The sequence below is a fragment of the Python bivittatus genome, unplaced genomic scaffold, assembly GCF_059951505.1.
Source record: "Python bivittatus isolate LINGU-HERP-01145 unplaced genomic scaffold, Pbiv_v1 ctg000350_np1212, whole genome shotgun sequence".
NCBI lineage: Eukaryota > Metazoa > Chordata > Lepidosauria > Squamata > Pythonidae > Python > Python bivittatus.
The window spans coordinates 2,750,421-2,997,358 of NW_028277074.1; the positions used below are offsets into that span (position 1 = coordinate 2,750,421).

The window sequence follows — 246,938 nt, forward strand, 5'->3', positions numbered from 1 at the left end:
GTTTCTCTTCTTGTATAAATGCTAATATCTTTGGTTAGCAGCCACAGACATTTTAAGAATGTAAGAATTTATTAGATTAGGTTAGAATATGGAAAATATAGATACAGGAATGACATTAGAAAAACAGCACCCTGTTTGAAATACATACTTACTACATAACAAATAATTTCTAGTCATTCCTAAATTGGCAGCTTTTTAACATGTTCTAGCACTAATATACCTGGCTAGACGGGGACACTTTCCTAATTTTTGTAAATAGTTACTTTTATTTTCATTCAGAAAAATGAATGAAGATCTTGAAGACACTATAGTTTGGGTGAATGTGCCCTCATAATATAGTGAAGTTACAGATTTTTGCCAATATAGCTTCTACATTTGGAAATGCCACAACAAAGTTTCTCCATGATGCACACACAGATAAATACAGGAATATGCAGGAGAAAAGAACCCTTCAGTTCATTCATGCTAGGAAGGCACAAACATTCTTGTGCTTACTCCAAAAGGGGCCAAGTCTTCATGCCATGAGATGTTACATAAATTATCTATATCCTATATGCATTCTTATACCCACACACACACAAAATCACAGGTTCTCTGAGGCCATTTTTGTCATCTTCTGCTATTGAAGTCTTCATCAAAGGATGAACTTTATTTATTTATCCAATTTTAGAGGCTGTCTGGTTCCAAATTACTCTAAGCAGCTTATACTTAACATGAAACGTTAAACTCCGAGATACTGGATCATAAGTGTACAGAAGACAAACTACACATAAGAAACAAAATATACCACAGGGTCTCAGCAATTACTTTACCCCAAGGGCTCGGAGAATGGCCAGGTTTTCAATGATTTTTTTGAATGTCATCCGGGTGGGAGCTTGGACTATCTCTGGGGGGATGCTACTCCAGAAGACATTGATAACAGAGAAGATAACTTCCTAGATCCCAATAGATGACACCTGAAGCATACCCACTCTACTCAATCTTACCGGACAGGACAAAACTGTCAGAGACAAGCAGTCCCTCAAATAACCACTCCCTATGCTATGAAGGGCTTGATAGATATCTTGAATTGTATCCAGAATCCAACTGTTAACCAGTACAGCTCTCAGAGCAGTGGTGTCTCATGGGCATATCACAGAAAGCCTATTACTCCCCATGCCACTACATTTCAGACCAGCTGGGTTATTTGAGAGACTGCCTCTCCCTGATTATATCTTCCCATCCATCAGATCTGGCAGAAGAGGCATGCTACGGGTCATGTCTGCTAGGGACCTACACTTGGTGGGTCCCAAGAGGTGGACCTTCTCTGCTGTGGTGCCCACCTTATGGAATATCCTCCACTTTGAAGTGAGGTTGGCTCCATCCCTGTTGATTTTCTGGAAGTCTCCCAAAACTTGGTTATGCCATCAGGTCTGGGGGCCCCAGGGGACAGGCAAGGTGCTGAGGTGACTCCATTGTTGTTAACATATGCTGTCCTCTCTTAGCCTTTGTGACTTTTTAATTTTTAATAATAATTGTTTTTTATATGTTAACTGCCTTATTGTACTCTGCTCAAAGTTATGTTTTCATGAGATGGGCAGTCATATAAATTTGATGAATGAATGAATAAATAAATAAAATGTATTCAGTAGATGGACTTATGAGGATAAATACACTGAATAATTTCTAGCACTTTAAACTCTTTATCCAACTATACAACGATGTGAAAAATTATAGAGCTAAAATCTGATACAAGTTTACCTCTGAAAAGAGCATTTTTAAGATTGTGACAGGCCTAAGGACAGACAGCTGATTAAGGTGCTGCCCCATTTTTCTCACTGTATTCTATGTTAATGTCTTATAGAAAAAAATGACCATGTATAGAAATAATGTACAGAAACCACAAACTTTGAAATAACTCTGATTATATATTAGATATGTAGTTTTGCTACTCTGAGTGAAAAGAGTTGATCCATCTGAACATTTCAAATATTGATCTGTACTTCATATGGGGTCCCCTCCATGTGCAAAAAGCAGGCCACTTGGCCTCATTGCCCAATTTAAAAAAAACAAAAAAGCTTGCCCAAAAGTAAAACCAGATGAGTGTGACTTTTCTTAATTTATAGTAGGAAAACTGTGCTGTTAAGCTGTGATTTCGAATTCAGCTGAAATTACTTCTGAGAAAGCATGCTTAGCATTGCATAATACACCATAATCATATGAATGTATATTTGTAAATTTCTACAATCTCATTTTTGTTTTTAGCTAAATAACTCTATTGTTCTCTCCTTATTCAGCATAAGAAACTGTTATTTTGTAATGTACATATATATGTACAGTACTATGCAAAGGTTTTAGGCAGGTGTGAAAACATGCTATAAAGTAAGAATGCTTTCAAAAATATATATTGTAGTTGTTTATGTTGACCAATTTACAAAATGCAAGGTGAGCAAACAGAAGAAAAACCCAAATTAAATCAATATTTGGTGTGACCACCCTTTGCCTTCAAAATAGCATCAATTCTTCTAGGTACACTTGCACACAGTTTTTGAAGGAATTCAGCAGGTAGGTTGTTCCAAACATCTTGAAGAACTAACCACAGATCTCCTGTGGATGTAGGCTCCCTCAAATCCTTCTGTCTCTTCATGTAATCCCAGGCAGACTCAATGATGTTGAGATCAGAGCTCTGTGCGGGCCAAACCATCACTGCCAGGACTCCTTGTTCTTCTTTATGCTGAAGATAGTTCTTAGTGACATTGGATGTATGTTTGGGGTCATTGTCCTGCTGCAGAATCAATTTGGGGCCAATCACATGCCTCCCTGATGGTATGGCATGATGGAAAAGTATCTGTCTGTATTTCTCAGCATTGAGGACACCATTGATCCTGACCAAATCTCCAACTCCATTTGCAGAAATGCAGCCCCAAACTTGCAAGGAACCTCCACCATGCTTCCCTGTTGCCTGCAGACAATCATTATTGTACCACTCTCCAGCCCTTCAGCAAACAAACTGCCTCCTGCTACAGCCAAAGATTTCACATTTTGACTCATCACTTCTGGCCATACTTCTCCAGACAGTAGAGGGGTATACCTGGGTCCCACTGGTTTCCACCAGTTCTATGCTGATGGCACTGCTGGACATCTTCCAATGTCAAAGGCATGTAAGCATGACATGTCTTCCATCTGCTGCATTAAGTTTCCTTGGCTGACCACTGCATCTACAGTCCTCAACATTGCCCATTTCTTTGTGCTTCTTCAAAAGAGCTTGAATAGCACATCATGAAACCCAGTCTGCTTTGAAATTTTTGCCTAGGAGAGACCTTGCTGATGCAGTCTAACTACCTTGTGTCTTGCTGCTGTGCTCAGTCTTGCCATGGTGTCTGACCTGTGACATGACACTGTCTTCCACAACATCACCTTAATAGCAGAGTTTGGCTGTTCCTCACCCAGTTTTAAGCCTCCTACACAGCTGTTTCTGTTTCAGTTAATGACTGTGTTTCAGCCTACATATGAAATTGATGAACATTAGCACCTGCTTGGTATAATTGGTTAATCATACACCTGTCTCTAATCCTACAAGATCCCTGACTTTGTGCAAGTGTATAGGGTGTAGAAGTGTAAGAATTGATGCTGGTTTGAAGCCAAAGGGTAGTTACACCAAATATTGATTTGATTTAGATTTTTCTTCTGTTTGCTCACTTTGCATTTTGTAAATTGATAAACAAATGATTACAATATATATATTTTTGAAAGCATTCTTACTTTACAGTGTTTTTTCACACCTGCCTAAAACCTTTGCACGGTACTGTATGTTTATATATTAAAACTGGCTAAAAAGTAGCGGCTCTAAAATCGCAGTGGTCCACAAGCTAAACCCTAAAGCTGAAAAAAATCACAGCATCTTTGGTTTTGTTAAGCATTTCAAAAGCTTTGAGTTTTAGACTGATTTAATGCATATGGAGCAAGGTCATGAATGATTACAATAGGGGTGGAGTCAGTGCCTGCTCCCACTAATATCTTCAAGGATGATTCGAGTTACCATAATCTTGCCTATATTTTGGGAGAAAAAACACAATATTTTTCAAAATGAAGCTTACAATTTAAAGTACTTGCATTTTTTTTAAAAAACTGCTACATGATTGATAAATAGCACTTTAAAAACTCCAAGTCAGTTAATCGAACAGGTTAATCAGCAAAATACTGTAGTTTTAAAATTATCAATTTTTTTTTAAATCTAAATTTTCTAAATCAAAACAGGACAGAGAATCCTAGCGATGCTTAACTATGATAGAATTTAAAACTGAACAATTATTTGAGGGAAACTGTGCAAAGAAATGTACTTCCTTTTGTTTTCACTTTAGTTTACCCTGCTGAATTAGACACAGATACTATTATGCCTTTCATAGATTAAGTCTGTAATATATGTTACAGTAAATTTGTATTGTGGAATTTTTCAGGCAAAATAAAAAAATGAAAACAAAACAGGATACAGTTGGAGCAAGGGAAAGTACAGCTGCATCAGGAAGAGACAAGAAAGGTCAGGAGACAAACACAGAAAAGAAAAGAAAGAGGGCGGGGAAAAAAAGAAAAAGTCTAGTTTGTTCTCTGGTTTTAGAGAGTGAATAATTGCAAAGTAACAGAGAGGTTGAGACACCATTTGTCACTGCTTTTGCTTTCCTGAGAGGACTCAGGGAAGAGCATGTAGAGTCCAGGCATAAAGGAGATTCTCCATTTATAGACTCCACAAATAGTTTACTTGAATCCTTAGTCACAGAGAACCAGAAGCAGTTTCTCTCTTTTAATAATGCATATTCTCTTTAAATTGCATCGGCCTCTATTTTGCAAATGTAAGACAACTGCCCTCTCCTGACATTCACAGGTCATTAATGTGGTAAAGAAAAGTTTCATCTTCCTTTTTTGGTAAATAAATACCTTCAGTACTTAAGGCGGAATGTTATTAGGGAACATGTGAGAATGTACTATATTCCTAATTGGCTTGTAGGTTTTTCCTTTGTGTCTTGGTTGCAGCATAAACAAGAAAGTGAATTCAGTGGACACTTGGCTGGATCATCAAGCTCTTTGTGTTCTCATGGTCAATTCCTGAGGCAGAAGAGGCATTTGTTGATTTTATGTGCTTATTATATAACTTCAACAATGAAAAATATTTAATTAATGAATGCAGAATATTTCCATAGTAATAGTTATGAGACAAATCGGCATCTCTTGCTAGGTGTCCACTTCAACTTTAACCCATGCTTGTGCTAAACTATATTGGGAATTGTTTCATACATTAAAATTGGTAACAGATTCATAACATGGTTGAGATGGACCAAAAGTTACTTTAACCCATTCAATTTCATATTTTAAATCTTCTGAATACTCTAGAAGAACTGGAATCCATCATCATATGCATGTAAATATTTACAACAGAAGCATTATATAACAGCTTAGTTTATTATCTGAAGAATTCCTGAGGGGTAAGAGCCAATCATCTTATCAAAACTGCTGATCTGAAAGATGCCACTGTTTTAGATACCATCATAATAAAAAAGAGCTAAAAGTGACTATAATATCAGCTTAGTGGAACCGTGCATTAACTAGAGGCTCTTCTGTGTACATTAAACATGGTGACTAAACATATTTCATTCCTGCTCTTTTTCAGTATAATTACCATTGCTGATTGCTCATCATAATTACCATTGCTGATTGCTCATCATAATTACCATTGCTGATTCATCTAACAAATTATTATGGACTTTTCAGACAGGATCCCTTCGTGGGCTGAAGTTTGTAACATGTTAACATGAAACTCAAATTCTTTTATAAATTACAGGGCATGAGTTTTGTGTGTAGAATAAGACAGGCTAAAGATAGGTTCCATAAGCAGCAGAAGCCAACCTTCATCTAAACCATGAGAAATTAGTAGAAGAAAGGTTAATAAATGTAGTTTCAGTGAAATCAGCATATATAAGATGGGAACATCTGGAAGATTTTGCAGTGGATTCTCCAGGATTCTAAATAATAGAATCAGAGAACTGAAGCATTGGAAGGAAATATATATTCCATCAATTGAAGCAGCCATCTATTCTTACAATGTAGCTGATAAATACATTTTTGCTTTAAAATCTCCAGTGAAAAAGAAAGTATTATTTCTATAGCAGCCTGCTTACTATTTAAAAGCACTAGTAAGTTTTTCTTGTAATTTTAAAACATATATTCATCAGTATGGCAGATCTATCAAGTAGATTCTTGACCTGTATAAAGATGAGATATAATATGGACCAGGCCAGAGTGGAATGTCAATTCTGTGAACTTTAACTATAACTCAGGAATGTCATATACATTTTATATATGGCTTTTGAAGGGTGCTAGATTGGGAAAGACAGGCTTAGCATTACTGATGACATAAACATTTATTGCCAGAAGATAAGTGGCATAACTGACTATTGGGTATTTTTGACATGAAAGGACTAGATTTTTTCCCCTGCACATGAAAATAGGTATCATATTCCTACACTGTTCTCTCGCTTATAATTATTTCCACTCAAAGGTCTATCTGATCTCACTTGCATTGCAGTTTCACTTCCTTTTGTGAACTGCACAATGTACTCTTATCAGTGTACTGCACTCTTTCCTCTGTAGTTTGTCTGTTTTCTGTAAAGTTTCCTGTTTTTCTTTGTATTACTGCACATTTTTCAATTCAAAGATAGAGTAATTCATTCAAATGTTGTTCTAGTTCTTTCAGTTTGTCTGCTTTCTTAGAGATGCTATATGTCCTTTTCATTTCATTTTACTTCTAGAGACCTATTGATTGGCTTCCAAAGTAGCATGCTATATGCTATAATCCTTCTGTTAAAGTAAATCTGATGACCTCACCATCATTAAGTGAATACCAATTAGAGACAACATATTTTGGGAGTAATGCACTTGGTATCTGGGCTACTTATATTCAGACTCACTTTTTAAATATTCACATCCACTTCCTGCTTGAACATTACTGTTAATTTTATGAGTAGGAGCTGTGCCATCCCAGTTTGAGTTCCTTTTTCACTTCCTAGAATATGTGGGGGAATTTGCTTTGAACATCAACTTGGAAAACTGAAATACTGATTTAATTAATCATCAGAGATATAAAAATGCCTCATTAAATCAGAACAAATATCCATCTAGGCCAGCATCCTGGTTGCTACTATATAGCCAACTTTATCTCTTGGAAGCCTAAAACCTGGACACCATAGACTTTTCCTGCTATTGTTTCTTAACAGATGGTAATCAGAGAAAGCATGTGGCCTCTATCACTAGTTCCTTTAAGCCATCAAAGCTATATCAGAACATAATGAACATAAGACAGTAAAAGCATGACTTATAACAGAGAATCTCATCTGATCTTAATACTCAGAATAGCCAGGATTGCATATCACATTGAGCTATAGTTTGTCTATTCATGGTTTGTTCAAACTACAATTTTTGGGGTTCACATAGAATAGCCTCTGCAACACCAGTTAGTAGTCATTCAGCTTCTCCAATAGTTATGCAGTGAACTGAGATTGCAGTCAAAATTAATAGAAGTCAATTTTCAGTTCCTCAGAATGACATTGATTTTTTTAAAGCAATCAACATCTATTGCTAATTTTTCTACAATACAGATAAAATATTCATCTATATTTTCTGAAGAATAATAATAAACTGCTCATGAAATCAATAGTGTCATAGATTGATCAGATCAGAGACAGGCAACATTTTCTGTTGAAGGCCATATTCCTAATGAAGCAAAAAATGAATGAAGAACCAAAATTGGTAAAGTCACCCCATCTCTCTTTTTAATACCCTTTGTACACTGGAGGGAAGAGAGAGATTATTCTTACCAGATGTTTTGAAAATATCTTGAGAACCACATGAAATTAGAACAATGTCCATATAATCATCGTAAGGCAGCAGTCTGCCCATTTTAGATTATATCAAGGTTTCTGGTAATTTCAAAGACATTTATAAAAACATAATTGACAAATTAATTGCTATGTACATGGAAATATAGAGAGCAATTGCATAGGAAAAAATGTGATTCATTTTAGCCATGCATTATCTGAGAAATAAATAATTATTTCTTTCCAGAAGAACGTTCCAAGCAGAAACAGACTATATGAGGGGTGTTTGTGGATAAGCTTGCTGAACCATAGTGGAGAACATAAAACAATACTAATCAATGAATGATGTCCACATTTAGTTCTTCGGTCTGATGATGGCATATTCTGTAAGTTCAGTTTCTTCAGATGGCTTGCTTCTCTGAAAAAGTTCTCCATGGTTTAATGTTGCATAAATAATTGGGTCTCCAGGTAGGCCTTCATTATGTATAGAATTCAGACTGTTTCTAGAAGCCTTCTGGTAACTGTCTTGATTCCCATTTGTAACTTGAAGCAAGCAAGGCATGCAATCTTCATTAAAGTTGGATCCCTCATCTGAGACATGAGTGGCGCTTTCATTGCAGTGTTGGGTATTCTTACAGCAATTGAACAGCAAACATCACAAGAAGAAACACAGAACATAGTAGATAGGTAAAGTTAATTGTCAGCAAAGAAAAGAACCATCCCTAAACAATTCAAATATTAACTATGATGTTAATTTTAAACACTTCATAAAAAATAGACTAGGGACAAAATTTCCATGGGATTGAACTGCCTAATAAAACAATGTGTATAGAAATGGAAAATGGTTGAGTTCTCTTAATCTTTCCTTCTACCACCATCACTCCATTTGTTTTTGTTTTTGTTTGTTTGATTTATCCTGCCTTTATTATTTTTATATGACTCAAGGCAGGGAACATACTTAATACTCCTTCCTCTCCTATTTTCCCCACAACAACAACCCTGTGAGGTAAGTTGGGCTGAGAGAGAGTGACTGGCCCAAAGTCACCCAGCCAGGTTTCATACCTAAGCAGTCTCACAGTCTCCTGGTTTCTAGTCCAGTGCTTTAACCACTACACCAAATTGGCTCTCTATTTTCCCAGTATGTTAACACTGCAAGCAACCTGATAGCGCAAATCCTCTTATACAATTCAGTGAGATGTACTGTGCACTGATGGCATGGTATAAATCCTTAGAAAGAAATTTAGTAAATTATGTAATCAAAGGCTGAACCTTCTTAAATTGTGCATGAATGGAAAAATCATTCATTGTACAAATGATAAGGTTCTGGAAGTAAAGGTCTTTATCTTCATATTGTATATATTTGGGACATGTAGAGAGAACTACCAAGATGGGAGAAGGAATGTGGCAGTTAGCAAAACAAGAATTAAGTCCAAAAAGGAAGAGAGTGTGAGAAAGAAACTTAAGGTGACCCCACTTTGACTCTCTTTTATATAAGAGGGAGGGAAGGGAACATACTGTTTGATGTTCAAGATTCTGTTACTGTAGCCTGTAACATAAAGTAGAGTTCCAGTATTTCTTGTGGAGTCTATTTCCTGACCTTGAAGGTCTGACAGGAGAAGATTGTAAGAGAAAGAACATAACTATGTGTATTAAGCATTTGGATGTGAGATAGGAAAGTGTGATATTCAATGAAATGTTTCAATATAGACTGCTTCTCTTTAATATTTTTCTCTTGGAAACACATCAATTCACCAATTATTCTCCCCCCCCTCCCACAATAATCCATCAGCATTCTAAGGCTAATGAACAAGATATTGGACAATTTTGTTGGGTTTCCTGCTGATATCTCTCTATATGCACAGGGAGTGTTGTTTGGCTATATCAGCAGTGCCATTCACAGAGGGATGGATGAGAATCAAAAATTAAAGAGATAAGTTAATAACAGACCTACCCTATTAATTCCATTTTCTGGGTTTGATGAACCAGTTGCGTTTTTTACTGAGAAGAAAAAGACAGCATGTTTTTAAAACAACCTTATAACTGTTATGAGAATATATTTTCTCATAAAACAGGGATCATGAAATATCTCAGTATCATTTTAAGTAAACCAAAACTATTTGGGAAATAAGGGTTGCTTATTTCAATATTAATGTCCTGATTCTATGAAGAGAATCAGGACATTAATATTTGAAATAAACAGCCTTTACTTAAGGTTTCATAAGCATCAAATAAGTATGAATAGTTCCGAAAGCATACAAAAGAAATTAAAAGGTGACTTGAAAGCAAAGGGCAGAGATTGGAAAATCTTTGATCATGGAACCAAGTAAGAATTGAAAGGATGAAATTATTTAAATAACACACCTTGATGCTTCCTCTTGAAATACAGCCACCCAAAGCAGGCAAAAATGAGAAACAGAGTACCGAGGGATGGTATGGAATAAATCATAATCAACTTCTCATTCTTTTCATGTGGTTTCTGATCTTCTTTAGTATTTGTAGTATTTAGAAACACTGAGGTGTTACTGTGATCTATACAGACAACACATTCAAAATTTCATTAACATTCAAAGCAATAATAGCATGATTTTTAATAAAGGCAGTTTGTTGCTGCTTGGTTCAAAGCAGTTCCAGAATGCACTGTAGGTTTAATAGTCTCAGCAAATCTAAAAAGCCAGGAAAGTTATTTGAACTGTTTTTTAAGTTTTTAAAAAAGAAATATTAAGAGACCAGACTATAGATCACCTGGATGTATATCTTGGGCAAGTTGCAATGTGGTTTGCTTAGTTCTGAAGCTCAGTGCTGTGTGAATAGAGCCATTATGGTTATTACTGTAACTTTTTTAGGTTTACAGTATTATATTGTATGAACACAGTCAATTGTCATTACTAAACCAAAACTTAATGTCCAAGTCCATGTAAATTTGGCTTTGATGGAAAAAACTAAAATATTGAGTTCAATCAGAGAAGCAATTCTGAAGGTTAAACACAAGGAATTAGAATTTAGGAACAAAATAGATGCTTGATGATACATTTGATGATACATTCAGCTGTGAAACTCGTCTTTGTGATTTTTTTCTCTTAAAACAAAATTATCAACATATTAATAACAGCTGGCATGGAGGCTGTTCAAGATCTAGAAAGTAATGGAGAGTTCTTTTGTTCTCTGGGCCATTGTGCTATTAATAATCCTATTTCCTACTAAATAACATAGGTATCTGGGGAAACAAGAGCTAGTTTGGTGTAGTGGTTAAAACACCAGGCTAGAAACTGGGAGACTGGGAGTTCTAGTTCTAACCTGAGCACAAAGCCAGATGGGTGACCTTGGGCCAGTCACCTTCTCTCATCCCTGGGAAGAAGGCAATGGCAAACCACTTCCAAAATCTTGCCAAGAAAACTGCAAGGACTTGCCCAGGCAATCGCCAGGAGTCAATACTGACTTGAAGGCGTGTGTATGCACATGCACGCACACACTCACATTTGGGGATAAACTACTGTTTTTGGAAGATGGAAAACAACAAATCATCCCTCAAACTAGGTTCAATAAACTTATTTTTGCCTGCTATTATAACAACAGAGTTGGAGCTAATTTGTCCTTCTTTGTCAAGCAGTTCCAAAACTTTGGAGCAGGTATGAGGAAGACCTTGTGTGATGGTACTGATAAATGCTAAGGCCAGACATTGAAAAAGCCTGACTCGGTAATCTTAAAACCCATGCAAATTCTTTCAAGTAGTCCGCTCGTAAACTGTGCAAGATTTGTAAGATATAGTTACTCCTCCAAATTGTGCCTGGAAGAGGATTGAAAGTCAGTTTTTATGTTTTCTACAACTAGTCTCAATCAAGCCTTTTGGACCAGCTGAAGTTTCCAGATACTTTTCAAAGGTAGCTCAAGTTAGAGTTCAAAACTATGTAACTAAGGCACGCACTAGCCAAGTCCAACATATCAAGTAATAGATACAGTTTTTAATTGTGTGAACATAGGTTCGGACATCTCAAAAACTAGACATTCACATTCAGGCCTAAAACAAGTACACTTAAATTGTGAACCAGACTGTGATTTTATCCTGAACTGAATGAATTTTTATTCCCTGATCATCTTGTTCCAAAAGCAACTTCGTCTATTTTGTTTTAAGCTTCAATTTATTGCCCTCATCTGGATGGTTAACTACATTAGTCACTTATTTAGAATGAAAACAACTTCTTTCAATTTATATGGAAAAAATAGATTGTTTTTCAGTATAGCCTAGATCAGTGTTTCTCAACTAGAGCCATCTTGGTCTAGTGGTGAAGGCACCAGGCTAAAAACCAGGAGAGTGTGAGTTCTAGTCCCGCCTTAGGTATGAAAGCCAGCTGGGTGACTTTGAGCCAGTCTCTCTCTCTCTCTCTCTCTCTCTCTCTCTCTGCCCAACTCACCTCACAGGGTTGTTATTGTGGGGAAAATAGGAGAAGGAAGGCGTATTAGATACGTTCACCGCCTTGAGTTATATAAAAATAATAAAGGTGGGATAAAATATCTTAAAAAAAAACACTTTAAGACATGTGGACTTCAACTCCCAGAATTCCCCAGCCAGCTGTGAGAAATTGAAGTCCACACATCTTAAATTTGCCGAGGTTGAGAAACACTGGCCTAGATAATCATATTGTTGTTGATGATAATATTGATTTCTTGGGCAAAATAACAAGAATAAATGATCAGTTGACAATCATCAGGAGATTGAATGGGCTATTAATATTTTAGTGTCTGTCTCTCCCCAACTTCAGAGTTTATAACTTCTCCTACTCCAAGGCATTTTGCTGAACTATGTTGTGGCAAGGATGGTGGTTCAAGAGCTTTAATCAATAAGCCAGATAAATATTGTCTGAAAGCTTACCTTGAACAATTAATTCTATAACATGACTCTCATATTTCCTTTTTCCTATAATAGCATCACAACGATATTGTCCTCTGTCATTTTTATTAACAGATTGAAAATTCAAAACAAATGTAGTTTCATTCATCCATGAAATGGAACGTCTTTTTTCAGGATACAAAATATGGAACTTCTCTTCGCTCTTGTTCAGCATGTACCAATTCATTTCAGGCTTTTTTCTGTAGTAGGTCACGGGGCACTCTAGAGTAGCTGAATCACCAAGATTTGTATAGTACTTTTTACCTCTTTCAATAGTAATGGCAGTGCAGTTATCATCCTCAGAATCTGAGAGAGAAAGGCAAGATGGAAATTATGTTTTGCATATCTTATGTATCTCAGTAGCAGCAATGTACGTAATATCTAACAGATACCTTTCATCACCATTTCGTGGGGGAGATTTTTTTTCCCATTCATAAATTAATGTTTTCATTAAGTCTCATTTAAATGGTAGGAACACATAGGCTTTTAAACATGACTGATAATAAACTACTGACTTCATTAGCTGGTGGACATATTTATAATTTTGCAAACATGCCTTGAGTCTGTATTGCCATGAGGATAACTTGTTCATTCAAAAAAAAAAAGGATACCACAGTGAGGACCCAAGGTTTATGAGCACAGGCTTCTTGACAGATGAATCTAACATCTCCACCATTAGAAAATCTAATGAGGTGCTCCCTTAGAAGATATAGGACCCAATAGCAACAAGTTATTTAAAGTCCCCAGACATTGAGAAATTCCAGGCCAGTTCCAGCTTGAGGCTCTCAACTATCATTAAAAGCAAAAACAAAAACAAGCAAGCAAACAAAAAAAAACTAAGATAACTGAGAAAAAAAGGACACAGTAAGTTAAAAAACAAACGACTTTTGAACTTGAGAGCACCAAATATTCCTTTTTTTCATCTCCCTGATTGGCTCTGATGGTTACTTTGCTAAATAAATTCCAAGAGCTAATAGTACTGTATGGCAAAATCTGGCTGTTGCTGGAAAAAGCAAAAGTGATTAAAAAGTCACTGCAATTACTTGAAGGCAGAACTGAAATCACGTTCTGAGGTATGAGAATCAAAACCTATCAGTGACTAATATAATGTTGGAGTTGTAAAAAAAAAAGAAGTTACAACAGTTGAAGAGGGACTTTTGGTGGTTTATTTGTGCTCGTAGGCAGCGTGGATTTAAAGTTACAATAATTCATGTTTTTCAGACTTGGGAATTATTTCTTTGGAAGTGGTCAATATTCATAATAAGAAGTATTCTTGAAATTTGCAAGACAAAAGCTAATAATTATCTTTTGATATTTCAAATGAAGCTTACTAACTTTTTCATAAATATATAAATAATTTGGGGGGGGGCTGTAAATTTGGGTTCTTGTTCCCTTTTTGACCACTACTAGTGTTAAAACCACATGGCTGAAAATGTCTGCCTGTTATGGACATAATTGATTGGTGTGATATCCTTGTAGTGATTATGGCATGGTACATACATTCACAGAGGTAACTGTCAACCATTAATCAATTATTCTAACCTTAATGCCATGCCAGGGGGAGGGGCAGAATGGGAGATAATCAAAATAAGCAGATGAAATTGACTGAGGCACAAAACTTAGCTGGAGAAAAAAACTTTTTGGCAGAGAAAAAAGGAACAAGAACCTAAATTTGTGTTGCAGATAAGGATATGAGTAAGAGGCAAATATCAGGAGCAGGAAAGAATTGAGAAAAAAACTCCCCTCCCTGTTCCTGGGCTTAGGGTTATATACTATAATCCCTCCTCTTGCCATTTAAATTCCTTATACAGACAGTCCCCTACTTATGAACAGGTTAGGTTCCAAGAGGCTGTTCATAAGTCCATTTTGTTCAAAAACCAACCAAGTAAAAAGTAAAAAAAAGAGAAGGAAGCAGGAGGCAGGGCAATGGTGTGGGCAGAAGAGCCCTATCTTCTGCTTCCAATGCGTCGCCAGATGAGTGAGGCAGGAGAGGTGGTGGTGGCTCCCTGGACCAAGGGACAAGCCAGTGGGGTGCAGCATGCTTTGTTGGTGGGCGAGGCAGGAGACCTCCACATCCTCTCCTCTGTCCTCTGACACGACCCCCTATCCTGCCTCACCCAGTAATGGAGCACACTGTGTAAGCTAACCCTTTCTGGGAACTCCAACTCCAATACAAACCTCCAGTGCAAAACAGAAGGCAGGAGAAGGCAGGAAAGGGTTAGTTTGTGGCATGCTACAAACCAACCCTTTCTCACCTTCTCCCACCTTCTGGCCCAACTTCTGGTTCTGACTGCCGGTTCTGACTTCAGGGTCCATCTTGTTCATGTTGGTGAAAGTTCGCAAGTAGGGGACTGTCTGTATGCAGTGTAGCAATCATTTCAAAGAACTAACTTTTGTTCTTTTGATGTGGACAAGAAAAGCAGAAGTTAAAGGACAAAAGTCAGGTCATAAATGACCACATTACTTTTAAGGGAAGCAAAGCTCCCTCAATCAAGTCAGAGAAAATGTTCACATGTAGGTCAAGCCAGGGATTCTCAAACTTTGTTGTGCCATGATTCCCTACAATGATAAATGTATCTGTGTGCATTCCCCCATCAGAATTCAATTTTGCTGCTGGCTTGGGATCAGGTTCCAAGCAATGCTGCATTAACTTTTGAATGCCCTCTTCCCAAGAAGCAGGTCTGGATGTCCACATTGTCTGGCTCATAGCAGGGTGTGTATCTGAGGATGGAGTCAGTTTGGTGAAGAACAGACTGGTGGAGTAAATCCAGTTCCAGCCAACCCATATGGAAAGCAAGAGAAGCTGGTATAAAAATATCTGGAACCTGGCTGGCTGCTATGCCAATAAAACATGAATTCAAGAGAGCCAGTTTGGTGTAGTGGTTAAGAAGAAACCAGGAGACTGTGAGTTCTAGGTTTCCCTTAGGCATGAAAGTCAGCTGAGTGATTTTGAGCCAGTCACTCTCTCTCAGCCCAACTCACTTCACAAGGTTGTTATTGTGGGGAAGAGTCAGGAGTATTAGGTATGTTTGTTACCTTGAGTTACATATTAAAAAGGTGGGATAAAAATCTAATAATTTTTTTGTCATGGAAACTGTCTACCTACCTCTCCCTTGCCCTACAACCTATATCTCACCCCCAGACCAGCAATCTTGGTTTATAACCTCCTGCAAATTTGCTTATGAAGTTTTGGATCCCCAAGCTGAGCTAAGATTAGGACCAACCATGAAAATTTTTTAAAAACCATGGACGTTTGAACATGATGGGAATTACCACCATCCCTTTGAGACCCTATTCCAAATTCCCACACACCTGGAAGGAGGTGTAAAGTAGGGTTCTGCAAAACATTCCCAAGTGGTTTTTCACAATGAATGTTAGTGGGCACAAAACACTTTTCTGTGAGATGTTAAAGCAGCTATATATTTGCAAGGCTCATTGGCAGCTCTGAAAGCTGTCCCTGGTTGCATGTGCATGTGTCTACCCAGACAATATTTCCACTGGGATTGCCAGTGAAAGAAAATAGTTGTGCTTGCACATGCAAGTGGATTCAGCCAGGAATAGCTTTCAAAGTACAGTACATGTATAAGCCCTGTAAAAGATGTGACTGTTTTAAGCATTAGAACTGAGTCACTTAGTTCACCTTAATAAGCATAGGCTGTGTGTCCACGATTGGAATCAGTAGGGTTCATTATCAGGGGACTGCCACAAAGAATACTCCAGAAATTTATATATTATTACTCACTTTCTTCTGTTCCCTTTGACAGAAGATAACATGTGGAGTCCTTGGTGCTCTCTGAGCTTGGTTGTTTGCTTGCAGACATTTCATTACCCGACTAGCTAACATCATCAGTGCTAGTGAGTGTGGAGTTTGCTCCCTGTTTGTATATAGTGGCTATTTATATACAGTAGAAGATAACATCCAGTTTCATTTCTTTGACTGAATTCACACATCACTCTAAACCATTATATGTTCATTTGGCTATTGGCTCAGTTTGTTATGTTAGTAAATCATGAGTTATAGCTTAATATGATGTGTGAAACTTTTTTGTTTTTTAAAAAAAATTGTCCTAGATTCAGCTGTACAAATGCTGAACAAGTAGTTGAATTTACTAATGGGCTGAATGAGAACCAGGAAACTAAAATTGACTGTTGACAGAAGGTTGTTTCCTGTGTCTGAAAAATGGGCGCTCTGAATTTGAGGAGTAAATTCCTTGATCCACCTTTGTTACTGGTGGTCCAATTAGAATTAGTGGCATGGAGAATCTTTTACTTGGTTTGGCTATTTTGTAAATTGCAGCCATTCTTGGATAGGGTTCACATGGAGGGATAGCTGGATCACAGTAAGCCATTATCTTGCTAACTCCTATATGGATGACTGTAACTGCAGATATGTGGGACCTGAAGATAACTTGGACCTATTAATGCCTGTTTCTCTATTTGCTTGTGAAATAAATTTAGCTTTTAAAGCAATATATTCTGGCATTCAAATTCTGAATTCAACTTTTCTCTGTGCTTTAATATCATGAATGTTTTGAATCCCTTTCTTAGAGGACATATGTAATGTCTCTGTTAAGGAGAGAGTTTTGTCAGTGTGATGCCACATCTGTAGAACACCGTTTCCATATACATTATAATCTTTTTTATAATCTTTTCAGGTCCAGTTTATGACTTGCATAATTCATCAAAGTATTTTCAATGTTGCGTCTGCACGATCTATACATTTTTACAATTTTAATCTGCCTTTGTTAGCTTCAATCATTGTTGTTTTGCAAGGTACTCAAACATTTACATACTATCTTTGTATGAATCAAGATGAATGGTATTTTACAAATTTTTTAAATAGATACATAATGCCCTAAACATCTTAGCCAGTTTAAAATCATTAGTATTTATATCCAAAGTTTTCTAAACCTGTGCAACTTCCTCATTTCCCCTGTGATGATTTGTAAAATGCAAAGCTTAATTCTATAAACTTGTTTTCATAATATACATTTCATGTTTGCATTTGATCTTCTCTGTTTTTGTACTATCTACACCTGTGTGCACATATGTGTATGTATGAAAACACAGACACACAATACGATAAACAAATACTTGCATTTTTTTTAAAAAAAGATAAATGTAAACTGTTTTTGTACATTTCACAAATTAAAGTCCAGACTGCTTTTTAATTCATTGACTCATGTTACAATCAGTAACATTTTACTGATAAAGTGCACATGTTTCTAGTTAAATAAAACAACTAGGTTGTGCAAACCTACTTGATAGGAAGCTAAATTCTAAACAGCTGGATTTACCTTGAGGAAGTACACATAATTGTGTATCTATACTATTCAAACACAGAGTAGAACTGAAAAAAGTCTTCCATGTTGCTTTTTGTCCTGTGAAAGTTAATAACTTGGTCATAAATAACATGTCTAACAAAATTAAAACTTTAATGAGATATGGGTGGAGGTTATCAAGCCCATATCTTTGCCTTATATATTCATTTAACTACAGCTGTAGTTTTCCAGATGACTAGAGTCCTTATGCAACATCTAGAAAGAACATTCATGACCATATTGATGTTATTCTGAAGAATAATCTTCTTAGTAATGTCTCTTACCATGTGCCCATAAGTTGTCCATCATCAGCATCAAGAGAAGCTGTAGCACAAAGTTGTCTATGTACATGGCCTGGAGTTATCCTTACTTCAGAGTCATTGTGAAAATAGAAGACAATCTGTGGAACAGAAATATTTTCTTTTGCACCATATGGGCATTCTTAAATCAGCACGCAATAGCTCACAAACAGTGTGAAAATTAGAAGTGATAGAAGGGAGGGGGTGGAAAAGGGCTTTATCTCAAACAAAACAGATTTTTTTCAGCTCAGATCTTCCTGCAATAGAATTGCTGCTCTTGGTTTCCAAACCCAAACTTACTGTTTTGTTATTGCTGTCTTTTAGCATATTTTCCACCTTGTAAGGGGAACTACTGCAGAATAAAAGGAAGCAAACCCAGAACAAAGCAGCATAAATGTAGTTTCAAACAGCTTTTTAAAGATATTTGAAAATGTAAAGATAAAGTTGTTAAAAAGAATTACTGCAATACTTTGTTCAGATGTGTTATTTTCTTCATGCCAGGAGTTTCAGTATAAACTGTGCTAGTAAATGCCAACAAGACTGCATCTAAAAGGAGGCACTGAAAAACTAGACAAGAGTATCAGCATCTTGACAAGAATCCTGAAATTTCTAATTAGAAATTAGAAATTCCAAACCCTACATTAAACCCAAATCAGGAGGACTGGGCACGCTGATTATCCAGGAATACTGACCAACAAGATAGAAAGGGTCTTGCCATTTAATATAATACCTGAACAGACTGGATGATAAAATTTCATTCTGATGCTGTGCTGTGGTCCCACTTGAAAATGTATTAACATACTGTACACCTGATCACACATTGCATAAGCCTATTATTTCTTTAACCATGGACCTGAAAACTCATGAACCATGGTTTAGAAATCACATTATGGCTTAGCATATTGTGGGAACCCGGGCTATAGAAAGAAAACAGCATGGCTCAATAGAATTGAGTAAGACAAATCACTTACGAAATATTCCTAATAATGTAATTACAGGAATGCTGCATAAATTAAAAAGATGAGGTATGAATTGAAATATAAATACAAATATCTAAATTAATACTAATGTATTTGAACTAATGAAGCTTAAATCTCAGATAGAGTTACACTTTTGCTTTCTGGGCTAACTTGACATAAATGGTTAAGAGATCAGAAGCTTGCTATGGAGTCATGCTCTGTCTCTGTCTTTTACCAGGTTTGTCTCTCCTGACCATCAGTTCCTCTTGGTCTTCTCAACTGCTTGTCTGGAATTTTAGAAACTGCAATCCTGAAACATCTGGAAGGCAGCAAACCTAACCATTATTTATAACAGTTACATTTTCTCATCCATTTTGTTGCCTAGGAATCAAGTTTGTGTCCATGTTTTTTATCTATCCTTCAACACATTAGAGGAAGACTAGGGAAATTTGCACAGAAAACAAGAGAACTGAGGAAGGAAATGTGTGTCCGCAGACAGATCCTGATCTTTTGATCACAGTTGAGGTTCAGAAGCATTACATCTACGTTACGTTAAGCAAAAGGAGGCTTTCAAACAAAATGAGCAAACTTTTCTGAGCGTTGTGTTCAAAGTTTGTGGTTTCACAATTGAAAAAAATAATAAGAAAATGGGCCACGATCAGTCAGGAAGAAAAATAGAGTGCAAGATACTTCTACTAGGCTTTTCCAGACAACCAGCCTTTGTTTTCCAAAACTTCTGAATTCAGCATACCAAATCCAATATGAAATGTGCACAAAATAAATGTGGGCTGAAATGAATACTTTCAGATCTATTCAGATATCAGGATGTTATTAATAAGGGCACATTTATAAGTTTCCAAGTCTAGCACTCACAGGGAACTGTCAGCCAGTTGTGGCTTATCGTTTCTGGCCTACAGCTGAATCCAGAGTGTGGTCAACAGTCAGTACTTTCTTGCTGGCCATTAACAGGATATCTTATCCCACCTTTGTAGTTCCATGCTTAAATACACATCTCTTTCCCCTCTTCATAAAAATAAAATAATAGCTATTTCTTTGATGGTCATGGTGGCAGATCTCCATTGTCTTCCAAATTACTAATGCTGGCATGATGGTAATTCTGCATTCAGGCTCTTTTATCTTAATTATTCCAACATGTTGCTAGGAGTTGCGTAGTAATGCAAGCCAGAAATCCCTCAAATGGGGACAGAGACCCATCAAGCACAAGTCAGTAATACATTGTTTCACTGCCTTGAAACAATATTTCTGTATCCATGAATACAATGTCACTTGTACAGGGATAAATTAAAACAATTTGTAGTTGCAGGCTTCCAGTATACCATTATCTGGTCAACAGCAAATCACTTCACTCATTTACTGGGTCAGCACTTCCACATGGAAGGCTCTCAGTCAGAAGAAAAAGGACCAGAGCCTTCTGTCTTCTAAACAATTTTCTCTCTAGATGCTACTTTCTTCCAATAAAAATCTCAATTCTAATGTAGTTCAATTAAATATCACCAAAATAGAGATTGGAGGTCCTCCATCTTTGCAGGTTTTTAAGAAGAGGCTGGAAAACCACCTCTCACAGATGGTTTAAGTGGTTTTCCTGTACATTACAGAGGACTGGCATAAATGAGTCTCTTCTACAATCCTATGATTCTATTAATATTATGAATAAAATCTGTCTGCATGGTATTAGGAGAATGTCAAATGTTATGTTATTATCAGCTATGGAAAAATGACTACTTCTTTGTAATTATCTCTGAAGTACCTACAGTACTGTGCAAAAGTTTTAGGCAAGTGTGAAAAAATGCTGTAAAGTAAGAATGTTTTCAAAAATATATATTGTAGTTGTTTATGTTTATAAATTTACAAAATGCAAAGTGAGTGACCAGAAGAGAAATCGAAATCAAATCAAAATTTGGTGTGACTACCCTTTCCTTCAAAACAGCATCAATTCTTCTAGGTACACTTGCACACAGTTTTTGAAGGAACTCAGAAGGGAGATTGTTCCAAACACCTTGAAAAACTAACCACAGATCTCCTGTGGATGTAGGCTGCCTCAAATCCTTCTGTCTCTTCATGTAATCCCAGGCAGACTCAATGATGTTGAGATCAGAGCTCTGTGCGGGCCAAACCATCACTGCCAGGACTCCTTGTTCTTCTTTATGCTGAAGATAGTTCTTAGTGACATTGGCTGTATGTTTGGGATTGTTGTCCTGCTGCAGAATCAATTTGGGGCCAATCACATGCCTCCCTGATGGTATGGCATGATGGAAAAGTATCTGTCTGTATTTCTCAGCATTGAGGACACCATTGATCCTGACCAAATCTCCAACTCCATTTGCAGAAATGCAGCCCCAAACTTGCAAGGAACCTCCACCATGCTTCCCTGTTGCCTGCAGACAATCATTATTGTACCACTCTCCAGCCCTTCAGCAAACAAACTGCCTCCTGCTACAGCCAAAGATTTCACATTTTGACTCATCACTTCTGGCCATACTTCTCCAGACAGTAGAGGGGTATACCTGGGTCCCACTGGTTTCCACCAGTTCTATGCTGATGGCACTGCTGGACATCTTCCAATGTCAAAAGCATGTAAGCATGACATGTTTTCCATCTGCTGCATTAAATTTCCTTGGCCGACCACTGCATCTACAGTCCTCAACATTGCCCATTTCTTTGTGCTTCTTCAAAAGAGTTTGAATAGCACATCTTGAAACCCCAGTCTGCTTTGAAATTTTTGCCTAGGAGAGACCTTGCTGATACAGTCTAACTACCTTGTGTCTTGCTGCTGTGCTCAGTCTTGCCATGGTGTCTGACCTGTAACATGAAACTGTCTTCCACAACCTCACCTTAGTAGCACAGTTTGGCTGTTCCTCACCCAATTGTAAGCCTCCTACACAGCTGTTTCTGTTTCAGTTAATGACTGTGTTTCAACCTACATATGAAACTGATGATCATTAGCACCTGCTTGGTATAATTGGTTAATCATACACCTGTCTCTAATCCTACAAGATCCCTGACTTTGTGCAAGTGTATAGGGTGTAGAAGTGTAAGAATTGATGCTGGTTTGAAGCCAAAGGGTTCAAACCCAGACTTCACCCTCTCTCCTAGTATTCCAGATAGCTCTTAAAACCTGGCTTTGGTCCCAGGCCTGGGGTTAATATGTCATTGAATTTGTATGTGTGGGGGGGGAGGGCTTACTGTTTTGTTTGATTTGTGTTGCATTTAAGATCATTTTAGTCTGGGCTGTCTGTGTGGTTTTATGTCTTATCTGTTTTTATAGAGTTTTTGATTCTATATGCTGCCCAGAATCCATTGGAGTTGAGTGGCTACAACAAATTTGAATGAATGAATGCATGAATGAACAAATAAATAAATGTGAAGATTTTTCTGGATGAAAAAAGAATAATATAATATTTAAATAACAACCGGTGGGTTCTTTTTCACTGGAGGTCTTCAAGAAAGACCACATAATCATCTGACAGAGGTGCTTTACTAGATCCTGCATTAAGTGATGGGTGGATTAGATGACTTCTGAAGTAATTTTCAGCTCTATGATTCTATGATCTTAAGCTGCCTACCATGGGTTTGTAGTACAAAGGTCCTTGTGGTGCAAACAAATTTGCAAGTGCATATTTTAGGATGTTTTCCTACCTCTAATAGATACTAATGTGTTTACCAGTTGGCCTATTACTTCAGGCATGGAGCTTCCCTTGGCCAGAACTACATAAAACCAACCTTGGATGGTCTACATTAACAGTCCAATAGAAAGGAAGATTCCTTCAAATTCTGAAGTTTTCAGGCCCACACACATTGCCATAAATAATTTATGCTGCCAAATTACAGGCTTCATATATAAAAGCAATACATTAACATTTTGTCGTTGGTCATATAATTTATGATATATATAATCAAGAGCAATCTGAACCATTTTCAACTTTGTGTGATTTTCTCCCAACCACTGGGATAGCAGGAGTCTCAATTATTTTTTGGCATATATGGAATTTTTAGAACATGTCACAGGCCCTTTTACACAATGGTTATCATGGAGGTTATGGCCAATAAATCAGCACTCACCTACCAGTAGGCAAATTGTTAAAATTGCCTCTCATTACCTCCTCTAGCTTTCCAATATGCTGCTTATTGCCCTAGCAAACCTTTCTTATGGACAGGAAGACACTTGTCTTATGATAGGAGCTGTAAGCTGCCGAGAGTCTCTGACTGAAATAGCATGCAAATTTTGTAAAACAAGCAAATCAATCCTTTGAAACAAAGCCCTGGAATATGGCTGCCTTTCATTTTCTAAGGATACTTTTGGAAGTCTACACAGAACCTAGCAGCATTATTGGAAGAAAACATAATGCTTGAGTCTGGTGCTTTCCTTTGCAACATGCTAGCTACCCATTTTCTAAAGCAAAATAATTTAAGTAAAATAAAAACATTTGAGGCATGGAAGCAAGTGAACAGCAAAGGGGATGTGATTGAGCTCATTCTGGCAACCATGTTTGGAATCCTGATGCTACAGTATCCAATAAGATAGCAAGTGTGGAACAAGCTTGAGTGTCACAAAGCATTGTGTTTAAATCCCCATTTGCTGACACTAGAATTAGAACTGTGCATTCTTTTTGCTTAGCCTAATCAATGTCACAAAACTCCTGACCAAAGAAGCAACATTTATACGGCCCTCAGTGTTTAGAGAAGGAATGGAACAGAATGCAGTTACACTGTTGTCCTATTTTTAAGCATGTGTGCAGATTAAATGATGCCTTAAAAAGTCAAACTATGTTTACGGACAGCTCAGATTAATCTCTAAACATTGTTCTTTCAGTGCACAAATGACTTAAAGATGATACAGTACAGGTAATACTTATCATTTCATGTCTAAAAATGCTGTATTTGCCAGCGAACTTGCAAATTAATTTTCAAAAAGCTTGAAGAAAATGTACCACATATTTTTCACTCACCTGTAATCTATTATCATTATTTATATCTCACCTTTCAAGATAACAGTCCTCCCAAAGGAACTGACAAGCTACATAAACTATTGTTGGTAAAACAAATATTATTTTAAAACAAAGTGAAAATATTTCTAGGATCCTTACCATGGTGGGGGTAACTGGGCAGGAAGAAAAACTTCTACCTGAGAAAGATTCTGGGATGAGCTCTGGACATGCTCTTTTCATGCTAATGGTCTAATGTAGCAAGTGGTAACTTTTGAGACTCCTTATGGAATGGGTATAACATGACTTTTCAAAAAATTTCATATAGGTAAAAGGAAGACACTTTACAATAAAAAAGCAATAAAATTAAGACATTATTTGCAGAACAGTGACATCTATAGGCAGTTAGTTATAATCTCATTCTGAAAAACCGTGTTTCCTCTGACCAAGTATATAGTGAGACAGTGCAAACTGTGAAATGCAGTATGTAATGTACTTTTTAGTAAAATCCCAAGGCCAAAAATTGACATTAGATGCTAGATGGTCGTCCCAAGGAGTTTGATATCCACTGATTTTTTGAACATATGATGAGTATCCAAACCCAAGTTGCTATTCTTGTTAATTCCTAAAATGTAGAGCAATTAGAGGAGTGTGCAAATGATCTCTATTTCATGAATAATCTCAGATATCATTGTGTTCAGTGGACCCTGGGGAAGCCAAAGTGAACACTAAACTGTTCTTGGCATTGATGATCTAGATTTTTTGAACAAGGATGAAAACAAATGATCACAGGAGATGAAGGTCTAGGAAATTGATTGAATTTGCAACATCCTATTTTTTAAAATGTTGACATAATTTCTATCCAGATTTTGAATAGAACTTAACTATCAGCACCCTCAGAAGATAATTTGCTTGATGGTTGATGTTCATTATTTGTTTAATGGCCCCTGTTTTGTTTTGTTGATTTTATTGTTTATTAGATGAGCGGAGTCCTTGGGGTTTTCAGAGCTTGGTTGTTTTCTTCAAATGTTTTGTTACCTAACTAGGTAACATCTTCAGTGCTAGAATGGAGTGGGGTTTGCTCTCTGTTTATATACAGTGGTTTGCCCTGCCTGTCTTTATTAGATCACTTTAGTCTGGACTGTTTTATTTGATGTTTTTAGCTGTTTTTATGTTTTTTCTAGTCTTGCATACCACCCAGAGTCCCCTGGAGCCAATATTGGGCAGCCAATAAATCTAAATACATACATACATACATACATACATACATACATACATACATACATACATACATACTAGTGGTAGATGTTGTAGAGCAGCACAGAGCTAACCTTGGAGAAGGAATGGAAGAATGGTTAGGTAAATATCCACCAAGCCCTGGGAAAGAAAATGAGGTGGGAAAGAACGTTAAGACACCTCCATCTTGATTCTTTTAGGTATAAGAGAGGCAGAAGGAAACTCAGTCAGGCTTTCAAGATTCTGATATTGTACCCTACAACAATAGAGTTCCAGTAGTCCTTGTGATGTGTTTCCTGACTTGGTCTACCTCAAAAGGCTGACAGATGTTAAATAGCTGTAATGAATTGGAAAAAAAAAAATACTTCAACAATTAACTTATATAACACAATCTTGTAAACATCCCCCTCCCCACATATACCTAGACATAATTCAATTTACAGTGACATAGCCCACTGTCTTTATTAACAGATGAAAATTTCAAAACAAATTATTTGCAGACATCCATCCATGTCTATGCTTGTCTCCATGATACAGAATTAGGAATGCCCAACCCATTTTGTCGAATAAGTATTAGTTCATTTCAAGCTTCTGAACAAGTTCCATGGGGCACTCTAGATTGGCGGAATTAGGAAGATTCCCTCTGCTGTTGTTAGCTTGTTCGTGTTTGGCATGACAACCAATTTGTTCTCCTGAGCATTTCTGTGAGCAATGAAAAATTAGGCAAAAGATGTTTTGAGGGATAAGAGTTTTCCAGATATAGTGAATCAAGCATTGAAGTGTGCTGAATTTGGGAATTTGTTGTTCAGTCGTTAAGTCGTGTCTGACTCTTTGTGACTCCATGAACCATATCATGCCAGGCCTTCCTGTCCTTCACTGCCCCCCTGAATTTGCTCAGTTTCACGCTCATTGCTTCAGTGATGCTATCTAACCATCTCATCCTCTGCCGTCCCCTCCTTTTGCCTTCAATCTTTCCCAGCATCGGTGTCTTTTCCAAAGAGTCCTCTCTTCGCATTAGGTGACCAAAGTATCTGAGCTTGAGCTTCATTATCAAGAATTTGTGAATACTGCCCACACGGCTTGAAATCTAACAGTACAAAATTTGTCTTTGTTTCTACCTTGTATCAAAGAAAGTTTCCTACCATTTTTGTCACAAACACATGTTTTAAAGTGTTAAGAATTTGTGCTGACTGAAATGAGAAGATAAAGTTTGATAACAAAGTTAATAAAACCAATAGCAAGAGAATTTTTTTTAAAATGGACATAATGAATCGATTCGTAATAGACTGCTTTGTGAATTCTGAAAAAATAAGTAAAAAAGAATGGAAATAACATGCTCTCTCCTCTGATGCGTTAATGGGGAATGTTTGCAAAGAGATTAAATGTATTTCACCAAATCACTATGGAGCTGTAGAGTATGAGTTCTCCTCTGACCTCCATCAATTTTTAGAATGTTTAAAGATACAAGTAAAATAAAAACATTTAAAATGGCAATGACAATGATAATGAGGAAAAAAGATACAAATGTGTAAGGGCCCCTTTAGAACAACCAGAAAGCAATAAGAGGGAGAATAGCAGCAAGATGCCCCTGCACCTGAACTTTAGGAGGGAAGAGAAATCCCATGAGGCAGGACAGGGTGAGAATTTCTGCCAGAGAGAACCCTCTGCTTTGAAGTTCAGAGGAAACAGCAGGAAACAACTATTTTCTTTGGCTCAGCATATACAGACCACCAGAAGCGCCATGGCATCATCTGAAATAAAAAGGCAATATTGACCTCAGATCAGTGCTGTGTTTTCATGAGGAAGGGCCCTTGTTTGCCATGCATAATATTATTTCCATTTAATTTCGTAACATTGTATCTGAAAGCTCTGTTACAGGAATATTTTGGTTTTATGTAAATTTAGATTAAGACAATCTTGCAACTTCTTGGTTAAGAGCACGGGTTAAATTGAAGTACAGAATCTGGTTTCTGTATTTGGTTTCAAGATGAGTTAAAGCTGTATTTGCCTTTCTGATACAACATGTAGTCTATCTAAGCACAACTTGGGGACAATCAAACTTGTCACCGTTTAGGAACCAAAGCTATGATAAAAATCCAGAGGTAATCGTCAGGTTTGAGAGTTCTTCTACTGGGGAAAATTTATTGCTGGCAGAAAATAAAATGTTGCAGCCTTAATTTTGGATTTGCTTCAAGCTGCAGCTGAGCTGCTTTTAGTCTGAAGTACCTGCTAATTAACCATCTGCAGAGACAATTCATAGAAGAACCTATTAATCCCCAAGTTCTGCACACTGATGCAGCATTGGGCATTTGGTACAGTCAATGTTGGGCTATATCTTGGGAAATCTGGGTTCATCCCTACTTTTTGAGGTTCTCAATCTGCCTTTAGACCAATCACTGATTCTCAGTCTAATGTAAGAATAAAACTTGCAGGGCACTAGGGTGGGGAAATCCATATATATTGCCCTGAACTCTTTTTGAAGGAAGAGCAAGTGTAAAACGCAATTCAGAGTAGGATCATTATACTCAACAATTGAAACAACTTTTTCCTCATATAAGGGAGCAAAGCATGATCATTAATTACACTAAAACATCTCTCCAAATCTGCAAAGTACAATAGAAGAGAGAAAAAAATCATTAGTCCTTTGATGCTTCTAAATATAACATTTCACTTCAAGTAGTCTTTACTTTAAAATGTTTTATTCTGTAAAGTTAACACAGAGCTTTAAAAACATAAAAACAATGAATACTCAACATGCATAAGCAAACCCAAAAACAAACAAAACAAAACAAAACAAATCACCCTAGCAGCAAATTCAAGATGGAATAGTAAAAAAAAGGTAGCAAGATTATCCATACAATGTGCACCTATAAATTAAATGGTAATCATCAGAACATTGTAATTATGTTCCTTATTTCGTTCAAAGGAAAAAATGTTACTAGAGAGAGACAAAATCAATTTAAGAATTTAGCAGTTAAATTTTGTATGGTTGCAATTGACTAAATCTCAAAAATATCCGTAGATGTTAAAAATTTTGAATTTTATAAGAACACTCCTAACTAGAAAAAACCAATTTTACTTTCTATAATAAGCTAGAATGATTGGGTCAAACTTTTTTTCAATCCATTATTAGGATTGAAAGTTGAAAGTTGGCATTTGAAATTAGGTTTGAATATTTGTTGAGAGACTAGTTTTTAAAAGATAGTCAGATGGGCATCAAATATTTGAAGGACTATTCAGAAGAGTTCCACATTTATGTGGAAGGAAGCCCATTTAAAGTTATTGAAGTTTAATTCTCATTAGACTTGCACTTTTTGGGGCTATACTTAAATTCTATTGAAATAAATGTGAAAAGCAAGCCATGACCAAGTCCCACTGATTTTACTGGGGGTAAAGCATAACTAAGTTAGTCTACATCCAACCCAGTATTATTAGCATCCTTATTCACCCACTTAGGGTGTTTTGAATGCCATGCTAATATCCAACATTATGATTATGATGTTGCTGCATTCAATATATTCTCAGAATCCCTAACATTTGTCTTTCTCACACAGATGTGCACACATGCACACCATACTTCAGCTGTAAGAAAGCTTGAATACAAGCTTGTCTTAAACACACACTAGAGTGAACAACCATAAATAAATAATAATGAATTGCAAGATGCAGACTTATGCTTATTAATTACATTGGTGTAGCATGATCCTATGTAATTTACTTGGAAGCAAGTTTCACAGAAAATCCAACATAACTTACTTTCAAGTACTCAAGCAGAAGACTACAGCCTTGGCCTTTTCAAAACCAAATCATGCTTATATATCCATATAGCTGATCTGTAAATCTGTCTAACAATATTATATTACCTTGGCTGGATAGCCTTTACTGATTTCAATGTTAACTTTATATGAACAATTACATTAAAATAATAAAGCAGGTGCAAGTAAACTTTCCATTGTTTGCTTGTCTGAATCTCACTGTCAACAAAAAATTTATTTTGTACAGTTAAAATGGTGGGTTTTTGTTTAAGTGTTATGCCTCTTGTCATGATTTTTACTAACCATATAGATCAAAACACAATTTTACTTTCTTTTTTCCTATTAGACTGCAGTCTTTTCACGCTCTCTATGCAAGTACCATGGAATAAGTTACATATCACTTTGTGGTAAAATGTACACATTTAAGAAGCATGGGAAGACACATGGACCACCATTCTGCACATTAGCTGGAAGAGTGAAAAGAAAACATACAAAAACAAATGCCTTCTGCTGGTATGCCCTTGTTAATGTACAAGATTGCAAATGGAAGTAGCAAAGCAGTATAATGATATAATCTTATGAAATATAAAACATGCATTTCCCATTGCATTACATACAGGGCCTCTACTCTGTTACTAGACTTCATACAGAACACATTTATGAATGAGGCAGACAAGAAATACACATGTATTGATGACAATGCATTTACAGTCCCCTATTCAAACTAATACATAAGTTTTACTAATCAAAGAAAAATCTCTATAAAATTAAATATCAGATAGTTAAGTCAGCAAAACAAAAACAAAATTCCACATATTGTTTAGGTATTACTCTTTTTAGATAAAAACTATGACATTTTCCTAATTTTAATTTATTATGGTGAGCTTAGTTTATAGGAAGAGGCACTCATAGAATCCTAAATTTTACACTGACACATTTGTTTATAAAGCTGAAAAGCACTCCTGCAAATCCAATATAGTTATGGACATGTTTTAAAATACTGAACTCAACTAGTAGTTTTTAGAATTTGAAAAAATAATATTTAACAAGTCTTGTTTATACTACCATATGACTGATGTGTGCTAGAAATTATTCTTCAGGTACAAGTAATTAAATTAAGGGTCACTAATGGTCAGCTAAGGAAGGAGAAACAATCTCATTTTTTCCCAAGCTTTGATGAACAATTATAAGCAATATTACATTTTGCAAAATTCAGAGCAACTTGACAAGAAATACAAAGGCACAAACCATAGAAAAGGAAAAGATTTCCTTGTCAACAAAGAAAGCCTTAAGCTCCTCCAAAATTAAAAGAAATGTTAGGCCATATTCAGACTTAATCATACTTATAAACAGAACTCTTGAAATTAATGGATAAAAATTTAATTATGATATCAGTGAGTCTTCTCATAGGATGACTCCTTCTGAGGTCTATTTTTAAAAAAGAAACTGCTTAACGTTTCTATACAAATCTGAGAATTAAAGATGAAAGTCACAATTTTTAATAAGCTAAGCAGATCCTTGGAAGAAGTCAGAGAACAATTTGTATAAGCACCAGACTTTAATAAGCCAAGAAGAGCTCAGACCTTTATTAATTTTAAGCTTTGTTATAAACTTGATGGACATTTCAAATGTGCAACAGTAGCAGCCTAGCTTGCTGTCTGTTCAATTTTAGTTCAAAGAAAGATAAATATGGATGGCTAAGACAATAATGCATGATCTAACTCAGATAGGTTTCAACAGTGAAATGTTCCATTATTTTTTCCCCACTGGAATGGACTGTGCATTTTCATTTTAATAATAATAAACATACCACTCATTAGAAACTGCTCTGTTTTTGCTATTTTACTAAAAAAAAAGTTAAATATCTGGGGCATGATCTAATGAACATTAACTTTTTTTTTTTTTACAAAATTTAACAGGTGTTATATAACAACTGTTTAAATCAATAGGATTTAAAGCACTATTTAAATCAATTGTGCTTAACTTGAACAAAATTATACATTGCTGCTAGTAACCCATGAAGAATATTTTAATCAAGAATTAAATTATCAATAATCACATGCTTCCAGCAAAGAATTTCAGACAAGAGAAGGGAACATGTATTGAAGGAAAAGATATCAGTAAATCTGTTTCACACTAGGAAATTGTATTACCCAGGTTCAAACTGAACAATGTTCAAACATATCAGATATTCAAATAGATTTTTGTTTAAAAAAAAAAGTTATCCAAGAGAATTCTTAAGGCTGACTGTAAGAAATAGAAATAGCATGCCAGAAAAACCCCCTTGAGAGAGGCATTGTTTGCACACCCCTGCCATCGATAGGCAACTGCTTATTCTCAGAGTCTTACAACTTCCTCTGATTAATTGTAGTATAATTAAAATTTTGCAAAACCTTTTACTTCTGCCAAGTGCCTCATATATTTTTCTTTCAGGAACTCTGGATATAAATGGGATGCTCATAAAAATAAAAATCTAAATGCAGGTGCTATGCTTTGCCTTCAGTGTAAAGTGCATTGGCATTTATGTGAGCTGTGCAAGAGTCAGTTATTTCACACTGTATGTAATTACAGAGAATTAAACAAAAAGCAAGTTTTGAATATCTGTTTGCACAGCAGAACTGTGGCAACTGCATTGGAAATCAGAGTTTAAGAATACTGCAGAAACTCTAAATACAGTTAAATGGAAGATAAATTTATATTGAGAATATGGGCCTAATAAATAAGATACATATGTATACACCTTTAGTACTAAAGCCTCAAATTAAACACTTGGGTGTAGCCATACCTAATTTGTTCACTTACAAATATCAGATACTGTAAAAAAAAACAATCAGAGGAAGTTTTCTACGCTATTTAGAACTGGGGTTACAAACTAAGCAATATGGCACCCACCTGCCACCTCCTGCCCTTCCCACCCCCCAAAGTTCAGCAACCTAGTGCTACACTCTTATTCTATAGCCATCAACTCTTGGTTGTACACCATTACATTCTGAGACAGATTGTCATTTTACAATACAAAACCTATTATATAACATTGCATGTGCATGAATATAAAAATAAACCACATCACTGCTATGCAATTGTAACACTTGACACCTAGAACCAAGTGGCTTCCCTCTCAGTGTTCCTCAGATTTGATAAGCTGATTTGTAAACCCGTCAGACAAATAGATTTTCCTCAGCTGGTCAGCCTTGGGTATGGAGTTCCCATTCTTCACATGGCGAGAGAGAAATGCTCGCACAGCTGGATGATCAGCCTTCTCAAGGGGAATGCTAGCTTCCAGAAACATTTTTACAAAGTCCTGGACTACACTGGGCTTCTCTGTCTGGGTTGCGCTGTTACACTGCAGAGAGGCAGTCAGAGTTCGTGGTTTCTTCCTGACACTTTGCTCTTCAAACTCTCCCTTACGTTTGGTGTGTGTTTTGGATTTGAGATGGTCATTGATTGCAGATTTGCGAACATGATTCAGGACTACATTGCAAAAACTGCAATACAGTTTCCCCCCATCTTCATACAGTTCACTGCCAAATTCAGTTACACGATCCTGAGGGGTCACGTATAAAGCAGTCTTTGAACGGCTCCGGGAAGGAGGTGGCTTTACATCAAATCGCTCCATTGCTGTCTTTAGTAAACTGAGAAAAGGGAAAGTGAGCGAGAGAGAGAGAGAGAGAGAGAGAGAGAGAAGGAAAGATTTTATTTATGCAAGGCTTGTACACTGGAATTTAGTTATGCTTTAACTGATACTTTAACTGAACACTGGTATTCAGACAATAGATATGACACCATTTCCTATGATGAAACAAACAAAATATTAAAATATATGAATACTACATGGCAAAACAACAAGGTTGTTAAAGTAAGATATTTTCAGAAAGATTGATTTGTCTCTGTGTAGACAGACCCAATCCTTCTATTGATGGAGGGAACTATTTTCTAGTGGAGCTTTCCTGCTGAGAAGTGAATTTTACAATTCCTCCTCCTCTCTGCAGTGACCACTTTCCATATTATTTTCAACCATACAGATAGCAGGAAGGAAGGGAAATTGGTGAAAGTTGCCTTCTCCCCCAATTCACAAGTTCAGTGAGTTCTACTCTATATGAAGATGTATGTATGTATATACGTATGTATGATGTAGGAACTACATGTAGATCATGAGGTCTCTATTAGCTCTTCTGAAATCAGGGGCATGCAAAATATTTCATTTCAAACCTTTCCAGCCCAAAACTTTGTAAAACCTCATTTCAAGTGCAAGAGTACAGAGCTTGAGTATGCAATGGGTTTGCTTGAATATTTTATGCAATAGTTCTGTTTCAAGCTTGAAATGCTTCCAAAATACTCAAAGCAATCCCACTCAAAATACTTTCACGCTTAAAATGGGGAATTTCTTGCCTGACACAGATCAAAACATATTTTGTACAATGCTGAGTAAAACCAATGTTTATGTTTTTTAAAACAGTTTCTAGAGCTACCATTTTAATAACAAAAGTTTTACCTGACTGGAATCTTCCCTAGTTGGTCAGAAAGTACATATCTTTAAAGCTTGTCATGTCTATTACCCATGGATTTCTTGGAGGGGGGGGAGTTTTTTTTTTCAAAGATCACATAAGCATAAATGGCTTAAATATCAGAATTCTTTATTCTCAAAACACATTTCTGCTTAGAACTAAAGTAGAATGAAATCCTAACAGAGAGGTTATTATTGCATTGTTTGTTTACTGACAGCTAGCAAAGGCGTGCCTAGGAAAAGTGATATGAATAGGGTTTTTTTCCTTATTGTGTTGCCCCTACATTTTCCAGAATTGATTGAGAAGCCTTTTTTTGCAATTGTGCCTAGGTTGGTTTTAAAAATCCCATTAAAAATCCCATATTAAAACAAAAGAGAAAAGCCTCACACTGAAGAAACTTTGGAAGAACACACTTACACACTTACTCAGAGACAAACATGAAAGCATGACAAAGTGTTGAAGGAGCTCTTCATACAGTATCAGTTTAAGTCCAGTCAGCTGTCAGATCAAATTTCAGCCTCACAGTAAAATATTAAGCAGACACTTTTGACTGCTTTGCAAACCTAACTTCCTTTATTTTCCTTTGGAAAATTAGTACTAGAAACATACTTCTCCAGCTAAAACATTATTTCAGATTAGCTTCTGGTTTATTACCTAATTGTTATCACTGTCAATTTATTAAAAAAATTAAATATGTTTATCAGCTACAGTCCTAGCACATTTATCAGCTACAATCCTAGCATGTTTTCTGCAGAATAACCACCACTGAACACAATAGGAGTGGCTTTTAAACAAAATAGGTTTATGCCACATATAAAATTGATGGGATACCTCAACATTTTCTTGCATAATCTATCTGTACTATTTTAAATGATTTATTCCTATTAAAATATTGAATTTAATTATTTAAATGATCCAGAAAAAAGTAGTTTAAAAATCATTGCATTAATGAAAGAAGATTGGGAAATGTGATAAAACAATTCTAATCTTTGAAAACCTTGATGAAAAGAAAAAATCCAGGTTAACTGATGAATTAGGAAGGATTGAAACAATGTGCCTTTCTAATAGTAAGGGAAATCTCTAATGTCCTATACTGATTCTAGATCCATTAGCAGCTGCATGTCCAAATGACATACATGACCAACAAATGTCATTTTGAATGGTTGCTTTGATAATCATCATATTGAAAAGAAAAAGAAAGCCATGACCAAACGGAATACCTGTTCTGATTTCTGGTTTCTCAGTAGCAATACTTACTTGTCAAAACTTTCTATGGCTAATTGTTAGGCAGGAATCAGGGAAGAAAAGTCTTCATATCTCAGATAGTTTAGGCTGAGATTTAAAAAATCATATAATAGTACACAAAAGAAGTGATTGAAGAAAGTTCAGAATATCTGGTATTTATTTGTCAAATTTGTGAATTATAAAATCGTAACAATGGAAACTACCTGAAGGTTATGTATCTAACTCATCACTTCCCTCAAATTCTGAAGAACCTTTTTCTAGAATACAACCACTGTAGCAGCATCAACATTATCATCACTATAAATATGAGATTAGTCTAATCTTTTATTCTTCCTGCAGGCTCAGAGCTTGATCCTTGTCCCTGAATCAAAACTGAGGTCAAATGCTTTTATCATTCCTATTTCTTTCTCTACTTTAGTGTGTTATCTCTTTGTAGATGCCTGAAAAACCATATTTTCTAATTCTGATGTCCTCATTACTTGATATTTGGGGAATATTCACCTAACACCAACAATCTATTACAGCTTTAAAGCTCATCTATACTTAAACTTTGTGACCTGATAAAGCTTTTGTAGCAAAGCAACACCACAAAAATCAGACCATTAAAAAAAAAAATCCACAGTAAAGAAGTGACTGGGAAGCAGATCTATGGCATCTATCTGTGGAAAATATAAGGTTCTCTGATGATTCATTATGACTTTTTTTTAATGGCCATTCAACAAGAGGCTATCCTTTGCTATCAGTTAAAAATCAAAAAGATCAGAAATACACAACCAGTGGTCTCCAAAAGACTTGGATGCAGCTCCAAAGCCTCTCCAAAATTGCTATCTAATTGTATTTTTTAATGTAACAGAGAGGAAAGCTTATTAAATGCATGGATATTAATCATGTCAATTACTTAAACCAATGTAATTTAATTTTAAAATGAAAAGCCAAACTTAATTTTTGTCTTGCTTCTTCTACTTTCTGCAGTATACATCTTGACAGGTCACTCAAACACCAACTGATTCCCCAAAAGGTTACACACCTCTGCTTTGTACCTACATTTTCAAGAATTATATTACAGAATGGTATCTGATATTTATGCTGCAGTGAGCACAAGACCAACTATAATTGTTATGTCACAATTATTTCACCCACTAAGCATAAAAAGGATAGTTTAACTAATTTAAAGAGTGTGTGACTGCCCTACTGGGTCCCACACTTAACCTGGCCCAAATGAATGACACACCTCAGACAGGATTCATTCACTTTCCTTTGAATTACAATTGAGCTCTCTGTACAGTTATGTTCCATGCTTTATCAAGATCCCCACCTGCAAATTACCTGAACTGTAGCTGAAGGTGAAACTACTGTTCAAGCAAACACAAGTGGAAGCCCACCTGTAAGCCTTATTGCTCAACATGATATACTCAAAACAGCATAGGTAGGATCAGCATGCACTGTTCTCTTCCATTTGTTTGCGTTTACAGCTTCTTGTTTAAATAGTGGGGAATAATATCAAATCACATATACCATATCTAAATTTTTTGTTTTTGCAATGAATAACTAGAAGGATTATTTCCCAAAACTAATTTGGGACGAGAAGCTGATCTGGAATCGGTAGCCTTCCAGTCGTTGGCCTATGTAACATTAATATGGATAATCAGACTATTAATAATCTGAAATTCAGTATTGCAGCACCAGAGTACATGCTCAAGCACATTTGCTCAGAAGCCAGTCGGGCTCTCTTGAATGGATCTTATGCCTGTCGAGTAAGACCGTTCAGGGATGCAGTCCTATGCACATTCCCTTGGGCGTAAGCAAAACTAAAGACAGTGGGATTACTTACCAGAAAATATACATAGGACTGTCCTGTAGACGGTCTCTGCTGGGAACATCATTAGAGCTGCATCTCTAATTATTTTTCCATACATATTTTAAGACACTTTAAAACACGGCTGTTTCAAAACAAGGTGAATACTTTCAAGGTGGCAAACTTCTACTATTCCAATGACAATGTCTCCGTAAACCCTGGTCAGATCTACAGTTCATTGGCTCAGAAATCCCCACAACGTCCACAGCAAATGTTCTTCATCAGGTCCAACATTTCAATCCGCGCCCCCAGCAGACACTCCTCCGTCCCTCCCTCCTGCAAAGGAGAGCCTCTCCTTTGACCCTCCGAGGCTTTTTCTCCATCACCTGAATTTCCTGAGCCCCGCTCTCTGCCATCCACTCAACTCCTCTCTCCCACCCCGTCTGAGTCTCCTTCCTTCCCGTCAATCTCGTTCCGCACAACCTAGGTTAATTTTTCTCCCCCGCCCGGGGGGGAGGGAAGGAGACAAGGTGGGCAACAGTGCTGCACTTGCTGCAATGAAACCTCTCCCTTCGGCTCGTCCTTACAGCTCCTGACAGCGCGGAGTTCGGCTCCCACATCGACCGGGTCGAAGCCTCTGATCTGTCCCGTGCTTGCCCCCAAAACCCCGCGATGGCGTGGATCAGACTTGGCGGAGCCGCCTGCCAGACAGACAGGCACACGGAGAGGCGGGGGGCGGATGGTGGGGCTGAATGGAGTTGTTTCCTCTCTTTGGCTCGTCGAGGAAGGCGGGATGTAGCCCCCTAGCAACACCTCCTCCAATGAAGGCGTTGCTAAAAGCGAGTCAGCTCGTGCGAGAAGAGAAAAAGTGAGCGCTGTTCTCTGTGGCTCGCGAAGAAGAGAGTGACAAAACTTTCCACCACTCATGGAAAGGAAAGAACGGAAGTTGTCCCGCTATTGTGGTCCACTCGCAAGGGGTAGGTGGAGATGTTTACTTTGAAGGATGAAATGTGGGCCCAATCGACAAGGGTAAAGGCGGGGCTTAGCCATTTTGATCGATAAGATTCTTCACCAATCAAAAAGTGCTGCCGAAAGTTCAGCTTCGAACAGGGAATACAGATCGGCCAATCAGGAGCTTAATTACCGGAGCTGCGCTAGAATGAAGGTTCTGTAGGTCAGAGGATGAGGGATCGGCATTTGAGTGACAAGCGCGCGGACCACTAACAAGGCACCGCGGGGGGCGGTGCCGGAATTGAAGTACGCGACCGAAAGGGCGGGTCATCCGGCAGATCGGGGCGGGGGAGGGAGCTGGGACTCGGTACGCGCAGGGCGGCCAGAGCAGCATGGCGGAAGACGAGAGCGACCAGGAATCGGAGAGACTCGGCGAGGAACTGAAGGCCATTAATGAGCCGCGCCTTCCCGCCGGATTGTCTCCTGTCCTGAGCAGCCAGTATTACTGCTACCGCTTCTGCCAGGTGAGCGGCTAGTCCCGCCCCCTGTAGACTGACACTCCGGGACTCGGGGGCGAGGACAGCCGAGCGATGGAGGCAAAGGAATTTGCGGGCAGATCCTCCTGCGGTGAAACGTCGGAGGCTTCCCTCCCTCTCCGTAATGGCCCTTTGAAGGGCCGGCGACTGCAGGGGAAAAATGAGAGGGCGAGCCCACGGGGAGGCGCTTCCCCCTTTCTATGGGCGACGCAGAAAACCGATTTCCCTTTATTTCTGTCTTCTCTCTCCACTCCCTTCTGGGAAGAGCAGCAGGAAGCTCGCCCGTTGCCGGGCAGGAGGCTGTTCATGAGGGGGAGTTGATGTTAGCGACGTTGGTGTTCCTCTTCGGAATCGCTCTCTGATTTTGTCCTTGTCACTGCCACCTTTCTGTGGCTTAAGGATGTGGAAAGTGGCCCTGGCCCTGACCCTTTCCTTTCGCAGGCTTTCTCAAGGGATAGCAGGGTTGGGGGCTGCCTTCTCTGTTGCAGAAAAAGGCTTTCCCTGTCTCCCCATGGACCACTCAGTCCTGAAGCTCGGTTTGCTGTTACCTTGGCGAGCTGCGTGTGGGTGGCGGTCCGTTCTCGTGCGCAGAAGGTCCGGAGTTAGTATTCCTCTCGGTCTAGGAGCTGGAATTTTTTATGGATGTTGAGGCAATAAGAAAAGGAGGAGGCTAGTTCTGTAAGGGGATTAGGGAGGGGCTCAGATCTTTCCAAACCTCCTCCTCCTCAAAGCTTTGCCTTTGGTTGGCCTGAGCGTGAAAGAGGTTTGTAGAGAAACAGCTCGCGGTATTTAATTGGAATTCATTACGCAGATGCTGTCTTATTGCTACTAGTTGTTAAGTTTCCTGTTAAGAACCTGCGGAGGATATTTTGTCATGCAGGTATGTCTTTTTCTGATGTGATGAAAGCTGGAGGGAAGATCTTGATTGGTTGTTGCAAGTGTGTTAACTAAGTTTACCGCTTCATTCTAACTATGCCATATTATTATTTTGGTGGTATTTTGTTCTATTTAATCCTGAGCTGGATTCTGTTTGTTCTATTTAATCCCAATTTGGCTTGGGAAATTTAAAGCTAGTTCTGTGGAGGGTTGGAATTAAGACCCAAGGGAAAGCTATTTCAGGTAAATGTGCATGATCTTACATATTCAGAAAAAAGTTCAACTGTACGTAAGTGTTTGACATCAGTGATGCATGAAGAATCTTCTAACGAAATCATTGCTTTCTTCATGATTTCTAAATGGTGCTTAATTGTTTACATTTGAGTGTCTTAGAATGTAAGTGAATTTGTCTAAATACGATTTTTACTTTTGTGCTTTGCCAGCCTTGGGCATTTCTTAAATTATTTAAGAATAATTTAAGATAAGTTGAATCTTGTCCCTACCTGGAAATAAGTCCAATTAAACACAATTGGCTGATTTTTAGTAAATATATTGGTTTAGTTTGTTATTCAGATAAAATTGAACTAACGCTGTGCCTTGGTTCATACACGCAATTAACCATTTAGCAATAGTTTATTAACTAAACTACAGTTTTCTAGATTCACATAATGCTAAGCAATGTAACACACCTAGACAAATGAAGGAAATTTTATGATGTAATTTGATGTGTGGTTTCACATTAACTTTTCGTTTAAAAGTAATATATTAAATGCCTGTTTCAATAAAAGTAAATTCTGTAAGCTTGTGAGAAGTATTAATGTTGATATATATCTGATAAAACCTTACCTCTGTGGCCATACACTGGATGCTTTTCTGTACACAGTAGGGTACACATAAAATCCACAAGTGAACAAAATCTTTCATAAAAACAGATTTGCAAACATTAGACTTTTCATGCCACCACTATAAGGATTTCATTCCAGTTCTCTATTCGTGGCTTTAAAAAAAAAAACATTTTTCCTTTCTTAATTGAATGCAGGACAAGAAACAAAATTATGAAAAAGAGAAAAAATAATTACATACAGGGCATATATTAATAAATATATGCATAAATATAAAAGTTGTACATAAGTGTTACAATGAATGGTAGCCATATATCATTATAATAATCTATGTTGATAAGTAATTTGTTGGTGAATTGTTAATAACAAACTCTGCAGAGTGCAGCTGTTGAGTAGTTGGGGCATATATTTATCTTTCTAAAGATTTATCTTTGGAAGTCTTTTGGTTATAAGTAGAGCATGGAGAATCCATTTTCTTTGTCTAGATGTCAGTTTCCATGCTATAGGAATATAATTCAATAGAATAGGTACATCTGAAATTATTAAATCTTGTCTCAGAATGGAATTAATATGTGTAATAATTTTCTTCCTAAATGGAACAGTTACAGAACAATGTAAAAAAGTTTGAATGAAGCATTAATTTCATTGCATCTCCAAGTTTTTACTATATAAATGGAGTCTAGTAAGTCTGAAATATTTTTTGTTGAATAAAATCTAATATAAGATCTATTAAAGTTTTTGATATTAATGTTAACACTTCAAAAAAGTAATTTTAGGCTTTTTTAGTGTAATAAAAGGCATAAATGAGATGTTTCAGAGGCTGAAAATGCTATAAAATGGGATGTCAGTAGATGTTTTAATTGTAAATAATGCCAGTGAGCCATACTAGGCAGATAATATTTTTCTTTTAATGCAGAACATTATTTTAAAAAATAATTATTTTCATCCTTTAATTGAGCCAAAACATAAGTTCCTATTTCCCACCCAGTTTTTCATATAACAGGCTTTTTAATTCATTTTGTGGTCTGGATTACTCTATGTAGTATCAGTTTAGCATGAGAAAAGGGATCAAAATGCCACTTCCTACAAATCATGTATCATCGTTTTCAAATCAATGTTACAGTGAGAGGAGCAATTCAAAATCTGTTATATCTTGGTATCAACAAAATAAAAATAAGAGTTAAGATTTAGGATTTGTTGTTGTTGTTTAGTCGTTAAGTCGTGTCCGACTCTTCGTGACCCCATGAACCATATTGCGCCAGGCCTTCCTGTCCTTCACTGCCTCCCTGAGTTTGCTCAGTTTCATGCTCAAAGATTTAGGATTAGTTCACAACTTATAATCATAATGTATGTATTTTTGGATTTCACTTATCAAAAAGTATAATCAGCTATTGTGGCTTATTCAGCAGATTGATTTGGTGCATGTACCCAGATAATATATTTAGGTTTTGAGTGGAAATATGTTTAATCAACTTTCTGATCTTCATTTGTTTTATATTACTCATTTGTTTTTAATTTGACAGTGATGTGCCTAATCAGGGTGTTTTACTTTTTAAAGTAAAGTGCTTTTTAAAAAAAAAAAAAAATATATTTTATGGAGAAGATTTGTATGAAATGACTTGCTAACTTTGAATTGATGTTGTAATAAGTGTACTCATTGTAGAAGTAATCTTATGAATCTGTAGTTTTTGAATGGTTTGAAGGTGAAGATGTGACATTCAATTTCTCAAGACAACTGGTGGGTATGTAAGGATAAATGTAATATTTCAATTGGACATATGTAAGAATATATTTGATAGAGAAACAAGTGCAATTCTCCGTATGTTGGAGTGAAGTCTGAATGTTATATACATCTATTGACATTTGGTGGGTTTTTCAGTTGAATGGATCCTGTCACAAACAGTGTAAGCACAAGCAATAGTTCCTTTTATTTCTTGTGACTTGTAATTTTAACTGCTTGGTTTGATTATAATGTAAGCAGTACACACTCCAAGCTTTGATTTCAATATTGCAGTTCAATGTTATGTGGCAAATCTGTCACATTGATTAATGGTGATATTCAGTAGGATTATGGCTAGGAGCTGGTTTATAATCCCGGGACACTTAACTGTTTATAAAATTCCATACTTAAATCATACTTCTTGTACAGGTATTTTTCTTTGCAGCTTCTTTCTGTTATTATACCAATAATATACCAGGAAACTCTGAGTTCTAGGCCTCCCTTAGGCATGAAAGCCAGCTGGGTAACTTTGGACCAGTCACTCTCTCTCAGCCCAACATACGTTACAGGATTGTTGTGGTCGGAAAATAAGAGGCAGGACTATCAAGTATGTTCACTGCCTTGAGTTGGCCAAATATGTATTTCTTAAAAAGGGATAAAAATTAATAACAACAACAACAGCTAGTAGCCTGCTGATATTCTGGCTGCAATCCTGTGCGTATTTATTTAGAAGTAAGGCTACTGAAAATAGGTTTTACAGGTAGTATACAATTCTGCATATCTTGTTTTTGAGTAGATACTGTGTTTTATCCATAAACCAGAGGGCTAATAGGACATCTTAAATTATGAATGTTTTGAATTGTTAGTTCTGTTCTATTATTTCTTAGCCCTCAGTGGTGCTAGAAAGTGTTCTTTTTCTTCTAACAAAAGGAGAAATACATTTCTGTAGCACCAACCACCCTCTGGGGGGGAAAGTAAGTACAGGGTCCTCACTTACTGACCACAATTGGGACTGGCAACTCTGTTGGTAAGTGCTGCAGTCGTAAGGTGAAACGTCATGTGACCACACTAACTTATGCCATCAGTTCTGGCTGCAGTCATTAAGCAAATCACCCACAGTCATTAAATGCGACAGCATGTGACTGCAGCTTGTGACTTCTGGCTTCCCCATTGACTTTGCTTGTTAAAAGCTGGCTGTGAAGGTTGCAAATGGTGGTCATGTGACCGCAGGACACTGCAATCATTGTAAATGCATGCTAGTTGCCAAGCGCCTGAATTGAGATCACATGACTGCGGGGACATTGGAGCTTCAAGGACCAGTCATAAATCTCCTTTTTCAGTGCTTTTGTAACTTCAAACAGTCGCTGAACAAGCGGTTGGTAAGTAAGGACTACCTGTAGAAGCAGACTGTAAGGAACTGCCCTCTCAGTACTGCTGTTAGCTGGGCTAGGGATTCTTCTTCTCTCTCTGAGAACTTATTGGAATCAACTACTCCACTAGGTTTAAAATCTTTAAAAATCACTCTTAGAGTGTTTCAGTCCTACTGAGATAGCAGTGCTTTAAGTTATATAATTTTGTATGTAGTTTCAGAATGTCCTGGATAGTAGGCTTTAAATCTTTCTTTCATGTAGATTTAGTTAGTGTAATTGACATGGCTTCATTATATACTGGTTCAAATAATTTTATATATTTATATTTCCTCTACATGATATAAATAGAATATACAACCCTCCTCCCACAACTTTAACTGGTATATTTGTAGAAATGTATCTAGTCTTTTCTAAAAGAAATTGTTCAGCTGGTTTAACAGTTAGCATTAAAAGTATTAGAAGATTAAGTTTAGCATTTTTGCAAATAAGTCAATTACTGTCCTATAGAGACAGTTACAGAATGTAATCTTGGAAAGCCAAAATGATGGTACTATGATAATCTGTTTCATAATGAGATGTTTTAAGGTGCCAAAATAAAATTGCAAGCTTTCAGAGTTTGCGTGTTCTGTCTACCATTTTGGAACTGGTTTTCTCCTATTCTTTTGAATGTGATATTGCTGGAGTGAAATAAAACTTCTGTTGATTCTAAATCCTGAAGTATAACCATACAAAAATGACTATAAATTATAAAGGAATTTCTGTTTCTGGAAAAGCTGTCTCATGCCTGCTAACTCTATATTAAGACATATACTTAAGTTTTGCTAAATGATTTAGTCTAGCCTAATGCTAGTAAATCAGTCTTCATGGAGCAAAGGAAGGACATAAATAAGCTACTGTGTAAAGCTCAAGACACAGCTGACTAACAGGGATGCTTTCTGAAGAGAAGAATGGGATTGGGTTTCTTCACTACAAATATATTAACATTAGATTTTAGGACTGTAAAATGTATTGGAATGTGCTAGAACTCAAACACAGCAGCTGTTGGTGACTCATTAAAGCAGACACATCTTTTTCCAGGCTCATAGGGCTGCTTTAATGAGTCACAGACAGTTGCTGCATGCATGCTCCTAAATGTTCTAAAACTTGCTCTAAAGCATCTTCAAAATAACTGAAATTGATTTAAGATGATTCAATATAGTTTTCTGGCCAAGGACATTAAACTTGATCCGTAATCAAGTTTTTTTTTCACCGTAATCCTTTAAAAAGGGATGGGTAGATATTTCAGCCCTATTTGGAGGAGGAAGGTTGTTGAACATGGGACATTGTATGTGTTTTTGTCAGTAAGAATAAGCAACAATCACCCTTTTGAGAGTTATTAAGGTATAACGATTAGCGTCTTGTTCATTGCTTTAACAAGGCTGAAAGCTGAACTCTGACTATCCCACAGCAACTAATCTTGGACGAAGGAAATATCCATAAATATACATGGGAAACACAGAAGACTGTTCAATTGATAATACAAATTCAAATTTAAAAAGTTGATGAACAGAGAGGGGGTTGCATTATATGTGGGTAGTGATAGAGAAGGGGTAGGATAAGGTAAGTGGTCAAAAAGAGGATAGATAATGCATGGATCTCTTTCCTTTTACACTGTTTGCCCATTATATCATCTTGCATTACTATGTTTCTTATTAGCCCTTGGGGAAATTGTAGGTGATAATTGTACATTGTGTTTACATTCTATATGGCTGTTTTTAGAAAGGCAAAAAAAAATTATAGACTGGAGAATCAGAATCTTAGTCTTTCTGAACATGAAAACAATTTTATTTTTATTGCAGCTGTGTTGTCTCAGTCCATAAAATAGGGTTAATCTTTGTTCATCAAAGTGCTCATCTTACTTTAGTAACTGTATACAGTACTTTGATTTCTTAGTTGCGCTTCTTAATTACAAAGAAAATTTGCCTAGCTATAGCTTATATTAGCATGCTATATTCCTGTTATATGCTGCTTCAGATCAAGTTTAATGTGTACTCCTTTTTCTCCAAATAGGTTGTTGAAGATTATGCTGGAAGATGGCAAGTTCCTCTGCCACAGCTTCAAGTACTTCAGACAGCTCTCTGTTGTTTCACATCTGCATGTGTATCTTTTCCAGATGAATGTGAACATGTACAGTATGTGCTAAGTAGCCTAGCACTGTAAGTAGACCTTTGCTTTCCTTATTGTAAAATTTCTAACCTTCTGGATAATATAGGATAATTTGAAAAAATCATCTAGGATAATTTGTTAAACTTTGGGAAGAAGACTATGTTGTAATTGTTTCCTAAGCATGTGAAATGTAAAAACTATTTAAGTGTTTGTGTGGAATATGTTGATGGACATACAGGTTTCATAAATGACATTGCTCATCATCATTCACTTAGTAATACTTCCCTGTCAAATTGATATGTGAAACAGTGCTGGCATTTTTGTTTAAGCGTCTATTCATGGGATAGGAATAATTACCATTTTTAAAATAAACATTGAAATTGATATATGACTTTTATGTTATAAATGAGAAAATAAAATGAAGGACATGAACAAATTTGTATGTTATGGGAGCAGAACATTTTCAAATTAAAAAAAATGTTTTATCATTTAATAATTTATCCATTTCAAGCCTGCTATCTTTGCACACAAGTTCCAGTACTATTTTGAAATATTGGAAACTCAGTCCTGACTTTCTTGGATATGTATCAACCATGTATTGGCCATTGTAGAATACATATTTGGGGTTGGAATCTGACTAGAGGCAATCATTCTTATCTGGTGAAGGGCAGGTTGCTGGTGGCCTAAAGTCTCTTCTTTAGGCAGGTTAAAGGGAAAACTTCCTATCTACATTTAGGCAAATCTTGTTACAGCATCATCCTGTTACTGAAATGGCAATCAGGCTACAATATTTCTATTCACCATGCATAGTGTGGTGCTACCGTCAAGCTGACTTTTTATCAGATTTGTTGCTGCAAAAATGGGAAATAATTGTTGGGACAATTATATATAAATTATTGCCAAATCTGCCAAATATTGTGGAAGATCAAAAGATATTTGATAATTTCATTCAAGGCACTAGAGTTCCAAGCTCTGGTGAAGGGTAGTTACAAAACAGTTGAACAACACATTTCAGAAACTTCAAGGTATCAAGAAATAGCATCTTCAGGAAATACAGAGGTTCGTCTTTGATTAACAGCAGTTTTAAATTTGTCAAGTCAACAGTTGAAGACCAGGGATAATAATTTGCAATTTAACTCCAGTTTTTCCTGGTTTCCATGCTTAATTCTGAAATGAATAATTGGATAAAAGTCTTTTCTTGATGATTACTGGAGTTAACAGTTGTATTTGTGGTTGAAGTTTTTATTGGCAGCATGCCTGTTCGATTGCTTTAGAGGATTTTAAAGCTGCTCAAAAAGTGGGAAGTGTCACTTTGGAAACTTCTTTGTACTTGTTCATTCTAGCCCATTTTGTGACTCTGAACAAATATGTGTATTTAAGGTAATAAAGGTAGATTATACTGGGACTTGAAGTTCAGTGTCATTAGACTTCTCTGACATGTGGTGTTTTGAGAATGATCCATTGTCTCTTAATGATGTGGAATAATATGCATGTGAGTAAAACTGAAAAATTGCAGTGTTTACTGTGAAAACTTGCATTCTATGTGGAGAAAGAAGAATTGGAGCACCAATTGTTGATTTATCACTTAAATCTTGAATCTGTAATCTTTCACTGAATTAGAAATTTTAGGGCCCAGTGGCGCTTAATAAAACATTTCCTCAATTTCATGTTACGGAAGATTTGTATAGACACTATAATACACTAGAAATTCAGCTAATATATAGTGTAACAGACCACTTCCACATTGTATGTATCAGGGAGAATATTATGTCAATGATCTAGTATGTCAACAGCTTTCTGTTGTGGTATAGTACAATTAAATGAGCATGCCTGACAGAAAATCCATAGGGCTTTGTCAACATTGCTGCTTCATTTAAAATTCTGCATTTAAACTTGTGACATAATATGCTTGCTTGCTCTGCTTATTACTTTTTAACTTCAAGTTGCTTTGATTTATAGGAGCTTTTTTGAACTGTTGTTATTCTTTGGAAAAGATGAGTTCTATGAAGATCCTTTAAAAGACATTCTGGGTTCAATCCAGGTAATTTGCTATTGTTCAAATAATTAAGTGAATACAAGCATAATGCTACCAGTATATATGGAAACTTATCAGAAAGGAAAATCCTATTTCTAAATAACTTAAAATTTAAGTATGAGATCTTGAATCAATATATAATGCTAAGATTTGTGTATAAATAGTATAATTAATTTTTAATATCAAATTCATGTAGGAATCAGTTTGTTACGTTAGAGTCTGTTATTGTATCAGACCCTCCCTCTCTTCCTTGTATTCTGGGGAGGTTCAATAACTTTCCAATGGCAGTTGAGAAAGTGTTGATTAATAAGGAGCAAAGCCACATAATCCTTGCCAATTAAATTCTTAAACAGTTTTCCTGTAGCTGTCTTCCCTGTTGAAATTTTCGGCAGTCCTTGGCTTAGCTCCTAACATACTATTTCTGCCAATACTGCTAATCTATGATATAGCTAGACAATATTGCAATGGTTTCTGTGTGTGTATGTGTGTGGTTACTGTGCTACTGTATGAATGCTTGGAAGAAGCAATAAGTGAAGTTGAAGAGAAACCTGAAAGAAGTATTAGGCAACACTTCTATTTTTTTAAATTTTAGGATGCCTTTTTTTAAAAAAAATATTTATTTAGTTTATATATGCTTAATTAACAAAATTTTTAACCTTAAAGAAAAAGATATTTTTTAAATTAAAAGTACAAAGTAAAAATACAAACTACAAAGGAAAAGAAAAAGAAAAAGAAAAAAGAAAAAAACTTACCTTATATTTTATACTTATCAAAAGTCACTGGTTTACTAATGAATTTACTGCTATAATATGAGCAATACAAGGTATTATTGTAAGATATCACCAAATCTCTGCCATAGTAACATATATCGTTGCATCCTTTGATTAGTAGAAAATATTGCCATTTCCAAAACAGACAAATCACACATTTCCAATAACTATTCCTTGATCTCTGGAATAATATCACTTTTCCAATTTCTTAATATAATTCTTTTAGCCACCCCCAGGCAACACTTCGACTTGCTTTAATTCTGATCAACATGTCTCTCAGTTGAAATATTGCAAGAACACTGGGGCTGCAACTGGCTATCATTGCTAATTTTCCTAATATGCTTTGCCTCTGTTCAAACCATATCCCTGATGTGTATCCCTGATTCAGTATACAGGTAGTCCTTGGTTAACAACAGCAATTGGACTGGAATTTTGATCGCTAAGTAACAAGGTTGTAAACCATGACATCATGTGACTGCATCGCTTAGCACCAGCAGTTCTAGCACTTCCCAATTGCCATCGTTAAACAAATCCTGTGCTGTTGTTAAGCAGGGATCTCACATGTCTGTCATTTGTGACTTCCTGCTGGGTTCCTCATTGCTTGCAGGAAGCTGGCAAAGAAGGTCGCAAATGGTGACTGCATGACCATGGGATGCTGCAACATCGTAATTGCAAGCTGGGTTCCAAGCACCCGGATCATAATCACACTGTTCCCTTTTGGCATAAGCAATATGCTGAATGCAGAAAAGGAATAAGTAGTACACCAAACTACTAGAGGCATGAGATAAAAAAAAAGGAAACAGATATAACTAGTGTATATCTGTCCATACCTTTGTATATTTGAAACCATCCTTAATTCATCACAGTCATATGTTGTCTTTTGTTCTTTAAATTTTTCACCTATCCCTTTTTCAGAATCCTTATCAACTCTAGCCAGCCACAACTGTCTTGAACTTTCTTTTTCTCTCAGTTCATTTATTCCTCCTTCATGAATTAATTGCCTTATATGACTGACCCAACCTTAGCGTACTTCTTTCATACTGGTTGCTCACTTTTGTGTTCAATCCACATTTGTTTAGCACCCAAACATGCTTAACCTCTATCTCTTGTTTTATTACCCACACTTAAATATTGCATTCCCTTTGGATTCAGTTTCTCTTTTATGTTTCCACTGACACATTCAGCTGTCGCTTCCATATAACAAAGTGGGTATAAATGCACTTCTGTAGTCATTTTCACTTCTTTTGACAAACATTCATTTCTCACAACAGACCACATGGTTCTCCAATACCTTCCTACCAGCATTTTCACATCTTAAAATTTCTCCATCTATTTTCCTATCTTTAACTAGCATTCTACCAAGGTACACAAATTGATCTTGTTCTAGTTTTTCATCTTTTGGGTATAACTTGCAAACATTCCTTCCGTTTTCTCTGTCAAATACAACTACCTTGATCTTTGATACATTAATTTTTAAATCCGTATTTCTCACTGCATAATATAACCTACCATTTGCTGTAAACAATTTGGATTCTCAGCCAACAGCACAACCTGCACACATACTGTATGTATGTTCATATTCCAAATCCTGATGTCACCACAAGCATTCCTTATACATTTATCCATATACACATTAAACAACCAAGAGGACATCACACATCCTTGTCTAACTCCCACATAACTGTTGAACCATTCACTAAGCATTCCATTGATTCTCATGCATGCTTTAATTTCATTACAGGTAGTCCTCGCTTAATGACCACAATTGGGACCAGCAACTCCATCGCTAAGCGACATAGTCGTTAAGCGAAACATCACGTGACCGTGACGGACTTACAACCTCACTTCCACCGCGGTCATTAAGCGAATCACCCACAGTCATTAAGTGAGACATCACGTGACCGCAACTTGCGATTTTACTGCCGGCTTCTCCATTGACTCTGCTTGTCAGAAGCCGGCTGTGAAGCGCGCAAATGGCAATCATGTGACCGCAGGATGCTGAGACGGTCGTAAGTGTGAAGACCGGTTGTAAAGTTATTTTTTCAGCACCGTCGTTACTTTGAACGGTTGCGAAACAGGGCAGTCATTAAACGAGGACTACCTTTATATACTGCTCTTACTATATTCAGCAACCAAACTTCAAGTCTTTACTTGTACAGTACATTACATCATGTAAACCTATTCATTTTATTGTACACTTCCTCTAAATTTACAAATACACAATACACTTTCGTGCCTTAATACATTTCTGACTAACTTGAAGAGCAAAAAATCCACTCTGCCATCCTCTGCCTGACATAAGGATGTGCTATACTGCCCAAATTCTGTGCATAGTCATCGCTAGTCTACCAGAATTCTGCCAAACAGCTTCTCAGGCACATTTAACAAACTAATATAGTTTTAATATTCACTCTTGCTACTACTACATCTACCTTTCCCTTTGGAAAAATGCTATTATTGTTCCCCTATACTCTTGTCAGGTACAGATGCAGTGTTCACAGACACACAATACACATGATAAATTGCATAACTACTCCATAAACAAACCAGATCTATATTTTTAACATTTCTTCAATTACACCATCTACACCTACAACTTTGATCATTCTTCAGCATTTGTGACTTCCTTTTCATCATTTTTTTTTCTTGGATAGAAACATTTATAGTGATTCAGTTCCATGCTCTACGTGTCCTTATCATTTACATACAGATCCCAGAAATACGCCTTTGTACATTTTTGAGTGGTTATGAGTCTTCTCGGTTGATACTTTTATGTTATTTTTGTTGTTTTTAACTTTGGTTATTTTTTACTGTTTTTATTCTGTTTTAACTGTGAGCCACTCAGAGTCACGTATATGAGATGGGTGTCCTATACATTTGTATAATGATGATGATGATAAGAATAATAATTTACTCACTTTAATTTTATCCCAAATGATTTAATCAGTTCCATTTTCACATCTCTTCATTTTATTGAGAGCTCCTTAGTTAACTAGCCCTCTTCAATGTCTTCATTTTTAAAAGATTTCCATCAAAATCACAGTTGATAATGTGTCTATTTTTCATTCTTTCATTCATTAATTCATGCTCTTTACCATTTATTCTTCTTATATTCTGAGTCACAATCTTCCATATACCATGTTCATGATTTTGGTCAACTGAACTTTTCATATAACACTTTTAGTAATGTAGAGAAGATATGAACTAGGTTACCAACCTTAGTTATGCCTGCGCTACAGGCAGTGTGCCTTTAATAGTAAATATGGTGCCAATCAGTTTTGGCACATTTTAGTGAATATGCCATAAGTGCAGCTGGAGCCCCTAATGTGCACTTTATGCTTTTAAAAGCTAAAATCTCTATATCTGGTCTACCCAGTGTACTACTTCTCATAACCTAACAACTAAGGAGTATATGCTGTGTACTAACACATATCCAGAGTACATTTACTTTAAGTAGTTTAATGTTCACTGTTTGTTCCTCCATAGGAATGCCAGAATCTCCTCAGCAGATACGGAAATATTAACTTAGAATTGGTGACTCGAATTACCAGAGACGGTGGACCTTGGGAGCATCCTGTATTACAAGCTGTTCTTAAAGGAAGACCAGTTTCTCAGGAGTTAGGTACAAATTGTTTGCCACATATATTGAAAATAGCATAATTTGAATTCATGTTGTATGTAGGAAATTTTTACTCCATTTCCTTATAATTGTTTCCAGGGTAGTGAATGTTTTAATGTACAGTCAGGTCCAGAAATATTGGGACATCGACACAATTCTAACATCTGGCTCTATACACCACCACAATGGATTTGGAATGAAACAAACACAATGTGCTTTAACTGCAGACTGTCAGCTGTAATTTGAGGGTATGTACATCCAACTCATGTGAACGGTGTAGGAATTACAACAGTTTGCATATGTGCCTCCCACTTGTTAAGGGACCAAAAGTAATGGGACAGAATAATAATCATAAATCAAACTTTCCCTTTTTAATACTTGGTTGCAAATCCATTGCAGTCAATCACAGCCTGAAGCCTGGAACGCATAGACATCACCAGACGCTGGGTTTCATCCCTGGTGATGCTCTGCCAGGCCTCTACTGCAACTGTCTTCAGTTCCTGCTTGTTCTTGGGGCATTTTCCCTTCAGTTTTGTCTTCAGCAAGTGAAATGCATGCTCAATGGGATTCAGGTCAGGTGATTGACTTGGCCATTGCATAACATTCCACTTCTGTCCCTTCAAAAACTCTTTGGTTGCTTTTGCAGTATGCTTTGGGTCATTGTCCATCTGTACTGTGAAGTGCCGTCCAATGAGTTCTGCAGCATTTGGCTGAATGTGAGCAGATAATATTGCCCGAAACACTGCAGGATTCATCCTGCTGCTTTTGTCAGCAGTCACATCATCAATAAATACAAGAGAACCAGTTCCACTGGCAGCCATACATGCCCATGCCATGACACCTACCACCACCATGCTTCACTGATGAGGTGGTATGCTTAGGATCATGAGCAGTTCCTTTCCTTCTCCATACTCTTCTCTTCCCATCATTCTGGTACAAGTTGATCTTGGTCTCATCTGTCCATAGGATGTTGTTCCAGAACTGTGACGGCTTTTTTAGATGTCGTTTGGCAAACTCTAATCTGGCCTTCCTGTTTTTGAGGCTCACCAATGGTTTACATCTTGTGGTGAACCCTCTGTATTCACTCTGGTGAAGTCTTCTTTTGATTGTTGACTTTGACACACATACACCTACCTCCTGGAGAGTGTTCTTGATCTGGCCAACTGTTGTGAAGGGTGTTTTCTTCACCAGGGAAAGGATTCTTCGGTCATCCACCACAGTTGTTTTCCGTTGTCTCCCGGGTCTTTTGGTGTTGCTGAGCTCACTGGTGTGTTCCTTCTTTTTGAGAATGTTCCAAACAGTTGTTTTGGCCATGCCTAATGTTCTTGCTGTCTCTCTGATGGGTTTGTTTTGTTTCTTCAGCCTAATGATGGCTTGCTTCACTGATAGTGACAGCTCTTTGGATCTCATCTTGAGAGTTGACAGCAACAGATTCCAAATGCACATAGCACACTTGAAATGAACTCTGGGCCTTTTATCTGCACATTGTAATTGGAATACTGAGGGAATATCACACACCTGGCCATGGAACAGCTGAGAAGCCAATTGTCCCATTACTTTTGGTCCCTTAACAAGTGGGAGGCACATATGCAAACTGTTGTAATTCCTACACCGTTCACCTGAGTTGGATGTACATACCCTCAAATTAAAGCTGACAGTCTGCAGTTAAGGCACATTGTGTTTGTTTCATTCCAAATCCATTGCGGTGGTGTACAGAGCCAAAGATGTTAGAATTGTGTCGATGTCCCAATATTTCTGGACCTGACTGTATTTCTCAAATCATAGGATAAAACTAATTCAATTAGAGATTTAAGAAGTCAGCTTGAAAGGTAGGAAAGTTTAGTATATATTGTGGATTTTGAGATTATTGCTTATGCATGGGAAGCAATTTGTATTTTGTATTTATTGCTTCTGAAATGGCAAAGGATTTAAATAATAATTTTAGGCATGCACCTTGTTGCATTATGGACAAAATTTATCAGGTCACTAAGAGTCAACACTGATTTGATGGCACATAATCAGTCACTTGGTAACAATTGCAGATACGTTTTCAAGTAAAATGCAAAGCTGTTGCTTTCATAGGAATGGAGTATGAACACACTGAACAATACTGCAGTAGCATTCTAACTAAAAGTATTCATGGTCTTCATTAAATAGTTACAAGATTACATTTTGTCAGTGTTTCGCAGCAGTGTAAGTGAAATGCTGTTTGTTATTACTGTAGGACAAAGTTGCACTATTTCCACTAGACTTTTCATGTTTCCAAGGGGGATAGGGCCAGGGCATATTTTGGAAGGAAGTGTAAGAGTTACCAGAGGTGAAATGGCTATCTTAGCATATTTCCTTGAAGTTCCCCATCCCCAGTCCTCAAACACAAAGAAAATCCCATATTTATAGCCTCACTCAAATGGGGGGAGGGGGAGGGAGCAACAAAAGGAAGGTAGGGAACTGCAATTTTTGCATTGCTGTCATAATAATTTTATACTGACCTCATTCTCTTCTCCACATTTTTAAAGGAAATCCTCCATAATTTTCCATTTTTTTTTATTTTAATAAGTTTAATGGAATACTTCCAATGTTTTATAACCCTGATGTTTTAATATAACCTACTGTAACATAATATTTTATAACTAAATTATTTGTTTTCTTTTACCAGTTAACAAATATTTAAGCTCTGAAAATCCACTGTTCTTTGAATTACGTGCCAGATACCTTATTGCCTGTGAACGCATCCCAGAGGCAATGGCTCTTATCAAATCTTGCATGAATCATCCTAATATTAGCAAAGACCTTTACTTCCATCAAGCATTTTTCATGTGTCTTTACATGTCTCCACTGGAAGATCACCTATTCCAAGAGGTACAGTTGTCATATTTAATGCAATTTTATGATATGTCTTGATTAGGGATAGTATTTTATTTATATTCAGCAAAATAAACCATTTTTTTAAAATCACATTCCTGCATTACAACCCTGTACAGATTAATCGCAACTCTGTATATATTATTTTTTGGATACTGGACAACTACATCCTAATATTAGCTATAGCATTAACCCTGCTCTAAGACTGCCAGGTAACAAGTAGTCATGGAAAGCAGGTGTAACATTAACTATTTCAACCAAGTTAATAAAAAGCTGAATGTGCTATATATAAATTCTTGCTATCGTAAATATTTTTCTTCCCCCCCCCCCTTGTGCCATTGGCTTTCTATATTGGTAATAGAACTAGTAGTAGGAGCTAGGAATTCCAGTTAAGTAAAGGTTTGGCCTCTTTCTTACTACACTTGCCTGAATTATCTCATTTTTGTTGCATAGCATTTGCTGAGGACTGACTGCAAGAATGGCATTGAAATCATCTGCAACATTGCAAAAGAAGGGAAGATTGCCTTAGCATTGAATCTTTGTGAATTGTTTCTTATTCCACAGCTCAAAAAAGGGGATATGTATTGCATCTGGTAAATTTTATCTCTCAATAATACTACTTTGCACTAATGTTATAATATAAGGAAATTACAGATACATATTTACAAAGGAGTGGTCAAAGCCTAGTTAATTATTAAGAATAAATAGTGCTGCAGTGCAATTTCATTGACTGTAAAATCCATCCATTCGACATATTAGTGAAAACTAGGTATTGGATATTTTTGTATTGTTGTAAACTATTTAAAAATAATGGGTTATTTATCTTACTGATTCACTTCTTAATTGGCAAGTAGAAGGCAACTGAAGGTTTTTTTCCCCCCTAAGTTGAATTCTTAGTTTGTGGTTAGTGCCTTCATGATATTTGATCAAAATTTCATTTATTTATAACATCTATATCTTACATTTTATTTGTTAAAATAATTCCAAAATGTAGAATCATCTAGGAAAGTACACCTCTGCCTTATATTTAAGCTTACTACTCTAGAAATGTCACATAGAGTGGCAATGGCTCTAGAGATACATAGTTTTCCTATTACATTTGAAGATGCTGGAAATTGAACCTGAGGTCTCCAGATAAACTAGGCTCCACCACTTAGTTATGACTTCTCTCAAATAGCTTTTTGAATAACACATTTATATTGAGAATGTTACATACTTCCATATGTAGAATTTGCATACAATACAATTTTGTTTTAATAAACTAGTTGGAGGGGGGGTGTCTGTTTTTAATAAGTGCCCATTGAATTGGAGAGTGCATTCCAAAGCTGATTTGCATAATTTATGTAATGATATTATGCAAATTACACAAATTATGTCATTATTTTTATAACACTCAATTATATTTACCATAGATTCTAACAGCATGATTCAGTCTATTATATAAATACCATATGCTTGTGAATATATTGGTTACCTAAAAATAATAAACTTCATTTTGTTTTATAGGGAGCTGATCTTTATTTGGAGTAAACTACAGCTTAAGTCTAACCCATCAAAGCAAATATTTGTAGATCAGTGCTACCATCTTCTAAGGATAGCTACAAATATACAAGTTATTTTCCCTTTCATGAAAGTCATTAGGGATGAAGTAAGTAATAGCATTTGCCTCAGACAAGTGTTTTAAAAATATAGCTATTAAATATTGTACAAATTGTGTTATATAATTGAATATTTACTTTGTTGAGAAAGAATATATAGACATTATCTAAAACATTTTTATCTACACATCTGGCATGGCAGAACAGCAAGCAGTATCCTAGCCATACTTGTGAAATTTGTGTTTTGTTATAGGGCAAGAATAAAACATGCTTTGTACACCTCAAATATGGACTAATACTAGTAATATTAGCTTATCATCTTAATAATTAGAGAAAATAGAAACGTTGTAAACATGAAGAAATTTTATTCTTACACTTTACAAACCATAGTTAATGTATACTAGTTTATAAGTTGACTTTCATAATTGTTTTATGCTATACTTCAAAGAGGGTCACTGGATTTTGTTGGAAAAAGTATTTGGTTTTTTTTTTAATGATGATTTCTTGTAGGGTTGTACAAAGCATTTGAATGAAGTGGTCTGCAACATACAGTAGTGTGAACAGAACACTATCTTTGAAACATTGAAATAGCAATCTTTTTTAGGGCTCATGCAGCTGCTTTGGAAACTGCTCCTAGCTATTGCCATTTGTGTGTGCATGAAGTACCACTTTGCTAGATACTTCCATGTGGAGATAGTTCAAGCAGTTTCCAAAGCAGCTTTGTAAGCCTTCTGAAAGACACAATTACTTCAATCACTTGAAAAGAGGTACTTTGTTCATGCTCCTGCCTGTAGCTTTAGTTTTAGTAGTAATTCTTTGTCCTTGTATTTTAAAAAATAAAATATGTTTTGTGCTTGCTTTAACTGTATTTAGGGAAGTTGATAAAAATTTAGTCTTCCACAATTGGAAGGGCTTCTTCCATTCATTAACTGGTTTTGAATCAGCTGAGTGATTTTACTGTAATAGGAAATACTATGTATATATAATTTATATTATAATAATTAAAGATGATGTGCCTTTTAAAAATCCTGCAATATTGCTAATCACTTTTCTACATTGACATAATGCAATGTAAGAATATATACTTTTAAGAATATATACTTCTATTCATGAGTTCTCTTGTATATTGGGGTTTTTGGTTTTTTTAACATACAGTCCCTACCTAAAGATACTGGGAATTTAACTTTGGAACCATTTGGTTCCAAAGCATAGGCTGTATCATTGAACTATAATTTTGAGATGTTATGAGCTTTCTTGAGAAGGAAATGCAGAAAATTCTCAATATTCTGAGTTTATTCAACATTCCTTTCTTTCTCACAGATTGGCAAGGAAGGTCTACAGATTTGTGTAGAGATATGTGGAAGTGCTCTTCAGCTAGATCTTCATGATGATCCAAAAATGAAATGTTTGATATACAAAACCATTGCTCACTTTTTGCCAAACGATTTGGAGATAGTGCGAATATGTGCTCTTTCTGTATTTTTTATTGAGCGCACCTTGCAGTCCTATTATATTGTTGAACAGCTATATAAATGTACAGATGAAGAATACAATGAACAGATAAGTTCAGTTCAGAATCGTGTACGTTTTGAGTTGCTCCCAATTTTGAAAAAGGGATTGTTTTTTGATCCAGAATTTTGGAACTTTTTGATGATCAAACAGAACTGTTTAGCGCTGCTAAGAGACAAAACCTCAGTTGAACTGAGTGAACATCCACTTGAGCGTTCTTCTGCAAATACATCAAAGACACGTCGAGCACTGCGGAGTGATCAATCTTGTATACCTGAGATAAACAATGGAGAACTAGACCATGAAGATACTTCTGAAGCACAATTGAAAAATGATGGTAATTCCAAAAAGAACCATGTAGTTCTTAATTCATCTAAAATTGATCACAGTGTACCAAAACATCGCTGCATATTATGTAACAGAGAATTTCTTGGTGGTCACATTGTGAGGCATGCCCAGGCCCATCAGAAAAAGGGTAGTTTCTCATGTGTAATGTGCTGTAGAAAATTCAGGCAAAAAGGTTTAATGCTTAAGCACTTAAAGAATCACATTAAGAAAATGACACGGCATCATTTGACTGTTACTTGTGTTGAAAAAGAAACTTGTGATGTAAATGAAATGAACTGTTCTAGTGCTGATGTCTCTCTTCAAAATGGGGACTTGGAAAATGCTAAAGAAAATGAAGTAGAGCTAGTCATTCCAAGTACTAATCAGGAAATGCAGAATTCTGAATTTGCACTGGATGTAACCAAAAATCATGTTAGTTGCCAGGATAATGTTGTTGAAAATGGTAGTTGTGATAACTATTCAAATAACATTCCTGAGGCAGAAATTAAAGAGGGATCACCAGAAAACAGCCTGAATAGAGAACTCCCTATACTCCACAAAGTAAATGGCGTGCTCTGTCCTCAAAATGATTTGGATCACACAAGTAACTTCAAGTGTCCTGCTGATGGATGTATTAGAGTCTTTAAAAAAATACGGTTTCTGAATAAGCATGCACGTAAAGCTCATCCTTCTGATCTGAATGTGCAAGAGCATATAATGAAATGGAATAATGGAAAATGTCGGTTTTGTCAGAGAAAATTTTTGGATTCTCATCATTTTATTGATCATCTGAAACAACATGTTTATCCAAATGTATATTTTTGTTTGCATTTTAACTGTAATCAGAGATTTAAGCTGTCCACTGAGCTTGCAGAACATATGAAAAGTCATACTGAGTTTAAAGCTCAGTGCAACTTTGCAGAGTGCTATAAACTTTTTGATGACATTTCATTGTTGTATGAGCATGAAGCTCAACATTATTTAAACAAAGCAAATCCTTCTGAAGTCAGTGAAAATACTTCTTCAGTTGTTGTTTTGGAATCCCAGTGTAGTATTCAAGAAAAAGGAGGTGGTAGTGGTGAAAAGGAGGGTGTAATAGACTTACCAATTCCCACTTGGAAAGCAAGGAAAGATTCCTTAGAACCAAAGACTTATATCCAGAGTGAGAAAAAAATAAATAATCTAATCCAGAATGGGAATGAAAATGCATTTGGTGGTACTGTCACAGTTGTGAACTTAATAGACCAAAAGATACCTGCAGTAGAGCCAAATTTAGAAAGCTGTAAACTTAATGATCAGCTAGTCAATGGGCATGGTGAACTGGAACAAACCACAGCTACACTGGATACTGATTTGGAAAAAATGAGTGCCAATACTAGGACAGAAAATGGATCTCTTCTACCTGTTCTGCAGAACTGTACGGATATACCACCTAATAGTCTTGCTGCAGTCTCTCAGTCACTTTCTAAACCAAATCAGATAACAGAAAATACGTCATATGGCTTAATTTTAACAAGGCCTTACATTAGACCATTGCCTCCGAGTTATCTTGATGAACGATATATTAGCATGCCAAAACGAAGAAAAACTTTGACTGATAAAGCAGATGCACATTCAGAGCAAGGCAAAACGTGTAGCAAATCAGAGAGATTAAGATGCAGCAAATGTTTGACCACCTACTGTAACTCAGAAGCACTTCAGCTTCATCTTGCACAAAAGAAGTGTCGGACACTTTTTGGATTCGATTCAGATGATGAAAGTAAGTTTTACAGTTCTACTAAGTATAACCTTAGGTATCTGTACAGTGATAAAATGTTAAACAAGAGTTTTGAAGATGCAGTTGTTGAATACATCAGTGATACATACACTGATAGAGAACAGATTCCAAAAAGATAAGGTTAACAAATGTAATAAAACTATATTACATATAATAGTAAATAGTAGCATATAGATTTGTTTTAGGAACTATTTGTAGCCCAATAGTAATGAAAAAGTACTATATTGTAGATAGAATTTAGCTAGTTTTGACAGCAGTTATTGTGCAATGTTCTTGAAACCATTATTTGACCTGATGAAATTATGAAACTTACTCTGTAGTGCTTCAGTTTTTTCATGAAGGGTTCAGAGAAAAATGATAGCTAACTACCATTTTATATTCTCTATGCTAGCATTTATTTTGCTTCATCTCACTTTTGTTTAGGAAAAATAAATGACTGAATCCCAGTATGATACCAGACTCCAAAATACTAACCAACATAATCTCTTTTTGCAGGTGCCTGAGCAAATGTTGTATAAAGACTTCTCCGTTTGAGGAGTGGTGATGGAACACTACAATATTGTGCATCAACCTGCTTTTCCCTTCTTGGCCTTAATTATAAAGAAGTCTAAAATTACTAAAGAAAGTCATGACCTTTTTGAGAATTAAAGCACACGGGTGACAACTAAGTGATAGTAGGAGCTGTGCAGTATTAGCATCCAGAAAACAAACTGTGTTAAAAACCCCCAAAGTACCAGTTATCTAAAAGCCACACGTTCTTGCGTAGTTCCATTCTTAAGTAAATTCACTGGGTGGCTGTATACAGAGTAGGTTTCATGCTGACTGATAACAATTGCTCTAGAGAAAAATGCACGTGGGACATGCCTCTTTCTGATTCTGTATGTTCAAAGGAAGCCATTCTATATGATAAAACTAGTTTGAGTCACATTCAATGTTGCTGTGCATTAAAATCTGATCAGTTAAAATCGATCCATTTATAGAGGTTGACTCTTCTTGTGATGGTATATTTTGTACCTTGAAAATGGAACTGATAAATGTAAGAAATAATCAGTGCTGGGCAGTGTATCTTAATAAATGTTTTAAGGCATACAATAAGAGCTAAAGTATGTCTTTGGTATTTCCAAATTCAAATATTAAACTATATTCAAATGCACCAAAGTTTATTTTTTCAACACCTGATTCATGATGTATGCATAGATAGAATTCAGTCATAGCAAGAAATAGCAAATCCACACAGTTACAATATTTGGTGTCATAAAGCAGTTTTAGGTTCAATAGCAAATTCACATGACTAGAATTTAACTGAATTCAGCTGGTGTATAAAACTTAATTTTAAGCATAATCTTTCTTGGGTTGTTTGCATGGCTTATACCTGTTAAAAGCTAATTTTGTATTTAAAATGAATAAAAAAGGGGAGTCGCACATGATTTAAATGCACATTAGGATACTAGGAATAAAACTACTTTATATTCATATTGTATCAATATTGAAAGGTCACACTGAATTTTCTTTATGAAACGATTGCGTTCTTAAGAAATCCATATAAAAGCTATCGTGACAGTGCATGCTTTGAAAATAATTCAGAAGTAGTACTTTGAGCATAGAATCTCTGCTGTTCATTAAACAGTCCTTTTGTCAGGCTTCCATGCAAGTACAACATAGTGAGGTTCAAAGCATTTCTGAATCATTTTTTAAAGTGAGCATAGATCTAAAATCCCTTGACAAACTTAAGCAGTAAAAAATAAATTGCTTTTTTTATCTGAATATCAATAAAATTATTTGCACTGTGCCTTGAAAAATTAAGCTTTAAACTTCTTACTCTTAAGTTAATACATATATAGGCAGAGTATTCTAATCCCAAAATATCCAAGAAACCCGTTTCTTTAAAAACAATGCTGTACAAATATTCATCATGAAAAATAACATTAAGAACTCTTCTTGCAGATCATTGAGGTTTGAAAATATTCAGGATGGGATTACAAATTTTCAAAAATGGTAAGGTTATTTGAGCTATTGCGCTATATTTTCAATGCAATCCTACACATTTCTACTCCAAAGTCAGTCCCATTGAGTTTAATGGTGCTTACTCTCAGGTAAGTGAGTAGATTTAAAAAAAAAAATCAGGTAGCTTATTCATAGAGAATAAGAACATTTCAGTGTTCTTGTTAAAAATGAAACCATTTTTCCTCAAGAAACAAGTATGAAACTGTATGCTTGAAATATATTAAATTATATTTCCAACCACTTTTAGATCAGTCCTGATGTCTAGGCACCAAATGATACTTTTAATAACTACACAGTTGAAGCTGTGCTTGACTGTGCTAAATATCAAAGGTTATTCTTGAAGCAATTCAAATTATAACATGAAGAGCAGACTTTTTTCAATTTACTTTTGTAAGTCATGCAAAATTGCACAAATGGTACCTAAGTTCTCTACTTTTGAGATAATTAAAAATCCAAAATTATATATTTTGTAATATATTTGTACCTCTTACTATAGGAGATTTTATTAAAAATATTTTAATACTTTATATTATTAAATGGGAGTTATTGGCAAATCTCAATCTTCAACTGTGTCTTAATTGGAATTTACTTAATTTGGTCAGATTATAGGTTTTCCTTGTACAGGAGTCCTAAAATTGGGGGTTTGAAACAACATGTTTTAATATATCATTACATGAAACTGAGTTTCTTCAAAAATAAAACACATTGATTTTCTGTAGTGCTAATATTCTGGGACCTCAGTATGTAGTAGCAGTCTTATAGCCAGTGTTTCATTTCTTAATCTGCATTAGGGGTGATGATTTAAAGACATTGTTGTGCTAAGCCTGACTCGTTATTACATGGCACAACTCTGCAATTTTCATAGTGACAATATAAAATGGTTTCCTATTACTTTCTTCCATATTTCTTTGACTAGCTGGACCTGGAATTCTCTGTTGATTTGCCATTCAACTGATATAGTCTGACTCAGTTTATAATCCAAGCCCAAGTATGCCTGGTACTGACACCTGCTGAGATGGATAATTAGTGCTGTGGGTATAAATCTGTAGATCTGTTTCAGTGGAATTTGAAATTAAAATAATGGTTGGCTTCCAATTAGTATTTACTTCAGTGGAATCACATTTGTCATCCAAGCAGATTTTCACTGCAGCCTCTTATAGAACAGATGGGGATAAAGATTGAAGAGGGCAGGTTACGAAGGGCATACAGTATTTGCAGCATTAGATATCACCCATTACTTTGTTTGTTTAGTTTTAAACATTGTGTAATCAGTTTGCTTTAAAATATGTCCATGATATATATTCCCCCATTTGTGTATATTTTCCTGTGATTATATTTCAGTATACCCTGAGCTGGGTTTTAATTTTCTAGAAACGAAGAGCATTAGCTTTTCCACCAATTTTAATTTCAGTGTCTGTATGCACTCCTGACTTACAGGCATCAGCATCTAAGTATCCAGACTTTTGGCTGCATTTGAGCCTTTCTCAGGAATACATTCCATTTCAAATTAACTCCATATAATGTAACATCGTAAATATTTCGTATAAATCTGAAAGGGAAGATTAGCCTTCTATAAAATGTTCAGTTTTCCACTTGCTATGTTATCACTTTTAATGGAAAACTCTTAAGTGGAATTTTAAGGTATATGATCTGATCTGATGTGCTTTGCCACCAAACAAATGTTTAGGAGAATCATACAAATTATAACACTGCCTTTCAGATACTGTACTAACATTTGATGTGTCAGTTATCCTAAAATGGATTTGTAACTTTATTTCAAGGTATTCCCAATTTGCTCTTACACACTAGGAATTAGTAATTAAATCAGAGGGGCCTAATTCCATAATCCAAAGATACACATTTTTGGAAAACCTGTTGACTCTGCCCTTGGTAAGTGATTAGTATTTTGAGCTCCCACCAGCTTTTAAAGCAGGATACTGTTTGTTTCTCCTTGGCCAGGAGAAGAGTTACAATGGTGACTTCAATCAATCACTTGTTTGTCATGAACAAGTTTTGATTATTGCAAGAAATAGTTAAGGCTCTCTTCTAGTAAATTAGAGCTGGTATTGATGTTGCAAAAGTGGTATTTCTCAAATGGCTTGTGTAATGTCCCCTTATCTCCAGTCAGGAATGAGAAGACACAAAGACAGCAATAGTCATTGTGAAGTGCTTAGTGGACCCAATTGAAAATTTGCTATGATGGGTGCTAAGGTTCCCCTCCCCCCTCTCTCCATAACCCTGCTACTAGAAGAATATAATGGTGCCCACAGCCAGAACAATACTACTGTTGTATTTAAGATTATGTCATCTGGTCTGATGATTAAAGTTTAGAAGCTAAATTATTGCTTTGATATTGCCCAATGTTTTGCCAGCTAATAAACACTTGGTATGCTGCTCACTTAATCTCCCTATTGGATAAAGAAATTGCATGGCTGACAAGTGTTTTCTAACCAGATGCCAGATATCTAAATAAGACAAAATATAGGAAAAAATATACTACACTAATTTCAAGCATCTCCATTAAATCTGACTCAAGCTAGATACAATTATTAGTTTTTCTGATTTTTAGAATAGCCTGTAGTGCCTACAATGGATCCTCCACTACCCGAAATATTGACAGTGTTTCCCAAGTCATAGCCTTTTTAAGACTTGAAATACTCTTAAAGGATGCCTCAAACTTGTTTATCCATTTGGTTTGTCACACGCTTTGTGGATTCTTAGACATGTAAAATCAAATATTGGTCTGTGGATAACTTATCTCTGCCATCTATTTTGTAGAACAAATTTGAAATGCTTATTGTGGGAAAGGTCACTGGTACTTTGGTCTAGCCATATTCAATTAAACATCTAGAAATTGTATATTTTGAATCATGTAGAACAGGATTCAGCAATTCTCCTTGTTTAATGCCAAGGTGTAGGATGAAATAAAGGATTTTTTAATTTATTTTGCACTGTATAACATCTTGATTAAATGCAGTGTGTCTATTTTTGAACTCTTATGTTTAATTTGTAAAAAACGATTACAGGTTTAACAAGTAAGGAAATTTGTGCTTCCTTCTTGATGGTTAAATTATTTTATTCTGCATTTTATACGAGTACAAATTAAAACTGAGCCATCAAACTGCAATAAATCAACAGTAGTGTTTCATTTAAATTTTTTTGTATTGTAAATAGAATTGTTCAATAAAATGTTATTGTTCAATAAAATATTAAAGATATGTTGGAATTTTGAGAAAACACTTGATTCTGTTAGTTGCAATATTGCTATACAGCAGCTAGCAAGACATTTTGTATAGCTTTAATACAAAACTATCCTGAAGCAGATGACACTGTTAAAGTAAACAAGCACTAACACTCTTGAATGCACAATATGGTAACAGATGAAAAACTGCAGAGCATAGAGTGGCAAACAATGTGAACTGTTAAGTTTTCTTTGGGGCTAAAAGTTCTAGTTACAGCCTGGTGGGAAAAAAAAAAAACTAAAAGATTCTGAGCTCGGAAATGGATTTTGAGAACCCAAACTGAATCATGTTCTTGTACTAAACTTTTACCCTCTTCTTTCTTCTGATTGGTGTCTTTTGAGGTGAGGAGCTATTTCCTTTTCTATTAAATCATTGGGAGTTAGACATCTTCCTGCGAATCATTCACACGACTAATCTGCAGTGAAAGAATCTATTTCGTTTTTCACTTTGTATCCTGAAGTTTCTTTTATTAAACTATTGGCCTTATGACTCATCTTTGGGATGTTATATATTTCCAAACCATTTGTGCGTGTTACCCGCTTAGTCCCACCATTACATTCTTGTATTTGAGAAAATGTATGTTTATAATAATTATTTTATGCTTTTGATATGGCATTGGAGAATGCAAATCTAACTTGGAAATAGAGACAGCATTACCCCCTTGTTCTTTTAATGAATCTTCCAATTATTATCACTAGATATTTTGATGTAATTTAATGTCTTCATATTTGACATGGTTCTCCAAGAATCTAGAAATAACTTGCAGTCAAAAAGAAAGCTGAATAGAAGAGCCTCTGTTCAAAAGAAGAAGAAGAAAACCGGTCGCTATTCAAAAATCTTGTTGAGGGGGAATACACGCGCGCGCGCACGTTTTGTAGGTTAATTTTATGGGGAATTTAGTACCAAAACAAACTTAGACAAACATGTAACAAACAGCTACATACATTAATTCGAGAAAGTAATCTATAAAACTAATTGTAAAAACGAAAAACACGGGCTAGAAAAAAGCTTGCTTGTTTTGCCAACACCAGAGCCGGTTCCCAGAGAACTGCCTTTATTAACAGTTCTCCCTTGCAGAACAGCTGAAGTACTGATGTTAATCAAAAAAGATTTCACGGAGACCATAAGAGAGCATCCAGTCCAATCGACGGAACTACAGAGACCGCTTCTGTTCCAAGCCGAACAGCCTTAAACCGCACTCTCCACGTCGCATTACGAAAGCGGGGTGGGGGGAGGCGTAAGACATAACAGGCGGAAGTGGCGCTGTTTTGCCCCGCGTCTCTCGGTTGCCAAGGTTTCCGAGAGGTACTCCAGTGTGGGCGCCGGGGTTGGTCTGTGCTTCCCGTCTCGCGCTCGAAGAAGCAACGCCCCCACCATCACCATGGCTTCGGCTGGGGCGGGGATGACCGAGCGCGAGCGGGACGGCTGCCGGGAGCTGTTGGAACTGCTCCAGACCGACGATCTGCTGGCGCTAACGGACACGGTGACCAGCCGCCTCGTGCAGCCCAACAACCGCCAAGGTAAGTTAAGAGCTAGAAGAACTCGGTGTCCTGATGAGAGGCTGAAGAAGGCATTTTGGGCCTCCACTGGAAAATACTTTTTGGCTTGAGATTCATAACCCAGCCTCGTATTTCTTCGTGGCCACTTGGCGCCGACCTCTTCCTTACCAAAATGGGATATTAGTTTCCTCTCCCCCTTACAGGTCTAGGGTGCAGTTCTTCAGGTATACCAGAAATATTTGGGCCTGCGATATCCTTGAGCTGCATTCACACGTGATGTTTCTCTCCCTCCCACTACTGGAGAGGGACAGGTGTTTTGCCATAGAAATCACCCATTAACAGATCCCTGGACTGAAAATACAGTAGTTTTAAAGCTGACACCAGGCCCTGTGGCTTCTATTCCTTCTATTCAAGTGTCTCTTTAAAAACCTTTGAAGAAAGAGTGGTGGCAAACAGCAGCTGATGTGGAACAAACAGTTCTTTATTTGATATCCAATTTCTGGCCATTATGCTTAGCTGTAATTTATGGAAAATATATGATTCTCTATATTTTTGAAGCACTATTTGCCTAGTATTGTGCTATGGGTACAATACTAAAATGCCCACATCTTTTCCAAAAATGTTTTAAAAATAACGTTTTTGGAACTGGTGTTCCTCTTCTCAATATGAAAAGATTCTTAAAAGTACTGTGACAGGAATTCAGGAATCTGGAGACAATTTATCATTTTGCTATGACAAGTATTTCCTTTTAAAAAAGAAACTGTTGGAATAAAAATAAGTATATCTTACACAGAACTGTAAATTGCAGTAGTTTTCCTAGCCTGCTACAGAGAAAAAAATCAATGTCAACAAAACTATTAGCTGTACATTTGTTTGTGATCTGTTTTTCCTTGTGGTCTTCTGACAAAATGTGTTTCATAATTAAATATATCAGCAGATTAAATTAGTGTATGTATCATCCCAGTATAAAACAGTTTCTTATTTTGCTAAGATAGTTTTCCATTTATCTATAAACAGTAATATGTCCCAGATATAAAGCAAACCATTATGATAAAATCATTTTATGCTCTCTATTGTTACTTGACTGATGATTTCATACAGCTGCATAAGTAATAGTGGCACATCTATATGTTAAAGTCTGTAACTTATACGTAAATTGAAATTAAAATATTTGAGTAATATTAAAGTGAGTGGTATTCATGACCCTGCAATCTTTGAGAACCTTCTAAAATTCTATTTAATAATAAAATTTGAAAATGCGCCAGTTTCATTCAGTTTTCTTCTGATTGCCAGGGTAGCAGAAATGTCAGTTTCCAATCTTTCTTTACATCCCAAAGAAAACTTGTTAAAGTGTTCTGCTCACATTAACAGTGTGTTCTACTAGTCTATATTTCAGAATACACCAAATAAAGTAATAGGCTAATGTGCATAATAGTAGAAATGGGTGACTCACTAGAGGCAATTTTCAGAAGTTTGTGAAAATGATAATATGGTATAAAAATAAAGGGTCAGAAGAAGTAGAAATTGCTAATAAGGATTCAGAGTAATATGTAATGGTTATTTAAAATGTTTAATGAAGCATACACCTTAATCTAGCCCCCCTTTTTTCCTAAAAAGTAGTACTATAATTGACTGTTTTAAGTTAAGAATTACAATGCACTCAGAATGTAGGAAGTTGTTTTATTTGTGTCACATCATTGCCTGTCTAACCCAATATTGTCTGCATTGATTGGAAGTGGCTCCCCAGAGGTTCAGTCAAGAGTTTTTCTGAATGGAAAAAAAAAAAAAGCTACAGAGTTATGGATTATGAGTGGCGGTTTTGTTTCTTGCATTGGTAACCAGTGGGGCATTTCATTGACCGTAGATAACATACTTTTTTTTTTTCACTAGGGATCATGAGACTTGATTATATGACCTTTTATTTTTCAGTGGTTGAAAGAGCTCTACCTTTTCAGCAAAAATCACAGGAAGCTGATGCTTTAATCCAGAATTATTAACAATGAAGCCTAGCAGACCTTTTATAGTATGGCCTTTACTGTGCTGAGTCTCCTGCTAACCTTTCCCTAATACAAAATTCCTTTAACCTCAGAGAAAGAAGGAACAGCAGCAGTGGCAAAACTGCCATCTTTACGCTACATATTTATAATTCAGAAATATATTTTTCACAATTTTAGATGGTTTACAAGTATAATCACATTACTAATTTTCTTTTGCAATAAAATTATTAACTTTAGGCAATATATCTATTTCTGAATTTGTTTATAGAAGCCATACATGCCATTTTGCTGTACAGTCAAAGTGCTGAAGAGCTGTTGAAAAGAAAGAAAGTATTTCGAGAGATAATCTTCAAGTACTTGGCAACAAAAGGAGTTATAGTACCACCTTCTTCTGAAAAACACCAGCTTGTTTATCGCGCAAAGCAGTACTGGGGTGAAGGGCTGAAAGTTTGTGCTTCAGAACAAATACATGAAAATCCTGGTATACAGGTGAGGTATATAAGTAATATTTTAGGAAATGCCAAACAATATTTTTTACAGTTATATTTAATTATTGAAACAACAATATACTATTTAAATTGTTCTGTGGATTTGCTAGGAACATATTTGTGATTTCTTTCTTTTTTATTCATTGTTAGTTCTTTCACTTTAGCTTTTTTTTTGTTATTTTTTTCCTACTGAAATGGAATTCAAAAACATTAAAAACAAAATAAAACCCTTTACTTGATACATGCTTGTTTTATTTGTTTCCAATAAATATCTTACTAAGTACAAACCAAATAGGCTGGTCTTGTAAAGTTATACGTTTTATATGTAGTCCTGAAAAGATGAAATACTTGCATTCTTTTCCTGTCTTGATATATCACCCACACATATACAGATGTTGCATTATAACACCCCATCACATGCTAGGCATTTCTGTTAGTGCAGACTAGTAAAATCAGTTGTACGCTAACAAGGAAGCTAGCATGGAAAAGTACCAGCAACAACCTGGGGAAAAGCCTCAAATTTCAGGAGGCAAGCCCCCGCAGCTTGTCACGTGCTCAATCGGAGCACATGATCTCTTGTGTTTCATGTATTACCATATATGGTTATGGGCTTGTATTAGGTAGTGTGACGTATATATGCTTAACCCAGCCCTCTGATGTACTAACCCAGCCCTCTGATGTACTCAATAAAAGAGGTTTCCAGACTTCGGTCTGGGCGCTCTCACCCCCCTCGAAGGAGAATCAGTTTGGTGTCTTCTTTCCCCTCACTCGTGAGAGGCCTGCGGTAACTGCGTGAATGTTACATACACACATTAAAATGTCACTGTGGGCAATTAACAGATTAAAAATAAAAATATTCAGGGTCTTCAAATAAATAAGAAAGAATATACATAATTCACAACACCCCTTCAAATTAATCATTCACATTCACTCTACAAAATCCATCTAAATGTCTTATTTGATTCTGAATTGATATAGGTGAATAAGTGTTTTTGAGATATTGTTAAAAGAGTTACTGAATCTAATAACCAGTCTATATAGTTTAGAGGTATATTTCGTAATATATTTTACAATGGCTTTAGTAATTTGAAAGAGGTAGATACAGAAAATAACTCTTGTCTCCTCAGTGGTAACTCACTGGGTTTAGGTGTGAAAAACTGCATCTTGCCCTATTACTGTCACTGCTTTTTCTAAGAGAGTCATTTTCAATATTAAAAGATTAAATCAATTCAGATACCATCTGGAAAATACCCAATGTAATTGCTTGAAAGAATTTTAAAGTAGATACTTCCAGGTGCTTTTCTAGCTTCTTTTTTTGCAGAAGTCATAAACATAGTGACTTCTACCATAGAATTATTTTAGATTTTGAAAAAAGTGACATGCAGTGTATAGTTTGTGTACGATAAGTAATGGTGAAGGGACAGGAAACGTATTCTGTGAAGCCTTTCAGAAACTTGTTCGAAATGCTTCATGAAGTAACCTTTTAAATGATTTGCACTGCATTATTTGTTCTCTCTCTATAGAACGTAAAAAACAATAAATTATATACAGTAACATATAAAGCTTCCTTTTGTTTTATAAAATGGCTCTGAATAAATTAAATATTATTCAGATCTTTAGGTAGTCCATAAATATGGTGTGTACATTATAAATACTGTTTCAAAGCAGGGACTATATTTCTGTTATTGTTTCATTCCACTTCACTGTATTTTTAGGATCTTTTTAATAATTTCTTGTTATTGCATAAAGTAAAAGTGTTTATTCTATTTTGTGTTATTTTTTATTTTTCAATAAAATAAAACAATTTTTTCTTCTTTTTATCTTCTGTCTAAAATTAATTCTTCCAATAGGTTTGGCCCCATTAGTATTTAGAGATCGTTTTAAATCATCATGGCTTAAAAAAGCCCTAGATAAAATTCAGCTGCTGGGCTTCTCTATGAATAGTCTGTGCTTATTAGGTTCTGATAATGCTAGAACCGCCCTAAAAGAACATATTTGGGATATAGATCTCCAAACAAATTTAAGTAAGATGTTACACCTCAATATTTATAATTTTCTTCCAAAAGGGTTTGTTCCAGCCTCCTATTTATCATCCGTTATAATTTTGAAATTTTGTAAGGCCTTCACCTCAGCCACATTGTATGCTTTTCCCTCAGCAGTTCTTTTTGGACATTTTAAGGGCACTCCTGTGTACCTTCAGTTATGCCCATGTGGTGATGTCTCAATAGAAACTCTAAGCCATATGCTACTGTACTGTTCCCTACATACGGATTGTAGACAGACCTTTATATATCCGATCTTGAAGAAATTTCCAGGTAGGGAGTATGATTTCTATTTAATGTTACTTCTTTTAGACAAGGACCCAAAAATATTTTCCCAAGTTGCCCAGTTTTGTGCTTAGGTTTGCAATTTCTTATAATAGTATTTTATTTTGATTTATTTCAGTATCTCTGTTCTTAATTACATTAGATCCTATTATACCTATTGTTCTTCTGTTTTTTATATACTGTATAGTCCTTCTAATAGATATTTTGATTGTATCTGGCCTTAGGGCTGTAGTAAAATTGATTTTGATTTATTTTTTAGAAACCAGAAGATGGAGGAAAACAAGGAGGAGATCGAGATGAGAACAAAGAGTGTCACAATCTGGCAGAGGAATTTTGTCAGTGGTATTTTGGAATGCTGAACTCTCAGAACCCATTGATTGGAGAACCACAAGAAGAATGGGGACCACAGCATTTTTGGGGTGATGTAACCCTAAAGTTTTGTTACAACACCTCTGAACAAAACATAGAAGAGTACTCAGGTGCAGAATTGGTGAGCCTTCGCTTGCTGTCATTAGTGAAAGAAGAATACCTCTTCTTGAATCCCAACTTGAATGCAGGTGGCCTAAAGTGTACAGTTTCGCCACATGGATTAGTTGTGGTGGCAGTAGCTGGCACAGTTCATAGGAGTAGTTGTTGTTTGGGAGTCTTTGAACAAATCTTTGGCCTCATCCGCTGCCCATTTAGAGAGAATACATGGAAAATCAAGTTTGTCAATCTGAAGATAGTTGGACAGAATGCCATGGAGCCTGGGACCCATATGGAAAGTCCTTGCATAAAATATGAGCGAGAAGAACTGCAGGAATTTTATGTGTCCAAGGAACTTGCTTTGATTGAGCCTCAAAAATATTGAGTGTTCTGTTTTGCTAAATGAAGGAGGAAAGTTTGTGGGCCTTGGAAAATACAGCACAAGAACATACTCAAAGCATTCAAGTAATTGTTTTGCTTCTGTTTTCTGAATTCATGCTTTCCTACTAGAAGTTAATCCAGAATAGTGAACATAGAGATTTGCTGCTAGTAATTGTTGGCATGACTCTTGCCCCCCAAATTTACAATTTGCCAAATTACTTTGGCAGATTACTTGTTAAATGAGAGGGGAAGAAAGGTGAGAAGATGCCTCCTGCCTTCCTATCACCCACTGCTAAGTATTGGTGTGTATGGGAGTGAATAGGCAGAAAGAAGCAAGCATAAATGACAAGGGTAAAGCATAGGAGATGGAATATTGTCATCTTGACTGCAGCTTCCTTATTTTTTCTTAGGGGTAGAAGAATGCAGAGGTGTGATGAATCTATTAAGTTTGCAAGAGATTCTTTTGCCAAAGACTATGTATCTGGATCATTGTTTTGTGACAATCTTTTTTTTTTTAAATATATGTCTTCTACTGTAAAAATATGCTAGGAGAGGCAGAGTCAACACTTGTGCCCAACTGTTATAAAACAGTTCTTGTTAGTTGTTATTTTGCACCTGTCACTTAATATTTTGCCTTAGAATCAGCTAAAATTAAATGGTCATTGATCTCAGTTCAGTTATTGTTTATATTGAAGGACTTAATTTTAAGTCTTAGTTAAATAACTGTTCACATCTTAATCTCAGGGTTGTACAAAACAAAGCATTTTTAATTTATAGTAGAATTTTGTGTTAATATAGAAAGATTATTAAAATGGTTGTTATTTAAATCAGTAAGTATATGCATGAAATAGTTATAGCAGTGCTACATTTACTAGAGGGTTTTCATGGAAAATTTATAGAACAATATTACTTTCCTCTATAAAATATTTTGAAATTTTCTGTCTTATTTCATCATTTGTTATGTACAACCCTTATTCATGTAGTTATTTACCTATAAGAAACATACTTTTAAAAATATAGGACAGTTGTGAAATTAAGAAAACAAGTATTTGATTTGTGCAGTTATTACATTAGTTTATTTCACTTTTACTACATTTTATTTTTTTATTTTTCATAATAAAAGTTGTAGTCTTCAGACTAATTATAATAGGACAATATTCTTACTACAAATTATTGTGGAAGAAATTTTAAGACTTCATTTTAACTCTTAAATTAGCAGTATATTTTTAAAATTTCGATTCTTCATAAAGTTGGTGTTTGAAAAGAAACAGGGATTACATTTAAGAATTCTAAACTTTTCAGAAGTTTTGAAAGTTTTCAGAACAAACTGCTTTGGTTCTGTCTTTTTTTTTTTTAAAAAAGTAGGAATTTCCCAAAGAACAAAAATAGTAACAGCTGCCAGAACAGCCAGAACAAAATTTGTAAACCATATATGAAAACTGAGAAATTAAACCAAAATATGATTAATTTATCTCATTCCACATATGTATGGTAGACAGTATATAATTCTACTTTGCTGCCTTCACATACTGTGTTAAGGTACACATTTTCATAATGTGTATTTCAGAGTTATGTTTCAAATAGTTTATCAAATTTTCAGCTTCTGTAATCATGTAGCCAAATAGCTTTAATCATATAATGTCACATAATTTAAGCTGAAGCATCTTTTCTGGCATTGTCAGCTTTGTATCATCCAGTATGTATTTCCCTTGAATGATTAGTAGTAATATAATTAATAGAGAATGTTTTAGGAAAATGTACATTTTGGCAACAGCTTATTTCATTGCAGTAGCTTGACTGTTTCCAAGAAATTACCAGATCTTTGAATTGGTTGATTTAAACAGCTGTGGACATCCTCTTATAAAAACTTGTAACAGGACAGTACAGGTAGTCCTTGCTTACCGACCACAATTGGAATCAGCAACTCTGTTGCTAAGCAAAAAAATCACATGACTGCACCAGACTCATGTCACTTCCATTTCCTACTTTAAGTGAGTCACTGCAGTCGTTAAGTGAGACATCACGTGACCACAACTTGTGAATACTGGCAGTAGGTTTGGGAGTTGATTTTGAGTCCATCTTCAACCCAAAAAGGTCCAACTAGCTCATCTGTAATAATACCAGCCTATACCAGTACCCCACCTCCACCTTGCTGGCATCTGAGTCAAAGTGGAGCTCTGTGCCTGTTACTGAACCAGCCACGGGCCCATCCATCTGATCTGTCAAGAGTCACTCTCATCTCATCAGTCCATAAAACCTTTGAAAGATCTGTCTTCAGATATTTCTTGGCCCAGTCTTGCCATTTCAACTTATGTATCTTGTTCAGTGGTGGTCGAGTTTCAGCCTTCTTTATCTTGGCCGTGTCTCTGAGGACTGAACACCTTGTACTTCTGGGCACTCCAGGTAGGTTGCAGTTCTGAAACATGACAGCACTGGAGGATAATGGGTTCCTGGTAGCTTCACGTTTGATTCTTCTCAAATCTTTGGCAGTTAATTTGCGTCTTTTTTTCTCAACACGTTTCTTGCGACCCTGTTGACTATTTGCAACAAAACGTTTGATGGTTCTGTGGTCACGGCCCAATATCTTAGCAATCTCAAGAGTGCTGCATCCCTCTGAAAGAGTTTTTACAATTTTTGACTTTTCAGAGTCAGTTAAATCTCTTTTTTGGCCCATTTTGCCTGAGGGAAGAAGCTGCCTAATAATTTTGCACACCTTGATATAGGCTGTTGATCTCCTTAGGCCACACCCTCCCTCATTACACAAATACACATCACCTTATACCCAATAAGCATTCAGGTTTCCACAGCTTGGAGGTGGAAAATGATGATATGGTCAAAATATTCACTTGCCTAATAATTGTGCACACAGTGTAGGTATTTAAATGTATTTTTGCAGTTAACTACAATGTTTCTGCATCCAGGTAAAATTTATCACCACTGGAAACTGAAATTGGATGTTGTATCAATATATTCCCACTCTTGCCCCTTTTTTATTTTGGACCCTTTTTAAGTGCTTGTACTGTTAGCTTTTTATCAGTTTCTTTTTAAATCAAAACGTATAATGGAATGTAAAAGTTGGAAGGCTTCTTGGAGGTTGTTTAAGCCAACTTTATGTCTATTGTAGGAAGCTACTCCTATATTACACCTTGTTTCCAGCTAAGGAAAGTCCACCACCTTCCAGCTCTTACCATTAGAAAACTCTATTTCCCTATGATTTAAGTAAATTGTTCGTTGCCCTCTGGGTATCTTCCAGTTTGTCAATATCCTTCCTAAAATGCAATGCCCAGAAATACTCAGTATTCTAGGTGTGGATACCAAATAAAGAAGAGCAGTGATATATCTTAATCTTGATATAATACAGTACTTACATCAATAAGCCTATGTTTGCATTTGTGATTGCATTTTTTTTTTTTTTTTGCAGCTACATCACATAGTTGAACAGTACAGAGTCTTGAACAGAACCCTGTAGTATGCTGTTTGACACTTCCTTTCAGCTTAACCTGGAACCATTGGTACATGATTGTACAATCTGCTCTGTATCTAATAGTGTTGCAGGCCAGCTCATATTTTATCTTTTGCTCTGTTAGGATAATGTAGGAAACTTTGTCAAATGTTCTGTTGAAATCAAGGCACGTAAGCTATGTCCACCACATTACTGTTAACTAAACCATTCACTCTACCAAAAAAGATCAGGTTTGTTCAGCATGACATCATTTGGATAGGCCAATATTGGTTCTGTCAAATAATGCATTATTTTTAAATGTTAAAAATAATCCGTTCCACCGTTTTGCCAGATATCAACATCAGTTTTGTAAACTACCTGGGTTCTTTTCTCCCCATCACCAGCTTTTTGAAGAATAGCTCTGAGATGACATCTGCAAACTCCTTCAAGGCTCTGATGTAACTGAGCTGGTTCTGTACAAACTCATTCATGGTAGCTCAGTGTTTCCATATCTTTACTCACCTTGGATTGCCACTTTCTCTCTGTACAAATTGTTCTGCTTAGGTCCATTTGAGCACAGTTCCCATCTGGGAAGAAGACTAAAGTGAAATAGGAGTTCTGATTTCTCCCTGTTACTGTTACCATTCTCTCATCTTCTATTAGCAGCAGGCCCACAGCTTGCTTTTTCTTCTCTTACTACTGATACAGCGGAAAAGGGTACTTTTTTTGTAGTCTTCAACTTTCTTTTGTGTTTAAGCTTTTCTAATTTGATTTCTGAAAATATTGGCTACCATCTGGTACACTTTCGTGATCACATCTATTTTCCATTCCTTATGCCTTTTAACTCTTAGCTCAGTAGAAAGCTCCATATCTCTCTGTCTCTACTCCCAATGGTATTTTAAACTCTGCCTCCTTCATTTTTTCTTCTCATTGAAATAGTGTGCAATAGTACTCCCAATATCTTATTTTTGAGAAAATCCTAACCTTGCTACACTCACTTTGTACAGAGGATTTCTGTCCATAAGATCCCACATAGTGCTTCTCTAAGCTTGTTGAAACTGGTTCTCCTGAAATCTAGTATGCACGGTATGCCTATGCTCAAAATTCACTTTCTTTAGTATCTGGCACTCATGACATGGTCACTTCCTCCTAAGGTTCCACTGTTTTTACTTTATCAATCAGCTTTTCCCTATTAGGATCAGATCTATGCAAGGCAGTTCTCTTGTTGGTTCCTCAACTTTTGAAAAACAATTTTTTGTGACCATGCATTCTTGGCAGAGTTGGCTTTCCAGATAGTAGAAGTCTCTCCTCCCTGAAAGTTCTGTAATCTAATCCAGGAGGACATTATCCATCTTCTGCCAGGCTTGATTATAGCACATCTCTACAGTAATTTCATTGGTATTTTCCTCTTCCCTTTATTTTTACCTGAATGCTCTTCACTAGATCCTTATGATGACATTCCTAGATATCTACATGTAAACACTTCCTAAACATATAATGCCTCTACTCCACTTTTGTCAGGAGGCGTATTCATTTTGAATGTGGTATACCCTTCAATTCTTGCATTCACGTCATGAATGTCATCCTGCCAGTTTTCAGTAGTGACTACTAAATCATATTTGCCTTTCTGGAATAAAGCATTTAGTTCTTGCTGTTTGTTTCCCATACTTTAAGGATTTATACAGAAACACTGCAGATCTTGGGTCATATAACTTGATATATTCCTTCCCATGTATGCATGCTCATTACTGGGTGCCTTCACTACCTGTATATTACTTCTGGTCCTGTCCCCAGTACTTGCTGTCACACTATTTTGTGGACTCTCTTCTCCCTCCCTTCAATTAGGTTTGCAAGGTACTTTCCAAACATGCACTTCATAATCTGTATGAGGTGCGGCTGTTCTCTTTCTAGGAGTTCCCCATGAAAAACACTCATGATCAAAGGATCCAGACCGTTTGCATTGGCACCATCTTCATGTCCAGTGATTTACTTCCAGTATTTACTCACTTCTTAGGCTGTGCGCTTCAGAAAGGACTGAGGAAAATGTCAGTCATGGCCTTCCTCCTCCTCCTGCCCAGTGTTTCTTAATCCTTTGTAATGTCTTGCAGCTGTTTGACTCTGGGAGGGGTACTGAATAAACTTAACACAATAGAAAATGAACATTACAAAAGATAAGGATAAAAATAATACAGGATTTTCACAAACCAGTCATCCCCCAAGGGGTCCACCATCTTCTCTAGCCCACAGCCTGGGGGAAAAGGCAGGCTTTAAGGGGTCATTTGAATAAGTCAGGGTGGGGACTATCCAAATCTGGGGGAGAGGATATTCCACAGGGCAAATGTAATGACAGAGAAGGCCCACTTCCTGGTTTCCACCCGATGATACAATTTCATCAATGGACCCAGAGCATGCCAACTCTTAGTTGTATAGGATGGGCACAAACTAGGGGAGACAGGTCCTCGGTTAACTATGTCCTATGCTATGATGGGTTGCAGTTTAAGAAAAATACAAATATGGCAAACACAAGTAGTATCTAGAAATAAAAAGGACTAAGAGCTGTTGGATCAGCCTTTTTCAACATGGGCCCCTTAGATGTTTTGATGTACAACTTCCACTTCAGCCAACATGTTTAGATATGATGGGAGCTGTAATAAAAGAAAGACACCTGTGTTGAGAAAGTCAATCAAGATTAAGCCTAAATGGAAGTATGTGTTGTGATTTTTTAAAAAAAGTTTGTACTTCTTCAGATGTTCTGATATTTTGCTGTCAAAAAAAACCCAGGAGGTGACCTAATACTATAGGCTGCTTGTATATAGCAAAAAAAAAAAAAAAAAACACCTGCAGAACTGTCTGGATCAATTGCCAAATTGGAATAATGCAGAGAAAGCTTGTGCAGTTCTTTTACTTTTGCTGTGCTTAATTCAAGGGCAGCTTTACCTTTTGCTAGTCCCTGACCAATCAATCTAGTAGGCATCCTGCTACAAACCAATCTGGTAAGCTTTTCCTCCATCTACACCAATCAATAGGATGGGGGGAGGGAGGCGCTGAGGTTAAGAACAGTATTCCATTGCTAAATAGGTATTGTGTGAATCACAAGAAGAGGTAATGCTAATGTGGAGCTCGTTTAACACATGACTTATTCATACAATCAAAAATGCTCAATGCATTTTAGTGAGGAGAAAAGAATCCTCAGAGTGTATTGCAGAAGCCATTTTGAAAGAATACATTCCTTCTGGATGGTGTGGATATAAGACAATCCCGGGGGATGGCTCTGTTAAATGTGTTGACTGTTTTAGATTACCTATGAATAAATCATCAATGTGAGTGAGAGAGCACCACCTTGAGATTCACCTTGCGTTGTTGTTTTTTTTTAACTTGCTTCTGCTGCTGCTTTTTAAAAAAATATTAAACAGTGAATTGATGCAAAGTTGCAGTCTCTTGTGGTAGAGGTGCTCATAGGAGTAAGTCATGTCAAATTCATGTCCTGAAAAATGTAAGGGAGAATTGAATAGCTATCTAGAAAGGGAGGAGGAGAGACCAGACATGCATCTGGCAGGAAAAAGTACTAATCCTGCTTTTAGAAACAGAAAACTGTTATTGACCCCATTCATCAATAATGCAAATGCTAGATATTTCCTCTGTCCCGATTACCTCTATCGGATAGAGACAATTCACCTGCCATTGATAAAAATCTGAACTCAGCCTTGTTTTTCAAAAGCTGGCCTTCTTCCAGCTGGTCAATGATGACAAGCTGTGATTAAAAAAGAAAAAAGAAAAGAACTGTTTTGGTGCTAGGGTATACTGTACACGGAAATGCTATCCATGACAGCTGTCAGAGAAAAAAAGAGAGTGAGCTGGCTGACAACAAAATTTCAACTGACCTGTTAACTAACCCCTGTCTGAGAATCAGGATCCCTATAGGCTTAGGACTCAGACTGAAATAGAGAGCATTGGGCTGACAAAAGAATAGCACACTCTGTTTCATTGTAACAATCATGTCAGTGGGAAGATTGGAACAGGAGTTGCTTTCCATCAGCATCTGTTTGCCTGTATTTACATTCACTCTAAATAAGAAGAATGATGTCATCATAATTGGAAGAAAAATAAGGAAATTTAATTGAGCAAATGGAGTAAGATACACAAGTGAAGTGGCTATCAGAAGACTGGGACCTGCTGCATAAATACCTATATATTTGGTAGTCATTGGCTAAATGTAGGCTGATTGCTACCAAAAAGTTAACAGGATGCTGGGAAAATTTTATCTGTGGCTTGTTAAGTATTTCAGAAATAGGAAAACTACCAGTGATGCAGATTACAAGACTGAAAGACCATGTAAAAGAAAAGACACCAATTATGGAGAACCTTAATTATTTGTCTTCACTGTTGAAGACGTAAGAAAAGTTATAAAAAGAATGAAGACTTAATTAAAATTGTTGGGCCTATGCTATATTGTCACCAAGAAAACAACAACAGAGTGTCCATGTAATCACCAGAAATAAAGCCCCTTTGATTTTGCTAAGTATATTAAACATATACAAACATATACAAAATGTGCTTAGCTATTTCTCATTAAGATCTATGGGGCTGAAAAATGCTTAGCAAAGTATAACATGGATTTTGTAACCAGAAGGTCCCAGGTTAAATTTTCATAATCCCCAAATTAAATTTTCATATTCTTCATAGAAAATAATTCCAGACTTTGAGGTTATGAAAGATTTGAGGCTGCAGGATTCATCCACTGATTATAATACTGACCATTACAAGCTAGATAGACCAACGGTCTTTACTGTAAGGTTTGCCCCGTTCGACAGAGAAACTCCCGTGACACGTGTGGTTCACAAAAGAGGTTTACTCATGCGTAACGTAGCAGTCACAAGCAAAGCCAGGACTGGCTTGGTACATTTACATTACTCCTTTATAGTTGTCTCAATCCCCCCGCGGGCCCCGTTGCTAGGTTACATATTACAAATTAGATTGCAGATTGCCCCCTGTAATCCCCCGCTTCTACTGGAATGGCAGGTTCAGCCCAGTTCTCTTGTTTCTTTGATTGTTGTTGCCTGTGGTGTGGTCGTTGCCTTCGTTGAGGCTTCTGTCGCGCGCCCAGCCGGGAGCATCCCCTCGCGCGCTGATCTCTTCCTCAATTCCGCGGCTCTCTCCTTTGTCTATAGCGCCCGCGGCCCTCTGGCGTTAACACAAGGCATCCGCTCCAGATTAGTGAAGTGGCGCCAGGTGGCCCATTCATTAGCTTGCGGTTTCGCATTTCCTCTTTCTGCGCTAGCGCTGGAGCGGTGAAATTGACTAAAGCGCGTCTGGGCAAGTTCCTAGGCGTGCAGTGCCAGCTGAACCTGACATTTACCAGCTTTCACCAATGACACCCTTCAGAGGTATTGGGACTCCAACATCTGGAATGCCCAATATGCAGGTAAATCAGCAATTAGAAAATCTTAAATATCTCATTCCATGTCACAAAAATGTTCACTTGTTGATTTCAGCATGTTTTGCTTTTGCTAAATGCACACAAATAGATCAAGCTGTCCTGCCTCCCCCAGCTCATTCACAAGCTTTAAATCAAAATTCTATGGGTTCTTCAGATAAAGGTATAATAAATGCAGTTGCTTTTTCTTGAATCTGGTGATTGCACAATTTGTTTTAATGATGTTTATAAAGATCGGTAGTAGCTCTGCATGCTCGAGGCAGAAATTTTCTCCATCACCTTGGAATGAAGCTGAGACTTCATTGTACTTGTGTTGGCAACTCTCCTCCAAAACAAAGAGCAGAAACAAATGCACACAAAGTCTTACACAATCACATACACTGCTTCCTTACTATCATTCAGTTCAGACCTAGCAACAGAAGCCTGTTCCAAACACTTTGCTTGTGTACATTAGACAATTTTTGCTTTTTCCACCTCTCCCCTGAGAGATCACTTGATATTGATAGATTCATTAGAGTTTTAAGGAATTCCCACAATTGCCACTGTGTGGAGATGTTGCAGCACAATCCATGAAGCAGCCATGACTTGTATGCTCATGCAGCAGTTGAATTGTCACCATCCAAAGTGATTTTCCCATCAATTCTATCTTAGTTTCTCCTAAAAAGCTTTGCCTGCATCTTATTGAACCAATATATTTGGTAACACAGAATAGGTTACTAATGGAAAGGCAGTTCACCTTTAACCTGTTTGTCAGCAGTGAATCCAAGAGAATTTATATGCAAGGGGTTATGCTAGTACTGCTGTAAACTGAAAGGATGGGAAAATACGTATATACTGTATTTCTTCTCATGCATATGTGAACTGAAATGGTTAATATTTCAGTGTTGGTTTATTTCTATCAGTTCAACTTTCTATGTATTCCTTATGGATTTATTTTTCTGACAAGTTTCCCTAAAGAATTCTGTATGTGTGCTTGAGAGAGTGAGTACCGTGGTGATGGTCAGTAGAAGCAACATACTGAATGTAAATTAGTCTTACATCTGAACAAGTAAAGTGCTGATGATAGAGCTTATTCTTATTAAATATTTATTTATATGGAAATCAGGCTCGGAATAATGGCATAGCAGCAATAACAACTGATAACAAGAACAATAAAGGCAGGTCATCATTATCATTACATTGTTCAAGAGTGTGGTAAAGGTAACTTTTCAGTGTGTGTTTTTTATTCATTCTGCTCTCCTTTCTGGGAGTTTGTAATGTTCAAACAGTAAGGGCACTTCCATGTTAGATTTTGATGCCAATTTGAAAGTAACTGTTAATTTCAGCAGTGTTGGAGAACTAAACCTGACTGATTTCTAGCTCAGCTGCAGATTACATGAATTTACAGCAAAGATAGTATTTTCTTTTGCAACACTTGGAAATGTTGCAACTCCACAGAGTTTCCCATTGGAAGGAATGTCTGCTTTGCTCTATCTTCTGGCTCCTCATCTTCAGATGCCTCAGCAGATCCTTCATGGGGAAGGCTTGACACATTGGCTTGACACCTTTGCAGCAAAAATCTTCTTCCCCTCCTCCTCCTCCTGTGCACACAAAACATGCACATATAATATGAACTAAGGACCTGTATGATTTTAGCCACTTAATTCTTTTAATTTCACTTTTCTACAGAATGAGCATGAGGATATTTTCTTTTCTTTTCACTGAGCTCAAGGTGATGTACTATTTGTCTGACAATTTCTGCTCCTGGATTTGGCATTAGAAGCAGTGGTATGGATGGCAATAACTAGCTTGAATCTAACTTGAAAAACAGTGGTGGTATGGAATGGAACTTAATTAACATTGCTTATTTAGAGTGCCAATCAAATGATTTACCTAAAAATGTATTTTTTTCCGAATTACATTATCTATTTTTTTTTCTTCTTATGCCTAAAAAGGACAACCTACAGTACACTGAAGTCAGTAAGCCTTTCCCAAAGATGTATTCCAGTAGCAGCTGAAATGGAGAAAAAAAAAAAAACTCCAATATATTCAGTAGAAATTCTATAGATTACATGAAATGTATAAGACATCAGATAAAAAGCATGCCATTGATATAGTTGAAATATTTTTTTCTCTGAGGTTTTAATTTATTTTATTACACATTTGGGGACTTTTTTTTTCCTTTCCAGTTTTGTAATTTCATTATTTTATTATAAAGATTCACTTACCTTTGAATGATACATTGGGAGGGGGAAATGCACTGAAAATAGTAGGTTAGAACAGTTACAAAATTAAATTGATTTCATCTAATTAAAATTTAATTTATTTAAGTATAGTTAATATGATTACTTCCCATCTATTAAATAATTTCCCTGTTTTTGTATTAAAAAACCTATTTGGTGGGAACTTTTGGAGAAGCTTCCACCAAAGCTTTTGGGTTTCACACAAGACTTTGGGGAAATGTAGTTCTAAAAGCTTTGGAATTATTTATCTCAAAATATCTTCCAGGGAATTTTTAAAGAGCTGTTTTTGCACATTTTTGTAGGCTGAGAAAAGGATTTAAACTTCTGGGTCTTCCTATTCACCTGCCATTCCTGAAGTCCTTTGGGAACCATTGGCTACTTTCTGTGTTTTTTTCTTCACCTTTTCCTCTAAAGGGAAGAGCAAGTTTCAGTTCTCCCCAGATTCCATGATGAAAACCACCAGGCTTTGCGCAGCATGCTGAGGGCCACTCTCCAAATATAGGCAAGAATAGGATCCAATTTTATGCTGGTGGTTCGTATTGTTCTTGGGTGAAAATGTGTCATAAGCTTCCAAAATATATATCAATCAATCAATCAATCAATAGCAACTGAAATTACTGGGGAGCCTGTGGGGACTGCAAAAGTTATGCTGGTAAGCCTTAAGTGTCTGGTGGGCTAACTTTTTGCATCCCTGCTTTGCATTTATTTTTATCCTTTTCTTGTTCCTGGAACAACTATTTCTAATCCTACTCTGTTGTTTTAAAATGCTAGATAAGCCCAAGTGTTTATTCACAGCCATGGAGACTTCAAAGGCCAGCTCCTTGGTTCTCAAGGGCTGGAAATAATGGAAACTTTCACCCTGTTGCCTAGTCAGCTCATAAATCCTGTATCTCTGTCTTTCCACTTACATGGCTTTGACCATCAGACTGTTACTGGATATTGATTATGCAGTCTCATGTCTTTGAAGACCTGACCTGATTGTATTCTCACCAAGAGACCCCTGTAGACCTGACTACTTAGTTTGTTTTCTGTAAGAACCTGGACTGATTTATGACAATGTAAAACATCTTATGAACATCCCCTGGAATGTTTATATAATTATAGAATTAGAAGGGACTTTATAGGCATCTGAGTCCAAGCCCCCTGGTCAGTTCAGGAATTCAAATTAAAGCATCCTGACAGATGGCTGCCCAGCCTCTATTTGAACGCATCTGCAAAAGGGGAACTAGTTTTCTTCCTGGATAATTGATTCTACTGCTCTACTTGAAATACTAATATTTTGTTTTCCCCTAACATCCAACCAAACTCTGATTTCCTGAAACTTAAGACCATTATTGTTGATTTGCACTCTGGGACGATAAAGAATGGGCTCGGCCCTCTTCTGTGTTATACTTTTATTGGAATATAGTAATTTTTACAGGTACATTAGGATTTTGTTGAAGAATTTTGGAATTCTTAAACAATAATTTTAATCAGTAATGGAAATGGATACTAACTGTGGAAGGCTGTTCAATGGAAAAAAAAATCAAAATCCAATCAGTTTTGTCTTGTTAGTACCAGGTTTGGCTATTATGAGAGATGGTGAAAGATTAAGATTGTTCCCTGACTGATTTGGGTGACAGCAGGCTACTGGAGGGGTGTTGAGGGATTATAAAAGTTGAATGGATTAATTGGGGTGAGAGTTGCCAAAAAATCTCTTTCAAGTGCAGTCTAGGAGGCTAGTGGTTTTTGGTGAGGGGATTGAATGCAGAAGAGTATATTGATTTGATAGAAACATGGAGAGATGTGTGAATAGGGCAGTAAATATGGACCCCCTTATGGACTATGGAAGATGGGAGAGCTGGGGATAAGATGGGAGTATGAAGGAAAGGATGAAGATCAGAGTAGCAACTGATATGAGAGACAAGTGTGGGCTGTTTCTGAGGACCCCCTGATCTTGACCCAAAAGCCAGCTTACTGCATCTTTGGAGTCTCTGGTCTTCAGTTGTTATTGCTGAATTGCAAGATCTGCCTGCAATAAATCTCTTGTCATCCATGATATTATAATGGATGAGAGGACAGATCTGGTTTGTATTAGCAAGGGTGGATCTTCTCTTTTCAAAGATGTGTCTTTCCAGTTTTGGGTTTGGTATCAGCCATGGACCCAGGACAGGGGAGAAGGTGTAGCAGTTGTCATCTGGGAGACCCTGATAGCATCCAGAGGAACTGTTCCATAGCTACCTAGATGTGAAACCTTACTTGTGAAGGTGGACCACAGGGAAAAGTTTGGATTGCTATTGTTGTACTAGCCTTTATGCTGTATAGCACAAAGGCATCCCTGTCAGAGTTGGTGGATTTCATCTGGAGCTGGTAATGGGATTCTTCAGAATTATGGTTCTGGGGGATTTCAACTTGCCTGCCCTGGGACAGGAGTCAGAGGCAATCTTGGAATTCATGGCCACCGTGACCTTGTCTGAGATCATCCAGGGCCCAAAGCATATGGAATACTAGATCCATTTTTTGCCTCACGGTGGGTGTGATGTGATCTGAGGATCTGGGACATTACCATATATCCCTTGTCATTGTCAGATTACTCTTTATGGCTATGGAGTTGACTGGGGCCACCAGCCTCTTCAGAGAGAATGAACCTATTTGATTTGTCCAGCCCAAATATCTTATGGAACCACATACTTTCTAAAGGGCACTTGAGGTGTTTCCTGAGACTACAGTGACCATTTCTGTTGACTTTTGAGTCAACAACAGCTTTTGATTTCAACAGTTTTGGACAGGATTGCACCTGAACAACCTTTCCTGAATCTAGAGGGTGCTGCTTGGTTTATTATTTTTTTTTAATAAAATTTTTTATTCTTTACAACAAACACAAAACATATATAAACAAACAAAAACATACAAAAGCATAAAAAAAACATCTTCCATTTTATACAGTGTGTCAACCAGTTACCAACTCGTTGGTGCCCCTTTCATAATCTTAAATTCTCATATCATCCATTCAAAATATACTTGTGTACTTATCAATTAACAATTATTAATCATTCATAGCTAGTCTATAGAATCATTTATTACAAAAAATTTTAACTTTCAATAGGATTAGTAGTACATTTTCTATTATAAAATTTCCTAATCCATTACATTACTATATTTTCTCATCCAATCATTAATAAAACAAATCCCATGTCATATAAAATTACTTATCTTCTTACTCTAATTTCAAATCTCAATTTAACTCATCTCTGCACATTCCATAATTTTCAGTAACTTCCTCCTGCATAGGTACTTTTTCATTCTTCCAATTCTTAAAAGTTACAGTTCTAACCACTATCAAAACATACTTAATTCTTCACTACATGTTTCAACAAAAATGTCTCTAGTTTAAAATCTATATGTTACTATATCCAACCATGTATGAATTTTAGTCTAATCTCTTAAAACATTTACAATCAAATACAATTTTTAACTATATATCTCAGTTTTATACTTTATTCCAACGCTTGCATAGTTTTAAGTTCACCCTTTTCATTCAATATCCCAAAACATCTAGCTGTTTATTCCTTTTTCTATATTATTGGATAAGAGAAAGCAATAATAAATGTCCTTTCAAACATTCTGCTTTTTGAAGCTTCTGTCAGTTCCATCATTGTTGTATTCCCCTCGTTTTTTCTTTAAACATCTGAAGTAGTTTCTTTCAATATTGTTTTACTTCTTCTTTTTATGCATTCTCTTAGTACGATTTTCCATTATAATCTTGTATAATCTTTTTCTCACCCTCAGTACCAAGAACAAGTCTGTCCCTCTTCATTTATCAGTTGATTAACCCTTTTAATTCTCAGTTTATAAGCCTCAAAATAATTCTGTTTAATGTTTCTGATTTCTTGTGCTATTTCTTCCTTTTCCATTGATCCCGTTTTATGTTTAATTAAGTCCATTTTAGCTTTAATATCTTTTTTTTCTTTTTTTTGCGGAAATTTCTGCAGCTCTTCTTCCAGTTTTTTATAGTCATCCTCGATAGTTTAAAAATCTTTTTCTGCATTGTGTTTCTCGTATAGTCTATTATCTTGTATAAACCTTCATTAAGTCAAAGGATTCTTTATCTTTGTTCTTGCCAAGAGAAAGAAGAAAAAAAGCAAAAGAAAAAAAAAAGAAGAGGAGGGGAAAGGCTAGGTCTCTTTAAAAATCCAACTTGGGGGGGGGCAATAGAGAGCAAAGCAGAGCTTCTAGCAGAAAGAAGAGCTACTGCCACTAATCAAGGCTCTTGTGACTAACTCAAACTTTCCATCTTGAATTGTTTTCAAAGTCACTTTCAACTCCACTTTCTTGTTTATAGTTATTCGGATGGCACCTGTATAAACATGCACATCCCACTATCTTTTTAGAAAGCCCAGGGTCCTTGAGCATACGTCACAATGGAAAAAAAAGGCACTATGTCGAGCCTCTAGATGGCAGTGCAACTTTCTTTCATTTACTTTCTCTTAACTCCACTTTCCCCATTTCGAAATCAAAAAATATAAATTTCTTATAACAATAGAGAAATCTTAGTCAAAAAAGAAGCTTAAGATAAAGAATTATTGAGTATTGAAAAGAAAAAGCCAGTCCAGTTAAGAATATTTTTTTTTAAAAGAAAAACATCTTGCCAATTCCACTAAAAAGGGAAAGTTAAAAAGAAAAGTTTTTCCCCCCTTTTTTTTTTTTTTATAAGGCTCAATCTCGCCGCTTGATCCACTTTTCTTCACTTTTAAAAATCTCTTTAAGTTACTTAAGGTGTTCTCTAAGAATAGTTGAATAGTAAAGGTCCATCTCACCCGGTTGACACCCCTCTCTTTCTTCTTCCTTTGGAGCTGTCCCGGCTTTCGCAGCCATTAAATGGCTGCCTCTCCTCCGCCGGCTTCAAGAGCTTCTCCTGGGATCAATCTGGGACTTGTGGCGTCCCTGAGATCCGCGGGACGCGCCCTTTGCGTTCGCCATCTCTACGGGACGGCTTAGGTCCATCGGGACCGTCCGGGGGGGGAGATATCGACTGCGATCCTGGGAGCCCAGGATCGCCCGCCGTATCGCCGTGACGCCAGCTCCGCCCTCCCTGAGAAGTTTTCCTGCTTGGTTTATTGATGAGCTGTAGGAGATGAAGTGATTCAAGAGACTCCCAGAATTATGCTGGGAGCAAGGAACAAATCAGACTGAACCCAAGTAAGAGTTCATATTTGGGCCTATACTATGGCAAGAAGATTGGCAACACATCAATATTTCTCCACTTCTTTCACATATATAGAGATCAAAAAAGTAGCACCCTTTAAAGTGACTCAACCTTTAAGGTGTTAGGGTAGGATAGGCATTGTGGGCCATCATGAGGAATTTTCCAGGCATTTTTGAGGAAGAAATCCATTCAGAATTGCATGCTAGCTGAGCAAGTCTTGTAGGGATAACAGATGATTTTGCAAGGTTATCTGAGTGGATTTTGTGCATATGACTAAGAAAGTGGGTGCAGTTCTGTGTGACATTGGTTCTTCCACCTGTAATTTGGATCCCTGCTCTTCCTGGTTAGGGAAAGCCTCCAGGGAGAGGCTTGGTCAGGGTTAGGCTTATCCTTGAAAGAAGGGCTGATGTTGCCTGCCTTGAAGGAGGCAGTGATAAACTTCTCAAGAATTATTGCTCAACCCAAAAATTCTTAACGAGCCTCAACCTTCCCTTTCTGTGGAAGACTGTTGAGAAGATGGTGGGGGTGCAGTTTCAGAGAGTCTTAGAGGAAATGGATCCATTTCAGTTCTGTTCCAGGCCTGGATATGGCAACTGAGATGAAACTGATTGTACTTGTGGATGATCTCTGGCAAGACCTTCCTGATGTTGTTTGATCTCTCAGCAATCCTCTGTACCCTCAATCATGTTATCCTTCTGGACTATCTGAAGGTTGAGAGTGGAGAACATTCCATTCCATTTGCCAGGGTTCTCCTCCTTCCTAAAGGACAGGTCCAAGAGATTCAACACCACAGAGACTTATGCCTTGGCCCAAATGAATATAGGATTGCTCTTCAGTATCATAAGCAAGCTGGATGTCAGATTAAAGGAAGAATGGCCTATCCAGAAATGACTGAAATTGCTCTAATCTTAAGCATTTGTTTGACTTACTTAAAATAGGAAAGATAAATGTTGATCTAAACTTGTCTAAGTTATCTATGTACAGTGTGATTTCCTTTTTAAGGATGTCGAGCCACCACTCAACATAAATAAAATGATTTCACACCAATATATTTCATCTAAAAAGGATAGACCACATTTTTTCTATCAATAACAATGCAAAATGAAATGGTTGATTCATTACATTCTCTTAATCATCCCTGTTGGGTAAAGTCTGCTATATTGGTTTCACAGTGAAATACTTTGCATGCTTACTGATAAGTACCCCCACTGCCTGCCACCTAAAATAATCCAGCCAATGGCCCCAAAAATAAATATATTCACCAGCTGCCTTGGTGCAGGCACAGCAACAAGTCCACCAGAAATGGTGACAGCAGCAGTGGCCTGGCCTCTGGCCCCTACACTGAAGACATTTGCCTATCTCTGTTCTAAATGAAGATAAATTTCTGAAATAAATCAGTTGATGGGAGATTGAAATCTTTACTGCTTTCAGTGATTGTATCTGGATTGGCCTTTGGCCATTTATTTTAAATTAGAACTATCTAAGAGGGTCAGCTGTGTGCTATAGAATTAACTTAATATGTAGTCTGCTACTTAGGAACCTAAAATTTGAGGAAAATCTTCATAACTAATAGCAATAATACTGAACAGCGATACAGTTCCTCAGCTTCAGAAAGTTGAGAAACACTTTTATGTACTTCCTTGAGGATGCTGAATTATATACCTAAAACATGGGATTGATCAATTTATGAAGACCTTTGGACTTACTGAACTTAGACTGTAGAGAAAATAAATTATCACTCTGGACCTAAACTCATGGGCTGAAGAAATATGTTCACTCTCAGCCTTTCAACTAGGTCTTTTTTTTATATAACAGATTGATTGGTATGATTCTGTGTAGATGCATTGGAATTCTCTGAGCCTGAGAACAGGAACGGATGCTTCCAAAATATTGCAGAAGATGGACATTCCTTTTGTATTTTCTCCATGGGTAGTGATCTCTCCTTGAGTCAAGAGACAGAAAAGGTATCAAAGACATCAAGGAGGCCCTTTCTTAACATACTGATTGATAAATGAGGGCTAAGGTAACATATCCAGTTTCCAAGATACTGTAATTCCTTTTTCCTCGCAATAACTTGCCCAATGAGAGTCTGTGAGAATCCAGCTTTCTTGTTGTGAGCTACTGATAGGACTTAATAGTGGACAAAGTTTAATATTTTTTTAAAAATATATTATTGCAATAAAAAATAAAAATAAAAAATATCCTACAAATTTTTAAAAATGTAGTCCAATTCCTATTGAAATCAGATACATTGTTTAATAGCATATCTGACATGAATTGTGAAGTATAAAACTGAGATGGTTCATTTTATGCCACCCATGTTCCTAATAACATGCTGATGTATGGATTCCTGCATTCAGGGTTATATGTTGCTTTTGAGCAGCCGCTCCTGACATGATGTTCTATAGATGTGCATGCCTACATGTTGGCTGGGAATGATGGGCATATTGTCTAACATTCTGCAAAACACTACATTAGACAAAGGAAGTTGTAAAAAATCAAACATTATGCCCCATGTTTAATGGAGGAATAAACTCAGTAGGCTACATCCTCATTTTAATAGAGCTGGATATGTTGTTTTATTCTGTTACTGATCTCTCCATTGCACTGCAGTCTTTTTGGTTCCTGTATGAAGAAAAGGTCCCATGAGGGGCCTGGTCATAAGGATACCTACTGTGACATTAGCCTTTCCATCTGCTAATCATTCGCAGTGCATGTCAAAGCCAACCCATTATATCTCCACATTACCTTTCCATCTGTTAATCTAAAACACTTTTAGCATGATGTTGTCTATGTGCTTCTGTGCCTGGAACTACTAGAGAGCACCTTCAGCCAGTCATCCCTCTGTCCTAGTTAGCCCATCACAAGATGCAGAGAATGCCAATTAATCAACACTCATTCTGCTTCAAGCTGTACAACTTGAAATAACAAAGGTCCCTTCACCAGCAAATAAATTTTGAGCGTCCTGCCCTACCGTCCATGTCTTACTGCACACGTGTGCATTTGTTGGTTTGCATATTTTTCCTGACAGGCTGCTGCAGGACAGTTGTGAGGAAAGACCAATTTTTGAAACAATTAAATGCATTGAGAAACTGCAGAAGCATTCTTCTTGCCATCGTGCCAGATGCTTGCAGAGAAAATTATATGAAGATGAAATTCTAGTGAGCTCTGTGCTGCCTCTGAAGAACTTGAAAGTGTAGCATGCCTGCAAAACTGCGTTCGATTTTTTCCACTAGAGTGGTTGAATAAAATGCTAGTAGGGAGGCTGTTGGACTATACTGCAAACAGAGTATGAATTTGTTAAAATGCAAGTTTCATCCGTCTCCAAAATGAGAGAGAGGAAATGTAAATGAATTTTCTTAAGGTAAAGAGTAAGTGGTTTTAGAACTTTTCATCAGTTCTGTTTTGTAGAAGTAGCATACAATCAATGGGGGAAGCTAAAGAAATGAGAATGATCAGGGACTTCTGTGTGGAGAAAATGACAGACTAACACATTTCCAAACAGCAGAGATGATGCTGGGTGGAGACTGGTGACTGGGTGGCAAGTCCGGACCAGTGGAGCTTCTACAGACAAGGATAAGCCAGAAGATCACCCACTTGTGCTTTGAAAGGCAGGTCCCCACATGGAAACCCTCAGGATCTGGAGGAGACCTGTGGGTGACTCGTAGTAGAGCACTGAGAATCAAGGAAAAAAAAATCAAGCTCAAGCCTCATGTGGAGCCTGCTTTAAAGACACTGGGTTCACCCAAAATTCCACTTTCTAGCAAACATTTGGATTACAAATTTTAAAAGTTACAGAGATCTTCTGAGCACAGAGCAACTAAACCACTTGGTGAGTGATTCTTTGACCCAGATTAAAGTACAAAGAAAGAAATAATAATGGGCTTTAAAAATAAAAGCAAAAAGCTTGCCATGAGTTTGAGCTAAGAACTAAGAAAGTTTAAAACAGATTAAGAGGTTAGTTAAATTTGGAATATTGTTTATTCTAAAGTATTTTTGAATTAAATAAATAATGCATATCTCCATGGGAATGAGGACTGTTTAAATATGCTAAGAGGGACAATTGGTTGGTTTCATGAAACAAAGAGATAAGGGAAAGTTGTGAAAGAACATGTAACCATAGGACTACAGAGCGCCAAATGGGACTAAAGAACTAAGAATATAGAGGAAAAAGAAAAAGAAAAAGCCTCTCCTTTATTTCCTCTGTCAACAATACTGAACAAGTCAGGCCATGGCTATGAAACATCAAAAACATCTGCCAGATTATCCCACCTCCTTTACATGGATGATCTGAAACTGTATGGAAAAACATCATCTGAAATGGAAACACTGCTCAACACGGTCCAAATATACAGCCAAGATATTGCAATGGAGTTTGAACTAGACAAATGTGCCACCCTGCCTATCAACAGGGGAAAAATAATGAAAACTGAAGGAATTAAGATACCCACTGGAAATAACATCAAGACTCTAGATGAAGAAGATCACTACAAATACCTGGGCATCCTTCAGGATGACAACTTCAAGCACACTGAAGCCAAGAAGAAGGTTAGTAGTGAATACATCAGAAGAGTGAAGAAGATCTTAAAGTCCAAACTAAGTGGCAGAAAGTCATCAAAGTCATTAACACCTGGGCAATTCCTGACATTGGATGTACAGCTGGAATAATGGACTAGACTCTGAACTGAACTAAAAACCCTAGATAGGAAGACCAGAATAATAATGACAATAAATCATGCCCTTCATCCATGCAGCAACATTGACAGACTCTATTTACAAGGAGCATAGGTGAGTGTGGAATGTTACAAGTACACCAGACAGTTGAAGAAGAAAAAAGGGCATTGGAAGAATATCTGAAGGACAGTGAAGAAGATACACTGAAGCTAGTACACCATGAAGGCTTACTGAATACTGAACAGACCAAACTGGCCTACAAGAAAGACCAAATGAAGAATAGAAAAGAGACTGGCAAGGCCAGTATGCAAAAAACTAGCAGGCAAAGCAGATAACAACAAGACCTGGCAATGGCTAAGAGCAGGAAAGTTGAAGAAAGAGAGGGGTTAATTCTGGCTGCACAAGACCAAGCCTTAAGAACAAATGCACACAAAGCCAGAATTGAGAAGACAGCAACAGACAGCAAAAGCTGCCTCTGCAAAGAAGCTGAAGAAACAGTGGACTACCTAGCTAGCTGCTACAAGAAGATTGCACATACTGACTACAAACAACAGCATGACAAAGTAGCAACAAAGGTGCATTGGAATATCTGCAAGAAATAACTATTTGCCTGCAAACAAGAACTGGTGGGACCACAAAACAGACAAAGTAATAGAAAATGAAGAAGCTAAAGTGCTCTGGGACTTTAGAATTCAAACAGACAAGCACCTACCCCAGACCTAACAATTGTTGATAAGAAAGACAAAAGAGTCTGGATAGTGGACATTGCAATACCTGGAGACAGCAGAAGAGAAGAGAAAGAACTGGAGAAAATCACAAAATATAAAGATCTGCAAATAGAAGTAATATAACTATGGCAAAAGAAAGCAAAGCTAGTACAAATAGTAATGGGCACCTTAGGTGCAATCCCAAAACATCTGGAGGACCACTTGAAGACCACTGGCATTGACAAAATCACCATCAGTCTATTGCAAAAGGCAGCTTTACTTGGAACAGCTTATATCCTGCAATGGTACCTTTAACACCATCAAACAACATCTGCCTATCCCAGGTCCTCGGGAAGCTAAAAGATATAAAACAGAAAGTATATATGTAGAAGGAATCTAAAAAGAGAGGTAGGAGTATTAGATCGGGGGGGGGGGCATAAAGTGACAGACTTTATCAAATTGCAGAGCACTGTACTATGACAAACTAGATGCTCATTAAGATTAATTTATGGCACAGGTCATAATCTGATTAATTTTAATAACTGCTGCAGAGAACCTGGCAGCGTTATATGTTGTAGCAGGGTTGGTACCTGAAAGCAGCAGGGAGGTGTAGAATTGTCCTGTGTGCCCTGGGTATTTATACAATAAAGGTGAGATGAGGCTAGTATGAATGTCTCTGTAATACAGGCACTGGAGAATCACATACTCTGTTGTTTCTATGTGTCCAGAGTCACAGGGACATTGTCTCTCCGAGTAAAGAATCTTCCTGGATCAGCCTTCAAGGATGGCTGAGAGGATGGCATGACATCATGCCAGAGTAAAGGTAAAGAGTAACCCTAACCCTTTGTGGATTATAAATTAAAAAAGAGAAATGGCTACTACTAGGAAAATAACAAAAACTACAGAACGGAGGAGAGGTTCATTAACACAGCAAGTAACAGAAAAAGGGATTATGCCATTATATCCTATGCCATACAAAGGATGTTTGAAGAATTGGGAAAGAAAGTGACAATATCAGTAACTGAATCTGTCGAGAGATCTGGCTACACTTGAAGGGAGGATGGAGGAGAAAATTGCAAATATGGAGGGAAAGATGAACAAAAGAATTGAAGAATCTATAATACAAATGAGTGGAGAGGTTAAACAAATTAAAGATAAAATAGACATTTTGGAAAACAAGACAAATAAATCAAGAGATGGGAAAAAAATCTAGATAATGTGGTACTACTGGAATTAAGAGAGAAATAATTTTGCTTGAGATTGAGAGCTGTTCTGGAGGAACCTGGTGAAGATATCAGAGAGAGAATTGTTGAATTCTTAACAAAATTTTCAGAATGGGATGAACATATGGATGCAGAAGTGGACAAGGTGTACAGAATTAATACAAGCTAGGCAAAGTTAAGAAATGTACTGGGAGACACACTTGTGCACTTTGTCAGGAAGAAGACAAGAGATCAGGTCCTACAAGAACATTTTAATACTAAGCTGAGAATCAATAATTCAGAAATAATTTTGTTCACAGAAATACCTATTAGAATTTTGTGTGAGAAACAAGAATATACCTTTCTGACTGACAAACGGAAAGAGACACAATTTTGTTGGGATAAATTGGAAGGAGTGATTTTAATTTTTAAGCAGCAGACGTTTTGACTTAATTCAGTCCAAAAGGTGAGAGACTTCCTTGAAAGGTTTGAAGAGGAATTGGAGGAGATGCAAGTGGACCAACAAGAAAGAGCTATGCAGCAAATACAGCAAGAAACTGAGGAAGAGACATTGGGTGCTACAGGTATAGACTTTTCTAAATTTACAACATAAATATGGATTTTAAATGCCTAATGCAGAATGTAAATGGGGCAAACACTCCACAAGAAAGAAAAAAGCTATTTCATGATTTGAAAAAGTTAAAACAAGATGGGGAAAAAATGAACTGGTGATTTGTGGATTTGCTGATTAAAGAGGGTTGAATATGAGAAGAAGGGAACCATGTAATGTTATTTTAAAGAGGGGGGGGGAAGGTATTGTAATAGGTTTGTTTGGAACTGTTGTAAAATACAGAAGTCAAAAGAGTGCCAGTCTTCCTTTTCCACTGCTGTTCCATGATACAGCCTTCAGGTTCTATGTTTTCCCTCTTTTCTTTGACCCAGTTTAGTCTACTAGGCTGTTTGTACTTACACAACTTAAAAAGGACATCTGTTACCACCTCCTCCCCCCCCATCCTCCCAGATCTCATCTGTGCTTCAGTGGAGCTTTGCAGTTGACTGCTATCCCATTTATATTAATTGAACACACTGTATTCTTCATCCACAGCTGATTGGCTTAATTTATTTGAGTTCCTTAAAGGGCTGGGATTTTCCTGTTTGCCCTTGCTGCATTGTTTTTACTCATTTGGCTCCAATTATCTTTAACTATGGAAAGAAAACAAGAAGCAGCATTATTCCAAGTCTCTCCAAGGCTGTCTCTTTCTAATAACATAATTTGTGAGTTAGTTATTTATTTACATGAAGAACCTTTCTTTCTGATAAAGACATTCAGAATTAAGTTACATTCCTCTAGTGGGGATGAGCAGTATTAATTGCAGGCACCTGTGTTCCTTCCTCTAAAAGAAGACTTGTGCTTCTTAACTAATAAACTTTGACATAATCAGCAAGGTAGAAGCACCATATGTTGGCTTGTTGTGAGGGGAAGATTATCTGCTTGCTCTGTTTGGTGAGGAAATACTTGAATATTAACACCAAGACCTGGTATATTTTTTCAGCTATCTTTCAGAGCCGGGATGTTCCTTTGGGAAGGAGATGAACTATTCTTCTAAATTATGGTTTTATTTCTTTAGCTATCCAGAGGATAAGGAATGAAAAGAGAAACACAACTGTAAAAGCCATCTGAGACTTCAGAAGAATTTGCTAATCATGAGCTGCCCCCTTTTTATGGCTTTTTGCCCTGTGCATGACACCACAAAGTCTCCCGCTTCCTGTATCTGTAAGGGTAGTTTTGTTCATGTAAGATACCATATGTAATGTACAAAGTATATTGAGTATGTTCAAGCCAATGCTTAAATATAATTATTTTAACTTTACAACATAAATAGCCCTATCCAAAATACAGGCAATTGTGTGTGTGTGTGTGTGTGATTTTTGTATAATGATGTAGATCAGCAGTGAGTAATCAGTGTCTCAGGGTGGCATGTACCCCACAACACTTGTTAACTTTTAAAGCCGTCTCCAAAATTCAGTGATGTGATTGCTGAAAATTGATGGCAATGCTTCTTACCATTTTGAAGTGGAAAACACATGAAAACTGTAGTGTAACACCACAAATAAGATTTATACACATAGGGACTCCTCAGGGGACCGGAGGAGATGAATGATGTCTATTACAATGTCATCACACACATGCTGCAACTTACATGCTAATGTCAGACATTGGGATGCAAATAGTGTGTGTTTGATGATGTCATCCCATATGTTGTCATTTGGCTTCATTGTGACTTGCTGTGGATGCTGTGGTTTACACAGTTACAAAAACAAAGCAAGCTGCAATTTCATTCCTCCACCCCCAAAACTGATAAAATTAAAAAGCAAACACAAAAATCAGCCCACTTAACTAACATGCTGAATGTGATCATGCCTGTTCAGCTTTCTCACCCCAATATTAAATATGACTTCTCGCCAGGCTGTCTAGTGCTACATAACAAAAGCATGTAAACCTGGAAAAGATTTTAAAAAAGGGCATCCAAAATGATTAAGGGGCAGCTCAGTTCCTCTTCAAGAAAAGGGTATAGCATTTATAGGATTTTTGTTCTGGTTTTTTAACATTGGAGAAAAGGCAGTTAAGGAGTGACACAATCGAGATATATAAAATCTATGGAAATGCGAATGAAGAATACAGAGTTCTTCTCTCACAGTGTAACTGTGGTCATCTCTTGCAACTAAAATGTGGGGAGATGCAGTCCAGATAAAAAAAGGTATTTTACTTCACAAAACACATTGTAGACTTCACTGCCATTAAATATGGTGATAGTTTTATCATGGGACTGGAAAAACTAATGAGGATTGAGCTGTCAGTGGGTGCTGGAGTCTGTTTATTACCTGCAGAATAAAGGCAGCATACTATAAATACCAGCTGCAAGGCAGGAATTGTTGAAAGAAGGTATTGTCCTCCTGTTTGTGCTTGTGAACTTCATTAATGCATCTGATTGCAGGCTGTGTGACACTGAATGCCATTGGCTTGATCCAGCAGGACTCTTCTTATTCCTAAGTAAATTAGTGTTACCCTGAGTTGAACCTGGCACCAATGTGACTTGCTGTGAAATACATTGATGCTGCAAAGTTCTGATAGTCAATGGGATAAGGAGGGGACACACCAAAGTCTTGAGAAGACTGGCACCTACTGTAGATCTCAGGTAAAACATACTATATGCAATTTTGAGGACTTAGCAGTAAGAAGTCTAGAACTGAACTGGGCTGTACAGAAGTATCCAAAGGCAATGGTGGTAGAGAGATTTATTTGCACTGTCATTGCTGCCACACAATAGGCTGTATAATAAAGATTCCCTGTGGTTGGTCAGTTTTATGTCCAACTTGCCTCCACTTCTTTTCTAAACTTCAGTAAGCTATTGAAATCAATAGCTCCAAAGTGCAGCAAGTGAAGTAATATCCATTGCTATCTAAAGAGGAAGCAGAATACAACATTTTTACCTCAGAACATCTTCTTTCTTGCTTCATAAGCCCAAAGAGTTCTAGTTGATGGGAAAAGGTGCTTAAGAGATCATTTGCTTGCCTACTTTTAAAAAAATGCAGTTCATTTCCACTGGTAGATTCCTACTACCTCAGAGAGACCTGGTTATGGTCCTTATAATTATTATATTTGGGCTTTACTGTGCAAGTCATGGAGCAGAGTCTCTGGCTGAGATTTTTCCCCTTGCTATTAAGTTTTTATCACTGAAAAACACATTGTGACTTCATATTTTATTATTACATCCATTTTGTGGTGTTAGTTGCACTGGGAAATCTAGTACCTGAAGCAGCACACAGTTTTGAATACTGTGCTGAAGTCTGTTTTCAAATTTCCTGAGTTTTTCTTCTCCTGTGAAAGAGAGAAGAGTCCAAATTTCATTTGGTCATGTTCTGTAGACTTTGCTTGATTTTTTTGAGGTGATAGAGGATGATGTTATTGTGTTTTCACCAGTTTGGTGGTGGTAGTGATAGAAGTGCCCCTTTGTGTCAGCCATGACAACATGGGAGACAAAATGGGTGAAACCCATCTGTGGAGTCAATGGCTGACCTAGAAATGGCCCTGACCCTTTGGTTTCTAAAAGCCTCTTACACTCAGTACAAGAGAAGAAGAGAACGAACCAGGAATTGGGAGATCTGAACCCTATGGAGTTCAGTGTAGTTCACCCTGACTGTAATGGTAAGGGCTTATATGAAATCTTACATAGCTAGGTCACTAAGCTTCTATAGCAAACCCTCCCTTCTTTGGTTTTTCATCAGGGCATGTTTGTCTTGATATCAATATGCTTCCATCAGTATTCTCTACTACTTGTTCATTGTTATGTGGGATGCTGAACCTAGGAAGTTAAACTGATGCAATACATCTTGCAACTTAGAAAGTGGTAGTATCACCTCTATAAGAAATGTATCTTTAGGAAGTCATACTGCATATTGACAGGGCATTACAAAAGTACTAACATTATTTTTAATCTGTGTCTTAGTGCCTAAAAATCAACCTTTGAATGCAATTACTCCATAACTTCTGTGACCTAGCTCCAGTTCCTATGAAGCATGTATAAATACTTCCATGCATGTCTGCCTGATGCAGAGGAAGATAAAGTCTGCAATTTCTTTTTCAAAGGGTTTCTGTCACTGTTGTTACCAAATTGATCATCTTAATGGGATATATTTGGAACAGATCCAAATTCTAATTTTGGAAATTGAATTGTTTTAGTGATTAAACAAAGTAACTAAGGGCATCACCCTATTAAATAAGGTATTTCATGCATGTGATTAATTGTAATCCCAATGTAAATCCTTTTGATTTAGAGATTAATGTTGATTCTTTGCTTTACTGTCCATTTGTTTTGTTAATTAAAATTAAAGATAGAAGACAGATAGCTGTGGAACCTCTTCAGGATCTTGATGCCCACTTTATTAAATAGGACATTTTCCATTACTATGTTCAAAAATAATGGACTTGGTATTACTATATTAACCTTCATGGGCAATGGCGTCAATGAAAGAGAGAAGTTTGCACTAATTTCTTTTGTTTATAAGCTTGTCACATTTCAGACTGTTCTACAAATCACAATAGATAGTGCTTTGATACAATTTTCTTCCTTCAAAAGTAAGTCATGGTGTTTGAAAAATATCACTTTAACAAAAAGGGTCATTCCTCTTTGCATAGCTCTGTTTGCTAGTTTTGTTTAGCTACCTCATGCCAGAATACTTCACAGCAGAACTGTATGCTTCATTTCATTGGCTTTATCCATTGAACATATATCTGTCTCTTTTACAAAGTAATTGATGAGTGTATGTTAGGGTTATGAATTATGAAGTTACATTATGTCAGAGCATAAGGACTACTTCTCAAAGATAGTGCCAGAGGTTGGCATCATTGGACATTTGTTTAGGGCTCAGATATTGGCTGCAATACCAGTCTGTACCCAGTGTTTCTCTTTATTGCTGTTGCTGCCTGTTCATCTTAGTTGCCAATGCCAAGAAAAAGAAAAAGAGCAATAATCTCAATAATCTTATACTTCTGAGGAGAGAAAAAAATGGATCAATGCAATAATAGTGGTTAATAAAAGATAACTGTATTTACAAGGGTACTCAGAACATCTTTCCTAAAGCTTCCAAAACTAGATCCAACATTAGACTGAACTAAAATTTTAGTCTAGCACAACCTCCCACAATCTGGACACTCTCTGAATATGTAGACCAACTCTCAGAATTTCCCAGCCAGCATGTCCAATTCTGAGAATTCTGGGATTGGGGAAGCCCATTAGGCAGGAAATATAAGCCTTTTAAAATAAAATAAATAAAATAATTTATGGGAGTTACCTAGAGAGAAGAGGAGGGATGCAGAGAATGTAAACATGCAACTGTCTCCAACTGCCAAAATGATAGTATGAAAGAAAAGGAAGCCCAAGGCTTTTCTGCACGGCAGCAGTGTTGTAAAAAGCATTATTAATTTCAGGCAAGACTCAGTATAAATTCTGTAACATCACTCATTCATCACCCTAACCCATTCAAAGACTATCAATTGTCTGATATATCTATCATTCTGAAATTACTAGAAACAATAAGTTTAAGCCATGTTCAACTAAATCTCTGGTAGCTTATAGCCACATTTGTTTCTGACAAGGCTAGTTTAACACTATGTTTCCAGTAGTGATTAGTCAAACAACATTCCTCCCATGTTGTTAATCACTAGCATCTGGGATAGGGAATATATTTCTTAAGTGAATTTTGAATAGATATATACATGGCAAAGAGATTTTTTTAAAAAAGAACTATTTAGGTTTTTTTTAATTGACTAGATATGAATAATAGCAATGTACAAGCATTATGAAATGCAAAATAACTCCATGGTATAATTGCCCAGATGACCTTTCATCTAATATTTCAGTTCTGTGATAATAATAAATGAATTTGAATATAGTACAGTGTTCAGATAATTACAGCTCCAGATAATCCAAATCTGTTGATGAATGAATTTGAGTACAATACAGTATTCAGATAATTACCATTCCAGATAATCCAGATCTGTTAATAAAAGCCTTCTGAATTTGGAGTTTCCCAGAAGTTGGTGAGGCAACACAATATATTAAGAAGCTCTTGAAATAAATAGACTACAAAGAAGAAATTGCTGTTTGTGAATGCAGTTGCTTGAATTAAACAAAATGTCACGCTACCAGTAATGTTTCTAATATACATTATCTTTAAACACATTTTTTTTAAAGTTACATTAATATTGAGTTCTGGGGAAGAAATGGCAAACTGAAGATGGCTCCACTAAAAGCAGAGCCAATGACTGCAGTGGAATGAAGAGCCAGCGAGTAGACCAGCTCTTCATAATTCCTCTGGACTAGGAGAGGACTTGAGATTGCCCCAAAGTGCTCCAAACAGTTGCTCCTTGTCAAAGGACTGCAAGACAACAGTCTTCAGTGGGTTTAGAGCTCTGGGAGTTGAGGGAATAGCCACCATGCTTAAACCACGGTCGGTGCCTTTTCAAAGGACACTGGGTTTGCATACTTCCTTTTCTAATCATTTCCAGAAATTGTTTGTTAACTGCTTTTCAGCTATTAGAAACCTTTGGATCGATAACTCTGAAAACACTGGGTGAGTTTCCTTAAATTCTTAGCCAAATAAGTTTTAAATACAAGTTTAAGGACTTAAAAAAATATGTTTTTGGAATAAACAGCAAAAAGGTGATTAGAATTTTGATTTTGGAAAGTTACAAATGGATTAAAGGTCCAGATGGATTTGAAATAAGATTTTGGAATTAATTATAAGAATCCTTCCTGTGGGAAAATGCTTTTGTTTTGAATTCTTAAAAACAAAAACAAAAAACATGATAGGAAGGGATTTTGAAGGTTGGATACTAGAGGGAACTAGAAGGAGCCAAAGATTACAATTAAAGGAGAAGAACACTTAAATTCATCTTACAAATACAGAATGAAGCAAAATATTTTAACATTGGACATACTGAAGGATATTTTTGAACAATAGACCTAGAAGTTAATTTTAAGAGTGTCTGCCTCTTAATAGATCAGGTTTAAAAGATGCTATGGAAGAAATTTCACCTGACAAGATTGAGACTGATCTGAAAGTGGATTTTAAAATGACAAGCTACAAGAATGACATGCTTGTCATTTTAAAAAGATGCTACACTGGACATACAAAAGAAAGTGGCTGATGTCTTAATAATTAAAAAGGATATACAAACAATGAACTCAGAGAGTGACCTGGATAATTTTCCTATATTGGATTTACAAAAATGACTTGTTAAAGCTTTAAAGAATTTTGTGAGAAGGGACAAAGAAAAAATGAAAAGAAATCAAGTTTTAGGACAGTATTTTAAGTGACTAAAGATCAAGATTGTTAAAAGTAAAAGGGAGGAATATGAAGTTAGTTTATCTGATCAAGGTTAAAGTAGATATGTTGTTATTTCTGGTAACCCTTAATGAACTTTTGCTGACATCAGGACTGAAATGACGAGGTTTTAAGGATTTGTTTATAGATAACAGATGGGATATGGGAAGAAGAGATCATTTGTTGTATTTTAAGAGAAGGTGATAAGTAACTAAAATTGTTATACTTGTTGTGATGAAAGGGGAAGTAATTCCTTTATATATTTCTTTTCTTTTTCTTTATTATATTCTTTTTTCTTTCTTTTTTATTCTTCTATTTTTTCTTTTCTATACCTTCTATTTTTACTGCTTTTTCTTCTATTTTTTAAGTTTGTGTTAGTTTTTATTGTTGCACTTGTAATTTTTAATAAAATTACTGTAAAAAAAGTTACATGAATATTCACTTTGGCTGAATTCACACATCTCACTAAACCATAAAACAGTTCATTTGGTTTGGATTTAATGCAACATATGAACCTAGCTATTGTGGTTTGTAAACCATAGTTTATGAGTTGCTTTTTTGTGTAAACCTGATCATTATAATTTGTTCAGTAAACCAAGGTTTAGTACAATGGGTAAATTTCATCATTCTGAAACAATAGTCCTAATTTTTGACAACTGTTTCTTGTTACATTCTAGTTTTCTAACTGTTATTTGCTGAACATATTAATCTGGATTCAGATTTAATTATTTTTAGTATAGATAATAGGACAAAATTAGTGGAACATATCAATTATTATTACCCCTTAACTTTCAGTGGTCATATCCTCAACATGAATAAGTCTGGATTAAACCCATTTTTAATAAAACAATGCAATTATATATTGCCTAGAATTTTCTTTAAATGTTGCAGACATCAGATGGACAGGGTCTACTACAAATAGATTTAAAAAATAGGTGATGCCATAATCAAAGTAAATTATATAATTTTATTGGAGTACCTGTTCCATTTACTACTAATCATTTACACAGGACATTTAATTTGGACAGTCTTTGACAAACACTTAAATGCCCTTGGTGCGATATATGGTCCCCAAAGGAAAGTGTCATCTCATTTTATTGGTCTGAATATCACCTCTTATTTGTCAATGTTTTGTGATAAGTAACCTTTCACACGCACACACACACACAGATATATGCATAGAGGGTGTACCAAAAGTCAGGACCCATAGGCCAATCACGATAGGTTTTATTATTTTTTTTTTTTTCAGATAAAATGTTACTGTACTTAGGAATGTTCAGACCTCATGTGTCAAATGAGTAAGGAAGTGTTTAGAAAAAAATGACAATCCAAACATTTAGTGTAATTTATATAATTAATTGTCTATGGGACCTGACTTTGCTTATGGGGTCTAACATTTGAAACATCCTGTGAATATGTGTATCTCTCTCTGTGTGTGCAAAAATGTACCTAACATTCAGTGGAATATATAAAACATCTAAAATATTTCCTTTACAATAATGCAGTCACCTCTTAAGTTTTGTGACCGCCACAAATTTATCAAGACTATCTGTCACTAATTGCTTAGTTGAATACTTGTAAGCTCATGCTTTTGAAACTTCCTTTAAAATGTGTCTTTTACTAGTGGCATTTTTAAAAAAAATCTAAACTGATCCATTAATACAAACAATTTGGGATGTCCGGTTGTCACAAATCTATATAACTAACCTCTCAAGTGGAACAGTGGAACATTTCAGGCAACTTATTAATTTTTTTCAGTAAAGCTAAATTTAGGAAATGTATATTTTTAGATAATGGAGAATGGTATTTTGAAGCTCTTTTCATATTTTAAAGACTAAGCATGAATGAGATTCAGGAATGTGTACGTCAATATGTCATTCTCTATCCTGAACTTTCTATATTGAACTAGAAAGTCTAAAGAGATTGCAATCAACTTTGGTTGAGTGCAGGCACTGTTGCTTGTGTGATCAGGAATTGTGCAGCATTATTTGTTTATTTATTAGATTTCTAGACTACCACAGTCATATGACTTACCATAATAGTTCTGGATCAAGTAAGGCCTATAACCATGTTTATCTAGATGCAATTGTATAGTCTGTCTTTAGAACTTCTAGTTCTATTGAGTTGGAAGAGACAGGGCATGGTCCAGCATAGGTCCCTATCTCCCTTTCCATGCTTAGGCTTGCAAACTGAGCTGTATAGGAATACAATATCCATGGACAGCTTCCTGATAATCAACTAAGTTATTGTGTCATAAGGTTTTGGGGACTAACATCTGTACTGTCACAAGCATGGAATGCTATGCTCAGCAGAGATACTGTATATGTATCTATTTACAGAATAAACAAATGTACCTACATTTCTGTAATCAACATGGGTACAAAATAAAAGACTGATTTTAAAAGAGGTGACCTAGAATGGCTCCACAAGGTTATATATATGATTTTACTTCGCACTGAAGGATTTATTAGAGTTACTCCAATATGATCTTTTTTAAAAAGTAAACTACAATTAAAATCAGTAACCTCTGTGTAAATCTTCTAGGGAATAGCCAAATAAGGGTTCCCCCATCACTATCCATTATTAGAAACCTTCACTGAAATCTAACTTACCTCCCTGAAATGTCTGTTGTTGTAATATTATTTTAACACAGCAAGATATGTGACAGATAAGTTTAAGGTTACAGCTATATAAATGTCATTTTCTAGGTGACACATGATGATATGATAATGAAGCACGAATTAAAAGCTTCCAGTATTTTATGATCTATTGGAGATAACTGGAACCTCCCTACAAAGTATGTAGTAACTAGCTTTTCTTGATAAGGTACCCTGGCTTTACTTAGAATTTATGAGCATTAGGAATTTAGGGCTTAATACAAAGATGGGTAGAAGACAAGCAGGTAATATGAACACAAAATCTTTCTCCTCTAGGGCATTCTACAGTAATGATGTTGCAAATGTGTATCAATTAGATTTAGATTAGATAAGATTAGATTAATGGGAAGTAAATTGTACCCTTACATCAAGGGTTCATAAATTTAGTTTCATAGCCAGATTTTCACTTCTTTATCAATGATTTGGTCTGAAGAAGGTTCTTGGCATCATTGCATAGCATATTCAAGTCCCCAGCATGGACCATTACAGACTGTCCTTCTGTATAATCTCCCCCTGCCCCAGCAGCCTCCAATCATTCTTTTAACTTCCTTAAATATTTTGAAGATAATTTTGCTGCCAGAGGTTCACAGCTGGAAGGGAAATATCATTGGAAAGCTTACTCCTGAAACCTATCTCATCCCTGGAACTGAATTTGATGAGAGTGAAATTCCTGGTGATTATACACTACTTATTTAACTGGAACTTGTTCCATGGCCATTGGCTACTAGGCAACTGAACCAAAAAATGCAAAAGTGGCTCCTTGTTCCCACTGGTAAATCATGCATTTACTGTTAACTACAATGTTCCAAGACAGTTGTAAGAAGCTATACCAAATTAATAGACTGCACCAGTCCTATGCTAATGTATGAGAATTTCAACCTAGAGGCATTGGATCTGCTCTGTTACCTCTGTATCAGATAAGACAGAGGAAGAGAAAAGAGCATAAGGAAGGGAAGGCAAAAAAGAAGGGGTTCAGCAGATGTGAGAGGGCTGTGGGGTCTAGCCACTCTTCTACAACCAATAAGTTCATTAGCTATATTCTCCCCATCAACATACATTAAGCAGGTTGTAGATTCCATTCATGGTTTCAGTGTGTCCAAAATTTGGGTCTGAGATCTAGAGTCTCTCCATAAGTTTTATCTAAATTATAAAATTTAATATAAATGATATAATTGATTTAAATATAAATTAAATCATATTCAATTTAATTCAATTTAATTGTGTTTGCCCATAAACTTTTTAGATATATAATCCAACATGCCATTCAAAGGCCTGCAATGACTTGTGCCCCTCTGGAGTAAACCAATGGGCAGGTGGGGAACCTTTTTTATGGGGAAACTATATGCTTAAATGGATTTTGAGTGTTTCCAACTTAAAAAATGCTGAATATGTGCGAACCTAATGTCCTTAAAAAGGCTGTGCTGCAGTTGTGAGGACACTGGCTCTCCATCATCCCCTGGCCACTCTACTCACAAGAGGACCACAAGAACTTTTGATTCCTGTGGTCTCCTCACAAAGAGCAGTTGTCCAGGGAGCAGGTGGATGATCTCTTGGTCTCTCTTTATCCGGAGAGGCTTCACTGGCCAGAATTCACTGTCTTGCTGCCGATCTGCACCGCAGCACTCTTTCCACTTCTTCAGAGATCCTTAGTCTGCCATGAACGTCACCTGGAAGCCCCTTCACTTTCTTAAACACTTTCAGATATACAAATTTACAGTTAAAGAGAAGTCTTTGGAACATCAGGATAAAGAAAACAATGACTCAGTGTGTCAGGCTTCCTTCTGGATTGCAGAAAGAAAAGACGAAAATAATATTTTTAAAGTCTTATAAATTAACAGTAAAAAGCTCAATAAGATTTTGATTAAATAAAGTTATAAATGGATAAATAGAACTGTAGTGATTAGAAACCCCTTATGGACTTTTTGCTGAAATAAGGAGAAAATGAACTTGCAATTTATGGTTTTGATGATTGGAAAGGATAGACTATTGAAAGAAGTAAATTATGATGTAATTTTAGAGAAGACAAAATATAAATGCATTTATAAATACTGCTAAGAAGTCGGAAGCTGCTTCTTTAGAAAGAAATCTTTTCTTTCCTTTTCCTTTTCTTTTTCCTATTTTCTTTCTTACCTATTCAGTATTTTTCTCTATTTTCTTTATTTCTTTTGTAAATCAAACTATGGTGGGGAGAAATCTAGGATATGTATACTTTTAAAGCATACAGTGGTTCATTTGAACCTTCCTCTACTGAACTTATAAAAAACTTATCCAGATTTGGGGGGAGGGCTAAGGGCCAGATTCCTTCTTTTAAATATATGTCATATTGCTGAGGAAGACTTAAGTCAAACTCGTTTTTCTACACTGGGGGCTCTCCCTTAGGAAGTCTAAGCAACACCTTTCCGGGCCATACAGAAGTTTGAACAGCCAAATAAATGAAGAAACAAACATTTCCATAAATCCACACACTCACTAAGACCAAAGATTAGAAGGACAATCTTTTTCAAACAAAGTGCTTTCCTCCCAGATATACAGACATCCAAAGGCCACTTCCATGGAAATATCAGAACATCTGGTCTTTTCCTCAGTTTCCAAGCAGTTAAGAAAAGGCATTCTGGTATAGTGGTTTAATTGTTGGATTATGACCAGGGAACCATGCATGTTCCAACAAATCTACTGTCAAATAGAATCCAGAATCCAGAAATGATACACAGTAAAATGATGGTACACTCTCAGAACTGCTTACACAGCATTAACAAGCCAGAGTTTGAGAGAATTAATACATTTGTTTTGTATATGTATCAAAAATCCATTATAAAGCCTGGAAACCATAGAAATAAAACTAATGTGCTTTTTGTGGTTTCCTTTACTAGTTTTTATTAAATTATCCTAAACAAAACTGAAATTCTAAAAATAATACTCCATAGTTACTTCTTTATTGCTCCATGTTTTAAGAAGAGTCTATAAGGTTGAAACTTTGCTTGAGAAACTAATCCACCACTTAGTAGGATTCTGTTGAAGGAAGTTGTGATCATAGCTTATCTTCTGGATATTTTACATGATGTTCTTAGCACCTATGCAAATTATGTTAAAATTAACAGTGTGAGAAGGAGGATAAACTTATAATATGAAAAAGGAAAACAATAATTATAAAAAGATTATTTAAATTTGAATGTAGATTATTTTAGGAAGATATTTTGAACAAAGTATTTTAAGTTGACATTGATTTATTGATCATAGTGCATATATAATTAATTCAATGAGTAGTGAAAAGAGTACTAGGTAATAATTTCAAAGTATACATTAAAATCTTTCTCTGAGACTGGATCTTGGGTTTGTCATCATCAACGGAGTTCACTTAGAGCAAAGGCACGTTTGAATCTACTGCTTAAATTAAAAAAAACCATAGTTATCCAGGTTGCCTAGCCTCAATAATCATACCCCTATGCTCCTATATGGAGCAGACGTTTGGGGCTTAAATTCCACTTCATTATTAGAACAAACACAATCCCAGCACTTGAGAAGCATTTTGGGTGTAGATAAAAGGACCTCTGCTGCTGCAATTAGAGCTGAACTGGGAATTTATACAATTTATTCACTGTCTAAAATCAGAGCATATAGCTATTGGTGTAAAATTAATGAAATGGAGACTTACAGACTTCCAAAGCTGTGTTTACTAGAGCAGATAAAATCCCAATTACAGACCTTCTGGATTATACAACTGACAAATTATATAAGAAGCTGTGGTCTTCTTGTCTCTTGTGCAACCAAAGAACAAGTCAAAAAGAGAACTGCTCAAAGAGTCTTGGATATAGAAGCACAGAAAGACATAGCCACCCCTAGTAATGTTGGCAATCTGAAATGGCTGAGCCAATAGAAGCATACTTTTCAAACTGCCAACTATTTAAAGATACAAATGCCAAAACACTTTAGGGATATATTTACCTGAGTAAGATTTGACCAGCTTGGCACAATGGTTAGATATGGGAGGTTTCATCGTATTCCTTATAACGAACACATTTGTATCTGTGGAGCGTCAGAGATAGAAGACTTAGCACATATATTATTTGACTGTAATTTGTATAAGAAGGAGAGAGATATGTACCTTGGATCACACATTAAACAAGTGACCCATTGGGAATCACATAGTAAAAGAACATATTTTATGTGTGGTCAGAATTTGAAAATAACATATAACACAGCTTGGTATTTGAATAAAACAATATGGTTAAGATCTGCATATGTGGGGTTGATTGGGGTAAATTGTAGGGGTGACATGGAAATATGATCTGTACTCTTACTTATTTGTATATTTACACTGTATACACGGTACTTTATTTCCATTTTACTTGATTTGTTTTTATATAGGGTTTTATCAATATTTTGTGTTTGAAATTCTGTATTTTGATATGGCCTAAGGGCTAATCAATAAACTTCGATTTGATTATACATTAAAAGCAATGAATTAGAAAACCTATGTAAGCCAATTCGTGTTCTTGACCAGTTTCTTCCATCCCACCCCCAAAGCTACATATACAGTATACATTCATACCTAACACATTATTCCCTTTCAGGGTAAGCAGCATTATGCAAAGTGCTGAAAATAGGTAATAAAAAAAGAATGGTGGATATGAGTAAAATGGTGGATTTTACTTTTTATTAGTAAAAGGAAATCTAACTAAATCTAGTTTACAGCAATACCATTGACTAAACTTTTCCCAAATTGCTCTAGTTTTTCACCATTTATGCATAATTTGTAAGAGGATATATATTGATAGATGATCTAGATCTATATCTAGACTCTATCTATCTATCTATCTATCTATCTATCTATCTATCTATCTATCTATCTATCTATCTATCTTTATATCTTCTCCTTGATTCTGTTTGCAATGTTTTATGATTCATTTGCATAGACCCATTTGTATGGCTATGACAGTTCATATTTATAATCATGAATAGATTCCGTTAAGATAAAAGTAATCTTTTTAATACAAGGAAATAATGTTTAGCATTAAGAAGATGTTTAAGATGCTTTCAGTACTGTGACAACTCCTTTAGCCTTAGGCTGTGTTTCACCTGTGACTGAAGTGTGAAGGAATAAGTCCCTGAAATGATATCTGAATTTGTTCAAATAATAATGTTGAGATGAAATGCCTATTTCTACTAAACAAACTGCAGCTTGTTTCATGTTGATGTCAGGGTCTTTCCAGTGTAAGACACATATTTAAATAACATATCATTTTTCAAAATGAGAAATGTTGGAATAAATTAAAAATGGAGTCTTTGTTTATCCAGAGCCTAGGTAATTTATACAAGGTGAACTGAGTCCTTAGAAGTTTATGCCTTGTTAAATGTGTCAGTCTTTAAAGTGTTAAGAGGCTGGAAGTTTTGTTGCAAGCAGCTACCATAACACACCTATATCTCTGAAGTACACAATCCTCTGATTCCCTACCACCCATCATATGGTGCTGTTATATAAAGAATCAATTATTCAAAACATGCAAACAGCCAGGGATATCACTAGTTTCTAGAGAAAGAAAGAATTATGAATCTGTCTTCTAGACAGGTAAACCAATGCAAGATTTATACCCTTGTGCTTCAGGATACTCACTAGAATAGTCTATTACTTACTGATTGCACTCACTGTCTACCAAACTGTTAACAATAAAAGCTAATCAACTTCCTCTAGGTTGTTCCCCCTCTAGTTGCTTATATTGTCTTCTAGAGTCATTCAACAATCCTTGTGCGAAACATCAGTTAGGAGGGCATGTTTTACATTATTTCAGTGATAACTTGGTGATACTATGAAGATGCTGAAAGGGGTAATGATGTAGGAAGATGACCATCATGTGCGGTACATGAACCAAACAATTCCTGCTTGGTCCCCAAACAGACAACTAGCTCATAAAAGCTGTGCAGTGATCCAGATTCAAAGGAGAAAAGATGATTTAGAGTATGTTGGAGCTCTGATATTACATCTGTCGTCACCTTCTCAAATCCAAAATACATGACGGCATCCATGTGAGCCAGGAAAATACATAATTTCATCAAGGACCTGCTGACAGGTATGATGTGTTCCCCCCATATACTCCAAATCACCTTTTCCTCTCAAATCCAAATAACTACACAGCCCTATTAGCTAATCCGGGTTTTCTAAGAAAGGTGACATGAACATAGGAAAGATCCAAGTAAATGCTTGTTATGTTCTCCTTCATGAAGAAAGGAGACAGCTTCACCCTGGCTTTCCATGAACAAAAAACAGAGCAGGTATACCAAATAAATATTACTTAGCATTGAACAAAAGATTTTTAAGTTTTGAAACAAGAGTCATTGTTTTGGTTGAATTAACTTGGAGCAAAAGTATCTCCTACTCAGCCAACTTCTTTATGTAGGACATAGTACAGACTTCCCCAGCTTCCAAATGGGTTGGATTACTGGCTAAGTATCCTTTGCCAGGCAGATCAGATTGCAGGAAGAGTGACACTTGTGGATAAGATAGATGTGAATGCAGGGAAGCTGGATTTTTACCAATTTGTAAAGTGGTATTCTGGTTAATTACTGAATATAGAATACAAATATCAATTTTTGTTTCTTAACTTTCTCTCATTGAAGTAATGCTTTTGGATGGATTGTTTTTAAAGAGGGTATGTTTCAGTGGTGAGTTGTTTTTATACACTGTGTATGTGTGTGTGTATGTGTGTGTGTGGATAGATAGACAGACAGACAGACAGACAGACAGACAGTCTTTCTTCCCTGGTTTTTTTATAGCATGAGAACTAAATGGACAACATTGTTCTTTTTCAGTGGGTTGATTTGTGCCATATTTTCTGTTAATAAATAAGTATTAAACAGCTAATTAAAAAGTAGTTCTTAGAAATTTAAAAGTCAGTTGAATTTATGATATATTTAAATCAAAACCGGATGCAATAATATGCTTGCATGCACATGTACAAAATGCTCACCTTTGGCTTGTCAGAATCTTTGGGTTATTAAATATCTCCTTAGTGTAAGATAATAAAAATATTTTATTAATGTACTCTCAGTGACAGTGGGAAAAGGTTATGAACCCTGTTATCTGGTTAATGACCTCAATAGCTTCTAGCAAGTTATTTAACTAACCGTTTATTCATCCTAATTTATTGTGCAATTAATGAAAGTAGAAACACATTTATGGGACTCACAGTCCTAGGAAAAAAGACATAAATTGTGAGTAGGTTTAAGAGAGCATGACTTATCAGGCTATCTGTTCAGCTCTCTTTAGGGATTGGGTTTCTGTCCCAACATTTAGGGATTGTGCCTGTGACATAACATTCCTTCATTTGTCCCAGTTTCAGATTAGTTCCTTCTTTCTGTTTACAAAGAAGCAGAACCAGAAATAATATTAACAGTCACCAAGAAGTAATTATATCAGAATATTAACAGTCACCAAGAAGTAATTATATATATATTTGTATTTTCCTGAGTTTTGCTAATCTATTTAGGAACATATGAAGAACCTTGATAGATATAACCAATGCCAGTTCAGCATTATATTTTTCTCAGTGGCCAACCAAATGCCCATGGAAGTTTTTCAATAGGACACAGTATTAATAGGTACAAATGCTATTCTGAAATTATTCATTGAATTAATAGCTAGATAAATTGAGGGAATGGGTTATCCAAATTTCTCCGGAGGAAAGAAATATTTCCCAATAATTTCTCAAGGGCAGGACTTTGCTATAGTTATACCACTAATGACAAAACCCAGTGGGATAAATTTCCTCATTAGAACTTCCCTTGGAATTAAACTGAAGCTGGAGCAGATGCAGACCCCCTGGGGAGATGAGTGTACAATGGAAAAAAGAACATTCACTCCTATTTCTTGCAAAAATGCCATCCCACCCATGAGAATTTTTCCAAAAATCTCTTTTCCTTTGAAACAGTGACAAAGGATTGTGGTGTAGTGATTCAAGTGCTTAAATATAACCAAGGAGCCCAGGTTCATATCCACCCACAGCTTTGGAACTCACAACGTAACTTTGGGCCAGGCTCAGTCTGCCTCACAGGACAGCTACTGTAATGACAAAGTGAGAAGAAGGAGTGCTGTGCACATTGACTTGAGCTTTTGGAAGAAAAGCACAATGTAAACCAATTAAATGCATACATGCATGTATACATACTGTTTCTTCATATTGAATAAGAACTAGAGATGCAGGATAATTTTTCTGCTTGGGACTATTAGTAGTAACAAGTATCTTCCAAATGGAGTGGATATTCAAACATAGGATGTTTCTGATCTATCACAGAGCGTATAGTCATCATGGCTTGTAAGCTTTATTATATTTGCATTTGTTGAATCTTATTTTAAAGCCATATAAATTAACAACTACTACCATACCTTCTGATAGCAAATTCCTTATGTGCTTTGGGAAGAACACCCTCTTATTTGTCCTAGATCTCTTACCATTCATCTTTCGTGGATAATTCTGAGTTCTAGCATTATGACACATTGAGGGGAAAAAAATAACCATGTGGATCTATCAAGGAAAAAAAAAATCACCATTGATAACATCTTTATTAGAACCAATTAAAACAGAAGAGAATGTTGAATTCTTCACAACTCTTCATCAATTAAAATACTACAACGATCTATGGGGAAAAAAGCAAAAAATACCCCCAAAGTAGATTATATATTATAGCCATGTGATCTGTTGCTTCAATTCAGTCCCAGGAAGGTGTTCACACCCTAAATGAATTTCTCAGCATTGGGTTCAGTGAATGTCAGGTTTTATTTATTATTCTTAAACAAAGTAAATTGCTTTTCTATCTGTGATGTGCTGACTACCAGCTTGGCTGGCTTCAAAAGAGGGTTGGACCAATTCATGGAAGTCATGGGGATCAATGTTTATTAGCCTTGATGGCAGTGTGACTACTTCCGAAGGCCATCTTTTGGGAAGACTAGTGGGCTTCTTTGTACAGTTGGTTGGCCTCTATGAGAGCAAACTGCTGAACTAGATGGGCCAGTGGTCTGATCCAACAGGGCACTGCTTATGTTTTTATATTCCATCTCTGAATGCACAAAAATATTAGACTATATTCTTTGTCCATATCATGACACCAAACATAATTTTAAATATCCCTTCATATCCTCCTCTTATTGAGATGTTTTCCAAAAAAAAAAAAAGACATAAAACACAATTCGTTTTTCAATGGAGAATTGTTCTAGTGTTCTCTTAATTCTCTTCCTTTTTTCCTGTTCTAAAAATGGGATGTCAAGAATTATACACATTAGTCCATGTGAGGTCGCAAGGTATTTTTTTATGAAGATATTATAATGCTAAAGTCCCCGATCCAACTCCTAATGACCTCTATCATGAGCTTTGCCTTTGTCACAGCCACTGTACTTTAGGTCAACATTTTTATTGAATGATTCATAATTCCTCCACACTGCTTTTCTATTTGGCCACTGTCAGCTGGGTGTCTATCAGCATTTATGTGAAGTTAAGCTTTTTCCCAATATACACCATTTCACATTTTCTTATGCTGAGCAGCACTTGCCATTTTTTGCCCATTCATCTTATTTTGCATATTCCATCTTTTTTTTTTTTTAACATGTCTCTTTTTATGGCAGCAAAATGGTTTGAATAGTATAGGCAGTTTCATTCAGTTTGGTACCTTCCATTTGTACTGAATTTGAACACTATAATCCAATGTGCACACCTTCTCCAGTGCTGTTTTCACTGTTGATATTGGACTAGCTATCACATATTTTCTTGCTATAATATTGAGGCTACTGTGTGTTAAAACCCAAGGAACTGCCATCCTGGCATTAAGGTTGTCCTTCATGTTCTGATGTCTTCATATGTTGCATTCAAACAGGCATTCTGTAAATAGCCACTCATAGCCACTTTCAGAAATAGTGAGGCAGGAAACATTGTTTTACCCAGACGTTATTAAAAGTATTACATTATTCATATAGCTTCTTAACTGCATTTGGCCCCATTGCACTCTCAAAGGCTGGAATGTAGCCTCAGAGATTTGAGGTTCACTGGTTGTCCATTTTCTTTATGGTAAGGTTAATTATCTAATTTGTTAGAAACAAATAAGATACAATTAGCAGAGCACTTTGATATTTTACTTCCAATCTGAAAGATGATTACCTTAGAAAAATAATAAAACCTAAATCTTAGTAAGGATCTAAATTATACTTGTTGAGTTGTGAAGAAAAGCAAATTCATTTAATCCCTATTTGCATGTGCCAATTAGCTAAGTATTAATCAATCTTCTATATAAATGGAAATGAGGGTACTAAGCTCTTTTTTTGTAAGATAATGTTTCTCATTAACACAAGTACAACCTCCTAATACTTTCTATGTTAAAAAAAATTTTTTTTTTGCACTAAAAAACCAACCAAAACACGAGATCACAGTCATTTATGAACATTTCATTTCATTTCATTTCACTATCACTAACCAGAGATGTACTTACAAAATACTGATACTCAATATAACAAGACTACCAGTCATTATTATTATTGTTGGTTGCACAGTCAGCCAGATGTTTAGACTGGATTTGGCATTTTTATCCACCTATGAATCCTTCCCAAGGACTTGGGATAGGCAGATGTTTGATGGTGTTAAAGGTATCATTGCAGAATAAAAGCTGTTCCAAGTAAAGCTGCTTTTTGCAGTTGACTGATGGTGATTTTGTCAATGCTGATGGTGTGCAAGTGGTGTTCCAGATGTTTTGGGATTGCACCTAAGGCACCTATAACTATTGGTACTATCTTTGCTTTCTTTTGCCATAGTCGTTGTCATCCTCCTCCTCCTTCTCATCTAAAAAAATATTTCTCTCCGTCTCCATACACAAGCACATTTCCCCATCATATATACTTTGGCTGATCCTGAAAGCTAAGTATATTTAGACCTACTTAGTACTCCAATAGGAAATTGCCAAGAATTTCCAGAATAATTAGATTGGGAAGTCAGTGGCAAAGTACTTCCATAGTGTTCCCAAGGAAACTACATGGCTTTAGCCAAGAAGTTGCTAGGTGCTGAGTTCAACTTAAAGGAGGATAGATAGATAGATAGATAGATAGATAGATAGATAGATAGATAGATAGATAGATAGATAGATAGATAGATAGGCAGGCAGGCAGGCAGGCAGGCAGGCAGGCAGGCAGGCAGGCAGGCAGGCAGGCAGGCAATATTTCTGCTTTGATTTTTTTTTAGTTATTCATCAGAAATAGAGAATTGTTAAAGTTCTTAAAAAAAAAAAAGTAGGGAACCTTTCACCATCATTTAGATGATGTTGAACTACAGTTTCAGGAATCTATCAACCATTCCACCATGCTGGAACTGCTAACAGTAGGCCTATGCATAACCTTGGAAAGAGATCCTTTGGAATACTTGGAAACATGTACGAAGCACCTATTTAAAAATGTCAGTGGCTACATTTTTATCTGGGCATGTGTAGCAGGCTACTTTGGTAGTTATACCACTTTGTTTTGTTTTTGTTTAAGGGCCTCTTCAAAACTTGTAAACCAAACTCAACAATTTCTTTCTTAGGAGTTTTGATATGCAAACCTCCTCTAATTTCCCAAATTCAGAAGCTCCACTGCTTCACATCAATACAAAGAGCATGCGTTGTTTGGGTTTCAATTTTTTACTACCTCTTTCTCTTCTGCACTGAACAACAATCAACACAATATGCTTATCTGTTTGAAACAGAAATCTTTTTGTCATGGAAATTTTCTCTGTGTCACAGAGGAGGAGGGTAAAAATTTCACTTAGTACACATGATATTCATTTGCAAAGACAGCTGCAGGAGATATTTTTTAAACTGATATTTTTATTCAGTGTCTAGCTATATTCCTCTTTAAAACACTCCATTTTTATGAGTTTAAGAAAATGTTTTCTTTATAGAAAGTAAATCATAACACCAATTTTTCGCACTCATTTTTTGCTCTCAAAAAAGATGCACGCTTTGTATTGGACGGATAAACTATGAGACAATAAAGAATTAAGCGTTCAGTTACAATGACCCTGTTGTGTAGAGAAAGATTTGTCAATATATTTAAATTGTAAATATGAAACCTGGTTTGAGAAAAAATAACATGAGAACTATCTCATGTTATATGAGGAGCCGTCTTGCCCCCATTATATCCACCCGCCTCACTCGGTCCGGCAGAATGGTCATGTTGCAGATCTTACCAGTCGTAAGGTACCACCTTACCTTGGCAGCATCTAGGAAGAGGCCCTTTTCTGCTGTAGCCTCTGCCTTGTGGAACAGTTTGCCACCTCAGGTGCGGTCTGCCCCCACTCTCCTGGCCTTCTGAAAAGATGTAAAAAGATGGCCATGCCAGATGGCCTGGGGGCCTGATGGGGGCTCGCATTGCTGGAACTGGCTGGTGGGATGATTGATCTGGCTTTCCCCATCATCTTGAATTGTATACTGGCTTTTATAGAATTGCTACTTGTGATTTTAATTGGGGGAATATTTATATTTGTATTGTTTTTAATTGTCTTGGTTTTTAGTTGTTAGCCACCCAGAGTCACCCTCTCAGAGAGACGGGCGGTATATAAATTTAATAATAAATAAATAAACAAACAAACAATCTATGGGGAGTCTTGATTACATTCATCTGTATTTTAAAATATGTTTTAAAATTCATTTTTGTCCCAATGACTTAATTCTACAATCCCTGCTTATAATGAGTGCAGGGAAAGAAATCTAGTTTGGACAGAAAACATTTACATTTTGTTCTATCACTTGTACAATTAAGAAAAGATATTTGCACGCTTTTGCAGACAGCACATATGCTAGCTGAGCATTTGCTCCTAGCTGACAAAATGAGACATAAAGCCACCTCAGAGACTGAAACAAGACAAATGTAGTGTGAGTGAAATAGGATGGGAGCCAAACCCCTCCAGCAGCTTCCCCCCCACCCATCAATAAGCTTTTGACACAGGGAAATGTCAAGAAAAGTTGCTGAACGCTAACTTAGACATTGCATAGATGGAGCGTAAGGAAACGGTTTGTAAGAATGTTTAAATGAATGTTATCCTTGCTATCTTTTAATGTTAGAAAACTAATTAACATTTCATCGCGTGAGACTAGAGTGCTGTAAACAGAAGAATAAATCTAAACCTACCAGTAATGGTAAGCACTCTATCTGAGCCCTTTTCCTTTCTCAGCTATTGAATGCTCTAGCACAAAATGAATGGTGGTGGTTATATCTCAACAAATTGTTTGCTATTTGTTTGTTGGCTTTGCACCAGCTACAGATCCCCTTCAAAAAGATTATTCATTTTTAAAATATTAAAGGGTTACACTGCACCTTTAATAAATATTTTTGTTACAAATTCCCTGAGAGATGCAATATATTTCAAGTCCCCCAGGACTGGCAGGTAAAGTCAGCATTGCAGATGAGGTCTTTAATGGATACACATTTGTTAACTAATGGCCATAGTTTTGGCATCAGGCACTAAATCTACTTTATGGTAGATAAAGTATGGTGGTCAGTAAAGTTGGGCTGGAAGGCAAAATTGAAATAATTGCTTCTACCTGTTTATTATGAAAGCTACCAAATGGAGTTTACAGGGCTTCAACCAATATTGGCTAGTTTTAGCCTATGAGAGGTCCCCACACCAATGTGCCAAGGGCAATACTATATTCTGCAGAGAGAAAATGGAACTATCCTGGTCCATTCCTGAAATTATGCATGCTGTTGATTCTGACTTTGGATGTCCTATGTTACAGTAGAGATTTGCATTAATGATGCTTATATATGCAAATTTCAACATGTGCAGGCTTGGGACAATGGAACTACTGAATGGCCAACTGGGTGGAGGACTTGAAACTTACGTTTGCTTCTTCACTGCAAATAATTACATTAATATAAGGATATCCAATACCTACTAAGCATAAAGCCTAATTGTCCAGGAGTATTATGATTATATCTTCACGCAAATAATCCATCAAGGATTTAGAATATGAAGTGAAGGTGATTACTTGGTTAAAAATACTAAGGCTTTAAACTTGTTTTTAATGCTGCTCTGTCACTATTTTTAAAATTGGACTTTACTGATTTCACTGATCACATATGAACTGCTCTGTAAGCCTTTTCTGCTAGGAACAGACTATACATATTTTTAATAATGTTTTACAAATAATATACTTGTATTAAAATATTTTTATTTTACAAAATTGCATCATGTAGCAGGGTAGAAGCAAAGCATAATAGTTAAATATATAAAAATGACTAAGAAAATCTCCATTCAAATCTTCATTAAGCTCCAACTCACCTTAAGCAAACCACTGTGTATGAGCCTCTATTCATTCTAAGTGGTGGTACAAAAAATATCAAGTAAAATCTCTTTAATTGATAATTTAATTATCTCAGAGTCAAAATGAGGGAACTAGTCATATTATAACCTTTATTTTGAAGGGTGGGGTATTTCAGAAGAGAAGTAAAGAAGCTGAAGAATTTCCCCCTCAATGTAATTGATTTAGAATGTTGCACAATCTCTCCAAAACTCTCTGGTTCTTCCACAGTTACAATCCATTGGCAATTAGCTTGTAACAATTACCAACCAATAGATTTCTACGTTCATACATACTCTTTCTACGTTCATATATGATACACATTCATGCTTTCTAACATACATTTAGCCTTTTCATTGATAATTAATCTGACACCTTTACTTTTCTTCATATATTCCTTAACTCAATTCCACAAGATCAGACCATCTTCATTCAGATCTATTATAGCCTTCCTGTTTCTTTTACAGACATCTATTTTTTTCATATACTTCACTATTTACTTTTCTTCATGGATATCTTCAGCAGCTGGAGCTTTCATCCATATGATGAAATGTGTGCCATGACACAATGACATAAGCTCCACCTCTTATGAACTTACATGCAAGGCCACAACACAAAAACAAAAGAGTGAGAGTTTATATTGCAACCCTGTGGTGTACTGTTCATGATTTGACTCCCTTGCAAACACCCATGTCATCTTACATTCCAAACTGTAATCTGTCATATGCCATGGACATCACCAGATGAGCAGTAGATACTGACTGTTCAGTGATATTGCCCATCACTGATCAATTGAGATTTTCATATTATTCTTTTTAGTAAGACAGTTAATAGTTCTCATGCCACATACAGCATTTGCTTTTTATGGTAAAAACAGTACCAACCGTTTTAAGCACACTTTGGCCAATATGCAACAATCATAGTCAAAGCCCAGATTTATCCCAGGCATGTTCATGCTATTCTAAGCAAGCTAGCCTTTAATCTAGAGACTATCCTGTAAATCAACATACTGTCCACATTCCACTAACTAGGAACTATGTTATGTACTGATATGTAGGATAGAGAAGGAAGTGGTATATTTTTCAAAGCTGGAGTTTTTAAAAAGATATTTTTCAGCCCAAAGAGGAGATTCATAAAGAGAAAAATAACTTCATCAAGTCTGTGAACAGCTAACATTCCTCATATGTGTGCTTTGTGCAACCTTTTCTCTCCTAAAGCATAAAAGCCTCTTAAAATAACTATACTTAAATCTTAAGACTAGAGAACAATACCTTCAAAATTCATTTTGCTATTATAAAACAACATGAAATTGCAATATTCCTATCAGAAAACCCAGGGTAGCATCCAAAAAGGAACCTTTAAGTGGTGTCACTTTTTCAGGGGGCATTTCTTGAATCTGATTACTGCATTTAAAGAATTGTCATTAAAGATGAGTAGGATACAGCAGGCCTCTTGCTTAGGCTAACCAAATAAAAAGATTTGTTTTGGATCCATACGTACTTTTGCTAGAGTAAGGCAGGCTTATCAGTGCCATGTTATGCATGAGAGAGCTATGCATACTGTATCTACATACCTACACGCACATACTGTACAAATACACAGTTACATACAAAAGTTTAAGCCCCCATGCTGGCTGGGGAATTCTGGGAGTTGAAGTCCACTCATCTTAAAGTGGCCAAGTTTGGACAACACTGTTTTAATGCATCCCTAAATGAACAGAAGCTGACACAACCTATATATCATACTAAGCTAAACATGACAACTTTTTGCAAATTTCAGTGTGTGCTTATTATTTATGTGCAGTTGCGTACAGATCAGAATAAGGAAACACTGAATATGACACATGCAGAAACTTAGACTCTCTTTCATCCAATACTTGGTAATACCTCCTTTGGCAAAATTAACAACTTCTAAACATTTCCTTTTGCCAACTGAGAATCTTTCTATTTTGCTTTGGAGGCTTTTCCCCACACTTCCTTGCAGAGTTCTTCTAGTTCGCAAATATTCTTAGATGTTTTAAACTGATATTTTATTACTCATACTGGGGTTTTTCTGTTGTACTGTTGCTTTTGATCTTGTTCTGTCCCACCCAGAGCCCAGCTGGATTGGGACAGGCTATAAATACTGAAAATTAAATAAATAATAGATCTCTGGAAAGACTTTCAATAGTATTCAAGGCAGGAACTGTGAAGGCCATACTAAATCTTCATTTTTCTTTCCTGTAGGTTGAGTTGGAATTATGTTTTAGACTGCTGTTTTTCTGAAAGATTCAACCTCTTTTCAGCTTCAGTTTGTTCACTAACTGTGGGACATGAGTTTCTAGGACATGTTGAAGTTTAGTTGAATCGATTTTTCCTTTCACTTGCACAGTATTTCCTCTGCCACTGGCTGCTACACAGTCCCAAAATGTAGCATAGCCACCTCCTTCTTTCCCACTTAACAGCTGACAAGGTATTCTTTTCTTCAAATGCTTCACCTTTTTTTTTTCAAATATATCTTGTGAGGCTGTGACTGGAATGTTCAATTTTTATTTTGTCAATCCAAAACAAAAAATGGTTCCAAAACATTTCAGGCTTATCAAGGTTTTCTTTTGCATACTTTTAATGGTGATTTTCCTCATGAAGTCAGATAAATTGTTTTCTTCAGACCACATGAAGGTCATTGTTATATAAGCACTGTTGTTGGGTAGATGTGTGCATCACCACAATATTTGCAATGAACTGTGTGTTCTGTTTTGTATATCTGATCAGTTTTCAGGCAATGCTACCAAGAAGCTTAGTTTTTTCAGCAACACAGTCTGAAACATACATCTAAATCAACCATCACACACTTAGAGAAAAGAAAGATATAGGTGTTGGAATGGCTTTTGCAATCCCCAAATTTGAATATTACTGAAAATCTGTGGGCTATCCCAAACATGCAATGCGTGCAAGGAGACATAAGAATATTTCTGACCTGAAGAATTCTGCAAGGAAGAGTGGGAGAAAGAAATAAAAAACAAGAACAGAGAGTCTCTTAGCTTGCTACAGGAAACTTTTGAAAGTTGTTATTTTTGCCACAGGAGATATTACAAGTACTGATTGGAAGACTGTCCAATTTTTTTCACTTGCCATATTCTTATATTGAATCTGTAATCAGCTGCACTAAATAGTAAGTATGTATTTGCATTTGCAGAAAGAGGTCATGTTTCACTTTGTCCCATTATTGGTTGCATCATCTTCTGTTTGCTTAGAGATTCACTGAAACACACAAATGACCAGGTGTGCCTACACTTTTGCACTATATGCGTTGCAGAGCTTCAGCTCTGCTTCCACAAAGGTGCTATGATAACAGCTATGTGATTTCCTTTTGACATGAGATCTGAAGCACTGAATGGCCCTAATACATGTGCACACGCACACCACAGATACGCAAAGTGCTTGAAGCAGGGGCCTGATACTTCCCAATCAGGGCTTTCATCTGTGATTGAAGGAAAAAAACAACATCACAAGAAATTAAATAAGTTCATTAAATAAGGACAAAGATCAGCTGCATGCAGGTATATGTACGCAGCATCAGTACAACCGAGCTTGAAAGGGACATGGATGTACACACATGGTCTTAGTTGCTTTTATCACCTTAGTTAATATGATCATTTCACAGCATTTTGTAAGTGTATAAAACTTAATGTGATTAGGTTCAATAAAGCACACGTGACTTTCACCGCAACACTTTTAGCATATAAAAACCAGCTCAACATATGTGGGCATTGTTTGTATTCATGCTCATATCCACATTCTGGCTTAGCTTTACTTGTATGGCAGAGGACTATATATCCATGAGGATATTTGTGGGCTAGAACTTAGCATGCTGTTTATGAGCTTCATTCAGCAAGCACTGATCTTCCTTCCACATGTCCAAAGGTCCACATTAAACGGTGACCATGTGTAAGAATGACATTACTTGACTTCAAGATGGCGCCGTGAGTGGCAGCCTCGGTGAAACGCTCCTTGGTGGGTTTGGTGTTTTTCTCTGTATTCTGCAGCTCTTTGCAGATTACATATTCTAGAAATGAACTTTTAAATATCAGACAGCATTCTGTTTATACAACTCCTCCTGTTTTTCATGGCTGTGGGAGTGCTATTGTGGACTTTCTGACTGCGGGGGCGGCGGCTTCCCTCGGCTTCGGCAGCAGCTTTGTCAGCAGCAGCTCCTGCAGCAGCAGCCTGGGAGCTAAGCGTAGATATGTGAGATACCGACGAAGGGGAAAGCGAGCTGGAATCTTGGTAAGACTGAGAAAGCAACGAACCAGAACTCCTCTTCCTTCAATATATTTAACAAACATACGTTCATTAGTCAACAAAATGGACGAACTATCCATCTTAAATCGGAATAATTCTGACTTCTTAAATGCTGCAGCCCTTTGTTTCACTGAAACATGGCTTAATCATCTGGTGGAGGATAGATCCTTACAACTTTCAGGCTTTCATCTCTATAGGGGAGATCGAGTTACAGCGTCATCGGGCAAACAAAAAGGAGGTGGAATCTGCTTTTATGTTAATACCCGTTGGTGTAGAGACATTAGAATCTTACATAAATCTTGCGGTATGCACTTAGAGACTTTGGTTATTAACTGCAAACCGTACTATGCTCCACGGGAATTTTCTTCATTCATCTTGGTCGGAGTTTATATACCTCCTGCTTCTCCAGATAGTGCAATACAGACTTTAACAGATCAGATAGTCAGTATAGAACAGAAATATCCAGACTCTTTACTCATTGTTTTAGGAGACTTTAATGGTGCTGATCTTACTACCGAGTTGCCTAGATACATACAGCATGTTAGTTGTCCTACTAGGGGCAAGAATATATTGGATTATTGCTACACCACACTAAAAGGAGCCTACCGTTCTATATCGAGCAGCAATTGGCTCATCTGATCATTGTATGATTCATCTTATTCCCACCTATAGACAGAGACTTAAAACTGCAAAGCCTGTGATCAGAGCAGTGAAGTTATGGTCTGATGATGCTAAGTTAAACCTACAGGCCTGCTTGGAGTGTACAGATTGGAATGTTTTTGAAGCTGCCTCTGCAGATCTGGATGAGTATACTGATGCTGTGACTTCATACATTAGCTTTTGTGAGGGCATGTGTGTGCCCACTAAAAACATACTTATTTATAACAACAACAAACCGTGGTTCACAGCAAAGCTCAAACAGCTGCGTCGGGACAAGGAGGAGGCCCATAGGAGTGGGGACAGGATTAGGTATAATCGGACTAGAAATGTACTCACGAGGGAGATTAAGGCGGCAAAGAGGAACTATTCAGCAAAGCTGAAAAGTCAGTTCTCAGCAAATGATCCTGCAACTGTGTGGAAGAGCCTGAAGAACATCATCGGCTACAACCACCCACCTCTCCTGATTGAAGAGAGTCATCAACTGGCAGACGATCTCAACAGGTTTTATTGCAGGTTTGAGAATGATCAATTGATATCTGCGGCTGCCAATTGTATCTCGGATACATCATCAGTACTCGATTTTTCTTTACCTCTCCCCAATCCCCCGGGTCCCTTACCTCTGGTGATCCTGGAAAAAGAAGTGCGAGGTTTGCTTCAAAAGCAAAAGATTGGAAAAGCTCCAGGTCCAGACGGTGTGACTACCTCATGTCTGAAAGTCTGTGCAGAACAACTGGCCCCCGTTTTCACGCATATTTTTAACAAATCACTGAAGACGGGCTATGTTCCTTCTTGTTTTAAGAGTTCTACAATCATCCCAGTTCCTAAGAAATCCCCCATTAGTGAGCTGAATGACTACAGACCGGTTGCATTGACATCTGTGGTCATGAAGACCTTTGAGAGGCTCATGTTGGCTCACTTGAAAGCCATCACGGATCCCCTGTTAGATCCACTGCAGTTTGCCTATCGGGGGAACAGGTCAGTGGATGATGCTGTTAATATGGCCCTTCACTATATTCTGCAACATCTTGAACTTTCGGGGTCTTATGCACGAGTTCTTTTTGTGGACTTCAGTTCAGCATTTAACACTATTGTACCAGAAATTCTGTACAACAAACTGATCCAGCTTACTGTGCCTGTGCATACTTGTAGGTGGATTATTAGTTTTCTAACAGGCAGAAAACAACATGTGAGGTTAGGCAAAATTATTTCCAGTACTCGGTTAATCAGTACTGGTGCCCCTCAGGGATGTGTGCTTTCTCCACTGCTTTTTTCCCTTTATACCAATGACTGCATTTCAAAGGACTCTTCTGTTAAAATTTTGAAATATGCAGATGATACAACTGTCATTGGTTTAATTCAAAATGGAAATGAGTCAGCATATAGACGGGAGGTTCAACAGCTGGTCTTGTGGTATGGTAGTAATAACCTAAAACTGAATACACTTAAGACCGTGGAGTTGATTGTGGACTTTAGGAAGAATCCTTCTCCTATTCCTCCCCTTACTATACTTAACAGTCTAGTATCAGTGGTAGAGTCCTTCAGGTTCCTGGGCTCTATACTTTCCCAAGACCTGAAATGGACGTATAACATTACAGCCATTATTAAAAAGGCACAGCAAAGGATGTTTTTCCTGCGGCAACTTAGGAAGTTTAAATTATCCCAGGAGCTCTTGGGGCAGTTTTATAGGGGAATCATTGAGTCTGTTATCTGCTCCTCTATAACTGTCTGGTTTGGTTCTGCAACCAAACAGGACAGACTCAGACTCCAACGAATAGTTAAGTCTGCAGAAAGGATCATTGCAATCCATCTGCCTTCTATAGAAGAACTATATACTGTGAGGGTCAAAAGGAGGGCAGAGAGGATATCTGCAGACTCTTCTCATCCTGGGTACAATCTGTTCCAACTTCTTCCTTCAGGACGGCGCCATAGAGCTCCTTATGTTAAAACATCTAGACATCAGAATAGTTTTTTCCCTCGTGCCATTGCTTTGCTGAATACCATGTGATCTTTTTTTTGCTCTTATCCAAATGCACCGTTGATTTTGCTGTTATCACCGAAGATAAATTCCTTGTGTATGTTTTATACTTGGCCATTAAAGTATTGGTATTGGTATTGGTATTAGTGAACAAACCTTATTTTGTAGTATAAATAATTTTGATGAGAGCTGACATTGTTGAATGATGTTTGACCTACAAACTGTGGGATCATTTTTTTTAAAAAAATCTTGGATTCTCTATGCATTATCACCCAATTTTATGATTTCACATGTTTAAGTAACCAATTTTTTCACATAATGTGTTCACTAACTTCTCTTACAGACTAAACCTATTATTCACTTGATCCTTGCAAAAGAAAATGGATAGTCATGGACTTTTCATATACAGGTAGTCCCTGGGTTAAGAACACCAGGGTTACAGATGACCTATAGTTAAGAACGGAGCCTATTGTAGCAAAATTCAAGTTAAATACATAATGATTCAAGTTAAATACACAAGGTTCGAATTAATTACACAATATTACCTATACAGTATTATACAACAGTACTGTTCTGGCTTACATACAAGTCTGACCTAAGGACAGACCTTGGGAACAGAACTTGTTCTTAAACTGGGGACTACCTGTAAATATATGTAATGATTACTTAACGTTGTGGTCCTGATGACAGAGAAAGGAACCCAAAGTGTTCCATCAAAGTTTAATACTCATGTACATACAAAATCACAGTAAAGTTCATTGCTGCTAAAGACTTTTATTCTTATATTGGATAACCAAGAATAAAATCCACTTTAACCTGTCAACGGTTATTTGGCTTTTCTTTATAGTATGATTGAATTGGCGTGCCTTGAAATATACAACTTCTGTGCATGTTTCCACAGAAAATCTGAAATCCAATTACACAGTCTTATACATGGGACTATGTATGTCTGACAGCTCTATCATCATGTAGAGAAATTACATCTGGATTGCTATTGTGGTTTCAAAAAAGATAGGGAACAGTAAACACTTATTTTTTCTAGAATTTATATGCTTGTACTGGTTGTTCTGACAGATTGAAACCAGGACTTTAAAATTACTTTAGCCACTCTCAAAAACAACAACAACAAATCTTTGTGTTGATACTACCATCTTGCATATGGTATGTATTCTATCTTTTTTCCAGCAACCACATTATGAGTAATACCATCCTTTAAAACATTCAGGAAAAGTGTTACATATCCTAAGATACTACAGCTCCATAAATAGTTACTTAAAAATCTTTGTCAACAGATTGAAAATAATGTTTTATTTAATTAGAAAATAAAGAAATTAAATATAGAGCACAATAGCTTCACAGCCTTTCAGTTATTATTTCAAATTAATTTGTGTCTGATTACTTAAACAATTTTGAAGTATAACCTAAGAAGTTACAATAAAGTTGGGGAAATAAGTGAAGTTGATGCAAACTGATAGAGATTTGCCATGAGAAGCAAGGAATTAACTTGGATGCTAGGACTTCAGGTGCTCAGAATTAGTAATTAGTAGGATGTAAAAAGAGGTCTTGTCAATAACATTGCCAATGCATGGACTATGAATATTACCAAAGATCCAGAAGTATCCATTTACATTCCCCAATACACTTCATAAAAGGATGCTAGAGGGTTTAGATCTGGGTTATTTTCTAATTTTAATTAGAATTGATGCTGGTAGTCTTTGCTGTGGGTCAACCAAGCATCAGTTGTTCTCCTTTCCTGTTAGGGTGAATTAAAAAAAAACACACACCCTTAAACAACATTTCTCTTTTTCGTGTGTTGTTTTATTGTTCAGGAATCTTGCTTCTCTAACCTTGGTGTTTGGCTAGGGTGACCCTTAGGGCTTTTATAACCTTTTGTAAACTTAACTGTCAATCACCAGACTGAATGCAATTAATCTTCAGAGATGAAGTAGACCTTTCCTCCAGTTTTGAAAGCAAGAAAACAGCCTCAGGTATTTAGGTAACTGCTTGAACTTTTCTAATTGGTACAAACTGTCTGTAATAATCCAAGTTTCCCTCTGCTGACCCCAACACTCTGCTATTTTAAGCTAATACACTTATCATGATGTTATTCAGTGATATATGATATGAGCATGAGGGCCTGAAGCTCACTAGGATTTTGAGACAGACATCTCTCCAGGCTATTGCCCTTTAAAGTACATACTGATAAAATAACTCTGTATTGATCCATTTAATGTGTATTTAATACACAGGGATACTGAATGTTGAATATTTGTTACTATGGATCTTCAAAATTTCAAACAGGTGTTTCACTTCAGTGATGCTTTGAGAGAAGCACCTGTTTGAAGACGTTTTGCAAAGTATCTCCCTCTCACTTTTCGAGAGTTTCAGGTGACTTCTGGAGTCTCCTCTGACATTTCCAGAAGCTGGAAGGGGCATCTACATGTATTTGCCAGAGGAAGCATCAGAACTGATGCGAAAAACCTTGATGAGACAAAACAAAGCATTCTGCACCTTGATGAGATAAATAGTACCATCTCTGAGGTGCAGAGCACCTCATTTACATGAAATATAGCCACCTTCCATGGACTATTAGTTCCTTAAATGCAAGCAAAGTGTTATCACTTCCCTTTTACCAATTATGTGATAGAACAATGGAAAATCTGTGGTTTCAAAATAAAATAAAACTCTTTAAAAAGAAAATGTAGAAAGGGAATTTAAATAGCACTGGGATTAATATACAGAATATGTATCAGATTCAGCAGGCTCTGAAGTCAAACTGGGGCATTTGAGCTGAACTGGATCACTGTGGCTTCTTGAGCTGAAGTACAATTAACTACATCCTTTGGAAAGCTTTGGAAGCAATTAAGCACTTCTGAGGGCTGCAGAAAAGCAGACTGTTAGTAAGCTACTGCTATTTTGCTTTCACTTTTCAGGGGCTAAAAAGAAATACTAGGATGGCAAGAAAAGAAATTAGGGTGTCTTCTAATACAGAGAATGGCTTATCAAGGGATTCCAATCACATTTCTTTGAGGGAGGATTATAGAATCTTAAATTTTTTCCACACACTATACTCTGTCTTTTGTAAATTCTGCTATACATGAGTAGGAACATCTGAAGAACTTCAGCAGATTCAGCGAGAAACGAGTTGTTAGTAGCTTATGTATCTTTCTGATCTCTTATTGTTTCAACCATTTTTTTTAGTTTTCCAATCAACTCTTTTTCCAACTTCCTAGCTCTCTTCCTAAATTTCTTCCTTGTATATACCAATCTATTCATTCACATCCTGCTCCTTCCTTTAGAAACTACGTTGTAACTTAATCTGATTTGTATGTTGATACAAACCATATCAGTAGTGTCACCTCCCTTCCCTTTTTGGTTAGTATTATTACAACCATGTGTGTCATAGGTCCATCTTGTTGTGGTACATATGTCAATTTTATTGTATTCTGTTAGTTATCTACTGTACATCAACATTCCTGTGGTAATAAAGTACACTGAAACACTATTTCATGCATAAAATTAGAAAATAAATTTAATAGATGGGACTACAGAGAATTCACAGATAAATTGGAATAGAATGCATTTCTTAACCATCCCTAGATGGGCAAAGTTAATCTGTTAGTTTTATCATCTCCTTTCAGCAGATTGCCTTTATATTGTAGTTGCTTGGCTGCCATTAGGCTAGAAATGGAAAAGTAAAATGAGATATCATCATTAAATTACATATGACCTCTTGGACCAAAAGTTATTATATGTTTATCAGCTAGCAGTTCATAATGGATTATAGGATATTTGTTATCCTAAGGCATCAATTTATGGAAAGTGTGTTGGAAGTAGAGCTGCTAGGGAGAGATGAATCTTCTGGAGAGATGAATTAGCTTAAATTTTCTACCCCTGTCATATTGTTTCAGAACAGAATAAATATATAATACTTTGATGTTGGTGTGTGTGGAAGAGTTTGCGTTAGTTTCAAATTTCTTGGGTGACTTCCAAATTGCATTTCTATTTACTGGGTGACCTTAGATCTAACCGGCCTCAGAGGATGAAGTATATAAACAAGCAGAGAGAAAAACAAGCATGTTGCCTTGAAATCATAGAACAGGAGTAGATACCACCAGCCCAAGAACCTTAGTTCCCTAACCTATCTTTTTGTGGCTCCAGAGTTCTTTCTGAAGGCACTATTAGATTCCAGTGGCAAAATTGTCAACACTGATGGTGTAGCATTTCTCCATTTATATGGAAAACACACACAAGTGTAATGTAAGCTCTAAAATAGGCTTGACACTGTTTTAAAAACAAAGGAAAATATAAAACCTGAATAATGAGGAGGACTGGCTTTATCTAATTTGAATCAATATCCCATTAAGTGCTGCCCTGTCCCCTCCTAAATATTAAGTATAGTCCTTAGCCATCAGGAGGTTGTCCACGTAATTGGTGAATAATGATAAACAGATTTTACTTGGATGGGAGTAGTATTTTCTTTTCCTTTAACTTATGACAAGAAGTTCTATGCCCAAGTTCAATTTTAGAAGCAAAGGTGAAATCAAAGGTCAGCACAATATGGAACTCTGGCATTGATCTTGAAAGAACAGATTAGCTCATGCTTATTTCCTTGAGGACATTGATATCATCAGAGAATCCTACTCTTATTCATACATCATACTTGCTTTGTATTGGCAGAGCAACCTAATTGAACATGCCTTAGAGCTACTGTGGAAAAAGTCAGAACTCCTTCCCTAAGTGAAGACAAGTTTCACTATGCAATACACAAGGGCTGTCTAGCAATCATTAATCTCTGTCTATGTGCTGTCACAGCCCATGATCTATCACAGCACATACATAATTAAAAATGGAAAGGAGCCACAGCCAGAAGAACATCACTTCTACTTCTGAGTGACCAAAAATTCTTAACATTTTCGTCCCTCAATCTATTTTGTAACTCGAGGCAGATATCTAATGCAGGAGCAAGGGATAAATTATGATTAGTCCAGTGTATCAGTTTCTAACTGAATATGTGCCAGAAGCTACATAAGCACTTAAGGAATTCTCTGCTCTGAGAATACAAATACTATATATGACTACATTTTAATCTAAGAGGTCAAAAATGCTAATAAACCAGTACATTAAGCACTTGTTCCAGACTTTTGAAAGCATGGCTAACTGAATGTCTTTTCACCAGTCAGCTACTGAGTGGCCTGAATTGTTAGGAAACCTAATAGTCCTACTCTGTCAGTAGTAAGTGGTGTAATATAATTGTGACTATGTGTACTTTTAGCAACAGTCAATAAACACATTTAAAAAAACCCCCTAACTTAATTATCCAAAATGGCTTTTTGTTAATTTGCTAGTTGCAATGTCTTTTGTTGATGAAGCCATCAAACTACCTATATGTGGGAACAACCAATGAATAAGTAATTCAGAACAGTCCCATGATGCCACCCAATTTAATACATCATACATAGTTGTACCTTAAAAGAATCTATCACACTTCTTTTTGTGGATTTTCAAAGAAAGAAGTCTTCGATCAGAATCTAGACGCTTCCAAGGAGGGGAGTTTGAATCCAGATGTGGGAGAAAATATCTTACTTTAGATAATTTAAACAGCACAGCCAATGCCACAATCATTGTGGAGAAGGGGAAAGAAAAATGATTTTGCTGTAAGGGGCTGATGAAGATGCCACATGGATAAGTTTAAGCAGAAGCTACAACAAAGAAAATGCAATAGGAGATGAAATTGTAAACTGGTTGCTGGAAATGGTAATGCAACAAGAAATTTCAGATTGAATCCAAAGGCTGTAATTTTATCATGTAAGAATCTAAGTTTCCTTTCTGCTCCCAATTCTTTTCTACTGATTTTTTTTTTTTATTGTTGCCACCTAAACAAACCAGGCAATTTGAGGAAATATGAATGTGGCAATGCTATCTATTTGGATGCTGTGATAGCAACAAAGCTTTGCCTGGAGCAAAGTTGTAGTGGGAATGTGATCCATGCATTTAATGCCATAGTGCAAAATTTTTATTATATTGCCATAAATAGATATTGTAGGCTCTCTGTAATCTTTCAAGAGACAAGCTAATGATAGTCCTTTTCTCTGTGCATCTTTCTATGTCCTGGTTTATGTAGCCATCTTAAACATTTGACATCTCAGTATAAACTTCCATGACTGCTAGCCAGAAGAGGTGATATTTACTGCCCACTTAGTTTGGAGGTGGTCTTAACTCATGGTCAAAGCACATACAGGTTACCTAATTTAAAACTTATCTCCAGATATGGTTGGGACATAGTTGGAGAGCCAGTTAATGAGTTAAATATATAAAAATTTGATAAAGCAGCTTAATATCTGCTGTAGCTTGTAACTCTCATCTTCATTCAGTTTAATACATTTGGTATCATCTTTGCTGTGCCATTGCTGTGCTTCTTTGTTCCCAGATACAGTAATTGTTACAGCTTAGCCATGTTTCTAAACATAGGTTTTGAGGAAACCCTTTCTCCAATTTATAAGTTAGCCTTATACAGGATCTTTATAAAAATGAATCAAATAATTCATATGACCCATTTGCCTTTTATTGACTCTCCCCGCCCCCCCCCCGACTATGTAACTTAATGGAAATTTACTGGAAAGTTATACAAATGTGAGGGAGTGCAACAATTTGAATATTTATGAACAAAGACAAGAACTGAGAATGTTTCCTTGAAATTGAGTCCAGACTTGTAATGAGGCTGACCTGAAACTTAAATGTGCATCACAGCACCAAGCCAATCTACTACTTCCTCCCCCTCCCCTCCCCTCCCCCTCCCCCTCCCCCTCCCCCTTCTTCTTCTTCTTCTTCTTCTTCTTCTTCTTCTTCTTCTTCTTCTTCTTCTTCTTCTTCTTCTATGACAAATGTCTTGCGCCCCTCTTAAAACAGACCTTTGGTGGGAGGTGTGTGCCTTTATCTTTCATTTGGAGATGGGAGTTCATGCTGTGAAATAAGCATCTTTCTCTTGATCATACTCTGTAACAATTCCAGAATGTATTATAATTTGGTAGCTGAATCCTGATTAAAGCATTCCCCTTGATTAATTATACTTTGGCTTTGGATAGTGCTGGTTTCTTCTAAAAGCCAATTCACAAAGCCTGGATTACTTGACTGCACATCTGCTCTCTCCAGTGCCTGCAAATATTTATACACATTTTAATGATTCCCTGTCCACTGTAAGGTTTTACTGGTTTGCTAATCCTGCTACCATCTTCTTTGCTCTTTAACATTTTCCATTCTAGGATTCAATTACGTAAACGGAAAGGCAAACAGTCTCTTTTGGGTAGATTATTCTTGTTCTGGCTTATGTTGAACCAGGAGGCTAAACTGAAATACTTTGCAGAGTTTATATACATTTGAGGTGAAACTGCAGTTTAAGACAAGCAAAAGACATCTAGTAGTGATCAAAATTAGAAACAATTCATAGGATGTTATACAAAGGGAAAAATGGTTATAATTCAGGAGCTGTTCAGTATGCTACACTTTTATGGAACAAAGATCCATGCAGATAACCGTTTCACACTTTAGACAGTTATCAGTAATAGAGACCAAGATTCAAATATACATTCCAGGTGAAATTTTTTAAAATGCTACATTTTCAAAATATTTAGTTTTCATTTTTTACTATCTATCTACCTGTTTATCATTCCCTACAATTATCATTATTATACAGTACATACTAGAAATAATTCTAATATTTTTATTTTTATGTATGTGTTATTATTTATTGTTATTTATGTGTTATAGAGGATGACTCTGGGCAGCTTACAATTAAAAACTAAGACAATAAAAACAGTAAACGTATAAATACCCTCCAATTAAAATAACAAGTAACAAATCTATAAAAGCCAGTATACAATTCAAGAAGATGGGGAAAGCTGTATCAGTCATCCCACCAGCAAGTTCCAGCAATGCGAGCCCCCATCAGGCCCCCAGGCCATCTGGCATAGCCATCTTTTTACACCTTTTCAGGAAGCCAGGAGAGTGGGGCAGCCTGCACCTCAGGTGGCACACTGTTCCACAGGGTGAGGGCCACGGAAGAAAAGGCCCTCCTCCTAGACCCCACCAGCTGAAATTCCTTGACTGGTGGGGTCTGCAACATACCTTTTCTGACAGACTGAGTGGAGTGGGAAGATATAACGGGGGTGAGATGGCTCCTAAGATAACCTGGTCCTGTGTCATGAAGGGCTTTAAATGTGATAACCAACACCTTGAACTGGACCCAGAAACAAACTGGCAACCAATGCAGCTTGTGTAACAAGGGTGTTCTATGTGCCACCCTAGGGGCTTTCAAGATTGTTTGCATCATTGCATTGGTTATAAATGTGGAATGGCCCCTTTTTAAAATCTTATCTGTTAGAGGCATCTACACACTATTCAAAAGAGACAATAAAAAGGAAACAAAGACGAGAATATCTCTTCACCAGCAATCATGACCCAGATAAGCAGAGATAAACATCAAGATTATCACCAGACATACAATCAAGCAGTAAATAATACCCTAATCAAGAAAAGAAAAAAAACACTCCAACCAACACTGTATATAAACAGAGAGCAAACCCCACTCCATTCTACCACTGAAGATGTTACCTAGCTGGGTAACGAAACATTTGCTAGAAAACAACCAAGCTCAGAGAACCCCAAGGACTCCACAGTCTCTTCAGTCATATCCAGTTTTTGTTTTCCTCCACTGATACTCTAGACTTCTGCTGCTTCATCTCCTGAAGATCCTCAATAACCCAAGAAATCAACCAGGATTGGCTGACAGAAATAGACCTCCTGGGAGCAATTTTATCAAGAGCTATATTACCTTCCATTGCCAGTGGAAGCCTTTCAACAGATTCACTTATCAGACTGTCAAGAAACCATCCAGATCTATCAGATGCTGAAAACCAGACAAAGAAGTTTAAGCAATGTAAAAAAAAAAAAAAAAGGATATTGTATAAAAAACAAAAATAGTGTTAGCTATGGGAAACCCTCATTGTAAGTCAAACTCCCATGTGAAGCCTCAAATCCTGCAGTTTTGAGGTCTAGCATGGCAATCTCTCTCTCTCTCTCTCTCTCTCTCTCTCTCTCTCTCTCTCTCTCGATATATATATCTCCCTAGCAGAAGATGATGATTTTTACAGGCTTGTGGATGGCTTCTGATGAGAGGCAATGTTCTTTTACTACATAATTCCTACCAGACTGAAAGAGGAGATCTCCAGATGTGTGCTCTCAGCAGTGCAGTATCCACAGAATCTTGCTGCTTTTATCAGAATTATGAAAGCAGCAGGCGCTAGCACACTACAAGCTCCCCTGTTCTTGGAGTCAGAGATAATAATGTTGAAATGCATGTACAGAGGGTGGGGTTTGCATCATGATGGTCTGACATGGCTTTCATCATTCTGAGGCCCCTGTTGTCCTCTCCCCCTTTCTTGATGCCACTGTCCAGAATGCTGCTATGACTGCGGGCAAAACAACTTTTAAATATTCTTTATCTTTGCTGCTGCAGTGGGAAAATTTACTGAATATTTTGTGCCCAAGAGAAACTACAAGAGGCCAGGGGAATTTGATGAGGTTTACATAAAGTGGCTGCTTGAAAAAGCACAATACTGTGAATTTTGAGATAGTTTAGGTTGTACTGCCAATGACATATTGATTGTGGGGATTTTGGACAAGGCTTTTTTCTAAAAGCTATGAATGGAAATTGTTTTAACCTCAAAGGTAAAAGTAAAGTCTTCTTTGAGTTAAACCAAAACCCTGGTGACTTCATGGAAGTATCCATGTGTCTTCTTGCCAATAATACTGAAGTGGTTTGCTACTGCTGCTTTCAGGGAGTTTTTTTCCCCAACATTTCAGTCTGTTCTACAGCCTTGGTATTTTTTGGTCTTCCATGCAAGCGCTATCCTAACCCTAACCCTTCTTAGCTTTTCAGGATCAAGTTTGACTAGATTATTGCCACTCAGCTTGCATTTCAAACTTAGATGAAATGAAATTCTGAACCAGTTGAGATTCAGGTTCAGGATCAAAGAATCTAAATGGGGCTATAGGAAGATGGTGAAAGGTTATAGGCACCTAATAAATTTATAGAGGAGGAACAGAAAAGCAAGGCAGACAAATTTTATCCTTTAATCAACAGTCCATACAGTAAAGCTGAAGGATTCTAGATGTACTTGCTATGGGAAAAGATACACAGAGAACATAATGTCCCAGTAAGATTCCTGAATTCCATAAATATAAAGAAATGGGTTATTTTACAGCTGTCTGTTATATTCATGAAATCAAAGCAGTTGCAAAACATGGTGAACACAGTCTCCTCTCCTCTCCTCTCCTCTCCTCTCCTCTCCTCAACAAACTGCATATGCTGATGCAGTCAGATCATGGGAAGTATAGTTACAAATCAGTGTTCATTAAATATGCTTTAAAACAGATATAGAATCAGATTTAATTGTGGTTTCAGAATCCATCTACAGAAGCTTTCAGAACCTGCTTCATTTCCAATAGAGTATTGCATTCCTTGAGGACAAGGCAACAAAATTTTATTTTGTTTAAGATGACTTTATGGTACTACTGAGTACTAGGTGAAATAACACGAGCTTGAAGTGTGTATGCTGCTGGACAGAGAGTGCCTTGTGTAAAACTCCCTATGAAGCCAGGTAAGGAAATAGGAAACTTAAAGATTGTGTGAGGGTTAAAGCTGGCAAGGCTGGAAGCAAGGAACTTGAGACAGGATAGGACCATTGTTAGAGCACTGAAAACATTGGATGTCTTCTGCATCCAAGGCCAAGAGATAAAACAGCAAGATGTTTGTTGCTGGTGAAAGTAGGTTAAAGAGACATAGGATTTAAATCCTAGTCTGATATAAATTTGGTGTGATTCCTAATTCCCCAAGTACACAAACCTTATTATTAGAGCTTCTTTGGCATCTGTAATAAAAGCAATTTATCTACCCAAATCTTGTTCTTTACTCTTTTTTACTAACCTATTGGATTCTAGAGAGGGATTCAGAGGTGCCTTCTGGATTCAGTACTTTTGTTAAAAATGATGAAAGCAATACTGCAGTGGTAATACACTGTAATACACACATACATACACCCATACAGTATATAGGTCTGGAATAGTTTTATTTGTATACATATCTATATATTTTGTATATAAAAATATATATATAAAATATTTGTATATTTTATTACAAGTCTCAAAACCCAAATTTTTTCTTAGATGCAAGGTTATTAATCTGTGATATGATTTAATATCAGAACTTTTTAAAAGGTATAAGCAGTAGGAAATATGTATATTATAAATATCCTGTAGGTGATTTTTTTTTCTTTTTGTAGCATGTTTGTAGGAATGCATAATGATTTCCAGTTAAGGTTACATTTAAAGTTCTCATAGAAAGCAAGTTATATAATCATTATAAAAAGAGCCATTTCTTCTAACCAATATTAAAACTGCATTTTAGTCACTGGGATTAATTATGCACATTACTTTTACTAATTTTTTAAAATCAAAGACTACATAATGAACTCTAAGATTTTTTTCCTAAGAATTATTTAATGCACAAAAAAGTTCAAAGCAGAAACATCTGAACTTCATCATATATAAAGTCCTGTGAAAAGTAAGTATGCCACTCAAAAAAATCAGTCAGTAAATTAAGAACTCATCTTTACTTTAGCTTCAACTCTTCTTTAAAATTATCTTTGCTGAAGAGAGAATATATTCATATTTAATTATTTTACTCTTTTCTTCAGTAACCTTGGCACTAGTTCTTTTCCTAATGAAAACAGTCAAAGTAAGTAGTTCAAATGAACCAATAGGCCAGTGTTGCTACCCAAACACTGGGACTTATGCTTCTTCAGTAGACTCTTCAGGGTGCTTTGCAACATATCTCACCTTATCACAGTGGTGACTGAAGCTTTTTATTTAACCACTTCTGGGTGAGGAATGGCAAGCTAGCACATCTCTGAATGAGTGGAGATGACATCATGGCCATGACCAAAGGACTAGCAAGTAGATTGGTCCCACTGAAACTCTCTGGATAAGGAGAGGATGGGAGATTGCCCACTTCTGCTCTGGACAGTTGCTGCTCATGAAGAATCCACAGGATAGTGGTTTCCCATGAGCTTGAGTGCTGGGAGACGAAGAAAAGCCATCACACTCTCAACCGCAGTGAAGCCTTTTAAAGAACACTGGGTCTTCTAACCTCATGTTCTAATCATTTTGGGAAATTACCTATTTAACTATCTTAAGGCTATTAGAAATTTTCAAAATGACGAGTTTGCAAAGTCACCTGCTGAGTTTATCTTAATTCCTGAATAAAAGAAAAACTAACTACAAGTTTAAGAATTTAAAGAATTTGAAATAAATGGCAAAAAGCTAAATAAGACTTTAATCCAAGAAACAAATCAAGGGATCAGATGAATTTGAAATATTAGGACTTTTGCTATAAGATTTTGGAAATAATTATATAAATAGCACCTTTGTGGGAACTAAATTGTTTAGTCTACCTTAAGTCATAACAGAAATTCAAGACTATGATTTCAGAAACTGGATACTAGTGGGGACTAAAAATTCCAGGCAGGTTTGCTTTTTGTCTCTGGTCAGAATTGAGACAAAATGACAGAAAATAGTATGACATTTGAAATACTTCAGGAGATATTTGAAGAATGGTGACAGAAATTAGCACCTATAATGTCAGCAATAATATCTGCTTCTATGGATAGACTATGTCCAAAAGATGTTAAAGAAGAAACAAGAGATGTGAAAGAGAATACCTTGGAATATCTACAGGATAAAGAGCTGAAACAAACCTCATTTGATATAGAAATATTAGAATATAAAGAAATTGTTGAAATACTAATTTTTTTTTTTTAAAATGTGGATTATAGACAGAGATTATAGTTAAAGTGGAAATACAAATGACAAGCCAGGAGAATGACCTGGATAATGACTACTTACTGGATTTACAAAAAAGGTTTGCTAAAGCCTCAAAGAAGACTTTGAAAGAGGGAGGGAGGGAGGGAGGGAGGGAGGGAGGGAGGGAGGGAGGGCAAAGCAAAGCAAAGCAAAGCAAAGCAAAGCAAAGCAAAGCAAAGCAAAGCAAAGCAAAGCAAAGCAAAGCAGACTTCCAGGGGAGGTATGGCAAACTGAAAACAACTGTGGCAAAGACCAAGGAACTGGTGTGTAAACTGGTTCCATGGAACCTCTCCAGATAAGGAGAGGATGGGAGATCATCCACATGTGTTCTGGATGGTTGCTCCCCATAAGGAGACAGCAGGTCAGTGGTTTTCTGGTAGTCTGAATGCCAGGTGACAACAGGAATAGCCATCTTGCTCACAACTGCAGTGGAGACTTTTAAAGGACATTAAGTTTGCAAAACTACTTTCTAACCACTTTCAAAAATTGCTCATTTACTACTTCTACACTATTAGAGACCTTTGAAATGACAAGTTTGAAAATGCCGGGAGAGTCTGCCTTCAGTCCTGAATGGAAGAAAATTTTAATTATAAGCTTAAGAATTTAAAGAATCTGAAATAAACAGCAAAAAGCTAAATAAGATTTTGATCTTAGAAAGTTATAAATGGACCAGATAAAATTGGAATACTGAAACTTTTACAATAAGATTTTGGAATTAATTATAAAGAACAAACAGCTTATGGGCAATAGATTCTGTTTGGTTTTTACAAGAGAAAAAAAAAGATAAGCAATTTAATGATTTTAAAAACTGGAAACTAGAAGGGACTAAAGTTTTTAGGTAGAAGAAAGATTTACAGACCTGCAAAATGTTGCAAAATGTTCAAGCAGTGAAAATACTGAAGAAGACTTTTGAAGAATGGAATCAGAAAACAGTAGCCACAGTATCAACAATGTCAGTATTGATGTTTGCTTCTATGGATAGGCTATGTCCAAAAATGTAAAGAAGTGACAGATGTAGAACAAATTTTAGCTGACAAAACAGAGATGGTATCAAAAGTGGATTTACAAGTGACAGTCCAAGAGAATGACTTAGAAAAGGATATTTCACTGGATCTACAAAAGAATTGGCTGAAGTTTTAAAATTTTAAAGGGAAACACAAATGACGAACCATGAGAGTGACCTGGATAATTTTTTTCCTACTGGATTTACAAAAGAGGCTTGTTAAAGCCTTGAAGAACTCTGTGTGATGGGACAAAGAAGAGATGAAGAGAAATCAAATCCTACGACAATATTCAAATGAACTAAAGATTAAGACTGTTAGAAGTAAAAGGAAGGAATATAACATTGGTTTATTTGATCAAAGTTAAAACAAGATATGTTGTTACCTCTGGCAACCCTTTCTGACACCAGGACTGAAAAGATGATATTTTATGGATTTGGCTGGTGTGGGTCTTCCGGGCTGTGTGGCTGTGTTCTGGAAGTTTTGTTTCCTAACGTTTCGCCAGCACCTGTGACCAGCATCTTCAGAGTGCAGGAGCACAGACAGGAGCAGTTCTCTCTGTGCCCAGGGTGATGTGACCCTTTCCCCCCCCCCCTCAGATCTCTATAAATACCCACAAAAGGGTCACATCATCCTGGGCACAGAGAGAACTGCTCCTGTCTGTGCTCCTGCACTCTGAAGATGCCGGTCACAGGTGCTGGAGAAACGTTAGGAAACAAAACTTCCAGAACACGGCCACACAGCCCGGAAGACCCACACCAGCCATCGTATGCCGGCCGTGAAAGCCTTCGACAATACATTTTATGGATTTGTTTATAGATAAAATATGGGATATGGGATGAAGAGATAAATGTTTGTAACCATAGAGGGGGTAAAGAGTCACTAAATTTGTTTATACTTGTTGTGATAAAGGTTGGAAGTCACTTCTTTATATTTTTCTTTTCTTTATTATATTTTAACTCTTCTCTTTCTTCTCTTTCTTTTTCTTTCTTACACTTTTTATTCCTTTTTTCTATTCTCTTGTCTTTAAGTTTAGTTTGTATTAGATTTTACTATTATAATCAAAATTCTCAGTACAAAAAAGAGATAGGAAAAAGAAAACTGAAGAGAGATCAAATCCTATGACAACATCTGAATCAATTCAAGATCAAGACTGCTAGAAGCAAAAGGAAGGAATACAAAGTTGCTTTGTTTGACCAAGATTAAACAAGGTTAAGTCATGTTTCTATAAAATTCTGGGAATCCTTATGGGCTTTTTGCTGACATCAGGACTGAACTGTTAATGATTGATGGATTTGTATATGGGTAAGGGATGGGTTATGGCAAGAAGAGATACAGTGGAACCTCGGGTTACGAACGCTTCTGTTCATGAACTTTTCGGGTGACAACCAGCTCTGGCCATAAAATTTTGCTTCGGTTCGCGAACTCCACCTCGGGTTACGAACAGGATCCACGGCCATTTTCCCTCCCGTGACCCGGTCCGCGGCCATTTTCCCGCCCCTGACACGTGGTCCGTGGCTATTTTCCGCCCCTGACACATGGTCCGCGGCCATTTTCCCGTCCCTGACACGTGATCTGCGGCCATTTTCTACCCCTGACACATGGTCGTAGGGAGGGGGACTGTCCCTCCAAGCAATAGCCACCTCCCTGTCCTCCACGCCAGAACGGATTAACGGTAATTACACTGAACCTTATGGGAACATTTGCTTCGGGTTGCGACCAATTCGGGTCCCGACCAGAGTCATGGAACAAATTAAGTTCGTAAACCGAGGTTCCCCTGTACTTGCATGTAACCTTATACAGGGTGAAGAATTACTAAGTTTGTATTTGTGATGAAGATTGGAAGTCCCTTCTTTAAATATTTCTTTCCTCTTTTTCTTATTTTTTCCTCTTTCTCCCTTTTTTTCTTTTCTCTTGCATTTTTTATTCTCTCTTTTTCTTTTTCTTTTCCTTTGAGTTTAGTTTGTATTGACTTTTATTATTGTTTTTATTTTTTTCAATAAAATTATTTAAAAAAGAAACTTTCTGGTTAACCAGTCAAGCTTCACCCCTTTCATATATGCATATAAAGTGTTTTTTAAATCAATTTTTGAAATTTCTTCATATTCTAAAACTGAGAAGATGGTGCAATTACATCTATATAATCTAGATTTAATAAAGTTTAAGGATTGAATTTATTTTATATTAATATCATATAGATACTTTTTCTTTTTCCTTTAATTTCTTCCCTGCTTAAGTTTTAAAAAATCATTATTATTATACTGTCATTGACATATTTATATTTTATATTTATATTTTATATTTCACTAATGAAGATCAATAAACAAATACATAGAAATATGCAAGTATCAAAGAAGCAGAGCTTACATCATGTTAATTTGATACTGCTTTTGTCATCTGCTTCTGTTGCGCCCCCCCCCCCCGATACCACTAGCAGGGTAAAGGGGTCAGATGACAAAACATGTGTCAGGATCATTGTGACACAAATTCTATCTCTTATGCATATGTGTGCAACGTCTCGATGCAAGCACAAAAGAGTTTTCATTATGATGTCACAACCCATATTTTATCTATGTGGTATCATTATGGTTAGAAATAAACACCCATGCTGAAATCCTTGCACTTATAAAATAATCACAAGCCATAAGTTCTGATAAACTGCAAATATTTGAATGTATGTATGTATGTATTTATTTATCTATCATAAATCAATGAGATGCCAGAAATATCTCTTCAAATGATGGTATAATCCAAGAAAACATATATATTAGTAGATGCTTTGTTCTGACACTCTCTAAAATCTTATGATCAATTAAATTTTTAGAAGAAATGGAAACATAGAAGCAGTATTATTATCCCAAAGTCTATTTTGATAGATGTCTTCAAGGATACATCACACTAGGGCTTCTGACCAGAACTACAGGTACTGTTGGGCTTTATATAAAATTACTGGCCATTATCTGCGTGCAGGATGCCTTCTATAGTCAACCCTTTGTTTGAGTGCAACTTATTCTCTGGAATTGCTTCTTGGAAGCTTATTCAGCTTATACATTTAGTTGATCTAGTTGGTTCAGATGCAGTCACTGCTTCTAAAATTTCACAATAGTTAGAGGTGCTGGAGAAATTAACTATGTGTCCTAAGCCAGTAAAACTAAATGAATGAAATTGATATTTATTATTTACATGACTATGGGAATAACAAGCTTGAATATTCTGTTCTGGTTAAACAATTGTGAGTTCTATTAAACAATGTGAAATTAATTTCCTATGAACATAAAATGAGGTTAATACAATAAAAATTGTTTTGTGTATACTGGACACCTCAGAGAATGTCCAATTAGATTTGGTTACATCAACCTGCTGTTGGGGATATACCTCAGGAATTGGAACATTAATTGGAATGTAGTTTGCTCTTGCCTTCTTATTGTTGCATTTTGGACTGAACTTAATGGAATTGTTAATACAACTTTGTATCAAGTACTTTATTTTAAAGATGTATATGTTCTTAATTGTCATACTTTGAACACATTTATGTGAAGACCTGGCTCTCTTGAGAGGTGTATAATGTTGGGAAATGTAGAAAGAAAAGGAAAAGGACCACCAGCAGCAAAGGGGGGGGGGCACTCAGTTATAGTGGGAACAGGTGCTCCATTGGAAGACCTGAAGGACTAGGTTGGGAACAGATCATACTAGAGAAGGTCTACCTATGTGGTTGCTAAGAGTCGATACCAAATTCATGGCACATAATCAGTGTTCTTCTTGGTTATATTCCCAGTATTTGGCATCAAGATATCAACAATTGTGGATTATTTAGGCATGGGGGTTGGTTAAAATAATTATGTTAACAACAGAAGGAAAAAAAAAACCCTACTATGATTTACAGTAATGGGTTGTTGATAAATATTGTTTGTCACCATTTGTATTAGGACTTTTTTTTTCCACAAAAGGACAAAAAATAAGCCTTTTGAGGAATATGATTAAAATTTGTGGAGTTGTCCAAATTATGACTTAATTTCTAGTACTCTTTTTCCTTTCCTATTTCTTATCACTATGCTTTTCAGTTTTAAAGCTGTGTTGTATATATTTGTACTTTTGTTTAGTTTACTATAATAAAATAAAATAAACTGATTCCTTGCTGAGAGAGGAATCACAAGAAATAATTCCCTATACTGACAGAATTGTTATTCCAGCTGAGATATGGCAAGAGGCACTGGAAAAGCTTCATGACAGCCACTTAAACATCAGTAGAAGCAGAGAACATGCAAGAATGTATATTTGATTCAGTCAGAGTTTTAAAGTATTTGTAGCCAGCTATGCTATTTTGCCAAAAGAAACATTTGCAACAAAAAGAATCACTGATATCTACCAGGATGTCAGATAGATAATGGAAAAATATTAGAGCTTATATTGTAACATTGGAGGAAAGAACTACCTAGCTATAGATGATTTCTCTAGATATCTAGAGTTCACAAACAAGTCTAATCTTATAAGATCTACTGCCATTAACTGTTTGGAAAAAAAAGGGATAGAAGGAGATGTCCTGAGGAACTTATAACAGAAAATGCCCCATTATTCACAAGGAAAGAATTGCCGTTGTTTGTAAAGAAGGAAAGAAGATAGCCCCACTATTGACAAGCCAGTGGGGAGGCAAAGAGATTCAAGCTGTGAAGTTAATTCTAGCATAAGAATAACAATTCTTAGCTCTATTAAGTTATAGAATAATTTCCATCCATGCCACTAAGTAACCTATCACAGATAATCATGGGTTCACATCTACAAACCCTGCCCTCCATTCCAATCTTGGAAAGAAGTTTGAAGTTTCACTGGACTGATTTCAGTGTATGTATCAGATACAAAAGCAGAAGCAACCTAGATAAACGGACTGTTGGTGGTTATCTAGCTTTTGTAAATTGTCTGTAAGTCGGAAAGAAAACATGCAATCTTTTCATGTGAATCAAACTCTGAAGGAGGAATTTATTCTAAGGCATTTTTTAGTGAAACATGGAACAGCACTGTTACTGAAACATGGAACAGCACACACACAAACACACACACACACACAAGGATTTCATTTTATTTAACAAAAATCAAAGAAGTATCTACAGTATAAATATACAACATTCTACAACATTCTCTAAAATAGTCTTTAATGTCCCTGCAATTAAAGGCTCTTTCATTTCATCGGCCCTTTCACATTTTGCATGGTACTAAACTTGAAAAACATTTTTTCCGTTGCCTAACCCCAACACTAAAGCAAACCATGCCACAACTTGCCCCTCCCCATAACATATTGTAGCTTAGGCAACAAACCTCAAACACACCAGCACCAATTTACCATGGTTTTAATCAGCATTTTCCACATGAATCTCACCATGTGTTTCGGAAACCTTTGATATTCATTTTGGTCTAATACAACTGCCTGTTTCTTCCTCTGCTGGGATCAGAATAAACGCCTTGTCACAAAAAAGAATTAGATTTTGACAGCTCCCCCACCACCCACAGTTAATTGAGGTGATAGATACACTTGACATTTATATAAATGTAGAAATGAAGATTAAGACATATTTTTCTTCATGCATTCTGTTTTAGAGGAGGTCACTTTCTGGGGTCTCTTTAATATGCCTGAGCAATTAATAGTGGTGGTGATTCTGCTCTGTATCACAGTGTCTTTAAAGTTCTCTTTCATGCTGACAGATAAAACTATCTGTTCTGTATGTGGGGCTTGAATTAGACTAATCTTTTCCAAGTTTGCCCTCAAGGCCTTCCTCTTCTCACAGTTCTGAAAATTAATAGTCACTGAAAAATGCAAAGCCTAGAATGATTGTTCACTCAGTTGAAAGGAACTGTGGGTGAGGGTAGGGTGGGGAAAGACATTTTAGAGTCCTTTCATTATTTTTGGCACATTTCTGTGGGCATCTAACTTCTTTCACAACTAATGTAAAATAAAATTATGTGGTGTCATGATTGTTTTAATGAGTATATGACATTGTTATACAATCCTTTTTTTTCCTAAATGAAATTTGTTTTATTCATAAAATTAGTAGATATGATTAAAAATAAAATAATTATTTTTATTATTAGAGTATTAAATAACAAGATTAGTCCAAGTTCTTTGTACTTCCTTTTTCAGCTGTTTCTTTAGTTAAAATAGGATCAGTACTACTGATCAGCCCTATCATTAGGGAATAAAACTGTCTCAGACAAATGATTTGGGATATCAAGAAAGGCAGCAGATAGTTATTTATTATAACTATGTTTTTATACTCAGGAGTCACCTATGGTATTTCTGAGTAACTATTCTGAATACTAAGCAACTTATCTATATATATTTTTTTAATACCTTTTTTTTTTTTTTGGTGACTCAGGCAGTAAAATGTTTTAGGCTGACCCTTCTCTTGTAAGTATTTGGAACTGTGTGTATGGAATAGAGTTCGATGGAATTTTCTCACTCACATGGTAAACCAGATATTGGATTTTATTAGTACCATTGTGTTAAATTGATTTTGAAATGAGTTGCTGTTTATTTAAATTCCAGTTGTCATAAAATATCCTCCTCCTTACTTTCTAGCAGATTAAGAAAAACAGAGGTATGCACCATGACTTTCCTGATGCTAATGCCTTTGCACATAGGCTGTAAAGTGTTAGTAATTTGAGTACTTATCAGGTTTAAATCTCCACTTGGGCATGAACCTTATTGGGCTGACCTCATTTTCTATCTACATTGGATTGTTGTGACAATAAATTTAAGAAAAGAGAAAATCACAAGTATCACTTTGAACTTCTTAAAGGAAAGAAGGAATATAAATATAACGAATGAACAAAGACAGTGCTAAGCTCCTCTTTCTCAAGAGCTCATAAGAATAAGTTGAATGGGTTTATTTGTTTATTTATTTATTTATTTATTTATTTTACATTGCCTTTGCTCTAAAGATTTCCTACTCCATTTATATGCTGGCGGAACAACACAGGTTTAAAGAAATAGATGTATAATTCCCACACATAATTTGAAAAAAAAAAGTTCTCCCCGATAAGAGTAATCATTATTGGGAGAACATATTTGGAATAATTAGAGACTTGATAGGTTTCTATAGCCTCATATTTCCCAGATCCATAGGACCAACTTCCAGAATTTCTAGCCAGCATAGGATCTGGTCTGACACATTTAGGATGCACCAGCATTGGGAAAGGTAGCTTAATGCTACAAATATTTTCTGTCTTTGTAGGCTGGTCAGTGAAATGGCCCTATTTATCTAATTCAAAGCTCATTCAAACCAACTAATTTGGTCTGATTAATCCTGCTGTGATGAATTATGGTTGGCTGTTCTGAGTTTACAACAACATCTGTAAAGACATTGACGATGGATACAGACATGGAAAAACAAGCAGTCTTTCATTCCTGAACTCAGAAGGAGGTTCCAATCTCCAATTGGTATGTTAAAGGATGCCTATGGACAGATAGTAACTGATTCAAGGAGATCAAAGTAAGATGGAAGGAATGTACTGAAATACTGTACAGTAAAGATGTCAACATCCAAGATACCTTAGAAGATCTTCCCTATTTACTGTACAAGAATCTATGGTACTAGAAGATGAAGTTCGATCAGCACTTAGGTCATTACCAAGTCAGAAGGCTACAGGAACTAATCGAATAGCCATAGAAATATGGCAAGCAACAGAAGAAGAATCAGTCAAGGTTCTAACCAAGCTATGCCAGCAAATCTGGAGAATGACACAGTGGCCAACAGATTGGAAGAGGTCAATCCATGTTCCAATATCAAAAAAAGAGAGACTTAAATAAGTGTGCAAGCTATCGTACAATATCCTTAATTTCACATGATAGCAAAGTAAAGCTTAGGATCATTCAACACAGATTAAGGAAAAGTAGATGCCAGATGTAAAGCTGGTTTTAGAAAATGCTAAGGAACATGAGACATTAGTACTGATGCATGCTGGATAATTGGGAAAGCCAAGAAATACTAAAAAGAAGTTACAATGTGCTTCATTGATTATAGAAACGCCTTTGGTTGTGTCAACCATGTCAAGCTGTGGAATGTGCTCAGAAAAATGGAATCCCAGAACCTCTCATTGTCTTCATGAGAAATTTATATACAGGTCAGGAAGCCACATTATGGACAGAACATGGTGAAAGATACTGGCTCCAGGAGAGCAAAGGAGTGTGACAAGGCTGTATCCTCTTCTCTTATTTATTCAATTTATATGCCTAATATATATTAAGGGAAGCTGGATTGGAAGAATATGGGTGTGGCTTTTAAAACTGGAGACAAAAACATCAATAACCTGTGCTATACTGATGATGCTACCCTGATAGCTGAAAATGCAAAGGATTTACAAGCTCCAGCAATAAAAGTCAAAGAGCATAGTGGGGGAAACAACAACAACAACTAACTAAACTTAAATATAAATAGCACCAGATTAATGCCAACAGGTAGAACAGCCAGCCTAGAACTGACAATGAAGATATTGAAGTGATGGATAGCTTCTGCCATTTAGGATCAACCATCAACAGTAAAGGAACAAGCAAGAAAGTGCCACAGACTAGCACTTGGTAGGGCAGCCATTAAGACCTCTGAAAAGATATTCAAATGCTATGATGTCTCTATACCTACAAAGATCAGAATCATGCAAGCCATGGTATTCCTTGTAACACTCTATGGAAGTGAACGGTGGAGAAGCAGGAATAGGAAGAGTATTGATGCTTTTGATCTTTGGTGTTGGAGAAGAGTCCTGAGAATACCATGGACAGCTAAGAAAAGAAACAAATGGTTCTTAAAACAAATCAATGCAGAGCTTGAGGCACTAAATCAGGCTTAAATTATCCTACTTTGGAGACATTATATGAAGACCTAGTTCTCTGGAGAAGGCTTTAATGCTGTGGAAAGTGGAAGAAAAGAGAAGAAGAGGAAGACCAGCAGCAAGATAGATAGACCCTAACCCTGAAAGGACAGGTTGGGGATAGATCATCGTGGAGAAAATCTATTTATGTGGTCACTATGAGTTAACAATGACTTGATGGCACATAATCAATCAATGAGTGAAAGGTATACCATCTTGTCCAAAGAGGCTTTTCTCTTTAGAATTCTCATGTATGTTGTGATTTAATCTAATGCTTTCCCCATGTATTCTTTAAAAAATATGCATTAAATTAAAAAAAAAAAGCAAAGAATAACCCTGAAGAAGCAAACTAAAGTGTAATATTGGATTAGGAAAAGTGATTAGCTAGAAGCTATTCCCCTATCTTGGAAATGTAGAAACAGAGCATAATGGTAGTAATATTCTTTTTTTGGTCTCAAGATCTGGCTGTTTTCTGGAATTAGCAGAATTCTGGAATTAGGAGAATCCATTATCTACTATAGCTCAATGCCTACTCATGATAACCACAATATTGTGGAGTAGTAAATTCCATAAGTTGACTTTTGAATTACCTTTTCTTAGATTCAAGACTGATCAAAAGTCAGATGCGGAAAGCACATTTCTATGTTTTTTTTAAAAAAATTAGCTTTTAGGTTAGAGACAGGAAACACAAGCTTCTAGATATTTAGAACCTATCCCATTTGCTATAAGTAGCCTAGTCAATGGCAAAAGTTTGTGTCGGTTATAGCTGAAAATATGTAGAAGGCATCAGGTTGTCTACCACTAAGATTTCAGGATATTTGTAAGTAGTCCCACTGTATTAATTCCAAAATAATTTTAAGATCTCAGGAAGACCTGTACAACTAGCTAGTTCCAGTCACAGAGACTTCCTTTCATATAAGTTATTAAACCCTTGTACATAGAATGAGGTATCTTACAAGTAGGTATTTTAAAAATAAATAAACCCTGTGCCAAAAAGTTAATTAACATACCATGGCATTTCACAACTCTTGTCTGTTCATGACAATTATAAAATAAAACAGTATAATGTCCATGGTAAAATAAAATAAAATTAAAATAAATACTGACAATGTCATAATTCTCCCCAAAGGCCTCTAAAATAACTTTGTTTCTGGATCAATTGCAGTTTCTGAGTGGTCTTCAGAAGCAGTCCTGTGAAGGGCACATTACGGTTGTCCAGACATGGAGCTGAGGACATGAGTAACTGCATAAAAGTTCTGCTCCAGTTGCAGCAACAACTAGACTACCAGCCAGAGCTGACAAAGGGTTTCCTCCCCATGGCCCCCACCTGCCCATCCAGTAGTAGCCATGTGTCCAGGAGAACCCACAAGTCATAAATTTGCTGCAGCAGGGGCAGCTACACCACCAGAGAGGACAGAGAACGGCAATGGACAAATAGCAACTTCAACTTGCTATTGTCAACTTTAGCCTGTTTTCTACATTCAGAGTCCAACAGCCTCCAGGCACTGAGGCAAGACTTCCATAGTATCTCCAGCTGGTTCTGGAGTGGCAATATATAATTATTTTTAACATACTGATGATATATCACTTGGAAACTTGGTGTGACCATTCCCTACAGCTTCACATAAATGTTTAACAACAGGGAGATAGGATGGATCTCTGTGGCACTCCACACGGAAGTGGCTGCAGGACTGACTCCCCTCCCCCGCATTGGATGGCTAGTATTCTGGACCTGTGCATGTGAAGAGATTCCTTATATCATCTGGATTAGTGCATTGCCATTTTTTTTTTTTTTTTTTGTCTGCGCTCAGTCATGGCTGACCCTGCAGTGACTGCTTTTGGACAAGTCCTTTGCAGTTTTCAAGGCAACTGTTTTCGGAAGTGGTTTGCCAGAGCCTCCTTCCTAGGGCAGAGCCCAGCTGGCGAGCGCAGGAGGTGGGGTTTCCGTTGCTTAGCGCCCTTTTCGGGCGCACGCGGTTTTTCGCGCTTACCGGCAACTACTCCCCACTCCTTTTTTTGCAAGGCACCGCGCCAGCATTTTTCCTCCCACCGGAGTGAGAGTCCCCATTTATCTACTCACGTAAGTTTTCGAACTGTTGGGTTGACAGGAAGTGCATTGCCATAGTTATGATTAAAAATGAGTATGATTAAATCCATAACAGCTAAACAGAATCTCTATATTAAAAAGCAGGATATTACCAATTAGCTACTAGAAAGCAATAGTGGAAGAGCATATGTGCCCTCAAAGGTTTGCTTAAAGATTATCAGGTGGTATCTTACAGACCACTGTAGGAAACCAGATGTCAAATTAAATGAATCCATAGTCTGATCCAGTAGGACTCTTCTTAGGTCATTTTTACACTAGCTATATGCAACCTCTTCTAGAGATTATCTAGAACACAACTATTATTGTGCCAAAATAATAGTATTGCAGACAGACTTACATCACTTTGATTATGGTTAAGTGATGCTATAAGTCATTTGTGTGGAAATGGCCTTAGATTGTTACCTGTTGAAATTTAATACTTACTTTTGGAATATCTTACTTATTTGCTAAATGGTCTCTAAATTTTCACTGCAGCATCATCATGCTTATTTACTGTGTAAGGATGGTAACTAAAGCAATGAACAGTATAAACTCATTACTGAAAAAACTCAGTAATTTGATTATTAACAAGAGAGTGGCTTTGAATATCTTACTTAATAAGATAAAAGAACTGTACTTGAATAAGTCCCTCATAGCTAGTATTCTAGGAAACATTGATATGAATACAAATTTGTGCTACAGCATGCTTAAAACTTGTCATTAGAATAATCCACCTGGTAAATATCAATGCTTATTAAATATTAATAGCATCTCTTGATTAATGACATTATTTTTCTAAAATATAAACATGATTTTGTAAATAATCATTTATTGATATAGCAATCATAATATTCACAGACGTTAAGACTGGTATGGATCATGCCTTTTCAGCATCTTCATTATAAGAAAATAAATTATATTTTCTTCTGGTCAATTTAGGAGAAAAAGAGAATAAAATGGCACAACAAAACAATTTGGGAGGTGCATAGAAGGTCTTTGAGGACTTTATTTGTCCTTTCCCAATTAAGTAAATTTGTTTGCTCCAGATTTGAATGTGAGCACCTCTTTAGAAGTTAAAACCAGCACGTTGAATTTCACCAGGAAGCCCACTAGAACCCAACATTGACCCTACAGCACTGGTGTTTCACTTCTGGATTGGCTTTCACCCACCAGCCAGCAGGCCACTATAGTTTGAATCAACTGCAGTTGATCTTCCAAGGCAGCCCTATATACAGCACATTACAGTAGTCTAACCAAGTAGTGAGGAAAGCATGAGTTACCATCAGCAGGGTAGCTCAAGATAGGCCTGTAAGTGGTGCACCAGCTGTAGACTGGCAACCCACCCCCTGCTTCCCAGTGTAATCTCCACCTGCTCATCCAGCAGTAGCTGTGAGTCCATCTCAGACTGACAGACAAGCTCTTCCCATGGTTTTGTGTAAGTATTAGAGGTAGTAAGAGGGGGGAGACTAAGGGGATAGGAGAAGGAAAGGAAAAGAATGATATCTAAAGAAGCGACTTCTGATTTTCTTTGCAGCAGCTGCAAACATAGAAATTACCATCTCTACCCTCTCATATTGCATATCATGGTTCCCTTCTTCCCATAGACAAACCTTTTTAATCAATAAATCCCAAAATCACCAGTTCATTTTTATCCATTTTCAGCAAAAATTCCATAAAGGGTTTCCAGTCTTTTATAAAAGTAGTTGTAGTTCCCTCCTTAATCAAACAAATCAATTTATCCAGTTCTGCAAACTCAGCCATCTTCACAATCCATTCCTCAATCAAAGGACCCCTCCTGACTGCCTCAGCAAAGAGAAGCACCTCCCCCACTCCACTTCTAAGGCATATGGTAGATTGACAATACTTACTGGCTTCTGAGAAAAGTGTCTTGTCAGTATACCCAGATAGCCTTTTTTTTTTTTTTTCCCAGAACGTCATGGCTGGCTGAAGCAATCAGGCTCCACCTTGGTGCTTCTAATCAAGGCATTGAGGCAGAGCTAGCAGGTCTTCAGTTTTAAGGAAGTCACTGCTAAAGTTATAAAAAGCCAGAATTATTGGTTGAGGTTGGCTGTGAAGTAGTGAAGTTTAAAGCAGAGTTTCAGCAAAGAGATGCAATAAACCCAACTCACCTAGAACTCAGAGGCAAAAGAAAGGCTGAAAGCAAAGGAAAAATAATGTATTATATTTGATTTAATGATGCGGGATGTGACTATGACAGAATTTATGAATATTCTTTGAGAGATGATTAGCTTGGGAAGACTCAAAAGTAAAATAGCAAGACATGTAAGCTAGTTAAATTGTTTCATCTTACCATTTGAAAAGAATGCTTTATTTCTTTTTGTAAATAACTCCCTTAATGATCATGGTAATACTATTCAGCAGGGAAGGTGGCACTGGTTTCATGCTTCAAGGAGTTTATTGGGAAGCAGTGGCCACAACAGAATGTTATTGCTTTTCTTTTATTTAAGTATTACATGGAAACTTTATTAGAGAGTTGGTAAGGACTTCTGTAGACCCTATATTTAAAATTTTAAAGAAAGGAGATAGACACCTGTCTGTGGGACATCTCACAGATATGGTGGCAAAGAAGTATATCCTCTGAATTTATCCATGCTGTTGATCCTTCCATAGGCATAAAGCAAACCAGACACTTAATTATTTGTTTTAAACTTGATGATGATACAGTGTCTTATCGAAGTGGCTCTGGTCGCTTAAGGATAGGGAGATTCTGAGACCTGACGTAGCCCAGTAATAGTTGATATCCTGCTGTGAATCAAAAACATTGAATGGTTCACACCAGCAAGGTGCACTACTCTTTGTAGAACCCTTCATATGGCAATATTCTGCTGCAGTTTAACAAGAAAATTTTTCAACATAACTCTTCTGTAGCATTAATTCATTAGATAGTTTAAAGCCATTTGCTTCCTCTCACCTCAAAGCCATGCAATCCACTGCATTGTGTCTGTGATTAGTAGCTCCCTCACTACTCACCTCATCTTCATACTCTCATCTCTGGAACAGTCTCCTATTATTGCCTATTAAATTATTATATTTTCCAGCATTTTCTCCTTCAAATTCAAATTCAAATTTTGGGCAAAAAGGTCACAAAGAAACTCTGTGTTTCCTATATATGTCTTAATGATACCCTTGACTACAGTCTTAAATTATTCCTACTGTATACATGTCCACTAGAAAGCACATAGATTTCTGGACCACTGAAAATATGTTGGATGGGTAGCAATGCGCCATTTAGTGCAAGAGAACCAGAGCAATGGTTTTCTTACTGCATTTGATCGAATTTAACTCAGTTATTTCTGTACTTCAAGATCTTGTTCTTTAAATGTAAATATGCTCTTAACCCTGTTTCACTGATTGTGCTGATATTCATACAGCATGCTCTCTTGAATGTATTTTGTAGAAAACAGAAGAAAATGAGATAGAGCAAAACAAATAGACAAACCATCATCTCATATTTTTGAAGATTACTACATTTGCCTCAGATAGGAATAACATGCACTTTATTTATTTTCATTTTATAAATGACTCTAATCCTTATCCTCTTTCATATGATTTTAATTTTATTTTTTAAACAAATTTAGCAATAGGCACACTGAGTTCCTGACTTTTTTTTATTTTTCACATGTTAAAAATCTATTATGTTTGCAGTGTTAGGGTAGCACAATGCTAATACTATAAAACTGGAGCTGGAAGGATATTTAGTTATAGTTTGACTTAGTGTGCTTGGCACAGATTTTTAAAAAAGCAATAAGCATCTAATTATGTCATTACAGCCAGTTCATTATGAGTAGTGCTGATCAATAGAATTGATTGCCTCTGTCCACAACTGAAGCATTACATCATTGCATTCTAACCATCTGAATGCATTATTAGTAGCAAGAAATCTAGTTTAATATGGTAAAATAATCATAAAACTCTACTGAGGATATGTAGAATGTGTGTGTGTGGGTATTGATAGGTTGCTTAGTAGCATTTCTCCTCTACCTGTGAAGAATAACTAAATGGGAACTATCATTTATATTAATCTTTTAATGATTATTTATTATCATATTTTATTGTTCCCTAACTGTAGACCTCAGATACTACATATTGAGTTTCACATTTTCTTCACAAAAGCTTACTGAAATACATAAATAGCCTATTGACCATGACAACCCCCCAACAAACATTTTAGGTAAGACTGTTTTCATTTGTTCTTAATATTCAGTATATAGACAAAGAAAGGATGGGAGAAAAACATGGTATAAAAATAGGTACTGAACAAGTCGTCTTATTGCCTAATTTTCATTAGACATGCAGGATTTGAAAATATGGAGCTAGCCTGAGATGTGAGGTTATAGAAGGCTAACAAAAGTTTGGGCATAGCCATCAAAAAATAAAGCCCACAATAAAATACAGACTTGCTCCTTACTTGGAACTGTTGATTGGTGAATTTTGTCTTTCTTTTGGTGCAATTTTGTCGTTCTTTAAACAATTATGCAGAAGATAATATATAAAACGATTTAATTATAAAGGATTGTTTTAATCAAGATTGCTGTCATGAGCTGGAACTGTCAAAAACTGTTCATGGAAAGTGATTCTTTTTAGGGTTAAGAGGGTTACCTGTTTATTCATGCTATAGAAGAAAATGATTTAAATTTTACTGTATTTAGAGATCTGTGATTATCAATATATCTTGTACTTCAGTTTGTATACTCCTGTGAAGGTGATCTCTGGCAATTTTTAATTGGCAGGGAGAAATTATATATAAAACTGAAATTTAGGAAGATATATTGTTAAGCTGATGATGGCATGCAGGTAAATCATGGGAGACAGGTGCTGCCTAGAAGAAAATGTGGTTATCAATGGCAGTTTGTTTTACCAAAGAATGGAAAGTTAATGAATTCAGATGGACAGAAAACAGTAAACGCATGCAGTGGAATAGTGAAAGTGAGCTAACAAGTTAAACATTTAATAGATACTGACAAATGTTAGTGAACCAGATACATTTCAGGATAATTGTACATCTCCAAGTTCATATAAGTGTCTAATTTAGGCTACTAAAAGAATGGAGAATGGCAAACAATGTAGGAAACATGAAATTATTAAATGAGATCTAGAATAATATGTTAGCAGGCATTATGATCTTATGATTTTTTAAAAGTTTCCATGTGAATCAGCTGTGAATGAATACAGTTTTGAGGAGAGTGGTGGGGATAAAATTAGTGATGCTAGAATTTGATTTTTTAAAGTGATTCAAACTGACCAGATCCCCGGCTCCTGCATTCATGATAAGATAACAAACACAATGATCTCTTGGATTTTAAAATTTCTCTGAAGTTTATCTGTTCTTGGCTCAAACTGCGTATCTGCATGCAGTTTGAAATGTGCAGTTGCAGTTCCAATATGTTTAGAAATGACTATTTTTGAGATGAAAAGACATTCAGTAATAAACATTCCAATAAGTATTTAAATAGAACTTTTCTGCAACTTGTAAAAAAAAAAAAATCACAGATTAAGGTGAAAGTGAAACATAATAAGGAGAGAAATGAAAATAGTAAAACAAATGCTTTTTCATTTGAGAAATACAAAGTTAATTTGCAAGAATCTCAAAGCAGGATTGGAAGAACTCTTTGCAGAAACCATGGAGAACTGTGAGCAATCAATGCCAATGATGGATGGATCCAGCACAAGACAGTTTCCTAAGATCCTACTTTAAATGCAATATGGAAATAGAGGACTGTAATTGTAGCTGAGAAAACATTTAGAAGAAGACATTGTCAAACCACTTCTGTGCCATTTCCAGGAAAATAACATGGACCATAAAGTCATAGGAGTTAAGCTTGATTGGAAGGAGATTTTATGGGTGTTATTATTAAAAGTGATGCAATGATAATGTCCTTGCAACATATTCGAAGACTGTGACAGTGACTTTTATCTATAAAGGATTTTGTTGTATTTAGCTGTAAATAGTTGAAATGACACAAAAAGTAATACTTCCATAGGAGAATTCACTCAACTGAATAATATTCAGTTATTCTTTATTTCAATTCCTCTTGAACAAAACCCTCTAATGAAAAAATGAGGGCTTTGTTATTTCTGAGGAGAAGGCAGAAGAAAGGGTGCCTGGTTTGGGAATGAAAATACTTCAATAGCTATGCTGGCTTCCTCTACTGCTGACTCCCCCTAGTTTGCCTCTACAGTCTGAGCTACTTCTGGCAAGGCTTGGATTTCTTTGCCCTGGGTAGACCTTTGCAGTTCTTTCAGTTCTACTTCTGTGAATACTTTATTTCATGTTATAAATCGACATAGATCTGCTAGCCTCTGTTCTGTTATTTCTGATTCTGGATGTTGTTCTTTCCAGAACTGGTGCATTTTTTTTTTCAGATATCCTCTTCTCATTAGACTTGATTTGTAATAACAGATCATTATTTCTTTGTTTTCAGTCTTCATATATTTTGTTGTTGTTGTTTAGTCGTTAAGTCGTGTCCGACTCTTCGTGACCCCATGAACCATATTGCGCCAGGCCTTCCTGTCCTTCACTGCCTCCCTGAGTTTGCTCAGTTTCATGCTCATTGCTTCAGTGATGCTATCTAACCATCTCATCCTCTGCCGTCCTCTTCTCCTTTTGCCTTCAATCTTTCCCAGCATCAGGGTCTTCTCCAAAGAGATCTCTCTTCGCATTAGGTGACCAAAATATCTGAGCTTGAGCTTCATTATCGATCCTTCCAATGAGCAATCAGGGTTGATTTCCTTTAAGATTGACTGGTTTGACCTCCTAGCAGTCCAGGGGACTCTCAAGAGTCTTCTCCAGCACCACAGTTCAAAGGCATCAATTCTTCGGCGCTCGCCCTTTTTTATGGTTGCTCAGTCAACAGTCTTGAGTCCTGTAGCCTATTTGTCACAACTAGAACACCTAGCACAGTCCTTATTGACTCGGGCAACAAGCAATCCAAGGTACTTGGTATAGGATTCTGTAAATTACATCTCACTATATTGTTTATGGTCTTCGTCTGGCTCATCTGATGAGACCTGTCCAGTGTGGTTGAGCATCTGGCATAGCTCTCATCTTTCCTTGGAGCACGCAAGCCCCACAACCATGCCAAGGCAGTGCCTCGCTGGGGGATTGTTATTATTATGGTTGGTTGCACAGTCAGCCAGATGCATAGACTGGATTTGGCATTTTTGTCTACCTATCAAGTCCTTCCAAAGGACCTAGGATAGGCAGATGTTGTTGTTTGAAGGTGTTAAAGGTATTGTCTCAGGATGTAAGCTGTTCCAAGTAAAGCTGCCTTTTGCAATTGACTGATGGTTATTTTGTTAATATTGTTATTATGGTTGGTTGCACAGTGTTTAGACTGGATTTGGCATTTTTATCCACCTATCGAGTCCTTCCCAAGGACCTGGGATAGGCAGATGCTGTTGTTTGATGGTGTTAAAGGTATTGTTGCAGGATGTAAGCTGTTCCAAGTAAAGCTAAGCTGTTGTTGTTGTTGTTATTGTCTTATGTGTTTTGGCATCAATTCCTTAAATGTTTCCTTCATATGAAAATATTTTATTAAAGCAGACATGTTCCCTCGCTCTCCAGCTGCCCACAGAAGGCAGCTTCTGTGAAAAAGCAAAAAAACAGAGGCTTTCATTCCTCCCCACCTACTCCACTTCCAGGGCCAGTTAAAGCACTTTATATGGCTGGTGAACAACAGAGGCCTCTAAGCAGTCACTTGAGCTGAATTAAGCTTGATGCTCCACCCTGGGAACTGAGCAGTCTGCATGTTAACAGGCAACCCTCCTTTCGCTTTGGATGTTTTGGTGGTATCGTGATTGCAACCACTTTCTTGCAGCCAAAACATACATTTGTTATTACTCTTTGAGCCTGGGAAGACTAATTGAAATAAATCAGCCATGACTACTCAGGGCCAACTGTGACAGTGAGGCTGGACTAATGGAATGTCATAATTAGTTGCCTTTCCAGAGGTGTCTGCCTGAAAGTACATGCACACAGACCGGGCTGCTGCAACTTGCCTAAGTAAGAATTTGCACGCAAACGAGTGCTATTTAATCCACCTCCATGTCAAGTCCTTCCACAGCTTTAAATATTAAAGAAGCTGTGAGTCTCCAGTGGATTCCAGTCAGTGGTTAGATTCAGATTTTATTATCAGCAATAGGTCTATGACAAGCCTGAACTGTCCTTTCAGATTAGCAACGCCTCACTAGGCGTCTGCTCCATTTACCCTTCCTCCTCCTGCAGTGATTGCAAATGGAAGAGGTCCTCAGCATGCTTTGACTTGCTCGTTAAACCGACTGCTGCTCTACATAAAATCCAAGTGACTGGCTTTATGCAATACATACAGATTCTGTAAGGTCTGGACATTTGAACGTGTGATAGTGGATGGAAAGGGATGAAAGCTAGAATGACAGGATTTTTGTTACTGCTTTTGCTTTTAAATTCACAGTTTTCTGTTTTTAATTACTAGTGGAAAAACTGAATTGATTTGTATCCAAACATAATTTTCACACCAGAAAAAAAGGTTTTGTATGAGAATAGGCATTTTTCCTTGTGGTTATTTAGGAAAATATTGGCCATCTGGGACAGCAGCTCTCAGGGACAGTGATCTTCAACCATCTCACACATAAGACTTGTCTGCAATGGGGAACTTACTTTTTTGTTTAAAAAAGGTTTATGTATGTTTATCTTTCCTTTTACCATTGTTTGTCTGAACTTCATCCTTTCCTTATTCTTTTTTTTAAGCTTGCTTTAAAAACAAAAACAAAAAACCCAAGGGTTATATTTTAACCTTACTGTACATCGTACTTTATACTATATAGGGTTCTACAGACAACTGATACAGTTCTCATGCTGCTTAGAGATAGAAAGAGAAAAAGAAGGAGACTGAGTAAACACTAGAAAATGAAGGAGAGGAAAGAGAATATTTGAACATTTTAGGGAAGCAGTGCACTGTAATAGGTTGATGGCATATCTGTAGGTAGCTAATAGTGAAACTAGCAATATTCACTAGTTGGTCTGGAACAGGGTCAAAGACGACATAGCTCAGAAGTAAAGGCAACATGTATTCTAGCCCAGGTATTTCTGAATTCCAATTCTTCAACCCCAATTATCATAGTTCATGCTGAAGGATTATAGGAGGTACAATTTGATAAAATTTGAAAGCCAAGGCTTGCTTTCCTTGGATCAAATGGATATGATGCAGCAGCCACACCAAAAAAGATATTGAGGGTAAGGAGGAAAGAATAGTGAAATGATAAAGGGAGATGAGGTAGTAGGGCTGAAATGCACATCTGTGTATAAAGAAAAATAGATGGTTTATGATACCCATGCTGCAGTAAAACTTTCTGGAACACCATGGAATACTCCATACTCTACAATGTAAATATATTTCCAGGGGAAAAAATCTGATGAATTTAAATTATGCCACCAAATTTTAGTATTACATACTGTACTATGCAAAAGTTTTAGCCAGGTGTGAAAAAATGTTATAAAGTAAGAATGCTTTCAAAAATATATATTGTAACTGTTTATGTTTATCAATTTACAAAATGCAAAGTGAGAGAACAGAAGAGCAATCTAAATCAAAGCAATATTTGGTGTGACTACCCTTTGGCTTCAAACCAGCATCTATTCTTACACTTGCACACTTTGTACACTTGCACAAAGTCAGGGATCTTGTAGGATTAGAGTCAGGTGTATGATTACCCAATTATACCAAGTAGGTGCTAATGATCATCAATTTCATATGTAGGTTGAAACACAGTAATTAACTGAAACAGAAACAGCTGTGTAGGAGGCTTAAAACTGGATGAGGAACAGCCAAACTCTGCTACTAAGGTGAGGTTGTGGAAGACAGTGTCATGTCACAGGTCATACCCCATGGCAAGACTGAGCACAGCAACAAGACACAAGGTAGTTATACTGCAATAGCAAGGTTTCTCCCAGGCAAACATCTGAAAGCAGACTGGGGTTGAAGAAGCACAAAGAAATGGGCAACATTGAGGACTGCAGATGCAGTGGTCGGCCAAGGAAACTTAATGCAGCAGATGAAAGACACATCATGCTTACTTCCCTTCGACATTGGAAGACATCCAGCAGTGCCATCAGCACAGAACTGTCAGAAACCAGTGGGACCCAGGTACACCCATCTACTGTCCAGAGAAGTCTGGCCAGAAGTGGTTTTCATGGAAGAAGTGTGGCCAAAAAGCCATACCTCTGATGTGGAAACAAGGCTAAGTGACTCAACAGTGCACAAAAACATAGGAACTGGGGTGCAGAAAAATGGCAGCAGGTGCTCTGGACTGATGAGTCAAAATGTGAAATCTTTGGCTGTAGCAGGAGGCAGTTTGTTCGCCAAAGGGCTGGAGAGTGGTACAATAATGAGTGTCTGTAGGCAACAGGGAAGCATGGTGGAGGTTCCTTGCAAATTTGGGGCTGCATTTTTGCAAATGGAGTTGGAGATTTGGTCAGGATCAATGGTGTCTTCAATGCTGAGAAATACAGGCAGATACTTCTCCTTCATGCTATACCATCAGGGAGGCATGTGATTGGCCCCAAATTGATTCTGCAGCAGGACGACCCCAAACATACAGCCAATGTCATTAAGAACTATTTTCAGTGTCAAGAAGAACAAGGAGTCCTGGAAGTGATGGTTTGGTCCCCTTGATCTCAACATCATCGAGTCTGTCTGGCATTACACAAAGAGACAGAAGGATTTGAGGCAGCCTACATCCACAGGAGATCTGTGGTTAGTTCTCCAAGATGTTTGGAACAACCTACCTGCCACGTTCCTTCAAAAACTGTGTGCAAGTGTACCTAGAAGAATAGATGCTATTTTGAAGGCAAAGGGTGGTCACACCAAATATTGATTTGATTTGGATTTCTCTTCTGTTCACTCACTTTGCATTTTGTAACTTGATAAACATAAACAATTACAATATATATTTTTGAAAGCATTCTTACTTTACAGCATTTTTTCACACCTGCCTAAAACTTTTGCACAGTACTGTATACCTAGTTTTTTTTTCCAATACAATGAGTTTTGGTTTGTGTATAACATTGCACCTAAATACTGTAAGCTGGTATTATTTCCTGTTTCTGAAAATATTAAGGCTGCAGCATGTATATTTTATAAAAAAAAATTAAAAAGATGTAATTATTCAATAGCCCAAGAATTGATCCCTCAGGTTATACAAAATATGTACAACATTTTGAACAGCATTTTTTTTCTTAGTAATCCTTGAATACCTACATGTTTACTGACATATTTATGTATACTGATTTGTAAAATATGTGATTAAAATTCAGGAAACTTCCAAGTAAGTCCTTGGCTTATTAGTAACAAACATTTTATTTGCATTATTAGTATTGCTCATAAAGCATTCTACTAAACATTAAATATCTCATTCATTAGTATAATGGAAACAAGCAAACAGAAACAGTAATAAACTTCTGATATGTCTGTAAGCTAATGAACTTACTCCATAGAACTAATATCTATACTGTAGCAGAATTTTGCAACATGGAAGTAGGAGGAGCTTAAAGGCTGGCTGCTGAGGCAATGAAAACCTAGTTAATTAATTAAATCGATAAATCTATCAGAAGGGCAGTGTTCTTCAATACATTAACTACATGACAAGTGCTGGCTAGTTCAAGTCTTAACAGAATTTGCATAAGACTCTTTACAGAAGTATATCATTAATTAACAAGAAAAATCTTTTAACGTTGCTGATCATAGAAAAATTAGGGATGCCTACAACCATATTTGGCACTGTAGTAGAATGAGTCATATTGTGATGCAGAATGGGGATGAGTCTGATACTCAACCATTTAAAGTAGAAACAATATTTTGTATGACAGGAACCCTACCTTACTTGGTCTTACTTTTTCTGTTTGGTCCAATAGATTTATCAGATATTTTAAGTACTATAAAATCTTGATAGTATTACAAGGATGAATTTACACCAGGAACACAGTAATCTGCTTTTTAGTGAGTGAAGCCATTGGTTGATCAACCCAGTATTGTTGACCCCCAGTGGTAGCAGTTTTCTGGGATTCAAACAGGTGCTTTCCCACCATCATCTGGATATTGGAGAATGTAGGATCTTTAGCACACACTCTCTTTCCTTGCATTACTCATGGGAAATACTATCATACATTGAACTAGAAGTGAAACAGCACCATTACCTCATCCCAAATATATTGCCGGTATTTCTTTTAATGTCTGCATGTTAGCACTGACACCTGGTACAGATGAGCAAATTATCATCTTCATGTGGTAGCAATTTATCCCTTTGCAGTTATTAAAGTCATCATTTGGACATTCAGGAGGTGAGGCTAGGAAGAACAGGATGATAGCAGAGCCCAAATTCAACATTATTCTAAGTAGAAAAGGTCGATCTTCAGCTATTTCTTTAAAAAACATATAATAGTTGTTCAACTCCAAAAATTAAAATAGCTTGTTTGTTGTCTTTACAGAGATGTTTTCTCATTAGTTAAGTTGTGTTACGTATATGTTTTATACTCACTGAGGACTGGAATCTTGCATACAGTTGGTTGAAAGAATAAGCCCATCCATGCATACTTAGATTAAGGGTGGAATCCAGATCTATTGTTTAAAAAGCAATCCTACCTCTTTAAACTTCACTCTAATTTCAGCAGTGCAACCTATCAAATTTTTCAGGAAATGTTAAAATCATTTTAATCCACTAGTACAGTGGTACCTCGGTTCACGAACGCTTCTGTTCACAAACAATTCGGTTCATGAACAGCTCTGTTCGCAAAATTTTGCCTCCGTTTGCAAACGCCGGAACGGGTTACGAACAGGATCCGTGGCCATTTTCCCTCCCGTGACACGTGATCGCGGCTTCCTGTAGGGAGGGGGACTCTCCCTCCAAGCAGTAACTGCCTCCCCACCCGCCTTCCTGTCCTCCACGCCAGAAGTCGCGTCGAGCAAGGTTAGCTTTCTCTCTCTTTGTACTGTACTTTGTGTCATATTTTTGCGGTTTAAAAAAAAAAAACATGGTTCAGAACGGATTAACCGTAATTACATTGAACCTTATGGGAACATTTGATTCGGTTCACGACCAATTTGGTTTGTGACCAGAGTTGCGGAACGAATTAAGTTCGTGAACCGAGGTACCACTGTATTTAGATATACAATATTTCCAAGGAAAATAGTCCAATTTGATTCAATGTTATTCAGGAAGGGTTGTATAACACTAAAGAACATTATGAGATGCAGTTTGGTGCAGTGGTTAAGGCATCAGGCTAGAAACTGGGAGACCGTGAGTTCTAGTCCCGTCTTAGGCACAAAGCCAGCTGGGTGATCTTGGGCCAGTCACTCTCTCTCAGCCCTAGAAAGGAGGCAATGGCAAACCACCTCCAAAAAACTGCAAGGAAAAGTCTAGGCAGACACCAGGAGTCCACACTGACTCAAAGGTACACATGCGCGTGCACACACACACACAAAAGTACATATAGAGAGAGACAAGTTGGATTGTTTATAACCTTCCAGTTTTTGATTATCTGCCATCAAGCTGTTGTCAACTCTTAGCAACCACATAGATAGATTTTCTCCACTAAATCCTCCAGTTTGGAGAGGCATAATTCTGCAGAAACTGAGAACAATGATTTAATTGAAAATGATGAAATGCTCTGATCTTTTAAAAAAGCAATCCATACACATCTCTGTGTGTGCTGACATGCAGATTTAAACTGATGCCTTTCAGAATTTTGACTTGTTAAATAATTTTAGATGTATATATATCAAATCAATGAACATAACATTCCAGTAAGCTAATATATTAAATAGAAAATGCAGAAATTTATTCCTTTCTTAAAAAAAAAAAAAAGCAAACAGAAATACTGAAAAAGCTGGATGTCCATTCCCCTGTGTTTTAACAGTAAAGGTGTAAATTGCAAAGGTGTAAATTGTAGAGGCAGAAAAAAAATATCAGCCACGATAAAATAGAACACATTATGCTTTGGGATATTATTGCTAAACAACATTCCAATGGACATATTAAAGACAATTTAAAAAATGAAGAGTCATAAGGTAGCATATTTGGAAAGCATTACATATGCTGGGATGCCCTTTATTCTTCTAAACATGTAATTGCTCCCAAGACAATTTGTAAATCATATCTTTGGCTGTGTTTCTACCATGCATCTGGAATGGTTTTAAGAATCAGACAAAAGCCCTAGAAAAGAGATCAAGAGTTATCCTTTTCTTTAATGCAGGTTTCCATCCTCTGAGTTTTACATGATTCCTAATATATGTATATATGTATCACCATAAATGAATAAATGATGCTGTTTTCACTCTTCAGCTTTGATTTACCTGTAGTGGTTTCATTTCATTTGCAAATTAGATGGTATTTTTGCCTGAGTTTATTGTTTGTTCTAATAGCATTTAAGTGTGGGGTAGTTTTATTTGGAAAAGCAAGGCTAGCAAATAATTTAGAGTGCTATGCCTGTCTTGCTGAACTCTCCCTGGTTTACTGCATTATTAAATATTGCATAAATTATTCAATGTCCTTTATATCAAACAATTTCTTTTCTTTGTGAACAGTGCTATCACAGCAAATGGATATTACTTTCACCCTCCCTGTTCCTGACATAAATGAAATGGCTTATTGGCAGTTTTTCCACCCTGTCTTTTCAGAACATCAGAAATAATGGAGTGAAGAAAATCTGACTAATATAGGTGGATAAATATACTTATGTGGAATGCTAAAATATCTCTTCCTAAAACACCAGCAGTTAGCTCTTGAGATAGCAAAATCCTTTCATGAAAATTATTGTCAAAGGATCAGATCAGAGAGTACTTATCTGCTGGACTTTTCAATTGTGGTTCATAAAGAACTAAATATCAAATGCAAATCTACTGATAGAAAACAAAGAGGACCCTGATGGCATGTGGCATGCCGATTCTCCCAGTGGATCTTTCATTAAACCACCTAACAACATGGCAAAGAAGGATGCATATCCATTCCACCTTTTTTCTTAAGGAGCTGGTTTGCAGGTGTTGAGGTGGGCTTTACTGACATAAGTAGGACTTAATTCCCCAAGATCCTAGTGTTTCTGCCAATGGTCCTTTATGAGTCCTCAGTTGCTGATGTTAATGATGCCTGAGTATGAAAGTAGATAGCGAAGAAGGATGCTGGGGAATAAACATGCTTGGTCGTGCAATGCTTTCTTTACTTCTTATTCTTGAGCCTTGTACATGTTCTGAATACTGTGTGGCCAAATTAGACACGCTGCTCTGAGCAGTTTAAGGAGGTCTGAGAATTTAGCAGTATGTACTGTGAGTTCCTTTCCTTCATTCCCTCCCTTCCCCTGTCCTTTAGCAACAGCTGGGAGATGAAATCAATTGAAATTGATATAAGGAAATGGAGATGAATAATGGTCCTTAAATGAAAAAGGGGTGGGGGTTGTTTGGTCTTTGAACGCTTAATGGAAACAAGTGTGTGTGTGTGGGGGGGAGTAGTAGTTGGGTAGCATAGTGGTTAGAGCACCACCCTTTGATGTGGGAGACCAGGGTTCAAATCCTAGCTGGTATCTACCTTACCAGTAGGGGTCCTTGGGCAAAGACCACCTAACGCTTCACCTTCCAACCTCAGATATGAGTGTGACATAAATTAATAGAATCATGCTGGCTTGGACATTGTCTGGATTAACAAGGTCTGTGCCAGATGTTGGGAACCAGAAAAATCTGACAATAAGTGTACTACTAGAACAAAAACCATACATGGACGAGACAAGAGAACCTGGAATTGATGGAATGCTACTACAACTGTAGACCTAATGAGAAGGGATATGTGAAACATATGAGGGAACTATGGATGGACAGATGACATACATCCACACTAACTGGGAAACAGCTAGTTACCCAACAGTTCAAAATAGTGAAGAGGAAGCTGCTCTTACAACTTGAGATAGACCAACTATATATTACATCCTTAACTCAAGGAGACCTGGAAGAATAACTGGATGTGCAGCCAACACCTGAAGCTGGAATGTCACTGCCTCCCTTCCATTACAGAGCACGGCACCTGAGGCATAAGATCATGGATAAACTAGATATAATCAACCCTCAATACTGATTACCAAGGCTCGAGGGAGAAGTGCCATCAGATAGTATGCTAGAAGATGCCAAAAGAGCCCTCACGACAATCCTACTACCACCATAACTCAAACCAATGAATTGGTATATGCTACAGCCACTGTAATCCTGGAGGTGCTTGGCTACATGATCAAGAAGAACAGCAATACATACCACCCCCCACCCCCCGAAAAATGAAGTTGAAGGCTAAGATCAAGGCAACTTGGAGAGAAGTTAGTCAGCTGGTAGAACTAAAGAAGGGTGTGGAGATTAAGGATAAGACTTAGCTAAAAAATACAAGGGCCTGACTCCATCTTAGCAGCCTCCCTAGAGGCTGCTAAACAAAGGCTTACAGCACTGGCTACCAGGCTAAGGAGATACACTAGAGAAGCAGAGGCCAAGAAGATAAATGCCCTGTTCTCCAAAGAATCATTCAAGGTGTACTCCCAACTACTGTGTTGGTGGCTCTGTGTACAGCACAGCCACCAACAGCAGAAACTGATCCATACTAGAACATATGGGAGAAAGGGAAGGCCAGTAACACCAGTGGAAAGTGGCTGCAGGACCTGAAAGCAGACCACAGCAATCTCCCAGAACAGGACCCAGTCACCATCATAGTAGCAGACATCCAACAGTAGGTCAAGAACATAAAAAGCTGGACAGCAACTGGCATAGACATGATCCATACCTACTGGCTAAAAAAACTAACAGCAGTGCGTGAACACCTAGCAGCAGATGAACCAGCTGCTAGCAGCAGGCTCCCACCCAGATGGCCTAACACAAGGAAGGACAGTGCTGATCATGAAAGACCCCCATAAGGGAACAGCACCATCCAACTACTGGCCAATAACCTGCCTCCCACAACATGCAAAATCCTATCAGGCATCATAGCCGCCATGCTACAGGACCATATGGGCAGTACATGATCACAGCTCAGAAGGGCATTGGGAACAACACTAGAGGCTCAAAACACCAGTTGCTCATAGTTAGAGCAGTCACCCAAGGCTCAAGATCTAGACAAACCAACCAGAGCATAGCCTGGATTGACTACAGGAAAGCCTATAACTCAATGCCACACACATGGAATTCTGAATGCCCGGCACTATACAAAGTCAAAAGGACACTAAGGACCTTCCTCAAGAACTCAATGGGATTGGGGAAGACAACACTGCAAGTCAACTCAAGACAGCTTGCACAAGTGGCCATCAAGTGTGGCATATACCAAGGTGATGCATTATCCCCATTGCTGTTCTGCATAGGCTTGAATCCTCTCAGCCAGATAACACAACGACTGGATACTAATACAAGTTCAAGAATGGAACTACCATCAGCCACCTCATCTACATGGGTGACATCAAGCTGTGTGCTAAGAGTGAATGAGACATTGACTCACTGATCCACCTGACATGGATCTACAGTGGGGAGAGTGGGATGTCACTTGGACTGGAGAAGTGTGGCCGGATGGTAGTAAAGAGAACTACAAGTACCTTGGTATCCTACAGTCACATGGGAACCACAATGAGGAGGCAAGGAAGACAGCAACATCCAAGTATCCACCAAAGGATAAGACAGGTCCTGAAGAGCCAGGTCAATGGGAAGAACAAGATCCATGCCATCAACATGCATGCCCTGCCTGTCATCAGATACCCTGCCAGTATAGTGAACCGGTCAAAGGAGGATGTGGAAGCTACTGATTTGAAGACCCAGAAGCTCCTCACAATTGGTATGGAGGTTTCCACCCCAAGTCCAATGCCCAGAGACTGTACACCAGCCAGAAAGAGGACAGACGGGGTCTGGTGAGTGTCAAAGCCATTGTCCTGGATGAAACCCAGTGCATCCAGGAGTACATCGGTAAAATGGTACCCAAGGATGAGCTGCTGAGAGAATGCCATGAGAGGAAGTTCAAGCAGAGGAAGGCCATAGCAAGACAAGACCCTGCATGAGATGTACCATTGACAGATAGCTGAGGTAGCTGACATTGGGAAATCCTACCAGTGGCTGGAAAGGGGTTGACTAAAAGACAGCACTGAGGTACTGATCATAGCAGCACAAGAACAGGCACTAAGTACCAGATCTATAGAAGCAGGGGTCTACCATATTAGACAGGATCCAAGGTGCAGACTGTGCAGAGAAGCCTCAGAGACAGTCCAACACATAGTGGCAGGGTGTAAGATGCAGGCAGGAACAGCATACTCTGAATGGCACAACCAAGTAGATGGCATTATGTACAGGAATATCTGCACAGTGTATGGGTAGACCCTCCCAAGTCCAGATAAGAGATTCCACAGAAGGTCATGGAGAATAACAGGGCTAAGATCCTGTGGGACTTTCAGATCCAGATGGACAGGCAGGTCCAGCCAATCAACCAGGCAAGGACTAGAAAACAGCAGTGGTGATAGATGTAGTGGTGCCAAGTGACAGCAACATCAGAAAAAAGGAGTATGAGAAGTTGGAGAAGTACCAGGGCCTGAAGGAGGAACTGGAGAGGATATAGAAATTAAAGGCCAAAGTGGTCCCAGTGGTGGTGGGTGCCCTCAGGGCTGTGATACCTTATCTGGGAGAGTGGTTCCACCAGATCTCAGGAACAACATCAGAGCTCTCTGTTCAGAAGAGTGCGGTGCTAGGCACAGCTAAGATACTGCACAGAACCCTCAGACTCCCAGGCCTCCGGTAGGGGACCCGAGATTGAGAAAGAGACATAGCACCCATAGGGGTGAAAGGATTTTTTTTTAATGTGTATATGTATATGTCCCCTTCATGGATCACTGCCTTGTCGTGGCGAAGGGGCTTGCGTAACTCAGTGAAGCCATGAGCTATACCGTGCAGGGCCACCCAAGACGGACAGGTCATGACAGAGAGTTCTGACAAAATGTGGTCCACTGGAGAAGGAAATGGCAACCCACTCCAGTATCCTTGCCAAGAAAACCCCATGGACAATGTTAAAAGGCTAAAAGATATGACGCCGGAAGATGAGCCCCTCAGGTCGGAAGGTGTCCAATATGCTACTGGGGAAGAGCGGAGGGCATTTCCAAGTAGCTCCAGAAAGAGTGAAGCGGCTGGGCCAAAGCCGAAAGGACGTTCAGCTGTGGATGTATCTGGAAGCGAAAAGAAGGTCCGATGCTGTAAAGAACAATATTGTATAGGTACCTGGAATGTAAGATCTATGAACCAAGGCAAGCTGGATGTGGTCAAACATGAGATGACAAGATTGAACGTCGACATCTTGGGAATCAGCGAACTGAAATGGACGGGAATGGGTGAATTTAATTCGGGTGACCATTATATCTACTACTGTGGGCAAGAAACCCTTAGAAGAAATGGAGTTGCACTCATAGTGAATAAGAGAGTGGGAAAGGCAGTAATGGGGTACAACCTCAAAAACGACAGAATGATCTCAGTGCGTATCCAAGGCAAACCATTCAATATCACAGTCATCCAAGTCTATGCCCCAACCACTGATGCTGAAGAAGCTGAAGTTGACCACTTCTATGAAGACCTACAACACCTTCTAGAACTGGCACCAAAAAAGATGTCCTTTTCATCATAGGGGATTGGAATGCTAAAGTAGGAAGTCAAGGAGTAATCGGAATAACAGGCAAATTTGGCCTTGGAGTACAAAATGAAGCAGGGCAAAGGCTAATAGAGTTCTGTCAAGAGAACAAGCTAGTCATAGCAAACACTCTTTTCCAACAACACAAGAGACGACTCTACACATGGACATCACCAGATGGTCAATACCGAAACCAGATTGATTATATACTTTGCAGCCAAAGATGGAGAAGCTCTATACAGACAGCAAAAACAAGACCAGGAGCTGACTGTGGCTCAGATCATGAGCTTCTTACTGCAAAATTTAGGCTTAAATTGAAGAATGTAGGGAAAACCACTAGACCACTCAGGTATGACTTAGATCATATTCCTTGTGAGTACACAGTGAAGGTGATGAATAGATTTAGAGGATTAGATTTGGTAGACAGAGTGCCTGAAGAACTATGGACGGAGGTCCGTAACATTGTACAGGAGGCAGCAACTAAAACCATCCCAAAGAAAAAGAAATGCAAGAAAGCAAAATGGCTGTCTGATGAGGCTTTACAAATAGCTGTGGAAAGAAGGAATGCGAAAAGCAAGGGTGAAAGGGAAAGATATAAGCAACTGAATGCAGATTTCCAGAGAATAGCCAGGAGAGATAAGAAGGCCTTCTTAAATGAACAATGCAAAGAAATTGAGGAAAACAATAGAATGGGGAAGACTAGAGATCTCTACAAGAAAATTGGAGATATGAAAGGAACGTTTAGTGCAAAGATGGGCATGATAAAGGACAAAAAAGGCAGGGACCTAACAGAAGCAGAAGAGATTAAGAAGAGGTGGCAAGAATACACAGAAGAACTATACAAGAAAGATCTTAATGTCCCTGATGTCCACGCTGGTGTGATCACTGACCTTGAGCCAGACATCCTAGAGAGTGAAGTCAAGTGGGCCTTAGGAAGCATTGCTAACAACAAAGCTAGTGGAGATGACAGTATTCCAGCTGAGTTATTTAAAATACTAAAAGATGATGGTGTTAAAGTGCTGCACTCAATATGCCAGCAAGTTTGGAAAACGCAACAGTGGCCACGGGATTGGAAAAGGTCAGTTTACGTTCCAATTCCAAAGAAGGGCAACGCCAAAGAATGCTCAAACTATCGCACAATTGCACTCATTTCACATGCTAGCAAGGTTATGCTCAAAATCCTACAAGCTAGGCTTCAGCAATACATGAACCGAGAACTACCGGATGTACAAGCTGGGTTTCGAAGAGGCAGAGGAACTAGAGATCAAATCGCCAACGTTCGCTGGATCATGGAGAAAGCACGAGAGTTCCAGAAAAATATCTACTTCTGCTTCATTGACTATGCAAAAGCCTTTGATTGTGTGGATCACAACAAACTGTGGCAAATTCTTAAAGAGATGGGAATACCAGACCACCTTACCTGTCTCCTGAGAAATCTGTATGCGGGCCAAGAAGCAACAGTTAGAACCGGTCATGGAACAACCGATTGGTTCAAAATAGGGAAAGGTGTACGACAAGGCTGTATACTGTCACCCTGCTTATTTAACCTATATGCAGAGTACATCATGAGAAATGCCAGGCTGGAAGAATCACAAGCCGGAATTAAGATTGCAGGGAGAATCATCAACAACCTCAGATATGCGGACGATACCACCCTAATGGCAGAAAGTGAAGAAGAACTAAAGAGCCTCTTGATGAGGGTGAAAGAGGAGAGTGCAAAAGCTGGCTTGAAACTCAACATTAAAAAAAACTAAGATCATGGCATCTGGACCCATCAATTCCTGGCAAATAGAAGGGGTAGAAATGGAAGCAGTAACAGACTTCATTTATTTGGGCTCCAAGATCACCGCAGATGGAGACTGCAGCCATGAAATTAAAAGACGCTTGCTCCTTGGGAGGAAAGCTATGGCAAGCCTAGATAGCATATTAAAAAGCAGAGACGTCACCTTGCCGACAAAGATCCGCATAGTCAAAGCTATGGTTTTTCCAGTAGTAATGTATGGCTGTGAGAGCTGGACCATAAAAAAGGCTGAGCGCCGAAGAATTGATGCCTTTGAACTGTGGTGCTGGAGAAGACTCTTAAGAGTCCCCTGGACTGCTAGGAGGTCAAACCAGTCAATCTTAAAGGAAATCAACCCTGATTGCTCATTGGAAGGATCGATAATGAAGCTCAAGCTCAGATACTTTGGTCACCTAATGCGAAGAGAGATCTCTTTGGAGAAGACCCTGATGCTGGGAAAGATTGAAGGCAAAAGGAGAAGAGGACGGCAGAGGATGAGATGGTTAGATAGCATCACTGAAGCAATGAGCATGAAACTGAGCAAACTCAGGGAGGCAGTGAAGGACAGGAAGGCCTGGCGCAATATGGTTCATGGGGTCACGAAGAGTCGGACACGACTTAACGACTAAACAACAATATGTATATGTATATGCATTTTCCATAGCCCCAAATCTGCATGGGAGAAAGGTTACATTTTCTCTACGGTCCATAGAATTTTGCATTGTGGAGTTACAGAAACAGCTTGGAAGATTAAAACTCATTCTGGAGGAGAAAAACATGGCCAGAAAGCAAAAACTGACTTATGGTAGGTCTTCTGCATGACAGTTTATTCATGACCAAGAATCCAGTTAATTTTTTAAAGTAAAACACTAAAAATGTTAATTGTGGCTAAATGCTATGTAGTTTTTTTTGGGGGGGGGGATCTCCCAGAGCCACAATTCTCCCATACAATCCACGGAAAAAGACTTACAATGTAAAAGGTGTGACACAAAATCCAAAAGGGAAAGGGGAAGAGGGAGAAAAAAAGAAATAGCTCAATAGCAATATTTAAACAGCAATTCTAACAGAATGACTAACTAGATTTAGTTCTGGGAAAAGAACAGCATGATGGGTTTGCTGTCAGGAATGCAGGGTCATGCTTCCCACTTAATCATTTTTTTTTTTTTACTGATATTATGTTAAGATAAGACCCAGGACAGACTGTAAATTGTACATTTGTAAATTTCTTTTTATTAGCGATTCAGTGGTATTTTATGCTTTCACATTTATTGTGTACATGTAAGCCATTACTTGATCTTCATCTATTTCATCTTCTGCTCTATTTGTCAAACATTCCCAAACTCTGCCTGCTGAACTTCTGATGTGTATGTATTGATCTGTATGCTTATATTGGTGAAATCTAAAGTTGTGCTTTTAAACTCCAAAACTGATAATAATGATCCAGTCCTATTAACCCAACCGAATTTAGGCTTAGTCCCAAATAGATTCAATCTTGTTTGGAACTAAAGTAACTCCCTCCCTTACCTAATTCAGCAGGTTGTACAAACAACAAATCCTTTTGGTTTAACAGTAACTATACTGACATTTTTAGATCCACACTTAAAATATTTTCGCTCAGCATTAGGCTCTGCAACAAACCAGCTGAAAAACAAGTCTTCATTGCAGCATACGCTGGTAAGCTTTGTTTAGGAACTAGATGAGCACAGTGCCAAAAAAATGGTTGTTTCAAGTGAGCAGGACAAATGTTAAGAAGAACAATAACTCAAAATTTTTTTCCCAGTAAAATTTGACAAGCACAATTGAACAAATATGATTTCATGCTGGATTATGCAAATCTGATATCCTTCAGGAATGTTGGATTACAAATCCAGTAATTCCTGACCATTGAATATATTGTCTAGGTCCAGTTGCATATTAAGTTGTAAGTCATATATTCTTCAAAGGCTGGCACACCTTACTTTCTTAAGAGCACGAAGGTCTTGAACATTGGCCTGCCTAAAATTGGGAAAGGAAATGCTGTATTACAGAGAAAGGAAGCCCTTTCAAGGACAAAGTGGGTGGGCATTAAAGTACACAGCTTCTTCTTGTCTACTTTATATCCAGCATCAGATACAATATCTTCAGGTGCTTACTGAGACCATGACAGAACCCATAATCAAATAACATCCACTATTCCTTGCTATCAAAGTTATCATCTGCTCTTTTTCACTAATCAACTATAAAGCAGACAATTACTGTTGCTTCTTGCTGCCATTCCTGATCACTGATGCTCCTAAGGAAGTGATGAGTGGGACTTCAGATGCAAAATTCCAGTTTTACAGTCTTGGAGAGGGCATTAGAAACAAAATAAGTTGAGGTACTCATTTTGTCCTATAAATTCTCTCACACCCAAACTTTTCCAAGAGGCGCAGCAGCGGCGGCGGCGGCGGTGACGGCGGGGGCAGCGGAGGAGGAGGAGGAGAAGAAGAAGAAGAAGAAGAAGAAGAAGAAGAAGAAGAAGAAGAAGATCATATTGTTAACAATTGGAGACTGGGGAATGAGATACTATTTTATTTTGTATGGTGAAATCTCTTGAACAGCCTTGTCTAGTGCTAATGATATGTTACATAGGTTTCTCTCTAGTGAAAACAATGTTTCATTTGCTTATTTAATATGCAAAATACTCCTATATTCCCAGGATACTATATACAGTATAACAAACAATATATCTGGCTCAACCTGCCTCTGAATTTTTGGATTGAAGCATGGTTTTGTCCTGTAGGAAGGCATATCATCTCTACTGCTACTGTGGACATGAAGCAAGCTTAGAGTCACACCAGTCTGAACTCCAAAATCCAGGCATTATCATTTTTGTATTATGTAAATCTGTTCCTCTTTATTTTGCTAGGGCGATATTAATGGGGTTTGTCTCCAACTGTACTAAATTGTTATCAGGAGATTTAACCATTTCTTGTACTTCGGTTGTTTAAATGAGTGGGTTCAGAAAACAAGTAAAGCTTTGCCAGTAATATTCAGCTGCTTCAGTCAATATTCTATTGCCAGAGGGAAAAGTTCATTAAGGAGAAAAATAAATAAAAAAAATTCAATTGCCTCTATCTTATCAGCTCACAAAATGAAAGCATTGATTTTAACAAAGATAGCAAATTGCCACAAAACTTAAAGGTTGGGCATCTGGAAGTATCTAGTTGTTTTACAATAGAGACACATCTCTCACTTAGTTTTCTTTATTATACTGTGACTACCAAATTTATAAATAGCATTTGTAAGGGAACTCTTATCAGATCCATGGATCTGCACAATATTTTTTCTAACAATGTATTACTTGCAGATTCATTCCCAAATATTTGCAGGAGGGGAAAAAGTCCCCTGAATACTGTTTCACAGTTAAATAGTATTCCTGTGATCAGTCTAGATTTTCAAAGGAATCATGTTTCCATAATGAGACTAAATGAAATAAGATCAATTTCAAATAATACTACTGACACTTCATTTAATATTTGCCAGTGTACAGGAACTGCACAGATAAAATACAGGAAACCTGTTGTTTAGTTTTATTGTAAACTGTAGAAATAGGCAAAACTGATTTCTCTCTCATTGAATGTTTAATTATTAGTCATTTTTTTAATGAGATAGGTGGTGACAAATTTGATATATAAATAAAATAAAATAAAATATTAATGAATAATTATTGCAATAGCAATGAAACGTTATTAATTCATTTTAGAATGCAACATTTCTCTTAGCATTCTCCTACATTTGGGGCTAATATCTAGTCCTGAATACATATCCTAAATAATAAAATGTATTCCAGTATGCCAAGTATTCCAGTATAGCCCAACTTTGTTATTTGTATGGTGAGTGGTACTTTTAACTGGAATTGAAGTGTTTGTGTGTGGGGGTATTTTTTTTTAAATGGTTGGGCTATTTAGATAATTTATGGCAAAACTAAAAAAAATCCCTCCCAAAAATACATATGGGGAAAAATAGACATTTTTTAGAATATTTGGAGGGGGTGTGCCACTTCGTATTTAAAAAGGAATCAAACATTTCCAATATATTTTTCAATTTGTTTTTAAAAGCCTACACCTATTTTCAGCAATGCAGGATTTTCTCCATAACTTTCAGGAATGCCTTGGAATGACACCATATTATATTGTTTGCATCACATAAATACCAGAGCAGTCTGAAAGTGAAGCCAGAAAAATGTATTATCAATCTTTCAGTGATAATTTCTCATGGCTTCTACCTCCTGGAACTGTAATACAATTCCATTTTAGATCATTTAATTCTCAAGGAACCTCAGGAGGGTCCCACTTTAAATAATTTAAGAAATAAGTGGATATTGGATATAGATAGAAACTTTCAAATGACCTATGGTAAAAAGCAATACCCTTCCAAAGTTACAGAAAGCTTACTTTCCAGCCCAAATCAAGGAAATGGTGCAAATCAATTTTTACATCTGAAGAATTTTGGCTCAGTCTTAAAGCAGCATGACCTATCTTTGGTAAGGAATGACCGTACTGCCTATTCTAGCAGCTGCAAATTGTTCACCACCATAACTCTTTTATCGCTGGTGCTAAGATGGTAGAGAGACAAAAAAGAAGCTTGGGATTCACCATATCTAACTTTTTAAAGTGCAGAATGAAAAAGCGTGAGAATGATATCCATGCTTCTACCTGATTGCACGAGTCTGGCAGTGCTTTGAACTGGAGGGTTCTAGTAGCAGACAGCAGATTCCTCTTCCTTCCTAGATTAGTAAGCTAATTTATGTGTTAAAATGTAGTGTCATAGCTGACCTGAGAAGACCCAAGCAGGATATAAAGCGGAACTCCTTTTGTCTGTGAGACGCCATAGAACAATTTTTAAAAGAGTGACCAGCTCTGGCTGCAAAAATTTACCTCGGTTTGCGAACTCCGCCTCGGGGTATGAACCGGATCCGCGGCCATTTTCCGCCGTGCCACGTGGTCTGCGGCCATTTTCTGCCCGTGCCACGTGGTCCGCGGCCATTTTCTGCCTGTGCCACATGGTCCGCGGCCGTTTTTCCGCCCATGCCACGTGGTCCGCGGCCGTTTTTCCACCCGTGCCATGGGGTCTGCGGCCGTTTTTTCGCCCTGCTACGCGGTCCGTGGCCATTTTTCCGCCCTTGATGCGTGGTCCGTGGACGCTGGAACGGATTAACGGTAATTACATTGAACCTTATGGGAAAATTTGCTTTGGGTTGTGAACAAATCAGGTTGCGACCAGAGTCACGGAATGGATTAAATTCGTAACCCGAGGTACCACTGTATAAATGTAGTAGATATTCTGTGTAAGACAGATAAAATTGCATAGAATATCTACTACATTTATACTGGGAATGTAAGTTCCTAACTAACTAGTTAGAAACTCTGTATCTTAAATTGTTTTAGCATAAAAAGCAGTTGTCACACTGATAGGATATACTTCTATTGGGAATCCTTGGACATTATGTAGAAGAGATACAATAATTATGATGGATGGTAAGGAGTAATAAGTAGCAAGGAGACCCACTTTGGTGTAGTGCTTAAGGCACCAGGCTAGAAACCAGGAGACAGTGAGTTCTAGTCCCACTTTGGGCACAAAGCCAGCTGGATGACCTGGGGCCAGGCACTCTCTCTCAGCCCTAGGAAGCAGGCAATGGCAAACCACTTCTGAAATATTGCGAAGAAAACTGCAGGGACTTATCCAGGTGATCTCCAGGAGTCAACAATGACTTGAAGGCATGCGCGCACGCACACACACATACACATACCCCAGGACTAATACCTGTGTTAGTCTTTAAAGTTGTGATGTGTTTCTTTGGTAAATCTGTAACATAATATATAGCCACAAAGGTTAAAATGTTATAATTCTATAACCAGTTCAAGATTACATTGCATGTATTTGTGACATATACTGGATTTCAGCATGTTTTACATTAGGCATACTGGTAGCAATGCCATCTTATATTTCCTAATTTAATTTCCAAAACATATGTCTATAAAGACAGGGTAATAAAAAGATAATGTTATTTCTGAGGTGAGAATGAATACTAGTGTGTACCTCTACAATAAACAGCGAGCACTGACAACTTCCATTTAGATCTGTGATGAAAGGGATTCCAGACTGCTGAATAGACTAAATGGAATAGAACTGAAAGGGCATTTTCATTTTCAGTTATTCTGTATTTTATCTGTACTTTCAAATAAGTTAATACATTCATTTCAGGCCAATCCTCAACTCAGTTAAGACATTTTTAGACTGTTATTTGCCTTAGCACCAGTTAAAATATAAAACCAAGTATATGTAATTTGCCTAAGTTGGCATGATGAACCCATTTTTTTCTACTTTAAATGAGTTTTGAGAGAGAGACATCACTGAAGCACTTACATTGCATACACATTAAAAAAATAGAACATTTAATCTTTGTGGTCCTTGTCACACATATTAGGGCACACGATACATCCGTAGTTCCTACACATTAGTTCTCTCCTTTCTGATCTGCATATTGTTCAACAGGATCACGGAGATCAGTGCTAGAATCTAGCTATATTGCATCAGCCTGAAAAACAGTCAGCAGTTTCTCCTGAAACTCAAGTACAGAATAAATCAGCTTATTTCTAAGCTAGTGTGAATAAGCTAGGAAGAGAAATAACATTTTCCCCCAAATTCTGAAGCAATGAACCTGATTCACACATCTCCCAAAGCAGTAAAGTTTCAAGAGAATGGTTTCTCTTTCCTCTATTGCTACACAGTGATCCCTGTTGTAAATCATCTCATAGAGGCTATACTAAGACCAACTAAAATGTAACATAATAGTGAATCAGCTTTTGAGTTCTCTAGTCCTTTTCATTAGACTTAATATTAAAGAGAATGTGGTTGGAAAGATACAGTACATTACCTTGATATTGAAGCCACAAAGTCTGCATTTAATTACTCTAAAAATGGAGATAGGGATTGGATACTTAACTTCTTAACTTCTGGGTGATATATAAATTTCAAGTTATACCCAGAAGCCTTTGGATAAAGAAGTAAATAGTGGTTGAGTCTACAAAAAGTAGCAATTACCTGTATTTTTCTCTGCCAATTCTTTTTCTCCCCCTCCCCATCTTGCTTGCAAGCTTTTAAGAGCCCAAACTACACATTTTGCAGGCATCCTATCTTAATGCTTGATTTTTGTTCTCCTCTTGCTAAGGGCTCTTCCATAGGTGGCATTATGCCAATCAGTGCTCTCCTCTGTGTTCTTCAGATATTGGTATTTCACATCAGCCTTTCTGCATAATTTCCAGCTCTGTCACAGTGCAGAAAGAAACACTGGGAAGATAGCATTAAAATCCCAGAGGTCTCAGTCTCTCACTGATAAGACTTGTAACCTCTTATCCTACCTTCCAGTTCCTCAGCTCTACACTTACATGCTGAAGTCAGAATGCCATAGTGCTTCACTACTATTTCATGGTGCTTTTCAAATTAAGTATTATTTTAAAAAATCTGCAAAAAGAAATGCAACAAGGAAGATAGGAGGCAGGGTATGGGCTAGGTGCCAGTGTTTTACTTCCCATTGATCAGCTAGTGGAAATATTGTTTGACTCATGGTGGGTATTGAGTATTACAAGGACAGCAATAGTGAGAACACCCATGGGGTGGTGTGAACATGCTTTTGTGGATTTGTGGAATCAAGCTGGTGGCTATCTCCCACAGTCATGCAAACAGCTACAAGCATATTCAAGTAATGATGAGTTAACCGAGGGAGGGATACAATTGAACATGTGACAAAAACTGCATACTGTATATATTAGAGCTGCTTTTGGCAAGAAATCTGCCTACTTTCAAATAATAAATGTAAAGCTTTGGAGCTAGATACTTTTAAATTCTGAGTCTTCTTCAGGAAGGTGATCTCAAACTTTCCTGTTTTCAGGCAGAATTAAATGATGTTTACAAATAGAGATGGCCCTTTTGTGGAGCTTAACCATGGCAAATTCACATAGCTAAGCTAAGAGAGTTTTCTGCAACAAGAATCTTAAAACAATATAAACTTTTCTGCAAGCACCAAATTACTTATCAAGCTTTCCAGTTTGGTTTCAGTTGCTTCAGAAGGAGTACATCATAAATCCAAAATATATTGGTGTACCACCCCCAAAACCCTGTCCTTAAGTTCTTCTAACATTCCGTTCCGTATATTAATTGATGGACTATATCAGGGTTTGTTTTTTTAAAAAAAAAATCCATTTAGCTGACTTTATATATGTACAGTTGTTATTCAATACTTGTAATTTAAGGAATTTGATAATTCTGCAAGGTGCTGAGTGTTCTTCAATTGTATTGATTTTGCTAAGAGCTGCTGTTCTGCTTTGTGAAACTTTGTGCTTGTAGAGTAATGTGCTTATCAATACTGTTTTGGAGTCAGAATTTATGTTCAGTGAACACTCAACTGAACTTCATTTGGTCACAATATGTTCTTTTTGTAAAGTCCATGGTACATGTGTCCACAAAAATTTTGTAGTTGTAAAGACATTTATGACCTTTACTACTTTTGTTTAATGTTAAAATGAATAATATAATAATTGAGATATATATGGAGTTCTCTTTCTGTGTTTAATTATTTATTCTATATAATCATCCTCTCACTTATGCCAAAGCTAACACTGGTGGCCTATGTACATTCTTCTGAAATATGCAAACTTGCTTTCTTACATTTCACATTTACCAAGAGATTTTCCATCCCTAAAACACAGATTCAGAAACAGACCTCACTCCTAAAGAAAGAATTTTGGGGTAAACCTGAAAAAAAAACACTTTCTGGACATGATTTTCTCAATATTATTAAAATAATGATCGACTACAAATTTACATATGAAAAGTTAGTACAAATCTATGAGTAAGGATGAGTGAAATTTTTATATATTTTTGTATATCTACACTTTTCAATATTTTCCTATCAAAATTCTCAAATTATTTCATAAAAAACATAAACCTGAGATTTAAAAAAAATGTAGGAATCATCTAGGGAGGCAAATGAATTTTAGTGCTTATTTCTTAAAAGTTTGAGTTGGAATCCTTGTGTATTCAGCAATGTTTATGTGACTTTTTTTTTTTAAAGTTCTTTCCATCTCATTTATGGAGAAAGATATGAATTTAGGCTTAATTTAAAAATGAATCAAGTTAAATTCTCATTCAGTGCAGTAGTTACCTCTGATTACATTTGAATTTGGGCTGATATGTGGAAATGTAGTTAAGTAAGAAAAAGGAAATGAAGGGGCTTACTGAAATTTTCTGTGTATATTTTTGTTTCCTTGTTGTTTATTTTACCATCTCATCCACCTTGGTGAAAAAATGCTTTTGAAATGTCTTTGAAAGGTGAAAGAAATGGATGAAGTGGGGTACTGTTGCACTTACTTAGTTGCAAAGTGGCCAAGCATTATGTATGAATGTTTTGTCTATAGCTTTTTTTTTGTATTTCAATACTTATTTATTATACTTGTATCCTACTTACATCAAGGAACGAAAACCACATACGTAGAACTTCTGCCTCCAATTTTTTCCCACCATAAAAACATTGAGATAGATTGGCTTAATGATGGCTGAGAATGGGCCTGGATTTCCCTGGCCATAGCCCATCATTTTAGCCCACTGCACTATGCTTTAATTTTCTGTGAGGAATTCTGCTCATGGGAATTTGGGGATCTATAAACAGCCCAGGAGGCTTCAGTGGATATGTAACTGACCGCTACCATCTCCAATGACAAAATATCCTAAAAAATACCAACAGGAGTAATTGCTAAATATTCTCTAGCACTCTCAGAATAAGCTAATAAAACAGGAATCATAGAAAAATGCCACTTTTGAGAAATTGCAAAGCTGATATGGGGACATTAGTTTTAGCTAATATTCACATTGCTGAATTGAAGCTATGTTCAAATGCATGTATACAGTAAATGTTCTCAGAAAACAAAATATTCCCATACAAGAAAACACATCTCTGCAATTTGTCACAGTATTTGCATATATTTTCCCACAAAATATTTCAATTAATATATTTTTTTCCCAATCTAGTAAGATAATACTAGGGCGGATTTTTTCAATTGATTATTCCCATGTAGCATGCCTAGAATTCTGGTTTGTGATCTCTGACACTTTCCAATTGCACTGTCCAGTTCAAAAGGCGTAGCTAAGGTTGTATGCCCCTCAATCTTTAATTCCTCAAGACTGACCTAACACTAATCTAAATAAGTAACATTAAGACTATGTCAATGAAAGACATAAACAAGCAACTGAAATTATAGGCCCTTTCACCTCATTGATTTTTGTATTAGCGATCGTCATTCATTCTTCTGCAAATTAGGCCCTAAAAAAAAACAACAACTATGGCATAGTGTGATCTTGTCTCCGTCCTGATATTGTATTATAATTATCAGCATGCCTTCCATAATACTGTATATAGCTATATTCTCTCTGTATAACTTTGGACTAAAATTTCCTGAATGCCCAGCTAGCACAACTATTGTTGAAATCCTAATAGCTGTACTGGAAAACAGTTTAAAGAAGGCTGCTAGAAATCATTACTCAAGATGGGACAAAGATCTTTTAGAGCAGGATTAAATAAACCTTTTCAGGTCCCAAAGTATTTATTTGTTTGTTTAAACAATTTAAATGGTCGCTCATCTCACAGCAGGGACTCAAAGGAGAATGATGGATCAAAGTAGGAAGCAGATCAAAGTAGGAAGGACCATAACAGAATAGTGGGCAAAATCACATCCAAAGATAAGAAATAAATCCCTCCGAGGTTACATTTCAGTGCTTTTAAACAGATTGGAAGAAAAAAAAAAAAAGAAAATCTGCAGAGATACATGTGGCTTCTAAGGTGCAGATTGCCCAGCTTGCTTTAGAAGGCCTACTTGAGCAAACAATATAGATAGTCCTCAGGTTATGATCGCTCGTTCGGCGACTGTTCAAAGTTACAACAGTGCTGAACGAGTGGTACTTAAGACCAGTCCTCGAAGTTCCAGCCATTGCAGCACCCTGCAGTCATGTGATTATGATTTGGGCACTTGGCAACTAGCTTGCACTTATGGTTGCAGCATCCCACGGTCACTGGATCATCATTTGCAACTTTCCCTGCCAGCTTCCCACAAGGAAAATCATAAGTGTAAGTCACTCCAACCGTTTTTTCTCCTGAGGACACCTACTACAAAGTATGAGATCATGGGGATCTCATACTCCGTAGCATGCACTCGCCCATAGCAGCCCCTGCCTGCACTCCATAGCACCTGCTTACTTGGTCACACTTCTGCCAGACCATAGCACTCCCCTGCCCAGCTGCACTTGTGCTGAGTTGCAGCACCCATCTACTGCCTACCCACATTCCATAGCACTCACCTGCCCACCAATCTGCTTGTGAATGGCCTAAGGGAAGATTTGTTGTGACCAGGACTTGCAACTTCCTGCCATTAAAATTAAGTACCTGCTCAGACTTTAGGATCTTCTAATGAGGCCTTCTTTCAAGTCCCTCTATCAAAGGAAGTGAGGTGGGTCTCTACAAGGGAGAAGGCTTTTGCTGTTGTGGCACTCCCATTTATGTAATCCCCCCCCCCCCAAATTAACATCATTTTGGCACCAGGTGAAAATCTTTCTATTTTCCTAGCTGTTTAAATGGACTTTTAATTGTAGTTTAATTTAATTCTAATTTAAATCTTTTTAGGTTTTGAATTGCTCCCATCTAGTTTGTATGGAGTTTTCATTTTGCACTTTATTTGATTTTCTTATTTATGTTTTTATTAAAACTGTATCTTTTTGTATGCTTTATTGTAAACTGCCAAACTATAGCAATTGAACTTAATTAATTGAATTAAATTTAAAAAATTTAATAGATAAATTAAATATATAAATAGTTTAATTGAATTTTTCTCATACATTTAGAATAGTGAAATAATTTCCTCAATATGTTCCAAATTCTTACATAATTGGATTTTAGAAGTTAAGCAAAAATGAGTAAAAAATGAGCGATACCACAGTTTTATTTGCCTTTTCTTTTTCTAAGAGTTCTAAAATATTTGAAATGCTGCACAGTAAAAATGATAAATAATTATAATATGCAGTGGCCTAAGTTATATATCATTATGGATGTTCTCTTCCAGAAAAGGCAAACTACAGTAGTTTGCTTCTAAAATCTTTATGAAAATCTATTATTCCAATACTGTTTTCACATTTTTATATATATATATATATATATATATACACACACACAAACCAAACAAACAAAAACCAAAAATAAGCAGTTCAATATAACTTTCTATATGGCAGTGAACCTAGACAGAAACAAGCCCATTTTGGAAAATGGTGTTGCATTTAGTCACTGAGTAGCTAGTTTATAATTTATGTTAATGTAGAACTTACAGAGTATACTATAAAAGCCTTGTTTATTTCTAATAAAAATATTGATATTTTATTATAGTTGATAGTTTATACTTAATAGCAAGCGGGAAAATATTTGGGTATAAACAAGCTATTTAAAGAAAGAAATCACTACTGTTTTCACTCTCATGTCACATGTATGTCTATTTGATGACTGAATGCAAAAACATGTTTCAAAAATGTCTAGGTTCTAGTTGAAAGTTGATCTATATATGTATGTGTGTGTGTGTGTATGTGTATACACACATACACACATACACAATCAGCTTTCAGCTAGAACCTACGTACGCAGACACACACACACACACACACTTATCACTCCAAATCAATCCATTGCGGGATAAAGGCCACTCAACAGAAGAGTATGGACCTTAATCTACTATGCTGGTCCAGTAAGGATTGGTAGGGAGATGTTTTTTGACTTACCTATCTAGGGTTGAGTGTAAGTGACTGCGGGAAAGTCATCATCTGGCTTCCATACACCATAACCCGTGCATACTGGCTGTCTTGTAGATATATATAGATACGGACATCTCCAAGAATCATTTATATTAGAAAAGCTATTGATAATAAATGCTAGAGATGAATTTAGTCAGAGGGCATTGTTCTGTCCAATAGCAGGAAACCATCTGTTTTACAAGGAACTCCTCTGTCTCATTGACATCTGAGTGGATAACCTGACCTCAATATCCCAAAAGTCAGATAAACAGCAGTGGGGAGTGGGGAGCTCACCTATAAGAGTCAAAAGGTATCAGATTGAATGCCCGGAATATGTTATATTCTTTTGGAAAGACATTTTGAAATTCAGGTTGGTGCAGTTGGATTATGAGTTTCCTTTTATTGATAACCTTTGGTTCTATTGTAATTGGATATGTATATATTATTGTTGTTTTAGTGTGATGAATTTTAGTTTCTTTTTTTTTTAAATTGGCTTGCACTGTCACTGTATTTTATTTATTTGTAAGCAGCCTCAGAGCACAGGAGACACAGAGAAATATAATTAGGTAATTAAATGCCTACTACCAAGACTATCTTTGTTACTGACACCATCCATTGGCCTTTGTGCTCTGCCATTTAGCTTATCTTTCTAATGCATTAATGGATGGCAGCTGTTTTTCCTTTTGCAACTGCAAATGAATGGGACTAAAATTCAAAACAGTGGCCATGCAGGGATAGCTTTAAAATGCAGCAAATGGAATATGAGGATAATGGTAATATGAGGATAGTGGAGATTGATCTCTAGATATGCTTTTTTTTGAATCCAGACTGATTTATTCAGTGAGATCTATTTCTTTAATTCTGTTCAGCAAAGCTGTTTCCTGGTCTTGCCCACTTCCCACACCTTGTCTTGCAAATAGCCAGCTGAGCCTCAATATCTTGTAACTTATATTTTTTATATTACAGGTCGTCCTTGTTTAGTAACTGCCTCATTTAGTGACTATTCAGTTACGACAGTGATAAAAAAGTAACTTTGCGACCAGTCCTTGCATTTATGATCTTTGCAGGTTTGTAAAGCAAAGGAAAGCTGAAGACAGATCATAAGAACAGTAGTGGTTTCTCTTAGCAACTGCTTCGCTTAATGACTGAGTTGCCAGTCCCAATTGTGGTTGCTAAATGAGGACTACTGATAAGTTTAAAATATAAGATACATATTTTAAAATTTTGCTTCTTAGTTTGTATTTTTAGTTTGTATTTTTATTTTTTTTAAGTTTTTAAGATTGTTTTGTTACAAAAATAAAGATTAAAGTTAAAAAAAAAAAAACTGAGTCTTGGTTCTTATTTCTGTTCCATATAATTCTTATCCTGTCTGCATTATTTCAGCCATGTTGGAAGGCAAGCTGAAATAGCTCCTGTCTATATCCCAGGAATAGTTCTGCTTTATCCACATTGCACTGCAACTGAGAAAATGTATCTTGTAAACCACAAGGTGGGTAGATGGTCTAGCACCTTCAGTCTTGATACTGTAACTTATGCATTTACTAAAAGTCCTCTGGGTGTAAATACTTAGTGAACGGGTTGCACATTTAAAGATTGGGTTTTCAGGATTTATCTATCATACTTTTCAGTTTGTACACAAGGAGAGGCTACTGGCCCACATAACTGAAATAGGTTTATTTTCCCCATCTACCCCTCTCCCCACCCCATCGCCCACCATGCTTTTAGGCATGCAGCATAGCTTCTTGGAGCAATTTTCTATGGAATACAGTTTTTCTCCTAGAGTCTGCTTTATAACACATGTGCAAACCTACTCTGAAAATATTTAACACTGCAAAATTTCCTTTCAACCAAGCCCACTTTATCTGGCTTAATTAACTACAAAGACTTAAGCACATGCTTGAGATCTTATAAAGTGTAGTTTGGACTTTAAAATAAAAAAAAAAGTTGAAACCCGTTAATGTGATGCACTATAGCTTTACATTCAAATTGTTTTATAACTGGAAAATAATAATAATAATAACAAATATCTTATATAATGCATTTGGAAATAAAGCACAGATGCTTTATTTCTTCCTTGGCCTATCCATTTTCCCATCCTGGCCTATCTCTTTTTCTGAAGTGCAGCCTGAAATGAAGTTAGAGCCCTTAGCCGGAAAATAAATTGCACATTTCCGTTGTTTGTTATGGTGAGGAACACTGTTCCATTTCTAGGACTGAAATAAAATTGTACTGGTTGTCTGGCCAGCTTCTCTATTTGGGATGGGGACGAGATGCTTGCTACTGTCTCTTTTCCTTTAGGCAGAAAAGTACTTCCACTCTGTAGAAGACAGATGAGATATAAATGTTTAAATCAATCAATGAAGCCTGAGCTTGTCTAGTTTGCACGCTATTTTCAAAAGAATATATATATATATATATATATATATATATATATATATATATATTTTAAGAGGAAATCTTCTTGCTTTCCTTCTAAGCATGCATAGGGAATTACAGACAACAGTCACGCCTCAGATTAACCTCATTGGCTATGAAACTGCCACTGCTCAAAATGCATAGCAAAGGCAGAAGAAAAGCACAACAGAGAGATCACTTAAATTAATCTTGTTATGCTCCATATTGTCAGGGTTAATGATGATTGCCTTTTCTTTGATTACACTAAACGTGAGTGTTAGAATGTCAGTGTGGCGGCTGTTGTAGCAAATGCCATTTATCCAGTAGAAAACTAAATAAATGAGGCTGTGCTGGATGTTTTGCCCTGTAGGTCTTGGTCTCACATTTATTTCTCAGATATTATTTGTACAGTTACATTATGTATATAGCTAATCACATTCCTTCAGAATTACCATAAGTTTAAACAAAGCCAAAAAGGACAGATGCAATATAATGAATGCTTCTTTGACACTAGGTTAAGATGTTTTATTCACCTGGGGATTTAAGTAACCTATGTCTTTAGCCTATCTTTTTAAATTAAGTGCTGAATTTTGATTGCTTTTATTGTTTTCTACTTTGTTTGAAAGTTGCATATGTTTGTAATCTGATGAACTACTTCTTTCCAGTTGCTGTTCTCAAGTTTCTCTTGGATTTTGTCTAAAGATACTTTAAATAAGTAAATAAATTGAATGTGTATCCTGTTCTAGGGTCTATGGAGAATAGATCTGAAACTTCTTCTTAATGACATGTATAAAAAGTGAAACAATTATTAGCTTGGATACTGTATCACACACTAATGAAACAAACACATACAGCAAGTACAGGTAAGAAATATGGGGAAGATAGCCTTTTTCACTTTTGGCATTTAAAATGGACTGTGTTCTATTCTGGAAGCAGTATATACTGCCAACAAGACTAATATCCTTTGGTAGCCCTGTCCTCTATCTTTTTGTCTAGTTTTCTGTTTAAAATATCTGAGCTGACATTTTTCATGGTAGTAAATTCCATAGTTTAACTATGTATTATGTAAAGCAGTGCTGTATTGCCTAAATTTGTGTTGAGTATACTTGCATTTAGTTTCAGTGGAGTTCTAACATGGTGAGAGAAAAATAAAAAATGTCCACATTTTTTGCATCATCTTTGATTTTATGTACCTCTACCATCTCTCTCCTTATCCATCCTCACTCTAAGCTAAAAAGCCCCAAACATTTTCCTTTCAATGGAACTGCTTCAGCCTCTTAATCATTATGATTCTCTGAATCATTTCCACCTCTACAATATGCCTTCTGAGGTGTGGTGATCAGAACTGAATATAATATTTTAAATGTAGGCCTATCATATGTTTATATAATGGCATTCCTATATTGGCAGTTTATTTATATTCTTTTCCAAATGATTCCTACACTGGTATTTGCTGTTTCTTGTTTATCTGAAGCAGCTGAAATCCAGACCAACATTTTCACTAAGCTAGTGAACAGGCTGTAAATTCCCTTTCTTGGTTATTTTCAGTTCAGAAGTGCAGATTTATGAAGTTCAGATTTTTGCTCTAGTGTACAACAGTTTACATTTGTGTGTATTGAACCGAATTTGACATTTTAAAATCCATTTACACACATTTTACAGATATTATTTTGCAGCATTTCAAGATGCGTTTTTGATTCTGATGCAACGTTAACAGTATTTCTGCTCACATTAATGTTGAACCTTAACTCTACATCATTTATAAACAAGTTAAAAAGCAGGAACTGTTATCATTGCCATCTTGTAGAATTCCTGAGGAAGTATTTTATTCATCCAGAAATAAATGTTTCATTCATTCATAAATAAAGATTTAAACTTTTTAAAAAGCAAGATGTATGGGAACTTGTATAATTTGTTAACAAAAATGACTTCAGTAAGGTTTGATTATTCTGTATTTCATATGATTTCATATGAGATTGAAAGTCCAAATTACTGAAAATGTTTTAAAATCAACTTTTAAAAACCACATTAATTAGAGAATAGTGAAATTTCACAAAAGGTTATACAGTTTGAGAATTCATCTCTTTTTTCCTCTCGCAAGGTATTATTTATTGCATGTTCATCAGTCTGACAGAGTAGCTATGGGATTAAAGAAGAAACTATTTTCACTGAAAAAAGTAAGTTAAGATAACATATTATAAAAAAAAAGAAAGACAACAGCATTTCTATCAATGATACTAAACAGAGACTCATGCTATTTTTATAATAATATCAGAAGGAGAATAAACATTTATAATTTCAAAGAAAAATCAAAGTATTGGCTAACAAAGAATGGGATGAAAATATTTGCACTAAAATTATGCTAATTGTAAAGCTTATTCTGCATAATTTTAAAATGTTTAATTTCACCATTTCCATTCCTCCAAAAATTCATTTTGGTTTTGTATTTCTTGATAAATCCATATATATTTAGTAACTGAAAATATAACTATACTGAGAAATGTGAATAGAGAATCTTACCACTGCAAAGGCACCACCTGTCCCTTTAGGGACTAACATTTTGAATAATTTTATTTTCAAGCAGTAATCATTTAGAAATTGTTAAGTGAAAACAATATTTACATCTTAATTTTTTTAGAAGTTTTTTTAAATCATTGATTGATTTAAAAAAAACTTTAACATAATCCAGATTGTTATAAAATATAACTGTGGATTTCTCACATCAGGTCTGTGTTTCTATGCACAGTAACATGAAACTAAATTCTGTTAGACCCACTTAGATTTCATACTGGATCCGCATGCATAGAACTGTGTTGCACTAATACTAGGAGTGTTTCAAATTTCAGAAAACATATGATATATTTATTTTCTAAAAATTTACTGCCTATTGTCAACCCAAGGTGAGGAGAAAGTGAGGAGAATAAGGAATGATATTTCATTGCTTGCAACACCTTTGTGTTTATTCAAGGCACAAAGTTAACAGCCCATTCATGTGTACGTTTACTTGGAAGCACATCTAACTATATTGCTTGTTCTTTTATAAAATAAAAGGCATCATGGTGTAATGGTTTAGGGGTAAACTACACGACACATATCATACAGCTGATAAGGTTTGCTTTTTGTATCCAACTATAAAGACTAATTTCAATAAACAAACAAAAAAGGTCCATGTGGGATGTATATGTATGTGAATTTTTATAACCAAAGGGACTGAAGGGTGGGAGAACAATGAGATATAAATCAAGCCACGGAGCATTTACTTGTGAGTTTTAAAAAATCTCAAATCATATTTAGTGTAGATTCCTCCAGATCACAGGAAATGCCACTCATTTATGTCCTCTGTAAGTACATTTCAGTTGTGATCCAATTCAAACTGTAAACTCAGATCAAGATAGGCAATGGCCTATCAGACACAACTGTCAATTCTTCATCAGCGTATGATACAAACAACGTATCATGCACAATAAAGCCAATAAAGATATGCAACAAGTAAACTCCATCAGTCATCTTTAGAAATGATTTTTAAAACTCTCCTAAGAATTAAAGTAACCTCTATTTTTAAAAAAAGTTAAGGAACTTGGAACATTCAGCTATTCAAAATATATTAGCTAGTGATAATAGGAAAAAATGGCATAGGAAACCATAGTAGAATCAGTGACATCCAAAACCAACACTTATTGGTGGATCTGGGAGGCACACATCTACACTGTGTTATGCTGTTGTTCCAACAGCAGTGTATAAACTTCAGTTGGAAGCAACTATCATTCCAACTACAGGATGTATCCTGTTTCAGACCAAAGTTCCTCTATGACCACAACTTCAGGCAATGACTTAGTTACAATAGTCTTAAAAATGGGAGGTAAAAGATCTCCGTCTACCCTCCAGAACCAAGTTCATGCAACAGACACCACCAAATCTTTATTTGACAAACATGATTTACAGTGGCTCACCTCTTCAATGGAATGTATATGTTTATTTATTTGTAATTTTTCTAGCTCTTATTTTCAGTGAACTTTCAGGGAATAAATAAAAAGAAAAGAGTGAAAAATGAGAATAAAATGATGAAATCCAATAGGAAGTATGAGCAGAAAAACAAAATAAGTGTCATTTTATTGTGGTTAGCATGCTCCATTATACCTGATGGGGTAAGGAAAACAAAATCACACAACATTACCTATCTTTATCTAAGATACTTATAATTCCAATGGGGGCACCTGTGGAATCTCACTGCACCTCATTCTCTATCCCAAGATTTCTGTTTTTAGACTTACCAGCAACGGACCACTGTGTATGGAAAATCATGATAAGACTAATCTTATTACTATGTACAGAGTAGGTCAAGTAGTAGAATATTCTCTTTGTCAGCACAGGAGATACACAACATCTAACAAGCTCTTGGTCAGGTTATGGAGTAAGACTCTTTCAGAATATAGCAAAAAGTGTGCATCTAAATTACTCTATCAGCAGTGAGGAGTTGTGGTCTTGAGTTATGTGCATCCCCAGCCCCCCCTTTTTTTTGTTTTTTTGTTTGTTTGTTTTCAGTCCCTGGAATTCTCTCTGCCAAAACTTAGTAGCACAGTTTCCAACCATCTGGGGCAGGAAAACACAACATGTATAAGTCAGGGGTGTGCAAACCTTTGGAATGAGAACTATTGTTGACCTTTCGATAGCATGTTAGGGCCATGCTCCAAAAACTGAATAGGCCTTCACAAAAAAAGTGAGTGGGGTCTGGATGAAAAATAAGTATTTTGTTTTTAAAAAAATAAGTTTAATTAAATACAATGTATTTAATTTTTATCTCTTCTTTCACATTAAAAACATTAATTCAGTGATGATATGTGTGGCTATTTTAGATTTAAGTTCTAAAATAAGATTAATACAATTTTGAAAGATAAATATAAATCTCATCCTGTTCCCCAATAATCAAAAAGAGAAAAATCTCAGCCCTTCCCATATGCCTGAAGCGGTTCTACTTATTTTACCCATTCCACTGGGGTACTTACTCTGGCTCCCAGAACTTAATAATGGCCCTGGGACACTAAATGGTTGCCGTCTCTCAATCTTCATCATTACAACAGCAATTGTATGGAACTCATAAATGAGATGATAAACATGTAGCTGTTTAAGTATATTTAAAAATAAACTGAATGATTATCAAGTATTCTGAAAAACCTTAATAAATCCTGAATTACACCCAGACTTTTAAACTTTGATTTTTTAATATCAAAACACATGTTTGTTTTTTTTAAAATAATCCTACTCCCTTAAAATAATATTTAAAAAAAAACGGTCCTCAAAATTCACATCCTTTAACATATAAACACTTACAAACCACATTCCTGAAGTTAGCAATATTTTTTGGTAAAGTGAAGGTTTTTTCAGCTGCGATGGTAATGTAGACATTAGAAATTCAAGTCAGCTTTGGAGAAGATGGGGCACTTCCTCATAATATAGGCAACTATGAAACTATGTGGTATTATAGAGATGCAATGACCTTAGATTTCCTGTATCGGAAATGCCTGTAACACCTGCTCACTCTGGACATAAGGAAGTGTTTTCAGAAGGATGCACTACCAAATGAAAAGTCAAAATAACAGAGTGGAGCAGCCCATGTCAAACTTATCCATGATCCAGTTTACAAAATGTTTAACAGTGGAGATGCATGGTAATCAACAAGTTCCCAAGCGGGTGTCATGAATCTCTTTTTTGGGGTATTTGTACAGCTGCCAGATGGTGGAGTGTATCCCATTTCTGTATTATTGTGATTTTTTTTTTGCTTTGAAGTTGGCTGAGTGCTACAAGGATGAGATTTTTCACAATGCATGCTCAAGTGCAAGTTTAACCCTTGGATTAACACAGATCAACTTTTGAAATGATCCAGACTATGTGAAAAGTTTCATAGGCAATATACCTATGAATTAAAGTCTCTGGGGTAAACAGATTATCTTCAGAGGATCTTGTAAAATGTGTCAGCAAATATCCTATTATCTAGCTTTATATATCAAAGATGATGATAGTGATGATGATGATGATCCCAAATCAATCCACTGCAAGATGAAGGCCTCTTCACTGAAGGTAGCTGACCATAATGTAATCTTATATACTGGTCTAATTTGGTTGGTAGATAGGTGACAAATTTAGCTCAGTTTGTTTCATTGCATACTAAGATATACCAAGATAGTCTAACATTTCTTTTAATTTCTTTTCCAAGGCATGTCTAAGGCTAAAATGCCAAGTGGTTTATCTGGTATGTACAGTAGAGGCATATAGTTGGGAACAAGGAAATATTATTTGCATCCCCACTCGTGATTAAGTCATATCTATTTTGTTGTTAAAAACCTGTTTTAAATATGAGAGATCCACAGCCAGTCTCTCTCTCTCTCTCTCTCTCTCTCTCTCTCTTTCACACACAGTTTAATAATATAAAGTACCTTCAAATGTGCAAAACCACATTAACAGTAGTTACCCAGATGGCTTCAGTCCCTAAGGGAAAATTAAAACCTGGATCTCCCAATGCCAATGCCTAATCCAGCACCTTCACCACTACTCCACCCTGGCTTTCATTTCTAATAACCTGGGACTAGCCAGCAAATCGGGAAAACCTACTTTTCTAATGAGTGTCTTCTCAAATGGCAAAAAGACTCACTTGAAACTAGTGATGGAGGATTTTGCAGTGATAATAACAGAAACAAGTTCAAATCAGGCTCATTCCTGATAATAGGACTTCTTAGATATCCTAGAAATCAGACATTATCTTAAATTTGCAGAATCATCAACAGAATTGTTTGGATGAAATCTATTTGTGTAATGGGATTTTCTCAAACACTGTTCTCCTCTTATCCCCACCCCATCTCTACTGCCACTTGAGCAAATTAATTGTATATCTACCATATGCCTTGCACTAATTGTTGGGCTGTACGATCCCCCCCCCCCGGCCCCCCAGTTTCTGCCTGACATGGCAAAATAGCATGCAATTTTTCATTTGCTACCATTCCATTATGGCATCTTTTGTAAGTACAGAAGGGGAGAATAATCAATAGCTCTACTGTAAATTTCAATTAAAGCAACTTGGGATGGTGCCAAGCAACTCCATCATTGTTTGAGCATTATATGCACTTAATGGGGATGTGCAGTATTTAAAAGAGCACTCAATTATCCTCAAGTACAATCAGAAGCTCATTTTGCACAGCTTTTGCACTTAAGTAGATCCACTCTGCAATGGATCTCAGTCCATTCATACTGTTTCAAAGCCTTGCATTTGTTTGTTTCCTTAATTCAATCATTTGTTAACCTGCTGTTAGTTGAGCATTCTATTGGGCTCCCAAATTTCATTCAAATGCATAGAAAAAATGTTGCACAGCAAGATGGAAATTATAAATAGGCACATTCAAAGACATTTGTGTTCAAAACTCATTATTAAACCATTGTTGCTAAAGTGTTCCCACTTGTTTTAATTGTGCTCCATTTCAACTCAAAGACCACATATGTCTGTAGCAAGTTGTTTGCAAATGAAGGGCTGGAGCAATTTTTCTTCTGTTCATACTTTTGACAACATATCATGCTAAATTCTGTAGTTGCAACATAGCCTATAGATTTAAAAGTAACTGAATGCATCAGTCCTCATGTAAATAGGAATAATACTGTATATATGTTTAGGAATAGTAACCTTAACAACTGTAGATACAAGTATTACAAACTGATTAGTTAGCTTACAGCTTTGTCATGATTTTTACATTTAACATGTTCCTTGTAACAATATTTCTGTAATGAATTAGTTTGGAAGTTCTGGAATTAATATCCACTTGTTGTTAATGGCATGTTAATGTCACAAGATGTTATACATATTCAAAGGATTTATTTCAAACAATACTGTATGTTAAGATTGTCATGTTCAACCAGAGGATCAATGGTTATTAATTTAAAGGGAATAATTGAATGTTTTTAGAATGTATTTCAGTTCTGCAGAACACTTACTTTGTACAATAAGGATAAAAAAAAAAAGATCTATCATTTTATCTCTTGCAGCATCCACAGCAACCTTCAGGAGTGACTATGGTCAATCTTCCTTAAGTTCCTTCCTTCCTTCCTTTTTTGAACTTTTCAGGCGGGCTTAAGAGGCAAAATGGGTGCCTTAATTCTTGTATAAACTCCTTAAACCCTTTCCCTCCCCTAAAGGGTTCCTATCCCTCTCTAGTTTTTTTAAGGTAGCCCTCAACACGTCTTGCAACTCCTGGTGTGGGAGCTCTTAAGCTGGCAGAAATTGCACACTCGTTATGCTCAAAGACACTGATCAGGGAGCAACTGTGGCTCAGTTGTAGAGCATGTGCCCTGGATGCAAAAGTCCCTGGTTCAATTTCCAGTATCTCAAGAAATGGCTGGAAAAATGTTTGTTTTGAATTCTGGAAAGCCTCTGAAAGTCAGGACTGACATAGTGGCCTAGATGAGGCAATGTTCTGATTCATTATACAGCCATTTCCTATGTTCCTACACAGTAGATACATTCACAAAATTCATTTATTTAGGTACATTAACAGTCCAGAGTGCCACGAAATCCAGTAACCTGATTACTTCCAGCTTAGAGTTATGGCCCAATTAATCCAAAACTATCTAGGGAAAGATGGTTCATTATTCCACCTTGTTGTGGACATTACTATAAAGAGATAACTCTCTTTTCCAGATAACAGGACAGGAGCCAAGCAAAATTCTCCAAAAATAGGGTTTATCAGTGCACTTTGTCTCTATCATTTCTTCATTGCCTCTACTAATGGAGTCCAAGGAAGGTTTAAAATAGGGGCAAAAATAAGGTGGGGGTGGATAACCCTTCCTATTCTCCAGGTGCAATGTCTCTCAATTGATGAGAACACCACCATTTTTAAATGATTTTTTAAAGGAAGTAACAGCAACTGCGAAAAGTTGGAGATCATAACCAAAGTGGCACTCTCCTCCCCCCACCAAGATGCTTCTTGATTTACTATATTATGTATTGCCAAAATTTCAGGTAAATAATTCCTTGGAAGTAGCAGACAATCACAACTGAAAATCGTAAGAAGGGAGAAGAGAAATGAATAGAATTAAGCCTTTCAGCAATAAAATTAATTGCTACCACTTCCATATATTATTGATAGCAATAGGTTAATAAAATATGGACAACAAAAATAAATAGCCAAATATGTGAACATATTTCAAAATTACATTTGGAAAATTTATACTGCATATGTTTATTTCAAGTAGATAATAACAAAATTGCAAAGTTACCACATACCAATTTCCTGTCACATTCAAGGATGTGTACTGTTGCCTGTGAAATCTGACACAATGGGGAATGTCTTTACACAGCAATGACTGCAACATCCTTTTTTAAATAGTTGCATGCGTCATTGGCATAATTTTTAATTCATGTTCTTTGTGACTTTTAAGAATCCATTTAATCAGCAAAGAATGTGTCACAATCACATTTTCCAGGAGTAATGCCAACCGATTGCACTTATATGTGATAGATGCCTGAAAGGTAACAGCGGTGTTTTTGTGAGGAAAATGTGTTAATTGCAATACTCTGGGATATGAAAATGAAAAAAGAAAGAAAGAAAGAAAGAAAGAAAGAAAGAAAGAAAGAAAGAAAGAAAGAAAGAAAGAAAGAAAGAAAGAAATAGCACAAGTTTCACAGTAAACTGTATGTGGAGAGCTAATCACATCTGAAAGAGAGTTTGTTACATTCCTTGTCTCCAAGGCATAGAAGTTATTAGAAAATGAAGAAAAACCATTAGTGTTTTATTATCAATGTTCCAGTAATGTTTGAACATTTCTACTCATCCATCCTTCTTTCAGTTCTAATGAAGCTGTCCAATATATTTCAATATTAATGTTGCCTATTTTCTTGTTGAAACAGCATTTTAAGTACATGAATTTGCCCCAGCAAAGCAACTTCACTTCCCCCTATGCTACTTATTATCCTTCCACACACAATAAAACTCCTTCTTTTCATCAACCATATGCTGAAAGCTTTAGGATACCTTGACTCAATGCAAAGAAGGACAGAGAATTCCATATGGCCACATGTGAGAATGGAAGCAGAAAGGAGGGCAGCAATAAATTTAACGAAGGCTCAGGGTTCACTGAAACTTAGACCCAGACCTGCATCTAAGGTTAGCTGTTTCATACAGCGTGGCTGTCTGAACCTATGGAGATCAGGTCACTAGAGTTTTGACAATTACAACTGTAATGATCAAAATAGCTGCCTTCATTCTCAGTAAATCCTGAATGAGTAATTAGTCAGACTACATACATCATAAAAATATATTGCCTAATTTATATCTGCCCTTCTCATCCCATTGTTCTCATATGCTCTTGACAAACTGAAAACGTTGACACAACTATCTATGTGATTGATTTCTACTACAAAGTCACAATACTAAGCGTGTATAAATAGAAAAATGAGAGCCAAGAATGCAGAAAAGTTACCAATTAAGGAAATCTTTTTGGTATTCAACTGTTTCCCTTTTTACTTCTCTGTTGTGAATGTCCTCCTTCTGAGCTACAATAAATTTTGCTTATACTACACTTAGACATTGCCTGTGGTATTAATAAAAGAAATTGGAAAAAAATCTTCAGTCTACTGGACCAATAAAAAAAAGTAAAGCAATAAAATATTGTATGTTTTGAGGGTGGCTCTGAAGAGCTGCACCAAAACTGCCTGAGTCACATGTGCTGATTATTCTTTGATTTATTAAAGTTGGGGATCTGCCTGAAGGGACATACTTCATCTGAAAGACTGAACAGTGTACGTTAGAGAAATCTTTTCTTTTTTGGCAGTGGCTGTGGGGCAGGAGCAATTTCTTTTTCTCCTATGGAAAAAATGCTAGGAAGAAGAACAAGTGAAGTTCAGAACTGAGGTTCAGCAGAAAAAGGGCATGATTTAGCCTCACACCTTGATTTTCCCTTGGCTGTTCCATATGTAAAGTTGTTTGCTGATTCAATCCACTTGGCATTTTCAAACTTCATGAGAGCTATGATGTTTCACATGATGATGGCTAATTGGTAGACTGGGAACCAGTCTTAATGTAGATGGCAAAGTCAAAGTGAACAGCCGGTGTACAAAGTTTTGAATGGGAACTATTGTTTTGGACACTTTTTTCCTAAATGTTTTTAACTATATTTTTTACAGCATGTATATTTGTCTCTCTGTTTCATGCCCTGTTGTTTCTCTCAGCTATTTAAAATGCTCTATGCCATAAATATACTGAATAAAACTAGAGAAGACATGAGGATGAAAAATTCAGCAGTAGCATACATCATTTGCACGCAGACAGTCAGAAGTGAAATCTCCACAGGTATCTGAGAAATTTAAAATTCTGTTATGTAATCCTGGAAAGCTATTCCCAGTCATTGTAGACAATACAATACTGAGTTAGATGACCCAGTGTTAGATCCATTATCAAGCAATGATAATGATGCACATCTATTACAGGCCATCAACATGTCATAACTAAGCATTTGAACTTCTGGGATCCAAATAACAGTTGCTTTCTTAATGATGGGAAACAATTTCATGAAAGCAACTGAAGGCAGGGATAGTTTGATATGGATATATTAGACTTCTTTAGTGTTATCTCCTTGTGAAATATGCCATCCCACATACAAGAGAAGAAAATGGACAGTTCCATGTAAGAACCAGCACTTCAGATAATCTTTGTTTGAGTCCTAAATCTTGCTTACTCCCAGCTCCGCTGAAATGAATTTAGAACCAGAATACAATTGACACTTCTCTTTTCTTTGCAGTGCTAAAGCTTGTTGGAACTTAGAAGCTTGTTATCCTCTTGGCAAGAACTCTTGTGTCACTTCACCTCCTGATACCTGAATGTAAGACAACTTCAATCCCTGAGCTTCAGCATCCCATTTGCATTGTTCTTTTAGAATATATCTCATTCTTTCCACCACTCCAGCTGCCACAGTAACATACAAATTACTTAGAAAACGACTGGCTGCAAAATGCTGACATGCTACTCCTTTATCATCACAGCTTGCAGGTGTTAATAAAACAGCAAAGGAAAGGTGACTTGATGGCTTTACTGATCACATATTGGCATCTGCTCTGAAAGGATTTTTATTCCTCCATGTCTTCTAGAGTGTGGGTCAGTAAGTGGTATAAAGAATTTATTTGCATCCCTCTATTGCCTATTGCCTATCCTATTGCCACTTATAGTGACCATTGATTAGCTCATCTGTTGTCTGCATGTTCTTTCAGTTTAGAAGAGAAAATGAATTCAAGATGATTGGTGAAACTGGTGAAGTTCAAAAAGAGGAAGATAGGGAATGTAGAAAACTGTGGGACAGTGCATTTAATACTAGGAATGGATATAATCTGTGTAAAACAGATTGTCAAGCAGCATGTTCACAGACACTTAGAAAGGAATGTTACCATTATCAGAAGTCAGTGTTGCTTTGCTAAAAACAAATCTTATCAGATGAAACTTATCTCTTTTTATAACAAGTGACTAGTTTGGTATACCAATGGTATGCTATGGATGTTGTGTGTTGTGATGTCAGTAAAATGTTTGACAATGTCTCTTAGGCATACTTGTGAACAAAATGGAATCATGTTTTCTTCAATCCAATAGATTTGCAATTGGTTGAGGAGCCACACCCAGTGTTTGCTTGTAAATGGTTCTGAATCATTCTGAAGGAAAATATGAGGTCCCCCAGGCCTCTGTCCTCATTCCAGTGCCATGTAATAATTTTGTAATTGACCTAGAGGGAGGAATGGAAAGCAGATTTATGAAAACTGGAAACTATGGGACAAAATCACAATTCAGAATGATTTTGACAAGTTTGAACATTGCACCAATTTCAGTAGGATAATGTTTGACTGTGACAAGAATAAGTCTCTTCTTCTGGAAGAAAATCAAATGCATAGGTATAGTATTAGGTAAAACTGGTCCACTAATACTCTAAATCTAAGAGTATTAGTGGACCAACAGCTGAACATGAGCAAACAGTGCAATGTAGCACCTAAAATGTTCAATGCAATCTTGGACTGCCTTAACAAAAGCATTGTGTGCAGTTCATGGAAGATAATAGTTCCATAGCACTCTGTGTTGTTAGACTACTTGCAGTACTATGTCCAATTATGGGTACCACATTTAAAAAAGGACATATGTCAGGGTTTATCAGGATGATGATGATGATGATGATGTAGAAAGCAACTCCCCTAAGGAATGGTTAAAGGAGCTGGGCATATTTAGCTTGCAGAAGAAAAATCTAAATGAAATATGATAGTGATTTACAAATATCTAAAATGCTGTCATTGGAATGCACAAAGATGAATGGGTTGAATTACCTGATGGTAAGAGCTGTTTAATTGTGGACTACATGCATAGAACAGTGGTGGACTCTCCTGGTGTCAAATAGGGTCTAGATCAGTGTTTCTCAACCTTAGCAACTTTAAGATATGTGGACTTCAACTTCCAGAATTCCCTGGCCAGCATGGCTGGCTGGAGGATTCTAGGAATTGAAATCCACATATCTTAAAGTTGCCAAAGTTGAGAAACCCTGGTCTAGATCGATAGGGAGAGAGAGAGGGGAAGCAAATGATAAAAATGTGCATTGTGGTACATGACACAAACCCATGACTTATTTAGTTGTGTCTGACATCAGAACAGAAGTATGAAAAGAATGTGTGCATCATGATATCATAATATACAGTACATGATTCATTTCACCACCACCACCATAATTATGGATTATAATGGACATCTATGGCTAAGAAGCACTTTGTGTGCGATGGCTGTCTATATAAATATGATAGATAGATAGATAGATAGATAGATAGATAGATAGATAGATGGATGGATGGATGGATGGATGGATGGATGGATGGATGGATGGATGGATGGATGGACGGACAGACAGACAGACAGACAGACAGACAGACAGACAGAATTGCTACTTAATTGCTTTTAGTGGATTATTTTACTGAGCAGGCAGTTGAATATGTGACCTGTACTTCAAGGAAATTATTGGTTTTGGGAAATGGTGTCAACATAAGAGATTTGGTTTCTGGGATCATGGTCTGACATCTGAAATAATGGACTATTGACCCTGGATTGATTACATTTCACAAGGACTGTTTGGCCAAGGTATGGAAAGTCTGATCAAGAGAGCTTTACGGAAACTTCTGGGTGTTACAGAGGAAAATTCTGAAGTTAGACGCTTAGGTAAAAATGTGTAGAACTGTAGAAGGAAGTGTGAATTTTGCCATAAAGGAACCTATTATAATATTCACTGAGAAATCAGGAAAAAAAAGTTGATAGACTTCATTTTCTATGTACCATTGCATGGAGTATGGGTATTAAACAATATGAGTTTGGACTTTTGGCACAGGATGGTGAGTATAACTCAATAAATATAAAAGATACAATTTATTCAAAATGAATAGATACAGAGAATGTAGAAATAAGTTGTATTCACACCTACTTATAAAGTGAAAAAAAAAAACATGGCAGTTCTGTAAAAAAACATGTGGGCTGAACCAAATAGAAGAAAGAATAAAAACAATACTGTTGATTGCATGGTGTGTGATAGGAAACACCAAGGAGAAAATGTGAATAATGCCTTCTGAAAGTGAATTGCAGATTTTTCAAATAGGCATAAAATAGTAATGATGGGAAGCTTTAATTACCCTGACATCTATTTGGAAGCAAACTCTTCCAAGCATGGTCTTTCAGGAAATTCCTGATTTGTCTTGCTGATAACTAACCAAACAAGTGGAGGAATGTACAAGAGAATCAGCTACACTTGATATGATTCTAACTAATGGAGAAAATTTATTTGAGGAAGTGGAAATAGCTGGAGTTCTTGTTTTAAGGGAAATTAGACCTGAGTGTAATCAAATGTGGATTTTAATATTCAAAAAGCATACTTAAATCAACTCAGTGCAATATTAAGTAGAATTTCATGATGGGACATGGTCATAGGCAAAAAAATAAAAAAAAGGGGGGGTTCAGGATATCCATGAGTCATAAAAATGAAATAATCATGATAAAAGCATGATTGCAAACCATTCCTGTGAAACTGAAAAATATAAAACAGTAAAAAAAGCCAGTATGGCTACATAGAAATATTACTGAACATCTGAAAATAAAGGCACATTTAGGAAGTGGAAAAAGAGACTGGTCACCAAGAAATCAAAGACAGATAGCCTACAATTGTAGAGATGGTACAAGAAAGACTAAAGCTGAGATGAGCTGAGGTTCGTGAAGGAGACTATCAACAGAAAGATATTCTTCAGATATGATAAATAAACAAAAAGTACTGTTATGCCAATTGCTCAGTATACTGTACATTGTACAGTTTTAACATTTCACTTTCTACTTTGCCTCAGTTTCTTCCTGAGAAGTGGATTTGAGTTTCACTAGAGAACAGTGAATAAAAAATGAAGCTTGAAATTTATAGAAATGTGATCAGGGAATATCTTGAACACAATGCTAGAAATCAACATATATTTATCAAGGAGAAATCTTGATTGAGAAACTTCCTAAGAATATTATGGAAATGCTGTAGTCATATCTTGATTTCGGCAAAGCTATCAACAAACTACTTTTTTTCATACTCCTATGCTAAACCATTGTTTGCTTTATCATAGCTTGATAAACACCCATGATCATTAATAATACTAATACATAATTCATAAAACTTATAATAATATGCTCATCTGATTTTCACTGTGAGAAAAAAACACTGTGCATATTATTTGCTCTGAATCTTTTAGTGTTGTCCAAACTTGGCTACTTTAAGATGAGTGGACTTCAACTCCCAGAATTCCCCAGCCAGCATTGCTGGCTGGGGAATTCTGGGAGTTGGTCCACTCATCTTAAAGTGGCCAAGTTTGGACAACACTGTTTTAGGTGATAGGTGAGATGGATTATGGGGAGACTGAGAAAAGAATGGGAGGGAGATCAATAATGAAAAGATAGTGGGCAAGTCAGTTTATTTCCTAAATGACACCTTAGCCCAGGTGGAAGGAGCACTTCAATTCCTTCAAAAAGACTCTGCCTTAATTAATTTACTATAAAGGAGGATAGGAAATTTGTCTTATTGTTTCCAAGATTCTGCATTTATCTCAGATTAGCATTAAAGATATCTTACTGAAATCTATGTAATTCTTGCTTCCTTGATTTTACCCATATGCATGGGGCTTGAAATTAGAAAACAAGAAGGAAGATTTTATTAACATAAGAAAGAGTGCTTATGTTGGAAGATGTACAACCTTAAAGGCCACATGTGGGTCTTGAAATTCTAATCTATGGTTTCTAGAAATCTTCAAAAGTAGCTGTTAAATTGTAATTTTAATAAAATAAAAGACAGGAAACTTTAAATGCATAAATATCAGCTTTTAAAAAATAATTTGTTGTAAATAGAAATTAAATTAAACCAAGTGTGGCTTTTCTACTAGACCGCCATTCATTTTGTCCTAGCTGTCCACATATAGGACAACTGTGCATATGATGGTGTTCATCATTAAGTCATCCCATAATACTGATGTAACAATTAAAAGCTTCCCAATATATGCACAGGGTCAATAACAAATTTCTTTCACATAAATGATACCTGTCTGAGACTGATTTTTCCCCATTGAGAATAAAGGCAGATCCTGAAGGAAGCTGTTGACATCTAAAACATCTTTTAAAAAGTCAGTGTTGATTGACAAATATTTCAGCATTTTAAACATTGTGTCTCTGTCATTTCTATAAAATTATGGCTTAACAAAAAACAATAACTATTCATTAATATTTATCAGGCAGGGATAGAACTGATTGATAAAATTTACTGTTGAACAAAACTTGAGGAATCTTCCATCTTGTGGCTGGTGTGGGTCTTCCGGGCTGTGTGGCCGTGGTCTTGAAGTCTTGTTTCCTAACGTTTCGCCAGCACCTGTGACCGGCATCTTCAGAGTGCAGGAGCACAGACAGGAGCAGTTCTCTCTGTGCCCAGGGTGAAGTGACCCTTCTGTGGGTATTTATAGAGATCTGGGGGAGGGGGTGTGGGGGGGGTTGGGTTACTGAGTGGCTGCTTGTTTTGGAGTCAGCATCTGTGTGTATTTTCCTGGGGATTAGGCAGGGTTTTTCTTCTACTGAATTGTTAACGAGGGGCTGCTGGGGGTGATTAGCAAGTTCATTGTGTGAACTGTTCACATGTCCTGGTGGTTGAGCTGAGTTCGTTGACCTTTTGCAGGCTGTATTTTTCAGGATTGGTAGCCAGGTTTTGTTGATTTTTAGACTCTCCTCTTTTTTATTGAAACTGTGCTGGTGTTTGTGAATCTCAATGGCTTCCCAGTATAGCCTGGTATAGTGGCTGTTGGTGTTGTCCAGTATCTCTGTGTTTTCAAATAGGATTTTGTGTCCAGTGTGCTTGAGAGCATGTTCAGCTACTGTAGATTTTTCTGGTTGCTGTAGTCTGCAGTGTCTTTCGTGTTCTTTTATCCTGGTATGGATGCTGGTATGGATGCTGCGTTTTGTGGTCCCGATGTATACTTGTCCGCAACTGCATGGTATGCGGTATACTCCTGCAGCGGTATACTCCTGCAGCATGGTATGCAGTATACTCCTGCTCCTGTCTGTGCTCCTGCACTCTGAAGATGCCGGTCACAGGTGCTGGCGAAACGTTAGGAAACAAGACTTCAAGACCACGGCCACACAGCCCGGAAGACCCACACCAGCCATCGTATGCCGGCCGTGAAAGCCTTCGACAATACTTCCATCTTGTCTTGAAGTTCTTTTCTCTGTTAGGGTAACTGAAAGATTTGCAGCTGGAAAAAGGTTTGACTTTTATGATGGGGAAAAGCTATGTTTTTTTTTAAGTAATAAAAAAAAAGAAAAAAGAAAAAAGAAACACAAATAATAATACACTATCAAGAAGAAGAAAAACATTAAAAAGTGCTATTAAAATGTGACAAAAATACAACAAAGAAAATAAAACTTAGCGTAGTATATCATTAAACAGTAAATAGTTACAAATCTCTCTTATATTTATCTAAAGAAAATATTATTCAGATGCCTATACATTTCCAATACATTTATGTGACTATCATTTTTTTTTTTTTTAGCCTACTGTATTTTGTATAAATGAGTCCCATATTTCATTATAGTTGTCCATACAAAGTCTACATCTATAGGCAATCTGCTTGTAGGTGGCAGGTGCAATCAGGTCTTCAATCCATGGAGTGAATGGAGCTGAGAAGCTATGTTCATATTTGAAAAATACTATCATATTAACAACTGAAAGAAAACATTTCCATTTGAGGTGGAAATTCACATAGGTGCTTACTGGCACCTTTCACAAAAAAGTTTTGTTTGGCTGCAGTTGTAAATGGTGGCAGCATTTTGTCACACAAAAACATTTGCTCCTGTATAACATATTACTGCAGATAGAACTAGAAAGTCAAATCCACTTATGAATTTGTGACTGAAATTTCTTCCTCTTGTTAGACTGTGCCATGACAGCTTTTGAGAAGGAAAAGTAACAGATTACTTTTCCTATTAACATCCTCTTGCTTGTGTCAAAAACAGCAACGTTCCCTTCTGAAATGCTACTGCCCATTTTGGAATAGTTACAACACGTTGCTGGAAAAAAGATATTCACTCAGTCATGTTACATTTTAATCAAGAAAATATTATTTCGTTCTCTTAGAGAATGGAAGAAAAATCTAAATGAGAATGGCAAACAAGAGCTCTTACTATTTGTTTAAACTAAAATGTGAATGGAGCACAATATGAAAGACGTTGTCTATTAAAAACCCAAAATAAAGAAGGAATTTTTGAAAGAACTGTGCAATTATGACTAACGTCTGTTAGTGGTTTGGCCCCTAGATTAAATTTAACAGTTTTATAAACATTTGTGGGTTTGTATTAAATTTTGATGTTTGTACAATGTCGTAACTTTTTTTTTTTTTGTAGAAGACAGGCAGGAGTAAATGTACAGAGATGATGAATCTGATCAAGTTATCTACTTTAATAAATGTTTCCCTTTTGTCTGTGGGTCCCAGGAATAAATACTCATTAAGATTCTCATGACTGGTCAGAACCATGCAGAGATTGATAAGTTCATGATAAGATTCCTTTTTATTAAAATAAACTATAGAAACTAAACTATGCTGCAGCAGATCAGAATAATGTGTTTCACCCTTACAAGCACAAAACTGATAAAAGAAAAAAAAAAGAGAGTCATATACTGTTGGATTAAACTATACCAGCCAATTAGAGGAGGACTTAAAGTAAAAAAAAAAAAAAACACTTCATTTTTTCTCCTTCAACAGTCATTAAGAGTGATGACTTTTCATTATGGACATCTGCAGGGGCAGGTTTTCTGGAGGGTAAAGCCCTTCACATCCCTGAAACTACACCCCTATTATTCTCGCATCGTCCTTTCAAAGGGTGACACACAGTTGAGTAAGCAATCAGGAGCTGATAATTGGATATCCTCCCAGTGGAAGTCCCATAAGTGGGACTCTCCAAGTCCCACGCTTGACCAATTTTACTTTTCACTGCATGAGAAGTGTCTGGTAATTGAAGTGAAGCAAAGACTTTAGGATGGCCTCAACTGGATTACCTCTGATGCCAGCTTCAGAATCAGTGTTTAATGTGAAGTGAAACTAAATTGGAGTTTATGAGAGATTCCCCCTAGAATGCACATCTTCTAGATGGCTAAGAGCCAGACACAACTGCATTGTGCCTTTCCCCTTCAGAAATTTTATTATTTATATTTCAAATTTGTCACCACCCATCTCACTGCGGGGTGGGCAGAATGATGCGGAGTGGGCAAAATCTGGTTCTTGTGACCAATCCAAGATGGAATACCTGCATGTGCAAACTTCAGCAGCCAGTGAACTTTTTCAAAAGTGAAAGGTGTGAGACAGCCACCTTCAGTACTGTGGAAAGCCACCGACCTTCATTTAGCTCCCTTGGACTGAATACACTGGACTGTAGGGAAGGCTATGCATCTGTGGACTGGATATTACCATCTGTGTTCCAAATCCTGACTGTAGTGATTAGGAATACATCTATCCATTCAATATTTCGATTGATGCTAAACAGGCTTAAATATGTTTTCAGACATATTTTGAGCAGATGAATCTTCTATAGTAGAGGTAGGAAGAATATTGACTGTAGCAAATTTATGAATCCTATTGGGTTAAGAATAATAGCAACACACTTATTTAGCAATAAACAGAATTATCCTGGCAAAAAGTAGATAGCCTGGGGAAACTGGAAGGGAAAGGATTGTTTACTTCATTCTGTTCCATTGCCCAAAGGAAAATTCCTGGAATAAAAAATATTTCATTCACTTAGTCTACAGTTTCAAATGCACTTTCCTAAGTCATTAGGGGGTACTGGATCATGCTAAATAATTCCGCCTCCTGATTTGGTGCATGTGGCACAGCATCAGTATATTATGTAGCTTCTCACCCACAGTCTGTATGCAATGTACATACATACATATATAACCATGTATGAATGTATGCATGTATGTGTGTGTGTGTATCTATCTATCTATCTATCTATCTATCTATCTATCTATCTATCTATCTATCTTTCATACAACTACTCTGAAGAAAGTTATATAATGAAGTAGTTGTGGGATGGTCCATGATGTTCAGGATATGAGAATATAGAATAATAGAGTTGGAAGGGATTTCAGAGGTCATCTAGTTCAACTCTCTGCTCAGGTTAGGAACTGCTAAAGTTTTGAGACAGATGGCTATTCAACATCTCTTTGAAGACCTCTGGTGAATGGAGGTCTTGTTGTCTGGTTATGTATTTAAGTACTGTTAAGAATGCCTGCAAAGGCTTTAAGTATATGACTTTTTTCATTACAATATAGATAGTAGATCTCAAGAAGGTAAAAAGTGAGCATTATCAGCTGAAGTCTACTCATACTGTATCAACAATATGAATCATGTACATTTTGTTCTGGGCTAGTATATGTATTTTATGCCAGATTTGCTATTATGATAGCATAACAGTATCAACATATTATACTACCTAGATATTTTTCTGATTACATACCAGATTTTTGACATCATTTCTGAACCTAAATATTCATTTATATTGCAAAATAGGGATGAGCAAATGTATTATCAATTTCTTTCATGTTTTCAGTCTTAAATTTACTTTGTATTATTTCCATATCAAATTGCACTTTTTAAAAGTAAGCATGAGCTTTTATTCAAATTTTTGTGTACATTCAGTTTATAAGTTTTTGCCTAGAATTTTGCGTAATATATACATACTAAATATGTGTAAATTTTTTTCTGATGTGTGTGATTTTGGGTTGTATTATATGCATACAGTCTATCTATCTATCTATCTATCTATCTATCTATCTATCTATCTATCTATCTGTCTATCTATCTATCTATCTATCTATCACTAAAAATTAAATGCAAATTAATTACTGGTCTGCATGTTGATTTGGAACAGAGACATTTTGTCTGTTCCTGAGAGCAGCAATCATTTCAAGGGGACATACTGTAGATTTCTTATGGCACAGATGACATTTTGGGATCTAAGATAACATTTTTGGTTTCCTCCAATTTCACTAAAATACATATGCATTTTTTTACTTTGGTACCATGTAGTAGTATTTGAAGATTTAACCCAGTATATTTTCATTGTAAGCCACAGAAACTCCAAATTGTTTGGAGCAGAGTGAGGTACTGTGAGAAAAGCTTGCCGTTATGTTTTCTGTCTCTTCGACAGCATGAGAAAAAGTCTAGTTGGCAATTGTGGTAGGAAAACATTTCTGGAGGTGGCTGACTTGAAAGATTTCACTGCCCCTGATGCATTTTTTACTCTTCATAGTTGAGTTAGAAGGAAACCCTCTTCTGATTCGACTGGTAGACTTAAAGTCTGCAGTAAATACCACAGTTATTTAAGGCAGAATTTAAATGTATGCATTTGCCAAAACCTGGGTCAGATGAGGTTGCTAATATCCATTCAAAAGTGATTGTTAGAAACTTCCATTGCTTTTCACGCTGACTTATAAATTGCATGTAGAATTGCACAGATACATGGAGAGGAATATCTATCTATTTCTCTCTCTCTCTCTCTCTCTCACCTATATTGGTGAATAAAAACAGTCATATTATGGAAACAAATAGAAATATCATAATATGGCACTAGTACAGATTAGATCATAATTATGGCACTAGTACTATTTAGCTGAATAGAAGACACTTACATAGTCATCTTCACATTCCTTTCTTGCACATATGTGGTCTTACCTGCTCAAGAATGAAATATAAGCAATACCAAGAACCTTGGACAAGAATTTTTATTTGCATCTATTCCTTTTTCTTTTTACTGCATCCCATCTCGATATAATTGTTTTCTCTATTGTTTTCTCTATACCTGTTCTAGTCTGGATTCAGGACTGGATATCAGATAGAAATTGCATTGGTTGTCCTGGTTGATGACCTTGTTGGCATCTTTATGGAGTGCACCTCTCCTGGTTCTTATGGACTCCTTGTGAAGGTTGGGAGTTGGAGGCACTGCGTTATGTAGTTCCACTCCTTCTGAAGTTGATGGCTCAGTTGGCCTGAGTCAGGAAGGAGTGATCATATCTGTGATTGCTCTAATATGGTGCACCATGAGGCTTGGCTGTCTCCCTATCCTATTCAATATTTACACCAAACTGTTAGGTGACATCATCCACTGGTTTGGGATGATGTTTAACCAGTATGTTGAAGATACTCAGTTATGTCCTGATCTGGTGCCTGGAGGCCCATCCTTAGCTGGTGTGCCAACTGCAGGCATTTTTTTGGACTGGGAGGCCTTGATAACAATGACTCACAGACTCATTAACCCCGTGGTTTAAATTACTGTACTATTCTTTGAAGATGACTCAGAAATATCATTGATCTAAAATGTGGTCAGTGTGCTAATTGGTCATAGCAGATTTAACATTGTTTAACAATCACAATTACTAAGGTCCAGCCTCACCCTAATGCAATACTTGGGAGAAAAGCCAGCTTTTCAAAGCTTTCTGGAGATCTAGAAGGGTGGGGGCCTGCCATATCTCAGGGGTAAAGGCATTCCATAGGGCAGGATCAACTATGGAGGAAGTGTGTTTCCTAGACTCCAGCAAATGACGACACTTAAGGGAATGGACCTGGAGCGCACCCACCTATTTGACTTAGTGAAACAGGCATGTACCCTCAAGAAGATGGTGTGCAAATAATCTGGCCCCATGTCATTCAGGGCTTTGAAGGTGATGCCAACACCTTGAACTGCGTGCGCATGCACATACACCCCCCCCAAAAATAAAAACAAAATACTGGAAGCCAGTGCAGCTTGTGCACCAGTTGTGCAATACAGGCAAACCATGATTTACCTAATTTCTTTTACAACAGCAATCTATTGGGAAGTACTGCTTGTTGATTTTTAAAGGATTATAATTTAATTTTTCCAAATGCCCACAACCTTTCAGGAAAGAATGTTAGGCATCTAATTTTTGGATCTTTCTCTTTCTCATTCCCTATTAGTCTTCATGTATATCTATACTGAGAAATGCCACACTTCAAAGTGAGAGAAACGATGGCATTATTTTTAACTTGGTCTAACTCTCTTTTATGTAGATATGGAAAATAGGAACATTGGACAGAATAAAGGGTGAGAGTCTGTTGCACAGTCATATTATGGAGATGAAGATTAGAATGAAGTTAATGCTGTGTCAGTAAAACTCATTAAGTACGAACATGAACATGAGGGGAAAAAAAAAAAGAGTAGTTTCACTGTTTGAAAATGCATTCCTCCCTGAAAAGGTAATCTGTGTCTCTGCCAACATTGATGAAAACACAACATCCTTCTGAAAAGCTGGTTATATAGAATGTTTGCCATCAGCTGAACATATTTCAAAATTGCTTGAAATGTGCTTGGCTAAGGTTTTTCATGTTGCAGTTGAAATATAATTTGTTTCATGTTAGTGTTTAAATATTGATCTAACTCATTTTTTTTTAACTTTTATTTCATGCTACCTTGATCAGCCTGTACTGAACTGTGAAAGTGTCGCTTGTGTGTTTTGAAGAAACAAACTGAAGGCCTATGTAGCCTTTTGGATGAAGCTATGTAGCCTTTGTTTCTTCCCAAAGCAAATGATGAGAAGCTGTTAGAGATGGCCCTTTAATCAGCTTCTAATACAACAGAGTTCACCTCCCTATTTTCCATACAATTTGGGAAACATCCTTTTGTTCCCAGTTTATCATCATTTAATCTCATTTTTCAGCCAAACACATGTGGCTTGCAGCAATTAAAATGTCATACTAATGTGACTGAGGTGGTGGCAAAGATTGTCAGTTTATAATTAGTCTCCCTCATCTCCTTGAATGGCCTTGACAGTGACATTTGTTGAAAGGTGCTAGGAAGTAACAGGAAAAATGGGACCGGTGTCCACTTCCTGCATTAACAATTCACAGAACTTGTAACTGTTTATAACAAGTCAGGCTTTTAATGCTGAAGGGATTGCTCCAATTCCTGCACATGCAGGAATGAAGCCATATTTTGAAGATCAAGCACTGTTCCTATCTTCAAAATATGGCCTTGAAGGTTTAGCAGCAGCTGCTGAAAAGAATGGGCAAGCCTGGGGAATAATCCCCATAGGACAAAAGATGGCTTGAGAAAGGTAGGCAAGAGAGATTGGACCAACAAACCTGGTGAAGCAAATAGTAAAGAAGAGGCACAGAGGACCAGGCTGAAGATGGCTGTTGGCATTCACGCTGTAAATGAAAGAGTCTCTACTAGCAGTGAGGCAGGCTGTATGATAGATAGATAGATAGATAGATAGATAGATAGATAGATAGATAGATAGATAGATAGATAGATAGATAGATAATGTAAATTCTTATTTGTTGTTCGGGTCTCTATATCCCTTTTGTTCCATTTTGCCAATTAACTGGTTTTGTTTTTTGTTTTAAGTTTGCTGGTGTTTCATAAATAAATAAATATGAAGCTCTATTTTTGCTAGCTGTACTGAGTGGCATGTAGGCTTGCTCTGATCTGGATATAGGGATCGACTAGGAATGTGCTGGATGCAAACCAGAAATTAGCCACAGTAATTTTCAGCAGCTGAACAGATTCTCTGGAGAGCTACAAAAAGATGGAGGAAAGGTTGTAAAAACCTCCAATTCACTGCACTGACTTTTCTTCCCATAATTAATAAAAAGTCTTATTGTTTAGCTCCTATAGAACAGGGATAATATTATAGGAGTTAAGTGTAAATGCATTGATTGAAATAACAACTTGGTAAGAGACTAGGCATATTCACTTATAAACCATGCCCATGAAATTAAGAGGATTTTTCCATAACTCTCTCTCCATCTATATAAATTTGCTAAATAAATTAAGAAATAAATCTCTGATGACCCCAGCCAAAGTATAGTTCAGTATGTGAAATGATCAGTTAAATGGATACTTTTCATTCAAGCCATAGAATTATCCAAAGTTTCAGAGATGTGCCTTGTAGCTCTGCTTCATGAAGCAACTTCAAAGGAGTGCTTTGTTTTGGCAATTCTTTGAACAAAGCACTACTTGGAAGCTGCTTCACAAAACAACCCAGCCCAGTGTTCCTGAAAAGCTGCTGTACTGCTCTTGGGACCTTCTCTGGTACATCCAGTAAGTCATTTCAGGCTCCAGAATTGGCTTTGGTGTAGGTGCAGCACATGTGTAGAAGATTCTTCTGACTTGTAAATATGCCAAGGAGGCCTGGAAATGCTAATTGCTTCATAGCTGTTCTCCAAATGAATTGTGTTGTTGCATCTGTGCTGCAAAGTTCCTTGTTGAGGCAATGAGCATCCTCCTTGCACAGGTATATTAATCAGCTACAATATAATATCAAAGATTATTTTTAGAATTTTTGGATTTCCTGACATATGCTTCTTAACTGCCCATAGGCTTCCTAGATAAATATATATATATATATATATATATATATATATATATATATATATAAAACACACACAACAACAAGAAGAGTGTGGTCTAGTTCTAGGACCAGAGAGATGCAAATTCAAGTCTACTCTTGACCAGGAAGCTTACTGTATAGCTTTAGGCCAATTACAGTCTCTTAATTCAACCTACTACATGGCTATTGTTGTGGGGAAAAAATGGAGATGGGAGTGCTATCTTGAGCTCTTGAAGGAAAGGCAGGATATAAATCTAATAATCAAATAAATAGATACTTAAATAAAAATATATGAATATCAGATGAGTTGAGAAGACAACACCAGAAAGGAGTACTGAATTAACGGTTGCTCCTGGACCTACCAGAATAAGTGGCCTGATTTCTAATACTGCCTCCCTGTGGGAGGGGAGACCTGTACTTCCAAGATGTGCTCTGCTCCCACCCAAATCTGTGTGTCATTTCACTGTTTGAATAGTTCACATACTACTGCCAAGCTGGCTATTAGAAAATAAAATAAAAATGGCTTAGATAGTAAGGGCTATTAAACCAGATATATCCTGGTTTAAATGCCAGGACCTCTTTGTTTTATTTTATTTTGATAACAATTTTATTTTGTTTTGTTTATTTATATTTAAAACATTATATCTTTTGCTGCTTACCTCTCATCACTTCCTTCTATCCAGAAAACAAATCTCTTTCTTTTCCTTTGCTGATGCTGAAAAAAGAGCAGGTAACATTCCATTGCTTCACATTAGATTATTTAAGAAAACCACATCTAATTAGCAATGATTTCCTAGTTTTACCATGCTAGCATTTTTTAGAAATAAATTACATGATTACTTATACATTAAGATTCCCCATGTCTATGCAGTTATAACATATACAATTTATATTATCAGCCAAGCTGTACCAAAGAAGTACTTGGTTTTTATGTGGCCCAGGCGTGTGCTTCTTACAATTTAATCAACATACAATGTGAGCTTTTCACAAGAGAACAGTAATCCATGCTTTAAACTACACAGGCTACATTCCTTTCCTTCCTTCTAGTAGTCAATAAAATATTACTAACAGCATACAACTGAGTTTACCTGCATTTAACTGAGGGACATTTCCCATCACAAATTCCCAGTTTCAGTCCAACAATACATGAACTCAGGGTGGACTTAACCAAACTATCTTCTCTAGAGAATAATGCACCAAAAGATTTAGTTTCCATTGAATCTTCACTGAGCTCAGGAAGATTTGTGTTTTTAAAATAGTTATACAGCTGTTAAGAAATTATATTGTTTTAGCTCAGAATATGAAAATTAACGAGAAGGAAGGAAGGAAGGAAGGAAGGAAGGAAGGAAGGAAGGAAGGAAGGAAGGAAGGAAGGAAGGAAGGAAGGAAACCTTCCAACTTTTAGGAAGGCTTCTTGCTTCTTCACATCTTCTTTCCTCTTAAGTCTCTCTCTTCTGTCACAGGCCAGTGGTCAGGTTAATAGCCTGAAGAAAAAGCTAACTTTCACAATGACTCGATCTCACTAGCAATAAGATGTCAGAAACGGAAATAGAGAGGGGAAAAAAATCTCTTTAATGATCTGTTCAATTTATCCTGTGGAGCAACTGCTGCCAAAACTGTGTTGCTAAGCTGAATGACAGCAGGCACTTTACACTGGAGGAAGAAACAGCTCCTGTTTTCTTCACAAACGTTTGTCTTTTTTGTTGTGGGCTTCTGCTAGGAATTGTAGATAAGAAATTTGCATGGCCTTTTAAAGGTTGGAGCTTGCTTTATGTCAGTGTGTATGAGAAGGAAAAATGGGGGAGCTTGAAAGAGAGTGGGGGACAACATGCACTATCAGTGGTAAAAAATGACTGAATTAGAGATGTCTGCAAATACTCAGTACATGGCTACCTAAGGTAAATAACATTTAGAGCTGGAAAGAATGGATTAAAAACTAGAATATTTCCTTCCATTCCTTTCCAGAAAGATTTTTATAATTGCTGGGGAAGTGGGTATATTCTTAGGAATATTAAACCTTAATATCCCAGACATAGATTTCTGTTGCACATTAGAAAGGACACTACAAACTTTGATGGCCTCTGAATAGTTATTCAGAACTGATTTGTCTTGGAAAACTACTTTCAGTTGGCACCCAGGAAACTCCTAGTCAGTCCCTATATTCATATCAGAGCAAATTCATGTCCCCCTTACTTCAGCTAGGGGGAAAAAAAATTAAAACATCAGCAAAATTCAAAAGTTAACTGGCAAAAACGGTGCAAAAGGCACAAGCAGAGAGGAAGGGGTATAGAGAGAGAGAGATGAACAGCCGGCAACAATTTACATTATCTATGTATCTATATATTAAAGGCACAGAACTTTCCAAAGCCACTGAAAACAATATTGTGATTAATTAGCATGGACAGTCTGAAAGAGAACCTTCAGTTATTCCAACTTTAACTCTTTTGTACATAATGGCAGCAGAATAGAAATGGAAAGTAGGATACCAGGTGATCCTACCATTCATACTGTGAAGAAAACAATTTAGTGTATGGGTATAAAGTATTCAACGCTTTGGCCACTGCTCCCCAGCTGCCTCTTGCAAAGAACAAGAATGACTCTGCTCTTTCTTCCTTCAGTAAGACAGAACGTAGCTAGATTTTCACACTACAAAATCTTACATTGTTGTTAGGCCTGACTTAACATGTTCTGCTGAACTTCCCAATTATTTGTTTTAATAAACCACGATTAAGGAAACCATGAATTAATGTGTTGTTTGAACTAAGCTTCTATCATAATCTCCTATTTCAGTTGAGATGGATGAAAAATAGAATCTTAAAATAGGTAAGTATGGTAGCTAAACATGCAATATTTTATTGAATATGGTCTGTAGAATTTTACAGGAAAAACTGAAATCCAGAAATCAATCAAATGTTTTAAATTGATCATATCTGTCAAAGTTCTTATACATATAAGCTTAATTTAAGGAGTAAGCAATAGCATGCAAAATGAAAAAAAAAGTATAAGGAATTGTAAGGAAAATAAATAAATTATGGCAGGAGAAAAGAGAAAAGGAAATATAGCTAAATATTGTTCACATCAATCTATTCATTATACTTCTTCATACCTCTCATTTCTTAGTTTTACCTTCAAAATTTCTGTTGTTCTAACCATATAATCACCATTCTCATCTATTCTCGGTCTTCCAAACACCACAATCACTTTTCCTGTACTTTCTTGTCTTCTTTCCACCTATTAATTCATCTAACAGAATATTTTTTTCTGGATCATACTGTCAGAATGTTGTACAACTTTCTCCCCAAACTTATTCCCCATTTTTTAAATTTACCACCATTCACTTCAGCATAACATGCTTTCAGCACTTTAGGAATTGTAACTTTCATACACACGCCTAACAACCTATATGACACAATCTTTTAGCCATTTCATTCATAATTAAATCTGTACCTTTACTTCTTTGCATACATTTATCAGTTCTATTCCAAAAAATCAGTCCACCGTTGAGAACAATTGCATCCTTTGCCTTTTTTTAGTTTCACAATCACAACATAGCTATCTTTTCTTTCATTTTTTCATAATTTACAATATTTGCAATACACTCCACTTACATTCCAAGACACAGCCCTCCACACCTCAGTAGATTGGCCAATAAATATTAATCTCCACTGTCCTTTACAGCTTTCATCAATCAAGGCTTTCACATAACACTTTTAAGTAAGATAAGGAAATAATAGACTGGGTTGCTAGCCTCAGTTGTACCTATGCTATATGCAGCAATTCTTGCTAATCATAAGAATACAAAACACACACACACACACACACACGCACACATATATACTATACATACATACATATGAGTAGATTAGTAAAAATACAAAAGGACATATAATCAAGAAAGATACACATGAAATAATGAATATATCTATGATAAAACTGAATGCAAAATGTGTGCAGACTAGGAAAGCATATACAAAAAAATTATACCTTAGAACTGTGCACAAAAATGGACATGACTATTCAGGTAAATCTTTTTTGTTGAATTCGTAAGGTGCAGGATATGAAAAGGATGAAATTGTTAAGATGGGAAACTGCCTGAAAACCAAATTGAAGAATCTTCAATTTTTTCCCCAAGTGCAAAATTTGCTATAAATATTATGTCTTCTTCCCATGCCACTCAAATCTGCTGTGCACCAGTGCAGATGAACAAATGAAACGGAAGTTAAGGGTCCTGTACTTTGAATAGCGATGTTATGGCTGCTGCAGGTGTTTTGGCCCCATGAAACTCTTGCTGCACCTGCCAAAATTCTATTTGCCTACACAGCTTTAAAAATACCAAGCCACCCTAAGTAGATGGGGGTTCTAATTACACCCTTATAATTATTATTAATTTAACGCAACTTTCTGGGAACTTGCTGTTGAGATCTGAACAGATAGGATTGGATACTACCCCACAAACTAGGAGTTTCTATTATTTTCTACTAATTGCTTGCATCATCTAACACATTGGTTCTCAACGGGGGTGGTACCAGCCCGCGGGGGGTGGTGGGAGGATGCTGAGGGGCGGTGAACTTGTTTTGGGCGGTAGGGGGGCGGTGGGCATGTTTTGGGTGGTAGAGGGGCGATGAGTATGTTTTGGCATTCGAACTTAATTTTAAAACTCCCCAAAAAGTTTATTAAATCGATTATCTGGTTTACACCATTTGTACCAGCAATAAAACGAACGTACGCGACGGCTGCCCTCACGCACTTCTAAGAATGGTGAGACGAATTTGTATTCTAGGTAGGCTGACCTTGAAGAACTCGACACTACGATTCTTCTCCAATCCCAACCAGCACAGCACGTGCGTCAGCTGTCTTCCTGCGCGAGTAATCGCAGTGCGTGCGTTGAGCGTCCTTTCAATATGAATGTTTGATTTGACCTGTGTTTCTTGAGTTGCTTTTCGTTCGCTTCATTTCTGTTTTTTCCCCTCAGTTTCGATTTACTTTCATTGTTTATTTGGCCAGTCGGCTAGGTAAGTGCGCTTATTAGTTCTTTATCGTGGTCGTGAATTATTAATTTTGAGAAAGAGCATTTAAGCATTTTTTTTTGCATTAGTCATTTTAATTTTAATAAAAGGAATGCAATTACCTTCCAGGGCAAAAGTATCGAGTTAAATCGAACAAATTTGGTGTGTAAGTCTACTGAAAAAAATTACTTAAAATTTTTGCCTTTTATAATTCAGTAACTCACCCCCCCCTCCCCATACCCTAAATTACAGGATTTTCACAAAGGGTGGCGTTGAAAAATTTTCCGCTCCTTAGGGGGGCGGCAGCTTCAAAAAGGTTGAGAATCACTGATCTAACAGATTCAACCTGGGACTTTTTTTTATGATATAGCTTAGAGAAAAGATGGCAGAGAAGGACAGAAGTCTTCAGAAATAGTGTATCGCCCCTTTCCTTTAAAAGAAAAAGATACTGAGTTGAGAGACCTGACCTTATCAAGAGCACACTGTCTGTGTATCCAATCATATGCAAGTTCCCTTGAAAGTAAGTCCTAGGATTTTCCTGGTGGCATAAAAATAGGAAGACAGCTGAGCTCTAATTTGCCTCAGTAGTAGGTCTTGAGATGAATCATCTTGTAGCTTTACTGCAGGACAATCGAAGGACAATATTTGGTAGTCCTCTGGCTTTGCTTCCTTGATCACCCAGCATTTCTAACACACAGGAGTTGGAATTTAGAGCACCACTAATTGCTATCTTTAAAATATGGCAGGGTGGGATTTGGTGAGTGTGACTAGATGCCTGGCATACCTTTCATGTTCCCCAAGTGACAGGATGCAGATGCAACTGACTTTTTTCATGCTAGTAACTTGTCATTCAGATGATTTCTGAACATGAGTCTGGTAGCTTTGTGTCCAAAAATAGCCCAACTATCTGAGGGTGGGGGTGGGGGTTGGAGGGAGGTTCTCAGGACCAAACACCAGGGCACATAACAACCATATTGTGAACATTTTTTTTTCTTTATTTGTAAATTGCAGGATAGTAAAATCTTGGTTTTGTCTTTTAGAGCTAGATTTGAACAACCATACCCAATGCATGGGGCACTAATGAACAGCCTCAAATTATCCTACTCTGGACACATTATGCAAAGATCTAGCTCTCTAGAGAAGGCTCTAATGCAAGGAAAGGTGGAAGGAAAGAGAAGAAGAGGAGAGCAAGGTGGATGATCTTCAGATCTTCAGATTCCTTTACACTGTCATCTTTGGCATAACTGTCATAAAAAGGTTAGAATAAAGCAGTAAAAACAGTAAATCAGTTTATAACTTTATGCCTGCTCTTAGAGTTAATTAAGGGCTTCAAATAAACTTACATAACAAATTCTTAACTAAAACTGCCTTAATCTAAGTCAGCAGGTCCAGATTTGCCAGCCATCTTCTTTTCTAACTTACTCCCCCAATCACTACTCTTTTCTTACCAGCTTTTTGGTCCATTTCAACTTACTCTTCCACCAGCATGACAGAATTTCTCTGTTTGTAATTCCTTTCAATTCCTATTTTCCCAGACTGAGTTTATCAATTCCAGGCACAGCTTGTATGTCTGGGAGATCAGTGTTTGCCCCATCCTGTCACAAGCTGCAAGGTTGGTGGGATGGGGAGTGGGGAGGAAGAAGTGACAGAGAACTCATATAAGACATTGAGAAAAGTACCTGCTAATTAATCCAGCCCATCCAGCACTCCACTGACATGTCAGCTGGGTTCTTTTGGACAGAGGTTCACCAGTCTTACAGAAGACTGGTAGGCAGGTTTCTGGTCTTCCTGTCATTTGGGCTAGAAGGGAAACTAGCAGAATTCTTGTTAATTGCACTCTTTCCCCAAATGTCAAAACTGGCTAAGCGTTGCAAAGGAATAGAATGTTGGCAGCAAGCAGTTGCAGCAGGGAGCCCTTGGAATTTGCCATGCAAAATGACACAATAAGCAAAATCACACTGCCTCCCCCTCAAAGTAGTAGTAACAGGTCCCTTATGGTCAGAAGCAGGACAATACTCTTATTGAATTCATTTAGGACAGAATCAGCAATATCTCTCTTATCCAGCTTAAACCAACTGGCAGCCTATCCCATCCCCACCCACCCCCTTTTTTTTTACGGTCTACAACTCTTGAGGAACATGCATTTATTGGTAAGTCAAATGATCATTCTGCATGAACAGGAAATACAATTTACAGTATTTTATTATATGTGGGGACGTCTAAGATTGTTAAGGATAGTTAAAAGAGCTACTAGAACTGGGACTTGATATTACAATCATGGTACTACTGTGCTAGCCAGCTCCCCTGACTTTGAGTTCATTTCTCCGTCCAATTCACTGTGTTGGATTTATATTTTTATTTGTTCATTAGATTTATATCCTGTCTTTCCTCCAGGAGTTCAAGGGAGCATCACAGAGCCCCCTCCTGTAGCTTCTTTCACAACCATTCTGTGAAGTCATTTGGGTTAAGAAAAGGTATCTAACCCAAAGCCATCTAGTGAATTCCATGGCTGAGTGTACTTGAATCTGGTTCTTCCCAATCCTAGTTTAATATATAGTTGGAACTTCAAATCCCTTTGTGATTTAGTACTAGGGTACTTATATTAAGAACTTATTTTCATATGTAAATATATTTAATGGAAGACTCTTGGTACTTGCCCAAGATTAGATGAATGACATTCAGAGAGACTTCCTTTTCAATATAGAACATTTTCTTAAAAAGGTTCATCCTTGGTCCCTCTAGCCCATTCACTGTTTATTTATTTCTGACTGATCCTGTACGTCTCTGTCTGGAGTTTATCCTAATCATCTGTTTGAAATGATAGGAAATGAAATTGTGACCTGCTTAACCTTCACTCACTGGCTCCTGCACAATTATGTCAATATTAATGCAAGCAATCTTCCATCTATTCAACTGTATACAGGTTAAATGTCTGCAAAGGGCTTGTGAATAGCAGGAAAAAATAATGAGTCTGAGAAATAGCAAAGTATAAATATTTAGAACTGGGCAAGGGTTAGAGATTGCTGTGAAATATAGGCAAAATAGACAGATGGTCTGGCGATAAGGGTGTGGGTGAGAGTGTGTGTTTAAGTTACTGAGCATGAGAGGGAAGGCATCTATACCTGGGATTGTTAGATAAATGGGTCTACTCAGGTTGGCCTCTCTCCTTCCCTTCCTCATTCCTTCCCTTATTTTCACCAAGAAGATAGCATATTACAAAATGCAGTGCATGGAAGGGAATGGATCTTTTTAGGAGGGAATCAAGAAACATATTATTTATTATTTACTATTTATTTACGACTGTTTTTCTATTGTACTTTAATTGATTTTATCTTCTCTGTAAACTGCCCAGCATTGCTTTTTAACGAGATGGGTGGTGACAAATTAGATATATATATAAATAAATAAATAAAATAAAAACATGAAAAGGATTAGTTAAAATAGAAAGTAGAAAGCAAGAAGAAAGTAGATTTGACTTACTGTGGAAAGAGGCATCAATTTTTGTAAACTGATGTGCAGCTGCAGTGTATAGGCTATGCCAACATACATTTTGCCAAATACAGTTAATACTGACCCAAAAAATCTGAAATTTTAATTATGAATGTATTCCGATATTGCTCTAATTAGTGGAACAGGGGGAAAACAAGCCTACAGATAAAAAAGTTCTTATTTTTTTTCTTTGTATTCCTTTCCATTCTTTCAGTAGATTTTTGGTAGGTACTTTGTTAGTTCAGCATCTGGATTTTACTTTATTATTGTGATGGAATGGAATTATGAAGGCCAGGCTCAGAGAAATAAACATTTTCTTAGCTCCCCAGAAGAGTGTGGGAGGAACAAGAGGATGAAGCTGGCACCTTCCTGAGGAATTCACACTGTTGTGGCTGGCTGACTTTGGGATCTGGGGTTTCAGTCTGGGAAGATTCTTGCTAGAGACTGTAGCTAATAAACATAACTGGACTGAATTTGCACTGTCTCTTGGAGTTCCTTGGGCTAGGCCTGACAGTTATGTTTTCATTGCTTCCTAAATATATTTGTTTGTTTAGCACTGCCTGAATTGTCAAATTAGCCGGCACGGCCCGGTACGGTGAAGGCACCGCTCAGCTTTCTCTAGTCAATTTCACCGCCCAGGCGCAAGCAGAGAAAAAGGGGAAGTGAAATTGCGAACTGCTGACAGGTGGCTCAAAACGCAAGCGGATACTTTGTATCAGCACGGCTTCCCTTGGGCACTGCAAACAAAGGAAAGCGCAGCGGCTCGGAAGCAAAGCAATCAGCGCGTGATTGAGAACTCCCGGCATTGCGCGCAACAGGAAAGCCCAACGAAAACAACAACCGCACAACCAATAGACAACAATTAAGAACACAAAAGAACCGGACTGAATCTGCCATTTGGGCAAAGGGGGGATTACTGCAGGTTATCAGTAACCAAGCAACGGGCAAACTGCGGGGATGGGGTAGCTATAAAATACGTTGTAAGATATGCCAAGCCAACGCTGGCTTTGTTTGTACTTACTTACGTTATGCTTGAGTAAACTTCTTTGCTGAACACACGTGTCACAAGAGTTTCTATGAGATGAACGGGGTAAACTGTACATGTATAACCCAAGCCTTTTACAAAGGCATGAATTTCTACTGATATTTTATAAGTTTTTTTTAAATGAAATCCTCTACAAGAGTCTCTCTTTCTTGAATAAATATCAGTGTAGCTTTTTAATAACAGAAAGAAGTCACATGTTATTTGTCAAGATACTGAATATTTAGGCTACAATTTTCAGCAATGTATAGGCTGTGATAAACCTGAAATTAATTTGGAATTATCCAACAAAATGCTGTTCAGTGTTGGGTTTTGCAGTTAGGTAGGAAAAACCAGACACACAGGTACAAGATAGGAGGTATCTGGCTTGGCAATAGCTGTTGTTGTTGCTCAATCATTAAGTTGTGTCTGACTCTTCATGACCCCATGAACCATATTGCACCAGGCCTTCCTGTCCTTCACTGCCTCCCTGAGTTTGCTCAGTTTCATGCTCATTGCTTCAGTGATGCTATCTAACCATTTCATCCTCTGCCGTCCTCTTCTCCTTTTGCCTTCAATCTTTCCCAGCATCAGGGCCTTTTCCAAAGAGTCCTCTCTTCACATTAGGTGACCAAAGTATCTGAGCTTGAGCTTCATTATCAATCCTTCCAATGAGCAATCAGTGTTGATTTCCTTTAAGATTGACTGGTTTGACCTCCTAGCAGTCCAGGGGACTCTTAAGAGTCTTCTCCAGCACCACAGTTCAAAGGCATCAATTCTTCAGTGCTCCGCCTTCTTTATGGTCCAGCTCTCACAGCCATACATTACTACTGGAAAAACCATAGCTTTGACTATGTGGATCTTTGTCGGCAAGGTGATGTCTCTGCTTTTTAATATGCTATCTAGGTTTGCCATAGCTTTCCTCCCAAGGAGCAAGCATCTTTTAATTTCATGGCTGCAGTCTCCGTCTGTGGTGATCTTGGAGCCCAAATAAATGAAGTCTGTTACTGCTTCCATTTTTACCCCTTCTATTTGCCAGGATTGGGAATAGTACTTGTGAAAAAGATCTGGATGTCCTGGTAGGCCACAGATTAAACATGAGCCAGCAGTGTGCTGCAGCTGCCAAAACAGCCAATGCAATATTGGGCTGCATCAACAGAGGTATAATGTCAAGGTCATGGGAAGTGATACTTCCACTTTATGCTGATCTGGTTCTGGAATATTGAATATTTAAGCTATGATTTCCTGCAACGGATAGGTTGTGACAACCCTGAAACTAATTTTGAATTGCCTGTGTTCATGGCAAAAGACAAGGGACAACAGAAAGAAATTCCAAATATGTGAAGATGTGACTATTTCAGTTTTTAAGCAACTGCTCATTCTCTGCCTTTTTCAATGGAAATTATCTGCTGCCAAAATCCGTCTGTATAAAGACACTGATACACACATTAGAAGAAGAGCCATGAGTTTCAGCTGTAAGTTATCTTGCACTACATAATCTTTACTAACTTTACATTATGTGTTTATTGTGAGTTTAGTACTAATGAAAGAGCCTCTAGTAAAATACCAATGGAGATTTTTTTAATTTGGAAAAAAAGACATCAAATAACATCAAGGTTATTTTATCCTCTCTCTACTCAAATGCTCCAGCAATATTTTGAAGAGAGATCTTCCTGGAATCTAAGAAAGGAGTCCAGCTCTCAGGCTATTAATTTCTCTCCTTGTCTTTCCGTGACATTGGCACGACAAGTCCTATTGCTGAGGCTATTTTTTGTTTGTTTTGCTGCCTTTGGCTCACAAACATATTGCACATAAATCACTGCATTAAAACAAAACATGTAATGGGATACTTGGTTGGATCTTTTTATTTCTACTATTCTTATCTGAGAGAAGAAACAATCACTCAGATATGAAAGTCTTTCCATAACTGCTGCTATCATAAGTTGCTGTATTATCAGCATTTAGTAAATATAGAATGCTGGCATTTCTGTTTCAACATTTTCCTAATGCGTATTTTCAGAAAATAGAAGATAAGTCCCCCCCACCAATGATACATATCCAATTATTCTTTGGATTTTTCTCTTGATCAGAAATATTTATGAATCTGAATTGGAGTCCTGACAGTGGTGATCCCATGGGTGTGCCTCTGATTTGTTGGTATATTTGTACATCAAACTGAAAATAGGTGGTGAGGCAGAGGTTGATGAGGTCCATGATTCTGGGTATTTCGATCTGGGTGTATTTGGTTAAGTCAGGTGTGTTGTGTAGTACTGCTGATATGGACTCTTTCACTAGTTCTGGGTTTGTGGACATAAAGAGTACTGTGACATCAAATGAGACCATAATTTCATCTTCATCTATGTGTACGTCTTTGATTTTTCTGGAGGCACTGTAGTGAGCAGTTGATAGAATATTCACTGTTCTCTGTGAGGTGTCCAAGCTTTTTTATCAGTTCTTTCACTATGTTGTATGTTGGAGTCCCTGGTAAAGATACAATTGGTTGGAGTGGTATGTCAGCACTCTTTAAACCCATAACTAGCGAGAGAATCCATAGATTCTAGCAGAGATTGTAAAACTTCTTCACATACAACCTAAAGTATGGATCTGGTATGTAGATGACACCTTTGTTATAATAAAAAAGGAACAACTAGAGAAGACACATGAAACTATCAACAACATCTTCAAAGGAATAAAATTCACCAGAGAGGAAGAAAACAACAACATGCTACCCTTCCTGGGTGCCCTCATCAGCAGAGGACAACAGTAAATTAAAAACCCAAGTTTATCAGAAGACAACCCACACCAATCAAGTACTCTGTAACCAAAGTAACAACCCAACTTCCTACAAGAGGAGCTGTGTAAGAACATTATTCAAGCAAGCACAAACACATTGCAGTAACCCAGAACAGCAGAAAAAGGAAAAAGACCACTTATACAACATCTTCCAACAAAATGGATATCCATGCAATTTTATCAAAAAGTGCCTGACCACTCAACCTACTACAACACAACCAACACAAGCTATGAAAAGCAAATCACATTGCCGTACATGAGAAATGTCTCAGAAACCACCAACAGACTATTACAACCACTTGTCATCTCTGTAGCACACAAACCAACAAAATCACTCCAAAATATCTTAAGTAAACCAAAAGACCCAGTAGCATAAGAAGAAAAAACAAGATTCATCTACAACATACAGTGTAAGGACTGTAACAAACACTATGTAGGACAGAGAGGCAGAAGACTAGCAGAGCTCATCCACGAGCACCAATTAGCAGTCAGGAGACATGATGAAAACTCCTTAATCTCACAACACATAGACAGACCCAACCATAGTTTTAAACTGTCAGCATTTTAGACCAAGCTAAATCCAAATATGCAAGAGAATTCTTGGAAGCCTGGCATTCAGACAAGGCAGCAATTAACAGACACATAGAGATAAACAGCATCTACATACTATTCAAAAGAGACAAAAGATCAGAAGATCACCTCACCAGCAATCATCTCCAGCAATCATCACCCAGATAAGGAAAGGTTACCACCAGGCACACAGTCCAGCAGCAAACATATGCTAATCAAGGAACTACCAGAGGAGCAAAACAAAACCCCCACCCCCACCAGCACTGGCAAGACATGCCACAGTACATAAACAGACAGCAAACCCCAACCCATTTTAGCACTGAAGATGTTACCTAGCCGGGTAATGAAACGTTTGCAAGAAAAGAATCAAGCTTAGAGAACCTCAAGGACTCCATAGTTCAACCCTGAGTTACACATATTCGCCTCTATTAATATTTATTATGCTGCACAGCATAAAATATTATAAATTCACTTGCTGGGAATTCTGGGAGTGATAGTCCCAACATGCTAGGGAGAGTTTTGAGTATGAGAGAAACCCTGTTTTCCCATTTTTAAAAAGTTAAGCACATGATTTTGAAAACTGGTAAATTTCTCCTACATAATGGGGGAGGGGGGGAAGAATTCAAGTTAATGAAAGTGATCTTTCTGTGATCTTTAGGTTTACTTGACCATTGACTGTTTTTGCCACCACAGATTATCCTTCCGAAATATTTTATCAGTGGTTTTAGGGGAAACCCATTATTTATCCATTTGGTCATTTATTTAAATTTCTATCTGATTTCCTTATCTTTTATTTGGGGAGAGAGAGGGAGAGAGAGAGATTAATATCAATGTATCCAGGAAGCATAAAACAGTATTCAAATAATCTGAGCAAAACATAAAGAATAATTTAGAAGCCGGTAAGTAGTTTAAAAGCCTTTCAAACAGAAGGATCATAAAATGAGTGTCAGGGGAACCTTTTTGCAGAAACGGAGTGATTGTTCTAAAGCCAAATAGCCATAACTGAAACAGGTTGTCTCCCCAACAATCACTCACCATAGCTCCAGGAGTGAAGAGACTCAGGGAAGAGCTGATGATCTCAAAATGGCAGAACCATAATTTACCTCTGCTAGGCAAGAACTGATTTATGGGGCATTGTATTGCCAATGTCTTGTTCCAGGTGAACTATTGACTGTTATGCATATGACTACAGATTACAAATTAATCTTTAGACATAGGCAAAGCTCCTGTTTGATATTAACTCTTAGGCACATGCCACAGTGAATGGATAAGTTCTTATTTGTGTTTACTTTAAATTAGGAAAATTCCTCTTTGACAATTTTATTTTTTGGTCACTAATATGCTACTTTTGATATTCTTCTTTTTATACCTCAAATGGACATACAGTGCCTCTGATTTATTTGTCTGAGCAAGTATACACAAGCTGCCTTATCCTTCAGGGCATCTCTGACTAGCTATGTCATGACAAAAGAATGTTCATGAGAAAGAAATGACAAAAGCAAGAAGAAAACTGAAGGTAAATGTAGGGATTAAATATAATTCTCCCATGTATGCTGTTAGAAACAAATCTGGATATTTCTCCCTCAGTGGATCCATGGGAAGTCAAATCCTAGAAATAAAATAGTATCTTAAAATGTTCTACGTGCATGTAAAAAATGTTCAGTGTGCCCATGTAGTAGTGTGTTTTCCCACTTACTGTGTTATGTTCAAAAGATACAACAATCAGTTTACTTATTTGTTTGTTTTTGTTTTAGTCTAGGGAAAGAGCTTAAATGCCATCTGATCTATGCTGCTCCCACAAATCTTTAAATAGTCTAGTAAAAAATCTTTATATCAGATTCAATGACGTTACTAATTATAAATCCACAGAAAATAATATAATTCCCACGTCTTCATATGGAATAATATAATTTTGGGTATTAGTATTTGGAACAATGTTTACATTTGCACTGGATAAAATTGGTACAAACCAGTCTTGTTGTAAATCCAGTAATATTGCAAATCCAGTGATGTTGCAAATCCAGTAATACTGATGGTTAATGAATGTCAGCTCTGTAACTGATGTGCATCCAGCCTGCTCAAAATACACGACAAGGAATATAATTGTAGGTGAACTGTAAAATCCCATATGAAGTCTCTCCTAACCCTTCTGAGGGTGGTTTGTCTGTCTGCTTGGGGTTCTTTTGCTAAGGAAATAGCTGAAAGAGAGGGGGAACTGCACATTTTCCACCAAGGCAATTCCATTTGGGCATAGTTTATGATATTCACTTAAGTCAGTACTTCTTCTGATTTGGAAAACTAAGTATAATAATTAAGTAGCCAGGCAGAACAAGGAATGTGTTACAATGAGATAACACACTCCTGGAAGAATCAGGAGGCATGAGGAGAAATGTGCTTCCAATAACCTGAGAAAATATATTATCTTACCAAAGTACTTGCACTAAGGGTTTAATAAAGGTTTATACGACGTTTTAAATACAACTCAATCTGGGACATTAAACATAGGCTTAAAAAAATTCAGTACTTTATATTAGAAAAGACATGAGGTTCAAAAATACAGTTAATTTGCAGCTAGAAGAAATATTAAGGAATCCCCAATTTTTCAGAAATTAAGAATTTCTATTCCTTTCTACTCACAAAGATGTAGATCAAGTTACAGTTGATACAACCAACACCAGCATAATTATGTTGCAAATATTTCTTTTTCATTTTTCAAAAGAATAAGCTAATCAGGATAACAAATGAGGCCTAACAATGTCATATTCATACCAAAAATAGATTTTTAAAATAATTAACCACCTGTCTATATAGAAGGAGGGTACTGCATCAATAATTTAACTGAATTTTAAGTTCTCTTTTATCTTGATAATTAAAACTATTATTTCATATTTGCCATAGTTCAATGGTATTTTCTTAGGCCTAGTAAATACAAGTCTATACACATTTTTAACTCTATTATGTTATTTTTCATACTGTGTTCCCAAAAATGTTATCTAAAGCAGTTCAGCAGTTTAGAATATACCTTACAAATAAATCATACAGCGCTTGCAATTTTAGGACCTGGAATTTACACAGACTTTAAAATATTAAAGCTACACACCTATCTTATTGTGTCCATCCATCTACACATCTCTCTGTGTGTACTTTTGTGTGTATATGTTTTCAGAAAAGGAAGAAGCACATTTCATAGTTTATTTTTAACCTCTTTTGGCAGCCCAGGGTGCCAGCTATTCCGTTTTCCTTCTGATGGTCAGGATGCATTTTGTAGTTCATCCCCCATTAAGCAGCTCAGCACTTTGCCCAGAAAGAAACAGTATCAGGCAAAGACCTTTGTTAAGTTGCTTCTTCTCACAGCTAGCAGCACATAAAGGGGAAACATCAGACAGCAAAAGTACACCTACCTTTAATCTGAGCAACTTGTGGAAATCAAAGGAAATGGATTAAAACAAGAGTACTATCTGATTCCCCAGGAGAGCACTTTTTTCTTCCATTTGATATAACAAACAAGATAATCAAAGCAAGGCAAGCAGAAGTTCAGCCTGTGCAGCACCCTTTTCTCCTCCAAGAATGCTTTTGTAGTGTTGGTTCAGAGACTATTATAATAATAAAAATAAGACTTCAGCTTTCACAGAAACATCACAATTGGGAGGAAAAATGAGCACTCTGTTTTTGGCCTAAGGGATTATTGACTGGGCCTCTAGATTGTGATTTTCCTACTGATTGAATGATTGGCAAAAGACATTAATTCAGTGGAAACTAGCCAAGTTGCATGGTATCAGTTGACACAGAGTTTCCAGGAGAAGGTCTTTTTCTTCTTTTTAAACACTGATTTGCCTATGCATAGAGGTTGACACTTATCAAGGAGGTGAAGAAATTCAGGCTTGGAATGTACAAAGAGACAATGGATGTGCTGAAGGATTGAATTTGTATAGATTATGATGGAAGAAGGCAACATGGTATCATACGAACACTCTCTTGGTGATCTCTAGGCTCCCTGGGCATCCTGGCATTTTAAAAAGGTCCTTTGAATTAAAAAGTATTAAATAGGAAAGGAGTGTGTTGCAAAGCCTTTAAGATCATGTTTATTTAAAGGAAACCATTTGGTCCCCACAAAGGTTGATTTGGGATGGTGGAGAGTAGAATTAGTTTATGATAAATGGTTGTTTTATGACAGGCATAATATGCTAGCAACCATTTGGTGAATAGGCAATCTCCTTCAGCAGCCATTTTGTAAGTATACTGACCACTACATTAACTGTCCACTACATCGCCTCAAGATTTCAAATATGCTTTGACCTATAAAGACTGCCTACCTTGGACTGGAATAGAACTATTACTGCCAGTATAAGTGTTATATTTGATTAAACAGGAACTGTAATGCTAGAAATAATCAGGAAATGTCCTACTGCTATTTCAGAGCTTAACTACGTTCTCCTGTAGTAGAATCAATGACCTCTACCAGCCTGAATATCTATGTAGGTAGATATGTGAGATACATGTTAATTCAATCAATCAAGGCAAAGTCAAGCAATTTCAATGCTGTTACTGCATACTCAAGCAAATCAGAAGTTAACTTCCAAAAAGGCAAAGTCTAGAAAAACAGATAACAATTGGCATAGAATAGCTGCGCACGAAACTCAGATTGGAGTGTCATACGGGCAGTCAAAGGTATGCAGCTCCTCCCTGTTATACCTCTTTTGCTTCTGTTGGAACCGTAAGAAATGATGGGAATGAAATGTCTGATTTGCCACTTACACATCCATAGGAAAAAAATGTGTGACTGAACTGCAGAAATGACCATGTGATTTTTGTTTATTTACATTTTACTGTTGGTATGTAGATGTCACTGAGATAGTTCATTTGTATATGGTATAACTCATGCGCAAAGGAACTGAAATGCCAATATGCTGCATAAATAGGGCAAAACTTATGCAACTCCTTCCATGCTTTACCTGTGGGAGACTCCATCTGATCGCTATCAAGGTCAAACAGATTTATAAAAATACTGTTTCCTACATACACATCTCCTTTATTTAATATCATAGAGATTCTGCTTCTAGTCCCTGTTTCAAAAGCCAGACAATTATCATCTGGAAATAAGGGGATGCCACTATATTTACGAATTGGACTCCACAGTAATATTTATTTTGTTATTGCAATTCCTATGAGATACCATCCATATCGCCTGGTCTTAATTAGCCACCTTATATATACTTTAGAGTTCCTCAGTGTTAGAATTGGACATTTAGCAACATAACACCATTTTTTATCATTTTACTTCTATATTGTGATCTTCTATGTGTTCATATTGTGTTAGAAGCAAAAAAAATTTTTTAAAAAATTGAAACCCTTAATATCTATAGAAATAATCTGTATTTTATTTCAATTTGATTATGTGCCATCAAGTCAGTGTCAACTCTCAGCAACCAGGTAGATAGATTTTCTACATGATGATCTGTCCCTAACCCGGTCTTTCATGTCTTCTACCAGTGCACCAATCACCACTGTAACTGAGTCCATCCACCTTGCTACTGGTCATCCTCTTCTTCTCTTTCCTTCCACTTTCCCAGCATTAGAGCTTTCTCCAGAGAGCTAGGTCTTTGCATAATGTGTCCGAAGTAGGATAATTTGAGCCTGGTCATTTGTGGCTGTAGTGAGAATTCTGGGTGGATTTGTTTGATGATCCATTCATTTGTTTTCTTGGCTATCCATGGTATTCTCAGGAGTCTTCTCCAACACTAAAGTTCAAAAGCATCAATACCCTTCCTATCCTGATTCTTCAAAGTCCACCTTTCACTTCCATAGAGTGTCACAGGAAATACCATGGCTTGCATGATTCAGCTCTTGGTAGGCATTTGAATAGCTTTTCCAAGGCCTTCATGGTGCTCTACCAAGTGCTAGTCTACGGCATATTTCTTGACTGCTTGTTCCTTTACTGTTGATGGTTGATCCTACAGGCAGAAGCTATCCACAATTTTGATATCTTCATTACCAGTTCTAAAGCTGGTTGTTGTACCTGTTGCCATTAGTTTGGTCTTTATATTTAATGTTGGTTCCATTTTTTTCACTATGCTCCTTGACTTCTATTACTAGGTCTTGCAGATCCTTTGCATTTTCAATATTAGAGTAATATTGTGCATACTGTGGGTTATTGTTTCTTCCTCCAGTTCTAAATCTATGCTGATCTTCTTCCAATCCAGCTTCCCATAATATATATTCAGAATATATTCAGCATTTATTTCAGTACCTGCTATAAATATGGTTTCAGTGTAACCAGTGTTGCTCAAATTGGAAGTGTTTTGTAATAGGGTTTAGAGCATCCAGAAGGTATGTGATCTGATCTAATTCCACCATGATTTTGTCACACTTTGGTCTGTCTTTGGATGTCTAAACATGGAAGACTTATATTCAGACTCTATATTATCACTAGTTCTCAAGTTAATGACCCTGTAAATCTTTAATGATCACCATCACTGTCAGAAGGGCACAAAAGGCATCCATCTGTCTTCATGCAACTCAACAAAATATGCTCACAGATGTCAATTCAAATAATGGTCTTGGTGTTGGTCCATTTATAATTTTATTGGTGCCTTGTCCTCTGTTATTCCTACAAACAGAGTTAAAATTCTACTCTTACGGAAAGAAAAAGTACTGTAAATAGAATGCCATAACTAAGGCAGAATAATATAATGCAAAAATAAAGATGAGACAACTCTTATTTCATAAGGGTGTATTTGATGATTCAAGGAAATGGGAAGTTAAAAACATATCCCTTTCACATTTTATTGTCTATAGATATTTCCTTGTTAAGATGAAGCTTAATATTAGAAGTCAGACATTTCCCCACTATTTAAGAATGGTTTCATTATGAGTAATCTATTTTTTATCAGAATTCTATCCTGTTAAAACCTAATTTTTCCCATCACTCAATTTATGGTGTACATTTGAAGCTTGGTGAATTAAGAATTAGGTGCACAACTTTATTCATAACAGAATTTACATATCTGTTTCCATGGCAAAATGCATTCCTATGAGTCAGCATCAGCAGAGTGGTTGAGACTATCACCCTGTAAATATATAATTAATAGGAATAATAATTATACCTTTAGCTCACTAAAGCTAGCACATTATTCTCCAGAGGACTGATATTGGCATAACCTATATTCAGGTCTCATGGTCCCATAAATTGCTCTTGTGTGTCCATTTGTAGAGTTAAAATTTAGAAAGGACAGATGGAAATTAACAGACGTTTTGGGTAATTGGATCTGTTAGCATGGATCTCTTCATCTAAACAAATGGACATATCTAACAAGCCCCATACCTGCTTGTCTTTCTCACATATATTCTTTATATATACTTCAGAAAAAAATATTTGACTTAAAGGAAGGTATGTCTATGTTAGGGATATATAAGGGATATATATATATATATATATATATATATATATATATATATATATATATATATATATATATATATATATAAGATTTGTGCATGTGAGAAGTTTGGAGCAGGCATATCATTTTTTTTCTTTGTGGATGACTTTGTATGTTTCTCTAATAAAGAAATCTAATTTCTGTGATTTACAGAATTATTTATCATTATTTGCAGAATTACATTTATGTGATCTCCTTGCAGCATATAGACAGGAATGGATGCATTCCTTTCAACCTTATATTATAGGGTTTAATTATGAAAATTAAATCCTATAATATAAATAACTTCATATTCTTCTTTTTTTATATAGTAATTTTATTAAAGATTATAATATTTACAACAGAGAAACTGCAACAATAGAAGAATAAAAAAGAATAGCAGGTACAGAAAAGAAAGGGAAAAAGGGAAAAAAGAGAAATAGAAAAGAAATAAAAAATAAGAATATAGTAAAGAAAAAGAAAAAAATATGTAAAGAAGTGACTTCCCACCTTCATCAGAACAAGTAAAAACAATTTTAGTAACTAACTACCTTTTCTTAAAATACAAATGATCTCTTCTTCCCATATCCCATCCCTTATCTATAAACAATTCCATAAAGCATCATCATTCCAGTTCTGATGTCAGCAAAAGTCCATTAAAGATTATCAGAGATAACAACATATCTGTTTTAACCTTGATTGAATAAACCAATTTTATATTCCTTCCTTTTACTTCTAGCAATCTTAATCTTTAGTCCCGTCAAATAATGTTATTGAACTTGATTTATTTTCATTTTTTCTTTTTCACATTTTTTAATTTGTCCCTTTATTTATTAAGACATCAACCAGTTTCCAATCTATGTCCAGTGAAACATCTTTTTCCATATCATTCATGTAGAAATCTGCTTTCAACTCAGTCTTGTCAGGTAGAACTTGCTCTTCTTCCATAACATATAGAAGACAGTCTTCTATAGAGGCAGGCACTTTTAAAATTAACTTCTGGGTCCATTGTTCAAAAATATCCTTCAATATGTCCAATGTTAAAATTTTTGCTTCATTGTGTAATTCTAAATCAAGTTTAAGTGTTCTTCATTAATTATAATCTTTAGTTTCCTCTAGTGTCCAATTTAAAAATCTTATCTCATTATGTTTCAAAACAAAAGCATTTTCCCATGGGAAGAATTCTTTATAATGAATTCCAAAATCTTATTTCAAATTTATCTGGACTCTTAGTCCATTTGTAACATTCTAAAATCAAAGTTTTAATCACCCTTTTGCTGTTTATTCCAAAAAAGTATTTTTAAGCCCTTAAATTTGTATTTAAAACTTCTTTCACTAAGGATTGAAGGAAACTAACCCTGTGTTTTCAGACTTGTCAATCCAAAGTTTCCTAATAGCTGAAAAGCAGTTAACAAGCAATTTCCAAAAATGATTAGAAAAGGAAGTATGTGAACTTAGTGTTCTTCCAAAGGCACCAACTGCAGTTTGAGCAAGGTGGCTATTCCCTTGTCTACCAGACCTCTAAACCTGCTGGAGACTGCTATCTTGCGATCTTGTCATGAGGAGCAGCTGTCTGAAGCACTTGTGGGTGATCTCAAGTCATCTCCTTGTCCAGAGAGAAATTATTGAACAGCCGGTCTACTCGCCAACTTTTCATTCTGCTGCAGTTGTCATTCTGCCATTTCTTCCCCAGAAATCTGGAAGTCCATATTTTTCATAAGCTGTAGTGCTCACATATTCTCAAATCTCCTTCATCATATAATCTGTTTCAGAAAGCAGAATCACAAATCTATTCCTGCTGTCCATTGGCCTAGGAACACCTGAAATTACTTGGAAATCCTAACTTTCTTGATGGGTCTTGTAACTGAGAAATTTGCAGCACTTGGAATCTTGCCATGGGTCTGAGAAATACCTTTAAAATGTTTTTAAAATGCTAGCATTTAGGTGTATGGTTACAAAGTTGAAAGTTTCTTGTGATTTTATCAGGAGCATTTTTTCCCCAGATATTATTATAGTAATTTACAATAAGGAGAATGACCTGTGAACTCCTGGTACCACATACTTACATGATACAGTCCCATCTACTTTGTATCATAGCTCTCCACCAAAAATGTGCCCATTTCTTATATCAAAGTTGTAATTCACACTACTATCCAACAGAAGAAACAAAACTTGTAGAGATTTTCTGTCCAGTCTGCAGAAAATCTTGTAAATGTCTGAATATCTGAATCCAAAATCTTTGGAAAAGAATGAATCAGGCAGTCATAGCAGGAAGAAGATACAGTAATAAAAAAACACCATATTTACCACCAATGCAAAGGTAACTTGCCTATTTGATACAATATTTTATATTGAACCCATAGTAAAGACATAGAATGTTGTGATACATGCTGACCTCTGTCCTCCTTGGCAAAATGCACATAAGTATCTAAGAATTAGTTAAAAAGTTAAGGAGATGGTCAGGATATATGAAATATACAGTACTGTGCAAAAGCTTTGGCAATATTTGGTATGACCACCCTTTGCCTCCAAAACAGCATCAATTCTTCTAGGTACACTTGCACACAGTTTTTGAAGGAACTCGGCAGGTAGGTTGTTCCAAACATCTTGGAGAACTAACCACAGATCTCCTGTGGATGTAGGCTGCCTCAAATCCTTCTGTCTCTTCGTGTAATCCCAGATAGACTCTATGATGTTGAGATCGGGGGGGGGCAAACCATCACTTCCAGGACTCCTTGTTCTTCTTGATGCTGAAGATAGTTCTTAATGACATTGGCTGTATGTTTGGGGTCGTTGTCCTGCTGCAGAATAAATTTGGGGCCAATCACATGCCTCCCTGATGGTATGGCATGATGGATAAGTATCTGCCTGTATTTCTCAGCATTGAAAACACCATTGATCCTGACCAAATCTCCAACTCCATTGGCAGAAATGCAGCCCCAAACTTGCAAGGAACCTCCACCATGCTTCACTGTTGCCTGCAGACAATCATTATTGTACTGCCCTCCAGCCCTTCGGAGAACAAGCTGCTTCCTGCTACAGCCAAAGATTTCCAATTTTGACCCATCAATCCAGAGCACCTGCTGCCATTTTTCTGCACCCAATTCCTATGTTTTCGTGCATAGTTGAGTTGCTTAGCCTTGTTTCCACATCAGAGGTATGGCTTTTTGGCTGCAATTCTTCCATAAAGACCACTTCTGGCCAGACTTCTCCAGACAGTAGCTGGGTGTACCTAGGTCCCACTGGTTTCTGCCAGTTCTGTACTGATGGCACTGCTGGACATCTACCAATGTCAAAGGGAAGTAAGCATGATGTGTCTTCCATCTGCTGCATTAAGTTTCCTTGGCCCACCACTGCGTCTACAGGCCTCAGTGTTGCCCGTTTCTTTGTGCTTCTTCAAAAGAGCTTGAACAGCACATCTTGAAACCCCAGTCTGCTTTGAAATTTTTGCCTGGGGGAGACCTTGCTGATGCAGTATAACTACCTTGTGTCTTGTTGCTGTGCTCAGTCTTGCCATGGTGTCTGACCTGTGACATGAAACTGTCTTCCACAACCTCACTTTAGTAGTAGAGTTTGGCTGTTCTTTACCCAGTTTTAAACCTCCTACACAGCTGTTTCTCTTTCAGTTAATGACTGTGTTTCATCCTACTTATGAAACTGATGATCATTAGCACGTGGTATAATTGGTTCATCGTACACCTACCCTAATCCTACAAGATCCCTGACTTTGTGCAAGTGTACTAAGTGTGCAAGTGTAAGAATTGATGCTGGTTTGAAGCCAAAGGGTAGTCACACCAAATATTGATTTGATTTAGTTTTCTCTTCTGTTCGCTCACTTTGCAGTTTGTAAATTGATAAACATAAACAATTACAATATATATTTCTGAAAGCATTCTTACTTTACAGCATTTTTCACACCTGCCTAAAACTTTTGCGCAGTACTGTATATCCTTATCAGTCACTTACCCTTTTATCATTTTCTGGCTAGTCTGAAATGGCTTCTACTTCAGCTGATGCTTATGGAGATGAGGGATGCTGATTTCTTTATGCTGAATATGCCTCTGACTCTTTCCAATAGGGTCTACTGTCAGTCTTATGAGAATCATAATCATAAGCGCTGGATTTTCAGTTTGAAGGATCACATAAAAATATTTTTCTGGTGAACTGATTATTGCTTTACAACCAGTATGCTGCCAAAGAAATATTACTTTTCTCACCCTTCCTTTTCTCTTAGATATCTTCAGCTTGCACTTCCAGCTTCTCAGTGTTCATCCAGTTTAGCACCTGACAATTGTTTCTAGCCAAGTGACATGGTCTTGGACTTTCAAAAAACACTGTATGTGAGAAAATACTAATTTTCTCTCCCTTCCCTCTTGCTTCACAGAAAGCTTATGTGGATTTTTTTCCCCTTTTCTTTTCTTTGCTGTCCTATGGAGATGAGGATCACAGGTTTATCTACCTTATTTGGAATTCCTTGTCATTAGGAACACGTCCCATCACCACCAGGGGCCAACAGAAGGACCCATATAGAGACTTTCTCCCTATCCTTCCTACCACTCTCTGTTACTGCCAACTGCTACTACTGCCAACTGCTACTGTTACTGCTGATGGCTCTATCTGTAGTTACCTAGGACACCAGGTTGACGAAATTCATGGGGAAAAAAATAAATTAAAATATTAAAATTAAAAATACAAATAAAATAATTATTATATCATTAGTTCACATTTTCCAAAAACTTTTATAACTCTACATTTATAAACATTTGCAGTTTACAGTTTCTGTTGTGGCAAACGTAGCTCTTTAATGAGGGAATTGGCAAAAATATATCTGCAATCCATAGTCGCTCAAGAGAGATTTGCTGGACTTGCTTCAATTTTAGTAGCGCATGAAAATATCAGGAAAACTTAGTCTGAAAGAATGAGTGGCTGAATTTTCAAAACTTAAAGACAGATCATGATTTAAAAACACAGACTTTTTGATTACTAAAATTTTGTAATTACAGCTTAAATTTATTGAAGAGTTTTCTTAGCTGGATTTTGGATGAATCAATTTTAAAAAGATAGCATAATTTTTAAAAATTATTTCTAATAATTAAAAAAATATAATTAACATTTTACTTGAAATAGGAGTGAAACATTGTCTAACTGTTTTGTGCAAGCGTATTCTGAATATTTGTGTCTTTATTTTATCTGATTCTAGAATTGATTGGACAGATGGGAAACCAAATATTTATGTTTGTATTCAAAAATATGCTTTAAAACATTGGAAGCTAAAATAAGAGCAAAAAGCTTCCCAGTTGATCAAAAAGCTGAGCCTAGATGTGCCCTTGCGGTCTGTGGTCCAATTGTATGACACACTTTGGGCACCAGATGCTGAGAATTAGTCCAGGGCCACTACTGCCTGTTCCATTAGACCCCAGCAGCAGCATCATATAAAATAGTTCTGTGCAGAAGTCTGACATCTATTAAGAAGATAAGCTATCTTTCTATACTAGTTACTAATAAAATGTACAAAGTGATATACAGTGATATGATTAGATTTAATTTACTGGCATTAAGACACAAAGTACATTGTATTGCTTAAATCTGAGCAACTCCAGTGTATTGCCATGTCTGTGTCATTACACTTCGAAAGGATGGAATGAAAGCCGACAAGTCTTTACATTTTGATTTTTTTTAAAATAAACAGAAGTTAATTTCTAATGTTCAGATCAACATAATCTAATTTTTATAATATAGCGATAAAGAATTGTGTCATAATATTCAGAGCTAATTAGAACAGATGGCTAACCTTTGACAAAGAAATGATTAATATTCCACAAAGATTGAAATTTTATAGTTTTAAAGTAAGTGTTTGAAACTGCTAAGCCAATGGGATATTTTATATATATATATATATATATATATATATATATATATATATAAAATTTAAAAATATCCCATTGGCTATACATTTATATATTGTATGTATGAATGTATGTGTGTGTATATATCTATATATCTATAGTGTGTTTTGTTAGTCTACTTAGAAATGTGGTTAAATATTCATAAGTAAATCCTACTGAAAAATGTCATGGGGTTAGAAAATAATATAAGCCAACCATTCTTTTTTCAATTTATTTTATCTAGTATTGTATGCATTAAATTAAGTGACATTCACCCTTTTCTCAGTCTGAGAGAAAAGCCAGCTTTTTTATCCTTAGCCTATTTGTAGATATTTAAACACTAGTTCATGGCTGAGCCTTGGGAATTAGTGGGATTAATTAACTTGGGGTTGAAAAAGATAACCACCAGAGCCATTTTGTCTCTAACGAGAATGGAGTGATTGCATGTAAATTTTGGATGTTGTGTTCTTACATTATATTTCATATTCATTTTATAAATACTGTAATACTTATTAATTTTGTCGTGATCATTTTACAGTATGGAAGGGGATGATCTTGTTCACTCATCCTTTATCTTACAGCTGTTTCATAAAAACCAGGTACAGCTAATAGAACACTTCAGAAATTGTGCTGGAGTGAAAAAATGGTTAATTAGTGGTGTACTATGGGACACGCTACTTTTCCTGCAGTGCCAGGATACTAGGCAAGGTAATGGTGGTTGGGACAGATCCTCTTTCCCTCCTCACTACTTCTCCCAGATCTCTTCATCTTTCCCTCTCTAATGGATGGGACACAGCCAGCAGTCAAAGGCAGGCTAAAATGCTTTAGAAGGAAGGAATGCTAGGCAGGATCAAACTCTAAATAAGGTAAAGATAGGACTTGGAGAAAACAACCTTATTTGGTTTTATGTGACCTCAGCCATTCTCAATTTACCACAGATGAATAGCTGAATGAACAGTGGCTGAGCAGAAGCATCAGCCTTTTCTGGCAAGGCAGCATCTGGTGTGACAGAAAGATAGTGACTGATTCCTAACATTTATTTTTCTTTAAAAAAATAAGTATTTGCATAAATGACAGTGTGCTCTAAAAACAAATGACGGGAATTTTAAAATTCATCAATTCTTTTTTTCTTTTATCTCTGCCTCTGTCTCTCTCTCTTTGTTTTAATGTGGTCATCAACAGCCATTGTCCTAGGAGTAGTGTGCAATATTTAAATATTCTAAATAAGAAGAACAAGTATAGTACAGCAGCCAAGGTATTACATACACCCTTAGTTCTGGAAGTTCACTATGTGGCTCTGAGCCACTCATTACCTCTCAGCCCAGTCTGTCTCTTCTAGGGGTTAATTGCAGCAGAAATGCTATATCCATTCCCTCGAACCCAGAAGGAAAGGTACAATGTAAATCCAAGGAACAAAGAAATACATACAGTAAATACAGACCTATAAACAGAATCAAGCAGAATGGCTTTAATGTGAAAAAGCTCTATCTCTTCTTGGCCTGAGGCCTACTCAGTTTGACAGAACGATGATTAATTCATGTCATCAATAACACCTTTGCCATTCCCTTTTTAAAACAAGTCATTGTAAGAAGCAGGCTAGGGGAAAAAAAGAACTGAATAGCAGGAATCTATTCCTACTACCATAAAAATGGACATTATACAATTTCTGTGATTAGCAATACACTTTCAGAACACAAAGATTTGTTTCTAGGAGTGCCTTAGAAACTGGTATGACTGACTGAAGATGGTAGCTCTCTCTTTGGTTTTTGATGCAAGCACAATGATATTGATGTTCTTTAAGTAGACATGATAATGATCCCATGCTACCAAAGAGTTGAATTGATGCCTCAAGGATAACTTTAGGTTTCTTTTAAGTATTATACAACATTGCCATAACAATTCAAGATTCTTTAATGAAAGACTTTTCCATTGTATGTAGTAGTTTTCTTTGCCTTTTGTTAATCTTTTTTTTCCCCAATCAGCAGCATTCTAGAAATATTTATTGTTCATTGTTTTTCAGAAATATTTATTTCGATTTGCTTTTATCCTAAAAATGTAGCACAATATTTGAGAAGAAATATAATTCATCTCTGCCAAAGTAGTTCTCTTGTGTATCAAGTGAATGAGTTATTTATTTTGAAGTTGGTAGTTGTAGTAATGTCCACGATAAAATCAGCTCTGCAAAATATAGAATAAGCACAAACTTAATCAAATACGCTAAGCAGAAGAAATCAAGTTCTTATAAAATCTTAAATGGAGAATTATGATGCAAAAAATAAAAAGTAATACTATAATGTATTTAGACAGTTTTAACCACTTTACAAACAGGGCTAGATTAAGGCCACCTGATGCTCTAAACACAGCCAAACGATGGTGCCCCTTGACAGAAGTGAAACTGTCATGCCATGAGACAGAAACAAACATGATATCCAGTCACACCTTTAAAACAAACTTTTAAACTTTAGTCACTTATCATGCCAAAGTAATGTTTTTTTAACAATGCAGATTAAAGTCGAACATGGCACATAAGGACAATTATAAAAAATTCAACTAAATTCAAGTGTGGCATGATAGCTTGGGGGGGAAAAAAACCTTTGTGGTGCCCCTTGGTGCCTTAAGCATGTGCTTATTTTGCTTAATGATTAATCCTGGGCTGTTTACAAAAGATTAAAAAATGTGTCTGTTATTTAAGGTACCTTGTCTAGTGTTCTCCAGGAATATTTGGATTATAACTTCTTCAGATCTCTATTGATCGTGCACATGTAGTAAGTCATTCTGGCTAGAAATTCTAGTTGTTCTAGTCCCAAGATAAGAACCAAAACACTACCCATGACTTATATTTCAATTTCTTAAACTATTTGCTGGTCCATCACTCAAGAATGTCAGAATATTTCCATGATTTGTAGCATTCTCATTGATGTAAATTAGTACCCTGATATAAACTGATGTGCTATGCTATGTTTTACACTCATATCTTCAAATAAAGCAATAAATTGCTAAGGAAGCAGTAAATCATTGTTTAGAGTTTGAAAGAGCAAAACTCTTAAGCAGAAGCTGGAATAAAGACTCTTGATACTTCACTGATTTGAGGCATCTTGTACATGGAGGTAAACTTAAAATTTTAAATGCATATCTGCATCAAGTGAGCAGTTCATCCAGCCAGCTTTGTCAGGAACAGTTTGAAATGGATTGAATATGAATGAAATTAGATTGCAGCCTTCCTAGATCCTTTTATCTTTAAAATACACAGTGAGTTAGGACAAATCTTTTTGATTTCCTCCTTGTATTTACATGCCAATTCAGTATACCTTTATGCATGACAGTCATGAAGTTGGGGAATCTTTGGACAGTTGGATTATTTGTTTCATTCATCTATCAGTGTAGAAGCAGATATTTAAATGTTTACTTACCTCATTGCATTCTGGTAGATGAATGGAATCACCAAGCAATCAAAGAGCTCTTCCATTCTTATTATCACGTGAATTAGGGAGGTGTCTGAGCCTCTTCTATATATTTTCTGCTTGTTGTGAACTTAAGATATGTTTTCCCCCTCATTGCTTTGGTAATGGATCTTGCCTATCTCAGTCAAGGTCATCTTCCTTAACTCTACATTTGCTTGTAATCTTTTCCAAAGTACATTTGCTTGTAATCTTTTCCAAAGAGGAAATAATAGGCTCTATAACTCCATCCCCAGTCAAAGTATCACAGTCCAGAGATTATCCTATTGCCATTTTCCTTTGTAATTTTTTGTTTCTTTCTATTAGATTGACATTCCAACCAAAGACAGGAGACATGAGAATTTTATGTTAACAAAGTAAAGCTTTCTATTATTTAAAAGTTCTACATTTTAGAATAGTACTGACATCAGCTTAGATGTAGTGACACAAACCTAGTTGTACAATGTGGAAGCAAGTGGAACAGACAATACGGTGAAATTAAAATAGATTTTATTCCTGTTAGGCGATTAGGCTTTACTGATACAAATATGACTGAAACATTCAGTTCGAGCCCTTGACCAGCTCCAGCATTTCAACTATTCTTTCAGATGCTGTCTCAAAATGTGAATCCAATTACTAACTGAAGACTAGCAACTGAATGGCTATAGGAGAAATTGTCTAATGGATGAAAAGGGGTATGATTTGTGTAGCAATCAGGAAGACAAGGTCAATTGTAATAGAGCAAGCTGATTTTGAATCACATCTAATGTAGGCTGCCTTCCTCTTTGTTTCAGAATTTGATCAAGGGATATAAAGTTTTTATGATTAAAAAATTCCACTGAGAACTGAATCTTTCAAGGGAGAAGGCATTTTTATGATTTAGTTGATTAAAGCAAACTACAGACAGGTAACTGAATCAGTTGGTTAAAGCTACAATGTTCTACAGTGAGTGAATGTTAAATATAGGACAACTGGAAGCCAAGAATAGTCCAACAATAGCCACATAGAAAATAGGCTGCTGTGAAATAGGCTTTTAAAATTTATCTCTCTGCGGAGAATGTGGCTTGTTTTTAACTGTTCTTTTGTAGTACAAAAAGTAATTGGCAATCCTACTAAGAACCATCTTATAAGAATGTTCAATTGTTAAATGAAATGCTTGAGCTGAAACTGAGAAATTGAACCATTTATCACGTATTCTACTAGACTGGACATATAAAAATAAAATAAACTAATATTTTTACTTAAAAAAAATCTATGGTTGTAAATGAAACAAAAATTCATTTATGATTATATTCTTAAATTTCATACTTTTCAGTGAACCTTGGTTCTACATTTGTGCAGTGGAAAACACCATAATCTACTCTTGACAATCTATTAAATTTGCCATGTTTTTATATTTTCATAGTTAATTGATATGATTGGAAAGTAGCCAAAACATATCTTTATCATTTGTGCAGTGAGATTACAGAACCTATAATCAAAGCTGCTTATATTTCAAGAATTGACAATCTGTGGATCACCGGCCAAAAGCAGTTCCCATAATCCACTCCTCAGATAGAGTGAAGTCACTGTATTTACTCTTTTTGTCTCTTGTGGGGTTTAAGTTGCAAAGTCTTCTTTTAACCCAACTGTTCAAAAACTGGACTTAAAATGTTAGCCTCACCTATTCACTCAAGAGAGATTATATGCTCTCGTGATCTTCATTGGCTGCAAAAAATCTATCTCTACCTCTACATTTGTCACACTTGCTCATTAAGCAGCCATTTTTACACATTTTGCTTTAAAATGCAAAGAGAAAAAAAAGAATGTTCATACCAAATGTTTAAACAAATTTAGTGCAAAATTAATATAGTTCAATTTGACACATCTAAAACATCTTGTGAAGGGACAATTAATGCATTTTTTTATAATTGATGCTGTATTCTAAGCCAATCAAAATTATAACTTGTGGCATATTGTTATAAATAAAATGACATGGCTTACATTTAGTGTATTTTTTCTGACATGATTGATTGCAACAGGTTGACAGTTTCACAAGTTAGCCTTTTTCAGAGCAGAAATTGCCTTAAATTTCTGCAGCAACTCTATTTAAAAGTCTGTTTTTAAATTCAGCCTCTTATTTGAGGATACTATTACAAAGATATATCATTAAGAGAAAGAAAAATAAGGCTTATCTCCATGTACAAGTTTTGTTTTCCCTTTTTAGGGAAACACAGTTCAAATCACATCATTTTATTTAAACAACAGCTTTGTATGTGTTACTCAATATTACCTAAAGACTGGTGTTCTGCATTCACTAGGCCTGGAAAACTTTGTTTATTTAGTTTTGTGTGTTGCTTTTTAGGAATTCCATATCCATAATCCCAAATCCCTCTATGACATTAAATATAAACATATTAACAGAAGCTTCTTCCATATCAAGATTTTGTAAAGGGAATACGAACTGAAGATATCTGCTGTCAAAATCCCCATTAAAATAAACAGAAATGATCTTAAGAACTGTGGGAGAGAGGTTGTATATATTTCAATATTTATTCTTTAGTTATCTCTGCTGATACTTGGGGTTGAAGTATAACAAAATAAAAAGTGTTTACATAGGAGTCTTTCTCCTCGTAATTTTTCCCAAATTAACATAAAAAAGGGAAAGAAATAATAATATCAACATCTTCAGAGCCTTTATTTTCTCCATTTTTAAAAAATATGTCATTTATAATAACTGTCACCTAACACAGATCTTGTACAACTGCCAATGTTCCAAAGAAGAAAAAAGAATTGTGCAAGTCCAAGATGGTATTACTTAGCCATAGATGGTGTTTTCAGCAAAATGAAAAAGGCAATTGAAAGAGTTATTGCATTAATCTAGTTACAGATATTCAGCTTTTTGCTTCAATTTTTCTTTATCTGGACCATGACATCATCACTGAAATCATTTGAGAGCCAGGGATCAGCAGCTGATGATTGCAGATCTCTCTCTCTCAAACTGCATCTGTAAGATCCTGAAATTAACTAAAAATATTATCATTACAAGATTTCGGTTTTCTGAAATCATGCAGGAATTTGGATGAAAAGCCAAAATCTTCACAAT

General features: G+C 36.6%; 5 protein-coding genes and 2 pseudogenes across 8 annotated transcripts; 2 read left to right on the plus strand and 5 right to left on the minus strand.

Annotated features, from left to right (window-relative positions):
* Positions 1–5,227: 5,227 nt before the first annotated feature.
* Positions 5,228–18,525, minus strand: BTLA (B and T lymphocyte associated). The gene is made up of 5 exons (XM_007423793.4): positions 18,335–18,525; positions 12,712–13,035; positions 10,206–10,373; positions 9,796–9,842; positions 5,228–8,475 (listed from the first exon to the last, which is right to left on the minus strand). Exons 1-5 carry the CDS (start codon positions 18,399–18,401, stop codon positions 8,200–8,202), a joined length of 882 nt encoding a protein of 293 aa, XP_007423855.2. The 5' UTR covers positions 18,402–18,525; the 3' UTR covers positions 5,228–8,199.
* Positions 18,526–28,174: 9,649 nt separating this feature from the next.
* On the minus strand, positions 28,175–37,589 carry CGGBP1 (CGG triplet repeat binding protein 1). Of its 3 annotated transcripts, none has more exons than XM_007423792.4 (2): positions 37,174–37,589; positions 28,175–32,874 (listed from the first exon to the last, which is right to left on the minus strand). In XM_007423792.4, the coding sequence occupies exon 2, from the start codon at positions 32,856–32,858 to the stop codon at positions 32,361–32,363; it is 498 nt and encodes a 165-aa protein (XP_007423854.1). In that variant the 5' UTR covers positions 32,859–32,874; positions 37,174–37,589; the 3' UTR covers positions 28,175–32,360. The 3 variants fall into 3 exon arrangements, with proteins under 3 accessions (XP_007423854.1, XP_007423853.1, XP_007423852.1); XM_007423791.4 differs by having other exon boundaries at positions 37,375–37,586; XM_007423790.4 differs by lacking the exon at positions 37,174–37,589 and adding an exon at positions 36,824–37,162.
* Positions 37,590–38,084: 495 nt separating this feature from the next.
* ZNF654 (zinc finger protein 654) lies at positions 38,085–65,405 on the plus strand. Of its 2 annotated transcripts, XM_007423789.4 has the most exons (9): positions 38,085–38,262; positions 45,132–45,277; positions 47,187–47,268; positions 51,519–51,654; positions 54,308–54,510; positions 54,967–55,106; positions 56,020–56,161; positions 57,432–59,706; positions 60,220–65,405. In XM_007423789.4, exons 1-9 carry the CDS (start codon positions 38,131–38,133, stop codon positions 60,225–60,227), a joined length of 3,264 nt encoding a protein of 1,087 aa, XP_007423851.1. In that variant the 5' UTR covers positions 38,085–38,130; the 3' UTR covers positions 60,228–65,405. The 2 variants fall into 2 exon arrangements, with proteins under 2 accessions (XP_007423851.1, XP_088000639.1); XM_088144513.1 differs by lacking the exons at positions 38,085–38,262; positions 45,132–45,277; positions 47,187–47,268 and adding an exon at positions 49,808–50,041 and having other exon boundaries at positions 60,220–65,404.
* An 800-nt stretch (positions 65,406–66,205) lies between these two features.
* On the plus strand, positions 66,206–78,972 carry CUNH3orf38 (chromosome unknown C3orf38 homolog). The gene is made up of 3 exons (XM_007423788.3): positions 66,206–66,490; positions 68,735–68,955; positions 71,541–78,972. The coding sequence occupies exons 1-3, from the start codon at positions 66,352–66,354 to the stop codon at positions 72,129–72,131; spliced, it is 951 nt and encodes a 316-aa protein (XP_007423850.1). The 5' UTR covers positions 66,206–66,351; the 3' UTR covers positions 72,132–78,972.
* Positions 78,973–80,363: 1,391 nt separating this feature from the next.
* LOC148215107 (uncharacterized) lies at positions 80,364–217,914 on the minus strand. Its single transcript, XM_088144516.1, has 5 exons — positions 217,846–217,914; positions 214,897–214,952; positions 177,952–178,217; positions 109,480–109,560; positions 80,364–82,583 (listed from the first exon to the last, which is right to left on the minus strand). The coding sequence occupies exons 3-5, from the start codon at positions 178,184–178,186 to the stop codon at positions 82,375–82,377; spliced, it is 525 nt and encodes a 174-aa protein (XP_088000642.1). The 5' UTR covers positions 178,187–178,217; positions 214,897–214,952; positions 217,846–217,914; the 3' UTR covers positions 80,364–82,374.
* Positions 138,436–138,650, minus strand: LOC148215108 (centromere protein W pseudogene; annotated as a pseudogene).
* On the minus strand, positions 188,318–188,450 carry LOC148215109 (U4 spliceosomal RNA; annotated as a pseudogene).
* Positions 217,915–246,938: the final 29,024 nt, after the last annotated feature.

Coding starts and splice junctions, on each gene's coding strand:
- BTLA (XM_007423793.4), bottom strand. CDS start 18,401: ATGTACATAGACAACTTTGTGCTACAGCTTCTCTTGATGCTGATGATG. Junction 13,036..18,334: donor GGACAACTTATGGGCACATG/GTAAGAGACATT, acceptor TTTCTCTCTCAG/ATTCTGAGGATGATAACTGC. Junction 9,843..10,205: donor TTTCAAGAGGAAGCATCAAG/GTGTGTTATTTA, acceptor TTTTCTTCTCAG/TAAAAAACGCAACTGGTTCA.
- ZNF654 (XM_007423789.4), top strand. CDS start 38,131: ATGGCGGAAGACGAGAGCGACCAGGAATCGGAGAGACTCGGCGAGGAA. Junction 47,269..51,518: donor ACATTCTGGGTTCAATCCAG/GTAATTTGCTAT, acceptor GTTCCTCCATAG/GAATGCCAGAATCTCCTCAG. Junction 56,162..57,431: donor TGAAAGTCATTAGGGATGAA/GTAAGTAATAGC, acceptor TCTTTCTCACAG/ATTGGCAAGGAAGGTCTACA.
- CUNH3orf38 (XM_007423788.3), top strand. CDS start 66,352: ATGGCTTCGGCTGGGGCGGGGATGACCGAGCGCGAGCGGGACGGCTGC. Junction 66,491..68,734: donor GCAGCCCAACAACCGCCAAG/GTAAGTTAAGAG, acceptor ATTTGTTTATAG/AAGCCATACATGCCATTTTG. Junction 68,956..71,540: donor ATGAAAATCCTGGTATACAG/GTGAGGTATATA, acceptor TTTATTTTTTAG/AAACCAGAAGATGGAGGAAA.
- LOC148215107 (XM_088144516.1), bottom strand. CDS start 178,186: ATGGCCACGGACCGCGTAGCAGGGCGAAAAAACGGCCGCAGACCCCAT. Junction 109,561..177,951: donor GGCGGAGTTCGCAAACCGAG/GTAAATTTTTGC, acceptor GACGCTCCACAG/ATACAAATGTGTTCGTTATA. Junction 82,584..109,479: donor GCTGGTCAAATCTTACTCAG/GTAAATATATCC, acceptor TTGTGTGCACAG/GAGGAGGAGGAGGGGAAGAA.